We start from the raw sequence: 264,762 nt of genomic DNA, 5'->3' as shown, positions 1-264,762 counted from the left end.
ATGGAAGGATAGATTAGTAAATAATGACATCAGTACACTATGGTGAAGTATTTACAACAGTAAACATTCATGACAGATTTAAAGTTTCTGCTAGGCCAGTACCTTTCAGTGACATTACTCTTACCAGAGCATGCTTCACCGTCCAACCTAAAGCTTTAACCAATTGCTACTTCCTGCTGCCTCTTTCAGTCTTAATGAAGGTTATCCTTCAAATATTTTTATTGTAAAGGTGAATAAATAATCCTTATGTGACATAGTTGAAAAGGGTATTTCCTGTGATAGACCAGGGTCCCAGTTTGGCTCACATTTTAAGTACAAGTAGCAAAAGAAACACTGTTACAGAATATCAGTATGGACTTTTAAAAAAGCAGACTGACAAATGACCTCTTACTTACTTTGAGACAACTCTTGGAGGAATCCGGTCATTTATTACTGATGCAGTGCAGGTACCTGGGGGAATGCAACTGGTCCAATTGCTGGAGGTGACGGTAAATGCGTATTAACACATGAAATATGCACACTGGTTATTATTGTTCTGGTAACTTTGATTCCCCACAGATGGAGTAGCAGCATTGTACCTTCTCTTCATTGGTGTACCTTGTGCTCACACAAAGCTTCAATGGAAGACAGTTGTAATGGAAGACAGTTGCCTGAATGACTGGTGTGCAATCTTCTTGTGTTTCCACTTGTTTATTGCCAATTTCAGCAAGTGAGTAAGTTGTGTTACAGTGTGGTATAGTCTGTTCATCAGAAGAATAAACGCCATGTAAACATTACACCACATATTCTTCCGCATTTGCTGTAATGTCATTGGATTTTGTTTCATATGAAGCAGAAGCCAAGCTTGTCTCAAGTACATCAAATACAATAATGAGGATACATTTCATTCTGCGCATTAAGCGTACATTGACTCAGCGATGATACGGCACCAACCGCTTTGGACAGCATTGGCCAGGCAAATAATCCAGTTAACCTGCAGTGATATTAACAGTTGCCGTAAAGATATAAAAAGAGATGAGCAGAGAACAATGTAGTTTAAAATGTCATTTAATTTTGAAACAGAAGGAAATAATATATGGCAAAACTCCCACATAAACTACTTAGATTATCAGGTGGAAAACATAACATGCTCTCAATCTTAGCTAATGTAGTAGTATAATAAAAAATGAGACTGACAGAAAATACCTGACTTTAACAAGGGTAATTTTGTGGATGAGCAATGTGTGGTGTGAAAGTGCACTGTGGAGATTTCCCATATAGTTAAATAAAAATGAAGCCACTGAACATATTACAGTCAGTTGTCTGCTGATATCTGAATACTTTCCATATCTGTCTCCGAGGAATACCTTTCAGTACTGCTACATTGAGAATGAGATGCATGGCAGCAGAATCCAAAACCACCAAAAAAATCCAAATTTTCCTCTTCTTTTACGACTGCTGTTCTGCATTTCACCATCGTTTGGCAGTAACATGTCACAGAGCTTCACGCATTAGTTCCAGTACATCTGGCATCTTCTGTATCTTGTTATTTATTGCGAAAAATCCCTTCACTTGGCTCCAGATCAATTTTGTTGGGTTCAGATTGCAGTGGTGCAGCGACAACAGTAAAAATGCAGCATTTGTAATGTGTGGCCGACATCGTGAAAATGATTGTTTTCCATATTTCTACGATGCTTTATCACTCTGGTTCGTACCTACAAAACATGAACATATCCAAATAAAGAGTAGTTGATTTTTCTTTTTTTCCCCCAAAAATTTGAGTTATGTTGTCTTAACGTAAACCACTTTTTATAAAATATTAAACAATGGAAAATCCAGGATGGACTGCAACAATGTTATGAAAAGGAATGTTGCTACTCACCATATAGCAGAGATGCTTAGTTGCAGATACGCACAACAAAAAGACAGTCACAATATATAATATTGCCGACCGGAGTGTCCGAGCGGTTCTAGGCGCTTCAGTCTGGAACCGCACGACCGCTACGGTCACAGGTTCAAATCCTGCCTCGGGCATGGATGTGTGTGATGTCCTTATTAGGTTAGTTAGGTTTAAGTAGTTCTAAGTTCTAGGGGACTGATGACCTCAGATGTTTAGTCCCATAGTGCTCAGAGTCATTTGAATATATAATATTGATAGTTAAGAATTTATATTTTGCCATGAAAACCAGAATTTTGAGTGCAACATGTAATTTAAAACAAGATGTCGTGCACTGATAATGAAAAATGGTGGTTAAGTATGACTTAACATATATTTGATGAAATTCATATTAAATGGTTTAGGTACTGAAACCAAATAGGAAATTAAAAAAAAAAACAAAAAAAAAACAAAAAAAAAAAAACACCTTATGGTCCTCAATGAGATTTGAACCAATGCCCCACAGAATATTCAATTTACTATCTTTGACGCTATCTATTACACTAATGCATACAATTTGTGTATTAAATTACATTCAGTAAGCTGTGTTTCTTTCAAACTTCAAAGCTGATTTTCTGTGTAATCGTGTGGAAAACATTAAGAACAACTTGTTTCTCCCCATTATGTTTTTGAACAACTCTTGAGGAGAGAAAATTGATTCCATGCATGTGTTTCATTACAAAGTAGGAAGCAGTGTCATCCAATTTACCAGTATGTATTGACAGTGAGAAAATCGGAGCACAAGTAGTGTGTACATGATGTTGCTAAATAATTAACGTAGCTAAAGTATGATTAAGAAGAATGTTGGTGGCTGTTAATACATCAAAATGTCTTAAGTTTTGTACAGTGACATAGAAATAAGATACCTATTACAGAAGTTGGACCTACTTTCAAGAACAGAACAACAACAGTCTGCATGATCTATGGCTGCTGACCAGCAGTTGCTTTTGTGTTTGTTTACGTCAGACTTAGATTTTCACTCTGCAGTGGAGTGTGTGCTGATATGAAACTTCCTGGCAGATTAAAACTGTGTGCTGGACCGAGACTCAAACTCGGGACCTTTGCCTTTCGCGGGCAAGTGCTCTACCAACTGAGCTACCCAAGCACGACTCACGCCCCGTCCTCACAGCTTTACTTCTGCCAGTACCTCGTCTCCTACCTTCCAAACTTTACAGAAGCTCTCCTGCAGGAGAGGTACTGGCAGAAGTAAAGCTGTGAGGATGGGGCGAGTCGTGCTTGGGTAGCTCAGTTGGTAGAGCACTTGCCCGCGAAAGGCAAAGGTCCCGAGTTCGAGTCTCGGTCCGGCACACAGTTTTAATCTGCCAGGAAGTTTTACATCAGACTTACTCTAATAATGAACACAGTACAGTACAGGAGAGTTGTCAGTACTATCTTTTTAATAACAACATATTTACATGAATGGCACACAATGACTTGTTTTTGAACAAGTCATGAGGAGAGGAAGTGGATTACCGAATAACAGAAATAGGATGCTGTTTAAAAAAGATATACCATTGTCCATACCTTTGTAAAAAAGCAAACATAAAAATAATTAATGTTTGGCAACAAAATGTAATTGGATAGATAAAAAATCTTCTTACCAAGTGGCACCAGGAGAACATAAATATAAAAGTTATTTCTTATGCGTGTTTTCAGAGCCAGTGGCTCCTCCTCCTGGCAGAAGTGTTGAAGGGGAAGGAAGAGGGATGAAGGAAAAGGACTGGTGAGGTTTAAGAATAGGGGTAGAGTTCAGAAAAGTCACCCAGAACCCCAGGTCAGGGAGACTTACTGGACATTATGAGAAGTAAAAACGTCCCTTCTCACCCCATCCAATAAGTCTTCCCTGATCTGGTGTTCCAGTATCAAATACTTGGAAATCAGTTAATACATTTTACTTAAGTTATTGAATTTAATAATGCTGTAATTAAGGTTCTTGAAGATATCAGTATCTGCAGAAAAGAATTGGTGGTTGAAGTTGTTGAACATACACCTAACTCCGAGTTATCTGCATCATCGAGTTGATCGCTGCTGTTGCTGTGGAAAACAGAAAGAAGTTCAAATCCTGGTCTAACATGTCAGTCCTAACTGGACAAAATGCTCACATTAATTTGTTTAGTTTTAATGTAATGTTTTGAAGTCATTCAAGCAGTGAAACAATCCGTAATACAGTTGAACTAAATTGGCACAGAGGTCACCTGGAAAGATTGAGCAACACTGGGATGCAACAGAGGACCTGCAGTGGCCTTATATACGTTTTGGTGCGATGTCGGTGATTATTAAAACAGACAATTATGAAATACAATGAATTTTGACACATATTAGAATAGAAAATTAAATCACAATAAGTGGTACATGAATCTTGCTACGCAACAGTCTCATTCACAATTAAAATGATCGGATATGTAAATATAACAGTACATACAGTACTCCATTTTACTGGATTTCGTGAAAGGTATCAAATATAATTTCTTCTTAGCATGTTTCCTAGCTTCAGTAAAAATGACTATTTTAGTAATAACAATCTTTATAAAAACAGTCTGGAAGTTTGTTAAAGTAGTTAGTTTACATTATGTGCTGTTATTCCCATTAATTACAGTAATTACATTTCAGAGACAGGATAATGCTTTGCAGTTAAATAATAAGACTCATATTTTAATTCATCATCATCATCTTGGACAGTTTCCAGCCACTGGCTGGGTCTGTCGGGAACACAAGCCTCTCCATCGTGTTCTGTCTTTCCACCATTCCCCCTCTTCCACCTTCATCCAGTTCTCCCCTCTTCTCGTCACACATTCCTTCACTCCCTTCACCCATCTATCTCTTGGTCTTCCTCTGGGCCTCTTCCCCTCCAGTTGCAGATCAAACATCCTCTTTGGAATTCTTCCCTCATCCATTCTCTTCATGTGTCCATACCACTGCAGTCTTGATTTTTCTATCCTGTCCTGTACTGGTTCCTCCTTTAGTCTTTCCCTCACATACACATTTCGCAATCTGTCTCGTCTTGTTACACTCAACCTGCTCCTCTGGAACTTCATTTCACTAGCCTGTATTCTGCTTTTGTCGCTTTTGTGCATTACCCATGTCTCACTTCCGTATGTCAATATGGGGACAAAGTAGGTTCGGTATATAATTCCCTTGGATTTCTGTGGCACCTCCTTGCTCCAAATAAGCCCCCTAATGCATTTGTAGAACTGCCCGGCTTTTCTGCACCTTTCATTTATTTCCATTGCGTTTCCCCCCTTACTTTCAATCATGCTTCCCAGGTACTTGAAGTTCTCTACCACTTGTAGTTTTTCCCCTCCACAAGTTATATCCACATTTGGCCTATTCTTCTTCCTTGTTGTGACAATTATTTCACTTTTCTTTGCAGAGAAATGCATTCCATATTGTGCTGCCGTTGCCTCCCATACATCTAACTGCTCTTGCACCTCCTTCTCGCAATTTCCCCATAACATCAGGTCATCGGCAAAAAGCACTGCTTTCATTTTATGATCTCCAATTGCATCTGATACTTGCTGTAGGATTTCATCCATAACAATAATAAACAATAAGGGCGAAAGTGCACTTCCCTGTCGCAGCCCATTTTCCAGCTTGAACCATGCAGTACGTTCCCTCCCCACTTTCACACAACTCTCACTTCCCTCATACATTTTTCTGACTTTTCGTGTTATCTCTTCATCTATCCATTTTGCGTTCAGCACATCCCAGAGCTTGTCCCTACAGATACTGTCATACGCCTTCTCAGTATCTAAAAAGGCCACGATTAAGTCCTTCCCGTACTCATAGTGCCTTTCCTGCAGTTGCCTTACCGCAAATATGAGGTCCGTTGTTGATCTTCCCGGTCTGAAACCGTACTGCTCCTCTTGCAGTCTACTTTCAATACTGCTTCTTATTCTCTTCTCCAGGATTTTTTCATAGATTTTTCCACAGTGGCATAGCAGGGTGATTCCTCTGTAGTTCTCACATCTCCTTTTATCCCCTTTCTTGAAGATCGGGACTATAATTCCTTTCTTCCAATCCTCAGGAATTCTGTTCTCCTTCCACACCACCCTCAGCACTCTGTATAGCCACTGGGTTCCTACTACTCCTGCTGCTCGTATCATATCCACTGTCACTTCGTCCCAACCTGGTGCCTTGCCCCCTTTCATCCTCTTTATGGCTTCTTCCACTTCATTCCAAGTTAGATCATCAATTTCCCCACTATTATAATCGTCTGCTGCCTTAGGCTCTCCATCGCTGTTAGTTACCCGCTTGGCGGCATTCAACAGATCTTCAAAGTACTCCTTCCAAATCTTTTTGAGCTCATGCATTTCCTCCACAACTCTTCCATTATTATCCATGATCCTCAGGCACCCGCTTCTGTCGTTCCTCTTATTTCTTACCATGGTGTAAAGTACTTTTTTGTTCCCTTCACTGTCCTCTTCTAACATTCTTGTCCATTTTTCCATCCACTTCTTCTTCTCCGCCCTTACTATGGTCTGTGCCGCTTTCTTGCTTTCCTTATATTTTACCCTAGCTTCCTCTGTTCGGGTCTGGAACCATTCTCATATTTTAATTAAATTCTGTTTTTGTTTAATAACAGCAGATTTAAAATATGGAACATAGACTTATTGTATTCCGATTTTAGGTAAATAGTGACGTTTGAAACATTGCTACCAATTACAGTGTCTACTTGTTGAGGCGTAAGGAATACTTTGTACAGCTTTATTTCATCAAAACAGTTCCCGAAGTGTAGTATTACTTACATTTCTCATATTTGGCTATGCTTAGGGTTGCAGTTACCATGTTATTAGCTTTTCGGTTAATTAATGTGAATGAGAGTCCGGTGTGACAAAACTTAAAAGAAAAGGAAAGGTCCTAGCTGTTACATTTCAATGTACATTGATCAAGATAAACAGGACACAGGATGATTACTGCTGCAGATAAACTTCGATGCATCCATATATCACCTACTCACACAATATAACAACATTCCAGTTGTCTAAGGAGGCATACTTAGCTCCCTCTTTCTTAGCTATAAACCTAGTGCTGCTGCTGCTGCTAGGATCACAGTGGGCTCTTTGATTAATGCATTGTACAGTAAGAAATGATAGGTTTCACTTTTATCACATGGTTGGAGTGAGACTGCAGGATTGCGGTGTGGTGAATTATGTGTCGCTTGTGTTGTCCTGAAGACAACAGTTAGCTTGTAATACATGTAGTGAACAGCAGCTCATTAGCTGCATGATTGTTAACGTAGCATCTGACAGTGGGAAGTCTAGGTTGGAATATCAACAATATTGTGAAAGGACACACACACACACACAAAAAAACTGCTACCTCCCACAACTCCGGTCAGAGGCAGAGGCCATATGCTGCTTTTGTAGATGTGTGTGTGCATTTCTCTTTTCTGAAGAAGGCTTTGGTCAGAAGCTTATATGTAAGAGTTATTTTTTGTACCTGTCTCCAACTCAATGTATCATCTTTATAGCAGTCTGTACGTTTCATAATATTATTAAAGTAGGATCTGGAATTCTTATTAAGGTCACATTTATTCTGTATATTCCTCCACTGCTGTAACACAGTAGCATTTTCATTGCTTATTTACTATTAGGGAAGAACATCGTGTGTACCAACATTACTGATGAGCCATCATTTGTGGCAGTTACCTGACACAAATGTGCTGGTAATGGTGTAGCTTAGTCTCATACCTTGACAGAATACCGACATGTTTAGAAACATTTTCTACCTTGTGAGGAAAATCTGCTATGGTAAGCACACTGGAGAAAAAAATTACTCACACCCAGGGTCATGATGCTATGTGTAACAGCACCTGTAACACTGATAGTGGAAGTGTGTCCATAAGTGTCCTCAGGTTCACCATACCCAGCTGGGGCCACCCATGGGTGATCCTGCTGACATGTTGACTGATACATTTCACTCGCCGATCCCAGGCATCTTCTATGGAATTAGGATCTCATGATTTAGTGGGCCAGTTGAGGTACAACAGGAAACCAGATCGTTGCAAATCAGGTACACGTACTGAGGTGACAAGTCGTGGGATACCTCCTAATGTTGTGTCAGACTTCCTTTTGAGTAGCATAGTTCAGCAACTGAGGGTACCAGGGGCTCAACCATTAGAAGTCATCTGTAGAAATACTGAGCCATGCTGCCTCTATAGGCATCCATAATTGCGGAAGTGTTACCAGTGCAGGATGTGCACAAACTAACCTCTCAGTTACATCCCATAAATATTCAATGGGATTCATAGCAGGTGGTCTGGGCAGCTAAATCACTTGCTCAAATTGTCCAGAATGCTCTTAAAACCAGTCACAAACAGTTGTGGTCCGATGACATGGCGCAGTGTCATTCATAAAAATTGCATCATTGTTTGGCAACATGTCATCCATGAACGGCTGCAAATGGTCTCCAAGCAGCAAACATCCAGAGGACCCAGTCCATTCCATGTAATCACAGCCCACACCATTGTGGAGCCACCACCAGCTTGCTCAGTGCCTTGCTGGCAACCGGGGTCCATGGCTTCATGGGGTCTGCACCACACTCAAACCCTACTATTAGATCTTACCAACTGAAATCTGTTAATTCCCATTGTGAAGCCATTATCATCTCGGAAACCTTTTCACATGAATCATCTGAGTACAAATGACAGCTCCACCAATGCACTGCCCTTATATACTTTTTGTACACGATACATCTTGGAAGACAGGGAGTACCCACAGCATTTGCAGAACAAGGGCATAGAAGGCAGGTCTACACTTGTTCTCAAAGAATGTTGAAATGAACATCCTTATTCCTTACACAGTAATCTAAATGAGTGTGTCCAAGTCAAAGTATGCAAATACTACTTAAACATAAAATAACCACCTGCTAGCTGAACTATAACCTCCACACACTATACGTTAAAGGCCTCATTGTGTCACTAGTGCACTCGATGTCTTTCATCTTTTGCAAAGAGGTGAACTGGTGTCTTGTCGGACCACACTACCCGCCCCCACTCAGGTGCTGCTCAGTTTCTTTTGGTTTTGCCCTACTGAAGGTGTGCAGCTTAATGTGAGACTGTGAGCTATGATTTTTAGTGAGGTACCATTGTATGCTATGCCCTTCAGTGTTCGCTTCGAAGTTAGTTAAGATGGAAGATGCGTTCACTGACAGCAGCAATTCCAGTCAGTGTTGACCTTTTCAAGGCTGTTTGTACTGTTGTATGGCTGCAAGCAGCACATTATTCCTTGTAGACACATTGAACAGTCTGTGTTGATTTCTTTTACTCTTAAGGTAGCTTCATTCATCATGCTAAATCATTTGTCACACCAACCCATTTTATAGCACTGATGCCATACAACCATCAGGCCGATACGCACCGCTCCACTGACATGATTTGTGTCAGTATCAGAGAGTGACATGACTTCCTGGTACAAGTTTACCTATTCTACATTGGTTTAAAGTTGCCATTGTGCTGTTTTAAGGGGCTGTTTAACATTTTTGAGCTTACCTTCTATAACTGCAGGCCTCTGCAAATAACTATTGTACCTACATGTCCCAAAAAAAACTGAGAATTTCATTGTAATAATTAGAAAACTATACATATGTCCTAATATCCTCTGTCACCAACAAAGTAGTCACCTCAGGCATGTATTCCATGATCCCATTGTGGTTTCCATTTTTGGAAGGACTCGTGGAAGTCTGCAGGATGAAGGGTGTTCAGGACCCACTGCAATTCCACTTGGATGTCTTCCATCAAGTCAAAACATTTGCTGTTTCAATGCGATTTTCATGTTTGGGAACACGTAGAAGTCTCACAGGGCAACATCTGGCAAGTAGGGAGGGTGAGGGATTCTTTCTGTATTGCTTTTGGCCAGGAATTCCTTCAGAACGAGCAAGGTCTGTGTGGGTGTGTTGTTAGGGTGCATGAGCCAGTCTTCCTTTTTCCACAACTGTGGTCATTTATGCTGAACTTTTTCCCTGTTACCTCAAAACCTCCCAGTAAAACTGCCCACAGATTGTCTTACCAGTTGGAACAATTAGGCACAACTCCCTGAATGTCGAAAAAAATGATAAGCATTGATTTGATGTTCCTGTGAACTTGTCCAAGATGGAATTTTCCAATGTAATGAATGCTGCTTCATTTCAGGGTCATAGCCATAGACCCAAGATTTATCACCTGTTATGACTCTGCATAAGAAATTGGAACACTCTCAAACTCTTTGTTGCAGTTCATTGCATGTCACTCCTGTGATTTCATTGGTTGATGCTGACAAGGTAAGGGACAAACATGCAATTCATCTCATGTTCAGTTTGGCTAGAATTTGTTGACATGTAACGTGTGACAGCCCAAGTCTGTTACAAACATCATGAATTGTCTGCCTTCAATCTTTGTAAATCATGTCATGCACTTTCATGATCATTTCCAGTGTTGTGCATGTTGACGTTCGACCAGATTAGCGTATCTGAGACTCTCACAAATAAAGCTTTCAGCCATTAAGGCCTTTGTCAGCAATAGATGACACACACACACACACACACACACACACACACACACACACACGAATGCAGTCTTAGGCAACTGAAACCACACTGCCTCTCTCTCTCTCTCTCTCTCTCTCTCTCTCTCTCTCTCTCTCTCTCTGTGTGTGTGTGTGTGTGTGTGTGTGTGTGTGTGTGTGTGTGTGTGTGGTGTGGTGTCTAATGTTGACGAAAGCCTTAATAGCCAAAAGCTTTATTTATGATAATCTTTTTGTTGTGTCTATCTGCAACTCAGCATCTCCACTATATGGTGAGTAGCACCTTTCCTTTTCATAATATTGATGTTCCCGTGAACCATGGACCTTGCCATTGGTGGGGAGGCTTGCGTGCCTCAGCGATACAGATAGCCGTACTGTAGGTGCAACTACAATGGAGGGTTATCTGCTGAGAGGCCAGACAAACGTGTGGTTCCTGAAGAGGGGCAGCAGCCTTTTCAGTAGTTGCAGGGGCAACAGTCTGGATGATTGACTGATCTGGCCTTGTAACACTAACCAAAACGGCCTTGCTGTGCTGGTACTGCGAACGGCTGAAAGCAAGGGGAAACTAAAGCCGTAATTTTTCCTGAGGGCATGCAGCTTTACCATATGGTTAAATGATGATTGCGTCCTCTTGGGTAAAATATTCCGGAGGTAAAGTAATCCCCCATTCGGATCTCCGGGTGGGGACTACTCAAGAGGATGTCGTTATCAGGAGAAAGAAAACTGGCGAACTACGGATCGGAGCATGGAATGTCAGATCCCTTAATCGGGCAGGTAGGTTAGAAAATTTAAAAACGGAAATGGATAGGTTAAGGTTAGATATAGTGGGAGTTAGTGAAGTTCGGTGGCAGGAGGAACAAGACATCTGGTCAGCTGACTACAGGGTTATAAACAAAATCAAATAGGGGTAATGCAGGAGTAGGTTTAATAATGAATAGGGAAATAGGAATGCGGCTAAGCTACTACAAACAGCATATTGAACGCATTATTGTGGCCAAGATAGATACGAAGCCCACACCTAATACAGTAGTACAAGTTTATATGCCAACTAGCTCTGCAGATGACGAAGAATTGAGGAAATGTATGATGAAATAAAAGAAATTATTCAGATAGTGGAGGGAGACGAAAATTTAATAGTCAGGGGTGACTGATATTCAGCAGTAGGAAAAGGGAGAGAAGGAAACATAGTAGATGAATATGGATTGGGGGTAAGAAAGGAAAGAGGAAGCCGCCTGGTAGAATTCTGCAAAGAGCATAACTTAATCATAGCTAACACTTGGTTCAAGAATCATAAAAGAAGGTTGTATACGTGGAAGAAGCCTGGAGATACTGACAGATTTCAGATAGATTATATAATGGTAAGACAGAGATTTAGGAACCAGGTTTTAAATTGTAAGACATTTCCAGGGCCAGATGTGGACTCTGACCACAATCTATTGGTTATGAACTGTAGATTAAAACTGCAAAAAGGTGGGAATTTAAGGAGAAGGGACCTGGATAAACTGAAAGAACCAGAGGTTGTACAGAGTTTCAGGGAGAGTGTAAGGTAACAAATGGCAGGAATGGAGAAAGAAATACAGTAGAAGAAGAATGGTTAGCTTTGAGGGATGAAGTAGTGAAGGCAGCAGAGGATCAAGTAGGTAAAAAGACGAGGGCTGGTAGAAATCCTTGGGTAACAGAAGAAATATTGAATTTAATTGATGAAAGTAGAAAATATAAAAATGCAGTAAATGAAGCAGGTAAAAAGGAGTACAAATGTCTCAAAAATGAGATCGACAGGAAGTGCAAAATGGCTAAGCAGGGATGGCTAGAGGACAAATGTAAGGATGTAGACGCATATCTCACTAGGGGTAAGATAGATACTGCCTACAGGAAAATTAAAGAGACCTTTGGAGAAAAGAGAACCACTTGTATGAATAGCAAGAGCTCAGATGGAAACCCAGTTCTAATAAAGAAGGGAAAGTAAAAAGGTGGAAGGAGTGTATAGAGGGTCTATACAAGGGCAATGTACTTGAGGACAATATTATGGAAATGGAAGAGGATGCAGATGAAATGGGAGATATGATACTGTGTGAAGAGTTTGAAACAGCACTGAAAGACCTGAGTCGAAAAAAGGCCCCGGGAGTAGACGACATTCCATTAGAACTACTGACAGCCTTGGGAGAGCCATTTCTGACAAAACTCTACCATCTGATGAGCAAAATGTATGAGACAGGCGAAATACCCTCAGACTTCAAGAAGAATATAATAATTCCAATTCCAAAGAAAGCAGGTGTTGACAGGCGTGAAAATTACCGAACTATCAGTTTAATAAGTCACGGCTGCAAAATACTGACATGAATTCTTTACAGACAAATGAAATAACCAGTAGAAGCCGACCTCGGGGAAGATCAGTTTGGATTCTGTTCTGCACTGTTTTCCGATAGAACAACCGGTAATGATGTAATGCTGGGAGTTGGCTTTAAGACTCCGCCAACACTGTTTTGAATAGGACATTCCCAATTATGTGCTTCACATATGTTTGTGTTGTCGGGGGAAATTTTTCTCATTTCATTGGCGACGAATTCTCCATACATTTTCCACTCATCTATGTTGTTAACAGTTTTTAAAATCTGGTAAGCTTCCTCAGCTTGAGCATCACTCTCCATTTCCTCCCTGTTCTTTTCTTGGGTTTAGTAATAATTAGTAACATCAACAAAAGCAAAATGAGGATAATGGAATGTAGTCGAATTAAGTCAGGTGATGCTGAGGGAATTAGATTAGGAAATGAGACACTTAAAGTAGTAAAGGAGTTTTGCTATTTGGGGAGCAAAATAACTGATGATGGTTGCAGTAGAGAGGATATAAAATGTAGACTGGCAATGGCAAGTAAAGCATTTCTGAAGAAGAGAAATTTGTTAACATCGAGTATAGATTTAAGTGTCAGGAAGTCGTTTCTGAAAGTATTTGTATGGAGTGTAGCCACGTATGGAAGTGAAACATGGACGATGAAAAGAAGAGAATAGAAGCTTTTGAAATGTGGTGCTAGAGAAGAATGCTGAAGATAAGGTGGGTAGATCACGTAACTAATGAGGAGGTATTGAATAGGATTGGGGAGAAGAGAAGTTTGTGGCACAACTTGACTAGAAGAAGGGATTGGTTGGTAGGACATGTTCTGAGGCATCAAGGGATCACCAATTTAGTATTGGAGGGAAGTGTGGAGGGTAAAAATCGTAGAGGGAGACCAAGAGATGAATACACTAAACAGATTCAGAAGGATGTAGGTTGCAGTAGGTACTGGGAGATGAAGAAGCTTGCACATGATAGAGTAGCATGGAGAACTGCATCAAACCAGTCTCAGGACTGAAGACCACAACAACAACAGCATTCCATCCTGGATTTTCCTTTGTATCTTCCCTGTGTTGTACATGGACCAAACCATTTTCAGTGGCATGGTTTTCATGCATTCAGCATTCTTGATTAGTTCTATCATCAATGCTGTAGGTCTTCTAGAGCTTTCTCAGATTCTTCTTGCAGAATGTCATCTCTTTTGTCAGCTTCATTTGTTTCCTCTTCTTTACTTATTATATCCTCTGGTAAAGGTGTTCCATTATCATTCCTTAATGCATTCTCTCCATCTGTTTACCACATCTTCACCAAACATCTTCTCCCCCTCTTTGTCTTCAACTGTACTAAAGATCACTTTTTTTGCATTTGTTAAATATTTGTTTGCTGTTATATTGGCTGTATCAGTTCTTAAATGAGACATATGTCTTTCCACTTCTCTGCACACTTACTCGAGAAAACTTTCTTTTGCTTTCATAGCTTCTTTATTGACTAAGTTCCTGATGCACATTGTATGACTTGAAGTAGTGAGTTTTCTGGGTAGAGATGTACTTAACTAGTACAGGGGCCACCTTGATCACTAGAGCATGAATTTGCATGTAATATCAACATGCAAATATATACTTTTTACAAAATTAAAATGGCTAAAATATGTAAAAAAATCACAAAAATATTTTATTAAATGTGAAATATGAAATTAAGAAGCCATATTTTTCTACACCCAATTTGATGCAGGGAGAAGATCAGTGGTATGATGCTGGCATCAGCCCCAGCATAATCGTAAAGCCTGCCGGTGGACAAAGCCAGTGCATCAGACAACTGAGTAAAGGAGTGGCTCCCTGTAGTGTCACTGTAAGTCATAGCACCTAAACGGACTCACGACCAAAGTTTGGGTACTCACACAGAGGACAAAGAAACCACACAGATTCACGTGAAGTTGCACGATACTGACACAATGAGTATGCAGGAAGTGATATCTGCTGTGCATTACCCTAGCGGTGGGGTGCACTGCATTCTTGCTCGGCCATGGGAGGAGAGTGACGAGAATGCGTCAGTGGTGTATGTAGTGCCCGAGGTCGACCACCGGGTAGCTGCTGAAAATGTACACCACGTGCTCGAGCTCTACGTGCTTAGTGAGGAGGCACCTGGACCGGGACAGGAGTGTTACCGACCTTTGAATCAATGTGCAAGCTGCCAGAGGGAAGGAGCTGGTGATGCTGAATAATACTGTGGGCCTGGTCAGCAAGACGGGGTTTCTGTTCTAAAACAGCAAGCTTGTGAGACAGGAGGCATAGTTGAAGATTGGATGGAAATTTAAGCAGCCAAAGTGTCCGTAGGGCGTCATCATGTAGCTCCTCAGGTGCAACTTGGGCACAGAGATGACACCACAGTTGAGATGGAGTCCGATCCTTGTGTAAAATGTAGTGAATTGCTTCACCAGTAGGGCATAACAAGCACTCAATAATGTGGGACTGAGCTGTCACGTATCTACGTTGTGAAGGCGGATTCAGCAGCAGGTCATTAATGAGGTCTGACTCATCACGTAGGTGGCTAATGAGGCAGACTAAGTGTGTATCGACACTCAGAATTCCGTGGACGTCCGACAAGTTATCGATCGAGGTGAACCACATTTTGGAGTTCCCTTTCTGCAGGCGAGGTAGCTTAGGAAAACGTGACAGGTACCTGTTGCGGCATTAGAGGAAGAGGTTTGTGGCAGTGTGGCAAGAGTGGTGGTACTGCAGTCCCAGACAGTGGTGCGTAATCCAGTGTCTGCATGGAGGGGCTAGGAGTACACTGACGACACGAGCCATACGGCACGGTTGTCTCACACGAGCATGTGGCTGTCACGGATGATGCGATCGTGGTTGCAAATGGGCAAACCGTAATTTTGTATCCCGCCTGGGAGGTGGCGCGTGGGTCTGCTCATGAACATACATAAATGAATATGTAACTTTGGTACAGGTGAGCATGTAGGTGTGAAGCCAAAATCCAGATAAGAAAGTCTCATTAGCAAGTTAAGCTAAAGCGATGGTTCTCGGCCATCTGCTCTTCGTGAACTGGGCAAAAGTGGAGTGGTGCTCGTAGAGCTGCACAGTGTCGGCTAAAGGGCGCTGTCGTCAGCGAAGATCTTCCGCTCTCGTAGTGCCAACCTACGCTGTGCATCGGAACTATCGATACCACATGTAACATTGTCGGCACGAGGACTGACGAAAGTACGAATCCATGCATAGTGGAAGAGGGGAGCAAATCCACATTATATACATGTGTCTGTTGCAGCAGTACAGAAAAAGACAGAGACGCATCTTGTTTTATTTAGGGTGGAATGAAATCAGAGTGTCATGGCATGTTGTGAAAGTGCACACACTGTCCTGTGTGCGGTGTCCGCCAAGGTAGATTGAGAGGTTAGAGTTCACATTTGTGGTTGGATGCAAGCCACTATGCACACATGTATACAGAAGTTGCATAGTTTGAATGATAGGATTGTCACTATCAAAAAACACTGTCTGTGTGCCCAAGTAGGAGTCCGAGACACACAACTGTTGCCAATCCATTGCACGGGTTTTGGTGAAATGGAAGATGTCATGGGTCACCAGTGTGGCCGTTCCTATTCCCGCTGCTAATTGATGAAAAAAGGAAATCACCAAAGCAAAAGCGAATGTACAGAAAAAGCACTGTTAGCTAAGTTAGCGCAATACAGTAAGATGTGTAACGCACCCAGTGGCAGTTGAAACCAGACTGAGGCAAAGATAATCATGCAGTCAATGACAGTAGTTCTTATTACAGTTGATATTTACATATTTGACGTTGGTGGTCACCACAAGTTTACTGGGCAGTAGTAAGATGGGTATGGTGTGTAGTCCCAGGATAAGAGTGCTGCATAATTAACTCTATTTGACCAGTCAAGATTAGGTCAGTTGGTCCTTATTCATGATTAAAAAAGTAAGTAAAATCTTTACAATGTGTTGATTAGAGTAATTAAGGGGACAATGATTCTCCAAAGTGGAATGAAACACTTTGTTGCTTTAATAGAGGCATAATGTGGAGACAACTGTACTGTGTGGCCACCAACTGTGTTAGAAGCTGATGACTGGCAGTGGGGGATAGACTGATAAATTAACAGTAATTAATGACATCTGTAGGCTGTTGTGATATACTCACTATGTTGAACACACGATACATTTAAATTGTATGCTAGAGCAGGACACTGACGTAAAAACACAAGTCATAATACACTGAAATGCCATGCATATTTAAATAGGCAGAATATGGCACTGTGATTGGCAATGCCTGTAGAAGACAACAAGTGTCTGTCGCAGTTGTTAGATTGGTTAGTGCCGCTACAATGGCAGGTTATCAAGATGTAAGTGAATTTGAACATGGTGTTATAGTCGGCGCACGAGCAATGGGGCACAGCATCTCCTTTCACGAGTATATTGTGAATATCAGGAATCTGGTAAACATCAAATCTCTGACATCATGTGGCTGGAAAAAGATCCTGCAAGGATGGGACCAACGATGACTGAAGAGAATTGTTCAACTTTAGCTGAATTAAATCTGAGAAGGTATCTAGTGGGGATCTTCTGTGACCTTGCTAAAGCTTTCGACTGTGTAGATCATAACACATTGGTAAAAAAGCTTCCACATTATGGCATCAAAGACAAACCTTTAATGTGGCTAGAATCTTATCTACACAACAGGAAGCAAAGAGTTATCTCAACGGAGGTAGGTGTAACAGTAAACTCTGACTGGGAAAATGTAAAATACAGAGTCCCCCAGGGCTCGATCATCTGATCTACCAGTTACAATTAATGAAAGAGCAAAAATAGTCAAGTTTGCAGATGATGCGAGCACTATGATCAAGGGTCCCAATTTCACAATGCAGGATACAGCCCTGACAGTTACTAACCAAGTACAAAAATGGTTCACAGCAATTAGCCTACCCCTAAATTTCTCAAAACCTAACATTATACAGTTTCAGACTGTAAATAAAAGAACTCCAAGTTCCTGAAATGGAGGTCAACTACCAAAAAGTTATGAAATCACACATACAAAATTCCTAGGCATCCAGATAGCCAGCTAAGATGGAAAGAGGAAATTGATCAACTGGTCAAGAAAGTTAGCACAGCATGTTTTGCCATGGGCACTATTTCTCACCTTGTTGACAGAGAAATATTGCTGTTGTCATGTTTTACATATTTCCATTCTGTACTCTCCTATGTTATTATCTTCTGTGGAAATACTACAGGAGTTGAAAAAGTCTTAAGATTTCAAAAACAAGCAGTGAGTCTAATATGTGAAGTCTCTGAAGAACACCCTGAAGAGGTCTCTTTAAGACTATCAGGATATTTACTGTTACAAATCAGTATATGTACTCACTGATGATGCTGACAGCTAGCAACAAGGAATTATTCCAGAAAAACTGTGACATTCACAAACACAACACAAGACAGGAAAATTTTCCACCAAGGCTCTGCAACTCTCACAGAAGTCCATAGGGGAGTAACTGAGTCAGGAATAAAAATATGTAACAAGCTTCCTGTCAATATAAAAAAGAAAAATAATAACATACATGTATTCAAAAGGAAACTAAAAACCATTCCTCAGGGAATAAACTTTCCATAAAATTAATGAATTCCTTGGCTAGTACGGCATCCAATTGAGTAAAAATAGAGGAAACCATTTAGACTGGAAAAAAACCGTCCTTAAAAGAAAATCTTTACTTATGTCATGAGGATGAAATTGTGTATTTGTAACATCAATTATAATGAGAAAATGTAAATTTATTCATATCATTGGTTAAAATGTGTATTAGTGACACTGGAATTAAAATGTGTACTTCCATTCATTCTACTATTAAGCACTCACTTCCCCTTGTGCCAGTAAAACGTAGGTTGTCCGCATCCAACCGTTCATAGAAAAGAAGTATTTGTATGATATACAGAATGCTCACATAATTTTGTATTATTTCTCTTGACTTTTCCTATATTAGTAGTGCACCCTTTGTACAGTACATAATCAACAACACCAAATAAAAAATCAAATCAAACCTCTATCCTATTCTCTAGAAATCCCTATAATCCCTTCTAATCCACCTTAGTCAGTTTATCTCATGGGGTAACAAATGGCTCTTTAAGATTAACTCCTTCACAACCCAGGTGATAATTAAAGGATGTCCCACCCACACTTTCCATCTCTATGACTTGTATCTCACCATTTACAACCATCTCATCTGGCTAAATAACACACTAAAATACCTTGGACTACCTTCAACCTGCAACTAACATGGAAACCTCACCTACTAACCATCCAACAAAAAGTTCACTTAGACTATAACTACTAAGTGACTGAGCATGGGGACTGCACCTCTCCACTGTCCTTTATACATACAAATACCTGATCTGCCTCATTCTTTGTTATGCAGTTATCGCATGGATATCTGTCCCTCCAAAGTTTTATAAGGCCCTTCAGATCCTCAAACCTTGTGCTTTCCACCTTCCTTTCTGCATCGAGTTACCTTCCCCCACGAGGATCCTTTACCATCTCACTAAATTTGCACCTCCCTCGATGACACTGAACACCTCCAAATAACCTACACCATCCATAAACTCGAATCCTACACTCCCACTGTCCCCCCCTCTCCTTTCCAATCTTAAAGAAATTCCAATCATCTCCCTCTCTTGGACCATGAACTCTGCCCCAACGTACACTCATCCTACCATACATCTCCCCCCCCCCCCCAAGGGCTCCTACCTCATCATCTTCTCCCCTTCCTCATTTTTCCCTTTCCTGTTGCCCCCCTCCCACTCACCCCCTTTTCCTGTCAAATCCATAGATCCCAATATCACCTACCTCTTTCCTTGTCCCCCACAGCCACCCCTATCTCGTCACCGCATCACACCAGTCCTCATTGCCCATCACCACCACTTTCCAATCTTTCCCTGTGTCCATGTTTCTTTTCATATACAATCTGATGTCGCAGGGCAGGTCCTTTTTTCCATTTTAGTGAAAGTGTATGGTGTTCCGTTTTTAATGGTCAGTATATCTCCTGTCGTGTCCAGTGTTTTTCAAGTGTTCTTAGTCCACATCTTTATCACTGTTTTTCAATTCGTGACGACAGCATTATAAAGCCCGGTCCACACGCAACGATCTGTCTGCGCAGACATCGGTGCAGATGTCTGTACATGCAAAAGATCGCTGCAAATGTGGTGTGTTCACACGACACAAACCCCAATCTACTACTCGCCCGCCATCTGTCGGTGTAGAAAAGAAATATCAGTGGCAAGCGACTACGCTCCCCGTAAACGTCAAACATTTAATTCAGTTATTTTGAAATATAGAAATGGAGGAAGTTCTGTTGTGGTCTGTGTTCGCAACTTGTGTTGCAAAAAACATTCAGACCAACCGCAGGAAACAGAGAAAGTGGGCAAAATGGTGTAGACAGTGGCTGCTAAAGCGAAAGCAGTTTTCTCACGTAAATTTACTGAGAGAGTTGCAGGACGAACCTAACGACTGGCGAAATTATTTGCGGATAGATGTCGAAACTTATAATTATCTCTTAAAGCTTGTAACCCTTCATATTATGAGGAAAAATACTTGTATGAGAAGGGCAATTTCTCCTCATGAACGGCTGGCGGTAACATTGACACTCCAATTTCATCTTCAATTGTACTCCTGCTTGGTCTTGGTGTTTCTTGATCACTAAGAAAGCCAAGCAGATCAAAATACCATAACGTTGGCTGGTATACTTGATCTACTCCTACACCATATCTAGATTTCTGAACTTTGGATAACTCAATTAGAGCATTGTATGCTGCAATCTTTTTGTCTCGGTCACTATATTCTTTACTTTTAATCTTCCGCAAACATGGGTGGTTTCTACACATTCAATAAATTCACTTACAAGCTCTCGAGAACACTGACGAGTATCAGCCAATTTAATGCCCTGTGCGCACAAATACAAACACTAGACTGAGCAAACAGCTGTTTCGCGACAGATTTGCGGCGATCTCCTGTCCACACGCTCCAACTTGTCTGCGCAGATGTGGTTTGAACCCACAGATTTGAGAGGTTTCGCTCAAACCTCCAACTCCAACTTCCAGGTTTGCACACACCTCAGGTTGGTGCAAATCTTCTGTCCACACGCAACGATCTGTCTGCGCAGATGTGATGTGTGCAGACATTTGCGCAGACAGATCGTAACGTGTGGACGGGCCTTAAGACATGTATTCATCCGTTAACTTCATCTTTTAGAATAAATTCAGAGGTACCGTATGTTTTACTAAGTGAAGGGCACCCCCACCCTTTTTCCCCCTTACATCGGGCTACCGTGTGAACAGCTGGCCCTTCCCTCCATCCTTGCCCCACTCACAATAATGAAAGAAAAAGGTTCCTAAGTAAACAGAAACTGTCATTTTTCTAAGCTCGGAATGATCCTATGAGGCAGAAGTTGTCTACCATTGGTGTTAAAACATTTAATTTCGTGATGTTGGCGGAGAGACATAAAGAAACATGTACTTTGAAAGTTTACTCTATCTGAGAACACTGACATTTACAAATCATGTTTGCGATATTAACACATTAAAAATAGAAAAAGACACAAATGATTGCGTATTTTATTGATGGCTTCTTCAGTTCTATATGTTCTCAAAAACGCAATGCTGTTGCGCTAGTTCATTTCGCAATGTTGGACAACCTGACAGGCGACAGAACTTTGGAGTCTGCGCATTGTTGAGTGGGACAAGGTGGTGTAGTTAATGGTGTCGGTCATTAGAAAGAATATTTTTTGAAGTAACTGTGGTGTAAAAAGCGAGGCGGAACATCGTACTGCTTTTGCGAAGTGATTTGTGTGGCTGAGGTACGTTCTAAAAGTACCAAAACCTTTTCCGTGCTTATGGTTATGGATTTAGTAACTGCAATCGATACCGTAGCCCGTTATTTGGATGCGTTCGTTGCCCTGTAGTAAGCACGAAGCGCGTAGGTCTGCTATATGTTTAAAATTGCGATGGCGGGTGCGAATCGGTATATATAAATCCGCGGTATCATGTAATGAATGGACTTGCAACAGCAGGGATAAGTTAGGTTTTTTGCAACTTTCTGTGGTTCAGGTAGAATGAATGTTCACACGATTGGTAAAAATTATTGGTTGAAGCTTGTGAAAATTCAGTTTTCTGAAACAACTGATCAGTCTAGTCAGTCAGGAGAGCAGCTTAATAACTTAGAATTTTATAGACTGCCTGTTGTGTATTTAGATACGTATCGTCTTGAAATTTGTGAGAACTTGACTGAATTAACGGTGCAGTTCAGAATGTTTTGTGGTAGATTTATTCAGAAAGCTCAGTAATTACTTAAGTTGAGATTACAAGTTAGAATCGTTTTGGCGAATGAGTCACTTAAATCGTTTTATTTGTCTGAAGATACATTGCCATTGCATTAGACATCGTCTGGAAAAAGTTATTTCTTTACAGAGTATTTTAATACGGAATATAGTTTTACACGTCTATATTACACAGCTTATAATGTACATCATTTAATTCACACTATAATTAAATCGTTTACGCTATTGCCTATGAATTCCTCGACATTGTAGGACTTTCATTTTAGCCATGATTCCATAACCCTTTTAAATTTGCGTGGCAGTTCTCTAACACTTTGTGGTATCTGGTCCAGAAACACCAAGCCGTTGTGTGTAAAATTATTTTTAGTCTTGGATAGGTTAGTCCATGGAACATTTATCACGCTTCAGATCCTGGCTTCATATGCATGCGCATTCTCTTTGGCATAAACAAGAACTTGGGAGTACGTACAAATTGGGAACTATAAATATTTCCCCATTGAACTAGTCCATAGATAAATTGTGTTTTGACTTTCTTAAAGTTTCATATCAGGTAGAGTTAGTGATGTGAGCCGGATAAATACTCAGTTGGCAGTACTTTTCTAAACGCGAATTTGCCCAAAGCAGTTTTAAATGCCTAATAATTTGGACATTTATAAAAGTGCTTTTGTAAAGTTATTACTGGTAGAATGTTTTAATTTACCAATTAAAATAGAGGAATGGGACAATACTTCACATATTAAGTCAGTAAATGTTTACACGTGCCTTGATTACTAAGAACAAAATGAAAGAAGCGAGAGTCCTTTTCTACGAGCATTCCAACATGCTGTTAGCAGGGCTGACAGCTGCTTATCGTTTATAATGTCTTGTTTATTTTTACCAGTTCTACTATTCATTCTCACGCACACACACACACACAAACACACGTTGAACAGCTGTGTAGTGATAAGCCAGTATGAAAAACATTATCAGAGGTAGGAGTTATAAATATAAAAAAACTTGTATACTTTGTGTCTTTCATTCTATTCTGTCATATGGGATCATATTCTGAGGCAACTTGTCAAACCGAACAAAAGCTTTAGGGTGCAAAAGCGTGTGATAAGAATCATTTGTGGTGTAAATTGAACATCTTGTAGAAATCTGTTCAAGGAACTTAGTATTCTAACCACTGCTTCTCAGTATATTTATTCCTTACCGGTAATGAAATTTGTTGCAAGTAAGGGTCAAGCCAAATGAGGTGGTGCAATAAAAATTATTTTGGTTGCTTGACCATTTCTAACTTTTTAATTTTTTTTATGTGATTACCCTATAATTGAGAAGTTCAAAACAGTTTTTAAAAATATTTATCTTGCACCTTTACTGAATGGCGGCCATTTTCGTTTGTAAGCACATGATGTTTCAGTTGGAGAGAAGTTAGCAAAAATACAATTATCTCTGCAGGGTCATTCCATATCAAATCACCCAATAAAAAATAAATTTTACACCCACCTCCTTAGATTTTCATGAAATTTGGCTCAAATGGTTCTAATACCATCCTGACAACACCTGCAATTTTTTTTTTGCTGTATCTCTTACAGTTTTTTTTTTTTTTTTTTTTTTATAAATTTTTAAAGTTTTTATGTTTTGCGTTTTCTGAACCTTCGGAAATGGTCAATTTAATTTGTATTCATAACTTTAAATTTGCTTATCTTAAAAACTCTTTTAGATAACATCATGAATTTTTGCAGCAAGTTTATTTATTATACGTATTTGAAGATAAAAATGATGCTATTAAAATATATTAATATTTTCTATGAATATATATATATATATATATATATATATATATATATATATATATATATATATATATATATATATATATATATATATTCTTTTTTTTTTTTTTTAACGGATGTTTTGTTTTATAAGAATTGCAATATCTAGAGTCTCAGACCTGATAGAATGCTCAAATTTGTTTTAATTTACTCTTAAACATATAGGCTACTTGATAAAACAAAAATAATGATGGCTTTTTAACATGTTTATTAATTATAGTAGATTACATTAGAATTATGTACGAAGATAGTTTACTTACGACACTTATGTATAACCCAACTGATTGCTCAAAACATTGAATTTTTTGAGTAATTTTGTATTTTTAATAAACATTAATGCTGATTCAAACTGTTTTTCCACTTCATCCAAGAGCTTTCAGTTCTTTTGATACAGTCTTTTTTGAAGTAATACATTCTCCCAGTGCCGCTTGATTGAGGTGCGTCCACTACACAGACTATGTGCTCCAAAGGCACTATGCAGGAATCTTCTCTTTCAGGCCAATAAAATGATGCAGCTGGTCCTGAAGGATGTAGAAATAGAATTTCTGCATCTTCTTCATCATTGAATATTGTTTTTACCAGTCCAAAGTACCAGTTACCATCATAATTTGCAGCCACATAGCTATTTACGGATGGTTCAACACGAACCCAATCAGAAGAAGAATGGAAAGAAAAGACTAAGGAGGGTTTTACACTATCTGTAGTCCTTCTAATTTCAAGGTTGTTTGTTGGAAGTGGTTTGAAGTTATGAAAACTTCTAGTTCCAGGAATGGTTCGGGTTGCTGAAAAACGTTTTTCTAGTTTTAACCGTAGCAAATCAGCTTCTTTTTTGTCAATAAAGTGAAAATGAATGTTTTCAATATTTTTTTCACAAAACTTGTACACATCGATTGCTGTCATTATTTGTTCTTTGTCTGAAAGCTGTAGACTGGCTTTCCTTAAAATTCTTTTAATAGTTCCTCCTAGGCCATCACAAATTGACTTCCCATGACTTGTTGCAAAAAAAGAGTGTTGGGCCTTCAAATTAAAGTCTCTCAAGTGTTCAGTCAAATTTTTAAAACTGTTTCTATTTTTGTACTGCCCAGCACAACCATCTGTAAAGTAGTGAACTGAGTCAATGTCAGTATGATGTAATGACAGCCACTTTGTAATTTCTTTTTGTACAAAGTTAACAAAACCAGTGTCATGTTCTTGGTCGTCACTAATAAAACAGTGGTTGGAAACAAAAACATTGTTTTCCTCATTTCTTAGAAAAACTCCAACTGGGTGTAGAGTACAACCACCTCTATTCCAGTGGTAACTTTGGATCTCATTTTGTATAACAAAGGAATAATTTTCACTGAAATCCATGACAATAATTGCTGTTTTGGGTGGTGGGTCTTCTTTCAATCTTTTAAAGGCTGCTGATTGGGATTTTGCTATAAACGAGTGCGGGGTGAGCTTTTCCAATGACCTAACCAATAAAGAAATGTAGTCTTCAACACTGATAGACTGTTTGATCATTTCTGCCCTGTCTGTGTTAACCCACTGACTGATTACAATTTCTTCTTCTAAATCATAATCTTCACTTAGTTTTTCAGTTAAGTACTCAGTTAGTGCAGTATTTGCAGGACAGCTGTCGCAATGATGTAGCATGCAGTTTTGGTTTTCCGTGTTGCACACAAGCATCTTAATTAGGTCTTTATAAGATTCTTCAATTTTCACAGCATCCAGTAATAGTTCAACATTCTGGTGGATACTGCATACACATACAGTGTGTGTGCCTGCAGCACCAGCAAGGATACACCATTTAGGTCTCAAGAAACAAAATTTTGAAAATCCTACTTCTACCTCGGGATTCTCCCATTTGAAAGAATAATAGAGTTCTCTCAAGTTACACAAAATGAGTCTTTTTTGCATGTACACATTTTTTTGAACACTTACTTTGTCTTTTGTTCCAGGTAGCACTCTGGAACTTTCATCCTTTTCATAAAAATCTGTTACAAGTCTTACTGTATTTTCAGAAAGAGTTTTACCTTTTTTTGGACCAGGAGTTTCCAAAATACCCTTTTCAGATTTTAGCTTTCTAGCTTGTCGCACCATGTACTCACTTACATTAAATTCTTTCATCACTTTATTTCGAGTCCAAGAATCTGGAGCCAAGGTCAGAATCTGGATTTTTCTAGACCTCCCAACAGATGAAATCTTCTCTTTCATAAGAGAAATCATTACATCAAAATCCTTTGCTTTCTCAACCACACTTTTATCTTCGTCATCATCAGAACTTGGTGCATCATATTTTAATGCTTTTGAAACCGCATTTTTGGCAGTCTTTTCAATACTGCTAACCTTCCTTTTAAAATAAGACCCTTTACTTTGTTCTGACAAGCCATGAAGCTTTATCGGTGTTAAACCTAAATAATCAAGAGCAATGTTTGTTTGTACAAGGGATTCATTTCTGGATTCCAATGATTCTAATTCAACCATGACTTCATCATCTGTTTCACTTTCATTGACTTCAACTCTTAATTTTTCCTCACAAAAGTTACGGCATGTTGAGCAAAGCTTTTGTCCAGGTTTTATGCTAATATTTTTTGTCAGTAATTGTTTAGAAAGATCCAAGCTTACACTTCTCAACGATTTTTTGATGGGCTTTTTGTGTTTTTTTGGTGGGTCTACACATGTTGTTTGATACTTTTCAAAAACATTTAAAAAGTAGTAGCTGTGGTGTGAACATATATTCTTAAATTCACACAGATTAATTCCAGATCGTAAGTGGATCAAATCTTTTTCTTCCTCACTCAATTCTGATACCGGTTGTAACTTTTTTGAAGGTGTGTAGGTTGTTTGGAAACAGTCAGATTTTTTAAATAACCCTACACTACAGGTTTGAATATCTGACATACTGATTTCACTTTTGGTCTGATTACTGTTGTGGTTACTTTTATAGGATATTGGAAAAGAATCTCTGTAAACTAAGTAACAGTACTTAATGAGAGTTCGAATAAACTTAATAAAATACTATCCAAGCACTATTTAACACTGTAATAATTTTTTACTTCAAAACACAGGAGTAACAATACAAAATCCAAGTGTACATTGTTACTCCAAGAAGACAAAAACTTATTTTCGGTGTCTAAGTCACTTGGTATTTTTTATTTTTAAAATATAATTAATATTATTTTAAAAATTAGATAACTATTAAACAGGTTAAAAAGCCAACATAATTTTTCTTTTATATAATAGCCTATACAATTAAGAGTATTTTAAAACAAATTTGAGCTTTCTATCAGGTCTGAGACTAGATATTGCAGTTTTTGTAAAACTAAACATCCGTTAGCTAAAAATAAAAAATAAAAAACTTGAAAATTTTTTTCATTTGGAAGAATTTAATATATCTTTATGGTAATTTTTTTTAACATTTAGATATAATACACAAACTTATTCCAAAATTTCGTACTGATATCTTGAGTATTCTTTAATATACAAATTTTTTTAGTTGTGAGGACACGTTTAAGTTACAGTTTCCGACTGCTGAAACAACGCCAAATCTAAAAACTTTAAAAATTTATAAAAAAAAAAAAAACTATAAGAGATAGAGCAAAAAAATTTTACAAATGCTTTCAGGATGATAAAAGAAGTAATTGTACCAAGTTTCATCAAAATCTGACATGGTTGGTGTCAAGGCCTGGGTGACTTGACATGGAATGACCCTGCACTGGGTTAAGTTACAACATTGCAATTGACATGACTGTTTTTAGAAAAGTGTCCTCTACAACATTGTCTATTAAACAAAATACCCCAAATTCAAAAATAACCAGTCAAAATGAAATCCAAAGTTTGGTATACAAATTTTCAAAAATCTGCTTTTTAGGCCCAAAAATAACAAACAAGGAGTGATTTATGAAGTCTATTTTTCCCTATAGTTAGATATCATACACTACTAGCCTCATATTGAGCAAGAACACTTACAAATGTTTCCTTAATTTTTTATGAATTTTTGAAATTTGAAAATTTTCACTTTTTGTTAAGTTTGGGGTTAGTTATCTCAGGTGGGACCGAACATAAAAATATGATTTTTGCACAGTTTGTACAACTATATGATGACAATGTACTGCAAAAATTTCAACATTGGTATCTGAATGTGAACAAAGATATGAATTTTTGAAAATGAGGAAATAATTTACATTACTCTACAACTGATCTTATGGCTGTTGCCTATTCATGTGTGATATTGGCGGGATACAATCAGTTATTATTGAAGTAAGGTAGCCTACTGAATTATCTACAAATATTTGGAAACATCACTGAAATTAACATTTATATTATTCTGACATACTTAATATAAGTATTTGCAATTACCATCCTTCGAGATGCGACTTCCTAAACCTGGTGGTGAATGTTAATAACACTCTATTTCTCCAGACAGCTTCTGTGATGTAGAATAATACCTCCCAGTTGCTGTAGTAAGTTCAAGAACCTGAAAGTTTCCTTAAAACATTTCTCATTGGTATCCAAACTTTGTCACTAGTAGATTTCTTGAATGGTTTTCTTGGGCCAGCAGGGTGGTAAAAATGCACAAAAACATCATTGTTTTCCAAACTTATTCTTTCAACCTCTGCAAGCCACAACCGTCCATACACACATGCCACTATGTCATTCGACATTAAAGACAGAGATGTAATTTTACTGACTCAATGATCCTCATAAATTTCGGTTTCTGATGTTACGTAGCATCAAACTAAGTTTTCTGCAAGGAAATATGGAAGCGTTCGATCCAGCCCGTCTGCTTTGACCCACGACGTCACAAATATGGCGGAAACGACCATAAACCCCGATTTTATGGCGCATATAAAGTCGTTACGTACACATTATGAGGACGAAAATACATCGAAAAACAAAACACACACACGTTCCACAAAAAGCCTAATGACGCTAATTGGACAAGCGCGGGAAATAGGGGGTTTTTGGGTGGGGACAAACTAAATACAAACCAATTTAGACACCCGCCTCCATACAAAACCACGCAAAACGACATCACAAAACACCCCAAGTACCACTAAACACAATATCATCTGGAATCAGACACTTCCCTTGACCTATATAGCTCAACAGGAGCTCCCGCTCTCATAAATTGGGATCGAACACTTCCCTTGACCTATATAGCTCAACAGCAGCTCCCGATCCCGTAAATTAGGACCTAACACTTCCCTTGACCTATATAGCTCAAAAACATCTCCCGATACCAATACCAACATTCACAGCCACACATTGGGATCGAACACTTCCCTTGACCTGTTATCTTTATGACATCTCCACATACAGCCATCCCTGGTCCGAGACGCCGGAACTTTAAGTAAGCCTCATTTCTTCACGACATACTGAACACTTCACGACTTCATCCAAAAATCCGAATAGTTGAAGAAATTTTATCAGAGACAATGCACTGTCACCCATCATAGCTGACAACCGAAAACTGTTGACCCTGTCAGTCATATCCATACCTACCAAAGATATAAAAAAAGCAATTTACCAAAATTCACACACGACGTCGCACTCACAAACTAAACCAAAAACATCACCTAACACACCACCAGAGAGCACCACCGATCGCATCAAAGCAACACCTACAAACACGCCACTCTCACAAACTAAATTCCGCACCGTCGTGACGTCACACACCACAACAGCCTTAAGTCACGGGTCAAAGCCGACGGGTGGGATCGGATGCTTCGGTCGACCCTTCTGCAATGCCAAGGAATTTGTGGAAATGTCTTGTTCCTTTTATTGCTACACAGTTTTCAAATCTAGTTTGAAGTGTTTTCAAATGCAGAACCACTTCTTCTTTCTCGATCAGAAATATTATGCTTGCAAAAGACATACAAATAAATAAATAAAATATTAAATTATATTGTCATTCAACTGATTACAGCTATAGACAATGTCAGAATTACAAAAATACAAATAAAGCATCTTACATTAACAGCATTAGAGAAATTATGGTACTCTCTCCAACAGTTACTTCTATGTCATCAAATTATCACATTCATAAAATTCATTAATTGAGTAAAAAGGATTAATCAATAACCAAATGTACAATCTGTGCTTAAATAAGTCGAGTGTAGCTTCTACCCATTCTACAGGCAGATTTCATACCAATAACTTCATAGCTCTTCAATGTTTTCGATAATTTACAGTAAGGTGTGTCAATATGCCTATTATTTCTAGTGCACTGGGAGTGTAGATCCTGTCTAAGCTGGTATTCTGGTAAGTTATTTTTTGTGTATAAGAGAACAGTGTAAATGTATAAGTTTATTACAGTTAATATTTGTAAGTCAGTAAACAGTGGCCTGCAGTGGACATGATTTTCTGAGTTTGTAGTAATCCTAATAACTTTCTTTTGTAGTACCAAAATATCCTGAATGTGCGTACTATTACCCCAAAATAAAAGACCATAGGATATGTTACTGTGAAGAAAAGCAAAAAGAAGAAAAGCAAAAAGGCTGTTCTTACATAACCCAAAGGTACATAATTTTTTTAAATTTCTTAACAAGTACACCACTCTAGACAACCTTGCACTAACATACGAATGTGTGGCTCTCAAGACAATTAACTTTCAGTGACAATACCTAAAAACTTAACACTACCTAGACAATCTTCTACTGGCAAATCTCTTAAACTAAATACTGTTTGCTGAGTTTTACTCTCATTGAGCAAAAATTCATTAGCTCAGAATCAGATTGCTGCTTGCGATAGTGTGTCTGGTCATAGTTTGAAGGGTATCAAAGTCTGAATCAATATTGAAAAAAGTAGTATCATCAGCATAGAGGATGGAGTGAGTATTTATATAAAAAGGCAAATCATTTATCATTAGAATGAATAACAAAGGTCTCGAAACTGAACCTTGTGGCACACCGCACTTAACGTCAGCTACCTGCAATCTCTTGTTCCCATTACACACAATTTGTTTATGGTTATTAAGAAATGATTCAGATATGTTATCTACATTATTGTTAATGATGCCATAATGAACTAATTTGTTGAGAAGTTAACTATGCTCTACACAGTCGATGGCTTTGCTAAGGTCATAAAAAGTTGCCTGAGCAAAGTTCTTCCCCCTCATAAGCCCTAAGCACGTTTTTTATCAAAGAGTCAGTAGCATGAACAGTAGATTTGGCCCTTCCTAAATCCAAATTGTGCAGCAGAAAGAATGTTATGTTCCAAATAATCACATAACTGGTAGTAAATAATGGATTCTAAAACCTTAGAAAAAACTGGTGTCAGAGATACTGGGCGATAACTAGAATGGCAATTTTTCTCTCCCTTCTTATAAATGGGCACAACTCTTGATAATTTTGACACCTCTGGAAATACACCTTCATTTAAACATTCATTTATACAATAAGTGAGATGAAGTACTATACAACTGGCTGTTTTTTAACATATTACTAGAAAGATCATTTATATCTACACTTTCAGAAGGCCTAAAATTATTTACAATACTTAAAACAATAGGCCAACTGGTGTCACCTCTGAGAAAAAAAATTTGTCTTTCAATGAACAACTTACGTTATTACATTTTTTTTTTTTTTTTTTTTAATGTTGTTGTTGTTGTGGTCCTCAGTCCTGAGACTGGTTTGATGCAGCTCTCCATGCTACTCTATCCTGTGCAAGCCTCTTCATCTCCCAGTACCTACTGCAAACTACATCCTTCTGAATCTGCTTAGTGTATTCATCTCTTGGTCTCCCTCTACGATTTTTACCCTCCACGGTGCCCTCCAATGCTAAATTTGTGATCCCTTGATGCCTCAAAACATGTCCTACCAACCGATCCCTTCTTCTAGTCAAGTTGTGCCACAAACTTCTCTTCTCCCCAATCCTATTCTATACCTCCTCATTAGTTACGTGATCTACCCACCTTACCTTCAGCATTCTTCTGTAGCACCACATTTCGAAAGCTTCTATTCTCTTCTTGTCCAAACTAGTTATCGCCCATGTTTCACTTCCATACCTACACTCCATACAAATGCTTTCAGAAATGACTTCCTGACACTTAAGTCTATACTCGATGTTAACAAATTTCTCTTCTTCAGAAACGCTTTCCTTGCCATTGCCAGTCTACATTTTATATCCACTCTACTTCGACCATCATCAGTTATTTTACTACCTAAATAGTAAAACTCCTTTACTACTTTAAGTGTCTCATTTCCTAATCTAATTCCCTCAGCATCACCCGACTTAATTTGACTACATTCCATTATCCTCGTTTTGCTTTTGTTGATGTTCATCTTATATCCTCCTTTCAAGACACTGTCCATTCCGTTCAACTGCTCTTCCAAGTCCTTTGCTGTCTCTCACAGAATTACAATGTCATCGGCGAACCTCAAAGTTTTTACTTCTTCTCCATGAATTTTAATACCTACTCCGAATTTTTCTTTTGTTTCCTTTACTGCTTGCTCAATATACAGATTGAATAACATCGGGGAGAGGCTACAACCCTGTCTCACTCCTTTCCCAACCACTGCTTCCCTTTCATGCCCCTCGACTCTTATAACTGCCATCTGGTTTCTGTACAAATTGTAAATAGCCTTTCGCTCCCTGTATTTTACCCCTGCCACCTTCAGAATTTGAAAGAGAGTATTCCAGTTAACATTGTCAAAAGCTTTCTCTAAGTCTACAAATGCTAGAAACGTAGGTTTGCCATTTCTTAATCTTTCTTCTAAGATAAGTCGTAAGGTCAGTATTGCCTCACGTGTTCCAACATTTCTACGTAATCCAAACTGATCTTCCCCAAGGTCCACTTCTACCAGTTTTTCCATTCGTCTGTAAAGAATTCACGTCAGTATTTTGCAGCTGTGACTTATTAAACTGATAGTTCGGTAATTTTCACATCTGTAAACACCTGCTTTCTTTGGGATTGGAATTATTATATTCTTCTTGAAGTCTGAGGGTATTTCGCCTGTCTCATACATCTTGCTCACCAGATGGTAGAGTTTTGTCGTGACTGACTCTCCCAAGGCCATCAGTAGTTCTTATGGAATGTTGTCTACTCCCGGGGCCTTGTTTCGACTCAGGTCTTTCAGTGCTCTGTCAAGCTCTTCACGCAGTATAATATCTCCCATTTTGTCTTCATCTACATCCTCTTCCATTTCCATAATATTGTCCTCAAGTACATCGCCCTTGTATAAACCCTCTATATACTCCTTCCACCTTTCTGCCTTCCCTTCTTTGCTTAGAACTGGGTTTCCATCTGAGCTCTTGATATTCATACAAGTGGTTCTCTTCTCTCCAAAGGTCTCTTTAATTTTCCTGTAGGCAGTATCTATCTTACCCCTAGTGAGACAAGCCTCTACATCCTTACATTTGTCCTCTAGCCATCCCTGCTTAGCCATTTTGCACTTCCTGTCGATCTCATTTTTGAGACGTTTGTATTCCTTTTTGCCTGCTTCATTTACTGCATTTTTATATTTTCTCCTTTCATCAATTAAATTCAATATTTCTTCTGTTACCCAAGGATTTCTATTAGCCCTCGTCTTTTTACCTATTTGATCGTCTGCTGCCTTCACTACTTCATGCCTCAGAGCTACCCATTCTTCTTCTACTGTATTTCTTTCCCCCATTCCTGTCAATTGTTACCTTATGCTCTCCCTGAAACTCTCTACAACCTCTGGTTCTTTCAGTTTATCCAGGTCCCATCTCCTTAAATTCCCACCTTTTTGCAGTTTCTTCAGTTTCAATCTGCAGTTCATAACCAATAGATAGTGGTCAGAATCCACATCTGCCCCTGGAAATGTCTTACAATTTAAAACCTGGTTCCTAAATCTCTGTCTTACCATTATATAATCTATCTGATACCTTTTAGTATCTCCAGGATTCTTCCAGGTATACAACCTTCTTTTATGATTCTTGAACCAAGTGTTAGCTATGATTAAGTTATGCTCTGTGCAAAATTCTACAAGGCGGCTTCCTCTTTCATTTCTTCCACCCAATCCATATTCACCTACTATGTTTCCTTCTCTCCCTTTTCCTACTGACGAATTCCAGTCACCCATGACTATTAAATTTTCGTCTCCCTTCACTACCTGAATAATTGTATCTTGTCATACATTTCATCAATTTCTTCATCATCTGCAGAGCTAGTTGGCATATAAACTTGTACTACTGTAGTAGGCATGGGCTTTGTGTCTATCTTGGCCACAATAATGCGTTCACTATGCTGTTTGTAGTAGCTAACCCGCACTCCTATTTTTTTATTCATTATTAAACCTACTCCTGCATCACCCCTATTTGATTTTGTATTTATAACCCTGTAATCACCTGACCAAAAGTCTTGTTCCTCCTGCCACCGAACTTCACTAATTCCCACTATATCTAACTTTAACCTATCCATTTTCCTTTTTAAATTTTCTAACCTACCTACCCGATTAAGGGATCTGACATTCCACGCTCCGATCCGTAGAACGCCAGTTTTCTTTCTCCTGATAACGACGTCCTCTTGAGTAGTCCCCGCCCGGAGATCCGAATGGGGGACTATTTTACCTCCGGAATATTTTACCCAAGAGGACGCCATCATCATTTAATCATACAGTAAAGCTGCATGTCCTCGGGAAAAATGACGGCTGTAGTTTCCCCTTGCTTGCTTTCAGCCGTTCGCAGTACCAGCACAGCAAGGCCGTTTTGGTTAATGTTACAAGGCCAGATCAGTCAATCATCCAGACTTTTGCCCCTGCAACTACTGAAAAGGCTGCTGCCCCTCTTCAGGAACCACATGTTTGTCTGGCCTCTCAACAGATACCCCTCCATTGTGGTTGCACCTACGGTACGGCCATCTGTATCCTTGAGGCACGCAAGCCTCCCCACCAACGGCAAGGTCCATGGTTCATGGTTTTTTTTTTTTAAATATCAGATGCAATTTCCTGAGGCCTAACAATAGTTCCACAAATTTCATTAACGGATTGCACACAAAAGTTATTAAACTCAGTTTGTGATATGGCTACAACCACTTTTTGTTTGCTTTTGGCCACTGAGTTTATTACACTACATGCTCTCTTACATTTATTTTTGGATGACTCAATACTAAACAAGTTATGTTGTTTCTTAGCCTCATTGATTGCATGTTTATAATCCTTCCTAGCTCATAAGTATCTCAACTTAGCCTCATCTGTTTTGTGTAGTCTATAAAAATCTGAATACATTTAAAAAAAAATTCATATCAGCTAGTTCAAAAGTGTACCATGCATTCTTATGCCTATGCTTATTTGTGTAACTACATGTGTTGGGATTGACTTTACATTTGTACCAAGGGAAGCTTGTCTCAAAAATAGTTAAGAAAGCCTGAAAAAATCTATGAAAGATTATATTAGCAGAACAATGACTATTATTGCTAAACAAATCTTCCCAATCATAATTCTTGAGTGAAACCTTAAAATTTAAAATTTTGTCCTGTGTTATTGGTCTTGTTATGGCCACTTTAGGCTCTTCGACCTCTGTAGACTTCATATTAAGTCATATTATTTCTACCCAAACTGAATCATGATGTGAGAAGGTAAAAACAGCTACATCGGAACATATTAAATCTCTACTAACGTTTGGAAGTATATTGTCAAGACAAGCAGTCTCTCTTTTAGGTTTGTAGTTAGTAAAACTAAAATTAAATTGTCTTAAGAGATTTTTAAATTCATTTACACTGTGTGTATCTTTTGTTATATCAAATGCAGCATGTCACGACCAATCATTATACTATACTTTCTCCACTGGGGTCCATGAAAAAAATTTAATAAATTCTCAAGTATTTCTAAAAAGATTAGTGGATCACCATTGGGTGACTTGTAAAGTGATACAATAACAATTTTTAAATTTTCAAGATATATACCTGTAGCTTCAAAGTGCAACTCAGTACAGACGAAGCCCAAATCTAATCTACTACTACTGTTTGTTAAAGTTTTCTTAACATAAATTGACACACCCCCATGAATATAGTGTTCTCTGCTAAAACTATTAACTAACTGGAAATCATTTAATACATGAATATAAATTTCATTGTCTTTACACCAGTGGTCACTCAAACACAATGAATCGAACATATTATTTGTAAAATCATTTAAAACTACATGTTTTCCACTTATACCTTCAACATTGAGATAGCCTAGCTTAAATGAGAAAGTTGATAAATAAGTTTTATTACAAGGACTATCCTTATTACTGCTGTTTTTCTCAAAACAATGACTAGCTTCATACTGAACCGTGTGGCAAGGTGAAGAACTAGGACATACAAAATTCTTAATGCTATTTTAGTTCTGACCTTTCATATGCTCCCTGACCACATTCATGGGCCTAGTATATATATTTATGAAATCTTGCTTATCTTTAAGCTGGTTATCCATTGTGAATCTGGGCAAATCAACTAGGCCCTGATCTTCCTTGTTACCTCTAAAAAAGAATTTTCCTTAAAACTTAGTGGTATTGTCTCCAACCTATTAATTTGTGCTATGCCCAACTTATCAGCTAGATTGATGATTTCATCACTCACATTTTTTCCATGTTTGTTCAGATGTATGGAATCTTTTACCTTTACAAAAGACACATTTCTAAAGTATGTACTAAGTTTCTTCATTAATTCGTGCCACTTCTACATTCACACACGACCAGAATGGGAGATCATGCCGAAACAGTACTGAGACGAGGATAATTTTTCTGTTTTGTAATTGGTGCAATTTTTTTCTTAATGACAGAAAGAAGCCTTTTCCCTCATTTTTCGCTACATCGTTTGTTCCAGCAAGAAAAACTGTCATTTCAATAGAATCAGTTGCCGAAGAACTTGCCACTTCATCTTCAAATTTGCACCAGGTTTTACTGTGGCTGACACATGATGGCTCGAACTGTTTTCAATAATATCTCGTATTTTCCGTCTTTGGCTATCTGCATAGACATATATTTCACAGGCCTAGGTCTGCCTCTGTAGCTTGGGGACTTGGGCATTTCATTTCATTACTTCCATTGATATTTAATCTAAGAGTTTTACTGTGCTATTTAATCACTTCACTTCCATTAAGCTTACTTGGGTTAGCCAACTTCAACCTTTTTTTCTGTAACATTAAGATGTTCAAGAACACTAAATCTATTTTTCAGGGCTGGAAAATTTACATAATCTTTCCTCAGCGCAGGATTGCAATTTTTTGTGATGGGAACAATGTCCCAGTGTCTTTGTAAACTGCCCTTTGGCCTACATTGGTTATTTAATTTTGAGGAACTAACCTTATCTTCAGAAAGTTTTTTGGTGATTTCCAAGTCAATCACTGCATATTCCTTTTTTAGTTTCTCGTTTTCTTTAGCCAAAGCTAAGTTCTCCTCCACAACAGCAGATAAAATAACTTGTAGGATATCATAGTCTGTGTTTACCTGACGTTTATTTTCCTCCAGCAGCATCATATTGTCTTTACCCTCCACAATAACTTTGTACTGCCATTCACTATTTGTGTCTGGAAGATCGTCGTCTTTTAACTTTGATCATCAAAAATGTATCCAATGATCACACTCGTCGCATAAAATTACCTGTACATTTTTCACATTTTTATTACACTTTTTTCACTTTATACAGATCATAATTTTACTTTTGTTGGAAGCTGACTCAGTTGTAAAAACTCTACTTTCCACTTCTTGGTGTCCTGTACTGTGCGAATTTGGTCTGTGGTTGGTCTTTGTAGGCTGGCTTTACTTACTTCACGTTTTGCTGTTTCCTTCTCTTTCACATGTATATATGTCATTGTGTGCAAGACATGTGTTTTGGACAAGGGTACATTGTTTAACAAATCCATCAAATGCATTTTTACCATTGCAAGATGCAAGAAAGTGCCATTCAGCCTCCAACCCAAAGTCTACTTTGTGGTTGCACAGATTTGAAAATTTAATTTTGTTCTTATACTGACTACCACTTCCATCTTAAAAGTATATCAGCTTCTCACCCTTGGGAAAATTTTCTTTTATGTAATTTATTATCTACTTTTGGAACACACGTACAGCCAAAGTGTTGTGCTCCAAGTAGTCACTTAGAATGCAAATTGAAGTACTGCAGCAAACTTCATCTTTCTCATTTCAAGTGACCACTCATTTGACTAAAGGTCTGTTCCTAAAGACTGGAAAGTAGCACAGGTCACACAAATATTCAGGAAAGGAAATAGGAGTAATCCATTGAAGTACAGACCCATATCACTGACCTCAATTTGCAGCAGGATTTTGGAGCATAACTGTACTCAAACATTATGAATCACCTTGAAGAGAATGACTTATTGCATCCTGAATCACAATTGTAAAATTTTCTGCAAAATCAGCTAGCACTATGCATTAAGTTTCACCAAGTTATGCTTTTTTGTCCTTCAAAAACTTACTCTGAATTTTAGAAACATAGTGGTGACTTTTGAATTTTTGTAAGTTATCAATTAAAGATTCCAAATACTCTTCCTGAGATTTAAGCACTGTCATTTCTGCCCTGTGAGTTGTAACCCACTGCTTGAAGGTAATACCGTCCGGCATTTCCTTATCATATTTATTAAAACAATTCAGTAACTGTCTCCTTACCAGGGCATTTATTACACAAACTCATCATGCAGTCATAACTGTTAGTGTCACAGACCATTAAATCTAGTAACTCTTTGTAGTTTTAATGTCACTGAGTTTTTCACTCGAAGTAATCAGTTTGACATTTTGATGATAATAAAAAACATACGGAGTGTGTCCCTGAGGATCCAGCCAAAATACACCACTTAGGGTGGAGGTCGCAAAATTTTGACCTTCCTATTTTACATTCAGGATGAGAATTTTTGAAAGCTGCTTAAAGTTCATTTAAATTTGACAGCACTAGTCATTTTTGCTTTGTTATTTTAACTCCATTTATAACAACTCTTTTGCTATCTTTGCAACCTGGGCACATTCTACTGTCTTCATCATCTTCAAAAAACTGCTGGATCTTTTTAATTGTTTCTTCACTTATAGCTACTCCTTTCTTCTTTCCTAAAACTAGACAAATGCCTTCCTTTTCTCTAATTTTCGGGTTAGTTTAACCAAACAATGAGATATGTTGAATTCATGAACTATTTTTTCCTCTTGACCATGATTCAGGGAGCAAAGTTAAAATTTTAACTTTTTCCTCTTTAGATGTCACTGAACATTTGATTTTTAATTTCTCTATTAAGCTCAAATATTCAGTGTCAGATGATGCTGGTGGTAGGTTTTCTTCTTCTTTAGAAATAATGTTGGTATCTGTATTATTAAAGCATGATTCCAAGTCTTCTAATTTTGTCTGAAATTTGTTGTACCTTATTTTCAATAGCCACTTTTCTTTTTCTGCTACTTAATTTTATTATTTTCGAAGCAGGAGATACATCTAACTTAGAACAAGCAAAATCCAATATTCTAACAGCTTCCTCATTAGGAATATAAATGTCATTAACAAGGTTACATGATTCTGGTTCTGGATTTACAACAAATATTTTTGAGCAACAGTTTGGACACAGGGAATTTCCAGGAATCACTTTATGTTTCACATGGGAAGCTGTTTCACTCTCACATAACAAGGACAGTTTTCCGTAATTCCTTCAGGAAAGAAGACGAAGTAAATATTCTAGAATTCGAAATCAGAACAGCTGTTGGCATGAGTGGCATAAAAGTAGATATCTTAGGTGTTGCGAAACAACTCAAATCACTTAAGAAAGGCAAGTCTTCCAGTCCAGATGGTATACCAATCAGGTTCCTCTCAGAGTATGCAGACACAATAGCGCCTTTCTTAGCAATCATATACAACCACTCACTTGACTAAAGGTCTGTTCCTAAAGACTGGAAAGTAGCACAGGTCACACAAATATTCAGGAAAAGAAATAGGAGTAACCCATTGAAATACAGACCCATATCACTGACCTCAGTTTGCAGCAGGATTTTGGAGCATAACTGTACTCAAACATTATGAATCACCTTGAAGAAAATGACTTATTGATACATAAACAACACGGATTCAGAAAATATCGTTCTTGTGCAACACAGCTAGCTCTTTATTCTCATGAAGTAATGATTGCTGTCGAAAGGGGATCTCAGATCGATTCCATATTCCTAGATTTCAATAAGGCTTTTGATACCATTCCTCACAAGTGACTATTAATCAAATTGTGTGAATGTGGAGTATCATCTTAGTTGTGTGACTGGATTCGTGATTTCCTCTCAGAGAGGTCACAGTTCGTAGTGATAGATGGTAAATCATCGAGTAGAACAGAAATGATATCTGACATTCCACAAGGTAGTGTCATAGGACCTCTGCTGATGCTGATTTATATAAATGATCTAGGTGATAATCAGAGTAGTCCCCTTAGAGTGTTTGCAGATGACGCTGTTATTTACCATCTAGTAAAATCATCAGACGATCAATTCTAATTACAAAATGGTCTGGAGAGAATTTCTGTATGGTGCAAAAAGTGACAGTTAGCACCAAACAAAGAAAAGTGTGAGGTCACCCACATGGGTACTAAAAGAGATCCGATAAATTTTGGGTATACGATAAATCACACAAATCTAAGAGCTGTCAATTTGACTAAATACCTAGGAATTACAAATACGAGCAACTTAAATTGGAAAGACCACATAGATGATATTGTGGGGAAGGCGAAACAAAGACTGCGCTTTGTTGGCAGAACACTTATATGGTGCGACAAACTCACTAAAGAGACAGCCTACATTACGCTTGTCTGTCCTCTGCTGGAATATTGCTGCATGGTATGGGATCCTTACCAGGTAGGATTGGCGGAGAACATTGAAAAAGTGCAAGGAAGGGCAGCTCGTTTCGTGTTATCGCGCAATAGGGGTGAGAGTGTCACTGATATGATATGCGAGTTGGGGTGGCAGTCACTGAAACAGAGGCGGTTTTCTTTGTGGCGAGATCTATTTATGAAATTTCAGTCACCAACTTTCTCTTTTGAATGCGTAAATATTTTGTTGACACCTACCTACATAGGGAGAAATGATCATAATAATAAAATAAGAGAAACCAGAGCTTGAACAGAAAGATTTAGGTGTTCCTTTTTCCCAAGCGCCATTCGAGAGTGGATTGGTAGAGAGGTAGTATTAAAAAGGTTCGATAAACCCTCTGCCAGGCACTTAAGTGTGAATTGCAGAGTAACCATGTAGATGTAGGCGTAGACAAATGTTAAAGTTTTATTTCCCTCCAACCTTCAGTAATGGGCTTCTTATGAACTTTTAGTGGATCACAGCAGTTTCTTCCAAAAATGTGGTTGTACTTCAGAATATATTTCTTCTCATGATACTCACACAGTGATGTTACAGAAGAACTTACTCAAAATTTAAACAAAGTTTGTCTAACTTCATCAAAGTCATTGACATTTTTCAAGTTTTTTGAAACTGAACCGTAAAGTGTTTTGTGACACACTTAACTTCCTACCTGTTCATCCATGTTATTGCATCCCAGTTAATCTCTCAAAAGTAATTACGGATTACACACTGAACAAAGCACATAACACATTCTACACTCTCGATGTACATCCAGTGTAACAGAGGTTTCAGAATAGACTGACTACAACAATGCCACACCCAGGAATAATGTACTTCTTTATTGACAATAAACCTACCATAAGAACAAAAGCAAAAGCTCCTATTGTTTAATATTGCATTATTAAAAATAAATAAGCTAAATGTATGTTGGGTTATAGTGTTAACTAAATATGTCACAATTAAATTTTATTACAATGAAACAATAAACCATTTAAATAGGCCATAAGATCAGTTGTAGAGTAATGTGAATTATTTCTTCATTTTCAAAAATTCATATCTTTGTTCACAGTCAGATATAAATGTTGAGACTTTTGCAGTACGTTGCTATCATATAGGTGTACAAACTGTGCAAAAATCATATTTTTATGTTTGGTCCCACCTGAGATAGCTAACCCCAAACTTCACAAAAAATGAAAATTTTCAAATTTCAAAAATTCATAAAAAATTAAGGAAACATTTGTAAGTGTTTTTGCTCTATATGAGGCTAGTAGTGTAAGATATCTAACTATAGGAAAAAATAGACTCTCATAAATCACTCCTTGTTTGTTATTTTTGGGTCTAAAAAGTGGATTTTTGAAAATTTGTGTACTAAACTTTGGATTTCATTTTGACTTGTTATTTTTGAATTTGGGGTATTTTGTTTAATAGATAGTGCTGTAGAGGATACTTTTCTAAAAACAATCATGTCAATTGCAATGCCGTAACTTAACCCAGTGCAGAGATATCAAATTTTCGCTAATGTCTCCAGACTGAAAAATCATCGCACACCTACAACTAAAAATGGCCGCCATTGAGTAAAGGTGCAAGATAAATTATTCTAAAAAACTTTTTTGAATGTCTCAAATATAGGGCAATCACATATAAAAGAATTGAAATATTTAAGAATGGTCAAGCAACCATCACTGGACCACTTCATATGGTTTGACCCGTAATACATCTCTGTTTCCAACCAATAGCTCAATCCATAGTATCAATACTAGGAATAAGGACAGTCTACATAAAGACCTAAAATTACTTACCTTGGTCCAAAAAGGGGTCCAATATTCTGGAACACACATTTTCAATAAATTGGCAGCAACCATTAAAACCTTGGTTTCAGATAAGGCACAGTTTAAACAGAGTTTGAAAGACTTTTTGATAGGTAACTCCTCCTACTCCATAGATGAATATCTTAACAGAGACTGTTAAGACAGCTTAAGTAAAAATATCTGTTAAGATTTCAGTTTTGACAACACTTGGTCACAACAGTCAAGATTAGGTAGGCCTATTTAGTGTATGATAAATTTATTAATAGTGCGTAACAGTGTTTCCTTCTGACAGTGTGTTAATTGTGTAAATATTAGCTGTTTCAGTTTACTGCATTGTATTAACCTATTTCGACTATCTCTTGACAAATGATCAGGGTAGTAAGTATTATATTCAAATGTTTTGTGACATGTTCCACACCCACGAGAATCATCTCATTTTTTAGGTGTATGGAAGGAAAACTGAATCTAATCTTTGGGTCATTGCTTTATAATCCGTGTCATATCTCTGAATATTATTGAAGAATGATTACTGATAAAATTATTACTGAATGTATCAAACAGCTGGCATATCTTCTTGATGATAAATGTATTCTTAAATGTTAAACTGTTTTAGTGAAAAAAACAAAAAAACAAAAATAAAATGGATTATTGCCAGATGCAGTGACTTTTGAAACAGACTATTGTTTGAAACAGACTATTGTTTTCTATTCTGTTCCTTTCTTTATCTACTTTCTTATGACTGCACTGCTGTGAAGGTATAATGAGAACACTAATATAAAAAAACTAATTGCAGTAATTCTGAGTAAATATTGGTGCTATTACTATTATTGCAAATAGGTAACAGATGAAATTTTGAGTGAGCAGCTAGTAATTTCAGGTAATTTATGCAATTTTGTTGGTTGTTAAGTCAACTGTAATAGGCAACACTAGTCTGACTGACGTTCATTGAAGTTGGTGTGGTTGAGTGAGAAGCAACATAACCTCGTCTCTGTTATTTTCAGTGTTACAGACAGTAAATAGGCTATGGAACAGTTGCAAGATAATAAAAAAAAAGTACCTGTTTGGAACTTTTCGAATTTGAAAGTGAAAGGAGTGTCTTATAAATGTTGTTTGAAGGAATATGAACAGTCACACTCCAAAAAAATGGAAAAGCATATTAGAAAGTGTTTCAAAACCTAGAAGTTGAAAACAGTGCTTGAGTTAGATACAGTGATTGCGAACAACTTTTGAAGTTCTTGCAGTATTATAAGTAAATATACTAACTACAGGATAGCTACTTAATATAAACTATACTTTATTTCAAAAACTGCTTTTATACTACCCCAAGAATTGACTACTGGAGAAGCAGTGTTGCAAAACACCTTTTCCAATACAAAATATCAGCTTAAATTTTTTTATAAGTGCTGCTTATCAATTACTCTTTAAAATTCATAAACTCCTGGGCATTTATTTATTTTCGGTATTTGTCCAGTCATTTATCCTGGACAGTTGCCACAACTTACAAATGCCTGGGCATTTTACACCATTAGGTGCACTACTGTAGATAACTTTTTGCAGACTATCTGTCAGAGTGTTCCAACATAATGTATTGTTGACATGGATATGTAACAATATTCCTGACATTTCCTTGAGATTGTTTAGCTTTAATTATTTCCTTGAACCACCAAGTTGCCTCTTTCATCAAAAGTCATTCATTTGTACTATGACCTTTTCATTGGTATGAGATGTGGGGTTATCTGTATACATCAATGCTTTACATGGGACAAGATGTAATCAGAAAATCAGATGTTTTTTTTGCTTAGGTTTATGATCACCATTTGTTTTCTCTCAGCTGAATATGATCTCAAAAGTTCTAGTCAATGCCTTTCAGTCCATAATGTTCTGTTTTGTTTTTTAAGATGTTGTTTGAAAGTGTTGGAGGTGTTGCTCAAATCTACTAGAGTGGCATGGGTGTGTTGTCTATTTTAGTCATGTAAGGCACGTAACACATCTTGAACTGCCTTAATTGTAAACACTGCATTTCAAAAGCCACATTGCCATATTGGGATTTGTTTAAGTGGTTTTTAATTGTAAAAAATAATAATTCAATAGGTATTTTTACAATGGCTTCAATAATTTTTGATGTTATTGTCCTTATTGTGATAGGCCTATAATCTTTTAGGTGAGTTTGTCTCCTTTTTTATACAGAGGCAAGATGGTGGTTAATGTCAAGCTATCTGGAAGCACACTTTTTTAATATCAGATTTATAATGACATTAAGGGCAGACTGTATTCACTATTTTTAAGGATAAATTTAGATAAACCATTGATATCCTCTATTCTAGAGTTGCTCAGCTTGGAGACAGTGTGTTTTGTTTCCTTAGGGTAGACAGTTTTCAATCAAACGTTTCTAAACTGATGTGAGCTCCAGCTTTCCAAGAAACAAGCAGTCTGCCGGCATTTCTGTGATTACTGCGTGTCCTGACTTCATCTGTCGTAGAAAATTTTCCATCACTTATAATTATTAAGCTCATCTGCACTTAGGGAATGGATAATTTTTCTGTGGCTGCTCTAGTTTTTCAATTATATTCCAATCTGCTTTGCTTTGTATTTGAGTGCAACCATGATCGACCTTTTTCTTAGTGCTTATCTATTACACTGATCTGAAGTTTTATACCCCCTCCCACCGGAGATTCGAGTCCTCCCTCGGGCATGGGTGCGAGTGTTGTCCTTAGTGTTACGTTAGTTTAAGTAGTGTGTAAGTCTAGGGACCGATGACCTCAGCAGTTTCGTTCCTTAGGAATTCACACACATTTGAACATTAAGTTTTATACAAGCTTTGACAAATGAACCTACACCTCCTTTCTTCATACTGGATATAACAAAAGGAGAAGCTATTCTGTAGCCACCAGGAATATACAGCTGGCTTTCGTTTTTTGTGAGCCAGTGTTCATTGAGACACAGAACATCACAATGTCTCTCTTCTAAAAACAGCTGTAATTCAGGCAATTTATTTCGTGTATACTGTATATTTAGATAGAAGAAAAAAATTTGTTCAGTATTCATCTCTGGTAAACTTAATTCAGGTTTTGCATTACATATTAACTGCCCAAAATGTTCACTTTCACAGTCATTGTGACCAAGTTTTGGATATTTTATTTCACATCTCAAAGTAGTCAGTATTTTGTAAATATGCTGGAGGCCCATATACAAATTGTGTGTGAGCTCTTTTTGGGCACTTTGTGTGTTTCCCTGATCTGACCATGGAAGTGCTATTGTGCCTACAGTGTGTGCTTTTGATATAGAACTTTGCAAGTTTGTAAGATAAACTTTTCCAATCTCCAAAACACCTTAGTTCACTATTTGTACACCTAGCAGTAAAAACTATTCTGACAGGTATATTTTGTGTTCACTTGGGAAAGAATCAGTGTTTGCTAATAAGAAATTACACTGTACATTCTAGATGCTGTGATACCGTTGGTCTATGTGAGTCTGGAAGAAAATAAAATATTAAAACTGTGTAAAATAAAAACTCTAGCACTATGCCATGTTTATTGCGTAAAAGGTGTATGTCAACAGTTAGAAACGCTCGAATACCCAAGAGCTGATCTTTGGTATTTCCTGTGTTGTTAGCATAGTGTTAACACATTTGATACACTTTATTTACATCAGTGCATATGTGAAGATGACATGTGGCCCAGTGCCCGATAGGAGCACTCTCATCAGCCACTACGTTGGCTGTCATTTTCGATCGTGCGCTCAGAAGAATTTGCAGTTCAGATAAATAAATGCCGTAGAAAGTGTTTGAGAGTTAACTGTCATACAGTTGTTTTAAGAGTTACAATAGTAACAAGCTTCAATAACTTTGATAGCTCAATAATTTATACGGTAAAGTGGAAGTCGGCAGCCACAGTTATGTCAGTAGTTTGCTTGGGTGTCATACTGTGGACTCAGATCTGCAGATTACAGTGATCCGTGTATTCTCTCATTTTTCTGTGGTTTGCTTGTGCCACCTGTACACTCGTGAAGAGTCAGATTTGTCATCTGTTGTATGTGTTCAGCCTGTGAACGGACACATTTTTTAGCTAGAATGGTTTTTGCAGAGACTAAGGCTGCAAACTGAGGCAGGCCCACAGGAGTGGAACAGACAAATAATGTGTGTTAAATGAAGCTTATGCTTTTTTACTGTGTTCTCAGAAAGTTAGCTGAAAATTTTGAAAATTAATGTACCTGTTATGTAAACACACACACATTTAGTAAAATGTGGATCGATAAGAGTATTTTGAATTTTCAGTATAGTGATATTTTGTCGCCTCTGCAAGAATGTCTGTGCAAAACGGCATCTACCTACATACTCATAACTTAGGTTTACATGAAGTTCTTGATTTGGAATTTATCTCGGAAGTTAAGAGAGGCATATAGTTAGCAAGTATGAATTTATTTAAGCCGTGTAGTGAAAAAGAAAATTACAAAAAGTATTGCTGTAGGCCACTTTCCAATTTGTGGAAAAATTACAAGGATGTTGAAAAACAGGTATCACATTCTTCCAACTCACCAGGAACCTAGTTTTAGTCTCAAAAAAATTCCTAAGGTTGTAAGCTTTCTAATAAAATCAAAATATTAATTGGTTTTCTGTGAATGGACACACAAATGAATTGGAAATCACAGACTTTTTTACTGTGAAGAAAAAAGTCATTCCAAGAAAATTCAATTAGGTCTGACACCCACTGCTTCAGATGCTAAGGTTTGACATTAGCATATTTAAATATCAATTATTTTAGGTGGACAAAATAATCTTAAGTATGAAAAATTTATTTCATTTTATTAAGTGAATTTTGAAAGAACATAATATATCACATTTATCTGTGTCGCTAACCACCGGCTCACAGTGTGTTTGCAGTAGCTTGCTTGAAACCTGTACATAAATGAAAACACTGCAACAATGACTGTCATACATTGTTGAACATCACTGATGTGCAAAAATTAGTCTATCTGGCCTCAGTTGTTCTGTCATTCTGTGGTGTTGCATTTTATCATTATGAAACATCCTGGCAGATTAAAACTGTTTGCCGGACCGAGACTCGAACTCGGGACCTTTGCCTTTCACGGGCAAGTGCTCTACCAACTGAGCTACCCAAGCACTACTCATGCCCCGTCCCCACAACTTTACTCCTGCCAGTACCTCGTCTCCTACCTTCCAAACTTAACAAACTTAATGTGCCATGCATTGAATCGCAGTGTTGAAATTTGTGACTGTAGGGAGGATAGAAGGGATGATGAAATTGCGAAAAAAAGCCAAAGATTTTGATGTCATGATATTGTTAATGAAAGAAATAGTGGTCGGTAGAAGGAGATATGAAAAAATTCAAGCTTTAACTTTAGCTCCTCCCTCTTAAATGAAAAAAATATCACAATTCAATGTTCGTGAGTGTGTTGCTCGACAGGCTAGGAAACTTGAAAACAAAGATGGGTATTTTATCAATTTCTAAACCAAAAAGAAGTAAAATGATCACTGTTGAAGTTGTAAAGTTTGTCATTGATTTATGCAAAAAAAGACTTACCTTGTGCATCTGAAGGGAACTATAATGTTGTAAAGGGGGAACTCAGACGTTAACATTGGTTTTTCTAAATTTTGTTTACTAAGATCAAAGAGATGTATTTTAGTTGGTGCTGCAGGCTCTCATTCAGTGTTTGTCTATGGTACCCACCAAAGTATAATTGCTTTGTGATGCATAACACATTCAAGAAACACATAAAAAACGTATAAAATTTATTTTATGGAACTCTGAAAACAATGACCCCATGCTTAATCTCTGTGATGCTTGGTCTAGTGTTTGCAGACCGTTGGAAGTTTTGAAAGAAAAATTATCTCGCAAAGACACTGATGGTGAAACAGTACAGATGGGGGATTAACACAGGCCATCAGACTGAACTGATTAAGCAATCTGCAACTGTTGATTAATACACTGATTTGGTGGTAACAACATTACAGGCACTTAAACTCATTTATATCTCAGTTTCGGGCAACAGGACTGAAAAATTTGAAAGAAAATCCAACCCTGGCAAAAGTAAATTCTGTTGGTGGACTTTGCTGAAAACTAGTTTTGTAATTCAGAATGAAATCCAGGGGTTACCACTGGACAAAAAGCAGCTGTACAGTCCATACTGTTCGTGTTTATGTGATAAATCAGAAAAATAAATTGATAAAGCAGACAGTTTCTTTATAAGTGATGATATGGACCACAATGTAGGATTTGTGAATGCGTTCAGAAAGAAATGGCTAAGTGTTTGGTTAAACACTACCCAAGAGTCAAGAAACTGCCTTATTTCACTGATAGATGCGCTGCTCAGTATGAAAATAGAAAAAGATTTTAAAACTTATGTGAACACACGATTTTTCTATTGACCCTGAACATTCCTTTTTTTTTTTCCCTACTAGCCACAGTAAATCTGACCCCCAAGAGGCACACTGTTTTTTGGCTGGTTCGTGCTTGGCTACCACGGGGCCCAACCTTTGCAGCATCTTTTCCCTTCCATGCTGCATGTATATCCTCTTGCTGTTCTTTTTCCTCTCCCTTGGGGAACATGTCTGGGCTGTTTTTGGAAATGTCTTCTGCATTTTTGTTACTCAGTATTAGAACAATCTCCACACATCTGTTTTTATTTCTTTGTTCACCTTCTCCTGTCCTTCCTCCACTTTGGTGTTTGCGGTTCCTTTTTCTTTTTCCTCCCTGTGTGCTCCTGAAGGCTGCCCCATGGGTCTGATGCATAACAGGTGACACTAGTAATGCGTAATTACCAGCCCCGGGTCAACAGGTAGGGTTCGCACGTACCCCCTGGTACAGGCCAGGCCCGGAGAGGAGCGATTGCCTGAGCTGCTACCTTCCCAAATTGCCTATTTGTCCCTCTGTCAGCTGTTACGGAGGTGTGCCCTGAGGTGTGAGTAATCGCCCAAGGTGAGTGCGCCCCCTTCAGAAGGGGGCCCTCAGAAGGAGTACACCATCAAAGATGCTGGCAATCATGGGGATTTTCTCACAATGAGCCAGTCATCTTCACAGTCAACAGATATAAAACGTATGTGGAATGAGGCTAACGATTCAAAGACCCTCCCAGTTGAACGAAGTTTCCTTGTGATTTCACGTATTGTTGGAGATCAGTCCTTTTTACAGTAAATCGGTGTATTATTCAGAAAGGTGTTGCTGCAATAGCTGGCCCTGTGAAATCATGCTCTCATTAATGCAATGGCACTTTGCTTTTGGAGACTGCTTCTGATTCTTAAGCACAACAACTTCTTGCAGCTTCACTCCTCCATAGCGATCGAACACTGAATTCTTCCCGTGGTGTTATTTACACTAGGCTGCTTGATCATCTTACAGAAGCAGTAGGCTGCTTGATCATCATACAGAGGCAGAAATCCAGACGTACATCTCTGATCAGGATATCATTGCCATCCTTCGGGCGATGAAAAAAGTAGATGCCTCCTAAGTGCCCACACGCAGTCTCTTTCTCACTTTTGATAGAGTGATCCTTCTGTCAAAGATCAAAGCATGTTATGAGGTTATCACAGTCAGACTGCATATTCTGAACCCAATACGCTGCTACCAGTGTCACTGTTACAACCACACTCGAAAGTCCTATTGACACCCAGCCATATGCGTAACCTGTGGTGGGGATGCTCACATGGGCAATTGTCCACTTGCTTCTGCCCGCTGCATCAACAGCAATGACAACGATGCTGACTCCTCCCACAATCATCCTGTGCATCTCAATGAGCAAGCTGTCCAGGAGATCTGGGTAAAGGGAAACGTGCCTTACCTGGTCGCTCGCAAGTTCGTAATTCCCCCCAAGGGGTCCACAACTCTTTCGTGGATACGTGCATAGTGAGCACGGGACCCCGAGCTAGTATGCCCCCCCCCCCCCCCCCCCCACCTCCGCCTCTTCCTTTCCCTTTCTCCCCCTCTGGGAGTATGTTTAGTGCCTACGTCCGGAGACGGACACTCAAAACTGTAAAACAGTCTCTCTTCTTCACTTTCTCCGCTGACAAGTCTTTGTCCTTCCCTTTTCCTTCTGTATTCCTTACCTCTTCTCTTTACCATTTTCTCTGCTGTGGCGTTTGAAACCTCTCTTCCTTTCCTTTCCTTTCCTTTCCTTGGTTCCTGCCTTTCTCTTTTTTCCTCCCTGTGCGTGTCTGAAGGCCGAACCACGCATTCCTACGGGTAGCCGGTGACGGAGTAACGCGTAATTCCCCGCCCCGTGTAGACAGGTAGGACACGTACATACCCCCTGGTAACGGCCAGGCCCAGGGAGGGGTGATTACCCGAGCTGATACCTTCCGAAAGTGCCGATGGGTCCCTCTGTCCGTTTCTCGGGAGGTGTGACCTGAAGTGTGAACAATCACCTAAGGCGGGAGTGCCCTCAGAGAGGGCCCCCCACAAGGAAGGAGCGCGTCATCGGAGACGCCGGTAATCATGGGGGATACTTCCGCAATGGTTTCCTCATCATCTACTATGTATGCTCACAAGCGAAAGTTAAATGAGTCTCAGCCACGGACAATTCTTCCATTGTTGCCACATTTCCTTGTTGTTTCTCGGTCGGACGAAGATCAAGACTTCTCCACAGTCAACACTTTCATTATTCAGAATGGTGTCGATGCAGTTTCAGGTCCTGTAAAGTCTTGTTCCCGATTACGAAATGGCACCTTGTTGTTAGAAACAGTCAGTGCCCTCCAGGCACAAAAATTGCTGCGTACTTCACTGCCACACACCTTCCCTGTCTGGGTGGAAGCGCACCGCACTTTAAATTCATCACGTGGGGTTGTTATTACATGCTCCCTCGACGGATTGTCCGACGAGGAAATTCAAAACTACCTGTCTCACCAAGGCATAACGGCTGTTCATCGAGTCATGAAAAGGGTTGACAAGAACATCGTTCCAACCCGTACTGTCTTCTTGACATTTGACAGAGTTCACCTTTCATCGAACGTAAAAGCGGGCTATGAGATAATTTCCATTCGCCCCTACATCCCAAACCCTATGCGTTGCTATCGGTGTCAGCGGTTCAATCATACCAGTCAGTCGTGTTTCAATCCAGCCAAAGCGTTACACGTGGCAAGGATGCCCATGAGGGTGCTTGTACACCTCCATCCCCTCGTTGCATCAACTGTATGGGTGACCACACTGCTTCCTCTAGAGTTAGCCCCATTTTTAAAGACAAACAGCTCATTCAGGAAATCAGAGTGAAGGAAAAGTTGTAGACCTTTGCTGCTCAAAAGTTATTCGCCAGTCGAAAGCCCACTGTGTGTCACACAGGTAAATGCAGCACTGTCCTTGCCTCTCCTCGGCCAACAAAGGAGGCAGCCACGCAGACTTGTGATCTCACCTTCAGTGCCACAGTCGTCAGATCGGCCAGCGCAAATTCACCCATTCAACCTCCCCACTCTCACCTTCTCACTCTGTGGCTCACCCTTCATCGGGTTCTGCTAAATCCTGAGCCCCAAAATCAGATACCTGGACTTCCAAAAAAGAGCCTACTCGTGGAGATTTTTTACATACCCCAACTTCACAACCATCGATTCCTTCTTCACCTCAACATCCTGTTTCCAAGAAGGCTAATAAGAAACCCAGTTCCTCTCCTTCTCCACCATGGCGTGTCTCATCTACAGCACCGCTTGGCGGTAACTGCCCTCGGCCGTCTTCTGTGTTGCCGAGGCGGACTGCTGGCAGCCAATTAACCGGCCGATCGCTGGTGGCAGAAGGTGCTCCCAAACAAACTATGGATCAGGATGCTCTGCCTTCGGCTGAATGCCGTTCCACGCTATCGGTCACTGGCTCTGAGCAGTCGTTGCGTTGAGGGCAACCTTGGTCACATTCCTCCCCTTTCTCCTATGTCCATTATCCATTGGAATATCTGTGGCATTCGAGCTAATCAGAATGAATTGTCGATCCTACTCTTCGGTCATCTTCTATCTTCAGGAAACAAAGCTGCGTCCCCACGATCGCGTTGTTTTCCCTTATTTTCAGTCAGTCCGATTTTATCTCTGTTGAAGGTGCTCAAGCACATGGAGGACTCGTGATTCTTCTCCATGATACTCTCCATTATCACCCAATCCCCTTAAACCCTTCCAAGCTGTCGCTGTCCGTCTTTCCCTTTCTGGATACACCTTCTCTCTTTGTACTGTATACATTCCATCGTCCATACCAACGGCAAGAGCTGATCTCCTTCATCTTCTCGGTCAGCTTCCGCCCCCCTATTTGCTGGTTGGGGACTTCAATGCCCACCACCCGCTTTGGGGATCTCCGTGTCCTTGTCCGCGCGGCTCACTATTGATAGACGTCTTCCACCAAGCGGATCGTATTTACCTCAACACTGGGGAACCTACATTTTTGTCTGCCCCCATGACAAATTTCTCTCATTTGGACCTTTTGGTCGGTACTGTTCCACTAGCTCGGCGCTTCGAATGGTTCGCTCTTGCTGATACACACTCGAGTGACCACTTTCCATGTATCCATTGCAGCCACAACTGCCACATATGCGCCCGAGATGCTGGAAGTTTGCCCAAGCCGATTGGACACTTTTTTCGTCTCTAGTGACATTCGATGACCGTCACTTTCCTAGCGTCGATGATGAGGTCACTCATATTACAGAAGTCATTCTTACAGCTGTGGAACGTTCAATACCTCACACCTCCGGATTGCCCCAGCGCCCCCCAGTTCCTTGGTGTAACGAGGCATGCCGTGACGCAATACGTGAACGGCGACGTGCTCTTCGCATTTTCCAGCACCATCATACTTTGGCCAACTGTATCCGCTATAAGCAGCTCCGTGCGCGATGCCGTCGCGTCATCCGCGATAGCAAGAAGGCAAGCTGGGACTTCTTTACTATCTCATTTAAAACCTTCACTCCCTCCTCAGAAGTTTGGAGTTGGATTCGACGGTTATCTGGCACGCCTAGTTTCTCCGTGGCCTCTGGGCTCACTGTCGCGCATGATACATTAGTGGACCCTGTCGCAATTTCTAACTCATTGTGTCAACACTTTGCTGCGATTTCGAGCACTTCAAATTAGCCGCCAGCTTTCCTCCCAAAGAAATGTGCAGCGGAAGTGCAACCTCTTGCTTTCTCCTCTCAAAATCGCGAAAGTTATAATACTGTTTTCTCCATGCGGGAATTCCAACATGCACTCTCTTCTTCTAGCTCTTGCGCTCCAGGACTGGATGGTATCCACATGCAAATGTTGTTGCATTTATCATACCATAGTCTGCATTACCTCCTTCGCCTTTATAATCGAATTTGGACCGACAGTACTTTTCCCAGAAGATAGTGGGAAGCTATCATCGTTCCTGTTCCGAAACCTGGAAAGGACAAACATCTCCCCTCTAGCTATCGTCCCATTTCTCTCACGATTAATGTATGTAAGGTTTTGGAGCGTATGGTGAATTGCCGTTTATCCTGGTGGCTGGAGTCCCGAAGTCTTTTAACACCTGCCCAATGTGGTTTCCGAAAGCATCGTTCTGCAGTTGACCATCTTGTTGCTCTCTCCACTTATATCATGAACAATTTTCTCAGGAAACGCCAAACAGTAGCAATATTTTAGACCTGGAGAGAGCATAGGATACCTGTTGGAGGACAGGCATCCTCCGCACACTGTTCTCTTGGGGCTTTCGAGGTCGGCTGCCCCTTTTTCTTTGTGAATTTATGGCAGAGCGCACATTTAGAGTGCGGGTGAACACTACTTTCTCCCAAGAAAACAGGGTACCCCAGCGCTCCGTGCTAAGTGTTGTACTGTTCGCCATTGCCATAAATCCAGTTATGGATTGTTTCCTTCCTGATGTCTCGGGCTCCCTCTTAGTGGACGATTTTGCGATCTACTACCAGCTCTCAACGGACCAGCCTTCTTGAACGACGTCTTCAAGGATGTCTCAATTGCCTCCACTCTTGGAGCATCGAAACCGGCTTCCGCTTTTCTCCCAGTAAGACCGTTTGTGTCAATTTTTGGCGTCGTACGGAGTTTCTTCCGCCTTCCTTACATCTAGGCCCTGTCAACCTTCCGTTCGCGGACGTCGCTAAATTCTTGGGTCTTATGTTTGACAGAAAGCTGTGCTGGTCCTCCCACGTTTCCTATCTTTCGGCTCGCTGTCTTGTGATCCCTCAACACCCTCTGTGTCCTGAATGGTACCTCCTGGGGAGCGGACCGAGTGGTCCTTCTCCGCCTTTATCGCCTCTTAGTGCGCTCGAAATTGGACTCTGGAAGCTCCTCTGCTCAGTTGTCTATTCTTCGGCGTCTCGACTCTGTCCACCACCGTGGATTACGTTTAGCGTCTGGAGCTTTTTACACCAGCCCTGTGGAAAGCCTTTATGCCGAGACTACTGAACCTCCGCTGTCCAATCGGCGAGCTGTCCTTCTGAGTCGTTATGCTAGCCATCTGTCTTCCATGCCTGCTAATCCGGCCCATGACATTTTTTTTCGACGCCTCCTTGGATTTAGGGTATGCAGCCCCCCCCCCTTCCTCCCTACTACCACCGGGAGTCCGCTTCCGTCAACTGCTCCGTTCTCTTTCCTTCTGCTTTCCTAAAACCTTCTTGACAACTTGGGGTACAGCACCACCTTGGCCCCGTCCCTGGACCTGCTTATAAAGGATGCCACATTTATTTACACTGATGGCTCAAAAACATCGTTTGGTGTTGGGAGTGCCTATATTGTTGGTGACATCCCAAATCGATTTCGGCTTCCTGACCAGTGTTCGGTTTTTACTGCGGAGTTTTACGCTGTTCTCCAGGCTGTCCAATACATCCGTCGCCGTCAGCGGATACAGTGTGTTATCTGCTCAGATACGATCAGCTCTCTCCTCAGTCACCAAGCTCTCTACCCTGTCCATCCTCTGGTTCACTGGATTCAGGACTGCCTCCACTTTCTCCACTTGGGGGGCGTCTCTGTGGCATTCCTCTGGATCCCAGGACACGTTGGTATCTGGGGAAGTGAGGCGGCCAATATAGCGGCCAAGGCTGCGGTCTCTCTTCTTCAGCCTGCTATTCACATGATTCCCTTCGCCGATCTACGGAGTGTTTTATGTCGTCGTGTTGCTCTTTTATGGCACGCACATTGGTCGACACTTTTCAATAATACATTGCAGGAAGTGAAAGCTCTTCCCTGTGCTTGGACCTCTTCCTCCCGAACTCGTCGTCAGGAGGAGGTAATTTTAACTAGACTCCAGATAGGGCACTGTCTTTTTAGCCATCGACTTCTTTTGAGTGGCGATCCTCCCCCATTCTGTCCCCACTGCTCGATATATCTTCCATTTTAGCAGATGACACGCGCTCAGCCGATCGCGTTCTCGAGTTTATTAGTGCTAGTGAGATGACGTCAGTCATTTGGAGCTCTTTTTGGGGACAAACAACCCCCCTTCTGTAGTGGTTTTTTAAGCTTTCCATCATATGGCAGCTACTCTGATAGGTCTGAGAAATTGAATTGTTGAAGCTGTCGATTCTGTAAACAGGGATCTGTTGATTCATGTGTGAAATGAAATGGACTACCACATCAGTGTTTCTTGAGCAACGCACAGTGCTCATGAGGGTGTCTTATAGTATCTGTGTGAACGTAAAACTTTGGAGCTTCCTCTGTCTAGTGACATGCACAATGTATGAGGGTAATCCCAAAAGTAAGATCTCCTATATTTTTATAAGTACAGAACTCTGTTTGTGTGGCAGTTGGTCACACTGTTAGGAAGAGTGCTTCATGCGCTGTGTGTAAGCATGCGCATGCTGCGCTGAGGCGCTCAGTCTAGGATGTTACCGCCAAGTGTGAATTGCGCGCAGTTATTCGGTTTTTGAACACAAAGGGCACTCCGCCGATTGAAATCCATCACCAATTGATGGAAGTGAATGGTGCGTTGTGCATGGATGTCAAAAATGTTCATAAGTGGTGTAGAGAGTTTGCAGCTGGTCGGACCGAAATTCACGACGAACAAAGGAGCGGGAGACCATCAATTTCTGAGGAGACATTGTTGAAGGTTGAGCAAAAGCACGCGTGAAGATCGACGGATCACCCTGGGTGATCTCCGCACGTTGGTTCCTGAGGTTTCCCGAAGCACCGCTCACAGAATTTCAACAGAAACTTCAAACTGCCAGAAGTTGTGCGCAAGATGGGTGCCATGTATGCTGACTGAGGACCACATATCCACATAGTCCTGACTCGGCACCCAGTGACTATCACCTGTTCCCTAGGTTAAAAGAACATTTGGCCGGAAAGCGATTCAACCCTGATGACGAGGTGAAAGAGGAGGTTCATAACTTTCCGAACAGCATGGCGGCGAGCTGGTAGACATGGGCATAGAAAAACTGCCACAGCGTCTACAAAAATGCATCGACAGAAATGGTGATTATATCAAAAAATAGCTAAATGTTCAAGCTGTAAACTGATGTAAACCATTGTAGAAATGAACAGGTCTATGTACTTATAAAGAAATAGGAGACCTTACTTACAGACAAACTATGGAAGACAGAAATACGAGGGTAATCCAATTACCCTCGTATTTCTGTCTTTCATAGTTTGTCTGTAATAAACAACTGAGATATTTTCTTTCTTTTTGAATCACCCTAAAATATTTTAGTGGCGACAACAGTAAGTAGCGGTCGTCAGGCAGTTAGCTTGGACTTCGGTCAACATAACCTCATTCAAACATTAGTTGATTTGTGTCTGCATCATAAAGTTGTTCTTGATTGAAAATGTCAGTTTACGAGCCTAATTCTCGTAATTTGTGGGAGATGTTACCGTTTTGTTTCAATATGAAGAAAACCACGGCAAGTCTCGTTGAATGCTCTCAAGTACGTATGGTAAGGCCGCTATTAGTGAAAGAACGTGTCGTTAATGGTTTCATCATTTCAAGAATGGTGATTTTAACATCGTAGACTGGCATAGTGGTGGAAGAGAGAATGTTTTTGAAGATGCAGAATTGGAGACATTGCTGAGTGAAGACTCACTCAAGAAGAATTGGCGCGATTAGTGGGACTGATACAGCAGGCCGTTTCAAAACATCTCAAGGCTATGGGAATGATTCAGAAAGAAGGAACTTGGGTCCCATGTGAGCTGAAACCCAGAGACGTTTATGTGTTAGTGAGCAGTTGCTTCAGAGGCAAAAATGGAAGGGATTTCTGCATTGCATTGTGACCGGGGACGAAAAATGGGTTCATGATGGTAACCCTAAATGCAAAAAATCATGGGATATCGTGGCCATGCCTTCACATCGACAGCCAGATTGAATATTCATGGCTCCAAGGTCATGCTCTGCATTTGGTGGGACCAGCTCGGCATCGTGTGCTATGAGATGTTAAAACCAAGTGAAACAATCACAGGTGCTCATATCGAATGCAATTAGTGCATTTGAGCAGAGCATTAGAAGACAAACGGCCGCAGCGAGAGGCACGCTAAAGTGATTTTGCAGCATGACAACACTAGACCCCACGTTGCAAAAGAGGTCAAAATGTACTTAGAAACATTAAAATGGGAAGTCCTACCCCACCGGCCGTATTCTCCAGACATTGCTCCCTGTGACTATCACCTGTTTAGATCAATGGTATGTGGCCTGGCAGACCAACACTTCTGATCTCGTGAAGAAGTCACAAATCGGATCGATTTGTGAATCGCTTCAAAAGATAAACAATTTTTTCGGCGGGAGATTCGTACACTGCCCGAAAGTTGGGAGAAAGTAGTGGCCAGCAATGAAAAATACTTTAAATGATACATGTGCAACCAATCTGTTTCATTAAAGCCTCAAATGTGGGGGGAAAGCAGCTGAAGCAAAGTTGTACACCTTTTAGAATAGTGATAGTAGATTAAAATTAGTTTTTGTATGTAGTAGTTAAGTGTCAGGAAGTTGTTTCTGAAAGTATTTGTATGGAGTGTAGCCATGTATCAACGTGAAACATGGACGATAAATAGTTTGGACAAGAAGAGAATAGAGGCTTTTGAAATGTGGTGCTACAGAAGAATGCTGAAGATTAGATGGGTAGATCACATAACTAATGAGGAGGTGGGACGTGTTCTGAGGCATCAAGGGATCACCAATTTAGTATTGGAGGGCAGCGTGGAGGGTAAAAATTGTAGAGGGAGACCAAGAGATGAATACACTAAACAGATTCAGAAGGATGTAGGTTGCAGTAGTTAATGGGAGATGAATAAGCTTGCACAGAATATAGTTGCATGGAGAGCTGCATCAAACCAGTCTCAGGACTGAAGACCACAACAACAACAATGTAGTAGTTTTAGATAGAACTAGTAAACCCCCAGTTTTTTAAAGAATCGAACTCCAATGTATAAAAAAGCTTCAAATGCCTGATTACTCAACAAATTATTTAGTGTCAAAAATGTTTGGCATTAAGCATGTAAGCAAGAAAATGTTTGAAATTATTTTTGAAGTTTGTTGACAGTCGCTAAGTGTTGTTATTCTCCATTGGGGGATGAAGATATATGCGGTAATTGGTTCATAGTGAGCAGACAGACATTTTGTTCAATAAGATGGTTATATACACTTTGCATCCTGTGTGCTGAATGAATGTTTGGAGGAGGGAAAAATAAGAAAAGACTATGGGATAGTGATTGCACAGAACAATGTGCATCAGCACACTTCCTAGTAATAACACTAATTGTGTTTGAACTGATTCCAACAGTTTATTGATACTAATTATAAGTCAGTAAAAGTTTCTGTATATGTGTATGTAAGTCATAAATCTGCTGCTTGTTGATTAGCAAATGCTGTTTGTTTTCAAAGTGATTAACTCATTTGTTTACACTTGTTGTGCCAAAGCTCCGCCTTACATGTTGACTAGTATAAACAGGAGGCTACAATCGTGGCTCAGCAGTGTGTCCGATGAATGTGAAGTTCATTTTAACCCTTGTTTTCTTGACCATACAGCCAACCACAATTAAACACACCAGTAACAACTGCCAGTTTCCATTATTATCTATGTACAGATTTCAATGCTGTACACTTTATAAAATTGGTATGTATACACAGTCAATGTATTATTTTAACTAAATGATTGTGTACCAGTACACTTCACTTAGTGTCTGATTTGTCTTCTGATGTAATGGGTACTTGGAGTCCATCCTCCAGGCAGTGCAGTTCATATCTTCTGCTCTGCCACCCCATGGAGTGGTCACTCTCGCCAAAGACACATTTGTCTGTGCCCATGGTCTTACATTGCCAGTCTTCTCCTCCTGGGCATCTCCTGAACTAGCCTAATGACCTGCAGGTAAAAATCCCGAGACCTCCCAGCAGTTTGTGGGGTCATGTCTCAGTTTAGGGCTGATCATTGTAGAGTGAACATGTTCTCCTCCAACTCGTTTGTAGTTTCAGTGAGTTGAATGGGATGGAAAATGTTACCTCTCGTAGATAGCCCTCTTCAGGTTTCAAAAATTGTTGGAAAGTGGGGTTGCACGATGGACGTGCAACATGTAGTAGAAACTTTGTTAAAATTGTTGCTGTTAAGGAGCTGGATGTCGTTGAGATTCGAGACAACGACGAAATAGCTTGAGACAAAATTAAGAGCAAAAAATAAATTGCAGCCCGAAGAGAAAAGCAAGCCTCAAAAGATATATATGAGAGACCATCGAAGCTAATTTATAATCAGTTAAAATAGGATAGGCAAGGAATAACAATCAGAGATGCCGAAGCTTTCATAAATCTGCGTACAAAGCTAGGCGGAAAATTCTGCCAAAATTGCTGACTAGTATTGAAGAGGTTCCTGATGTTGTCAACACACCAAATGTAGAATCCATAGATGGGACATACGTTGCTGAAAAATAATGCCGAGAAAAAATTAAAAAATTTTGTGAATAAAAAAAAAGACCTTGAAATATTTAATGTGACGTATATGTTGATAAAAACATTCAAGTGTTGCACAAAGATCTTTTTGTCAGCTGTTTACAATACTCAGCCTAGTTACATAATATTCCAGTGGTTTGCCTTTCAAACAGTTGCCGGTAAATGTAATGATTTAGAATGTAATGAAAGCTGGAAGTGAAGTCTGAACTTAAATAAGAATCCAGGAATGCAGATTTCGTATAATCCAGAGCTGGTGGTGAAAAGTGCAGACATTGGGTCTTGCAAATGACTATTACACAAGAAATGAAACTGGAATGTTTCTGTCATATATATTTGGTTTGTTGATGCTGGATCCATATGTAGTTAGTGACTATTTTGTTGAGGATTTCGTGTCTGTGATGTCTGCATCAGAGAAATTGGTTTTGTGTTTACTTAGTGGTAACTTGTATTTTGGATTGGTGCATAAATTCACATCGTTTTTCCATGTTTAATAAACAAAACAGATCCACATAACAGAGACTTTAGTCATCAATAATATATTCTGCTTCATTATTTACAACAGTATGCCAATGCTGAGGTAACTTTTAGATTCCGCAAATCACATGCTTTTGGAGCGAAGAGCTTCTAGCCATGTTCAAAGCACGTTTTCATCCGGGAAGGATGGAGGTTGTTAGATAGGGAACAGCAAAGGTGAAAATCTGAGGGCACAAGATCACACGACTCGCATTCGGGAGGACAACGGCTGAATCGCACGTCCGGCCATCCTGATTTAGGTTTTCCGTGATTTCCCTAAATCGCTTCAGGCAAATGCCGGGATGGTTCCTTTGAAAGGGCATGGCCGACTTCCTTCCCCATCCTTCCCTAATCCGATGAGACGGATGACCTCGCAGTTTGGTCTCCCCCCCCCCCCCCCCTCCCCCAAATCAACCAACCAACCACAAGATAAGGAATGACTTTCCAACCCAACTCCTGTTTTTTTCAGTCAAGCAAAATGTGAGCGGGCGTTATCGTGGAGTAGCATGACTTCCATCTAGTCTTCCTGGTCATTGTTTTTGGATTGCGTCTGCAAGATGCCTAGTTATAGACAGTAAATGCCAGCAGTGATGCTTACACCTAGGGGAAGCAATTCTTGGTACACCATACCAATGCTGTACCACCACATGAATAACATTATCTTTTGCAGATGTGCGCAGGTCTTCGTACGGTGAGTTGCTGCCATGTTTGGGCACAGCCATTCTGTTCTTTTCCATAAGTTCGGGTCACGGGTAATGATGCAGGATAGGAATGATTGGTGGTGTTCACGAGCAAGAAGAAATCACATATGGCCATGCAGTGATTTTTGTGATTTTGGCTTAGAATGGGCGTTACCCATACACCCGATTTTTTAACCTACCCCATTGCGTGCAAATTTCGCAGGGCGGTTGACTAATCACAATTCATCACATTTGACAGTTATCGAGTACACTGACGTGGGCCACTGTGCAGCAATGTGTTTAAACGATAATCATCAACCCCCAAAGGTCTTCCTAAACGTGGAGTCACTAATGTCAAAATGATCCTCCTTAAAAGGAGAAAACTATTTTCTTGTTGTGCTCTGATCAATTATGCGTAAATATTTTTTATATGTAATCAGTTCGCCCCCTCTCGGCATGTCCTGGGAAACGCTATAGGGAACTGGTATTCTCAACATGCATTTTCTTTAGTGATGGGTGTATTTAACATCGTGAGCTTAATCCCAAAATTTAGCAAGTTTCATTCAATTAATAAGAGACAGAAATTCTTTCTACATTTCGATCACTCCTCCCCCGGTCCCTTTTCAGTAAGCTACCGCGGGATGTCAGAGATCTTAGCAGCGCTTTCCAACCTAAATTGAATATCCTCATGACACTCTCCTTTTGTTAGGCCTGATAGTTTTAGGAGAAATTTCAGCAAGATCCAGTGTTTCATTGCTGTTGTGCTAGTTTATATCCAGCAGTTTTATGGACTTTTAATGGTCTAAACGGAATTTGATGAACAAAAAATTTAATTCCCACATCACATTTAACCGTACTCACGATAAACACACAATAGTTTTGCTTGCCAGGAGTACCCTCAAAGTTTAGACTTATGAATGGGCTGGGATGAACTCCGTTTTCTGGACAGAAAAAAACAGACGTGAGAACGCTAAAGATTCTGTGGGCTGCTCACACAGTCTGGCCTCTCATCACCTGATACTGTGAAGGACCATCACCAGCTGCAAAAGATACATAGTTTAAATGCGAGGAATGGGCCCCATGCTTTTCCAGACCATTGCAGGCTTGGGAGGAATGTGTCCCAATTTTGTGACCACAGGAAGAATGAGTCCTGCGCCCCTCCTCCTTGCTCTGTTTGTAGAATATAGATTTTGAAGTGGCCGATTATATGGAGTGTCCAAATTCCTCGAGAGCCCTGTATATGAGTTTACAAGCCCTAACGTATATTTTTGCCAAAAAAGTGGTAACGTTGTGTGGGGGGGGGGGGGGGCCTTTTGTACCTCACACTGCTCAGTTGGTTTAGTGTTCCGTCTATTCTATCTGTCTTTTCGGAACATCCTAATACGAGGGTTGCACAGAAAGTAATGTATTAATGTGACCGTGACTGAATTTCATTCTTGCAATGATTTTATAAAACCCTCTTGACACCGTGCGCGTCATCTACCAATCCGTAAATGGAGTGATAGGGTGTATTTTTCTATAGTTTTTCCATTTGTTGTTACTTCGTCTACTCCATTCCTCATCTCATGTCATTCGCATCATCCTTTTTAAGTTGTATGAAGTTCATGTATGGTAGTGTTGGATGACAAGGTGTCCCTGAAGCTGCATGTTTTAGCCACTTGGATGGTCTTTATGTTGCCATGGCTTTTGACTGAGATGAATGCTACTTCTTTTGCTGACTTCGTAGCACACTGACTTGCTGCATAATTTCATAAACGACTGGGTTGTTGTATCGCAGTGTAAAATAGCTTTCCAAGATCATGACTGCTGCCTGGTGGGAGTAGGTTTAAGATTATAATTTTGCCCTCAGTGCAGTTTTGTGCATACTAAAGTGCTTCAAAAATGGCTACTGCTGCTACCATCATAATAGACATTTCCAGAGGTAATTTGTAACATCCACAAGCTTGTGTTGCCTTGCCTTGTCAACGCTGACTAAACTTCATGGGGCTTACACAATAACGGACATTTTCCTCGAGAATCCCCCCTGTGGGTCCAGGGGTTTGAATAGGCCTGAGGTATTCCTGCCTGTTGTAAGAGGCGACTAAAAGGAGTCTCACATGTTTTGGCCTTTATGTGATGGTCCCCTGTGGGGTTTGACCCCCATTTTTCAAAATTTTCCTGAACAGCGAACCAACAGGTGAAGGGCGCCTTACATGGTGCATAGTGTCCATCATGCCCCGAGACCACTCGCATCCTTTGTTGATGTGGACCCGCACTTCTGCTCATTCTCCAGCTGTTGTGTGTGGTCACCCTCCTGAGTGCGTTTTCCTCCCTCCTCAGTGCAGTATTGTTTCTTGCACTGTCGACAATAATGGACTTCTTAGTTTGTTTGCACGTGATATCCAGATCGGTAGCCAGTTCGTTGTGGTGGGGCCACCATGTACCCTGTTGGTTGTAGCCCTCCGACCACACAGGGATCGCTCTGCTGATGCCTGCACTGTTAACTCCCCACGTATGTCGTGGAGTAGATACCCGTCACCCTGGGGCATTGGGACTCCCGGCAATGGCCATCCTGCCAGGTGGCATTTGCTGTGGCTGGGTGGCACCCATGAGGAGAGTACCTGGTTGGAGTGGGTGGCATCAGGGCGGATCACATGTCATGAAGTGTAGTATGTCATCTCTTGCTGGTGGTCAAACACCAGCAGTCTCTATGTGATCAAAGTCTAACGTCAGTACTAAGAAATATGACCCCAAATCATCCCCTCCCCCCAGGCTACACCATGGGAGGAATGCCAGGCTAAGGATGGCAGCGATGCTTATTCACCCTGGTACCTCGTATATACGAGAGTTGATGGGGACACTTTCTTTTCAATGAAACGTCAGTTTTTTGTGGAGCATTTAGAGAATAAGTTTGGGGAGCTGGAGGGCTTGTCCAAAATGTGGTCAGGGTCGGTCTTGGTCAAAACAGCATCCTCTGCCCAGTCACGGGCACTACTCATCTGTAACAAGCTGGGGATGTTTCTGTTTCCATCATGCCCCATAAGAGCTTAAATATGGTCTAGGGTATCATATTTCACAGGGACCTTCTTTTGCAGTCTGACAACGAGCGCCAAATTAGAGCAGAGAGGTGTCCATGTTGTCCAGCGCGTCCACTGGGGTCCGAGGGATAATCGGTTTGCCACCAGGTGATGGTCTGCCACTGTGACGTCAAGCCATATATCCCTCCCCTGAAGCGGTGCTTTAAGTGCTGGAAGTTTGGCTATATGTCTTCCCGCTGTACTTCCAGTGTCACCTGTCCAGATTGTGGACGTCCTTCACATCCCAATACTCCATGTGCCACACCTCCCATCTGTGTCAACTGTGGAGAGCAGCATTCGCCTTGCTCGCCAGACTGCAGGATTCTCCAGAAAGGAAGAAAAATAATAGAATACAAGACCCTGGACTGACTGACCTACACTGAGACAGAGAAAATATGAGAGGTTACATCCTGTGCATATGACATCAACCTATACCGCTGCTACGACAACGGTTCTACCATCTTCCATTCCGCCACGTACAGTTGGCTCTCAGAGCCATCAGACTCCACCTGCCCCCTTGATGGTCGGGACTCTTCCCTCCCTGTTGCTCCTGCACAACCTACTTCAGGAACATCTCCCAACCATTGGGGACGTCAGTCCCCACTTGTCAGCCAGAGAAGCGTAAGTCTCTTTCGGCACCTCTCTCTCACCAGGAAGGGATCCCTTGGGTCATTCCCTTCCCAGGTTCCTACCAGTGGCAAAACTGACACCCACTAGTGGCTGAAGCAACCATGGGTAGGTGGTCATAGGGCTTCACAGTCCCTGAGACTGAATCAATGAAGCCCTCCCAGCTGGACAAACCTAAGGAGTAGCGAGAGAAACTTAAAAAGAAAGACCCCCAAGAAACAAGGCACTGCCGTGGCACCCACACCACCACCACTACATACAAGCTCCGTGTCTTGAGGACGAGGTGGAGATTCTGGTGTCCGCTAAGGACCTAGATCTCGCTGGACCCTCAGACACAATGGATGTCAATTGCACAGGTACTCATCTGGTGGCAGCAGGCATAGACTGCCTCGTTGAGTGTTTCATGCCTTCCCAGTCTCACCATCACGTAATCCTCCAATGGAAGTGCGGCTGTTTTTTTCCACCACCTGGCTGAGCTATGGCAGCTGTTAAGCTTTACACCTGCTTTCTGCATTGCCCTCCAGGAATCCTGGTTCCCGGCACTGTGGACCCTTGCCCTCCACGTCTCTAAGGGATATTACAGGAACTGTAGCAATTACAACAGTCTCACGTCGAATTTTCGTCTATATCCTGAACTCAGTATGTAGTGGACCTGTGCCTCTTCAAACCCTTCTCGAAACTGTGGCTGTCAGGATAAGGACGTGCAGGAAATAACTGTGTGCAATGTATATCTTCCTCCAGATGGTGCAGTATCCCTGAACGCATTGGCTGCACTAATTGATCAATTCCCTAAACCTTTCCCACTTTTGGGAGATTTTAACATGCATAACCCCTTGTGGGATGGCGCCATGCTTACTGGCCGAGGTAGGTAGGTCGAAAATTTACTGTCACAACTCGACCCCTGCCTCTTAAATACAGGTGCCACCACACTTTTCAATGTGGCACATGGCACATATTCGGCCATTGATGTCTCAGTTTGCAGTCCTGGCCTTCTCCCATCTATCCACAGGAAAGCACTTGATGACCTATGTGGTAGTGACCACTTCCCCAACTTCCTGTCACTCCCCCTGCATCAGGCCCAAGGACGCCTACCCAGATGGGCTTTTAAACAAGACAGACTGGGAAGCCTTCACCTCTGCTGTCGCTGCTGAATCTCCCCCACATGGTGCCATCGATGTTGTCGTTGAGCAGGTCACTACAACGATCGTTTCTGTGGCGGAAAACGCGATCCCTCATTATTTAGGGTGCCCCGGCGAAAGACAGTCCCTTGGTCGTCTCCAGAAGTCGCTGAGGTAATTAAAGAGTGTCGGCGAGCTCTACAGTGACATATGTGGCAGCCTTCCCTAGAGCACCTAATAGCGTTTAAGCAGCTCCATGCCCGTGTTCGCCAGCTTATAAAACGACGGAAACAGGAGAGTTGGGAGAGGTACGTGTCGACCATTGGGTGCCATACGTCGCCTTCCCAAGTCTGGAAGAAGATCAGACGTCTTTTTGTGTACCAGACCCCAACGGGTATCTGTGGCGTATTATCTACCGATGCAAACGTGATTGCTGAGCATTATGCTCGAGCCTCTGCATCGGAGAGCTACCCCCCCAGCCCTTCGCACCCTCAAACAGTGGATGGAAAGGAAAGTCCTCTCGTTCACGCCCCAGTGAACCCTATGACGCCCCATTTACAGAGTGGGAGCTCCTCAGCGCCCTTGCACGTTGCCCTGACAGCTCCTGGCCCCGATCAGATTCACTATCAGATGCTTAAACATTTCTCGTCTGAGTGCAAGCGACAGTCGTCTTCAACCGAACCTGGTGCGATCGCGTCTTTCCATCGCAATGGCGGGAGAACACCATAATTCCGGTGCTCAAACCCGGTCAAAACCCACTTGATGTGGATAGCTACTGGCCCATCAGCCTCACCAACTTTCTTTGTAAGCTGCTGGAATGTATGGTGTGTCGGTGGTTGGTTTGGGTCATGGAGTCATGTGGCCTACTGGCTCCACGTCAGGGCGGCTTCCGCAAGGGCCGCACTGCCACTGATAATATTGTGTCTCTGAAGTCTGCCATCCAAACAGCCTTTTCCAGACGCCAACATCTGGTTCCCATCTTTTTCGACTTACGTAAAGCATATGACATGACCTGGCGACATATCCTTGCCACATTGAATGAGTGGGGTGTCTGGGGCCCGCTCCCGATTTTTATCCAAAACTTCCTGTCGCTCCGTAGTTTCCGTGTGCCTTTCATAGTTCCCCCAGTATTCAGGAGACTGGTGTTCCGCAGGGCTCCGTATTGAGTGTCTATTTTTAGTGGCTATTAACAGTCTAGCAACAGTAGGCCTTTCTGTGTATGTGGATGACTTCTGCATTTTGTACTGTTCCTCCAGTACTGCTGTTGCTGAGCAGCGCCTACCGGGAGCCATTCACAATGTGCAGTCATCGGCTCTAGCCCACGGCTCCCAGTTTTCAGCCGTGAAGTCTTGTGTCGTGCATTTCTGTCGGTGTCGCACCACTCATCCAGAACCGGTACTTTACCTTAATGACGATCCACTGACTGTAGTGGAGACGTATCGATTCTTAGGACTGGTTTTCGATGCCTGATTGACTTGGCTACCTCACCTTCGTCAGCTTAAGTAGAAGTGCTGGCAGCACCTCTATGCCCTCCGCTGCCTGAGCAACACCAACTGGGGTGCAGATCACTCTACGCTGCTGCAGCTCTACAGAGCCCTTGTTCAATCCCGCCTTGACCAAGGAGTCTGATTTATGGTTTCGTGGCACCCTCATTGTTGTGTTTACTCGACCCAGTGCACCACTGTGGTGTTCGCGTAGTGACGGGAGTTTTAGAACGAGTGCGATGTCCTGGTGGAGGCCACAGTCCCTCCATTGAAGGCTAGGCATACACAACTGCTCGCAAGTTACGTTGTACACATTCGTACCTCTCCTGCACATCCGAATTACCGTATCCTTTTTCCAACTACGGCTCCTTTTCCCAACCACAACGGTTCATCTCCCCATGAGCGGCGCAGGTCAGGGTTTATGATTACGGTTCGCATCCAGTCCCTTCTGTCTGAACTGGAGTCCTTCCCATTACCACCTCTCCTTGAGGTCCTTTCATGTACACCTCCATGATGTACATCTAGGCTGCAGATTCTTCTGGATCTTTCACATGGCCCTAAGGACTCCGTTAACCATGCAACTCTCTGCTATCACTTCCTCTCGATTCTTGACATGTGCTGGGGCCATGAAGTGGTTTACACCGACTTCTCGATGGCTGATCATCACGTAGGCTTCGCGTCTGTTCATGGAGGACATATTGAACAGCACTCCTTCCCACATGGCTGCAGTGTTTCCACTGTAGAGCTAGCGGCCATATCTCATGCTCTTGACCGCATCCGCTCATTCCCTGGTGAGTCATTTCTCCTGTGTACTGATTCCTTGAGCAGCCTACAAGCTATCGACCAGTCCTACTCTCGCCATCGCTTGGTAGCGTCCATTCAGGAGTCCATCTATGCCCTGGAACGGTCCTGTCGTTCAGGGGTGTTTGTGTGGACCCCAGGACACGTTGGAATCCCAGGCAACTTGCCGACAAGCTAGCCAAACAGGCTACACGGAAACCGCTTCTGGAGATGGGCATCTCCGAAACTGACCTGCGTTCTGTCTTATGCCGCAGGGTTTTCCGGCTTTGGGAGATGGATTGGCATAACAATACACTCAACAAACTGCGTGTCATTAAGGAGCCTATGAATGTGTGGAAGTGTTCCATGCGGTCCTTTCGCAGGGAATCAGTTGTCCTCTGCCGGCTCCGCATGGCCATACGTGGCTAACGCATGGTTACCTCCTCCGTCACAAGCACCTACCTTGGTGTTCCTGTGGTTCACAAATGACGTTCGTCCACCTCTTGCTGGACTGCCCACTTTTAGCCGCTCTGTGGCGGACTTTTAACTTTCCCAGCACCCTACCTTCGGCGTTTGGCGAAAATGCCTCAACAGTAGCTTTAGTTTTACGTTTTACTCGTGACGGTGGGTTTTATCATTTGATCTAAGTTTTAGCGCATGTCCTTTATCCCTCTGTGTCCTCCACCTTAGTACTTTTAGGGTGGAGGTTTTAATGTATTGCAGAGTGCCTGGCGTCTCGTTTTTATTCACATGGTCTGCCAGCCATGGCAATCTGCTCTCTTGTTTTGATCTTTTCTATATGTTTCTCAAGTATCTGTGATTTTCTTGTCTGATTTTGTCCATTTTAGTATTTGTTTCCCTTTTGTCATTCTTGTGGTTTTCTCCTTTCTTCCAGCTGTGTTCTGTATGTCTCAATTACTTTACACTCACCCCTGTGGAATTATTTTAATCGGAACGATGCACCGATGACGTAGCATTTTGCCCCCCTCTCCCCCTCGCCCCACCCCTCCGCCACCCCCCCCCCCCCCCTTTACAAGCAACCGCACAACCAACCGTCCTCAAGAATCATTTCTATTACTAAGGCCCAATTCGCACAGCAACGGTGTGGCACGGTTGTGGTCCTGTTTCATGCAACCTCCATGTTAACAAACACAGCAGTTTACACGGAGTGGCGTAGTGGGGATATTTCGCTTTATTGTCCGCACCACGTCCGTTTTTCGCCGCATGTGCCTCAAGAAACATTGTTTATTATAGGCATTGGTCTGTGTGGATAGTTTCTCAGCAAAACTTTTACTTCTCACGTAAAAAATTAAAAACTACAGTTTTCAAATTTGCGCATTATCTGTTATGCAATCTTTCTCATTCGATTTTGGAGAAAGAGTTTAGCAAAATATATATTTCGACATTTTTTTGTCTGGCGTCATAGCTTGATAGTGAACTGGTTTCAGTTTCTTTATTGCTCGCAGTTATTGTGATACTTTCCAAATAAGTAAACCATTGATCATTTTTTGAAAAGTTTGCAGTGGAGAATGTAGTCGCCGTCCAGTTTACGTTTGGTGGGCTTTAGGACATAGTACAATATGTAGGTAACATATCGAAATTGTTTTTAACGGTGGAAGGAGATTTCCATTCGCGAGTAAGTGATAACATTTTGACGTTTGACCATGACGAGCAACATTCGAAATTATCGCCGTGCTCTAAGTGGATTTGTGACTAGTTTCTCTTACGTGTGGTCTGTGAAGTCAGTTAAAACCACATTTAAGTTAATATTGCATTAAGAGATGTTTTCATTGTAAAACTAGACGTAGACAATTGCAAATCCAGTGGCAGTGTCTACACCACCAGTTTCATTCACAAAACACTTAAAAACTATTTCTGTTCACGTTTTCTCGAACATATGGCCTGTGTTCCAGTGAGCAACGAATGAGAAATGTTATTCAACTGTTGATATAACTAAAGTGTCCTGCGATCTACATTGTTTTGTGCTTATTTGTTTGCTTACCTACTTTATGCTTCCATATTTGGGCTTTCTTGGTGAGGTAAAAAGCCATTTTGCTTATTTTTGTAAGTTATTTAACAATAATATCTTCGAAAAAATAACACTTTTTTATGTTCCTGCACAAACAACATTGAATCTCTACAGTTACAGCTTTGTGCTGCTGGAACACTCAGGCTTTTTGTGTCACTTATTCCAGCAGTCCCCCCCATGAACCATGGACCTTGCCGTTGGTGGGGAGGCTTGCGTCTCTCAGTGATACAGATAGCTGTACCGTAGGTGCAACCACAACGGAGGAGTATCTGTTGAGAAGCCAGACAAACGTGTGATTCCTGAAGAGGGGCAGCAGCCTTTTCAGTAGTTGCAGGGGCAACAGCCTGTGTGATTGACTGATGTGGCCTTGTAACACTAGCCAAAACGGCCTTGCTGTGCTGGTACTGCGAACGCCTGAAAGCAAGGGGAAACTACAGCCGTAATTTTTCCCGAGGGCATGCAGCTTTACTGTATGGTTAAATGATGATGGCGTCCTCTTGGGTAAAATATTCCGGATGTAAAATAGTCCCCCATTCGGATCTCCGGGCGGGGACTACTCAAGAGGGTGTTGTTATCAGGAGAAATAAAACTGACTTTCTACGGATCGGAGCGTGGAATGTCAGATCCCTTAATCGGGCAGGTAGGTTAGAAAATTTAAAAAGGGAAATGGATAGGTTAAAGTTAGATATAGTGGGAATTAGTGAAGTTCGGTGGCAGGAGGAACAAGACTTCTGGTCAGGTGACTACAGGGTTATAAACACAAAATCAAATAGGGGTTAGGCAGGAGTAGGTTTAATAATGAATAGGAAAATAGGAATGCGGGTAAGCTACTACAAACAGTATAGTGAACACATTATTGTGGCCAAGATACATACGAAGCCCACGCCTACGACAGTAGTACAAGTTTATATCCCGACTAGCTCTGCAGATGACAAAGAAATTGAAGAAATGTATGATGAAATAAAAGAAATTATTCAGATAGTGAAGGGAGACGAAAATTTTAGTCATGGGTGACTGGATTTCGTCAGTAGGAAAAGGGAGAGAAGGAAATGTAGTAGGTGAATATGGATTGGAGCTAAGAAATGAAAGAGGAAGCCGCCTGGTAGAATTTTGCACAGAGCATAACTTAATCATAGCTAACACTTGGTTCAAGAATCATGAAAGAAGGCTGTATACATGGAAGAAGCCTGGAGATACTGACAGGTTTCAGATAGATTATATAATGGTAAGGCAGAGATTTAGGAACCAGGTTTTAAATTGTAAGACATTTCCAGGGGCAGATGTGGACTCTGACCACAATCTGTTGGTTATGAACTGTAGATTAAAACTGAAGAATCTACAAAAAAGGTGGTAATTTAAGGAGATGGGACCTGGATAAACTGCCTAACCAGAGGTTGTACAGAGTTTCAGGGAGAGCATAAGGGAACAATTGACAAGAATGGGGGAAGGAAATACAGTAGAAGAAGAATGGGTAGCTCTGATGGATGAAGTAGTGAAGGCAGCAGAGGATCAAGTAGGTAAAAAGACGAGGGCTAGTAGAAATCCTTGGGTAACAGAAGAAATATTGAATTTAATTGATGAAAGGAGAAAATATAAAAATGCAGTAAATGAAGCAGGCAAAAAGGAATACAAATGTCTCAAAAATGAGATCGACAGGAAGTGCAAAATGGCTAAGCGGGGATGGCTGGAGGACAAATGTAAGGATGTTGAGGCTAATCTCACTAGGGGTAAGATAGATACTGCCTACAGGAAAATTAAAGAGACCTTTGGAGAAAAGAGAACCACTTGTATGAACATCAAGAGCTCAGATGGAAACCCAATTCTAAGCAAAGAAGGGAAAGCAGAAAGGTGGAAGGAGAATATGGAGGGTCTATACAAGGGCGATGTACTTGAGGACAATATTATGGAAATGGAAGAGGATGTAGACGAAGATGAAATGGGAGATATGACACTGCGTGAAGAGTTTGACAGAGCACTGAAAGACCTGAGTCGAAACAAGGCCCCGGGAGTATACAACATTCCATTAGAACTACTGACAGCCTTGGGAGAGCCAGTCCTGACGAAACTCTACCATCTGGTGAACAAGATGTATGAGACAGGCGAAATACCCTCAGACTTCAAGAAGAATATAATAATTCCTATCCCAAAGAAAGCAAGTGCTGACAGACGTGAAAATTACCGAACTATCAGTTTAATAAGTCACGGCTGCAGAATACTAACGCGAACTCTTTACAGACGAATGGAAAAACTAGTAGAAGCCGACCTCGGGGAAGATCAGTTTGGATTCCGTAGAAATATTGGAACACGTGAGGCAATACTGACCCTACGACTTATCTTAGAAGCTATATTAACGAAAGGCAAACCTACATTTCTAGCATTTGTAGGCTTAGAGAAAGCTTTTGACAATGTTGATTGGAATACTCTCTTTCAAATTCTGAAGGTGACAGGGGTAATATACAGGGAGCGAGGAGCTATTTACAATTTGTACAGAAACCAGATGGCAGTTACAAGAGTCGAGGGACATCAAAGGGAAGCAGTGGTTGGGAAGGGAGTGAGACAGGGTTGTAGCCTCTCCCCGATGTTATTCAATCTGTATATTGAGCAAGCAGTGAAGGAATCAAAAGAAAAATTCGGAGTAGGTATTAAAATCCATGGAGAAGAAAGAAAAACTTGGAGGTTCGCCGATGACATTGTAATTCTGTCAGAGACAGCAAAGGACTTGGAAGAGCAGCTGAACGGAATGGACAGTGTCTTGAAAGGAGGGAATAAGTTGAACATCATCAAAAGCAAAACGAGGATAATGGAATGTAGTCGAATTAAGTCAAGTGATGCTGAGGGAATTAGATTAGGAAATGAGACACTTAAAGTAGTAAAGGAGTTTTGCTATTTTGGGAGCAAAATAACTGATGATGGTCGAAGTAGAGAGGATATAAAATGTAGACTGGCAATGGCAAGGAAAGCATTTCTGAAGAAGAGAAATTTGTTAACATCGAGTATAGATTTTAAGTGTCAGGAAGTCGTTTCTGAAAGTATTTGTATGGAGTGTAGCCATGTATCGAAGTGAAACATGGACGATAAATAGTTTGGACAAGAAGAGAATAGAAGCTTTTGAAATGTGGTGCTACAGAAGAATGCTGAAGATTAGATGGGTAGATCACATAACTAATGAGGAAGTACTGAATAGGATTAGGGAGAAGAGAAGTTTGTGGCACAACTTGACTAGAAGAAGGGATCGGTTGGTAGGACATGTTCTGAGGCATCAAGAGATCACCAATTGGTATTGGAGGGCAGTGTGGAGGGTAAAAATCGTAGGGCAAGACCAAGAGATGAATACACCAAACAGATACAGAAGGATGTAGGTTGCAGCAGGTACTGGGAGATGAAGAAGCTTGCACAGGATAGAGTAGCATGGAGAGCTGCATCAAACCAGTCTCAGGACTGAAGACAACAACAACATCAACAACATTCCAGAAGTAGAAACCTTAACACTTGGTTTAAGTATCATGAGAGAAGGTTGTATACGAGAAAGAGACCAAGAGATACCTAATGGTTTCAAATTGATTATATAATGGTTGGACAGAGATTTAGTAACCAGATTTTAAATTCTAAGACATTTCCAGGTGCAGATGTGGTTATGAAGTGCAAATTAAAACTGTAGAAAGTGCAAAAAGGCAGGAATTTAAGGAGATGGGACCTGGATGAACTAAAAGAACAATAGGTTGTAGAGGGCATCAGGGGGATCATTAGGGAACGATTGACAAGAACATCAGAAAGGAATATAGAGGAAGAATCGGTAGCTTCGAGAGATGAAATAGTGAAGGCAGCAGAGGATCAAGTAAGTAAAAAGACGAGGGCAAGTAGAAATCCTTGAGTAGCACAAGAGATATTGAATTTAATCAATGAAAGGAGAAAATATAAAAAAGCAATAAATGAAGCAGGCAAAAGGAAATCGTCTAAAAAATGAGATTGATGGGAAGTGCAAAATGGCTAAGCAGAAATGGCTAGAGGACAAATGTAAGGATGTAGAATCATATATGACTAAGGGTAGTATAGATACTGCCTACAGCAAAAGTCAAGAGACCTTTGGAGAAAAGAGAACCACCTGTATGAATATCAAGCGCTCAGATGGAAAACCAGCACTAAGCAAAGAAGGGAAAGCTGAAAGGTTGAAGGAGTATATAGACAAGGGAGATGCACTTGAGGGCAATATTATGGAAATGGAAGAGGACCTGGAGGAAGATGAAATGGGAGATATGATACTGCATGAAGAATTTGACGAAGTACTGAAAGATCGAAGTCGAAACAAGACAATTTTCCGAGAGGGCTGTACAAGCAATGATCACACGCACGGCACAGCGGACACACCAGGACCCGCGGTGTTGGCCGTCGAATGGCGCTAGCTGCGCAGCATTTGTGCACCGCTGCCGTCAGTGTCAGCCAGTTTGCCGTGGCATACGGAGCTCCATCGCAGTCTTTAACACTGGTAGCATGCCGCGACAGCGTGGACGTGAACCGTATGTGCAGTTGACGGACTTTGAGCGAGGGCATATAGTGGGCATGCGGGAGGCCAGGTGGACGTACCGCCGAATTGCTCAACACGTGGGGCGTGAGGTCTCCACAGTACATCGATGTTGTCGCCAGTGGTCGGCGGAAGGTGCACGTGCCCGTCGACCTGGGACCGGACCGCAGCGACGCACGGATGCACGCCAAGACCGTAGGATCCTACGCAGTGCCGTAGGGGACCGCACCCCCACTTCCCAGCAAATTAGAGACACTGTTGCTCCTGGGGTATCGGCGAGGACCATTCGCAACCGTCTCCATGAAGCTGGGCTACGGTCCCGCACACCGTTAGGCCGTCTTCCGCTCACGCCCCAACATCGTGCAGCCCGCCTCCAGTGGTGTTGCGACAGGCGTGAATGGAGGGACGAATGGAGACGTGTCGTCTTCAGCGATGCGAGTCGCTTCTGCCTTGGTGCCAATGATGGTCGTATGCGTGTTTGGCGCCGTGCAAGTGAGCGCCACAATCAGGACTGCATACGACCGAGGCACACAGGGCCAACACCCGGCATCATGGTGTGGGGAGCGATCTCCTACACTGGCCGTACACCACTGGTGATCGTCGAGGGGACACTGAATAGTGCACGGTACATCCAAACCGTCATCGAACCCATCGTTCTACCATTCCTAGACTGGCAAGGGAACCTGCTGTTCCAACAGGACAATGCACGTCTGCATGTATCCCGTGCCACCCAACGTGCTCTAGAAGGTGTAAGTCAACTACCCTGGCCAGCAAGATCTCCGGATCTGTCCCCCATTGAGCATGTTTGGGACTGGATGAAGCGTCATCTCACGCGGTCTGCACGTCCAGCACGAACGCTGGTCCAACTGAGGCGCCAGGTGGAAATGGCATGGCAAGCCGTTCCACAGGACTACATCCAGCATCTCTACGATCGTCTCCATGGGAGAATAGCAGCCTGCATTGCTGCGAAAGGTGGATATACACTGTACTAGTGCCGACATTGTGCATGCTCTGTTGCCTGTGTCTATGTGCCTGTGGTTCTGTCAGTGTGATCATGTGATGTATCTGACCCCAGGAATGTGTCAATAAAGTTTCCCCTTCCTGGGACAATGAATTCACGGTGTTCTTATTTCAATTTCCAGGAGTGTATTTCAAGGGGTAAATTTCATCGAGCGCTTCAACTTTTCCCGGCGTGGTCAGGAATTTTCTCTGCCTCGTGATGGCTGGGTGTTGTGTGCTGTCCTTAGGTTAGTTAGGTTTAAGTAGTTCTAAGTTCTAGGGGACTTATGACCACAGCAGTTGAGTCCCATAGTGCTCAGAGCCATTTGAACCATTTGAACCAATTTGTAATCTATGAAAGAACTAAAATCAATATGAAAAACTTAACAACCACGAAGCTTTGTCTATTTTTAGCGTGTTTTATCCTTCAAGATATATCAAACACAAATGTGCCAGTAAAATTTTAAATAGTGGCATAAATGGCTGGTCTTTTCGGCCCGAAATTTTTCTAAGTGGCGGACCCTCAAATTAGATTCAAACGCTCCGTCCTTTAAAAAATTCAACCCACATTCTCACATGCAACACAATTAATCTTGTGTAAGAGGAAATTTATTTTAAAATTAACGCTTCTCAAACCACCATTCCCAATATTTTCACGCGAACTATTAGGAATTTAAACAATCGTGGTGTCACGCTCATCGAAAGTAGTTTGTTGTTACGACCTATTGCACTGCCGTCATCCTGAAGTCTTTGAAACATTTTGCTGTCGGCAGACGCTTGTGTGCAAGAGGTGGGCCAAACGGTTATTTTGAAGTTAATTTTAACGGTTATAAATAACTACCACTTATTTTTCACTGCCGAATACTCCAGGTGGGGTTACAGTAAAATAACGAAGTAGGTGGAATCCATCAGTTCAGTTATCAGTATAATTATAATTACGAGTACTGCTAAGTGGCAGGAATGTCATTATAAATCGTGCCATATCCTTAGCAAATTAACTGTTCGGTAAATTGCATTTGATCTTCGGACGGTTATTGGTGTTTCATATTATATCTACGTAGGTTATCGGTCGCTGTTAGAAATGCTATCCTCGCAGCTACAACAGAAAGTACGCGAAGCTTCGCCACAGCACTGTTTAAATGAAAAAAATAATAATAATAATAATAATAATAATAATGCGTTTTTAAGTATGAACTAATACGTAAGCTGAATACTGTAGGTAATTTCTTATGCTGTTCACTTAATAGAATAAGTGTACGGCCTTGTAATGCAACACAAAAATATACATAATGTGATATATACGCGCAAAGTCGACACTCGGCGCGGTGGCTGATTGGAGCGACTGTAAAGGCATTTCCCATTGACAGCCGCTGCCATTAGCCAGCATGCCGAGCGCCAGCTTTGTTAGCTCTCTTAATAGCCCATTTGAGGAAAGTGAGAGTACGCTAATCCAAGTTTTATGTAAGATTTGAAAAAAACTGCTCGGTTTCTTCAGCTACTATGAGAGTCTTGATTTTTTTGGTGTGAGAACGACTAAATTACATTTCTCCAAGCTTTCAATATATCTTACGTTTGACATTATTGTTCGCGGAATTCCAGTGGATGATGGGTACTGTTGACCTCGTAAGGGTAACAGATTTAAATGCCTCAGATGTCATTATGATACCCTTTTTACTCTGTTGATCTAATTCTTCTTTGGGTATCCAGATTGTAAGAGTCTGAATTAATAGTATTGTGATGAGAATACGATTTCGTTCAGAAATTTCTCAATAACAGAATTTCCTGCCTTGAGGAATACTTTACCTGTCGATTCCATGTTTTGCTTTTTTTCCCTCTTGTTACCCATAGGAGGCAATAATGAACACTTCATGTGTCAATACCAACTGCCAGCTTTGACTTTTTTTCTTATTTTTACAATTTAATATCATGAGAGTTAACTGTCGAATATGTAACAGACTAAATCATGAACGAGATAGGTGAGCACTGAAAATGAAGGGCTAAGTTTGGCATATAACAGAGCCTCAACATAGCGGTGAGTGCACCTGCCAAAGTTTTTTAGTGTTGCTTAACATAATGGACCTGCCCCGCCCCCTACACGCCCCCCCCCCCCCCCCCCCCCCCCCCCCCCCCCCCCCCCTCCCCCCCCCCCCGCTTCGTGAACCATAGACCTTGCCGTTGGTGGGGAGCCTTGCGTGCCTCAGCGATACAGATAGCCGTACCGTAGGTGCAACCACAACGGAGGGGTATCTGTTGAGATGGCAGACAAACGTATGGTTCCTGAAGAGGGGCAGCAGCCTTTTCAGTAGTTGCAGGGGCAACAGTCTCGATGATTGACTGATCGGGCCTTGTAACACTAACCAAAACAGCCTTGCTGTGCTGCTACTGCAAACAGCCTAAAGCAAGGGGAAACTACAGCCGTAATTTTTCCCGAGGGCATGCAGCTTTACTGTATGGTTAAACGATGGTGGCGTCCTCTTGGGTAAAATATTCCGGAGGTAAAATAGTCCCCCATTCGGATCTCCGAGCGGGGACTACTCAAGAGGACGTCGTTATCAGGAGAAAGAAAACTGGCATTCTACGGATCAGAGCGTGGAATGTCAGATCCCTTAATCGGGCAGGTAGGTTAGAAAATTTAAAAAGGGAAATGAATAGGTTAAAGTTAGATATAGTGGGAAATAGTGAAGTTCAGTGGCAGGAGGAACAATACTTTTGGTCAGGTGAATACAGGGTTATAAATACAAAATCAAATAGGGGTAATGCAGGAGTAGGTTTAATAATGAATAAAAAATAGGAGTGCGGGTAAGCTACTACAAACAGCATAGTAAATGCCTTATTGTGGCCAAGATAGACATGAAGCCCACGCCTACTTCAGTAGTACAAGTTTATATGCCATCTAGCTCTGCAGATTACGAAGAAATTGAAGAAATAAAAGAAATTATTCAGATAGTGTAGGGAGACGAAAATTTAATAGTCATGGGTGACCGGAATTCGATAGTAGGAAAAGGAAGAGAAGGAAACGTAGTAGGTGAATATGGATTGGGGGTAAGGAATGAAAGAGGAAGCCACCTGGTAGAATCTTGCACAGAGCATAACTTAATCATAGCTAACACTTGGTTCAAGAATCATAAAAGAAGGTTGTATACATAGAATAAAACCTAGGGATACTGACAGGTTTCAGATAGATTATATAATGGTAAGGCAGAGATTTAGGAACCAGGTTTTAAATTGTAAGACATTTCCAGGGGCAGATGTGGACGCTGACCACTATCTATTGGTTATGAACTGTAGATTAACATTGAAGGAACTGCAAAAAGGTGGGAATTTAAGGAGATGTGACCTGGATAAACTGACTAAACCAGAGGTTGTTCAGAGTTTCAGGGAGAGCATAAGGGAACAATTGACAAGAATGGGGGAAAGAAATACAGTAGAAGAAGAATGAGTAGCTTTGAGGGATGAAGAAGCGAAGGCAGCAGAGGATCAAGTAGGTAAAAAGATTAAGGCTAGTAGAAATCCTTGGGTAACAGAAGGAATACTGAATTTAATTGATGAAAAGAGAAATTATAAAAGTGCAGTAAATGAAGCAGGCAAAAAGGAATACAAACATCTCAAAAATGAGATCGACAGGAAGTGCAAAATGGCTAAGCAGGGATGGCTAGAGGACAGATGTAAGGATGTAGAGGCTTATCTCACTAGAGGTAAGCTAGATACTGCCTACAGGAAAATTAAAGAGACCTTTGGAGAAAAGAGAACCACTTGTATGAATATCAAGAGCTCAGATGGAAACCCAGTTCTAAGCAAAGAAGGGAAGGCAGAAAGGTGGAAGGAGTATATAGAGGGTCTATACAAGGGTGATGTACTTGAGGAAAATATTATGGAAATGGAAGAGGATGCAGATGAAATGGGAGATATGATACTGCGTGAAGAGTTTGACAGAGCACTGAAAGACCTGAGTCGAAACAAGGCCCTGGGAGTAGACAACATTCCATTAGAACTACTAACAGCCTTGGGAGAGTCAGTCCTGACAAAACTCTACCATCTGGTGAGCAAGATGTATGAGACAGGCGAAATACCCTCAGACTTCAAGAAGAATATAATAATTCCTATCCCAAAGAAAGCAAGTGCTGACAGACGTGAAAATTACCGAACTATCAGTTTAATAAGTCACGGCTGCAAAATACTAACGCGAATTCTTTACAGACGAATGGAAAAACTAGTAGAAGCCGACCTCGGGGAAGATAAGTTTGGATTCCGTAGAAATATTGGAACACGTGAGGCAATACTGACCCTACGACTTATCTTAGAAGCTAGATTAAGAAAACGCAAACCTACGTTTCTAGCATTTGTAGACTTAGAGAAAGCTTTTGACAATGTTGACTGGAATACTCTTTCAAATTCTGTAGGTGGCAGGATATTTACAATTTGTACAGAAACCAGATGGCAGTTATAAGAGTCGAGGGGTACAGAAGGGAAGCAGTGGTTGGGAAGGGAGTGAGACAGGGGTGTAGCCTCTCGCCGATGTTATTCAATCTGTATATTGAACAAGCAGTAAAGGAAACAAAAGAAAAATTCGGAGTAGGTATTAAAAACCATGGAGAATAAATAAAAACTTTGAGGTTCGCCGATGACATTGTAATTCTGTCAGACAGCAAAGGACTTGGAAGAGCAGTTGAACGGAATGAACAGTGTCTTGAAAGGAGGATATAAGATGAACATCAACAAAAGCAAAACGAGGATAATGGAATGTAGCCGAATTAAGTCGGGTGATGCTGAGGCAATTACATTAGGAAAAGACACTTAAAATAGTAAAGGAGTTTTGCTATTTGGGGAGCAAAATAACATGATGGTCGAAGTAGAGAGGATATAAAATGTAGACTGGCAATGGCAAGGAAAGCGTTTCTGAAGAAGAGAAATTTGTTAACATCGAGTATAGATTTAAGTGTCAGGATGTCGTTTCTGAGAGTATTTGTATGGAGTGTAGCCATGTATGGAAGTGAAACATGGATGATAAATAGTTTGGACTAGAAGAGAATAGAAGCTTTTGAAATGTGGTGCTACAGAAGAATGCTGAAGATTAGATGGGTAGATCACATAACTAAAGAGGAGGTATTGAATAGAAGTTTGTGGCACAACTTGACTAGAAGAAGGGACCGGTTGTTAGGACATGTTCTAAGGCATCAAGGGATCATCAATTTAGTATTGGAGGGCAGCGTGGATTCAAAAACTTTCATGTTGTGTGCACAAGTAATAGTAGGCCTAAAATAAGTATATCTACAGTTTTATTAAAATGTAAATATTCCATTGTACAATTTCCCTTTATAAAATTAATGTGATCCATATTGTGTAGAGAATGTTTCAAAGTCAGTGGACAAAAACTAATCAAATAAAATAAAGCCCTTTTGTAATGGCTGTATCATAATCATAAGTTTTGTGCTACATTAGCAGGTCTGGTCTTTTGCCTCTCCATTTTCTTCGATCTATTGCTTCCTTCTTAAGGCTGCTGTATGTTACACCCTCCATCTCAACATCTAGTATCTGAAATCTCTTTCTTCCTCGCTTCCTTTTCCCTTCTACATAACCTTCTAAAACTGTTTTTATCAGTCTGTCATTTTTTTTAATATATGCCCAATACAATTTCTTTTTCTTCTTTTTATTACATCTAGTATCTGTCTTTATCTTCCACTCTTCTCAGTACCTCTGTATGATGTATGCAAATTGAGAAAACTCATTTTTCTTTTAGTAAAGCTAAAAACTATGTTTTGCCAAATTGCACAAGTCTTTTTGTACACAAGTCGATAAATCACACTTTAATGTGATTGATCTGATGCAGCACCAGTATTCTTTCGTCACATTGATGCCACTGAGCTTTAGGGTTATGGTATACTGTGAGAAAATGCTGAACTATTTTCCACTTTTTGATCGCCTACATTACTCAAATATTTCAGTACCGGCAAGTGTAAAACCCTGAAAAATAGTAACATGTTGCATACTCTTTACAATATTGCGTAGTTTTCTATGTATAAGACTATTGCTGGTATTACTGGCCTTGAGGCATTAACACAAAGACAGACAAGAACATGAAGTGAAAAGTTACCCTGTAATGCAACCAAAGGCCTGAAAGAGTGTGACACCTGTTACAGAACTATAAGAAATGAAGAAAATAGAATACCGTTATTTGTCAACTCTCTGGAATCTCCAATGGCCAGCGGTTATTTCCGTAGCAGTACGAAAATATTTTGTTCACTCCAGTAACTATCCTCTATGGAAATATCACCGGTTCTATGACCTATAACAGGAGTCAGGAACACAGTTGCCAACTTTCAGGTTACCTGTAGTGGTTGCCCGTTAACTGCCAGAGAACGAGAATGGTGAGCGAATACGATAACTGCCACAGAAAAATACCAACCTGTGACAGTTATTTCCATAGTAGCTCGAATTCCTTATAGTAACTATTTGTACTACCCCCCCCCCCCCTCCCCCCCAATGTGCAATGTCGTTACGGTCGCTCTTACCTGCCCCACCGCTCTGATGATATCTTTATTTGTTTGTGCTGAAAGTAGTGAGAGCGCACAATATAATGCACAGTTATGTCAACAAATGGCGCACAGTCTCTCAGTTATTTCCATGGCGTATAGAACACCTTCCATATGTCCATCCCTCTCCATCGTAGCCAGATCTCAGATAGATCAATTGATGTGAAAGCATAGTACGAACTTCGGTAAACAGATGGCGCGAGGCACTGTTCGCAGTAATTGAAATAACTGCTGATATCAGATCGAACGGTTATCACAGTAACTGCTACTTTTCAATAACCGGTTATTTCTATCAGTTATGTTATTTTTGCCACCTCTAACTGTGCGCTGTGTTTTGTTGTAAATGTCACATTTTGTTTGCATCTACAGTTTTATTTTGGTGTTATTGTCTTGTTTGTTTTATTGCTGCAGCATTATTACTTCTGCAGTAGTAGGCTAAAGTAAAATACTTTCTAAGAGGATCCGTTCTTGCCAGTCAAAAGTACGAAAATTTAACTGGAAACTAAAATAATGAAAAATTCCCAGTTTTCCCGGGGAATATACTCCCTGTACTATGGATGAATTGTTGTTATATTTTTTATTTATTACTGTGACCATAATATCCTTCCTCTTTTATTAATTAATAGAAAAGGTAGACAAATCTTTAATCTTTTAAAGCAAATGAAGCATGTACTTCATTGCTATATCACTTCATTAAAAATATTTCCAGCCTAGGGTTGGTGCCATTTTGCAGCACAACAGGAGTCTGGGGACGACAGCGAGAGACTACTCTATAGAACAGATGGGGACAAGTCTTGAAACTGACACACCACCTAAAGAGCCTTGTGGAAGAACTGTCATGGGAGCATACACCACAATTTTCAGAATTATGTTTTTGTAATTTCAAGTGAAATGAATAACTCATATAGTGTAAAAATGTATTTCTTAAGCCTTTTACATTTAACGGGTGGAACGTGAACAGTTAATTTTGAAATAAAAATATGTCATGACCTTGATAGTTTTAGCCAGTGATGGATCATAAATTGTGTGTAATCTGCATACTCAAGGTCAGCTTCGTCGTCTTTGTAAAAATCATTGAATGCTTGAGAAGTAGGATTGGTCAAGAACTGTTTCAAATGTAGTAGATCCTTCAGTTTTGCGACTTGAAGAGGCAGCTTTCCGTTGTAAAGCTCTCTCCATTTGTGTGGGCACTTTGCTTACTATGCTTCCTTGGTTTCTTCTTTTCTGTGCCTTGATTCCCAGTAAAAACAACTTTCAAAAAGATTCTAGTTTGCCTTGTGAAGCACGAATCTTGGCTTCTACTGTTCAACCTTTATAATTCTAATGGATCAGTTAGCATAGGGTACATTTTAACATAAAGTCAAAGTTTGTCCTAGTTTAAGATTTCACATCTGTGGCACAATTGATGACAGTGTAGAGCTAAGCCTTATTGCAGGAACTATATGGACAAAGGAGGAGTAGCTGTATATGTAAAAAACAATGTCTTGTTCACGGCAATAGATGTACAAAGATTCTGCTTTGAGCTACATTTTGAAGTATGTGCTATAGAGGTGCCAGACACTGTCTCCAGATTAACAGTTGTGGCAGTTTACAGGGCACCATCTGGTAATTTTAAAGTGTTTGTTAAACAATTAAATACTCTTTTGTTGTACTTAAGTAGAAAAAATAGGGCCATGGTAGTTGTTGGGAATTTTAACATAGATTTCTGGTTAATTCTCCCTGCAAGGTGGAGTTTGAAAATCTCATGTGCACGTACAACCTTGTTCCCGTGGTTAGCTCGCCCACCAGAACCACAACCTCTTCCAGTACTCTCATTGATAACGTTTTTGTTGATCAGAGTAAAGTCAACCATATTAATATTGAAATGGTTATAAACGGTCTGTCTGACCATGACGGACAACAAGTTACTTTCAACAGCTTGGGAATTCCTCTGAGTGACACCTCACTTAGATGGAAAACAGTAAGGAAAATAAGTGAGGAAGCTATTCAAACGTTCAGATCATGTCTTCAGCATACTGACTGGACACCTGTTTATCTAGCAGAAACTGCTAATTCAAAATACAATTTATTCACAAATGAGATAGCAGGTACCTTTGAAAGTGTATTTCCAAAAAAAGTCATACAGAGTCCAACCTGCTAGGTCTGCAAAAAAACCATGGCTCACTAAGGGCATCATAGCTTCCTGTCAGAGAAAAAGACAACTCTGCATAGCATCAAAAACTTCTAACAACCCTGCTCAGCTAAAACATTATAAACTCTACTGTAAAATTCTTGCCAAAGTAATTAAAAACTCTAAAAGTATGTGTATCGCATCTGAAATTACTAATTCTGAAAATAGAATTAAAACAATCGGGAATGTGATAAAGAGAGAAACAGGGACTGTAAACTACACCAAAGACAAAAATATTGTTTTAACTATTGACAACTCAGAGATAACTAATAGTGAGGAAATTGCTGAAATCTTTAACCAACATTTTTTTAACTGTCCCAACACAGATAGGTTGCCATGGTTCTGTAGATAAAGCTGCCTGTATAATGAAAAATAGTTTTCCAGAACCTTTCAGTCAAATAAGTGTGCTTCCCATTACTGCCAATGAAATCAAAAAAATCATACAGTCTTTGAAAAATAAACATTCTGCTGGTATCAACGATATTTCAAGCAAGCTGTTGAAGGCTTGCTGTAGTGAAGTGACCGAAGTTTTGTCTCACATCTGCAACACATCCATGCAACAAGGAGTGTTTCCAGACAGAATGAAATACTCTGTTGTCAGGCCCCTGTACAAAGCAGGGGATGCTACAAATGTGTCAAACTATCGCCCTATCTCTCTATTAACAACATTTTCAAAAGTCCTAGAAAAAGCTCTGTACAACAGGATTTTGGCACACCTTGGTGACCTGAACATCATTATCAGTCAGCAGTTTGGTTTTCAAAAGGGAGTTTCAATAGATAACGCAATTTTATCATTCACAAATGATGTTCTAGAGTCTATAAATAGCAAGAGGCTGCCAATTGGTGTCTTATGCGACCTATCAAAGGCGTTCGACTGTGTAGATCACCAGATACTCTTCAAGAAGGCCTGTCATTATGGAATTACAGGACATGTAGGGAACTGGTTAAAATCGTACCTCGAAAATAGGAAGCAGAAGATTATTCTAGATGTTTCAGATAGTGTATCACAATATATAGTGGACTCTGAGTGGGGAATTGTGCAGCATGGAGTGCCACAGGGATCAGTGCTTGGGCCCTTGCTGTTCCTCATATATGTTAATGACCTGCCTTTATCCATCAATAAGCAGTGTAAATTTACAATGTTCGCTGATGATACGAGCATTGTGGTGGATAATGTGTCAACTACTGACTTAGAATCCGAGGTCAATGATATCCTTAAAGAAGTTCTGGGTTGGTTTAGTATTAACTCCCTTTCAATAAACCTGAAAAAAAACCAATTTTATCCAGTTCCAGACAACCCACAAAAACCCAAAAGAAATAGTTATCACACAGAATGATCAGATGATAAAGCAAATGTACTTATCAAAATTCCTAGGCGTATACGTGGGCAGTAGGCTGAACTGGGAACATCACGTTCTACAAACACTAAAACGGCTGACGTCGGCAACATTTGCTTTACGAATTTTGTCACGCTTCAATGATATTACCATCTCAAAGTCAGCTTACTTTGGCTATTTTCATTCAGTCATGTGTTATGGCATCATCTTCTGGGGCAATACACCTGCCGCAAAGAAAATCCTCACAGCACAAAAAAGAGCAATAAGAATCATTTGTGGTGTACCCCCACGAACCTAATGTCGAAATCTTTTTAAACGACTTGAAATACTGACAGCAACATCTCAGTACATATATTCACTGATGTGCTTCATAATAAATAACCCCACTCTGTATGAAACGAATTGCCTACATCATGAACTTAACACCAGAAGAAAAGAGGATTTCCACTGTGAGTTAAAGAACTTGACACTTATTCAGAAAGGGGTAAAGTACGCTGGAATGAAAATTTTCAATTCCCTACCCAACAGCATCAAAAGTATAAGGAGTAGTATATCAGTATTTAAACGTAGCTTGAAAAATTATTTACTTGAGACCTCACTTTATTCACTAGAGGAATTTTTTCAGAGAAATAAGTAAACCCCAGATTGGAAAGATGTTTTTACATTTTTTGACACTGTTTACTGTTAAACTGATGTAATAATGCCCTAATGTAAAAATTCCTGTTTTTCTCATTTCCATTTTTGGGTCACTTTTAAACCCAAAGTGGGAAGTTTTGATTACTGTTCAAGGTTAAAATAGATGCAGTAATGCCCTAAATATGAAACTGCTATCTTCACATTTATGTTGACTAGTTTTTAAGCTAATAAGTATGACTTTTGTGCACTGTTATTAATACTATAACAATGTCTTTATTCTATGTATTTTATTATGTACATTGACACATTCCACATCTGAGTGACTTGTTCACATGTACAGATCTATGGAACAAGTATACGGTATAAATAAATAAATAAGCTTTCATATAAATAAATAAATAAGCTTTCATTCTGCTATTACTAATGACGTCGCTCCAGTCATCGGATGTCTCGATGCAAGATTTTACATTTACAAGACTCGGTATCCTTATCTCCTTCCGTATAAGAGTGGCCTGTTACAGGGAAAACTATATTTAAGGTTGCAATTCATTTTAGTGTATGAACCATGTTGTGCAGAAAACACACTTAAGTATGGAATTCTGTGGTTTACTAAAATGTTTAAGCTTCAAGCAAATGTAATATGCCTCCTTCCGGGCAACACTTTCACCATACGTGTAAAATAATGAAATTGTGTCTGACAATAAAAGATATGAAATTAAGTTGATGATGATAGTATACGTCAGATGTGGTTACGTTAGAAGTAGGCAGATATTTTTGAAAATCAACAGTTATTACCTCTAGGTCTTCATATTTTCTGGATTCTTTACGATTGTTTCTTTTCATTGAAAAAAACTTCACACTTTTCACCAGATGTTCTTTTCTTTCATTCTCCTTTGTAAGTAGGTCCTGTGCTAATGATGCTTTAGTTTATTTTTCAGTTGACTTAGTATTTTCTTTCTTTTTTTCTTTGTCATTAGTCTTAGTAATTTCTCTTCTAACACTGATATCTGATTTCAGGAAATCACAACAGCTGCTCGTGTCTTTTTGAGGGCATCCAAAAGAAATATTGAAATTTCAGCTGAAAACTTCACGGAAAGTTTTCAAACTAACAGTCGTCTCTTTATTAGACTCATTGTATATTCTGTATAGTTTGGCTTCAAGTAGCCCTTCGGGTAAGTAAACCCTTGGTGTATCCTTTATAGAATAGTGAGATTTTCTTTCTCTCCAAGATTTAATGAAGGAAAAGATTTTGGATTTTATTTGCTGAGGTAGTTAATTTGGGCTGTTTTTATGTTTACCTCTGAATTCAGTCAGCTGTTTCTATGAAGTTTGTACACAGCGATTTATAATACTGTATAAGGATAAGATGGCTTTCTGACAAACAGTTACATCCTGCAATGAATTGCTACCATCAACGTGTACACGATAACAATAAGAACACCCAAGATTTGTATATAATACGTTGTTGTTCCTTAAACGATACAACTTGAAAACACTTGCAGTGAAAGCAAATGTAATTCTCACCTGTCCCTCTAGTTGAAGCTCACAGTTTTCTCATCGTATCCCTCGTTCTACCTGTAGTCCTTTTTTTCACTTCACTCTGTACACTCGTCCCTTCTTTACTTTCTGTTTCGCTATAATCACTTGACATACCTCATTCCGCCTGTGTTTTCCCTCCCCCCCCCCTCCCCCTCCCTTTTTTTTCCCCCACGTGTCTCTGTACGTTCCTTCCTTCTTCAGTGTCTTTTGCTAAAATCACTCAACATAATGTATAATGTTTAAACTGGACAGGACATTACATTATTGCAGACAGAATGATAGCATGTCAGAAAACAAAGCAATGTAATCGAATATGTATGGATGGGAACAAATGGAACCTTGACCTCCTTTGCCCCCCAACGTGTGTACTCTGTGGTCATTTTTCCCCGCTAGCCTCAATAGTTCCCCTATTATAACTTAGGAACTACGATCTATCATGCGTGGGTGATATCATAGTTACAGTAATCACAATTTGGTGGAGAAATAGACTTTTCTTGTTCTTTCCTGTGGCCCTTCACCTATTTTGAAGTGCTGGACTTAATGAGTTGCTGCTTGCATCCAGAGTAAGATCTAGGACTGTGGTTTTGTAGCGGATATGAAAAAGCAGTGACTAACAGTGGCAGGCAGGTACGAATGTTTCAGTACATCAAAAATGTGTTGGAATGGCATGAGAAATGCACAATATCAGAAGATGGACGTTAAAGTACTTGAAACCGGTAACTGATAGTTTGATAAAGTTTTTGAAAACACAAAAGTTAGTGGCATAGCAAGAGAGCGGGGGGGATGCACACTGGCTACCAAGTCCCTGGGGGCAAAAAAACCTGCCAGTATATGTAAATGGAAGTTGGAGAGGTGGAGAAAGGGAAGAGAAGGGAAGAGACTGCTATGTCGGCTGCATCGGGACTTTATGCGGAATCTGCGGAGGTGAGTGCAAATGTGTACTGGACCAGGATTTGAACCTGTGATCTCCAGCTTACTAGGCAGTTGCGTTAACCACTGCACCACCCGGAACGCAGTGTCCGTCGCAATTGCGCATACTGTCTCGGCATACCTCTCCGCTGACCCACACTCCCATCCGCAGTCCATGTCCTTCATGCCCACTACTTTGAGACTTCAAGAAGAGGTCAGACATAATTATGCAACCGCACTGAAGAAGATATTCTTGCCTGTAGAGGCGAATTAATTATACGAATGAGAGGTGTCAGTTCTTTTGGACATGGCTCAAAGAACAGCCTTCACAGTTGCAGTAGATACTGTGTTCCTGCAGTTGTCGGCACTGATTCTGCCGAAAGTCCAGATTTAGCTGACACCAATAGTCCCTTTCATTTCCTTTCTCTGCCTCCACCTTCAATTTACATATAATGTATTACAGCTGTGGATACTGCCTGGTGTCTGTTCTTTTGAACATGTGGTTATGCTGTCAAGGTTTTCCTACTGTTATTATTTTGTGCTAAGTACAGATCCCAGACTTAAAAATAAAGAAAAACAATCATTTATGAGGCAACATACTGTGATCGTAAAGAAATTTAAGTTATGGATAGAGAAGGTAACATATTTAGTGCCTCCAGGATTTTAAAAAAATTGTTGCACAAAACGTGTAGCTGAATGTATGTAACAATATAATGTAATTGGATAGGTAAAAAATCTACTCACAAAGCGGCAGCTGGAGAACACGCATATAAAAAAGGTATGAAGAATTCATGCTTTTGGAACCAGTGTCTCGTTTTTCTAGCAGAAGGGTTGAAGAGGAAGGAATTGGAGGTGAAAGAAAAGGACTGGTGAGGTTTTAGGAAAAGCAGTGGAGTTCAGAAAACTCGCCCAGAACCCCAGGTAACGGGATATTTACCGGATGGGATGAGAAGCAAAGACTGATTGTTGGGGACTACACCAAATGAGAGTTGAAAACCAGAGAGCTAAAGGTGGCAGATAAGTTAATATCCTCCACCTTTAACTCTCAGGTTTCCAAATCTCGTCCGATGCAGTCACCAACAATATCGTAATGGAAATACTATTACCCTCCTCTGTGGTTTACTCTTTTGGATTGTCAAATGAGAATAACATGTTAGAAATTCATAGCAGATACTTTCTTGAAGGTTAGTAAGCCTGGACACTACAGGCGAGTAGTGGATCGAGATCTGCTGGAAGTATTAGATGTCCTATGTACAACATAAAACACTTAAAGGTTGAAGTTTAACATTTCATCAGCATCGATATCAAATTTCCACCACATCAAGGCATGTCCACAGTGAAAATTGGTGTTAGTTAAAAAAGTTATACTGCCACTCATCAAGAGAGTGTGTGGGTTGCTATACTACAGCTGGCTGAAAATCTGCAGTTAGTTAGGAACATATTGCGGTATGAAATCATCACAGAGCCAGTTTTAATTTTTGAATCTACTACTACAAATGCTAGTATGGTACTGTTGCATACCAACCCTTGTGTAGGGCAGTAAAACTATGTGTATTGTGTGTGTGGGGGGGAGGGGGGCGGGTGTTAAAGGCTTTGACGCTCTCTTACTCCACTATATTCTTTGAGGGTAGTAAGCCTGCGTGCTACACCTTGTGGAGAATATCTTATATCAGTGCTAGTCGGCCCCTTTTTTTTCTTCCCACTAGCTTGGAAATTATTAAAATGTTGAATTTCCCACCAGTTGGTCTTTGTCAGGCGGGTATGGAGATGCGGAAATCCCATGATGCCGTCGGTGTGTCCAATAATTGGCCCAACATATGTACTTGTGGTTTCCCAGTTCACTCCTGATGAATGCCAGGATGGTTCCTTTAAAAGGTCCCGGCTGCTTCCTTCCCCTCTGATAGTGAAAAATCAGAGTAAAGCTCCGTCACTGATGATCTTAGCTGTCAAGGAGACATAAAACACTGAACTTCCTCCCTTAATTCTACCACAGCACATAATCAACAGGACTATGAAGTGAAACCTGTACATGTGTTGTCAGTGTTGAGCAAATTAGAAATTATTTTGTGTGTAGTTCTCCTCTCTTTGTGACATCATTGTGCTGTTTTCCCCTCTCACTAATTCATTATTGTTTGAAATGACACCATTTCTTGGAAAGACATGGATTGCCAACAGTTATGTGCAAATACTCTCTTCCACCTCTAACAACATTTACTGCCATACATAAGCACATCTCTCACACACACACACACACACACACACACACACACACACAGGTGTGTGTGTGTACATGTTTTTATATTTTGTTGTTTTGTGTTCTATTACAATTCCACTTTATCATGATGACCATTTGTTGGATCGCTCTACCCTGCGGAAGTCAAATCCTGGCTTCGCTTGTGGAGAAATGTATACAATCATTATATCATATCCTGTGACAATTTACTTTAGATGAGAAACTAAAATTTACTAATTGTGTTTGCTATACTTACACTTTACAAATGGAGAGACAAACAACTCATCATGTAATTTATGATTTGCTTATTTTTCTCTATATATTCTCAAGGACGTCATGTTTTTGCACTTCTTTATTTAGGAATGTTGGAGAATGATGAGTGACAGAACCTTGTAATTTTGACCTCTGCATAGAGGAAAGAGGTTAAGAACTGTCTGTGCTCTCTTGTTATGTGGATTAGAGTTAGAATATTAAGTATGTAGTTGCAGCAGTTATTATCCCAGTATTTGGAAATATCATTGTCAACTGATACTTGTATTCAATTATTGCGTCAACTGATACCTGTATTCGATTATTGCATCACAGTTTAGGTATGGAGATGCCTTTAATGGCTTAGCAAACAAATCCTGGCATGAAAGTTTCGTTCACATAGATTACACATAATAAAGGGTGGAGGCCGTGGCTGGGGCTGGTGGAGTTGACATATCTGATGTTTTCCATTTTATTTCCTCTGACATTCTTGCTCGAAGTAGCTGCGGGTTACACACTACTCTCTTTGCTGCAGCACATCAGTTATTCAGGTCAGTCTTTAGACTCTATAGATTGTTCTTGAACTGGTCCTTACAGCACTTCAGAGGAGCATTACAGGGCCTTCTATATGTGCTCACTTCACTATTAAAAAAACTGTTGAGGAAATCTTCCATTTTTCATTGGCTGGACATGCCCAGTCTATCTGAGTTGGTGGCTCTGTACAACACATCTTTGCCTTCCCAATAACAGTAGTATTTGATGCAAAGTCATCCCATTTGATGTTCACAATGTATATTTCTGTTGGCTGAGCATTCTATTCTTAAGTCACGGCAATATATCATCCCAAGTTACGCAACCATAAACCAGGGTAGAAGCAGCTGCTGTTAAATACACCATCAGTTTGGTGCATACCGTCAGATCTTTATTTAGGTAGATACAATGTAGAAGGCATGCAAAAGCAAGATGTGCCGCATGAAGTAATTAACTGATGATATACTTCCTAGATAGAGGAAGAAATCTAATTATTCCACAGATGTTTTGGAAATGGTGATAACCAAATCCTGAAAGGCAGTTCCAGGAACTGACTATTTGAGTAACTTTGTTTTTTGGATATTGATGGTCAGGACAAACTGTTTATTTGCAGTACTTAAACAATTTCCAGACAGTTGCAGCTCTGCGGGCATCTGACCTTGAGAAGCATTGTCGTTTGCATACTGCAGAGTGAGACTTGTGAACTTTTAGAATGCTGTCTGTACTTATCAAATTTCCCTTTGTCAAATCTTTATGCAAGTTCCACTCCTGCAGTGTTAACAGAAAATGTCTCATAAAACATGGGTGATAGGTATAGAGCAGTAAATATTGCCTGAGGATGCATCCTTGTTTGAGCTCATGAGTAATAGGGAATTTGTCAGATGTTTCATTCTAGTATAGCAGTTGCCCAAACATATTATGAAAAGCTTGTATCAGTCAAAGAAAGTATTCAGGACAGAAAAAACATTTTAAGTTCTTCCACATAGCTTCTCTGCATGCTTTGTCAAAGGCCTTTTCTAGGTTATTGAACATAAATAATAAAGGTTATAAAAACAATGGTGAATGATTATATGTAAAGCTACTGTGCAGAGAAAGTATAGCATGGATATGTTGCATTTCTTGTTAACTCTGTGTGGTACAGCTAAAACACTCATGCAAATGCAGTTCATTTTGAATGAATTACAGCTTCAAAATCATGAAATTTTGAGTTTCTGATATATTTTACAAGTCCAGCCAGAGTTTATGTTGCAAGTCATGAATACTTAGTGTACTACTGCAGAAAGTTTGAAGAACATGACTCCAGTGTTCAAATACATAAGGAGCTGAAATATTCCATTTCTTTGCTTTCTTTAAAATATTAGTGATGAACCAATTGGATCCATTCCGTAGGTTACTCTAGGAAACCAAGTCACCTCGTGAAAACCGTGAAAATTTTATTGAATTAAACCTGCATTTATGCTGGATTTGAAATGTGTTTTACAATAATGATATAAACACAAAAATGCTGATACAAAGCTTTGTCAATACATATAAAAGAAAAATATATCTAAAAACAAAGATGCGTGACTTACCGAACGAAAGTGCTGGCAGGTCGATAGACACACAAACAAACACAAACACACACACAAAATTCAAGCTTTCGCAACAAACTGTTGCCTCATCAGGAAAGAGGGGAAGGAGAGGGAAAGACGAAAGGATGTGGGTTTTAAGGGAGAGGGTAAGGAGTCATTCCAATCCCGGGAGCAGAAAGGCTTACCTTAGGGGGAAAAAAGGACAGGTATACACTCGCGCGCACACACACACATATCCATCCACACACACAATGTGTGTGGATGGACAGGTATACACTCGCGCGCGCACACACACACATATCCATCCACACACACAATGTGTGGATGGATATGTGTGTGTGTGCGAGTGTATACCTGTCCTTTTTTCCCCCTAAGGTAAGTCTTTCCGCTCCCGGGATTGGAATGACTCCTTACCCTCTCCCTTAAAACCCACATCCTTTCGTCTTTCCCTCTCCTTCCCCTCTTTCCTGATGAGGCAACAGTTTGTTGCGAAAGCTTGAATTTTGTGTGTGTGTTTGTGTTTGTTTGTGTGTCTATCGACCTGCCAGCACTTTCGTTCGGTAAGTCACGCATCTTTGTTTTTAGATATATTTTTCCCACGTGGAATGTTTCCCTCTATTATATACATATAAAAGAAAATGTTGTCTCTGGGCTGCTACCACTAAATGCTACTGTATGGGGCTAGTGTTAATGTTCTTATGACTTACCGGTACTTCGTGACTTCTTGTAGTAGAGTACATATAATAATTGTGTTGTGCCATAGAGTGTGGTAGATTTATATATCTGTTTTTTGTGTCATTACAACACACATTTTATCTTAACACACAGAGCAGTGCCTGTGGAATGTGTGAAGTGCAGACTATAAAAATTCAAAGTTAAGAAAAGGCTCCATACAGAAAACTGGCTTCTGCACTTAACAGTAGAAGCAGTGACGTGGAAAATGAATTGAGGTCTCGGCAAACACACTACTGACAAATTGTATCAGGTACACTTTCTGACACAACTGAATTTATTTAAGAGAACGGTGGAATTCATGAGCATGGATGAAGATGAAGAATCGACAACAGCTGCAAATTCCCTTTATTTCATTATTACTGTTTTTGACTTCATTGTAGAAGATGTGTGATGTGTTGATATTGAAGAGGATTTGATATATATATTAGTGTATTACAAGTATTCCAGTACAAGAAAGTACAGGATTATTCTAAATGATGGACCCATTTTCAAAACGTCGCATTTATATTTATTCAAGTACAAATCCAAAATGATCAAGCTTTATACCAATGAAAAGAGAAACTTACAAAGTTTTTTTCATAAAGCTTGATTTCAATTTAATAATTTGTAATTAATTAGTTTTTAATAATTATAAATGTGATAAATGTTATAAATGTTCAGTGTGGCCACCATTGGCTGCACAGAAAAATATCGACACTGTAGCCAAACTTGTCCCACACATGCCAAAGCATATCTGCTGTTACTGAGTGCAAGGCAACAGTGATCCAGTTCCGCAAATCGTTCAGAGTGGTCGATAGAAGCAGGATATAAACATCTTCCCTCACATAACCTGATAAGAAATAATCACATGATGAGAGATCAGGAGATCTTGGCGGCCAGAAGTGCAGAGCCAGGTCCTCAAGTCCCCTGTGACTGATCCAGTGCTGAGGAAGGGAGTCATTCAAAAAAACCTCGTACATCACAGCTGGAGGAAAATGAAGTCCAGGTAATCTTCCATGAGTCGAGGGAACAGCAATGGTTCCAACATGTCCAAGTATGTGATACCTGTTACAGTTCAACATTGTGTCTGTTGACCTTAGTGGAATGTTGCTCATCGCTAAAAATTACACGCTGTAGAAATGCGTGATCCTCCATCTTTGCTAGCACATAACCACAAAATGCGAGACGCTTCTCTTTGTCATTGGGGAGCTTGCTCAAGTTGTAATCGGTAGGGCTTGTACACCAAACGCCTTCTCAGAACTTTCCATACAGTTGGATGGGGTATTCAAAGTTTTCAATTGGCTGTATTGGTAGACTTACTGGGAGTGCGAACATAACTTTCCTGAATTCATCGGACATCACCATCTGACACACGCGTTCGGCCTGTGCTCTTTCCTTTGCACACACTCCCAGTCTGTTTAAATTGCTTAAACCAATGGCTAATGCTTTTGCGAGTTGGTGGTTGAATACCGAATATTTGGTACAAAATGCTCGTTGCATTGCAATTTGCAATTCACTTTTTGCGAACTCAAGAATGCAGAAAACCTTGTGCTCGATAGTCACCATCTCACTCACAACTGACAGTGAAACAGAATGACTCCCCTATTGCCGCACTAACTCTACCAGCCGCTTCGGAGAAACCATCACTGCCTGCCCACCGCTGCCCGCCAAAAACTTTGAAACTTCCTCTTTTCATTGGTATAAAGCTGGTTTGTTTTGGATTTGTACTTGAATATGTACAAATTTTTGAAAATGGGTCCATCATATAGAATAACCCTGTTTACTTCAGTATCATTTCCATAACTGGATTGCCTTTGAATAATTCTTTGACCAAAACTTCACAAAATGCAAAGACTATTTGAGATATAGGTGGCTTCGAAATGTGGAATAAGTATATAAGGCTTTGAAAAGAATCTCTGTCTGCCAAAACTCAAAGGATAACAGCAAATACTATATGTGCAAATTAAGTTGACACCTGGTGCTGTAACTGTAAATAGGGAATGCCTTTGTGTACACTCCCATCAGCAGGTGCACTAAATATCTACTTAGTTTTTGTATATAGTATCTAATTCACAGGAATTGCTTTCTTGGGGAGTGAAATTACCAGCCAGTATGAAAAGCATTGCTTTCTTCCATGTTCTGCCTGCACAATGAACACCATTCTTGTCACAACTGGGGTTGCCAAGTCCAAAAATAGGAAAGGTGGACTCAGCATTATATGTAGGTGTACAATTTTCCCTAAAAGCCAGATTACCTGTTTTCAATACAAATAGGACCAGTAGGATATTTAGCTGCCATAAAAAAAAAATTGCCATTCAGTGCAAGAATGAAAGGAATGTTATAACATGAAGTTATTCGTATGTCTATCGGATTGATTGACTGTAACAATGTTTGAATCAGAAACAGTTTTGGTCAGTAAACTGTCAAAAACAATGAGTTACTTTAGATGTCCTTAGCGTGATATCACCTCAAAACAGCACGTTTACGTAGATCGTTAATTACCACTGTATGTTTGCAATGTAAATGCTGTATTAGCTGTATAACATTTAGTGCTAAAATTTAATTTGTAGTACTGGTAACCAATTTGCAACCAATAACATACTAATATCGTTTTTCACATGAAAAGTATGATGATTTCTTCTAAATCGAAAATCTTTCGTTAGGTGAAATGCACAAATTTTTAGTAGATGTTGGTGACTTCAATTTTTATTCCAAATGTTTGTTTATACATTCACCAAGCACACTATTGTAATTGCAGAAAGGCGATAACAGGTTGAAATTAGTTTTTGAATGTTTTAGTTTTAGGCAGAGTTTCAAAGCTACTGTTGTCGTGTGGAACATGCTTACATCTTGTTATGCTCTTTACATCTCGTGAATAGTTGGTGCCATTCACAATCATTACATGGAAGTAGATACGCCAATGGTGCTCTTCAGTTTGTATTATTGTGTGTTTTCACTTTCAAGGCCAGTTCGACAATACTTTTCCACACAAGGGACATTACGTTTGCACCACCCACATCTCCCTTTTTCCAGACATTAGTTTTCTTTACTTAGGCTTTTGGTAATACCTTCAAAAATAATCTAAATCTAGTGATAGTGGAAATAAGTTGGGTTGTTTTTTCTTTTAAAACAAATAGGGGAGGGGGAGACTACTTTCTTCCTTAATAATGAATTACTCCAAAATATGATGCCATATGAAAGCAGTTAATAAAAATAGGCATAGTAAGTTAGTTAATTTTTATGTTAATAACCAAAGTCTGCAATAACCCTTATAGCATATTGTCTTTCATAGTCTATCTGTTACATTAGTATTATACTGGACACAAATAATCAGTAAGTGAAATAAAATCAAGCAGGAAGTTTTATAAAAAAAACCGGTTACAAGTTAAAAACATTTTGAAATGCAACTTATTGGAAACTAACACAAATTTCCATTTCACATTCCGTGGTAAAAGCCCATCTGTTTCAAAGTACAAGATGGTGGTTGACTGACAAAATAAGTCTGAACTTCCAACATGTTATAAATAGTTTTAAAACAATGGAAAATCGAGGATGGAATAATGACAGTATAATGAAAAGGATAGATTGTTGCTCACCATATAGTGGAGATGAGTCACAGACAGGGAAAAGAAAAATACTGCTAAAAAAGTGAGCTGTCAACCAAAGGCCTTTCTTCTGAATTATGCGACATACACTCACCAACCAGAATATGATGACCACCTACCTAACAGCCAGTATGTCCACCTTCGGCACAGATAACAGTGGCGACACATCGTGGCACGGAAGCAGTGAGGCCTCGGTATGTCGCTGGAGGGAGTTGGCACAACGTCTGCACACGCAACTCACGTAATTCCCGTACTTTTGGGGAGGAGGGGCCAATGAGCTCTGACGCCATGTTCAATCACATTCCAGATGTGTTAGATTGGATTCAGATAAGGTGACTTGTGGGGCCAGCACATCATTTGGAACTCACTACTGTGTTCGTTGAACTGCTCCATGACACTCTCAGCCTTGTGACATCTTGCTTTATGTTGTTGAAAAATGCCACTGTCGTCAGGAAAGAGGATAGTCATGAAGGGGTATATGTGGTCTGGAACCAGTGTACAATACTGCTTGGTCATCACGGTACCTTGCACGAGCTCCACTGGACCCATGGATGCCGACGTGAATGTTCCCTAGAGCATAATGGAGCCACCGCCAGCTTGTCTCTGTCCTGCAGTATAGGTGTCAAGGAGCAGTTCTCCTGGAAGATAACAGATTTGCTCCTTCCCATCAGCATGATGAAGAAGGTATCTGGATTCATCAAACCATACAGCACTCTATTGCTGTGTTAATGCCCAGTGCCAATGGTCACTTGCCTATTTCAGTCATATTTGCCAATGTCATTTGTTAACATTGGCTCATGCAAGAGTCATTGGCTGCAGAGGTCTATTGTTAGGAGTATTTGGTGCACTGTGTGCTCAGACACCCCTGTACACTGCCCAGCATTAAAGTCTGATGTTGGTCCCACCATAATTTTCCACCTGCCCTGTTTTACCCGTCTGTCCAGCATATGTCATCAGAGAACCGTAATTAGGGGTGGCCTCCCAACGTCACGGTTTCTGGACACGGTTTCACCGTGCCACTCCTAGAGCAATCCATAAGTCATGCAGTTTCCAGAATGCTCATGCCGAGCCTCTGGGGCATTACAGTGTGCCATCGGTCAAACTTGGGTAGATTGTGCTCTCCATTCTACATATGGGCAGCACACTCACTTATACTACGTGCGCCATGAGTGTGTCTTGACTAGCAGTCATTATGAAATGCCCCGCTAAACCCTCAGGACAGGACAGATAGAATAAGTTGTGGAAAGGCGCCAAAATAAGGGCTGTCAGTCACATTCGAACATACAACTTTATTATTTGATCAAACATTACAAGAGCCCAAAAAAATTTTTTTTAAATACACAGCTTTAATCTTTGGGACTTAATTACTGGCTGAAAGCCACTTTAATTTAAAAACAGCTGAAATCAGGCAATCAGACATAATCAGGCAAACCTTATCTTAAAACAGTTCTTTAGTTAGGCTGAAGTAAACAAGTTAAATTCAAATCGGCTGTAGGCCGAAGACTTAAAAATTAAATAAAAAAAATTTTTTTTTAATGCCAAAGGGCTTACGTGAAACAGCACTTTAAACTAGGCCGAAGGCCTTGAGAGTAAAACAACTCTAATTTAAAACACAAAACCAGCTAGAAGCCATACAAGTACCAACAACAAGAACAAATTAAAAGAAATAAGGCAGTACACACAAGGGTGCCCAGATGTTCGAGGGTCGGCCTACAATTGAAAACAGTAATGTTCATTTAGGTGAGACAAGCAGTCGGACCAACCATTCACGATCTGACGACAACCCAACAGACCGACAGTCAGCGGTCTCACCAACAAGATAACTTCCACTTCACCTGACCAGGCACAACAGGGAGTTGAACAGAACAACGCAGAAGATATTGGTGCCCACTACCAATCATACACGGAGCTGTCAAATGACACACCATGCTGGACAGCAACAACACTGTGAGGAAACCACACTGCCTGAAATTTACGTCAATGGCCAGGGCGGGTAACAGGAACGTTAACGGCCACAAGGCAGAAGATTCCGCTTGCGCACTTCAATTCAAATAACCAAATACAGTGAAACTCCACCAGAAGGTGGTTAGGATTTTGCAACTGGAAAACCATGTTGTTGCTCGCGGGAATATCCCAACAGCCAAGAACAAACTCAGAACAACACAATGTGAACAGTCTTGACTTGCTGGTAAGTTAAATCAAAACTAAACTTTCGTGTCCAGGGTCGGTGACTCACGGACCTTGTAGCAATGGGAACAGCGCCACACTCTCCGGACACCGCGTAGAGACCGCATGCGGGCCCCGGCCAAACTACGCCCCGCCGAGAATTCCTCCCAATTCATTCCAACCGACCAACTTGACAGAGCCAGTACGTCGACAACATTTAAAATAACTTGTCAGTCAAAATCACACAAACTACACACAGTTTCATGAACACTTGCACAAAGAACTAGACAATGCAACGGCAGTGCCTGTACAATAACAGGGACGAATCACGAGTCGGCACACACAGCCAACCCATAAGTGAACGCCGGCCAAATACACGTCGTCTGGCAAGACAACCGGCCGACGACCAACCAAAGTCGTCCTCACTCCAATCATGTGTGTTGGCAACCGTCAGGCGAGTCTTGGCAGTCCAGACCTCAACTGCTGCCGCTCTCGACTGAACTTGTGCCACGTGCCAACTGAAACACTATCAGGTCCGAACTAACTCGCAACACATGACGACCAGGAAGTAATAGCAGTCCAGCAAAGATAATACGGAAGGGCCTATATCGATAAGCGCTGCTGCTACCGCTCACAGGCAGGCAAGGCAGCAGCTCAGTGACACCAATAATTGAAAATTAACATAACGTGGTGGCAGTATGGTAAAAACAAGATGTAAAATAAGAAATGACACTTCTATAACTTGGAGGGCTTTATATTTATAGTAGGTCGGTGGTCATGGTGTGTGTGTGTGTGTGTGTGTGTGTGTGTGTGTGTTTTTGTTTGAGAGAGAGAGAGCTGTTCTGTGAATTTGTGTGTATGAGGGGCATTTGAAAAGTCAGTGCAAAAATAAAAACTACTTTTGTATTTGGGGTAAACCTTTATTATTTTTCGACATAGTCTCCTTTTAGACTTATACACTTCATCCAATGCTGTTCTGATTTGTTTTTCCCTTCTGAATAATAGGAATTGTGTCTGCAAAATAGCTATTAGTTGCTGCAATCACCTCGTTTGAATAAAATCTTTGTCCCATCAGCCATTTCTTCAAATTGGGGAACAAATAGTAGTCCGAGGGAGCCAAGTCTGGAGAACAGGGGGATGTGAAAAGAGTTGGAATCCTATTTCCATTAATTTTGCGACCACAATTGCTGAGGTGTGTGCTAGTGCAATGTCGTGATGGAAAAGGACTGTTTTGCAGTCCAATCGCCGCCATTTTTCTTGCTTCTTGGTTTTCAAATGGTCCAATAAGAATGAATAATATGCACCTGCAATAGTTTTACCCTTTTCCAGGTAGTTGAGGATTATCCCTTGCGAATTCCAAAAGACAGTCACCATAACCTTTCCGGCCGAGGGAATGGTCTTCACCTTTTTGGTGCAGATTCTCCCTTGGTTACCCATTATTTAGATTGTTGTTTGGTCTCAGGAGTATATTAATGTATCCATGTTTCATCCACAGTGACGAAACGACACTTAAAGTCCTGCAGATTCTTCCTCAGCAGCAGCAAACCATCCTTGCAACACTTCACACGATTCCGTTTTTGGTCAAGCATGAGCAATCGCGGAAGCCCTCTTGTGACTAGCTTTCTCACATCCAAATGTTTATGCAAAATATTATGTGCCCATTCATTTGAGATGCCCACAGTACTAACAATCTCACGCACCTTAACTCTTATGTCATCCATTACCATATCGTGGATTTTATCAATGATGTCCGGAGTTGTAACTTCCGCAGGGCGTCCAGAACGTTCAGCACAACTTGTGCCCATGTGGCCATTCCAAAAATTTTGAAACCACTTATAAACTCTTCTAAGCAAAGGTGCAGAGTCACCGTAATGTTTATCAAGCTTATCTTTAGTCTCCTGAGGCATTTTGGCTTTTGTAAAGTAACATTTAATCACCACACGAAATTCTTTTTTTGTCCATTTTTTGACAATCACTCGACTTCCTTGATTCACACAAATGCCAAACACAAAGAAATAGACCAATATGGCTGAAACTTGGTGTGCATTCTTTCTAAGGATGCTACTAACTAAATATGACCTCGATATGTGGTGCCATCTCTTGGGCTTTGCAAAGAATTTTCAAACACCCCTTGTACATTGTCTAATTCAGAAGAAGGCATTTTGGTTGAAAGCTTACTTGTTTAGCAGTCTTTTTGTTGTGCGTGTCTGTGTCTCAGCATCTCCACTACATAGTGAGTAGCAATCTATCCTTTTCATTATAAACAGTTGTAAAATACACACCATTTTACTGACCATATAATTCTTTACCTGGAGCTATATATTCCAAATGGAGGTAATATATCATACAGCACTTGTAAGTGTGCAGGATGCAAAATATTGACAAATGCTGTGGAAAACACACCCACATAACTAACAACAAAAAGCTGTAGAATATGTTCATTGTTGCCTGTAGTTTGCATTCTTTCATTTGATTTTGAAATCGGCCAGTAGACTGAGTACTGACCATGAAATATTCTCGCTTCCTAGGTACTCTATCCTCTAGGTACAACACTACTTCATACACAATCCTCTGAAAAAATAAATAAATATCTTTATATCATTTCAATGTTAAATATTAAAATAAGGAACAATTTCCATCTAAATCGAGATCTTTAAAAACATACAGAGAAAGCAGGAAGAACTCACCTTCTGTATTATTCTACCTATATATGTTATCTACTGAATTGAGTGGAAATAATGAGTATAAAGAGTGTTATTTAATATGTGGGGAACCTCTGGGGAATGGGTAGGACTTTTGTTGTTACATTTTTGCTTTCTTTGTGACTTTTTGTTTTTAAATTTCCAGTGTGGTTCTGCACGTACTTTTTCTGTACAAATGTTGTCTTGTGATGGCTAAATCAATAGCTCAAAATGTCTTCTCTTAGCTTTAATACAAGCTTCTAAACTTCGATTCATGGACTGTCTTAATCGCTCCGATGTTCCAGGTATCTGCTGTCTCTGCTAAAATACTTCATCTACAAGCTTAATATTCACAATAGGTCCTGAATACTCTAAATCTTTTAATTGAACCCAACTAGACAGAAAAAAAGAAAACATGTAACAACAAAAAAAGTTTCTTTAACTAAGAAAATAAAAAAAAGAAGCTCTTCCAGGTCATCACATCCAATCCTGGTACTGCTGATCCTTCCAAAACATAAGGTAGGAGTACATCACTTGTCACTCAGTATTATCCTGGTCTTGAAAGTATTAATCAGCTACTTTGACAACGCCATGACTTTCTAAAGTCGTGCCCTGAAATAGGGTCCATTGTGTCTGAGATTTTGCCCACGACACCTGGAATAGCTTTCATCGCCCTTCCAAATCTCCAAAATATCCTCGTCAGACCCTATGCCCCTTCAGCACTCATCTCCCTACTCTATGGCTCGTGTTCATGTGACCAGCCCTTCTGCAAGACTTGCCCTATGTGCCCCCCTGCCACCACCGACACCTGGCAAAACATATAGTGTCAAAGGGAGAGCCACATCTGGAGTGACACGTAATATACCAGATGTTATGTAAAAACTGTTTGGCCTTTTACATTGGCATGACTACCAACAAATTATGAGTTAGGATGAATGGGCATTGGCAGAGAGTGTATACCAGCAACACACAATATCCTGTTGCTGAGCATGCTATACATCATGACAGTAATGACCTCAGTGCCTATTTCATCACATGTACCATATGGATTCTTCCCCCAGACACCAGTTCCTCAGAACTGTGTTGGTGGGAACTGGCACTGCAACACGCCCTTGGTTGTTGCCACCCACCTGGCCTTAATTTACATTAATTTCTTCAGTCTCGGCATTTCTTCATAGTATCTATTCCTTTCTTCACACTGTTTCAGTTTTCTACATTTTTCATTTTCTGATCTGTCTATATTGCGCCATTTCCCTCCCACCTCTATCACATACAATGCACTTAGCTTTTCATGCTTATTAACTTCTGCATAATGTTTTAGCAGTAATCTCTCTCTTGCATGTAACCCTGTCTTACACCTTTTAAACTTTCATGTTTTCAAATCTCGTCCGATGCAGTCCCCAACAATCAGTCTTTCCTTCTTATCCCTTCCAGTAAGTCTCCACTGACCCAGGGTTGTGGGTGACTTTTCTGAACTCTACCCATTTTCCTAAACCTCACCAATCCTTTTCCTTCACCCCTCTTCCTTCCCCTTCAATCCATCTGCCATAAGGAACAGCTACTGGCTACAAAAGGTCGCATTCGTAATACCTTTTATATTTGTGTTCTCCTGCTGCAGCTTAGTGAGTAACTTTTTTATCTGTCCAATACATTATATTAAGAAAATAAAAAAAATGACCATATGTATAACTGAACTTTTTTGCTTCTTTTTAAGTCCTGTGTCCATTCCCCAGGAGTTTCCCCCATATTAGTCAACACCCTGAGTTAACACTCTGTATAAAATTTCTGATATCTTTCTGTTTAGTATTGGAACTTTGTAATTCTAGAAATTACAAATTATAGTTGGGATAGAAATATGAAAAACATCATCCAATTTTATATTGACAAGTTAAAAATGAGGTACTGTTGTGTGTTACAAGAGACGAAATAACACACCAGTTAGTAGATAAATTCTTGAAAATTTACAATGGAGGTAGTTGTGAATTGATTAACATGGTCAATTTTTTTTATTCAGTTAAAAAGGAAAACACAAATTAGTGTCTCATATGGAAGAGGAATATTCTACTAATAAAGTCACCTGTGGATGACACGTGGAACACCAACTGCAGCTTGTAATGTGGTGAAGTAAAAATAACTGCATTTATTTATTTGTTGTTAGTGAAATTTGAGCTCAGTTAAATGGGGACTACATCAAAAAGTTTACATTGTGAATACATGTAAATTAACGAGGACAATATTTGATACTGAAGTCAGGTGTGGCTCATAACCTCACATTTGCAGTTATCTCATAAACAGCTCGTTTGTTGACATGTGTGTACTGGAATCTTTTCTGTATTTTAAAGTATTTTCACCCATGTCAGATTTGGTACTGCAATGACATAATTATTAATGGAGACATGCCTGGAGAAATCCCCATTAATGATAGAATTGTAGAGAAGAAAACTGTCACATTATTGTTCTATGAGAAAGAGGAACAGAAAGGTCTCACTATTCCATAACATAAAGCTGATGAGATGAAGAACACAAATTATTGTCAGTAGTTCAGAAATCAATGTTAGTGGTTGCAGAATCAACTCATTTCAAATCTTCCAGATTGATGACTTATTGTGCTTTACAGTGCTCCCAATAGCACATATCTAGAAAGCAAATTAAAACATATCATTATGACTGAGAAAGAGGATCTGTTTCAAATACATCAGAGTAATGGAAATTTGACGGCCACAGCCATCACTAGTATTACTTTCCAAGGTTTCATTCTTCTTCTGGCTCTCTATCAAGGCCACCTCACACCCCCTCCAAACACACCTCCATGGCAACAAGCGATATCAATGAGTGATTGTAAAATAAGTCTCTCTTTGTATCTGCATAAATCAAGGCCAGTATCTTCCTTGTTCTCTGCCAATATGAGCTTGTTCATCATCTCCAAAGCTCTTGTCATTAACACTATGTTAAACTGTAATCTTTGTCTCCTTGTTTCCATGCATAGGATGGTGTATGTTGTGGAGAGTATCACTGAGAGTGATTGATTACAATTCATGGCAAAAGAATGAATGTCCCTCACCTGTTTCTCCTGCCCACACTAACCCTGCAGCTTACAACTTCAGTACAGTATCTGCTGTATGTAAGTGTGCTGCTTCTCCATCGTGTGTAATAGTCAAACAATGGAAAATCCAGGATGAAATAATGATAATTTTATGAAAAGAATAGATTGCTACCCAATGTAACCATATAGCAGAGATGTTGAGTTGCAGACAGGACAACAAAAAGACAGCCAAACAAGTAAGCTTTAGGCTAGATAAACCACACACACACACACACACATCTCTGGCTGCCGAGGTCAGACTCTGAGCAGCAGGTACAACGGTAGGTGCAGTACGGGGGTAAGGAGGGCGCTGGTGTCAGTGGGGCAGGGACGGTAAAGTGCTTCTTGTGGGAGCATAGGGACGAGATAGAGAGAGAGGGTAGGCTGGTTGGAGGGGGGGGGGGTGCAGTAGAAAAGCGGAGAAGTAAAAGGAGTGTGGGTGCATTGGTGGAATAGAGGGCTATGTAGTGCTGGAGTGGGATCAGGGCATGGGATATGTGGGAGTAGGACAATGACTAACAAAGGTTGAGGCCAGGAAAGTTGCTGGTATGTAGGATATATTGCAGGGAGAGTTCGACCATCTTTTCGTTGTGCCTATATGCAACTCAGTGTGTCCGCTGTATGCTGAGTAGCAATCTATCCCTTCATAAAATTGTCATAGTCACTTAAATCCTTTGGTGTTGCCTTGCAGTGTGTTCTAAAAGTGATTTAGTTAAACATATATTTAATGCTTTAATTGTGTTACTGAATGTGATATTGCTTTTGTTCCAGGTAAAAGTTGTATAGCTGCTGTTGATCACCAGTAAGTATCTTTTGTTAATTAATTATTTTTTTCCGGAAATCTGTTTAAAGTGTTGGCATTTCTGTCTGCACCACATTGAGTATATTTACCAATCCATTACAGACATTACAAAAATATTACTAACTATAGTCTACCAGCCTCATCTGTGATCATGTGAGCAAAGCTACGCATAGTTTACTGTTACCGAGGTGGAAATAAACTCAAAGCAGAATTTTGCAGTAGGGGATCAAACCATACTATAAACTGCACAAAGGCAGTAGAGAGATATGAAAACATACAAGCAAAAAAGCATACTTCTTAAATAACGAGACACTGACCTGCCAAGACATTATACCCACCTTTTTACTTTTGATATAAACCAGTCCAGGCAATAGCAGTATGCTGGCATGGAATGAACGCTAGTCACACACACATGGTGCATGTAGAATTAGTGAATCTGCTGTCTGTGCATAGAATGGAGAAAAAACCCGGGAATTTTTCATTGTTTTAGTTTTCAGTTAAATTTTTGTGATTTTGACTGGTAAGAACCAATACTCTAACAAAAAAATTTACTGTATCCCATTTCTGCAGAATAATACTGCAGCAACAAAACATGAACGAGAGAAGAAAACGAAAATAAAACTTAAGTCGTAAAGAAAATGCGCCATATACAACAACAGAACACAGTGCTCATAGAAGCGTCTGCCAACAGCAAAGTGTGTCAAAGGCTTTAGGAAAACTGTGCAGTGCTTCTTAACAACAAATTGCCTCCAATGAGCATGACGTGACAGTTTTTTACATTAGATTCGTTTTAATGCAAGATCTTTTAATGTTTCACACGTACGAACATGCGGGCTTCCTGTGTCATCGTAGCTGCTCAAGTGCAGTGACGCCTGTTATCTGGCGCTCTCTGGCAACTGCTGAAACGTACCTTTCTAATAGGTCACGGAAAAATATTGCGAATATTGCTTTGAAAAGTGTTACTGTCAAAGTAAATTTCCTTTTATGTAAGATAAGCTATGTGAGAGAGTGTACGACTAATTTCTTAAATCACAGAGCGTTTGACTCTCATTTAAAAATCAAGTCTTTGGGGACAAGCCCAGAAGATCAGACATTTACGTCGTTATTAAAAAATTTTACTGGCACATTTATGTGATGTATGACGCGCAAAAAAGATCAACAATATATGTGGAAGCTTAGCTTCTCTTGCAGCTTATTAATCTTAGAGGCTTTGCTTTTCTTGTAGCAACAATTGTACATTAATTTAAGCCATTAATTTTTCTTATTTGTGTGTTCGCACTACTTAAAAGTGATCTTGCTATTGGCTGACTACATCATGTGTCAAATTCTGTCATCAGCTGGTGACATCAGGTGACACGAGCTGTGACTGGCTTACAAAAGCGCGTCGCAATCTCGATTTTAATGCTTCGGAAAGTAACATGCAGTGTTTGGTGGAATTCGAATTTATACCTTCGTAACACGGAAATTTGCAGTGTATATGTTGCTGCACATCAAAGATCTTTCCAAAACGTGTTTTTTCCTCTGAGTTTCATTTTATGAAGTGCTGGGAAATTCTCCGCCGGTGTATAAAACTGTAAACCTTAAAAGGATTGGTAAGTGCCGAGAAAAAGTATACTGTCACTTACCAGGGAAAAAGTGTATTTTCATCCGGGAGAAAGTGTATTTTCAACCGGGAAATCCGGGAATTATTTTTCCTTGTCCATGTAGGCACCCTGTTCCATTATGCTCGGAGGAACATTCACGTTAACATGCGTGGGTCTAGTGAAGCTCGTGTAAGGCACCTTGGCGGCCAGGGAGTATCGTACACTGACTGAAGACTACGTACACCGCTTCATGATGGTGGTTTTTCCTGACAGCGGTGTCATTTTTCAACAAGATAGTGCACCATGTCACAAGGCTAGGAGTGTGATGGAGCAGTTCAAGAAACACAGTGGCAACTGACCGATGTGCTGGTCCCACAGCTCACCAGATCTGAACACGATCAAACACATCTGAGATATGATTGAATATGGCATCGGAGCTCATCACCTCCCTCCCCAGAATTTAAGGTAATAGCGTGACTTGTGTGTGCAGGTGTTGTGCCAGCTCCCTTCAGTGGCCTACAAGGCCTCGTTGTCTCCACGTTGCCACTGTTATCTGTGCCAAAAGTGGACATATCCACTATTAGGTAGGTGGTCATAATGTTCTGGCTGATCTGTTTAATAACGATGTGGTGAAGCTGCCATCAGCCTGCAGGTAGTTTTGAATGCTGCAGTGCTTTACTGGGCAGGGGCCTAGTGGAGGTGATGTACCCTTGCCCAGTTCTGATCTCTGAGCTGACTTATCGTGCCAATTACAGGGGAACCTTGAGTTTAGTAAGAACTCTGAGCCATAGTGCATCATTAGAGAATGACCTAGTTGTGAATTAACAGTTAGCTAATCAAATCAAAAAATGACTGAGTCATGCAGTATTAATGTTCAACAATAATACTTTTTTAGGCCACACGTATCAGCGAGAGCTTCTAGGTGTACAAAGTCTGCTACTTTCTGTATATAAATGGCAAATTTTTGTATAGAAATATTCTTCAAATTGTCACATTTTGTACAGCACGAAGCTCTCGCTCTCACTACAGGCTGAAGTCGGGCTGCTTTGTGTGTGTGTGTGTGTGTGTGTGTGTGTGTGTGTGTGTGTGTGGTGGAACTTTCTTTTCTTGTGTCTTTGTGGAACCTTTATGTACCTTGGTGTAATCAGTTCATTGAGGGTATTGGCCTGTTTCTAGCTTCAGGTCATCGGAAAAGAAGACCTTTACATTCCTCCATTCCTGTTATTTGGTTTTCTCTCTTCCAGTGTCACACTCAAAGCCAGAGCAAAGTTGCCCTGACACAGACGAGCTGATGCTGGCCGGGTATACGAGAGTGGAGAGTATGTGGTCCCACTTAGACACACGAATGCAAACGATAGACACCTCGCTTGCCACAACGTCTACAAAGCTGCAAGACATAAAGGCATGGCTCATCAGGGAGAATAAGGAGCAGCGGAAGAAGGCAGCCCAGATTAACAGGGAGCTGCAAAACTTGCAGGAAAATTTCATGTGGGCTGACGAGTCACTGTCAACAGATGACTCCAGACTGCAGAACGAGATTACCCTGCTGACCAGAGAGAAGAGGGAGTTGCTGAAGAGGATGGGCGTGTTCATGGTTGTGAAAAAAGAGCTGCTGAAGATGCTGGCCCTCCACAAGGTACGCACCCAGATGCCAGGCAGTGCTATGTCCATAGTCTCACGACGTTAGGTCACCTGTACTTTTTGAAAAGTCTTGAACATTTCTGACTAATTTTATGATGAATTTTGTATTATACTGTTTGCAATGGAAGAAGTGAAAGTAATCACCCACTGCATAGCTGAGACAGTGAGAGGTCAACTGGCACGTATATCTGCAGCTGCACATTTACTCAGCAATTCACACATAGGTGTTTGCAGTGGGTTCATAAAACCATTTTCAGATTACTTCTTTGCTCTTCCACACTCAAATATGAACACGCAAACTCTTCCATGTGAGCAATGGTTTCTCTTATTTTATGACGTTAATGATTTTGTGTATGTATATGAGATTGGACAAAATATTTTGGCATTTGAGATATGAAGTTGTAGATTAAAATGTTACGAAAATATCTCACTACAATTAAAGAAGACGCCCCCCCCCTTTTTTTTGACACCCCAACTTGCTTATCATATCCATCACTCTCTGTCACTTATTTCGTGATAATATAAAATGAGCTGCCGTTCTTTAACTTTTTCGGTGTCCTTTGTCAGTCCTATCAGGTAATGATCCGACACTGTGAAGAAGTACTGCATAAGATGTTGGACAGGGGAAGTGTCTGTAAATAGTGTCTTCAGTAGATTTGTTGCATTTTCTGGGTGTTTGCCAAAACGTAATTTTCTCTGTGGTGGTTACAATTCAAGCTTTTTATTGAAATCCCTAGAAATTTTGATGAATTGACAGCTTTTAAATTTGTAATTTGTCTAGCAACCAAAGTTCAATGGCATGGTTTTAGTACTAACCATTTTGTAAATTTTTTTGTTTTTAAAATTCACTTTTAATCACACCACGTATGTTACAAGAACATAGGTGACCTGGTTGACATCACAGCAGCTGAGAAGAGTGCTCCACCTACCATCTTCGAAGGATGCCATGGGTCTGATGATGGTCATGTGATATGACCGAAACTGGTCACCTATGTTCTTGTAACATACGAGGTGTGATTAAGACTGAATTTTAAAAACAAAAAAATTTAAAAAATTTAATCACTGTTCCAAAAATGTTTATTAAAATTGTTTAATCATTTTGTAATTGGTTTTGATCTTCTGATCACTTTACTAGACTGAAATGACAGCATCATCTGCAAGCAGTCTTAAGATAGCTGCTCAGATTGTCATAATTTTTGTGTCCTTAAGAACAGCAGGTGGCCTATAACACTTCCTGAGATCACCTCTGTTTCATTCAGTGACTCCCCATCAACTACTATAAACTATGACCTTTGACAAGAAGAGAAAGCTCAATAGACATGCAATCTGATTAGACGCCACTAGTGAAGAATGGTGTCAAAAGTCTTTCGGAAATCTCGATAATGAAATCAATTTGAAATATCCTCCTTTAAGCACTCATTGCTTTGCAGAGATAAAGTGTTTCACAAGAATGATATTTTCTGAATCACTGCTGTCTGTGCGTCAGTAGCTTGTTTTCTTTGAAGTATTTGCTAGTGTTGGAACACAGTGCATGTTTTGGAATTTTATTACAATTTAATGGCAGTGATACGGGCCTAAAATTCAGTGGATTGAATCTGTTTCCTTTCTTGTGTGTTGATGCGACATGTGCAGCATCTGCTCCTTAGGTACAAATCTTTTGTCAGGCAAATGGGTGTATATAATCGCTAAAAATGGAGCTATTTCATAAGTATACTCTGATAGGAACTTAGCTGGTGTACAATCTAGGCCAGAAGACTTGCCTTTATTGATTTAAGCTGCTTCTCTACCCTGAGGAGTGTGCGCGCACACACGCACGCACGCACACACACACACACACACACACACACACACACACACACACAAAGTGTAAGTGTACAGAGGCAGAAAAATGCATGGCTCTGTACACTGATCCATTGGTCCGTTAGCTGAGGAAAATTAGCAGACTTATCTGGTTTGTGTACGTGTTGCCCTCTCATTGTATCCTTCCAGTTTTATTTTATATACGAAACTGAGCTGATTCATTGTTGTTGTGGTCTTCAGTCCTGAGACTGGTTTGATGCAGTTCTCCATGCTACTCTATCATGTGCAAGCTTCTTCATCTCCCAGTACCTACTGCAACCTACATCCTTTGGAATCTGCTTAGTGTATTCATCTCTTGGTCTCCCTCTATGATTTTTACCCTCCACGCTGCCCTCAAATACTAAATTTGGTGATCCCTTGATTCCTCAGAACATGTCCTACCAACCGATCCCTTCTTCTAGTCAAGTTGTGCCACAAACTTCCCTTCTCCCCAATCCTATTCAATACCTCCTCATTAGTTATGTGATCTACCCATCTAATCTTTAGCATTCTTCTGTAGCACCACATTTCGAAAGCTTCTATTCTCTTCTCGTCCAAACTATTTATCATCCATGTTTCTCTTCCATACATGGCCACACTCCATACAGATACTTTCAGAAATGACTTCCTGACACTTAAATCTATATTCGATGTTAACAAATTTCTCTTCTTCAGAAACGCTTTCCTTGCCATTGCCAGTCTACATTGTATATCCTCTCTACTTCGACCATCATCAGTTATTTTGCTCCCCAAATAGCAAAACTCCTTTACTACTTTAAGTGTCTAATTTCCTAATCTATTTCCCTCAGCATCACCAGACTTCATTCGACTACATTCCATTATCCTCATTTTGCTTCCGTTGATGTTCATCCTGTATCCTCCTTTCAAGACACTATCCATTCCGTTCAACTGCTTTTCCAAGTGCTTTGCTGTCTCTGACAGAATTACAATGTCATCGGCAAACCTCAAAGTTTTTATTACTTCTCCATGGATTTTAATACCTACTCCGAAATTTTCTTTTGTTTCCTTCACTGCTTGCTCAATATAAAGATTGAATAACATCGGGGATAGGCTACAACCCTGTCTCACTCCCTTCCCAACCACTGCTTCTCTTATAACTGCCCTCTGGTTTCTGTACAAATTGTGAATAGCCTTTCGCTCCCTGTATTTTACCCCTGCCACCTTCAGAATTTGAAAGAGAGTATTCCAGTCAACATTTTCAAACGCTTTCTCTAAGTCTACAAATGCTAGAAATGTAGGTTTGCCTTTCCTTAATCTAGCTTCCAAGATAAGTCGTAGGGTCAGTATTGCCTCACGTGTTCCAATATTTCTACGGCATCCAAACTGATCTTTCCCGAGGTCGGCTTCTACTAGTTTTTCCATTCGTCTGTAAAGAATTCGTGTTAGTATTTTGCAACTGTGGTTTATTACACTGATAGTTCGGTAATTTTCACATCTGTCAACACCTGCTTTCTTTGGGATTGGAATTATTATATTCTTCTTGAAGTCTGAGGGTATTTCGCCTGTCTCATACATCTTGCTCACCAGATGGTAGAGTTTCGTCAGGACTGGCTCTCCCAAGGCTGTCAGTAGTTCTAATGGAATGTTGTCTACTCCCGGGGCCTTGTTTCGACTCAGACCTTTCATCACTTTGTCAAACTCTTCACGCAATATCATATCTCCCATTACATCTTCATCTACATCCTCTTCCATTTCCATAATATTGTCCTCAAGTACATCGCCCTTGTATAGACCCTCTATATACTCCTTCCACCCTTCTGCCTTCCCTTCTTTGCTTAGAACTGGATTTCCATCTGAGCTCTTGATATTCATACAAGTGGTTCTCTTTTCTCCAAAGGTATCTTTAATTTTCCTGTGGGCAGTATCTACCTTACCCCTTATTAGTGAGATAAGCCTCTACATCCTTACATTTGTCCTCTAGCCATCCCAGCTTAGCCATTTTGCACTTCCTGTCAATCTCATTTTTGAGACTTTTGTATTCCTTTTTGCCTGCTTCATTTACTGCATTTTTATATTTTCTCCTTTCATCAATTAAATTCAATATTTCTTCTGTTACCCAAGGAGTTCTGCTAGCCCTTGTCTTTTTACCTTCTTGGTCCTCTGCTACCTTCACTATTTCATCTCTCAATGCTACCCATCCTTCTTCTACCGTATTTCTTTCCCCCATTCTTGTCAATTGTCCCCTAATGCTCTCCCTGAATCTCTCTACAACCTCTGGTTCTTTCAGTTTATCTAGGTCCCATCTCCTTAAATTCCCACCTTTTTGCAGTTTCTTCAGTTTTAATCTACAGTTCATAACCAGTAGATTGTGGTCAGAGTCCACATCTGCCCCTGGAAATGTCTTACAATTTAAAACCTGGTTACATAATTTATCTGAAACCTGTCAGTATCTCCAGGCTTCTTCCATGTATACAGCCTTCTTTTATGATTCTTGAGCTAATTCGTTTGATTCACATTTTAAAATTTTTATGTAAGTGCTAAAAGTCAATCATTGGCCAGAATTAAGGTTGGTTAGTAGCTTCATTCTTGTTGTACTCAGTGTGGGGTATGTAGAGGATGCGCAGAAAGGGAAAGATGACTTAGTTGTATGTTTTTTTGTTCATCTCGAGTCATACAAGTCATGTCAACTCATGCTCATGAATTTCTGTGGAAAAAAAATATGTGTTAGACCTCTATATCATAAGTGTTAAGAAATAAAGTGTTTTCATTTTATCTTAATTTTTGTAAATGGCACAGCCCTTTGAAAAATGTATATTTTGTAAATAACTCTTAAAACAGCAGAGAAGAAAAAAGACCTAGTAGATGTTTTGCATTATAGCTCCTTCTTAGTATGTTGAAATTAATTTGACACCCACCAACTTACGGGCTTCCTTTAACTTACAAATTGAAGACAAAAAAATAGTAGTGATTTACCACCAGGAGGAGGTCCTTACTCATTGGTCTGAAGATGACCACAGTTGTGGTCGAAACCGTGCCACCAGAATAAATAATTTGTTATCAAGACTGTTTTTGATACTAGTAAAAAAAAATTAAGTTAATTTTTCTACTTTTTTTTCTAATTTGGAAAGTCACAGAACGCTTTCTTTTCTGTCTTATTACCAGATAGTGCTGTTGTAATTATAAACAGTCTCTTCTCTGCTCCAGCTATCTGTATTATGTCAATATTTATCTCTAAAAATGTAAAAAAATTGCATTTTTATGTGTTTTTATGAATTATTTACTCAAAAATTACCATCCAAAAATTTCTGAGAATCACACAAAATATTGTTTGGTTAATATGTTACTGATCAGTGCAAACATAGTATGTAATATTTTTCTGTGTAAAGTGCTAAAAACTTTTCAATAATCTGCATATTTCGCATCACCGAGTTTCTAGTATAAAATATGCATGTTGCCAACACTGTTTCCTGTGCCCTTCTGTTTATAACAAATGAGTGAGAACTTGCACATATACCATTCAGCAACGAGTTTTGTGTTTGGTTTGACTTTTTGTTAGGTACCATGTTAGTGAGAAAATACATAAGTGAAAGAGTGAGGTATGTGGACCATGAAAATATACACAAAAAGGTGGTGTTTAAGAAAGGTGAAAAACCCTTCACAGAGGTATTGCAGAAATACCTTGGTCCTCAAGTAACTATATTAGCATCACATCCATTTTGCAGGAATTGCTATACTCACTACAAGAAGAAATTTATTGAGAACTCACCTGAACAATCACCATCTCCTGAAGGTGAAACTGAAGAAAGCATTGCAGATGTTTGTATTCCTGGATGTGAAGTTGTTGCTCATTGAATGTTAGCATTTCTGCTGTAGCCCCTACTGTATCCCCCCTTAAATGTCCAGGAAAGGTAAGAAGCACAAGAAGGAAACAGTTCGTAAAAAGATGAGTGGAAGAAATTGAAACACGTTTTGGTAATTTCCAAGAATGATTGCCTATTGAAGCCGCGGGGTCCAAACAGTATATATCGAAAGTGCAATTGTAAATCAATCATGCGACTCTGGTGGCGGGTGTTACGAGTATGTTTACGGTGGTCACTACAGCAACGACCAAAGAAGAGCATTACAAAAATACTTGTAATTACAAAGGAGATGACTTACCTTACTCGTCGTCGGTGTTGTCATGTGAAAGTTCATGTGATGTATGTGCTATGGGGACAATTCCGTTTTCTCTATAGCCTGGGTAAACTCTGCCAATATCACGCAAGAATATGGGTAGTGTGTGTCACATGCTTTAACTTTTCCTTGCAAATACAAGTTGTGGAAATAGAGATACTGAAACAAGTATAGTTCATCTGTGTGTCCTGGATGCCTTTCTCTTTTAGTGGAAGACTTCAAAGATTTCTGTAGCTGCTCGATGTTCTGCATGTGCACACTGGGGTCATCCAAAGAGAGTTGCCTATTGAGAGTTGTTGACAAACTCGCGATCAAATCCTTCTGCTTTGAGTGTCTTGCAGGACTGAAACCCATCTGTAATGACTTTACTACCAGGCAGTATAAAATGCTTTATCAGATGCACTAAAGTGACCTTGCCTCTGGACAACATTCTGCCGACAAAACACTTCCGGGACTCTCTTTCTATACCACCAAATACCCAAATATGATCGATTTCACTCTTTGAAGGTTGTCCTCTCTTGTTCTTCCTTCTAGCTATGTGAGATTCGTCCACTTCAACAACTTAACTTGCTCCACCAATTGGTACACTGTCGTTGGTCACTATCACATAACACACTTCTCTGCAAAAACCCGAAATAGTCTCACACGGTATTAGCAGATAAGTCAGTTTCCGGTGCTGTTGCTTGCAAGGTGTAGTCTCGAATCCAGCAAGATAGAAGGATTACATTGGTCTGGATGGATAATTTGGAAGAGTGAAACCATGTATTCTTCCTGATACTCGTTTGTTTTCCACACTGTCCACAATGAAATTGTAACGGTATTTCAGCTTCGAAACTCTTCTTATGAAGTTTTACACCACCACCACCACCACAGTCTACACAGTCCCTCTTTTCCTCATCCGGTAGTACTCCATATTTGCGACAAAAAGTCAAACGCTGGATAAGCATGGAATTAGATTTTTCCATGTGAGAGAATCCGCTGAAGAAATGTCAAGAACACCAGACCTCCCACTCACTACTGACATAAATCGTCTGTGTTTCCCTAGCAACTCACAAATAATTCACGGAGGTATGTAATTTAGAGCAACTAAGGGAATGATGGAAACATATAAAAATGACGATCACTAATAATTGATCATAACGCCCGCCTTTAGAGTCACATGACTGATTTACAATTGCACATTCGATATTTATCGTTGGGACCCCACGAGTTCAATAGGCAATCATTCTTGGAAATTACCCAAATTTTACACAAGCAAAATTTTCAAAACTTTGTGAAATGTGTAATGTAGATGCACTTGATGCAGAACCTGAAGATAGTGATGTGTTCACGAAATGGGATGTATGGTTTCAAAACCAAATAGTGCTCTCTCAGCAGCCACCTCTACTGAGAAGGTACAGTTACTGACACTGATACCAGCTAGCTACCCTAAGCAACAGATACAGAAATACATACCCACTTCCTCACATTATTTGATTTCATAAAATAAAGAATGAGAAATATGAATGCCCAGATTATTACTGTGGGCACCCATTGCAAGATGAAATGCAGAGACCACAGTATACATCAAAGGACTTCATAGTTGGTCACTTCATTTCTTGTGTGTATGGCAATCAGTGGTGGGTGGGACAGATAATAAGTGTCTCACATTAGCTGCAAGATCTAACAGTGTCCTTTATGACATATCATGGTCCTGCTAATGCTTTCAAATGGCCATCATCAAAAGATGGGTTTGCCATTCCCGTTTCCCAAGTACTGCTCTTGTTGGATCATCCTTGTCCATGTGCAAATTCAGCTCTGCTATACAAGTGCAATGAGAACCAGATTAAAAAAAAAAAAAAAATTCTGTTTAGCGGTGCAGTGTTGATTGTTACATTGTAGGTAATTTTAATTTGTAGAAAGTCATGAAGAAGTAAAATAATGAGGGAAGATGGTAATAAGTTGTGAATAATACCACAAAAAGAAAAACAGTTGTAAATAATCTACATCTCATTTTTGTTATAAAATACTTTTGAACAAAATTATGAATTGTTTTCCCTCTCACTTATAATGTTGTAAAGTAATTATTTTGATTCATAAATACCAGTTTTTCATGACATTTACTTAAAATCAGCAATTAATTTAAACATTTAAATAAAGTGTCCATGATTTTTTTGACCTTGAGAGTGGAGCTAGGTCTACCTAAAAAAAATTCTCACATTTTGTACAGACAAGCATTGCCCACTCTGATTGTACATTCCCTAAGTACAGTGACAAACCAACATACCATGAAATTTTCAGAACATTTGGGATGGAGGTTTTGGAGAAAATAATTTCTAAGTAATCAAAAAATTTCAGATTCTTTCATCTTTATGTACAAATATTTTGACAGGTTAAGAATTCCATGCATTAATGTCATAGCGACAGTTAGTAGTCCTTCCACGTTATCATTTCTCAAGACTGTTAACATCCTGTGATTATTTGTATTTTCAAAGTATAGTTCTGAGATTTGCAAAAAGCTACAAATTTTCATAGTTTATTTTTCAAAAATGAAAAAAAGCTCAGAAGTGTGTATGTATCAATCATGTCTCATAGTATTGGAAACAATATTGTGGGGAGGAAAGTTGCCACTCACCATATAGCAGAGATGCTCAGTCGCAGATAGGCACAACAAAAATACTCTCACAATTAAAGCTTTCTGCCATTGGCCAAAATATAGGACAAACAAGAGGGGGGCAAATACACTAGCAGATTGTATACAGCTTAAGGCAATAAAATAGACTTTACTGAAAAGTATTACTGACATTCTTGTGCATTTGCACTTTAAATATGAAGAAGCATACCTGTTTTGTAAAACATGTATTAATATACTGGAGCCGTAGTGGCATCATCAAATGGTAAACACAAAATCAGTGCCAGCATCATATCATCAAATATACATAAATAATAGTATATGCAAGAATCATCTTGTCCACAGCACTCCTGTTCCACACAAACTGCCGTACAGAGGCCACGGAGTGTTTGTGTTGCAACTACGCCAGATATCGCTACTGTAGGCGTACACACGTTGTTCAATGATTAACTTTATGATGTAAAATAGAGGCAGCTACAATCAGTAAAGTCTGTAATGGGCTTACAAAATGTGAGAGGCATTACAGTAATAAAAAGCAATTGAATAAAACACAACAAAAGTTAGATTATTAAAAAGGAAAAGGGTAAGAGACAGTAATTGACATACACTCAAGTTGCGTTATTATTTTTATAGAAAATGAGATAAATAATAAAAACTTTCTGTGTACACAGAATAATTTAAAAACATTCTGTAAATGATGTCACGTGCTCTTACAGCAGGCTAAAGAAATGTATTGAAAACAGCAGGCACACTAGCACTACACACAGAAAATAGAACCAGTAAAGAACGAATGAAAGCCATTCCTATGAAATTTAACAGCAAAAAGTCCCTGCAAATAGAAAAATGTTTTAGGAAATCGGATGTTAGATGTTACTTTCAGGTTAACAACGCCACAAACATGCGAGTAAAACATAAACTGAAAAAGGCTTATGACGGATTTTATGGCCCTGGAGTACACAGGATTTTTTGCAATAACTGTGACAAATATATCGGTCAAACAGGTCACTCTTTTAACACAAGGTTTAAAGAACATTCACAGCCACGGAACAAAACTGCTTTGGTGGCACAGCATTTATCTGAAACTGGTCATTGTATAGGCTACATCGAGACTAGTATATGTATTCTCCACAGGGTGAAAAAAGGCCATGCTCTTAATTTGTTAGAAGAGCTTGAATTTATAAAGAGGAAAAAACAAGAGCCAACAAAAGTGCTTAATTGGCAGAACGATTTCATGCCCAATGCCTACGTTGCTTTGTTTTCAATGTCCTACTTTAATTACTGAACATCTCTGTTTTATATATCTTGCTGATAGTTTTACCTAGTATATAGTACCTTACACATTTACTTCGTTTTCTTACATTGTGCACGTAACTCTAGTGTTTTCTTGTTCCTTCTCTGTTTATATAATATACTTCATTAACTAAATAATCTTGCTCACGCACTGGTACAGGCATTTATCATTGTTTTCTTGGAATGGCGTGCCGCAGGGTATGAGGGGCTCTCTGGCAGTCACGTTCCTCTAACTTCTCACTTATGCAGCATTCTAGCATTAGTGCTAACAGAGGGTCCTGATTAAGAACTCAGTCTGTTTTCATTCATTGGGTTTCTTTAGCTGTTTGATTTGTAATTTTTATATTATTCTGTGTACTTCAAAAGCTGTTTATTATTTATCTCGTTTTCCTTAATAATAATAACGCCACTTGAGTGTATGTCAGTTACTGTCTCTTAACTTTTTCCTGTTTAATAAACTAACTTTTGTTGTGTTTTATTTAATTGCTTTTTATTACTGTAATGCCTCTTATATTTTGTAATCCCATTGCAGACTTAATTGATTGTATCCCCATTTATTTTACATTGTACAATTAATTGTTGAAGAATATGTGTACGCCTACAGTAGCGACATCTGGCGAAGTTACAACCCAAACGCTTTGTAGTTTCTGTACGGCAGTTTGTGTTGAACACTATTACTGTTGTCAAGGTGACTCGTGTATATACTAATATTTATGTATATTTGATGATGCTGGTGCTGATTTTGTGTTTAGCATTTGATGATGCCACTATGGCTCCAGTATATTACGACATGTTTTTATAAAACAGGTATGCCTCTTCATATTTAAAGTGCACAAATGCACGTGTATGTCAGTAATACTTTTCTGCTAGTGTTTCCCCCCCCCCCCCCCCCCCCTGCACATTTGAAGATGGTCATTATAGGCTGAAACTGATAGTCTGATGACAAAAAATTTGTGACCATAGACCTGAAGTGAGGGAAATGTATCACTTTTGGTTTCTTTATTACGATTTTTCAATTTTCTCTTTCGTTATGACGTTTTCACAAATACTCTCATTTAGAGAGGTCTGTAGCGTTTTAACGAATTGTCAGAAAATCAAAATATTGTAGTTTTGGGCAGATATAATGTGGAACTTTTTTCAGCAAACTTTGAAATAGTGATGTGACACATTCATTGTTGGCTTGTATGATTTGACATGAAATTGCCCTAGAGACAAATAAGTGTTTGAGTGAAAAGTAGATAGGATTTAGGTAGCATGTCGATTATGTTGCGGGAAGTTGAGAGGGTGGAGGCAGATTTTGAGAACTTTTGACAGTCAGTGATGTAGTTCATTTTATCTGACAAATAATACCTTACGAACTGGCCTGTCCCAATTTTCATCATACATTTAATACTTTTCCAGTCATGTTTCCTAAGCCTCTGTGACAAAGGTTGGAAAAAAAAATACCTTTGAACATTAGATTTTAACAGAGTCTCTAGTAGCTTTGAATGCATTTTGTGTCTTGAATGTGGTTCGAGTGTCACTAGCAACAACTTTCTTATTTAAATTCTGTTTCAGTGTCAAATTGAAGTGTTCATCAACAAATATATAATCATAATTTTTAATAAAAATCTCATTTTTTTGTTCAGTTACTAATCACATGAAAATAAATTACAATATAATTGACATGTGAAACGTCTGACTATTAAATGAAAAAAAATGTGCATTAGTAATATGATTCAGTGAATAGAAATAAAAAAGTGGTATACAATCAAACCTCGATAGAACAATATTCATGTGATTCTGAAAATGGTATTGTTATAGCAGGATTATTGTAATGATGAGCTTTTGTTAATAGTGACTACTACAGAACTGTACCTTAAAGGTAGGTGTATACGGTACTGTAGTACTTTTCTGATGATAAATAACATTAAAACAATGAAACCCAATTTGTTCACTCCATTTATTAGTAGAGTATCTCACTCTGGTGTACAGAAGAAGTCACTTATTTTTCTTTTTTCAATTCCCTTGTGAATGTTATCTTTATCTCCTCTAATGAAATCTGTTCCCCTGAAATACTGGGAATTGAAGATACTACTTACTGAATATTTTTCAACTGGCCTATTAGCTCCACCAGAGGAGAAGGATTTGCAGTTATCACATCACTGATCACTGTCATCATCAGAATCTTCGACAGGTGAATTACCCATTACCTCTTCAGTGATAGTCATTGGCGTATGCTTCAAACACCAATGCCTCATTATCTGCTGACATGTATTCAACCACTGATCCATCTATGGTTTTACCAGTTACTGCTGAATATATCTCGAGCACTTTGAATATCATCTGGCAGTTTTTCATCCACCATAACATTCTCACTGTCATCTCCACTATGGGAATTCCTTGCTTTTTTCCGCAGTTCACAATCACATTTGGCTCTACACTGTTGCAGGAACTAGCAGTCGTGTCACGAGCCTGTTTCACATTGAAACTGCATTGATTGTCCAATTTTCTTTCAGTGTTTGTGATCATGTATTGAACAAGATGTGAAGGTATTTTGTTTTGAAGTTCTTAATTATCCTCATCTCAAGTGGCTTAAGGATTGAAGTACAGTTCAGGGGGAAGTAGCATAGCTCTACAGTCTTCAATACTGATATGCTGTTACACTCACAATTATCCACCAACAATGCTGTTTTCTTAGTTTTACTTGCAGTCTCTTTATCAAGCGAAAGTATCCACTCACTAAAGTGAGCAGATGTCAACCATGCTTTTCAATTTGCCTTGAAATTGACTGCAGTAAATGAAATCGTATTTAGAGTAACGAAAAATACAAAATTAATCTTGTAGAGTACTGTACTGTATGTCCTCTTTATGCATATTCATAACATTACAGCTGAAGGTACTGAATCAACTTATAAATTAAAGGAGGATGAAATAAAATGTATGTACTCTTGCCTGGTAAGCTTCTTAATTTTTTTAAGCATCAGGGATTTGTTGATCATCCTATCACCAATTGTGTCAACTTAGGTGTCCTTGACACATTGCTGCAGAGAAGAAATGTTAGATGCACTTTAGACTGCTTTCCTCCTTTATATTTTTCTTCTCCCAAGGCCGTTGTCTTCTCTAACATCAGCTGTCAAACAATCCCGTCTCATCTGCATTGTACATGTTTTTGGGACTGTATGTGTCCACCAGTTTACACTTCGTGTTTTTCCACCAACCTTGTGCGTGACCTAAAGCGCCGATTTTTCTTCGCCTGAAATCACTTTAAAAATGATGGCATGTGTCTTAAAATCCCTGCAGCTCTCTGTTACATACCTTAAAATTAGAACCACCAAGAAACTTGGCGAATCTAAGGCTTTTGACATATCATCATTAATTGGTATGTTCTGCACATCCACCTCATTAAACCACCACAGTGTAGCACCATCCACATCATTATCAGCAGCTGTCTCCATTCTTTTTCTTGAATGGTTAAACTTGCGACCTACAAAACTTTTAGTTCCTTTTTGTATCTTAAGGAGTGTAGCTAACATTGATTGTGCAAGTCCACACTTCCTTGCTACACCTACCAGTTTCGTTCCATTATCAATGTCTTTTAAAACCTCCATTTTTTGTCTGTAACCTTAACTGTTTTCGAGTTCCAGCCATTGTCCAAATCGTATTAGTCAAGTTCAAACCATATTTACATCAACTTCGAAACATTCACAGATTGCAAAAATCATAGAAATAATATATGAGCCCAATACAATACTTCTGACTGCAACTCAAGCTTAGTAACATATAGACTAAAACAGTTGATACTGGTTCAAACACAGGAGCTCTATGAGTTTTTCTATTTGCTGCTCAGCACAGCTAGCCTGCGGCTATACGCAGTTCGCTACCTGCTCACCGTGAGCACAGTATATAGCGAATCTTCTGAAAACACACTGCTCAAGATAAAGAGGTTTAACAAACAATATATACCATTGTAGTGAGATTCTTAGAAGCAGAAAATAGTAAGATCCTCGAAACATGTCTTCGTTATAACAGGGTGTTGCTAAAATTACTCCATTATTGTAATGAAGGATAATTAACTTAGAAAATATAAGTAATCAGACTGGACCATATAAAATTATCACTGCACCCAGGTTTATTGTTGCATTGATAATTGTTGTACTTAGGTTTGACTGTTTTATTATTATTATTATTATTATTATTATCTTTTTTTATGTTACACATTGTTGTACATAGTTTTAATTTATTGAGAATACTCGCATTTTACAAAAGTGAATTGAAACTGGAACTTCACAAATATGAGATTATATAATGTGCACTCAGCCTCCAGAGACTTTTTAATGACCAAAATGTTTTATACTGAACAGCACTCGGATATCTTTGAACTTCGGAAGGAGGTTTTCTTAAGACTTGTCATACAGTTCTAGGAAACTGATGTGCTGGCACTGACGTTAGTGTTATTTTATGAAGAAAATAAGATGGGCAGTTCCCAAGGTCACATTCTGAGACTGTTTTTTAAACATAAAAATCCATAAACAAAAATGATGGCAGATTTAAGGAAAACAAACGTTCGTAAAAAAAAATCTACATTTCCTCCTTATGTAATTTGTCTTTTGCCAACAGAAGACTATGAAGAAGAGGACTTTGGTGATGGAGCTCATGGAGTCAGCAGACAACCATTGGTCGCGTGTACGTAAGTCCCTATTACACCATAGGCGTGAGAACTGCAAACAGAATGATGAAAACCTTGTCCCTGACACAGATACAGATTGAGAGTAAGTATCCCAAATATTCTTTATATGAAGACCACCTTTCAAGTGTGACCTCTAGATGGCACTATTGATATGTGACTTTCTGTTGTTTTAAAATTTGTCATTTATTATTGTCAGACCAATGGCAGTTTGGAAATTTAAGAAATTAAGAGGCAGAGTTGTCAGCCAGTGCTTAACATCAGGACATGAAATGTGTAGCACTGCCGGTAGATATTAATACAAGTGAGGGAGATGCAATTTACTAGTGCAAGTCAGTTTCCCACTTGTACCACAGGTAGCAAAGCATATGTTGCTGGAAGCAACAGCATGTGTGTGAAAGAGTAATGATACAGCATGCGCTAACAGAACTTCCTAATGTCACGCCTTCATAGTTTCAGTTGAAAATGAGGCTCACACTGTGTGTGAAGTGTGGCCAGTGATAAAGCTTTGAATGCATAGGTCCTAGCACTAACTGAGATTCATTGTCAGCTGCGGCAGGCCTGTGGGGTGTCATGTGCAAGCAGATGATGTGTCACTGATGCAGATGTGGCGTTCCTTGTTACACAGAATTTGTGCCACGTTTCTTGTTGCACAAAATTGTCACGGAGCACATGTTGCTCTGAAAATAGTCTGCCACTGAAGCAACTGACTCTAGAATGCAAAACAAAATGAACAGGGGCAGCTTTGACTTTCCTGCAGTGGTACCATGACAGTAATAAGTTTCTGGACCAGATTGTCACAGATGGTGAGACTTGGGTTGCACACAGTACCCCAGAAAGTGAGTAGCAGTCAGTGCAATGGCATCACAGTGGCTGTCTCTGCAAGGTGTTTAATCATGCCCCTTACAGCCCAAACCTCACTCCCAGTGGTATCCATTTGTTTTGGAAACTCAAAAAATTCTTGTCTGGTAGGTTCAGTGTTTTCAAATTTACAGGGAGGCAGAAATGGTTACCACATAGTGGTTCCAATCACAAATGACAAACTCTTGTGACACAGGAATACAAAAGTTGGTCCCACAGTATGACAGATGTCTCGATACGGCAGTGAATATGTTGAAAAATAGCACAACACTTTCTCTGTTTCTTCCAATGAACCTTCCAATTAAATTCTGTATTGTTTCTGTTCATAAACACAGTGAAACTTATTTGATGGATGTATCTTGTATGTGTGTCTATGGGCAGTGCTACACATTGCACGTCTTGGGGTAAGACTGGCTGTAAGCTTACTGACCTGCGTTTGCTAGGCCTCAGTAACTGTGTAGGCTAGCTTTGTAGTTTCTCACAGTTATTGACACCTTGGAAAGACTTCGATAACCAACTTTTTCGAATGAATTGATGCAGATCACATGCCACTGGCCAGTAACCTCACTTTTAACAAGTCTTAGCAGTGGCATCATACACATGAACGATTTCATCACCATATTTGGTAACAAAGTCACGTAGTAGATGTTAACACGAATAAGTTGTATTATGTTCACACAAACAGTTTCTCTGATGTTCGCTAATTAATAATTAATTAATCACAGGATGGATCATGAAATAATAATACATTGGGTTGGAATCATTTAAGCATCCAGTTATAAGAAATAGTGTCACTAAGATGTTGAAGAAATGATTCAAACCATGAATCGATACCTTAAGACGGCATATACGAGTTCACAATTTAGCCATTAGGTGCTGACTGATTGAGAAAAGTTCACAAAGTTTTTAACTCATAATTTAAGAGACTACATGATGATAAGGAAATGAGTGACTCCCACAGAACTGAAGGAAGCATTGTCCTGTACATCTACTCCCAGAAGTACATATGAATAAAGTTAAAAATTTGTTGTTAAATTTTACTTTATAACAGAAGAATTAGCAAAATCAGTGGGCTTAAAAATACGGGTAGCAAGTCTCTGAGTTGGTTGGGTGTTGGGGAAAATGACACAATTGTAGGTACTGTTTTGTGAAACTGCTTTTGTGTTTCCACGGGGGATTGACGAAGACCAACAAAAATTACTGAATTTTGTAAATCGAATAATTGGTAAACTAACAAGCTTTGTGTGTGAACACGTAAATTTTTTGTAATCAACTACAAAACTATGAGACTAAACTTTGGAAATAATCATGTGTTAAGAATGGAGTATTCTGGAAGATGAAAACTTTTATTATGAATAACTTTTCATATATGATAAAATTATTTAATTGGATAGACACACACACACACAAAAGATTGTTGTGTCTGGCAAGCTTTCAGGGCCAGTGGCTACTCCTTCAGGCAGAAGAGTTGAAGGGGAAGGAAGAAGAGTGAAGTGGTCCAGGAAAAGGGGTAAATTTCAGAAAAGTCACCCAGAACCATGGGTAATGGGAGACTTAGGTATGGGATGAAAAGGAAACACTGCTTGTTGTCGCCAACAATCAGTGTTTCCTTGTCATCCTATTGTCGCCAACAATCAGTCTTTCCTTGTCATCCCCTATGGTAAGTCTCCACTGACCCATTGTTCTGGGTGACTTTTTCAAAATCTACCCCTTTTCTAGACCTCTCCAGTCCTTTTCCTTCACCCTTCTTCCTTCTCCTTCAACTCTTCTGCCTGAAGAAGGAGCCAATGACTCAGAAAGCTTGCCATTCACAACAAGCTTTTATGTGTGTGTTCTGGCACTGCTTGGTGAGTAGATTTTTATCTATCCAATTAGACAATTTTATCAGTAATTGATTGCTTTCATTTTCATGTATGATGTTTTTGGAAGTAAAATGTTTGCTAAGAAGAGAAGGCTGTGGGCTTTGACTTCAGGTGTGTCATTTTTTTCAGCACCACCGATTAATTTGTGGAAAATTTTATCTTTACATGTCTGTGAGAATTCTCAAATCATTGATATTTATTCACAAAGAAATATATCTAGGTGTAAGCTTAACTGGTTTACCTAGATATATTTTTTTTGAATAAAAATCAATGATTTGAGAATTCTCACTAACATGTAGGGATAAAATTTGGTGCTGACAAAAATGACACATCTGAAGTCAAAGCCCTCATTCCTCTCTTCTAGGCAAACATTTTACTATTTCCAAAAACATCATATATGAAAATAAAAGCAATCAATTACTGATAAAATTGTTTAATTGGATGGATAAAAAAATCTACTCATCAATAATTGTGGAATTACCTCGTGAACAATAAAACTTTAAAAGCCTTAGCTGGATTAAGAAAATAACTAATATGTATAATACTTGTATTGTGATATTAACAACTAGATCAAATCAATGAAAAAATGTAGTGCTGTTAAGAATTTTATAAGAAATAGTGGACTAATCCACCTTGCCCTGTTACATGGCTAGTAATTCTGTCTCATAATTTATCAGTTTTCTCAGTTAAATTTTCATATCATACTATTTGCAGCTGAGAAATAGATCATCGGTAGCTTTAAAAAAAAAAAAAAAAAAAAACTGTGTACGATTTTTCACAAAGATCTATCTTGACAAAAATGCTTCTTAATCACCAGGGTCAGCTTCTGGTTGTCAATCAGCCTCAGGAAAAACTGTCTCCAATTGTTTTACAGGAATTTATCATGACATTCTTCTGTCAGAGGCGAATTTAGTGGGAATTGGTTATTGTTCCAAAAAGATACTGAGCACATGACTGAAGAATGTCGGCATGTGACTTAACATGAAACAGAGCCACCATCGGCCCTGTTGAAGGCTATAGTACAGTCGATTGTGGGTGAATGTTTAGCTGTGAAACAGTTCACTTTCCAGTGCCTCCTGCACAATTTGAAAGAAGTTCAAAATTGAGCCCATGCCAATTAGTGTTAGATAATACTGAAGAATTGCATAGCCCTCACATAACATTATGAGGGGCGACAAAACTTGGACGCATTTGTGCGAGCAGAAGACAAAGCAATAGTTAACAGTTTGTGTTTTCACAATTTAACAGACATTAAGAAATGTTTTTCATGAGGGAAGCACTGCCAACAATATGATCCTTTTTGCTTTTGTTTTCCAGTGCAGGTGTCGCGATCATTGCATTAGAGAAGCTAAGAACAGTTAATGCTGAATTGTATCAAGCAAATCAGGAAAAACAGCTGAAAAGTCATGTCAGTCTTCATCATAACATGCAAAAAAATTGATCACTCGGAGAAAAATAATAAGTTACTGTATTGTTGCCCATATTCACCTAACTCACTGCCTAAATGCGTAACGACTTCTTTTATTTATTTTTTTTATGTGAAACAAAAAGTGTGTGTCAGCTATTTTTGTCCCCTGAGAAAGTTGTTGAATCCTTCTAAATGCATACTACCTGAGTGTAAGCAGTGTTTCAAGAATTGTTTTGAATATGTTCAAAATTATATAAATTTTATAGTCAGATATTTTGAGAAGCAATTTCTTCTCTCTCTCTCTCTCTCTCTCTCTCTCTCTCTCTCTCTCTTCCTCTTCCTCTTCCTCTTCCTCTTCCTCCTCCTCACCCCTGTATGTTAGTATACCATAAATGAAACGTTTCTCTTTCATCTTAAAACCAACTGCAGTGAAGAAAACAAAACAGCACACTGTTGTGTATTCAGTTTTTGTTTAAAATTTTATGTAATGAGAAAGAATGTGTGGAATAGATAATTTGTCTAATGGTTTAAGTTCCCTGGTATCTAAGTTGAAACTGACAGTGAGAAAGAAAATGAAACCACACATTTTCACAGCTCTGCATTTTCATTCTTGCAGTCTGTTTTTGCATAAAATCTGTACATTGTTGTTTAAAAAATCTATAGCTTATTTCTGTCTGAATGTTAGGGTATCTTATAATAATGTGAAGTAAAACGCTCAAGAACTTTTAGAGATTTTTATTAACATCATTTCTTCTTTATGTATTGTATAGATATTAATGTACGACATATATTAATGTAAACACACACACACAAATTTCAAGCTTTCACAACCCAAGGTTGCTTCATCAGGAAAGAGGGAAGGAGAGGGAAAGACGAAAGGATGTGGGTTTTAAGGGAGACAGTAACAAGTCATTCCAATCCTGGGAGCAGAAAGACTTACCTTAGGGTGGGGGGGGGGGGGGGGGGAAGGACAGGCATATGAAGCAACCTTGGGTTGCGAAAGCTTGAAATTTGTGTGTGTTTTTGTGTGTTTATTGTCTCTATCAACATACCAACGCTTTCGTTTGGTAAGTTACAGCATCTTTGTTTTTAGATATATTTTTCCTCCCTCTATTATATTCATATATTAATGTAATGTTAATATAATATGCCCATCAGAAAGTGTATCAGACTATCAAGCAAAAATTTGAACTAAAGACATTTCAGAGATTTTTGATAACAATGATTACCCTTTGTGTATGATCTGCAATGGTGAATTGTGGCATTTTCTGTGAGGTAGACTGAGAATTATGAATTTCAAAAAAAGAAAGAAATCTTACAAACTTGTAAAATAGAAACACTGCAAAAGCAACTTGGTTACATAGCTCTACTAAAATTGTTGTAAATAAAAGCATAAAAATGTTAAACAGAAACACATTAATAGAAATAGCACACAGTAATTCACAGTTACATCTTTTTATAAATTAGTTCTATCACTCTGGGCATAAACATCGGTAACACGACAAATTAACTCCTGCTGTCTGTTTGATGATTTCAGATTCCCCTTTCTTATAACCAAAATCACCAAGTTTGGCAGTCTGTCATTTGCCATTGTGTTGTGAAAGTAGGTTTTAATGCATTTTATTGTATTTATGCTTCTTTTGCAAGACGCAGTGGTTGCTGGAGTTGCAAGTCCCAACAACAGTAATTTTACACATTCAGAGAATCCATTGTTTATAATGAATTTAAGGAGGCCCTGAGGCTGTAGACATATATCTTCACTGCTGTAAATAACTGGAAGGTCTTGTTTCAGTTTTTCACTGTCAAAGAGAGGATATATCTTAAGTCGTTTTTCAACTACATGTATTGGGAAGTTGTTTGGCCTAAATCTATTTCATGAAAGTCTGGAATATGTTTTCCATGTTTACTACTATATTGTCAATTATTTCGAATGCTAACATTCTCATTTTCTGAATACAACTCATTTCAGATAGTCCTGCTGAATTTATAAGATGCTTAGCTTCGACTATGCATTTCGGAATAATTTCCTCACATCTTACACTTTCAACAGTCTGAATGCAGTTTTCAATTTCAGACTTACAGCATCTTACATCCACAGTTTTACTTTGCAAGATGTCAAACAAGATACTTGTGTGCTGGAAAATCGAATTGTACAGCTGCAGCAGAAAATGAAAAGTTTGATCATTCAGTGTACTATTCAGCCAAATTGTTTGATGTAAGGAATTATCATCCCACTCTTCATTGTTTATCACATCATTGAATGCTGCTCTTAGGTCTGTGTAGTGAAGATTAATGATTTGTAAAGCACTTGAATGAAAATACCACTTTGTTCCACAAGCACTTTGAAGGCTAAAGCCACTTTCCTTCAGAATTTCACTTATTTTACTGGAACAACAAAAAATGTGTGAAATCCTGATAGATTTGCCACAAAAATTTGTACTTCAGTAATGCTTTTACAAGCACAGAGGAGGACTAGGTTCAACTGATATGCATAGCAGAGGATAAACAGAGCATGAGGATATGCTTGTTTCACAATTGAATGGACACCATAATTGTTCCCTGCCACTGTACTGCAGCCGTTATATGTTTGCGATACTAATTTGTTTTTATCAGTATTCCTACTACATAGCATTTGCAACAAAACAGTGATTATGCCTTGTGCACTCCGGCCTTTGTATATGTCATAAGACCTTATGAATCACTCTTATATTTCTCCTGATTCATTATCTGAAAAAGGAAAAATTACACACATTTGACTTCTAGTTAACACCTATGTTATTTTGTAAGCATATATGTATGTTAAAGGACTATTTTTAACTTCACTTGAAATTTGTTCCTTAACAACATCCATAATACAAGCTATTAATTCATTCTGTATGTCAGAGGAAGTGCCTTTAAATATTCCATCGGATGCCAAATGATCTTTTACTTACAGTTCTTCTTCTGCCAAGAAATCCAAAAGTTCTAAATAATTTCCTTTACTTACTGACACCTCAGATTCCTCATCACCTCGAAAGACTAACTCGTACTGTGCTAAAATGCCTGATAGTCAAAATAAGTCTCTTCATTATACTTTTGTTATGAGCAACCTTTTTGTTATGTTTCAAAGCTTCCAGGCGTGTCGCTCCTGAAAGAGCATGGTCAATTTTTACTGTACCTAACTGATTGTATTTAACAGTTGCTGTGATATGTGAAAGTAACATTCAAGCTTTTTAACTTTTGAAAGGAAATTTTGAAGTCATTCTCCACCCCACTTACACCATTCAAAACCATCATTACCCATTCCAAATAGTACACAGTAAAAAAAAAAAAATTTGTTCCGTATGTCATTGACAGCTTAACTACAGTTATCAATTTTTTATTGCAGAATCAGATTCTACATAAAAAACTATATACCGGGTGATCAAAAGTCAGTATAAATTTGAAAACTGAATAAATCACGGAATAATATAGACAGAGAGGTACAAATTGACACACATGCTTGGAATGACATGGGGTTTTATTAGAGGAAAAAAAAAAAAAAGAAAAAAAAATTCAAAAGTTCAAAAAATGTCCGACAGATGGCGCTTCATCTGATCAGAATAGCAATAATTAGCATAACAAAGTAAGACAAAGCAAAGATGATGTCTTTACAGGAAATGCTCAATATGTCCACCATCATTCCTCAACAATAGCTGTAGTTGAGGAATTACGTCATGAACAGCACTGTAAAGCATGTCCGGAGTTATGGTGAGGCATTGGCGTCGGATGTTGTCTTTCAGCTTCCCTAGAGATGTCGATCGATCACGATACACTTGCGACTTCAGGTAACCCCAAAGCCAATAATCGCTCTGACTGAGGTCTGGGGACCTGGGAGTCCAAGCATGACGAAAGTGGTGGCTGAGCACACGACGATCACCAAATGACGCGCGCAAGAGATGTTTCACGCGTCTAGCAATACACTTTTTTTGTTCTAATAAAACCCCATGTCATTCCAAGCATGTGTGTCAATTTGTACCTCTCTACCTACATTATTCCTTGGTTTATTAAGTTTTCAAATTTATACTCACTTTTTGATCACCCAGTACATTTTGTCTTAAACATTTGTTTTGATTCTTGGTAGTTGGCACTGTAATTCAAGAAAATCCATGTTCTCATTTTTGCATGGAAAATGGTTACGGATAAATAAAAAATACTTATTTACTTCATAAATTTTGATTCGCTAAAACTGAAACTCTCCCTCTCCCCCCATAGGCTGGGGTTTGAGAGAGAGGGATTACAGTTTTACAAATGTTGACCCAAATATTAATTTTTTCGGCAGATCCGGATAAGTTTTGTTTGTTTCGTGGTCATGAGGCCACACAACTTTTAATTATCAAACAAATCATATGACTAGCTAACTAAACAACCAAACATCCTACTTACTATTGAGTGAACTCATTAACTAACAAGTAAACAAAATAAAAGACTAACTGAGGAAAAGACTAACCCACTTGCTAACTAAAGGTGAACGTATTCCCGTTTAAGATTTGGTGGTCCTGAAAAGGAACAATTGGTTTCGATTTATTGTTGATTATTTGCAAATACTTGCAAGTAAATGGATTTTGGGGTGCTTGTTTCCAGTGAGGACCCTCGCCCCCCACTTTTGGCCTGCTTGTTGTTCAAAGTGATGACCTCCAACATCGATGCATTTATTGACTTGTGCTGTAAATCCCCGCACACATCTTGATAACATGTCTGGTGTAATTGCAGTGCAAGCATATCTTATTCTTTGCATCATGTTTTCTTGAGTGGTAGGTGTTTCCTGGTAAACAATATCTTTTAGATAACCCCATAAGAAAAAATCTGGCGAGGTAAGGTCAGGCGATCTGGCTGGCCAAGTCACAAGACCTGCCCTGCCGATTCAGCGACCATGGTAAAGTCGATCTAGTGCATCACGTGCTACTCTTGAATAATGTGTTGGACAGCCATCATGTTGAAACCACATGTTTTGTCAAAGTTCGATGCTCAGGTCTTCAAGTAGAACTGGCAGTAGGTTTTGATATTTCTTGCCATTCAAATTACCGTCGATAAAATACGGACTGATCAGTTTATCGGCAATTATACCAAACCAAACATTAACTCACCAAGGTTGCTGATGGTTGATTTCTCGAATCCAGTGTGGGTCCTGTTCACTCCAGTAATGCACGTTATAGCAGTTAACTTTGCCGCGGTTTGTTCATGTTGCCTCATCGGAGAAAAGTACTCTGGCAAAAAAGTTTTGGTTTGTTTGCTTCCGCTGAACTGCCCAGTGACAAAACGTTAGACGGTTTTGGAAGTCATCGCCATGTAGTTCCTGATGCATGGATACATGGTGTGGATGAAATTTGTGGAGCTTCAGGATTTTCCAAACACTCATGTGTGAAATTCCTGATTGCCTTGATATTTTTCTTGTGCTCGCATGTGGATTATGAGCCACAGCATCTAGGACTGCCACGTGATTGTTTTCTCCACAAGCAGTAGCTGCATGGGTGCTTTTTTTCTGGTTCACACTACCTTCTGCAGTAAATTGTCTAATAACTCAAACAAAAGAGGACTGTGATCGTACTTGTCCAGAAAGACACTGAGCATAAAGCGCAACTGCATCGTCAAAATTTCTCCCACTTTCTCCATAAATGTACACCATCTCAATTTTTTCTTCTGCAGAAAGATAATTCATAATGACACATGCCACCTATTAATCTCAAGAGAGGAAAGATAAGTGGTGTCGAGAAAGGCAGGGTTAGAATTTCCATGAGTGAGAAGCGGCCCGCTCGGCGTAATTCCACCTAGCAATACTAACTCCACGTCAAATGCAACTGGTAGTGAGCAAAAGCTGAGAATGAAGTCACACAAGGTAATCAAACATAAGTCACCCAAAAGACAATTGTTATAAACGATGTACTGCTGTCTGAAAACTCAGATGGGTAAAAGATGCAGTGCATTTTATTGTGTTAAGACTTACAATTTCTAAAGCCCAGTCTTTTTACGAGAAAGGGCGAATTTCTCATCCCCGCGCTACCTATCGGCGGCACTCCGAAACATTACGCCGCTCATCAGCAAGGGCTGGATAAGAGCATTGATTATCAATCAGGGCTGAGTGGGCTATCGATTATCGTACATAATTCTAAAAATGTAAACAACCTAACAGCCACACTATTCCGAAATAAAATAAAAGTGTGAACAATGTGATTTAAGTCAATAAATTTATGAGTGTCGTTTTCTACGTTTTTCCACCCAAAACTAAAAGACTCAAATTAAGCAAGCACCCCAGTTGTGAGACTTCTCGACAAACAAGAGTGATTACTCCGAATCTAATAAAAAATTAGTTTCGTGAGTAAGTTTTTTTAGTTAATGAGTTTACTTGTTAGTAGGTAGGATGTTTAGTTGGTTAGTTAGCTAGTCATATGATTTGTTTGATAATTAAAAGTTGTGGGGCCTCATGACCACGAAACAAACAAAACTTATCCGAATCTGCCAAAAAAATTAATATTTGGGTCAACATTTGTAAAACTCTAATTCCTCTCTCTCAAACCCTACCCTATGGGGAGAGAGGGAGAGTTTCAGTTGCAGCAAATAAAAATTTACAAAGTTAATAAGTATTTTCTATTTATCCGTAATCATTTTCCACGCAAAAATGAGAACATGGATTTTCTTGAATTACTGTGCTAACTACTAAGTATCAAAACAAATGTTTAAGACAAAATGTACGTAGTTTTTTTTCTGTAGGATCTGATTCTGCCATAAAAAATGGGAGTTCCCATTTGAAATTTTAAATTTGCCTCTCACCCCACCCCCAGGGGGCTTTGGGGTGGTGGGCTATTTTAGCACCAGCAGATGTCCCCCTCGAAAATAATCAACTTTGGATTCTACACATTTTTTCATATGAAGCTTATGTTTTGGGTTATTCTGAATTGTCAACTTCAAATTTACGCCCTGTATAAAGATGGGAAATGGTGGTGGTGATCAGAGTCAACTGGTTTTGTAATTCTTCACTTTCAGGTGATGGCAGCAACGCCATTAGCAAAGCTGATGACAGCAATGACATTAACAAATCTTAAGGCTGGTTAGAACGGAAAAGAAATTTTCTTCACATTTTCAGATTTTTATCTCATTATAAAATTTGAAGTTTTCCGAATAAAATGATATATATCACTTATAAACTCACATGCGAAGTGTTTTATTTTATTTTTAAATATAATCTACACCGATTGAAAATGTTATAATTTTTAAGTGCGGTAATTCAAGATCTAATAAAATCAGTAATTTTTTATATAGAAGGCTGTGGATTGTTGTGTTACAAAGTTCATGTCCAAAAGAGGACAGGCACCAGGTTGAGGAAGTTGAAACAAAGTTTGAGAGACAAGAAACTTTCTGGTGGTAAAACCATAAGAGGCAGGCTGTCGGAGAAAGTGATTGATGAACTACAGCAGTACCATCCCAGCAGCAGTCATGGATATCATAAAACCTATTTACAGATACCTGGCAAATCCTGAATTACTGAAGAAGTATCTGCATGGTCAGACTCAAAATCTCAATGAGTCGTTCAATAATCTTATATGGACTCGCTTACCAACAAATGTTTTTGTTGGAACGAAGACACTAAAGTGGGGGTTAGTGATGCTGTTACTGCTTTTAATGATAGCAACATTGATAGGGTGAAAGTGCTACAGCATATGGGAATTAATCCTGGAGCAAACTGCATCAAAGAACTTGAATGGATGGATAAGGTCCGCAATGATAAAGCAGAGTATGCAGCACAGTTGGCACTAAGGAGTCCAGAAAGAAGAAAAAACTTGGAAAAAGATCAAGAGGATGATGTACAGTAAGGTGCAGGGTGCTTCTGAGTGACTAAAAAAAAAAAAAAAATTAAGCATATAATAAGTGAGTTACAGTCTTTTGAAACTTTAGAAGCCATTCCTGAAAATTTACATTTTCTGTTGCATTTTGTCCTAAATCTCAGAAACCACTTCGAGTAGAGTATTCAAATTTTCAGGGAGTAATAACATATATATCCTGAGTCTACTGAACTAAAAGAAGAACATAATCTTATGTATAATTAAAAGTATTTTGGATAACATACAAAAAGTACACAAAATTTTAACTGTATAATTAAAATATTGTATTTCCGAAAGCAGTGGCTGAATTGCAATTATTGTAGTTCAGTACACTCAAAACATACAATTTAATGTCCTGTAAAAGTTTCTAGTCAATGGCTACAGTGGTTCCTGAAATACAGGGAAGCCAAGTCACTAAATTTAACATTGTCGGGATAGGTCGTTCCAACTACCCTTAACACTCAAATCTTTTCAGGCTGGATTTTAATCCCACTCTTGAACCTTTTTTCTTTATTATTTCCATCATTGATTATTTGTCTGTAGATTGAAATGTAAAGAGTAGGGCTACATCCCTGTCTTACACCATTTACAATCTCAGCACTTCTTTTTTTCATTTTCATTTTTGTTGTTCCTCTTGATTCTTGTAAATCTATACTACTTTGTGAGTATGACGACAAGTTGTAGTCTAAAGTTATTATGAAAAATCTTGACAGGTTCTTGGCCAATTTACTTCCAGTTTTTACACCATGCTCTAACAAATGCTCCAAGATACATAGGCTACATATTTTTCAATATATAAAGTGTATAAACATACAAGCATACAACATTCATGGCAAAGCGTCCATTAAGGCTCCAAGACTGAGCCTACCCAAAGAATTCCACTATAATTCATCCAAACTGAATTTAATCTTATCTCATAACATACCTTCGTTTTCTAATATTTTACATTTGAATTCTGTACACGCACCCACCAGTATAATGCATCATTGCTCTAGCTTGGAAACCAATATCAACTCTGAATTCCATGCTTGTTACGAGCATGTGCAATAAGCCTGTTTCTTTTGCATGGTGGTCTGGGTTTTTTTACAGTGGGGATACAGCTTTTAAAAGCCAGCTTCTGATTTTTTTCCATTTGTCGCCAGCAGGTGGGTACACTCCTAAGTGTACTGACAAGTCATTCAGCAGTTCCCTAACAGACAGTGCTATTTTGCATCATCTGCCACGCTAGCAGCAAGCTGGGCTTAATTTAAGTGTTTTAAGAAAATGAAAAGAATAAAAAGATTCATAATTCACAGAAAATAAATGCTAATGTGTCACTGGAAGTTGTCGCAAGTTGACAGGAAACAGCCAATGTATTTTCATTGTTCCTCAGATTAAAATTTAGTAGTCTCATTTATTTCAAATGTTGATAGTTCCATAGTTTGTCTTATGTTTTCATATCAGTAGTACTAGACATCCTTATGGTGAAGCCTGGAACATGAATTTTGTAGTAAAAATATAGTAAGTAGTGGTAGTAAGTAACTGATTACTGAAGTATATTTTAGAGCGTCATATCACATGTGAGATGAGTATTTAAATCATTATCTTGTAACGCATGGTATTGCTGACTACCTCAAACTGTCATGGACGCAATTATATCGTCAGAAGATCCACTGAAATTTTAAACTGAAAAACCTGCATTCTTCTCATCTTCCTCTGGAACACAAACTCCTGGTTTGTCAACTTAAAATTTACACTCCGTATATCACTTTCTAGGTATGCCATATATATGCGAATAAGCTGCATCATTAAGTAATCTGCACATCCTAATTTTATAGGAGGAGAGAATTGCCTTTAATTTGTGTTTCATTTACAAGAAAATTATTCTAGAATAATGGTTCTATTCATCATCACTTTCATTGTCATCACAAGGGGAAAAATCATTATTGTCATCTCCCTCTTCCCAGCATCATTGTCATTTCTCTTCAGTGAATTCGTGATGCCCCATTTTTTTGGAAGATTTTCCCACAAGTGGTAGAAGAATGGAATCTCATGTACATTTCACCCACTAACAGATCTGGGGCAACTGCATTTACTTGATTTCCCCACTCTGCATGAACTTGGGGTTTTGTCCATCGGCCATCCTGTTTGAGAGCAGCTTTCAGTGGCCAATTTATACTCACATCTAGTAATTGCCTTTGATCCACATTACCAAGTTGCAATAATGTATAGGAATGTCCACGGTGCAAATTTATTACGTAGCAATGTAAATTCACTACTTTTCGTAGTAATTACCTGGAAGCCGATGAGAGACTGTAGTTCTTCTCTGGAAGTCTAATCCATTCCAGCTGAAAATTGTTGATAGCCAACTCCGGCTAGCCTTGAAACTGGTGATGCCTAGTTCTTTGACTGAAGCCAGTGCTTTCAGTTGGCACATTTTACTAGTCACCATACCATCCATATCGTTGCTTCTCATCTACAGAATCACAGAGCCCTTTTTTGACATCTGGCTGCCCCTCCACACTGCCCTCCAATACTAAATTGGTGATCCCTTGATGCCTCATAACATGTCCTACCAACCGATCCCTTCTTCTAGTCAAGTTGTGCCACAAACTTCTCTTCTCCCCAATCCTATTCAACACCTCCTCATTAGTTATGTGATCTACCCGTCTAATCTTCAGCATTCTTCTTTAGCACCGCATTTCGAAAGCTTCTATTCTCTTCTTGTGTAAACTATTTATCATCCACATTTCACTTCCATAAATGGCTACACTCCATACAAATACTTTCAGAAACGACTTCCTGACACTTAAATCTATACTCGATGTTAACAAATTCCTCTTCTTCAGAAACACTTTCCTTCCCATTGCCAGTCTACATTTTATATCCCCTCTACTTCGACCATCATCAGTTTTTTTCAGAATGAGATTTTCACTCTGCAGCGGAGTGTGCGCTGATATGAAACTTTCTGGCAGATTAAAACTGTGTGCCGGACCGAGACTCGAACTCGGGACCTTTGCCTTTCGCTGGCAAGTGCTCTACCAACTGAGCTACCCAAGCACGACTCATGCCCCGTCCTCACAGCTTTACTTCTGCCAGTACCTCGCCTCCTACCCTCCAAACTTTACAAAAGCTCTCCTGCGAACCTTGCAGAACAGCACTCTTGAAAGAAAGGATATTGCGGAGACATGGCTTAGCCACAGCCTGGGGGATGTTTCCAGAATGAGATTTTCACTCTGCAGTGGAGTGTGCTCTGATATGAAACTTTCTGGCAGATTAAAACTGTGTGTGCCGGACCGAGACTCGAACTCGGGACCTTTGCCTTTCGCGGACAAGTGCAAGGTTCGCAAGAGAGCTTCTGTAAAGTTTGGAAGGTAGGAGGCGAGGTACTGGCAGAAGTAAAGCTGTGAGGACGGGGCGTGAGTTGTGCTTGGGTAGCTCAGTTGGTAGAGCACCTGCCCGCGAAAGGCAAAGGTCCTGAGTTGGAGTCTCGGTTCGGCACACAGTTTTAATCTGCCAGAAAGTTTCATCAGTTATTTTGCTCCCCAAATAGCAAAACTCCTTTACTGCTTTAAGTGACTCATTTCCTAATCTAATACCCTCAGCATCACCCGACTTAATTCAACTACATTCCTTTAACCTAGTTTTGCTTTTGTTGATGTTCATCTTATATCCTCCTTTCAAGACACTATCCATTCCATTCAACTGGTCTTCCAAGTCCTTTGCTGTCTCTGAGAGAATAACAATGTCATCGGCGAACCTCCAAGTTTTTATTTCTTCTCCATGAATTTTAATACCTACTCCGAATTTTTTCTTTTGTTTCCTTCACAGCTTGCTCAATATACAGATTGAATAACATCAGGGAGAGGCTACAACCCTGTCTCACTCCCATTTCAACCACTGCTTCCCTTTCATGCCCCTTAACTCTTACAACTGCCATTTGGTTTCTATACAAATTGTAAATAGCCTTTCGCTCCCTGTATTTTACCCCTGCCACCTTCAGAATTTGAAAGAGAGTATTCCACTCAACATTGTCAAAAGCTTCCTCTAAGTCTACAAATGCTAAGAATGTAGGTTTGCCTTTCCTTAATCTAGCGTGTAAGATAAGTCGTAGGGTCAGTATTGCCACACGTGTTCCAATATTTCTACGGAACCCAAACTGATCTTCCCCGAGGTCGGCTTCTACCAGTTTTTCCATTCACCTGTAAAGAATTCGTGTTAGTATTTTGCAGCCATGACTTATTAAATTGATAGTTCGGTAATGTTCACATCTGTCAACACCTGCTTTCTTTGGGATTGGAATTATTATATTCTTCTTGATGTCTGAGGGTATTTCGACTGTCTCATACATCTTGCTCACCAGATGGGAGAGTTTCGTCAGGACTGGATCTCCCAAGGCCGTCAGTAGTTCTAATGGAATGTTGTCTACTCCCGGGGCCTTGTTTCGACTCGGATCTTTCAGTGCTCTGTCAAACTCTTCGCAGTATCATATCTCCCATTTCATCTTCGTCTACATCCTCTTCCATTTCCATAATATTGTCCTCGAGTGCATCGCCCTTGTATAGACACTCTATATACTCGTTCCATCTTTCTGCTTTCCTTTCTTTGCTTAGAACTGGGTTTCCATCTGAGCTCTTGATATTCATACAAGTGGTTCTCTTTTCTCCAAAGGTCTCTTTAATTTTCCTGTAGGCAGTATCCATCTTACCCCTAGTGAGATAAGCCTCTATATCCTTACATTTATCCTTTAGCCATCCCTGCTTAGTCATTTTGCACTTCCTGTCGATCTCATTTTTGAGACGTTTGTATTCCTTTTCGTCTGCTTCATTTACTGCATGTTTATATTTTCTCCTTTCATCAATTAAATTCAATATTTCTTCTGTTACCCAAGGATTTCTACTAGCCCTCATCTTTTTACCTACTTGATCCTCTGCTGCCTTCACTACTTCATCCCTCAAAGCTACCCATTCTTCTTCTACTGTATTTCTTTCCCCCATTCCTGTCAATTTTTCCCTAATGCTCTCTCTGAAACTCTGTACAACCTCTGGTTTAGTCAGTTTATCCAGGTCCCATCTCCTTAAATTCTCACCTTTTTGCAGTTTCTTCAGTTTTAATCTACAGGTCATAACCAATAGATTGTGGTCAGAGTCCACATCTGCCCCTGGAAATGTCTTACAATTTAAAACCTGTTTCCTAAATCTCTATCTGAAATCTGTCAGTATCTCCAGGCTTCTTCCATGTATACAACCTTCTTTTATGATTCTTGAACCAAATGTTAGCTATGATTAAGTTGTGCTCTGTGCAAAATTCTACCAGGCGGCTTCCTCTTTCCTTTCTTACCCCCAATCCATATTCACCTACTACGTTTCCTTCTCTCCCTTTTCCTACTACCGAATTCCAGTCACCCATGACTATTAAATTTTCGTCTGCCTTCACTATCTGAATAATTTCTTTTATTTCATCATACATTTCTTCAATTTCTTCGTCATCTGCAGAGCTAGTTGGCATATAAACTTGTACTACTGTAGTAGGCGTGGGCTTCATGTATATCTTGGCCACAATAATGCGTTCACTATGCTGTTTGTATTAGCTTACCCGCATTCCAATTTCTTTTATTCATTATGAAACCTACTCCTGCATTACCCCTATTTGACTTTGTATTTATAACCCTGTATTCGCCTGACCAAAAGTCTTGTTCCTCCTGAAACCGAACTTCACTAATTCCCACTATATCTAACTTTAACCTATCCATTTCCCTTTTTAAATTTTCTAATCTACCTTCCCGATTAAGGGATCTGACATTGCACGCTCCGATCCGTAGAACGACAGTTTTCTTTCTCCTGATAACAACGTCCTCTTGAGTAGTCCCCGCCCGGAGATCCGAATGGGGGACTATTTTACCTCCGGAATATTTTACCCAAGAGGACGCCATCATCATTAACCATCCAGTAAAGCTGCATGCCCTCGGGAAAAAGTACGGCTGTAGTTTCCCCTTGCTTTCAACCGTTAGCAGTACCAGAACAGCAAGGCCATTTTGGTTAGTGTTACAATGCCAGATCAGTCAATCATCCAGACTGTTGCGCCTGCAACTACTGAAAAGGCTGCTGCCACTCTTCAGGAACCACGCGTTTGTCTGGCCTCTCAACAGATACCCCTCCGTTGTGGTTGCACCTACGGTGCGGCTATCTGTATCGCTGAGGCACGCAAGCCTCCCCGCCAATGGCAAGGTACATGGTTCATGGGGGCACTGCTTTATTAAAACCAATAAATACAATTTTTTATCTTATGTGTAGTCAGCCAGAGGCAAATTCTTACCCTGTGCTCTTTTCAGCTCATAATCTAGGGGTAAAAGATAAACTGGCTCATACTATGTAGCATTGTCGGACAGTTTGATTACTGATTTGAAATAGACACAAATTTATTGTAAACTTACATAGTTGTCTCCCCATGCGAAAAATGCCTTATCTCTGCTTGAGGACAGACGTAGGGCAAAATGCATTCTTGTACCTAAACATACATATCTCCAGAAACATTACAGCTAAAATAGTAAAACTTGAGTGTTATGTAAAACATAATGATTGATATTCTGTGCATCAGCACACATTTTATAAGGATTTGAATTTTTAATTACCATTGTTTTTACAATGTAGCTTTTCTGATAAACCAATCAAACAAGATAACTGTAATTACGCGGTTTACTTCTGCATAAGAGGCTACTAAAACACGTGAACAGATTTTTGTTTAAGATCAAAGTTGCGTTGAAATTAATGTTTCAGTTTTGTGGTACCTCTTTATTTTTTTCAAATTTTTAGAGAACTTTTCGAACTTTTCTCGGGGAAAAGATGATTGAAAAGTGCTGCACCTTCACTAATATTCTTCTTAGATGATCTATGTGACTTTGTTGAAGATTGTTGTTCACACTTAGCAGTAGCATCTGTAACACTGTTATTTAAATTTCCTGTACCTTTTATATATGAAATTCAATGGACAGAGCAATCTGAGTTATAGCGGGAGCGAGGGATGGGGGTTAGTTTCCATGTGACCAACATTTATGTTTTGTGATTTTGCTGTTTCCTCTTTGTTTACACTTCTCATGTCAAACAAAAACAAAATGGATTTCTGTGGCTGGAAGCTATCAAGTGAATTAAAATACATTCACATAATTACAGAACACTAAAATATCTCATTAGTTTCAGTTTTCTGATGTTATTTTATTTTCATGTTACTGGCAATTAAATATTAATCGTCTTGCAGGACATTGAAGTTACTTTTGTTGGTTTGTTAAAAAAAATTTGGCTTCTATCAATCTTTTCCACAGAGGCAGCCGATGTATTTGAAACGGAAGTGTTTCAATCCACACTATTGGCTAATTTCAACTGTTCACTGAATTTCAAGTGCACATTTTCGTCTTCTGGCATGTATGGTATAATGGTGTAATAAAGAATCAAACATGAGATAATACAGTACAGGTCCTCCAAAAAAATTCGCACACCAAAAACCACACGGAAAATCTTAATACCATGTAGGGGCCTACTTCAGTGTGAATCTGGACATACAAATATGCACTTTAAGGCAAATTAAGCATTTTAGTGTGATTATGAAATTCTGATGTGTTTGGAGTATTTTGATGTCCAGTTTTTTAAAGACATAATGTAAGATCTTTTAAACCTATGTGCGTATGATGTTGTTGTTGTTGTTGTGGTCTTCAGTCCTGAGACTGGTTTGATGCAGCTCTCCATGCTACTCTATCCTGTGCAAGCTTCTTCATCTCCCAGTACCTACTGCAACCTACATCCTTCTGATTCTGCTTAGTGTATTCATCTCTTGGTCTCCCTCTACGATTTTTACCCTCCACGCTGCCCTCCAATACTAAATTGGTGATCCCTTGATGCCTCAGAACATGTCCTACCAACCGATCCCTTCTTCTGGTCAAGTTGTGCCACAAACTTGTCTTCTCCCCAATCCTATTCAATACTTCCTCATTAGTTATGTGATCTACCCATCTAATCTTCAGCATTCTTCTGTAGCACCACATTTCGAAAGCTTCTATTCTCTTCTTGTCCAAACTATTTATCGTCCATGTTTCACTACCATACATGGCTACACTCCATACAAATACTTTCAGAAACGACTTCCTGACACTTAAATCTATACTCGATGTTAACAAATTTCTCTTCTACAGAAACGCTTTCCTTGCCATTGCCAGTCTACATTTTATATCCCCTCTACTTCGACCATCATCAGTTATTTTGCTCCCCAAGTAGCAAAACTCCTTTACTACTGTAAGTGTCTCGAACATGCGTAAATCTTCACTTGAAGATGACGAAGCATGCAAATTTGTTTAGTAGTATTGAATAAAATGCTTAGTTTCAAATCTGTTCAGGAGAATTTTTATAGGTACGCCTTCCATGAAGCTCAATGTACACTCCTGGAAATGGAAAAAAGAACACATTGACACCGGTGTGTCAGACCCACCATACTTGCTCCGGACACTGCGAGAGGGCTGTACAAGCAATGATCACACGCACGGCACAGCGGACACACCAGGAACCGCGGTGTTGGCCGTCGAATGGCGCTAGCTGCGCAGCATTTGTACACCGCCGCCGTCAGTGTCAGCCAGTTTGCCGTGGCATACGGAGCTCCATCGCAGTCTTTAACACTGGTAGCATGCCGCGAGAGCGTGGACGTGAACCGTATGTGCAGTTGACGGACTTTGAGCGAGGGCGTATAGTGGGCATGCAGGAGGCCGGGTGGACGTACCGCCGAATTGCTCAACACGTGGGGCGTGAGGTCTCCACAGTACATCGATGTTGTCGCCAGTGGTCGGCGGAAGGTGCACGTGCCCGTCGACCTGGGACCGGACCGCAGCGACGCACGGATGCACGCCAAGACCGTAGGATCCTACGCAGTGCCGTAGGGGACTGCACCGCCACTTCCCAGCAAATTAGGGACACTGTTGCTCCTGGGGTATCGGCGAGGACCATTCGCAAGCGTCTCCATGAAGCTGGGCTACGGTCCCGCACACCGTTAGGCCGTCTTCCGCTCACGCCCCAACATCGTGCAGCCCGCCTCCAGTGGTGTCGCGACAGGCGTGAATGGAGGGACGAATGGAGACGTGTCGTCTTCAGCGATGAGAGTCGCTTCTGCCTTGGTGCCAATGATGGTCGTATGCGTGTTTGGCGCCGTGCAGGTGAGCGCCACAATCAGGACTGCATACGACCGAGGCACACAGGGCCAACACCCGGCATCATGGTGTGGGGAGCGATCTCCTACACTGGCCGTACACCACTGGTGATCGTCGAGGGGACACTGAATAGTGCACGGTACATCCAAACCGTCATCGAACCCATCGTTCTACCATTCCTAGACCGGCAAGGGAACTTGCGGTTCCAAGAGGACAATGCACGTCCGCATGTATCCCGTGCCACCCAACGTGCTCTAGAAGGTGTAAGTCAACTACCCTGGCCAGCAAGATCTCCGGATCTGTCCCCCATTGAGCATGTTTGGGACTGGATGAAGCGTCGTCTCACGCGGTCTGCACGTCCAGCACGAATGCTGGTCCAACTGAGGCGCCAGGTGGAAATGGCATGGCACGCCGTTCCACAGGACTACATCCAGCATCTCTACGATCGTCTCCATGGGAGAATAGCAGCCTGCATTGCTGTGAAAGGTGGATATACACTGTACTAGTGCCGACATTGTGCATGCTCTGTTGCGTGTGTCTATGTGCCTGTGGTTCTGTCAGTGTGATCATGTGATGTATCTGAACCCAGGAATGTGTCAATAAAGTTTCCCCTTCCTGGGACAATGAATTCACGGTGTTCTTATTTCAATTTCCAGGAGTGTATTTCGATCACAAGACTTGTTTCAACACTTGTCTGGTATCTCCTCCAGTCTTGATGTTGTTTCTGAATTTAAATTGTTTACATCTTAAAGCCACACAACACATTCTTCAGTAAATTATAGACTGGTAGCACACTGTGTTTTATCGCTGTAACTTCCTACAGTGCTTTATATTGACTCCTGGAGTAGAATATAAACTGCCAGTTATACAGTTTCTTGGCTGCATAGAATTATTTTTGTTATTTTTTTATACCATTAGAAGAAGTTATGAAAAACCTATTGTTTGTAGTTTTGGCATATTCAAACATTTGATTTTAATTGATATTTTTGCAGCAAAATTTGTATTCCTTCTTGCCAGCTTTTTGCAGTGCTATGTGGATGTAAACCTGATTGGAAATGCTAGACAATAGTGTTGCAGAATAAGGAAAAAAATGTTAAAAGTTGCCACCACTTAGCAAAATGTTAGGGTACTTTGAGTTATAGAATATAGTTTGGAAATGTATGTTATGGCAAGGACCGCTTTCTTATTTTGCATTCATTATCAGGATGGGATATTGCCCTCAGTACAATAACTATGTATGTCCACCCCGAACAACATGCTGCAGTGCTGCACATGAAATTCCAAAAAGAAATGTGACGAAAGACCTATAAGCAGAGCAAACAAAAAGCACGAGCTTCCCACCTCATCGTAATTGCACATGCGCAGTAAGGCCTGTGTTATGACACTTTCTGGCAACTGTTCAAATGAACATTTTTCTAATAAGTAGTGGGAAAATACTATGAATGGTGGTTTGAGACGGTTACTTTCAATCTAAATTTCCTTTTACCCACAATGAATTATTTTATGTGAGAGAATGCGTGATGAATTTCTTAAATTGCAGAGCATATTAACACTTTGAGGCCCAGCCACTTAGAAAAATTTCAGGCCCAAAAACACCAGCCATTCGTGTCATTTTTAAAAATTTTACTGGCACATTTGTGTGATGTATCTTAAACTGTAAAACATGCAAAAAAAGACCTACATTATATGTGAAGGATACCATTAACTTCTCCTGTTTGTGTGTTCACGCTGCTTAACAGTGATGTTGCTATTGGATGACTACGTTACATGTCCTATGCTCTGAATGTGTGCTGTCACAGACTGGTGAGATCATGAGCTATTAGTGGCTGAAAAAAGCGTATTGCAATCTTGATTTCAGTGCTTTGGAAGATAATCTGCTGTATTTGGTGGAAAAACATATTTATACTTTCAGAATAAGAAAATACGCAGTGTACATGTTACTGCCCACCAAAGATCTGTTGATAATTTCCAACAATCAGTGCACATCAAAGTTGCAGGCCCACTGTGAGTGATACATATCCAACGTTCGACTGTGTCAAGTCTGGAAGTGGGAAATACAGATATTCTTTGATAACCTGACAGTGGAATGTCTGCTGAGAGCAGCAAAATGTTATGTGATAAAGTGATATGTCTCTGGTGAGGCTAGTGTAATGAATGTATAGGATTCTCTTATGTGGAAGGAGACGATTCCGCCATTCAGCGATAAAACGTAATGTCCGGAATTGTCTTGTTAGTGTGGATTGGAGGAATTTTTGCAGAGGCAGAGGTATATTTACTGCAACTAGCATGTGTGTGAAGAAAATTTTAAAGGAAATTTTAAATTTGAATGGATATCCAGTAACTGTACATAACTAAGGTCGTGGACTTAGTGATTCCAGTCACTTGTGCTGCAAGATTATTGAAACGTAACTTTTTGCTATAAATAGGCAGTGTAATTACTCACGAACTCAGGCTTGATACAAAGTGAAATGAGTCCATTTTTTGCATGCAGTTATGGGTCATTGGCAGCCCTCCGTACAACTGGCAGAGATATGTGCAGTCCAACTCTCGATAATTTCTGCTGAGATCCAGGATTTGCAAGCTGCCTAAATACAACCTCTGTTTTATTTATCATAGACAGAGATTTAGGAAGCAGGTTTTAAATTGTAAGACATTTCCAGATGCAGATGTGGACTCTGACCACAATCTATTGGTTACAAACTGTAGATTAAAACTGAAGAAACTGCAAAAAGGTGGGAATTTAAGGAGATGGGATCTGGATAAACTGACAGAACCAGAGGTTGTAGAGTGTTTCAGGGAGAACATTAGGGAACGATTGACAGGAATGGGGGAAAGAAATGCAGTAGAAGAAGAATGGGTAGCTCTGAGGTATGAAATAGTGAAGGCAGCAGAGGATCAAGTAGGTAAAAAGACGAAGGCTAGTAGAAATCCTTGTGTAACAGAAGATATACTGAATTTAATCGATGAAATGAGAAAGTATAAAACTGCAGTAAAAGAAGCAGGCAAAAAGGAATACAAACACCTCAAACATGAGATCGACAAGCAGTGCAAAATGGCTAAACAGGGATGGCTAGAGGACAAATGTAATTGTGTAGAGGCGTATCTCACTAGGGGTAAGGAAGATAACTGCCTACAGGAAAATTAGAGAGACCTTTGGAGAAAAGAGAACCACTTGTATGAATATCAAGAGCTCAGATGGAAACCCAGTTCTAAACAAAGAAGGCAAAGCAGAAAGTGGAAGGAGTATATAGAGGGTCTATACAAGGGCGATGTACTTGAGGACAATATTTTGGAAATGGAAGAGGATGTATATGAAGATGAAATGGGAGATACGATACTGTGTGAAGAGTTTGACAGAGCACTGAAAGACCTAAGTTGAAACAAGGCCCCGGGAGTAGACAACATTCCATTAGAACTACTGACAGCCTTGGGAGAGCCAGTCCTGGCAAAACTCTACCATCTGGTGAGCAAGATGTATGAAACAGGCGAAATACCCTCAGACTTCAAGATGAATATAATATTCCAATCCCAAAGAAAGCAGGTGTTGACAGGTGTGAAAATCACCGAACTATCAGTTTAATAAGTCACGGCTGCGAAATACTAATGCAAATTCTTTACAGACGAATGGAAAAAGTAGTAGAAGCCGACCTCAGAGATGATTAGTTCGGATTCCGTAGAAGTGTTGGACATGCGATGCAATACTGACCCTAAGGCATATCTTAGAAGATAGGGTAAGGAAAGGCAAACCTACGTTTCTACCATTTGTAGATTTAGAGAAAGCTTTTGACAATGTTGGCTGGAATACTCTCTTTCAAATTCTGAAGGTGGCAGGGGCAAAATACAGGGACCGAAAGGCTATTTACAATTTGTACAGAAACCAGAGGGCAGTTATAAGAGTTGAGGGACATGAAAGGGAAGCAGTGGTTGGGAAGGGAGTGAGACAGGGTTGTAGCCTCTCCCCGATGTTATTCAATCTGTATATTGAGCAAGAAGTAAAGGAAACAAAAGAAAAATTTGGAGTAGGTATTAAAATCCGTAGAGAAGAAATAAAAACTTTGAGGTTCGCCGATGACATTGTAATTCTGTCAGAGACAGTAAAGGACCTGGAAGAGCTGCTGAAAGGAATGTACAGGACTTGCAAGAGCAGTTGAACAGAAAGGACAGTCTCTTGGAAGGAGGATATAAGATGAACATCAACAAAAGCAAAACGAGTATAATGGAATGTAGTTGAATTAAGTCGAGTGACGCTGAGGGAATTAGATTAGGAAATGAGACACTTAATGTAGTAAATGAGTTTTGCTATTTGGGGAGCAAAATAACTGATGATGGCCGAAGTAGAGAGGATATAAAATGTAGACTGGCAATGGCAAGGAAAGTGTTTCTGAAAGTATTTGTATGGAGTGTCACCATGTATGGAAGTGGAACATCGATAAATAGTTTGGACAAGAAGAGAATAGAAGGTTTCGAAATTTGGTGCTACAGAAGAATGCTGAAGATTAGATGGGTAGATCACATAACTAATGAGGAGGTATTGAACAGAATTGGGGAGAAGAGAAATTTGTGGCACAACTTGACTAGGAGAAGGGATTGGTTGGTAGGACATGTTCCGAGGCATCAAGGGATCACCAATTTAGTATTGGAGGGCAGTGTGGAAGGTAAAGATCATAGAAGGAGGCCAAGAGATGAATACACTAAGCAGATTCAGAAGTATGTGGGTTCCAGTAGGTACTGGGAGATGAAGAAGCTTGTACAGGATAGAACAACAAGGAGAGCTGCATCAAACCAGTCTCGGGACTGAAGACCACAACAACAACAATAACAACAACAGACAAAGATGCAACATGCCGAGAGGCCTGTTACTGAACATCATGATGTACTTCGAGAACCAGTGACTGCATGGGTGTAACACCTCCCTTTCATTAAAGGAAATTGGACAAGGAAGTTATTGGTAGACGAAGATGGCAACATGTGAGAAGTTTATCGGCCATCACGACAAATGTTTTTGACAAACAACATTTAATATACAGGGTGGTCCATTGATGGTGACCGGGCCAAATATCTCACAAAATAAGCATCAAACAAAAAAACTACAAAGAACGAAACTCATCTAGCTTGAATGGGCAAACCAGATGGTGCTATGGTTGGCCCGCTAGATGGTGCTGCGATAGGTCAAACAGATATCAACTCTGTTTTTTTAAATAGGAACGCCCATTTTTTATAACATATACGTGTAGTACATAAAGAAATATGAATGTTTTAGTTGGACCACTTTTTTCGCTTTGTTACCGGTAGATAGCGCTGTAATATTCATAAACGTTTAAGTATGTGATATCACGTAACATTTCGCCAGTGCGGACGGTATTTGCTTCATGTTACATTACCCGTGTTAAAATGGACCTTTTACCAATTGTGGAAAAGGTCTATATCATGTTGATGTATGGCTACTGTGATCAAAATGCCCAAAGGGCGTGTGCTATGTATGTTGCTCGGTATCCTGGACGACATCATCCGAATGTCCGGACAGAGAAAACAACACCACATAACAAACCTGACATCATACTCACCAATAAAAAGAAGAAATTAACACAACTAATCGAAATATCCTTACTCAATGCAACAAATATACGGAAGAAAACAGGAGAAAAAATTGAAAAATACATCCAACTGGCTGAGGAAGTCAAGGACATGTGGCATCAGGATAAAGTTGACATATACCAATTATACTATCAACTACAGGAGTCATACCACACAATATCCACCAGTACATCAGTGCAATACAGCTACATCCAAACTTATATATACAACTACAGAAATCCGTAATTATTGATACATGTTCAATTACCCGAAAGTTCCTAAATGCAATATAACATATACTGTACACTTAAAAGGAAGTCATGCTTGATCAAGGTCCGCGTCACTTTCCATTTTTGACCAGACATAACATCTGAGAAAAGAAAGAAATAATAGTAATGATGATGATGATGATGATGATGATGATGATGGAAACGAAATCAAAATTTGCTTTGAAATGTAGTCCCCACCCTCCAAGTAAAGGTTTATTTTAATCTGTATTATTCCAAAATAGTATTTTAAAGCATTACAGACATTGGCGATCAGTGACAGCATTTCTTTCAACTTATCATTTTCAAAAGGGAAATTCTTGTAAGAAAGTCCTCAGTAGATTTATCTGAGCTCACAGGTGTGTGTAGCTTGTTTCCTTTGGATTTCATGCTAGTTAATGCTGACTGGACTCATCACTAGATTTTGGAGAGTTCCTTGCGGCTTACAACTGCTCCAAAACTAAGTAGTCAACCAGCTTGCGAGCCGCAGTATCCATGATGCTGTGAAGACAAAGAAACATAGAGGTCTCTTCAAGATACACTTTAATAGAACTTTGATACTTATTTCAGCCACAACAAGAGTTTGGTAAAAAGCACATGAATTTCCAAGTTATTAATTCTTTCTGGCAGCTGTTATTACGGCTTAGTAGTAATTGGTGCCAATAAGTAACATGCGAACTATTGTATGTGCGATTGTACTGGTAGGTAGGAGATTGTGTGTTGATGTATAAATTAGAAAACTGTTTATAGACCATGATTTATGTGTCTTTGAGTCGTAATTAATCTATATGAATTATTAATGTAATAGAGGTGTAGGAAAACAGTGCATTATGTTTCATGACTTTCATTACCGGAAAAAATGCATTTTCACTGCAGAAAAAGTATATTTTCACCCAGGAAAAAAAATTTTTAACTAGAAAAAATCTGTTTTCTTTTCCCGCCTTGTCTGCATATACACCCAATTTTTGGCTACCTTTTCCTTTAGATTTCCTCACCCCCACCATCATGAGTTTTTGGCCCCTGGTCTGAACGAATATTGCATTGGGCAAGAAAATTTTTGTCAGATGAAGGTGTTATTGATATTGAAAATGGCCTTTACTTTTTTTAGGACAGAAAACAAAAATTAAATACAAGTGCACCAAACATCACAACATATTTTCGTTAGCCTTTGGCAAATGTTAATGTAGTTTGTAAGATTAATTGTAGTTGAGTGATACGATTACAGTTTTGGGCGTTACTCAAGGTAAGGGTAAGTATTGTATTTCTTTTGCAGCAAACATTCAGTTGCAAAAGGCACATAATATTTATTCTTATTTACAAAATAAATACACAAATATTGCTAAGATTTGGATGTAATAACTCCACATTTTTCCTGTGTTTCTGTTTCAGGCTGGAATGCATGCAACATAAGAGAATCATTACATCATACCAAAAAATTATTTCAAAAATGCTAGAAAAATGAGGATGACTCTTAGTGCCAGCTTTACATATACACTTGGTTCTAATTTTGTATTGCTTGCTTATTGTGTATGATTGGCATTTGAACTGTAATTTCTTTTTTATGTTTTAATGGTGAATATGCTTTTTTGCTGCTATGGAAAATGAGATAATTTCCTGTAGAGAATAAAAGTGCTGTAGTTGGTCAAAAAAAGTATATTAAAAATATGATAGGAACACAATATTTTTAGAGCAGTGTTACTTATTTTAGTGTTACTTATTTTAGTGTTCATATGTTACAAATTACTCGTTCACTACCCAGAAATGAAGACAGCTATCCTGTGTATCACAAAATGTTTTATAAGCTTGTGACTGGTGGTAGGGGATAGACTGATAAATCAAGTGCAAATGATGACATCAGTACGTTATTGTGATGTATTTTGGGACTGTTTATATTTTTAAAAATATTGAAAATTCCATATATCAATATTTAAAAAAAAAATATATCAGTATCTGCTCTCGATATATTGAAAAAAATATTGATATATCAATGGAAAAAAATGTTGACATACTGGCCTATAAAAAGTTGGCTGCACATGGTAAATGTACCTATGGTTTTAGAACTATATATTTAAGTATTGATTTATTACTAGATATTCTACACATCAACAAGCTAGCGGCTTGCCTATCTGCCTCAGAGTTAGAATTGGACCTAGCAGTTGTAGTTTCAAAATTGCGTGGTGAAGCTAAATGTTGCATTTTCTGTTGGTAGTGCTGAGCGCCAATTACGTCAGCACTTCTCCTCGCCCATCCCTGTCAACTGCAAAACCAATCTTGTCATTCAGATTTTCAACAACTGTCTTTGAAGAATGCCAATGTGAAGAAATAGCCCACTAGTTGCATTAAAAATTGTTTTTTAACACAACTGGTGTACTATTTCTTCAAATCAGAAATTTTGTTACTCCATTCACATCGCCACCTCTAGTGGAATCTCCTTTTGTGCCATCTATACTTGCTTCACACATTCAAAGAGAGAGATTGGACATGATGAGCCCAAAAAGTAGTAAGACTCCTTCACACAGTGAAAGTAAAATTATGTTCTACAATAATTTCAAAAGAACAATTTCAAATATTTACTGAAAATTGTGATAAAAAATATTACATAAAAATATCGGCACTCGATATTGCCATTTTAATATTGATATATCAGGTGACAAATATCGCTGATATTGGTACCAGTATATATCTTTGGGTGGTGGGAATTGATGTATTGGTATTTTATCAACAGCGTTAATGTATTTAATATTTTTAACATTGATGACATATTTAAATTTTATGCTAAACCAAGACTCGGACTTGAATCTGTACCTTTCAGTGAAATTTCTCTTTCCAGTCTATTCTTTACAGCCCAATATAAAACTTAAACTAACTACTGCTTACTTCTAATGTAACTGGATGTAATGTAATCTACTCATCAATCGGCGGCAGGAGAATACATGTGTAAAAAAAAGGTATTACATATACAAGCATTTGGAGCCAAGCGGCTCTTTGTTCTTTCAGAGGGGTTGAAGGAGAAGGAAGAGGGGTGAAGGAAAAGGACTGGTGAGTTTTAGGAAAAGTAGTAGTGTTTGGAAAAGTCACTCAGAACCCTGGGTCGGGGGAGACTTACCGGAAGGGATGAGGGGGAAAGACTGATTGGCAAAAAAGAAGACAGGTCAGGAAGTGAAAGATGTAGAAAACTGAAAGGAGTGAAGAAAGTGAAGAAATGCTGAGATGGAAGAAATTGATGTAAATTATGGCCATGTGGGTGGCAACAACCATCGCCATATTGTAGTGCAAGTTCTCACCTGTGGAGTTCTTAGAAACTGGTGCCTGAGGGAAAAATCCAGATGATGTGTGTGATAAAATAAGCACTGAGATCACAGCTGTTGTATTTTAGAATATTCTGTACAACAAGACATTGTGTGTTGCCAGTATAAACCCTCTTCCTATGCCCGTTCATCCTGACTGATAATTTGGAAGTAGTCATGTCGATGTAAAACGCCGAACAGTGTTTACATAACAGCTGGTATATGACATGTCGTTTCACAGGTGTGATCTCCCTTTGTTGGTATGTGTTTTGCCAGTTACAGGGCTGTAGAAGTGGTGGTAGGAGGGTGCATAGGGCAGGTCTTGTGGAAAAGCCGGTTACAGGGGCAGGAGCCATAATAGGGTAGGGAGATTAGTGCAGAAGGAGCATGGGGTCTGACAAGTATTTGCGGAGATTTGGAAGGGTGATGACAAGCTATTCTAGGTGTGGTGGGCAAAATCTCAGACAGAACGACCTCATTTCAGGGCATTATTTTAGGAAGTGATGGCGTTACCACTTGTCCAGTGCAGTCCCCAACATTCAGTCTTTCCTTCTCATCCAGTCTGGTAAGTTGCCCCTGACTCAGGGTTCTGGGACCTTTTTGAACTCTACCACTTTTTCTAAACTTCATCTATCCTTCTCCTTCAACCCTCAATGTAGCTGATGTCTTCACCATACATACAAACTTGGGATAACAAATCAGTGAAATTCAAATAAATTTGTTTTCTTGAGTCATATTTGCCAACACAACACGAAAATGGAGTATGAGAAATCGATAATTTTAGTCAAAGGAGTAGTTTGTTGGCATCCTGAGGGTAAAAAATATAATTGGGATATCATTTGGAATCCTATGGATGAAAATCGCAGGTTTTTTGCAAACCACAAGTAGGTAAAATCTGTATTGAAAACTTTAGGTATAAATTAGAACCTCAGAAAAGTTGTTAAAGTGAGAAGGATGAGGTCTCATGCTTCAAGCTACTGTGGTGGATCTTTTCTCTTTTTTGTGTAAAGTGGACATTAACTGCGTACAAATTATTATTAGTGCTTACTGGTGTTTATATGCCAGTAAGATATCAATCCTATCACATGAAATGGTTTGCAGATGTCATGTACATTTGTACTCTTTTCAGTGCTTTGGGGGTTCAGAGGTTTTTGTTCTAAACTCCGTTTGTGTTTCATATGTATGCTGAATGACAGTCTATGAAGGTTAATTTATATATGTATCTGCACAACTTCAAATAAATGCAGCAAAATATAGTTTGTAATCTTTTTTCAAGGTCACTACAAAATATCTTATGTAACAGAAAATTTCTACTTTCATCTCTTATATTCGTGAAACTTGTCTGGTAGTTCCAGTAGCTGAGACAGTGTGTACAGTACTTTTCATGTTCTTTTCAAGACAGACATAGCTCATTCACATGCATTTGGCACCTTTCTGATAGCAAAAGCATCATTGTAGCACTCATCTCCAAGCACAGAGTAGTTGTTGTACTCACCCTACCCGTGAAGGTTAAAACCAAACCTACTTCATACATAGAATAGATTCTATCCTAACCTAAACATGGACCCCCGAAAAACTGACGATGGAGATCGGAAGCACTGTGACTAAGCTGTAGGCTGATGTTATCAGTTGACCTCTGGCGATAGCGTCTGACGACCGTTGTCGGTACCACTGTGAAGGCAGCCTAAGATTGCCACCAAGAAAGAATAAGAGTGGGATGAGTTATACTATCCCATCTCACCTATGCAGGTACATTGTCCTCATAAGTGGAAAAGACTGGTAAGAGAATGAATGTACAAAATTACAGACCAATATCCTTAACACGGTTTGTTGCAGAATTGTTGATCATATTCTATGTTTGAATGTATTAAATTTCCTGTAGAGGGAAAAAAATCTTCCATCCACAAGTCAACATCGATTTAGAAAGGTCACTAGTGCAAAACTGAACTTGTCTTTTTCTTGCATGATATCCTGCAAACCATGGATGAAGTGAACAGGCAGATTCCATTTTCTTATATTTCCAGAAAGTCTTTGACACAGAGCTATGCTGCAGACTGTTGATGAAGGTGTGAGCAAACGGAATATGTTCTTGGAGATGTGAGTGGCTCAAAGGGTTTTTGAGTAATAGAACCCAGTAAGCAGTCCTGGATGATGAGTGTTCATGAGAGACAGATGTATTCACACAAGAGCCCCAGGGGAGTGCAATAGGACCATTCTTGTTCTTTATAAACAATCTGACAGGTAAGGTGAGCAACAGTCTGCCAGTTTTCACTGACAAACTTGTCTTTGGGGCAACTGCAGGAGTATATAGGATGACTGGGGTAGAATTTCTTTTTGGTGTGATGAATGACATCTTGCTCTAAATGTGGAAAAATTTAAGGTAATGAAGGTAAGTAAGAATAACAATATGGTAATATTTGAATATGGTGTTAATTCTGTGTTGCTCAATACTGTTCAATCGATTACATCTCCAGGAGTAGCAGTGCAAAGTGATGTGAAATGGTACAAGCTTGTGAGGTAAGTTATAGGGAAGGTGGTGGTATACTTTAATTTAGTGGTTGGATTCTAGGAGAGTGTAGATCACTTGTGTGACCCATTCTGTTTTGCTTGAGTGTTTGGGATCCCCACCAGCTCAGGTTGAAACAGCCACCAAAGCAGTTCGGAAACATGCTGCTAGATTTGTTATTGATAGATTCGATCAGCAACTTTATATTACGGAATTGTTCCATAAGCTCAAATGGGATTCCTTGGAGGGAAGATGATTCTCTCTCTCTCTCTCTCTCTCTCTCTCTCTCTCTCCTCTTCCCCCTCTCTCTCCCCCCACCCACCCCCACTCCCAAATGCTAATTAGGTATTTGAAAAGAGTGTTAAATGATTCTAATGCCACCAACATATGTATTCCATAACGACTACGAAAAAGATATAAAAGAAATGAGTATTTTTGTATCCCTTCATTTGCGAGTGGAACAGGACAGAGTGGCTAACTGGGGTATAGCATACCCTGTACCCTGCACCATATGGTGGCCTGTGGAGTATGTATGTAGTTGTAGAAAAGGGGATACAATCTCATCAATTTAAAAAGAAAAATTGTTATTGGAGCTAAAAATCCAGGTGGGGATACAAGGTGTCTACAGGTCACGAAAGTCATGGAAAAGTGATGAAAATGAATAGGTGGTCCTGAAAGTAATGAAAAGGCAATGAAATTGAGTGGGTGGTCATGAACTTTGTTTTGTGTGTCAGTTAGGTGCAGTTCTACAAGAGAGTAGCAAGATAGAACTACCTCCAAAAATGTATCCAGCAGTCCATTTAATAAAAAATTTGCCAGGACTCTTAAAGGCCTTCTTATGTGTAGGGGACTAGCATGTCCATCTGTGCAAGCCACATTAGTGAAGCCTCTGTTGCTGCGGTTTACAACTCTGACAGACAGGTGCAGATGTGGCTTCTTTGAGTTACTTAAGTTACATGTAGTGTCTACACCTAGTGGAAATGACATATAAATTGTAGTTCCGTGGATGATAAATCCTGCCAACTCGTGTGTTGCTGGAGGATTATCACTTACAACTGTTTCCTTAATCCTGTCCCCTCCCACTTTCGTTTAAATCTCTTTAATCCGTATCTTTTTTGGAAAGACATTTCCTTAAAGATTTTTAATAATTACTATAAAACTATTGTAATTTTAATCTCATTTAAAGGGTGTAGAGGTTGATCAGAGTAAAATCGATCTCTCACTAGTCAAAATGTTTCCCCCACCGTGTTAGTGCTACTCACAGACTATATCTTCGTATCTGTCAAATATTTTGTGCAAATGTGACTTTGACATTAGTTTCAGTGGCATTTTGTATCTAAAAACAGACAAATGAGGAAACAGGCATTCAGAATTGGTTAATTCACTACTTTCAAGGCAACAAAACAGGATGTCCTTTGCTGTAGTAAAGATAGTGCCAGCACAGTCACAAGTTTCTTCTGAACAGAATTTGAATGGCAGTAACGAATTACCATCATTTGCTGCTGCTACAACCTCTAGAACTTCAGTTGAAGAGTGTTCCAAAACAAACTCATTTGAACATTTTTAGTTACAGGTAGAATTGTAAAATCTGAAATTGTATGGGCTATAAATAAATCCATGTCTCATTCTTCAGTATGAAGTTCTAGGAAAACACCAGACACATTCCAAATTATGTTCTGACAGCATGAGTAAAAAAAAAAAAGTTACACAAGTAAAGTTGTCAGTATAAATTACTCATGGACTTGACCCTCCCTCATTTCAAGATTCTCATCTTGATTCTTTTGTGTGTTATATAATGAGAGTTTAAACAAACTTGTCTAAAAGTGACAGATGGCTTTGTTGGTTCATTTCTGAAATGAACAAAATTAGTTGTATCTAGAAGATATTTAGCATCTAAATATTTGAATTGTGCTGCATCTTCTGATTTACAGTAAAATTTCCTGGAGGGTCAGAATGCTTTGAATTTGTCACCTAAGAATATAATGCAAATTTCAATGGCTGGGCAAATGTGAACTTGAAGATGTTGCATGATTTGCAAGCATTTCTAATCAGTGAAGAATATAATCAACCACAAACATTTTACTGTGGAATTTACTCATTTCATATAGTAAATGGAGGTTTGAAAACTGCTCATAATAAAAGTGGTTGGAATGTTCATGAATTTCTTAGGGTGATTTGGTACTTCATGAAGGATTTTCCCTCAAAGGGGACAACTCTCTTATATTTCAGTGGGTTTCCCAAGTTTTCCTCTCATGTTTTGTTCTATAGGATAGGTTGGAAAAATTGAAGTTATGGAGAGAGCACTTGAACTTGTTCTGCATTTGAAGAAGTGTGTTAATGACGTATGTAAAAGACCAACTGAAAGTAGAAAATTTGAAAAAATTAAACATCACTTAGAAGACAAATTCTTTGCAGAAAACATGAGTTTCTTATGTCATTATCAATTGAACTTCAGGAGTTTTTTACTGAGTATCAGTCAAATGACACTCTATTCCCCTTTGTGTACAAAGATTTGTTCAGTTTAATATAGCATTGCTTGGTTTGTTTATAAATAAATAAATCTTCTGCTACCCGTCATGATTTTCTTTATTTTACTATTCGCACAACGCGTTTTGAGAAATAATTCCCATTTTCAAGTGCGTTTTTATGGTGTGTGTTAAGCCATTTCTTTTGATGTTGTCAGTGTGTGTGAGTCTGCTTCGTTTTGTTGACTTTTACTGTAATACATAAGAAACACGATGTTTAGTTGGGTATCAATTCTTTCTGTGAGGTTAGTGGCTAAAGTTTGAGAACAATTTGTACTTACAATTTTCTAATGGTCCATTTGTGTAGAGAGTCACACACACTTAACATCACACACAACTTGTACATTTTACACATCGAAAGAAAGAATTGATACCCAACTAAAAATCGTGTTTCTTATGTATTACAGTAAAAGTCAACAAAATTAAGCAGACTCACACACACTGACAACATCAAAAGAAATGGCTTAACACACATTATAAAAACGCACTTGAAAATGGGAATTATTTCTCGAAACGCGTCGTGCGAATAGTAAAATAAAGAAAATCGTGACTGGTAGCAGAAGATTTATTTATTTATAAACAAACCTATTGTATCTACAGTCGCAGGCTTTCAAAAACCATTTATAATGGATCAAATCAGATAGCATTGCTTGGTTCATAAAGAAAACTGTTACAGAAATAGCAACAAATTCTAGCAAATGTTACCAAAGCATGTAATCATAAAACAAGTCATGATAGTGTTTTGAATGAAGACCAGAAAAACAATAAGTCTCCAAGGTAAGAAGTGATCAATATTTCTCAGTTTTCCACCAGAATATCCAGCTCATAAGAAATAAAGTGAAACAACAAGAAGTGGAACTACAAACTATTGACAGCTCACTGTTTACATAACGGAACATTGGTGTAGGGGATCTGAAATCACACATGTAGCTCTAAGCTCTTATGTATTACAGTAAAAGTCAACAAAATGAAGCAGACTCACACACACTGACAACATCAAAAGAAATGGCTTAACACACATCATAAAAATCTAGCATGCCATTATAGTATAACCACTATGAGAGATGGTGAATCACATATATACATGGTGAGCACAGAGTCTTGCCCGGATTATAACAATTTATTACAGAATAGCAATTTTGACATAATAATTTACATTTGATGCTTTTACATAGGTTTGTGTTACTAGTTTTTTTAAGACCACTTACGTTAGTAAACCTCAACAGTAGCTCAGAGAATGTCGAGGCGGAGTGATAAAATTATAAAAAATCCAGAAAACAGAACAAAAGTAGCCTGGAAAGTCATCAAACAAGACACACATAGAAAAAAAGACCAAACAGGTAAAAATAGAATTATAGCACAATGGTACCACAATAAAATTGTGAACCAATATTTCAACAACATAGCCACCAAGCTACAGTGCAAATTTGACAAAATAGAGCAGGTACAATCACTGAACTATGTTCCAAACACAATGACGCTGTGACCCACCACTTCAGAAAAAATAAGCAATGTTGTTCGGAACCTAAAAAATAAAACATCAGCAGCTATAGGTGAAGTACCCGTGTGCTTGCTGAAGGACTGTATTGACAGTATCAAAGACCTTTAGCACAAATCATAAATGAATCATTCACCATATGTTGTTTCACGGAGGCACTAAAGCATGCAAAGGTCCTGTCCCTACATAAGGAAGGGGACCCCAAAAATATAGAAAATTATAGGCCCATCTCTTTACTGTCATCATTTTCAAAAGTAATGGAAGCCATAATGAAAATTAGATTCATGATGTCCTAACAAAATACAATTTCCGTGTAAAGAACAGTTTGGGTTCAGGCTTGGTAAAAGCACACAATCAGCTATATCTCATTTTACAGATATTGTTCCGGAAGTGCTAGGTAAAGGAGATCATGTAACTGGCATCTTCCTTGACTTCAGCAAAGCCTTTGATACAGTAGACTGCACAGTTCTGTTAACCTCGAGGCTCTATGTATAAGAGGTGTAGCAAATAGTGGTTTTGTACATACCTAAAAAAACAAGAGTGCAACAGGTAGAGATCTCTCAAACTAACTCCAGTCATGCCATAAAACATATTTCTGACCCAGAATACTTAGTATTGGAGTCTCCTAAGGAAGTGTGCTTTGCCCAACACTCTCCTTGATATGTATCCAAAAATAATTCGTTAAAAGTGAAAGATGAACTCAGAATGTGTATCACAAACAAAATTTCTATGCTTGCTTGTCACAACTAAAATGGAATGCGCGTGTTACTGCCCTTGGGAAACGAATAGCTTCATCATGCTTTGCACTTAAGAGTAATAAGTTCTGAACGTAGTAACTCATGCACCAGAACAACATATTTTGCATATGTTTATTCTGTAATGATTTGTGGAATAATGGTCTGGGGTAAAAATGAGCAGAATGGTCTGGGGTAGAAATGAGCAGAACAGACAATCAGTCTTTAAGCTACAAAAATGGGCTGTATGGATTACAACAAAAAGTAGCAAGAGACTCATTGCACTGAGTTGTTTGAATATATGGAAAACTTGACTGCTGCATGTGAATACATGTTGAAAACAGTGATCCATATTTAAAAAATCCATTGATCAGCACTCAACAAACAGATCTCTACACCAACATGGACCCAGATCCAACCACCACTTACATCTCAATAGAAAAAACAAAAAGCCCCAAAACAATGTGCTATATAATGGAATTAAATTGTGCAGTAAACTAGCACAAGAGATCAAAGACAAAAGTGAAACATATGCCTTCAGGAATACCCTAAAAATTTATCTGTTAGAAAAGTGTTTATATACTGTAAAGGATTACCTAAAATGAAGTGTAAATTTGTTGACAATTATGCTAATGGAACTTCCTGGCATATTAAAACTGTGTGCTGGGCTGAGACTTGACCTTGGCACCTTTGCCTTTCATGGCCAAGTCCTCTGCCATCTGAGCTACCCAAGCATTAGGATTCTGTGCGGTTTCAATTACAGACATTCCTGCAGGAAACTCTTCCAAGAGCTGAGAATACGCACAACAGTATCTCAGTACATTTTCTCTCTCATGTGTTTCTTGTGTAAAAACTATTCCCATTTTGAAATGAACAGCATGTATCATAACTATGACACTAGAGTAAAAATGATCTACATCTTGAACAAAAGAATCTAAGTGTGGTGCAAAAAGGAGTACACTACTCTTGCATAAAAATATTTAATGCTCTCGCTCAGGCAATAAAAATGTCAGTTACTGATCGACCTACTTTCAACTTAAACAGTATCTTCTAAGTAAAACCATTTACTCACTGGGCGAATTTATGTATGAGAATATGTGAATTGATTTTGATCTATTGTAAGTCTGTTCAATGTAATTTGTAACTTTTTACAAAAAATAATTCTTGTAAACATTTTTCTATGTAATATATTATTCATTGCACAACCTATTATTATAAACAAATTTCTAAAATCTATGTAAATGACACGTTCTACACCCAAGCGATTTATCGCTAATGGGTCTACAGAACACGAATGAAATAAATTAAATTTACAGATGATTAAAGACCAAGTAAAAAAGGCGTGTGTAATGTCGCTTCTGAAGATAATTTGAATAAAAATTGGAGGTGTGTTGCCCAGAGCGTCAGGTATTAGATAAAAAGTGTCCGATCATATTTCTGTAAACAATAGGATACCTTAGGGAATAATAATCCAAAAATTTATGAAGTGTGAGTATGAAAACTGTGGACGAATGTGCTATGGCGATTTAAAAGCATAACTGAGGAGCCTGACATCTGAACAAAAGAAGTTGTGCTCAACGAACTAAAAGTAGAAATAAAGAACACTGATGATGCAAAAAATATGAAATTGAAAAAACTCTGTTCTAGTGGATTCTGATTTCTATGAAATTCCCAAATTCGTCTAGTCCGAGGCTTGATCCAGTGTGCAAGAGGAATGAGTGGATATGAAACGAGTCGTAATTATACATGAGAACAGTACTTTATATGTGTTAATCGATACAAATTTTAGTATTGTACACGAACAAAACATGCTCATAATTACAAGCTTTGGCATTTCCTACAGTGAAAAAGAGGTACAAAACAATCAAACAATAAATTACAATTATTCCACATTACAAGTTACAAATTTGATCGAATTGAAATACTTCGTTTGAAATTAGGAATAGATAATTCAAAGGAGTATATAAGTCGCTAGTTACTAGCTAACAAAATTTTATTGCCAGCCTCAACGCTGCGCAAAAACTAAAATCTCGTCGTGACCTCCTGAAATCTGAGACAAAACGTTGTCATCACTTTGTCTTTCTCGTACCTCTGTTGTTCATATAATTTTTTTATTACAGTCGCTCTTGCATTTTCCTTTTCCGTCGCCTTTTTATCACAATAAACGCAACACAGACTCACAAGCAACAGATAGAGTTTCGTCGTAGACTGCTTACGCAATGACGCAACGTGTGGATAGAAGAACGCCCAAGCGTACTTGCATTCTTTCCAACAACTTCATTCTCGTGCGTCTGCGATTGCGCATGACTAAAGAGGCATCGCGCGAACATAGCTTAATGGCATCAAAGCTAAAACAATTCAATTACGGTAGTCGTGTAGCAAGACAATACTGAAAGAAAAGACATGAAATTGATAAGTAGCATTGTGAGCCATTTGAGCGTAAACGCTCGGAAATTATTGTTCGGACTGAGAACATCAAAATGCAAGAATTGTGTCAGAATGCAACTGGTACGATACTACTACATGTTTATAGCCTGACAATAATCACTGTTTCTAATTAAAGAACAGAAACTGACAATTTTTGAAGTCTCGGAATGGCCCTATGAGTAAGAATTAATACCCCTGCGCTTGTTTATTTCTCTCAATGTTGGATGCCCTGACAGAGCGCACAACCTTGAAGAACAAAAAAGCAACTCGACGTATTGTTGAGTTGGGCAAGGTGGTGGAGACTAAAATGGAACCGATGAGAACAGTGTTGCGTTTGGTTTAACAGTGATGTGAAGATCGAGGAGTAACATCGTACTGCTTTTGCTTAGTGATCTGTGCGGCTAAGGTACAGTCTGAAAATACTATAAAAATTTTCTTATCTGTAGTCATTTAGGTTGTAGTTAGAGCAATCAGTAGCTCGTTATTTAAATGCATTCATCGTCCTTAAGAAAGCACGAAGCGTGGTAGGTTCGCTATATGTTTATAATTGTTTTGGTCAGTGATTATATGTAAATCTACGGTACCTTGTTGTGAAAGAAATTATGATAGCATGTAGAAGTTGCGTTTGTTAACTTAGCCGGCTGGGGTGGCCGAGCGGTTCTAGGCGCTACAGTATGTAACCGCGCGATTGCTACGGTCGCAGGTTCGAATCCTGCCTCGGGCATGGATGTGTGTGATGTCCTTAGGTTAGTTAGGTTTAAGTAGTTTTAAGTTCTAGGGGATTGATTACCTCAAAAGTTAAGTCCCATAGTGGTCAGAGCCATTTGAACCATTTGTTGTAACTTAGTGTGGTACAGGTAAAGTGAATGGTCATATGATTGCAGTTGATTTGAATAAATTGTGGGTTGAGTTTGAACCTTGTAAACATTTGGGTTTCTGAAATAATTTACTAGTTGAGCCAGTCAAGATTTTGTGTTGCAACTCGTAAATGATGCAATGAGAGCAGCTTAATTAATTGGCCTTACGTAATGTAAACCATGCATACTGAATAGCATTTCAGTAACAGTAACTACTGGAAGTTGGGGTAGCCGAATTCCACTTACGCTGTGTGTCCAAATAAGTACGGATATATGCTCTCTTTAAAATATTACTGACTGGCAGTTGAGCTATTTTTGTAGGATGTCAAAAAGAAACACGTAAGTCTCAGCTTGAAATCAGTGAAAATTTGACTGATCAACAGTGCAGCGCAGAAAGTTGTGTGCTATTTTTCTCTGTAATTACGTAAGTTGAGATTGGAAGCTTTTTTTTTTTTTTTTTTTGTGATGACGACCCTATATACAACTATGAACATACACTGAAGATAATAAAATAAATGAAACATTATATATCATAAGAACTGTAGCAGTCATCCATGTTTGTTGCGTAACAAGTACACAGATAACTAGAAATGCTTGGACACCTACTAACCAATTTTTTTAGTTCGTGTAATAACAATATATTATTATTATTATTTATATTATTATTGTTGTTTTAAAGCATGTTATATAATTTGTTTAACTCAGTGAAACCTTGAAAACGCTGTACTGATCTGTTTGCTGATGGAAACGCTCATATAAGCCACCCTGCTTAGCTTCCCATGAATAGCATTTCAGGTAAACACATCGTCAAAACTTATTTGCCCAAAATACTGCCATGCAGTTGTTTTAAACAGCTATAACAGTAACAAACTTTACAACTTCATGAGTTATACATTATAAAATCGAAGTGTGCGCTCACAGTTACCTTCCATTAGCTCTACGACGTTGAACGTGGATCTGCAGGCTAGTGCTAATGCGCAATAGCATTAAATGGAGGGAATGCTGTATTTCTTGCTCTCTCTACATCATTCTGCTTTTTTTTAAAGTGGAATTCTTGTCGTGCTTTTCCTCAGCTTACTGTGATTTGCGTCATTTCCCACAATACTGTATTCTCCGAAAGCTAGCTGAAAATTTTTAAGATGTACTTGTATATAAAAGACTAGTAGCTTTTAGTAAATTATGGATTGAGAGGGATGCAATTCTGGGGTTGTCTTTTACCCCTTTCTATCTTTTGGTGGACGAGTGAGACGTAATAGGAGAGGATACGAAACCAGCTCAATAACACTCGTTACGAAGTTGAATTATCTGTGGTGACTAATTCCTTTGTAGATACCAAGAATATCTTGCTATTCCTCCACATTATCAATTTACGTAGTACAAGTGCCGTAGTTAATAAGCATCATACGTTTTCTTAACCTCTCGTTCATTAAAAAGCAAAGAAAAATGAACTTAGCAATAAGAAACTTGTGCCAGACATTTGTTCAGTTCATATTTCGAGTTTTCTTCGTACTAGAAGCTACAATATTTAGTAGACACTTTGGATAAAATTTATTTATTCATTTCTAAGACCCCCAGCAAGTGCTGATCCAACATTTGATAACTTCTATAACAGTGAAGTGTGCGGTGTTTGCTACAGTGCAGAGTGATACAGGTACGAAGCTTTCATTGCGAACGTGTAAGAAATGTTCGTACCAGCTGAACAGAATACAACACAGCATGGAGTTTACGAGAGAGAGAGCGAACCACGTATTGCCGGGGAGGGGGAGTGCGACAACGAGCGAATGCGCTGTATGTGCGATATGGGCGACATCTGCCGTGGGCACGAAGAGTTTGTTGACCCAGTTCGTTTGAACTCGGCACTACCAGATTACTGTTTTTGTTAGATGGAGCCGACTGTCCGTTCGGAACACGATAGAGTAATACCGTAGGAAGACCAGTGCAGTTCTCTCTCGTTACATGTTGTGTGTGTCGTGGAGTAGATCACTTGTAATGTAAATATTGATACGCACTCGATTCGTATAATGCGTAGTATAAGAGATAAAGTACCGGATTTCTGCCAGTGTAGGCATACTTACCTGGCACAGGGGATACCGTGATCATGAAGGCGGTTCCTCCAGGACGAGGCTCTTCCATTGCACTTCGGTTGGGCTGACCCCTGCGATTACCCCTAATGTGGGTAACTCGGGTGCATAATTTTTGGTAGTCGGGACTGCGTTCGCGCAGACCCGGTCTAATCATAATCGAAACTTAATTTGCGGTAGTTGTTATTTATTCACGTTTTTTTAAATTTCAAACTTATGTTATGATACCTCATTTTCCTTCATATTTTTAATTCAATTTGGACTTCGTTTGTGATAACGATGCATTCATTTCACGTATTTACAAATTCCTTTAGGCGTTTGTTAACGTTATGTCTTTCCTCAAGCACGGTCGATGCCATTTTGAGTGATCCGTGTTTTAAGGGGGTAGATACAGTTACTGCATTGCAAATATGGAGTGTTTTGTTGTCTCCCTCCCTCCCCCAGGATACAAGAGAATACTATGGATTTATTTATTTATTTTATTGTATTTTTTAGAGGTATAGATGCTCTGGCAACAATGTAAACAGATATTTCAGTTAAAATATAGGTTGATAAATTCTCAATTATCGATGAAAATTTAACAATGCAAATGTGCATGTTATCACGGTTTTCGTTATAGAACAATAAGTATTCAATATCTTGCATTTATTTTAATTTAGAATTTAGGTATAGTACACAGTTATAACATTATCTAGAATCATCAAAGTTGTCATTGTGTAAATGTTTTTATTAAAAAGTAATATATAAATAGCTATTCGTTCAAAATATACAACCATAAAAAAAGGAGGCTGTATACATGGAAGAAGCCTGGAGATACCGACAGGTTTCAGATAGATTATATAATGGTAAGACAGAGATTTAGGAACCAGGTTTTAAATTGTAAGACATTTCCTGGGGCAGATGTGGATTCTGACCACAATCTATTGGTTATGAACTGCAGATTGAAACTGAAGAAACTGCAAAAAGATGGGAATTTAAGGAGATGGGACCTGGATAAACTGAAAGAACCAGAGGTTGTAGAGAGTTTCAGGGAGAGCATAAGGGAACAATTGACAGGAATGGGGGAAAGAAATACAGTAGAAGAAGAATGGGTAGCTCTGAGGGATGAAGTAGTGAAGGCAGCAGAGGATCAAGTAGGTAAAAAGACGAGGGCTAGTAGAAATCCTTGGGTAACAGAAGAAATATTGAATTTAATTGATGAAAGGAGAAAATATAAAAATGCAGTAAATGAAGCAGGCAAAAATGAATACAAACGTCTCAAAAATGAAATCGACAGGAAGTGCAAAATTGCTAAGCAGGGATGGCTAGAGGACAAATGTAAGGATGTAGAGGCTTATCTCACTAGGGGTAAGATAGATACTGCCTACAGGAAAATTAGAGAGACCTTTGGAGAGAAGAGAACCACTTGTATGAATATCAAGAGCTCAGATGGCAACCCAGTTCTAAGCAAAGAAGGGAAGGCAGAAAGGTGGAAGGAGTATATAGAGGGTTTATACAAGGGAGATGTACTTGAGGACAATATTATGGAAATGGAAGAGGATGTAGATGAAGACGAAATGGGAGATAAGATACTGCGTGAAGAGTTTGACAGAGCACTGAAAGACCTGAGTCGAAACAAGGCCCCGGGAGTAGACAACATTCCACTAGAACTACTGATGGCCTCGGGAGAGCCAGTCCTGACAAAACTCTACCATCTGGTGAGCACGATGTATGAGACAGGCGAAATACCCTCAGACTTCAAGAAGAATATAATAATTCCAATCCCAAAGAAAGCAGGTGTTGACAGATGTGAAAATTACCGAACTATCAGTTTAATAAGTCACAGCTGCAAAATATTAACGCGAATTCTTTACAGACGAATGGAAAAACTGGTAGAAGCCGACCTCGGGGAAGATCAGTTTGGATTCCGTAGAAATGTTGGAACACGTGAGGCAATACTGACCTTACGACTTATCTTGGAAGAAAGATTAAGAAAAGGCAAACCTACGTTTCTAGCATTTGTAGACTTAGAGAAAGCTTTTGACAATGTTGACTGGAATACTCTCTTTCAAATTCTGAAGGTGGCAGGGGTAAAATACAGGGAGCGAAAGGCTATTTACAATTTGTACAGAAACCAGATGGCAGTTATAAGAATCGAGGGGCATGAAAGGGAAGCAGTGGTTGGGAAAGGAGTGAGACAGGGTTGTAGCCTCTCCCCGATGTTATTCAATCTGTATATTGAGCAAGCAGTAAAGGAAACAAAAGAAAAATTCGGAGTAGGTATTAAAATTCATGGAGAAGAAGTAAAAACTTTGAGGTTCGCCGATGACATTGTAATTCTGTCAGAGACAGCAAAGGACTTGGAAGAGCAGTTGAACGAAATGGACAGTGTCTTGAAAGGAGGATATAAGATGAACATCAACAAAAGCAAAACGAGGATAATGGAATGTAGTCAAATTAAGTCGGGTGATGCTGAGGGAATTAGATTAGGAAATGAGACACTTAAAGTAGTAAAGGAGTTTTGCTATTTAGGGAGTAAAATAACTGATGATGGTCGAAGTAGAGAGGATATAAAATGTAGACTGGCAATGGCAAGGAAAGCGTTTCTCAAGAAGAGAAATTTGTTAACATCGAGTATAGATTTAGGTGTCAGGAAGTCGTTTCTGAAAGTATTTGTATGGAGTGTAGCCATGTATGGAAGTGAAACATGGACGATAACCAGTTTGGACAAGAAGAGAATAGAAGCTTTCGAAATGTGGTGCTACAGAAGAATGCTGAAGATAAGGTGGGTAGATCACGTAACTAATGATGAGGTATTGAATAGGATTGGGGAGAAGAGAAGTTTGTGGCACAACTTGACTAGAAGAAGGGATCGGTTGGTAGGACATGTTTTGAGGCATCAAGGGATCACAAATTTAGCATTGGAGGGCAGCGTGGAGGGTAAAAATCGTAGAGGGAGACCAAGAGATCAATACACTAAGCAGATTCAGAAGGATGTAGGTTGCAGTAGGTACTGGGAGATGAAGAAGCTTGCACAGGATAGAGTAGCATGGAGAGCTGCATCAAACCAGTCTCAGGACTGAAGACCACAACAACAACAAAAAATCATAAATCATTCATTTTTCTTCACATCATGGTATAGTGAGTGTTCACTGAAAATTAGAAGATAATATGAATATTACATGAACCGAGAAAATCTACTTTGAATTTGAAAATCTTTTTACTGTACCTTAATATAAGAGTTTTTTTAACTAAAACTGCCCAGATGAATAAAACACTTCTTGCTCCTCTTCTTTCCTAGCTTCATTTTGTAACTGAGCCTCTTCCTTGCTTTTCTTAATTCCTTCGTGGACCGTTTTGCCTTTTTTTGGGAACTGCTTATTCTCTGCATGTCTTCATTCCTAAAATATATTATCATGTTGTGGTCCACAGGTACTTCCAATCTCTCAAAAACCTTTAATCTGCCATCCATACCATCATTGAAAGTAACCACAGCATCATAAGTCCCAAATTGTTCTATTCTCCTTCCATAAAAGCCAGTCTTTGGGCAAACTTTCCAAATTTTTGAGTGGAATGGCTCATTGGGATTTTGAGTGAATCCACCCACATACCTTTTTAACAATTTTGGATTACAAAGATCCTGAAAGATGGGCTTAATTGCTTCCATTACTGCAACTGGAAGGTTGTTTTAATGCTTATACATTTTCAAATATTTTCATTTAAAGAATCTGGCATGAACACCAGCTGTCAGCTCCTTTTGGGCAAAGTGAGTGCATTGGATTGTCATCTGTAGAATATTTGTGAAACCAAACAGCCCATACAGCCTGTTTCATATTTTCAACAGATGAGCTATTAGCTCTGATTCATTGCCATAATAGCTGGTTAATGTTGCTATGGCACTATCAGTCAAGCGGCCTTTGCTTGCAATTTTCAATCTGACAGTTTTGTTGCTTTACAGTCTGCCTTCAACTGTCTTAATCTTGTACCCATTCTCTTCTGTATGTGACCAACACATTCATACTTTACCACAGGAGTATCTGGACCATATGGTTGCATTTCAGAAATTGATTTAAAAGTTTTCACATCACCATCTCCAATGAATTTACAATATTTTACACTATGCTTTTTTTTAGGTCGCATGAAAATTGATTTCATCCCTTCGGCTTCCATACTGCCAGATGTTCCTGAATGATTAATGCTGCATTTACCTTCATGCTTCTCCATCCATTCAGCATATTCTACAGTGTTCTTTTTATTTTTCAAAAACTGATAAGATTTACAACTCAGAGACAGTACCTCTGTGTCAAGAACTTTACCACATTTTACCCCGATAACTGTCGACACTCCATGTTGTGATGTGTGTCCCCTTGTTAGCCATGAACCGTCACAACTAACAGCAGTTTCATTACTCTTCTCCAAAGCTTTTTCTTCATCAGCAGTTTGTGACATTGACCCTTCTGCTACAGACACAAGACAGCCCACAAGTCTGTCAACAATCAGGTTGTATGTTGTTTGTTTTATTGGAGGAGGAAAGTCCATCATTCCACAAAACAAGCTGATTCCTGACAAACCTTGTCCTAAGCACCTCATAGTGTAAACAATTTGTTTTCTTCTGTCCAATGATGGCACCGTTTCGGAATGCACCAATGTTTCTCCATTTATCGCACATTATTGAGACTTTGCAGCCTAAACCTAAAAAAGCGGCATTTAGTTTCACTTGTTCACCACACACACAATGTAGGCATCTCTCTGTTTCTTTAAACATTAGATTAATATTAAAAATTGCATTTCCAATCTTCTCTGGAGGTTACGGAGACATACAGTTGCTTTTCACTTTCTTCTTAGAAGCACTTCCTGTGTTACTGTGATTACCAGGGTTACTGTATGTATTTCCATGAAAATACACACATTTTGTTTCCTATTTGGCAGTGAAAAAGAATTATGTCAGAAATCACTCTGTAGAAAATACTTGATATCGATCCACACATACAATAATGCAACAGTCGACTATCATTCCTTTGGCCCAAACCAAAGTTAAATATCACTTAACAAGTATGAGAAATTTAGAGTGCCATTCTGTGTCACATAAGTATGAGAAAGTTGTGTCGAAGATAAAATTAGAAGTCGCAAAAGTCAGTTACCAACAAACAGCTGAGGTGGGCATGGAATTACCAAATGTCACCCACACATCTCTATACATATTAATCAATAACTCTGCAGCCAATCAAGATATTTTGATGAAATTTTCACATATGTAAAGGTAAAGAAATGACGAATATTGTGGGTCTATTTTTGAAAATTGTGATTTTTTTGGCCATGATTAATGTGTCTACCCCCTTAAATGTTCTTGACCCAGCATTTCTTGTGCCCCAAGATTTCTGGTCCTAGTAGGATACGTGTGAAGGAGCTATAACACATTGTCAGTTAGAAAACGACATTATAGACGCATGACACATGCCATTTCATCCAGCTCCAGTGTTCGCTTTGATTTCTCTTGAATGGCAATCTTTCTCATTCTTCACATGCCTCTAAATGGAGAAGCTGGTTAGTATCAGTGAAGGTACGTTTTCATTAAAAAAAGTATTTCTCAGTGTAAAAACGTTTCTTGCTGTTGACTCATTCAGCAATTGTACACTTGGTAAAATATGAGTAAATTATTTGAGCCTAGAGCAGGCGAAAGAGACAGACGACGAAAGTTCAAATACGAATGGAAGCAGTTTCGCTATTGTGATTTCTTTGTTGATTGGTGTTGTCACATAGGACCCACCTAGCATGCCAGACCTGGTCGTTCTTTGCTCAACTTCTGTTTGAATTTGTTTTATAATGGAACACAATAGGGCCTAGTTCAGTGTCCATTTGTCCGAGGAATCTTACGACAACTACACTGTAGGAATCCCCAAAATACAGCATGCAACATGTTTCCACCTAATGCAACTGTCTTAGATTTCTTCTGGTGTACTCTGATTTGGACGTTTTTTTTTTTTCCCTAAAAGTAAGAAATGTAACAATAGGTAAATGTTTGTGTCACAAATTTGCGTATAAAGCCACGAGTTGTGTGCATAAACATTGCTTCAAAATGTTCTGCCACATTCCTTTTCGGCAAAAGCCAGTCAATATTCATGACCTACAGGAATTTCCCCCCTTCAGTTTTTTTCCGAGAAGAATGCAGTGCATTCGCCCAGCTGAACTGCCTATGATGTCAGCATCCTCGCTCACTCTGATCTTCCATAATCATGCAGTGAACTTCCCACAGTCTGGGGCATGCCTAACTTCTCATTGTGTGTGCATGTTTTAATTCATCAATTCGAAGATAAATATAGTCTTCAGTGCAATACCAGAAACAACATGAATGTATTCCAGTTTGTTTTCATCTGTTCAGCTGTCGAACCCTTCAAATTCACATAAATAAAAAATAATAATTCTTGTGTGTTTTGGTATCACTTACGGCGTGATACCAAAATAATTGTACTTCGCATGTATATATTCGAAACGTTAGACGCAGTCGTTACAAGACTCATGCCTTCCCCAGCACTGGTGTGATCATTAGTTTCCCACCCTTTCACACACAGACCTCTAACCCTGGGCCAAAATAACGGCAAGGAAAATTACCTAAGCGTAAAATTCATCTTCATTATCAGTTATTATTTCCAGTGCTTCTGGAGCAGGTGGGTACAATACCTTTAATACAGCCTTAGCTCTCTGTCAGTGAAATGTTATAAGTCTTGAACACTGTTTATCTTCTTTTCATTTACCATCACAGGAAGAAAATCATCAGGGTGAAATTATTGGAGTGTTTGTATGTCAGATACACACAAAAGTCTGAAAGGAATTTAGCTTTGTCTGTATGCTCCTGAAGCAAGTGATGTTCTGTCTGGTTTGTACTGTAGTTGTTCATATCCCTGAATTTAGAATGGATCATTTAGACAAAGGAGCCTGGCAAAAGAACTTGCTCATTAATCCACTCCAGTCTGTGATTATCTCAGCATCAAAGCATACACTGAGTGGTGATTGGCATAAAATGATTGCCTGGGGGTATGGCTTAGCTGTAGGGATAATGGTTTGCTTCTTTCAAGCCGATTTCACTGTGCCAAAATTTCTATCACAATTGGAAAAAGTGTTCCACATACTGGGAAGAGAAGAGGTATAGTGATATTGTTTATATGTGAGAGGTATAAGCAAAAAGCAACAATGGCCTTATTCTTGTTTTGCACATGTACAGCATCAGAAAGAAATAAATCGACTGGTAACATTCAGCTTTGGTACTGGAAAATTTTTGGCATAATTGAATTCTGTGACAATAGGCCTCTCACTATCTTGAGCTTTCTCTAAAATTTCTGTTTTTTCGTTTCAGAGTATTGGTGAAACTTTTTCTTGTGAAGTCAATATTCAACACTGCAGCTATCAGTAGGAATACTTGCAAGTTTTGTTTCACATTGTGTAAAGTAGTCACCTACATCACTTTTATGGTTTCAGATTGAGACTGGACATTTCTACTTAAACAATTTGAAGTACGTGCTATATTTCACAGTATGGTAAGAGGTTTCGCAGACTGACCCTTAAAATTCTTCAGTGTCTGATAAAGTGTTTTAACATCTAAATCTGGATAGCAAAAATACTAATAGTTAGATTTAATTTGCCAGTAACCATTTTTTTGTGAAGTATACACAGCAAGTGATTAATCACCAGTTCCCAAACATTTTGACTTAACTTAGATGGCCTGTTAGAATGAGTATCTCTTCTCTCCACAAAAGATTTATTTAGAACAATTTTCTCCTGACTACTGTGCACTCTCATAACACTGGACTTAAGTAATGTTAATAAAAATTTCTGACAATCTTTGACTTCTGTCCCTTGCAGATATAACCCACAAGCCCAGGTATGTCAGAATCCTTGCAGCATTTAGAGCAATAGTTTTTGATTCATTAGCTGTCATAAATTAACTAGCATTGTATCTTGAATTTTTTTAGGCTCATTTAACCAAAAATTATCGAATAACTCTTCTTGGTAATTTTCATTTAAATGCTCCTGCATGTATCGTAACAATCCTTCTGCCAACAGCCCTCCATGCATTCTGACATTTTAGCTCATATTGCATCATTTGAAGCAGTAACATATTGTTTGCCTGTATATAGCAAAGTATTAAATTTAAAATTAAAAGGTACTGTAGATTACACAACGTCGTTACGCAGCAGTAATCAACTCAAAGAGCTAATTGATTGAAACAGAAATTGCTGGCATTACAGATGAAAGTATGGCAGATGAATTAAACCAATGAGTGTAAAAAATACACGTTTGCCCATGTGCCGTTTTTGCAGCCACAACCTCAACTGCAGATTGTCTACCATAACTCTGAGAAGTTGTATTTCACAGGTTCTGCTTCACAGCTGTTTTTTGGCAAGGAAATCTATCATGAACAGGTTGCTTGAAATATGGGGCCAAATATCACAAAGACACCAGCAGAAAACAAATTTAGTACAGCAACAGAAAACAACTTTGGTAAACAAACAAAACATCAACAACCTTTTACACTTCCTGAATGTTTGTATAGAAATAAATCTGCAATACGTTATGCAACTTTTGCCATTGGCGTTTAATTGTGAACAGTAAAAAGCTGACACAGTAGAAGCTAGAGTTTACGAAGCACACATACTGACAGAGGAACCGAAAACAAACGTTTCAAATTTTTTTGTTAAGTCACGTCACACATCACACCACCATTACATCACGAGTAAAAGAAGACGGATGGAATGGGATGTTTCCATTGACGCAAAACGAGTTGTTTCAGTTTCATTTCTTCTCCTATTTTCATTCTGGGTACCCATGAGGTTTTTCAGTATGAATGTGTAAACTTGTGACAATTACTGCTAGCAGGTTCACTCGAAGTAATTCAACTTTTAAAACTGTTAATCTCTTCCTGAAACAAAATTAAATCAATCCGTCAGTAATATTTACCAGCAGACAGACTGCATAGAGCTTGTATGTAACAGTAAATGGAACCAGTTGCTAGTTAAGTAGCTAATGAGTCTTAGCTCGTGTTGTGATCTTCCCAAACAATTTCTTTAATTTTCTGTTGTAACAAAATACATCGAGAACAGTGTCGTCTGCAAGAGGTGTACAAAAGGTCATAAAATGTTGTAGCTCACCAAAAATGAAGCTTCATTTGGGGTGATCTTGTCTTCAGAATCAGTGTGTGCAGCTGAGAAAAATTTACGATTTCACACTTCATTGGATCACTGTTTATGTTTTTCCTCTTTCTCACATTGTGTAGTGTAGGCATACTACTCAATATTCTCTTGTAGAAATAAACCCATTAATGAAAGGCAGTGGCTCAGTGGCTAAAAGATGTGACAATCAAACCTTTGTGATTCCTGCCCCACAGACAATGTATGTTCTAATTAATAACTTAAAGTAGGGAGGACTTCTGCCTTTTCATTTTGTAGTTTTGTATTTCAGCACGTTACGTGCTATCTTTGGTGGGATTTTATGTCTTTTTCTTTCTGAAAAACTATGACATGTTAACCTCTTGTGTTGGTTACAAGAATTTTTGACTCAAAATTATTTCCATTTGCAAAAGAGCGATTGTTGTGTGTCTTCTTTTATTTTTATTTTTTTAGCATTAATTTACATAAGGTACACAGTTAAGACAAATGTCACCGACTGAGGCTTGAACTTATATGTTATTCACTTACACAATGCTTAAAGGATGCTAAATATCGAACTGTTAGTTGGATCTCATTCTGTTAGTTGTATATGCTGGTAGCTTTACATGTCCCATGTATTGTACAGATTGACATTTGCAAAATATTGTGGTCTTGCTTCACGTGTTTGTGACATCTTAAAACACCTACTCCATTTGCTGTTGTTAATTCCTGCTCTTACACATGGATTTGTTATAATTAATCAGCCAAGCGACGGGTTATGCGGCCACAACACGTATTGTGATTCAACCTCGTGTTTACTGCTTGGTGGGGTCAGGGAAGGGGACAGACAGCACATGCGGAAGATCCACTATTTGAGTGACATTTACTGCCAGCACTCAGAGTTCATTGGTCCAATTAGACTGAAGTTGGCACTCCCAGAATACTGTATCTGTCAAATGTAGGCAGACTGCATGTTCGAGTATGCAATAGCTCAATACCATGGGATGGCCAATTTTGTTCTCTTCCGCTACAGGTAGTGTGTATGGTGGAACAGATCGCAGGCAATGTGAACAACGATAAGCTCTCGCTTCGTATGATGCGCACAGTACGAGATAAAGTAGCGAGTTTTTCCAGCCAAAGGCATACTTACCTGGCACAGGGGATACCGTGATCATGAAGGCGGTTCCTCCAGGACGAGGCTCTTCCATTGCACTTCGGTTGGGCTGACACCTGCTATTACCCTTAATGTGGGTAACTCGGGTGTATAATTTTTGGTAGTCAGCACTGCGTTCTAGCAGATACGATGTAACTATAATGCAGATACAGTACACATTACATATATGTTTCAAATTCACGAAAGCGGTCAGTAATGTTACAGTATGTTTTCCGCTAAATGTCATTAGAATTTTTCTTAATGTTAGAGGGGAAGCAGGCACAATTTTTTTTTATCAAAACACAGCAATTGTTGCTTTTGAACCTATTTTATTGGAAAAACAGTTGAATTTGCGGCCGTTTGTAGTATTATATGCATTCGTTTTTGTACTTTCATCACGGGTTTTGGATCCTGACAGTGAGCTGTGTAATTCTCACACAGTTTAATTTCATAGGATCATACGTAGTTGATATCGGTCCTTGTGAGCATACATTTTCGATAGCTTTAATTCATTAAAAATTTTACGATCCCAGCCAGGGTCACGTTTTTGTCGGGGGTTGAGAGGAGAGCAAGTATGAGTGATCCTGCAAAACTATGGGGCGTTAACCTTCACACGGTATCACCTCTGGAAGAAACATGTATGCGGTCTTCTTTTTGTCCCAAAGTGATTCTAGCAACTATATGGTGATAAAATGGACAATATTTCCACAAAAATAATGACTTATTGTGAGACCCATGCACGTTGTAATTACAAACCAATTGCTGCATGCTGTAATTAAGTTGCAAACTTGTAAAAAAATTATCAGTGGAAATGTTCCTAGCACTGATCAACTAAATTAAATATCACAAGTTTCCCTTCATTTATTTACCTTCAGGCAGCAGATTTCTCTGTATACAGTTGTGGTTATATGAGATAGTGGGTCTCACAATCTACAGCAGTGCACCACACTTTTATTATGTACTGTCCAGGATTTGGAGGAATGTACACATTGAATGGGCACCGTCACCTGGAAGTACGCAGGCACCCATCAACTGTAATATAAGGCCCAGGGATATAAGAGAAAGTGCATGCCTCAATATTTCAAACACAATCTGTAGATATTCAGCTTTTGATCCAGAAACTGCTTTTCTTTCTTCCCGTGTAAGTTTTCATCAAACCAGAGGCGCATCAGGATATCACAAAACCTTGAAAAATCGTAGTGGGTCGAAAAATGGGTAAGCTATACTCACATGATCGAAATTCGCCCAAGGGTTTTCCACGTGCCTTATTTAAACCAACTATTATTAATAGACCAAGGAATGTCTGTAGTTCTGTTGAGTCAAGTTCAGTCCAGCATTCAAGATACGGATGTAGAACTTTGCTGTCACTGCGTGAGTATTTGGTATGCATTACTATTACACCCTCCGTGTGACTGGTGATAAGAAATCTCTGTCTTCACTTGTCTGTATTTTTGGTCTAAGGTGACTTGGAAAATGTGCAGTTTCACCTATTATACTCATGGAAGCAGGCTTGCACACATCAGGTGGGACTATGTCATATGTTATCTGTATGTTTCTAGACAGAAGAGTAGGTACATTATCTTCCTGAATTCATATTCATTTATATCCACCATATCTAAGACGTGTATATCTTCCTGTCACATCAGCAGCAGTCGCATACCCACTTCAAAAAATTGCTTCATTATCACTATCACCAGCTCAAGCCTGTAGTGCCTTTCTAATTGTATATCATGATCCCTTGTGAATATAGTATAATACCACACCATTGTTTGTTTGTTTTTTATTTGGTCCTGTTGATTACATATTGTACAACCAGTGTATAAGTAATATAGGACAAGTCAATTGATACATAAAGTAGTACATGAACGTTTATGCATCACATTGCACAGACATTTGTTTATTTACCAAGAACAGTTTAGGTGACTGTTTAAAATAGCAGAATAAGTGATAGTGCTACAGGTAAATTTGCTACATGGTCATGGTTTGGATTAAATGCATATTTTGACTGCATTCCTTAAGAAGAGATTTTAGTGAATGCTCAAGAGTGTGGGATACATGGGAGTTCACATTTTCTCGTAATGACATAGATAAATTTACATTTTATCACCACAATTTCAGTTGAACTAAAAGTAACAGCATCACGCTTTATCTTTGAGGGGGTGCTTTTCTTAGGTACTTTCCCCCACTCTTATACTTTATAACTCTTAAGTATTCATTCATTTTATAGCAAGTTTGTTCGGTGAGGAACAATTTTAGTTTCCTTTTGAAAACCTGTACATTGTTTATTTCCTTTTTTATATTGATAGGGAACTTATTGAAGACCTTTGTACCTGACTCGGTAACTCTCCTGTGTACTTTAGTGAGAGTTGCAGAGCCTTGGTGGAAGTTTTTCACCTGTCTTGTGTCATGGATCTGGATGTCACAATTTTTCTGAAACAATTCCATGTTGTTGGCTACAAATAGCATCAGTGCGTATGTATACTGACCTGTGATGGTAATTATCCTGAGAGATTTGAAGAGACCTCTACAAGATGCCCCATTTGGCACCCCACATATTAGTCGCACTTGGCGCGTCTCAGTTTTTTGCTCGCCGTGCAATCCAAGTGCCTTCTGAACTTCCTCTCTCACTATCTGACGCAGAACACTTGTGAAATCAGTTGCTGTCTCCATCACAGACATCGATACGACATTTGGACGCCGTTCAAACTTCTTGCGTGTAATTCTGTTTTGATGCATTGTCTCGGTATACTGGGACCATTTTATGAAGTCGTCTGCTGTCGAAACGTCCTTCAGGAGTAGGGCTTGATACATGTCTTCAGCAACACCCTTCATGAGATGTGCAACCTTATCCTCTTCCTTCATTCAGCTCCAAGACGAATGTAGGATACTGTAGTTTCTCCTGGACGCTGTGCCCTGCAATTTAATTTATCTTCAGTCTTGCATTTCTGTCGTTGTGTGTCATCGAAATACTCGCGCAGTTCCGCCTGGAATATTTCCCAGTTTGTGAAATTCTCTTTGTTGTTCTCATATCATTGCTTAGCAGCACCCTCCAAGTAGAAAAATACGTTAGCCAAACACACGGTATCATCCCATTTGATAAATTTGGCTATACGCTCGTATACTTTCAGCCACTTGTTTGCATCTTGGCCATCGTCACCAGAGAACCCGGCAGGATGTCTCATGTTGTGGCACACAGTTGCTGTCATCGTAACGTCCTCTTCTTCTGTCTCCGGTAGATTGCGATATGTTGAATATGGCTCGAACTCGGGTTTCTCGCCACGTAAACGGCGGCACTGTCGTTGCCTGATGGGAGCCGCTGTGTCGTCGATAATGTGCGCTACGCTGTCACCAGTTCCAATACCCAGCGTCTCCACCAGAATAATGTGACGTAGAAGAAGGTGTCATTAGATGAATGACTTCACTTAACGAAGGTTTATTCAGCACTTGCTCATACAAGAACGCGGAGCGAACTGCCTCCGGCCAGAACACATACAGTATATATACAGCTACAGAACATTCCAGTACAATGAGCCTTGACATTTGTGGACCTTCTAGAATGTACTCGAACCGAATGTAGATATTAAAATGGTACGGTCCTTGTGAGTTCTGAACTCACGACCCTGCACTCCACAGTTTAGTATGATAACCACAACACCACACTACTACTCAGCTTCCTCTGCGACAATATTAATGGTTAATATTACACGGCTCCAACACGCCTGCAGATCATACTGAATGTAGAAAGTGCTACATATCATAAGCAATTCTCCATAACACACACACACACACACACACACACACACACACACCGCGGACCTTCACAGAGAATACCACCTTCAGACTCTCACGAAGGTATTCAAAGAAACGTGCCACACGACTGTACAAGAATCGAGACACTCGAACAACCGCTTCGTCCGTAACTTGGTAAACTACGAGCACAACTGTAGGTGGAAACACAACCCGCCCAAAAACACTCCTAGCTAGGGACAGTAACCAACCTATGGACAGCACAAGCTTACAGACAAAGCAAATACTGGTGAACACCTCAATTACAGCAGAACTAACTGGCATTGTCAACTGCAAATAACTAGCCCACTAACCGGCAACGGAATCGTATTGCACAGTAAACGCAAACAACTCCAACCAAACCTGTTACACCGTGCTATCGATTTTTGGCCAATCGATCACTCGTGTACAGGTATGCCGGCCACGGTGGCCGAGCGGTTCTAGGCGCTACAGTCTGGAACCTCGGGACCGCAACGGTCGCAGGTTCGAATCCTGCCTCGGGCGTGGATGTGTGTGATGTCCTTAGGTTAGTTAGGTTTAAGTAGTTCTAAGTTCTAGGGGACTGATAACCTCAGGAGTTAAGTCCCATAGTGCTCAGAGCCATTTGAACCATTTTTTGTACAGTTACGGACGTTGCAGCTGGCACAGGAGACTCCCAGGTGCTCAGCCCAGCAGTACCCCTTCTCAATAGCACTGTCACTCTTCGTGATGACCTAAACTATGACAACGGTACACGAAATTCACAACCACCTCAACCTTGCACGAACTGTAGCCGGTAGCAAAAAACCGCTACTGCTCTTACTCCCGCCCAGTCTCTCGCAGAGGTTTTTTTTTTTCGCTCTCTTGGCGCTTGCCTTGGTACTTTTTCACTTTTTCCCACCTCTGCCCTTAAAACAGCGACCCTTCGTTCGCTCTCTGCCCACTTCTATCTCCTCGATGTGCAGTATTAGTGGGTAATCCTGTCCAGACGTACAGACATCACAGCCCCACATCCCGCGAACTCCTCGGTTGTAACTAACCAAACGGAGCTGACGGTAGAACTTGGGTGATGGGACACCACGTCGATATGGGTGTGGAGGGGATCCACAAGTAAGCCACCGCTGTGACAGGCAGGAATGCGGCTTGCCCAGTCCCTAACACGGGTTGACGGCTGTGGTTTCGCAGCAGTAGACGCCCAGAGTTGGCGGCAGCTTGTAGACACTTATTGAATTCACCAAAGCATCCTCAGTTTAATTGAACTGGTCTTCCATCAGTATCCTTAATGTAGGTGGAAAGGCCTAATTCTGACAATGAGCTTGAGGGTGGATGTTTTATAGCAAGCGATGACGTGCTCGTTCCCTCCCCCCCCCCCCCAACCAGCCATCCCCCCTGACCCTGACCTCTCTCTCCACACACACACACACACACACACACACACACACACACACACACACAGGCGCGCGCGCAATGTGCTCTCTTTTCTGAACATGTGACCGCTCTCGGCTTTAGTGCTTAACGTCAAGGTTTCAGAGCGTTCCTAAGTTTATGCGAAGTTTGCATCCTGAAAGGCATTCGTATGAAATCTCTAAGTGGAGATAAGACATTTAGCTATGGTGACCATACGTCCCGATTAATCGGGATTGTCCCGTTTTTTGAGGCTCAAAAATTTGTCCCGACTTTTTTTTTTTTTAAAAAAAAAAAAAAAAAACAAGCAATTTGTCCCGATTTTCAAGGATTATTTTCAGACATTTACAAAGTGGTTAAAATATTTTCAGAGTGTCGATTTTATAAACTATCAATTGAAACTGACATTCCGTACGTTCGTACCCCCTGATAATGTACAGCTTAAACACTAATTGTTACGAACTCTTTTATTTTCTTTGCTTTTGCATGCCATTGTTGTCAGCTCTCAGTATCAGTTTCGTGAAGTGCTAGCACGTCGTGGCGATGCCGAAACGAAAATCAAAGTTTTCGGAAGAGCTTCAGAGGAAATTTCCTTGCTTCACTGCTACAATGACTGTTCAGCAAAATGTAACGTATGTAACTGTGCTGTATCCGTGTCTCATGGTGGTGCTGCAGATCTCAAGCATCGTATGGAATCAGAGAAACACAGGAAGAATCTTCGATCGGCAGGTTTCTCGCAAAAAAAGACGAGATATTTTGTAACTTCAAATACACAGGAACAGAAAAACGTAGCTGCAGCAGAGGGAACCCTGTCATTCCATGTTGTTAAACACCACCAAAGCTATCGTTCTAATGACTGCAGTGTTCAACTAAACAAAAAAAAATTTCCTGATTCTAAGATTGCAGAAAATGTTTCGTGTGGAAGAACAAAGTGTGAAGCAATTATCAACAATGTTATTGCTCCGCATTCCCAGAAACAGGTAATAGCTGCTGTAAACAGTGAAAAATACTTTTCAATATCTACTGATGCTAGCAACCATGGGCATCAGAAAATTTTTCATGTGATAGTCCAGTATTTTTCTGTGAGTGAGGGTGGACTGCAGACGAAACGGCTTGTTCTCGATGAACTGCAGAACGAAAAGTCTGAAACAATTTCCAATTATCTTTCTCATGTTATACAGTCATTCAGTACCATCTCAAAGTGTGTTAAAGTGTGTTGCATTTGGTGCAGACAATACTAACTGTAATTTTGGGGGGTTAATGAAGAAAGAGGGTAATAATGTTTTCACACATCTGAAAGAAAAGTTAAAAAGCTCTTAACATTGTTGGCATAGGTTGTCCAGCACATGTTGTTTATAATACACTTCAAAGTGCTTGTGATGTTTTACCTGTTGACATTGACTGCATTGTCATGAAGTTGTACAACCATTTTCATATTTTTTCTATTCGTGTTGCAGAACTTACTGAATTTTGTGAATTTGTTGGTGTCACTTACAAAAATTTACTTTCCTTTTCCAAAACAAGGTGGCTTTCATTGCTGCCAGCCATAGAAAGGATCTTGAAAATGTGTGAACCTTTGGAATCTTACTTTTTGTCACAGTCTAACTCAAAGTGCCCTGCAATCTTAAAAAGATTTTTTTCAGTGATCCTATAAATGAATGTTATCTACTTTTTGTACATTCACAAATGAGTGTTTTCCAACAATCCATTCTGAGCACTGAGAAACAGAATAATTCCATATGTGAAGTATTAACAGTCTTAAATAAAGCTTTGACAAGTCTAAATTCAAGGAAACATGAACATTTTGTACCACTAAGTGTAACAAAACTGCTGAGTGATGACTAGTCTGTTAAGAAATTTGACATAGCAGTATCAATGCTTTATGATGCTTCAGTAGACTATTTATCCTCATGGTTACAGGGAATAGCAGAGTTTTCTGTATTCTCATGGATGATGCTCACAGAACCACCAGAATGGTCAGTAGTTGAAAATACTTTAATGTGGCTAAATGAAAAGTGCATTCTAGTAAATGACAGCCTCTTATTTGATGAAATAGTTCATATACAGTCATTTGTGAAACAACAGGTGGAAATAGACAGTGAACAATGGAATCAGTTGATGGCACATGAAAAATGGTTTAGGTTTTTCAGATCTTGCCAGTGTAATGAACATTTCAGAGAATCGCTTAACATAGCGCAGTACTTCTTTTCACTCCCTGCCCACAATGCAAATGTTGAAAGAGTTTTCAGCTTACTATCATCACAGTGGACAGATGAGAGGAATAGATTTACAGTGAGGAGCGTTAAGTGTATTTTACTGACCTGTTTAAACTTCAGTAAATACAGTTGCACTGACTTCTATTCATACCTATTAGGCAAGCCAGAGTTGCTGAATGAAATTTCATCTTCGAAAAAATATGATTGCAGTGTATAATCCACAAAACCATAAATTCCCTGTGTTCACTAAGAACTTTTTTTGTAGTGATTGTTACTGTATGACTTTCTACATTCTGTGTTATAAATGTTACATTTCTTAATAAGTAAATTTCTGAAAACTTGAAATGTACGTCTTTCCATTCTTTGTTAGGTTTTGTACACACACACACACACACACACACACACACACACACACACACAAATATCAGTGAAGGCTATATTTGCAGAGGAAGAAGAAATGTTAGCATTAAAAGTGATATTTAACGAGAAATAATTGTCCCACTTTTGTGCGAAGAAAATATGGTCATCCTACATTTAGCCTCGTTACAATAGTACAGTACGTTCTCTGTGTTTCACACTGATATCAAAGGGCTGAATCAGTGACAACGTTGCAAATTCGGCACCGCGCCCCAGTTAGCTGTCCCCGTTGGGTCCTAAACAAAACTTTATTCTTTTGAAGTTCTCCCGAAGAATGCCAGTGCCTTTGAGTAATCAACGGCCGTTTTAATATTAGTGCACCCGCCTAATCCACAATTGGGTGTGCGTTCTGCTTGGCATCCACTCCTAGTCGCATCCGGAAAAATGATGTCGAATTTAAAACACACTAGTCGCACGAAAGCCATGAAACCGTCTTAATGTCACGCGTTCCGCATATTATACAAACCATACATTTATAGTGAGTTTAAAATTAGTTGCGACTTTTGACGTTTGGCTGACAGGGGAGGGACGGGACGCCGTTGTCCAGGTAATACCAATGACGAGCCGGTTTTTCCCGCATTAAAAGCACCCACGTTCGTCAGCACTCGCCGTAACGCCGTATTTTCTGGCATTGGCGTGTTCTATGGCCGTCAAATATTGTGAAAAAGTGTTTTGTGTTGGTGTTGCATTAATAACAACAGAGCAGTACCTCTGAATACGAGATTTTCAGTAAAAGTGTCTTTCTTGAGCTAGGAAGATATAAAGAAATGTTCCATGAGATAAAGGTGAACCTAGCATGGCTAAGGCGATTGTAATGGAACTTGTAGCACCGTACAGGCCAAACCCTCACGCTACCGGGACGGCGAACTGGCTAAGGGTAAAGGGAATAGTTTAATCATGCTTCCTCCGTATCATGCTCATTTAAATTCGACAGAGTGTATGGCCTAGGTGAAAAGAAATTTACGGTCAGTGAGGTCGAAATGCTGACCAAAGAAGACACGGAAAATGTTGCACGACAGAACTGGTCTCGATTTGTCAGTCACACCAGAAGACCGTTCAGGAGACATTAATTCATGAAAGACTGTGACGAGTTTTGACGAACACGTAAATTATGTTGTTCCCTCGTTAAAACCTACTTCTTTTGCCAAAACACAGAAGAGTTCAGACATACTCATGTTACTAAATTCGAATGCAGTTGAAACTCTGACAGAATCATGGAATAGCGTATTGTTAAACTAACAACTGAGTGCTAGTCAGGTGAATAGTTATGAAACGGTCCATTCTTAGTACAAAAATAAACTTGTACTTTCTTCACTTATTTTGTCACAAAACCCACAGCAATTCTTGTTTCGACGGCACTCGGTAATTACATTATTTCATCGAAGAAATCGTAGTCGTTTGATTATAGCGGTAGATATGGAAGCTTCGCATATTTATCGTATGGCAAAACACTCTCGTCTTTGCGTGTTATCATTTTACAAAATCTTGTTTCGATATCACAAACCATTTATGAGATACAAGGAAATTGTGAATATTTTATTCTAGATTTTTCACTGACGCACTAGGTCGTCACAGAGCGCTTTAAATACATTAAATTTTCTCGAAATTGGAAAACGGCGATATCATTACAAGTTTAAAGAATAATTCAATATATATCATCTACACTTGATACGCAGTAGCATGTAACCTATCACGCACCAAACACAAATTCATTGTGATACCTATTTTTCACTACAAACTAAGAATTTCTTGCAGTAGTTTACATACTACCGAAATTTCACAATAACTATGACCATTAACGACATGGTAACCGGTTCAGAGTTTCTTATCGAATAGTTTGTTTAAAAGCGCAACTACGCTTCCCTCCACTCGCTTCGTACTGAACTGTCAAAAGTCGCAACTTATTTTAAACGCACTATAGTTTAAAATTTTTAGCGACTCTAGCAGTTTATCATTCCATCTCAGTAGAATGCAGCTTTATTTCTGTGACAGCGTGAGGGTTTTAGCGGTCTACGGAAAACCAAATACTCGCCATCAAGTGCAAAAACGAAAGAGAAGAGGTAACATGCACTGCTCAAACGTTCATTAAATTAATTTTGCCCACTTGAATCACTAGCCATCTTGACCGGTAACAGAATTGCCTACTAGAGAAACGTCTCTCCCGCTTTAAAACATACGTGATTTTAATATAACAAAAACGATCCCGGCCGGGGTAGCCGTGCGGTTCTAAGCGCTGTAGTCCGGAACCGCGGGACTGCTACGGTCGCAGGTTCGAATCCTGCCTCGGGCATGGATGTGTGTGATGTCCTTAGGTTAGTTAGGTTTAAGTAGTTCTAAGTTCTAGGGGACTGATGACCTAAGATGTTAAGTCCCATATTGCTCAGAGTCATTTTTGAACAAAAACGATGAAATTTTCACAGATCTCAGCGCAACGTGGCGCGTTTATTTACCAGAAGCTGTTCGTACCGCAAACATCAGCATAATGTTAAAAGAATCAACCATAAAATTTTTATTCATAGTATTTAATTCGTAACAAGTAATACGCTGCTATCATTTCTCTCGTGAAAATATACTATGTGATCAAAAGTATCCGGACACACCCAAAAACATACGTTCTTCATTTTAGGTGCATTGTGCTGCCACCTGCTGCCAGGTACTCCATGTCAGCGACCTCAGTAGTCAGTAGACATCGTGAGAGAGCAGAATGGGGCGCTCCGTGGAATTCACGAACTTCGAACATGGTCAGGCGATTGGGTGTCACTTGTGTCATATGTCTGTACACGAGCTCACTCCGAAACATCCCTAGGTCCATTGTTTCCGATGTGATAGTGAAGTGGAAACTTGAATGGACTCGTACAGCACAAAAGCGTACAGGCAGACTTCGTCTGCTGACAGTTGAAGAGGGTCAGAATGTGTAATAGACATATATCCAGACCATCACACAGGAATTCCAGATTGCATTCAGGTTCCCCTGCAAGTACTATCACATTTAGGCGGGAGGTGAAAAAAACTTGGATTTCATGGTCGGGCGTCTGCTCATAAGCCACACATCACGCCAGTAAATGCCAAACGACGCCTCGTTTGGTGTAAGGAGCGTAAACATTGGACGATTGAACAGTGGAAAAACTTTGTTGGAGTGACGAATCACGGTACACAATGTGGCAATCCGATGGCAGGGTGTGGGTGTGGCGAATGCCCGGTGAACGTCATCTGCCAACTGTGTAGTGCCAACAGTAAAATTCAGAGGCGGTGGCGTTATGGTATGGTTATGACTTTTATGGAGGGGGCTTGCACCCCTTGGTGTTGTGCATGGCACTATCACAGCACAGGCCTACACTGATGTTTTAAGCACCTTCTTGCTTCCCACTGTTTAAGAGCAATTCGGGGATGGGGATTGCATGTTTAAACATGATCGAGCACCTGTTCATAATGCACGAAGTGGCGAAGTGGTTACACGACAATAAGATCCCTGTAATAGACTGGGCTGCACAGAGTCCTGACCTGCACCCTATAGAACACCTTTGGGATGTTTTGGAACGCCGACTTCGTGCCAGGCCTCGCCGACCGACATTGGTACTTCTCCTCAGTGCAGCACTCCGTGAAGAATGGGCTGCCATTCCCCCCAAGAAAACTTCCAGCACCTGATTGAACGTATGCGTGCGAGAGTTGAAGCTGTCATCAAGGCTAAGGGTGGGCCAACACATATTGAATTCTAGCATTACCGGTGGCGGGCGCCACGAACTTGTAAGTAATCCTCAGACAGGTGTATGGATACTTTCGATCACATATTGTGTATGGTGCCTTTTCCGAACAGAAAATATCTCGAAACTTTTCGACGTTTCCTCTAAAATTTTTATTAATGCGTATGCTCAAAATACCATTCTAATCCTAGAAGAGTAATGGTGTAAAGTGTTTTCGTGTGTTGCAGTTTTAGACAGAACTAGTGAACCATCGATTTGTTAAAGAAGCGAGCTGTCGGGCTCTCACGTATAAAACAATTTCAAACATCTGATTACCTTACAGATGAAATAGTGTTAACGATATGACTTTAAGCGTGTAGGCGAAAAAACTTTGGAAAATGTTTGAAATTACGTTTAAAGTTTGTTGGAAGTCGCTAAATGCACCGTCTGTGGTACGCATTTCAGTATTTGTGATGCCGTATCTCGTGAAATGTAATATAATTGTGTAGGTAAATTTAGTGGTGTATGCGGATACTGTCTGTAAAATGTGTTGCGAATAGAGTTAGTAGTAAAGACGTAATAAATTAAAATTTCATGCCCAATTCTTAAGTTTCACTGCAAGAACAGCCAAAATGTAGTAAACGACAAACTGCTTTCCTTCCATCATTTTGTGGGGTGTGTCATGGAGAAAAGTTACATAAGTGTGAAATTATGTTTAAAGTTCTGTGGAAGTCACGAAGTATTCTCATTCTCCAATAGCGGATGATATAGTTGGGGTAATTGGTGCTTCGCTGCCCTAAGACATACTTTCGTGTGTTGCAGTTTTAGACAGAACCAGTGAACCATCGATTTGTTAAAGAAGCGAGTTGTCGGGCTCTCACTTATAAAACAATTTCAAACATCTGATTACTTTGCAGAGGAATCCGTGTTAACCATGAATTCAAGCGTGTAGTATGTATAGTGTGCCATCAATTTTAAATTCGGACAATAATTAAATCAAATATTGAAAATGAAATTTTTGTTGCCCCTGAAAGTTATTCCATAGGCAATCTGCAACTGGACATTGTGATCAGTAAACTACTAAACTGGTTAGTCAGTGATTAGTGGTATAGATGTTTTGTTTATTGAAATAGTTATGTATTTTGCATTAAGTAAGTTGAATGTTTCAAGAAAAATCTGTGCTGTGAAATTGTAGTAGCCCAGAACAATCTGTCAGTACACTTTCTAATCATAAGATACGGGTTCTTCGAACTTGGTTACTATAGTTTATTTATATAAAATCGGTAAAAGTATTTGTATATGCGTTTATGCCATTGGTCTACTGCTTTTGGCATGAAAATAATTTTCGTGTTCAATTAAATCATTTGCCTTCATTTATTCTGCCAAAGCTTCTCCTCCCATACTGTTGTCAGAGCTCAGCAGTGTGTTAATCGCACTGAAGTTAAGCCTCTTTTACCCAAGAACTATTTCTGCATGTAGCCCGTCAGCAAAGCCTTAAGTTTACATTTGCGAGTTTTGGATATAATATGTATCAGTGAAATCTATAGTTAACAAAGTAACATCCCCGAGAATTAATGGAATAGTACATCAGAAGATTTCAACGAAGATGTACTGAATATAAAGAAAAGAATAAATTATTTTTGCCCATGTTCACAGCTGAAGTTTCGTGCGGCACAAACGTTACGTACATACATACCAGACGTTACCAAAAATTTAGGAGTGGGGGAGGGGTATTTTCAAGATTTGTGTTCTGTGTTATCGTACCTTCGAAATTCAACGTGGTGGTGTGGCAGAATTTACAGTTGTCTGAACGTAACGTAGTAGTTTTGCAAATGAAATGATGTTCAGACTAATTTATCTTACATTTTATACCTGCTGCATTTGCCCTTTTCTCACGGTACAAGAGCAAAGTGTGCTGCATTTGCTGTTGTGCAGAGTTCTACGGGTTTAACAGATGCGACACTTCCATTACAAGTTCACGTTAGAATGTTTCTGAAATTTTAGTAACAACTGAACAGTATACGCCAGGACGTAAAGCTTACGAGAGAGAGAGAGAGAGAGAGAGAGAGAGATCGATCGAAATACGTGTTTCGTGCGTCGAGGAAAAACGGAGCGCTAGGCCGTAGAGAGAGAGAGAGAGAGAGAGAGAGAGATCGAAGTACGTATGTTGTGCGTCGCGGAAACGTAGGGTGGAGGGGGGGACTAACAACGCATGCGCTGGCTGTGCGTTACGGGTGACATCTACCGTCGGCACACCGAGTTTAGTGGTCCAATTCGACTCAACTTTGCGGTCCCACATTTCTATTTTTGTCAGATGGAGCCGACTGTCTGGAACACCACAGAGTAGTTTCTTGTTAATGCGAATGCAGTTCTCTCTCGTTTCATGTTGTGTGTGTCGTGGGGTAGTTCACTTGTAATGTAAATATTGATACGCACTCGATTCGTATAATGCGTAGTATAATAGATAAAGTACCGGATTTCTGCCAGTGGAGGCATACTTACCTGGCACAGGGGATACCGTGATCATGAAGGCGGTTCCTCCAGGACGAGGCTCTTCCATTGCACTTCGGTTGGGCTGACCCCTGCGATTACCCCTAATGTGGGTAACTCGGGTGCATAATTTTTGGTAGTCGGGACTGCGTTCGCGCAGACCCGGTCTAATTTAAATTAAGCATGGTTTAATAGGCGGTTTGCACTAATTCTTGAAAATTGTGTGTGTTTGTGTGTGTGGTACTCCAATGAAAGTAATGGGGTCTACTTCGCGCTTGCAATGTTTTAAATTCATACCATTTTGAACGTAGAGACAAACCTTAGTACGTACGCCGTAGGTGCCATCTCCGTGCTTGAAGCAGAATGCTTACGAAAAAGGCATGACAGACTTATTTTTATTTTCCTGTTGCAGTACTCGCTTTGCTCTCATGACTGGGTAACACACACACACACACACACACTGACTTGAGTATTAAAAATGTAAAACAAAATTTTGCTGTCTCTACGTACTCCCGTACAGAGACTGTACACTAGATCAAGATTTCAATTATTTTATTCCATTGGACAGTCGTTTGTGTTGTATTCTGAAAATTACTTATGTATAGGGTGATAACATACTTAGATACATTTTTCAAAGCATTGTTCATCATAAGGGACACAACACCTAGAAGAAAATACTGGGTGTACATGAAGTCCGGGAACACTGTCAATTATTTATTGCACAAGAACCAAACATTACAGATATCATACATATGTCATTTTGTAAAGGAACCATGAAAGTTTTTTTTTTTTTTTTCATGTGTACCAGCGTAGTTTGGTAATTTGCCGATAGTCAGCGCTAGTCGCAAACATGGCGAGTTCAGGTGCTGAGCGAGCTTTCTGTGTCTTTAAGTTCGACAAAAACAAGTGTGCTACAGCTGTTCAACGGATGTTAGAACCAAGTGCGGTAAGAAGCCACCAACAAGGAAGGCCATTTACCACCAGCACAACAAATTCGTTACGACGGGTTGCTTGTGCCCGGCAAAGAGAAACAGACGTCCCAGTGTGAGTGAGTCCCATAGTGCTCAGAGCCATTTTGAACCAGTGTGAGAGAAGTGAATGTGGAGCCATTCATGAGGAGTCCAAAGAAATCGGTGCGTCGTGCATCCCGTGAACTTGAAATGGCTCTAGTGACAGTGTAGAAAGTCCTGCCCTGCGACAGAGGCTGTCTATGAAACTATTCAAATTGGAACTCAAGAATCAAGAATTTTATTCACCGTAGATCATTTTACAATGATATTGGCTTCGTCGTACAAGATATACTAGTGCATACAGGATAATAAAAGAAACTTCTGTCAATACATTGTAGAATACATTTGAAGCACCAAATTACAAAGGATAGATTTTAAAAGTTAACGCAACAAGCTATCTTATAGTCTAATATAATATGGTATTTTATTGTTTATAGTATAAACTTTGTAATTACACATGATTAACCACAGCACAAAATACTATGTTTAACTACAGACAACTTTTAAATGCTTATATTCTCCTCAGGCATCTCAAAGAATTCTTTAATGTCATAGAATGGATGATCTGACAGCCAGCTGTACCACTTAATTTTAAAAGAATTTGTATCCATAGACTGAACATGAACTGGCAGTTTATTGAACATTTTGAGTGGGTTAACTTTGTGGGAATTTCCTGTTCTCGCTAATCTGTGGCGCGGTATGTCTAAATTACCGTTAGCCCTGGTGTTGTGTTCGTGTATTTCCCTTCTGGCAATAAATTCTGAAATATTATTTTTAATATAGAGTACAGACACATAGATGTATAAATTTATAATTGTAAGTATTCTGAGTCTGGAAAAAGAGGACGACAGTGCTCCCTATGACCTCTTTTACATATTATACATAAGACTTTTTTTTGTAATTTCAATACGTTTTTGATGTGAGGGGAGTGCTCCCATATAATCAGACCATATGAAATATGTGACTGGAATAGCCCAAAGTATGTCACCCTGGGGTACTCCTAGCTCACTACCTCCCTTAGTTTCAAGAGAAGGTATGCCACCCGAGATATTTTTTCACATACATGATTGACATGTTCCTCCCAATATAGTTTTGAGTCAATGTGAATACCTAAGAGTTTTACCGACTTATTGCCTACTTCATTTGATGTTCCCATTAAAAGTTGTTGTGTTTTGTCAGGGTTGCATAGGAGCTTATTGGCTGCAAACCAGTCCAGGGCCTTATGTAGTGTTTCTTTTGTTAGGTTATTCAGATCTGAAATGTTCTGATGTGTGGTAAGTAGTGTTGTATCGTCAGCATAACACACAACAGGTTGAGCTATATTTTTAGGTAAATCATTAATAGCGACAATGAAGAAGAAGGGTCCAAGGATAGACCCTTGTGTTGCACCTGTGCTGATTTCCATTACACAAGAACTTGCATTTCTGACTGAAATGAATTGTTTTCGGTTACTTAAATAAGAATTTATCACAGATAAAGTGCTCCCTCTCACCCCATAAAACTCTAGTTTCCCCAGTAGTATGTCAACAGGAATGCAATCGAAAGCTTTGCTTAGGTCACATAATACCAGTGATACCATGTTATTATTTTCAAAAGCTGTTAAGGTTTGGTCAATGATTTCCAAGATGGCCCCTGTTGTGTTCTTCCCCTTTCGAAAGCCAAACTGATTGTTACATAGGATATTGGGTTTTTCAAAGAAGTTGCTTATTTGTGTGTGTATCAGCACCTCAAATACCTTTGAGAATATTGGAACAATGGAGACTGGTCTGTAGCTTTGGGGGAGATGTTTGTCTCCTTTTTTAAAAACTGGGACAACTTTTGATACCTTGAGTGCATCCGGAAAAACTCCAAATTGTACACATTTATTAAAAATATAAGCTAATGGTTTGGCGATTGAGTGTATTGTCTTTTTAATTATGTTATTTGATAACCAATAACAGTCCATACTTTTAGAACCTGAAAATTTGGATACAGCTTTCATAACATCAGCAGGTGTGACAGCCCTCCATTGAAATGCCAGGTTAACAGGCAGTGGTGTTCCAACAAGGTTCATTGCAGATGAATTTGTTGCTTTGATACTGTTACTTATTTCTTTAATTGAGTTTAAAAAGTACTCATTTAATTCTTCAGGATCAAGCAGAGCTGTTTCTGTGTGTTTCGGTGTATTCTCTTGTTTTATTATTTGCCAGGCTGCCTTGCATTTATTGGAAGCTCTTTCTATATAGTTCTCCACTGCTTGCTTTTTTGCCAGAAGTAGTTTAGCTTTATAGTATTTTTTGCATTTCAAATATGACCTATGAATGTTCACACTCTGTTCTGCCCCTTGGTCAGAGACTTGTTTATGCATCTGCTACAGCATATGCAAGTTATCTCTAATTTCTACTAGCTCTTGTGTGAACCAGTTCAGACTTTTCTTTTTCTTTTCATTTGGATATCTAATTTTTTTTACTGGTGAGCAAGAATACCATAAATCTGTGTACTTTTTAAAGAAGTTACCAAAGCTAATTTCAGCTTCCCTTTTTCCAGATTGACAATTATATATCAAGTCCCAATCTGCACTTCCTAATCTATTAACAAACATATTTATGTACTCTTCCTTCTGTCTTCGTACCACCACTACTTTAGATTCTTCAGTTTTAACTGGCTGCCTCTTACAGAGTGTAAGGAGTAGTGGCTCATGATCTGCAAGTCCACTTCCTGCAAGTCTAACTGTAAAATCCTCCCTATGGAAATTCACAATAATATTGTCTATACAGGCATTCTTAAGTGTGGCACAGTTATTTGTACAATAGAGTTCTAATGATCTTAGCATATTCAAAAATGTCCTAGAAACTGGTCTCTGTGTGTTTACCATTTCTGTGTTGAAATCACCACATATAGCAATTCTCGTTTTATTCTTCAATATTTTTTTAATTATTAATTCACATTTTTCAATAAACAAATTTACATCACCATCTGGCGATCTATATAGACTAACTACCACTATATTTTCATTCATTAGTTTTACACAACTAAACTCCCCATCTAGTTCTGAGGAGTATGTAGATACATCAATTCTGGAAAACATTATTCCTTCTTTGACAAAAATTCCTGCCCCACCATTCTTGCTCTGTTTTCTACATATCATGTCTCCCACAACATACCCTTGGGGAATGAACATATTTACTTGTTCTTGTGTTAACCAGTGCTCAGTTACACATATAACATCTACATGCTCAGTGTTACATAAATGTTCTAATTCTAAAATTTTATTTCTAATACAACGTATGTTAACTTGTAGAAAAGTAAGTAGTTTGTCTGTGTCTGTATTCCTCTGAGAGCAATTTGACTTTATACTTGAAGTTGTAGGTTCAGTTAATGTCTTCAATCTTGATGCACTGTGATCATATGTGTTATGATAGTCACATACCTGTTCATCCACTTGATGACTCACTTTGTTAACTGCTTTCGTCTGTGAAACCACTGCTGATCCCACCAAAAATCCTGGTCCCTAGGTTGTGGTTTCTTTTTTCGGGTTGACTGCCATACTCCAAGTGTTGGTATTCTCATCCCTTGAGCTTGATTTGCTGTTCTTCTTTTTGCAAGTAGGTCTCTCTTTTTATATGGTGCCTTCTTTCCTGCCACCTCATTTGCTGCTTCTTCAGACTTTTGCACTGTCCTCTTGGGTAAGTTTATTGCTTGAGTAATTGTCCTCTCCACACAAACAGAGTTCACTTTTAAGGATTCTGTTGTTATTTGTGCTGGAGTTGACACAAGACCATTCAGGCAGGTCATGTCTATGTGGTACACCAACTACAATCACCTTTGTATTTGTGTTTTGTAATGCTGACAAGGCTTTATGTAGTGAACGAATTGCCAACTTGGTTTCATTCTTTGCTACATCTTTAGCCCCTGCCCAGATAACTGCAAAATCTTCACTTGTCAACATATGGAGGTCATTGCATTTTTTTAATATTACAGTAGTGGGGGCACCTGGTATCACCTTCCCTTCAACATCATATTTATTTGAAGCTAAGTGTAAAATGTTTCTTGCACAGTCTCTGCCATGGCTATCTGAGGCAACGAATATTTTGGGTCTCCTATTCACTGACTGACTCTCAGGAACAAAGGTTTGCATTTTCATTGCTGTACCCATAGATTGATTTCCTTTTTGAACTGCGTTCTGTGTTGTGGTATGCACACTGTGTTGTGAATCGTGATTTATGTTGGGTGCATCAAATCTGTAGTTTTTGCACATTTCTATCTTGCCTGATTCTCGCTTCTGTAGTTCGTTTGTTAGCAAACAAACTAGTGCAGAAGCTCAGTGTCGACGACAAAGACAAGAAAAGTGGCAAGAATTTGATTACCATGTTGACGTTTGCCGGGTCACTCATGGTTGTAAAAAAAACTTTGAGTTTCTCTTCAAAATGCAATATGTATGACATCTGTACTATGCTTAGTTCTTGTGCAATAAATAATTGGAAGTGTTCCCAACTTAATCTATACACTGTATAAAACAAATTGTGGAAACATTTGTTGCTGTAGTAGGAAAAAAAAGTTTGTATCAGTTCGTGAAAAGTAGAACATACAAGACAAGTTACAGACCATTATATTTAAACTGAGGGCAGTGGCTGTAGTGCACACGAAGAAGGAAAGTTAAATATAACGGAACATAAATTATGAAGACAGGGAAAGAAAGTGGCATGGGTGACAGAAACAGAAAAAGGGAGAATGAAAGTAGGAGACAATGGGAGCGTGAACCTCGATCTTTGACAGAGAGGATATGGCCATATATATTAAGGTTTTAGAGAAAAGCTTGGAGGTTGACAAAAGGATTTGTTTCATATTTCTCTTAAATACAACAGGGCAATGAGTTTTGCACAAAGTGCAGGCTAGCTTGTTCCAGAGGCAGACAACAGTGGTAGATACGGAGTTTGTTAAAGCTTTTGTACTATGGCTGGGTGCAGCTGGCATACTGAATATGTGAGACTTTGTGTTAGTGATTACAATTAGATGGCAGGTACTTTATCCTCAATGAAAGGTGCTGGGTCGCGTGTGGGCTGATGACCTGATGAAGAGGGCATGGTGGGTGGTATTTGCGTAACATGTATGGCTGCAACCAACCTAAATCACACCGGCAAATGGGCCAACATTGCAGATGTAACACACACAAGCATCAGTGGTTGGTAATAACAGTCTAGTTTTCCCACTATTTGATCCACGTACGGATATGTCACAACGGGGAAGGTTCAGTAGAACGAGTGATTACACAAGTTTACATTTCACATCCTGTGGAAACATGTCCTGATTCACTCATGCGCATACATAAAGCTTGAGAGTGTCAGCATTGAAATGATATTTCTAGGACATTAGAATTGACAAGATGTCATTGACTTTCAAGGGGAACAATAGGGGTCCCTGGACTTGATCTGTTTGGTATTCCCAGAAGATGCGTCCAAGAAGACTTCTGTCTGTAGGCATACTCTTAATCAGTTACATAAATGAACTGAAGTCTTCATCGGAACATCACAGAACGTGGAAATAAGATTAAAAAGGAGACACTGTCCTTATGTTCTGCAAGTGTTTGCAGAATGGCAGGAAAGTGTTTCCTTTTTAATGATAATGGTATAAATGTTACCCAGTCACAAATGGCTCCTCTGACCATGATGCACAAACTTGCCTGCTCACAGTAAAGTGGTACTGTGGGAAACAGAGTACTAAATGAAAAGACAACTGTAAATGTAATGAATTTTGTCAGCCCTTAACAAATGCTCCCCCCCCCTCCCACCGTAAAAAGAAGTATGATAAAAATAAAATATCAAAAAAGAAATTGATTACAAAAGGAATCAAAACTCCATGTGTAAAGGAAAGGAAATTGTATGAGATGCTCAGGAGAAGCAAAGAGGGTGATCTGATTTCATATTATCAAACGAGGTAGTGCAGTATTTAGCACACTGGACTTGCATTCGGGAGGACTGTGATTCAGATTCTCTTCTTAGGTTTGCCACAATTTCCCTAAATCACGTTAGGCAAATGTTGGGGTGGTTCCTTTGAAAGGGAATGGCTGATTTCCCTCGCAATCCTTCTCGTTAACTGTGCTTGTACTCTGTCTCTTTGACTCAATTGTCAGGAGGATGTGAAACACTAATTTTAATATATATATTTTTTTCATATTATGAGAAATACCTAGCTACCTTAAGGGAAGTAATTGAAAAGTCAAAACGCCTCTGCTTAAGAGGTCACGCCCCGAACAGGCTGCGTTTTTAGCATTATCTTCACGCTCATAGTGCAGCTGCTCTATAAATGAGAGAGAGCTCAAAATTCTTACACACAGTTAGGTTCATTAGTTACAGCATTTCCCAAAAAAATCATTGAGATATTAATTATACTTTGGTATTGACAACAATATAATAGTATAAGAAACAGAACACTATTTCACTGTGGTACATTTTCTTTGGAACAACTGACTGCACAGCTTGGAGAAAGAGTCAGAGTTCAGACAACATTCACATAAATGTTTTATGCCTCCAATTTCATTCCCTGGTGCTGATCTGTGAAAAATATGAGTAATTTATTTTACTACAACAAAAATATTTAAAAATATAGCTCAGATATATTCATCATCATGTCATAATTTTTTCAGGAAATAGTAGGCAAGGGAGGTAGAGTAGGTCATTCTAAATATCTGTACCAATTTTTGTGAGTTTAACTTTACTCATTTAGGAGAAAAGTGTACCTGAATGATGAAAATTCAGGTTTTCGGTAAATCGCATCCATTACACCAATCTTCAGCACTGTTGGCCCAACAAATACAGTATTGGGTATTCTCCCCGATATCCAGCTGTTGTAGCTTTCATTTGAATTCTGAGAGAGACCATGCATACATTTCATAAGTAGACTTTTATTTACAAGATCCCTATATATAGTCCTTATTGCCTCCATTGTAGCAAGTGGTAAGGAATGCTTGTGGGTATATTGTATGCCTGTAGCATTGTTCAACCAGTACTTGCACCACGAATCTTCCCTTTTTGGACACAAATCATGCTGTGGGGTTTCATCTGTTGACACTCTGTGAAACCATGTTGCCCAAACAGCTCGTCTCATGTTCTCCAAATCTCCTTATTGCTTGTCCATAATATTGAGTCAAAGAATCAATTTCACTTTTTGTAAGATGACCTGGACCATCCATGTGTTTCCCATCTGACAGTTTTTTTTTTTTACGAAGTCCTTACATAATTTTGTCAGCAGAGTCCCATTCTTTTTTGTATATGCCCAACACATTCAAGCTTTTCTATGAGAGTGTCCCCATATGGTGTGTCAACAAGAGTAGTGTGTCCTTTTACAGTCTCCATCCTGAAGGTAGCATACATACCTCACACCACGTCTGATCTTTGATCGTCTAAAAATGTTTAGAACTCCTTTCGTATCCATTTTCCAGTTGGGCCATCAAAGTTCTTTGCACAAACATGGGTGCCAATAAATTTACTTGAACAACCCTGGCAGTGCTTTGTTAGACATTCATAATCTAGTATCTCACCAGTTTCAGTAAATGTGGCAATTACAAACCCATTCAGAGGAGTATGGCCCCCTCTTCTGCCAAGATCCATCAACTGTTGCTACAATGTCTGTATTCACAGACAAGGCTACTGCTTCTTCTGCTGCTCTTTTCAGTGCATGTTCACTTACTTGTTAAACCACATAAAGTGTTACATACTAATTTATTGTATCTGTCAAACCTCATCGAAAGTGGAGGCAAATCCATCACTGGACAAAAAGGTCTGGGTAGCTCTCCTTCCCCTTTAATACATCGCATTGCATAACCAAGCTCAATATTTACACTGTAATGTCGACTATCAGTTACTGGTGATGTCATAGTATCACTGTGCATCTTACGCGAGTTACAGGCAATCACTGACTTGAAAGACCCTTCCTTGCTGAAATGTCTTCAGAAACGTCAATACTATCTTCACAATTGCGGTATTTACATTTGACAGCACTCTTCAAAAGTCTTGACAGCAAATTTATGCTCACAATACTTCTAGACTTGTTCTTATTACATTCAGAAAGTGCGAGTTTGCGTCTAGAAGCACTGCCTGTAGACACAGTTTCCACGGGTGGCTTTTGAAGCAATTGATGTGTATTATTTGGTTGTGTTTGGAACTGGTTGCCGCAAAAGTTTCGTTTGGGGCTAAGTTTCTTTATTCTCAGCATTTGTAGCACAGGAAGCACACATGCAGAAACAAAACAACACAATAACTACAAAAACACGTGCGTATGAAATTCTAAAATCATATATTTTCAGATCTTTCTTTACATTTGAACCATTGCCTTCTAGACATGCCCGTATGTTGGTTCCAGGAGAAATTGCCTTCTAGAAAACACATGTGTTAACGATCTGTAACTAACGACAGAAAAAAAACAGACGTACAAAATAATGCAGCACATATTCTGACGCACTTCAAACTGACAAATGGACGTGGCACCTGTGCAACATTACGTTCAACTTCAAATTTTTGAATGAACGGAAAATGATAATACCCATAGACTATACATTTTTGAAATCAGTATGAAGTGCTCTTTTCTATAGACCAAGAATTTTTTTTTTTTTTTCAAATTTTTGGTCATTTCATGAGCATATCCCCTTAATGTCTGAAAATAATCATTCAGGTTATCAGATTTAATTCGGAAGAAGAATAGCAAACAAGAGAAACCAGAAATTTAGTTAAGGAAAGCAAAGATTTGGTTATTCAAGAAAATAATAAGTGATAGCAGTCTGGTAGACAACATACTTCATGATCACATCCTAAAAGTAGCTGAGAAAATTTATGCAATCATTTCAAAGGATAAAGCAGTAGAATATAGATAAGAAGTAATGCCATATACACAAAACCAAACCTTGATGACTTCATGCCCTGCTGTGGAAACTAAGAATGAAATTAACTCAAAAGCAAAAGCACATAGGCCTATAGAATTCCAGTAAAGTACTAAAATCCTGTTCTTCAGTATATGACCTGTGTTTGAGTGATGTATGTAATACATCACCATCAAGGGCTATGTCTCCAGTCATGCTCAGTTACCGACCAGCCCCTCCATTTGAAGCTGTTCGAAAAGAATATATATGCAACAAAAATAACACGCCCGTCCCAAGATAAGATAACTTTATGACTAAATTTGGATTTTGAAAGTGTATTTGGACAAAACATTCAATTGTTTCTTTCATGGTTCAGGTTACACTGAATTTAAATGCAAAGTATAGCAAGCTTATGTTCACTGAGACACTTGTCAAAAGCATTTGACTGTACAGTTAGATTCTGTCCTCGATGAACTCGAAGATTGTGGTATCAGAGGTTTGGTTGATAAATGGTTTTCATTCTGTCTGACTAAAAGAATGCTGAATGTCATGTTTAAAAAATACAGATAGTATAAACACACAACATCATCTTCAGTGTGGTGTACCACCTTTATTTGTATTGGGAACCCTTGTTTTTGTAACAAGTAAATGGTTTCTAATGTTGCATATGAGGGCTGCCTTTCAAAATTTTTGCAAAAAACAATGAAATAAGAACATTTTTAGTGCAGATCCTTTTATGTTCCTCAAAATATTAGTCTTTAAAATATAAACACTTGTGCATGTGTTTTGTATTGTATTCTGTGGAACTGGGGACCTAGAAACAACGGAGAGGCTTCGTCTCCGCAGTGGTATACAACCCCACAACAGGTTACAGCAGTCCACTCTACCCACCGCCAACCCACACCGAACCCAGGGTTAATGTGCGGTTCGAGCCCCCCTGCTTGGTCATTACTGCAAAGTTCTGTAGACATTTAGAATCAATTAATCACTGAGCATTATCATTTGTTTGATAGCTTGTTCCAGTTACGACATATGCTGTACTTGGTGAAGGTTTTTGTCTACATCTGGTGGAACCATGGATGTCTACAGAAATTTTTCAGGGGTTTTTGGGCACGACTTCAAAATTGCCGTTATTGATAGAGGCAAATGTAAGTTACATAACAATTACAAAAGCTGTATTTTTGTCTCCCACTCCCATAATGCTACAATTCTCTAAATAAGAGGTATGTCGGAATCAAGGGAAGAAGAGTATGGGAATTCTGTAAAGAATGAAAGCTCTGTACTCTACATTCTGCGAGGGGAGGGAGCAAGTGTACAGAAGTGTTGTTAGTATATCAGGTACTTAATTTTACTAGTCGGTATTTCTGTTGCGCTGTTGCATAGTGAACTCCTGTGATGGGTGAATCAAGAAGTGTCTAGTGAGTTTAATTCAAACCTAGGAATTACACAAGTACAATTTGAAGACATTTCTGTTCACAAAATTCGTATGCATTGTGTAAAATAAAGGTGGAAAGTGTTAAGATGTACAGCACATTACCAACATTACTGTTATAAAATTACATGGTGTCACAGCTCAAAAAGTGTAAGCAACTGTCCGTTCACACAGAAAAGATGGTTTGATTGTGCATGTGGACATGTGAATTTCTAGCAATTTTTAATTTATTTCTTGTGTGCGTGACATACTGAGAACCAATTGGCAGCACATGTTTTTCCCAAGAAAAAGTCCTCTTCTAGGCAGGTGTAGTTTGACAAAGCATATAAGTATTTATATTTAACTGTTCTAGTTTAAATATTTGATATTGAAGGTGAGCCTCCACTTGATAATAAGCTCAGATATGTCAGCATTAGTATGCAGTCGTGAGTTTCCCAGTGTGAAATGGTTTAAATGCACTGACAAAACTAATAGGCTACCTGCACTTCGCGCGAAAAATACTTAGGGATTACAATTACAAATAACCTAAATTGGAACGATCGCATAGATAATATTGTGGGTAGAGCAAACCAAAGACTGCGATTCATTGGCTGAAAACTTAGAAGGTGCAACAGATCTACTAAAGAGACTGCTTACACTACACTTGTTGTGCGGTGTGGGACCCGCATCATTTGGGAGTGATGGATGACATCGAAAAAGTTCAAAGAAGGGCAGTGTCACAGACATAATACATGAATTGGAGTGGCAGTCATTAAAACAAAGGCGTTTTTCGTTGCGACGGGATCTTCTCATGAAATTTCGATCACTAGTTTTCTCCTCTAATTGCGAAAACATTCCGTTGGCACCCACCTACATAGGGAGAAATGATCATCACGATAAAATTAGAGAAATTAGGGCTTGCACAGAAAAATTTAAGTGCTCGTTTTTCCCGTTTGCTGTTCGAGAGTGGAACGGTAGAGAGACAGATTGAAAGTGGTTCATTGAACCCTCTGCCAGGCACTTTATTGTGAATAGCAGAGTAATCACGTAGATGTAGGTGTGGGCAAAGTCCCATTATTGCGTTGCAGCACATATGCAAGTTCCCAACATTTGTTGATCTTATGGTGTACAGCTTTACCTCTCCTGGAGGCCCACATTGTATGTATAAACATTAACAAAAAATATTCTCACCAATTTCTCTGGTATTCACTTCTATATGAGCCTGACGATGGTGTGCTGTAGGCCCTTATTGTTCTCAAACCTCGTAGGAACACCATTTACTGCATTGTGTACTGTGTACAGTAGAGGAATAGGCCAAAGATGAGGATTTATTGTATCAGCATGCTATTGCTCCATGTCATAAAGCAGTGTCTGGAGGCAATTGTTTGTGAACAATAACATTACTGAAATGGCCTGGCCTGCCCAGAGTCCCAACCTGAACCCAGTGGAACACCTCAGGATGCATTACAACTTCAGCTAGGCTCCAGACCCCAGCATCTGAAGTCACTACCTTCTCCGGATTAAGCCGTGCAGGGAGAGTTGGCTGCTGTTCCTCCACAGATATTCAGACACCTCACTGAAAGTGTCCTCAACACAGTTGAAGCCATCGTAAAAAGTGAAGGGCAGACACACCCCATGTAAGTGTCCACTGGGTAATCTGATACTTTTGATCAGATAGTATACATTGGGATGTAAATGTATGAATTCCTGTGTCCTGCAAAATGCTTTGGTATCAACTTTTCTCAGTATTCTAAACGGAAACTTTCATGGAATACATACTTTCTTTGTCTTAGCTGCAATGCCCCCAGAAGATTAAATCACAAAGATGTGGGATGAGTCAGATTTACAAGCATAGAGATGTAATAAACATATTTACAGTGACAAAAATATAGCCCATTGTCAAGATGATATAGTTAAGTAACATGACATAATTACTGAAAATAGTTTTACAGAAGAAAAAAGAATATTCATACACTGTCCATCTTACACAAGTAAGACAAACTTTGGCTAACAGATTAAAAATAGGAAGCTTCAGAATCATTAAAAAAATGACAATACAAATTTACAAATCACGGATTTATTTGCTGCTATTCATCAAGAGTTAGGAGCCTCATCCATTGTGTGGGCATTGAACTCTGCTTGTGGCATCTGTATGTAATTTTTATTGATTTGGAACTGTATAATTTGAGTTTTTACAATACAGAGGATTAAGATGTTGGCTGTGAACCAGTTGTAAGTTGACCCATTATTGTCCTTGCTATGTACCTGATATGGATGTGCTTGGACCTTTTGCCAATATATATACTAGTGTTCCCAGAAAGGATTATAGTTTCTGAAGAGTCTTCGAACCACATGTGGTTTTATTCTAAATTTTGTAGAAGTGACAAGGGTATAAATTTTGTAAAAGTGACAAGGGTAACTGCTTCGTCTGCATCCTGCATACATAACATAGTTATTAGCTTAAATTATGGAGTAACAGAAAAATGTGTAGTAAACTTAGGGATCTTAGACCACAGTGCTCTGTTAGTGCCATTACCTTGTGTTAGCCCAAAGTACGCAAATAGGAAAGTCAGAAATTTTAGACAAGAAAATATAGAAATATTAGTCAATAAAATCAGTCTCGTCTCATGAGCATTTACTGCTCAGGTCTCAGTAAATGAAAATTTCTATAACTTTCTGGAGGCCTTCTTGATGGTGTTCAATTCCTTTTATAATGTAAGATCTGACACATCTAAGAAGACATCACGGATAACAAAGGATATTCAAATTTCAAGCAGAGGAAAAGAGAACTTCATATGGAGGCAAAAGTCAGTAGACTCAGAATTCTTCAATTATGTAAGGCAATATTTAAAAAAACAGTCAGACAGACCAAAAAATTGTCAAATAATAATTATCTTTCAAATGCTAAAAATCAGCCTAAGCCAATATGATTCATTGTGAAGAGTGAAATAGGTATCAGAAAAGGCAGACAACCAAAACTTGAACTAATAGTTGCAGGTGAGACTGTTTTGGACCCTGCACAGATTTGTGGTGCTTTTAACAGCCACTTCACAAATCCATATAAAACTGATGAGATTTCATCTCCAAACGTGTATTCTGTTTCCACTTTATGTAACTCCATTGAATTCAAATTCACCCTATATCCTATTCTGAAGTCGCTGAGATCATAAAGTCCTTGGAAGAATATAAATTCTATAGGGTGGGATGAAATATCTACAAAAATAATAAAGGCAGTCACCCACAGTATTGCATACCTTCTGTCCCTTTTAATCAGTCAATCTTTTGAGGAAAGATGTTTTCACAATAGACTGAAGTATGCTGAAGTATGACCCATTTATAAAAAAGGCAGACATGATGAAGTGGGTAATTATTGATGAAAGTGAATAATTATCGACCAATCTCATTGTTATCAATATTTTCTAAAATATTTGAAAGAGTAACTTGTAACCAGATAGTTAATTATAATAATCTGCATAATATTATTCAGAACAATCAGCATGGTTTCCAAAGAGGACACAGCACTGTGCAAGCCATCATTGAACTTATTTATTAAATTAGTAGTAGTTTAGATAATAAAATGAATGTATCGGGCATCTTTCGTGACTTAACAAAAGCCTTTGACACAATAGACCACAAACTACTACTTCGTAAGCTACAAGCATATGGTTCTAGAGGAAAATTTGCTGAGTTGGATGTCATCTTACGTGTTAAATGGGAAACAAAGAGTAGTAATGGAAGAAATTGGTTAAGAGACTCTTCTCAATTTGGAAAAAGACAGAACAAGGTGTGCCACAAGGACCTGTCCTTGGGCCACTACTGTTCTTGTATTATATAAATGTCATGCCGACTAACATAAATTCAAATATGATACTTTATGCAGATGTCTAGACAGTGATAATCTGGTGCAAGAAAAGTGAAAATTTAATTAACTGTCTTCAGCAGACTCTTGCTGAAATTGAGACCTAGGTGAGAAATAATGGTCTGGAACGAAATCTAACAAAGACACAAATCATTCACTTTACCACGAATAAGCTGTACTGGATATTCTTGATATGTAATATGAGGACAATCACCTTGCCACCACAAACTGTACCAAATTTCTTGGTGTAAAACTGAACAAGAATTTATTGTGGTAAAACCATGTAGATGCCATGTGTCTCTGTCTAAATAGTGTAATATTTGCAGTGAATGTTATTAGTAATATAATAGCAACAAGAGTCAGAATAGTTGTATATCACATATATTTTGTGTCTGTGATTAGATAGGGTGTAAGTTTTTGGGGATCAGAGAAAACACACATACAGAGAGTCTTTAGGCTACAAAAAAGGACGATCATGCAGACCTCTGTTCAAGGCATTCGATTTACGACTGTTCCTGGCCTCTTATATCTATGAGAGAATTAAGTTTTCTAAAAAAAAACCACAACTTTTTGAGAGTAACCTGTTTAAGCACGATTATGAAACAAGAAACACATCTCAGTATAGGTTATTAACACACACACTGAAACTGCTGGAGAAGATGCCTTATTATATGGGTATGAGGATGGGAAATAAAATCTGTGAAGAATTTAAAAATTATGAACCAGAAGAATTTGGACTTCATTTAAAAAAGTACCTAGCAAGTAAATACTACTACAGTGTAGAAGAATTTATGACTGATTATCCCAAATAACTTTGCCCGAAGTTTAATTATATTCTGTTTCATGCTAAAAAAAAGTACTTATTTAAATATTTATTCTTAATTTTACTTTATTTTCAACACGAGTTAAAACATTTTATGGTATTTAAAATTACAAAACAGCTGAAATTTTTTGTAAATTACAAAACAGATGTAAATTTTTCTGTATACTCACCATTAGAAAATAGTTTTTACTGACAAGTTAACTATGTTCCAATCATTTGATTTTATGTGTCTGTGACAATAAAGTTTCTATTCTATTCTGCTGTGTGAATTGGAGAGTTTAGTGTATACTTGGTCACATCCTATAGTGACAGTTTCTGTGCAATAGGAAATCTGTTATTGCTATAGTTTGAGAATCAGGTGGTGTTGATAATCTGTGTTTATTATTGGCACTTGCTTTTTTCACTGTTTGGTATTGACTCTGCCTTTTCTTATTTTCTGAGGATTTTGCCTTAGTTAAATGAAAAGTGTTAATCATGTTCATAAAAAGTGTTAACAAAGTTCATTGCTAACAGTGGCATACAGAATAATTACAGTTCTTTTCCATGCACTGATTATAAGCAGGAAACATTCTTTTGTAACACACCACTTTCAATAACTCTAGCCGATAGTGGAAATGTAAATGGGGTGAAATAAATGTTTATTAATTTTATCAATAACACTGGTAACGAAAATTAAAATTAAAAACTCGAATTAGCACGCTCATTTCAAAGTTAAAGCATGTGCATTTAATTATAATTAGTTTTTTTTAGCATTCATTGTCAGTCTCTTCCCACATAGGCTTCGAAAACATGCTGATGGTAGACAGTGATGAAGTTTCAGGCAACAATAGCTGTGTGTATTTTGTCGCTATTTTGGGCCCTGGCTTGTAGCAACCAGGGAAAGGGGAAGAGGAAAGAGGAAGCAGAGCTGTTTCATTTAAGCGTAGTTTCAGTCTGTTACAAGCTTTGTGGAAGAACATGTTGCTGAAGTGTAGTTAGTGCGTGTGATCGTTGTAATTCCTGTGATTCAATATGCCTCGCAAATGCGTAAACAGTGTTGACAGTTTTTGCTACATTAGCAGGCAGGCCACATTGAAATTGCAGTGGAGACCAGTAATGGCATATATTAGAAAGGTGTACAGACTGTTCTTTTTCTATGAAATTGGAGACCAGGAGAAACCCTGGGCTTCTCATGTATAATGTGTATCTTGCATGTCAAGTCTGAATCGTGAAAGATCTTACACAGTCGTGGCTATGCCCATGATCTGGTGAGAATCACCAAACTATGTGAATGATGGTTAGTTTTGTGTGACAACTCCATTAATACATGGTATTACCAAGAAGAAAAAGTCTTTGCAGACATATCCCAATGTTCTGTCGGTCATGCGACCAGTGCCTTGAGGAGAGAGACTGCCCATACCTATCCCATCTGATTGTGATAGTGATGAGCGTGGTAGTGAAACTAGTGCTGCACCATCACCTTCAAAACCCTTTCCTTCAAAAGATCCTGATTTTGTGTGTAACGATGACTGTACAGAAATTAACAGAATAACACAGTGTGAAGTTACTGACTTAATGAGAGACTCAGAATTGCCAACAGGTAAAGCTGAATTGCTTAATAAGATGGTAAGTGTGACAGCACCCTGTAATCCCCATATGCCATTCCTTCCATTTTTTGAATGTGAAAAGAACTTGGTATTTTGTGGTGATGTAGAGGGACTATGGCAGCTAAGGGCATTGACTAAAGAAGTGTTTGGTGGAGGTTGTTCATGGACTCCTCCAAAGAAAGTGTGTGCTACTGTATAATGGTTGTGTCTTGCTATAGTTTCCAATTGGGTATGTTTTACATGAAAGTAACATATGATACATAAAACAATTGATATAGCGATTAATGTGTGACAGGTTTAAGTAGCATATCTCTGGGGATACGAAAGTCATAGGCATATTACCCCGGCTAAAAATTCTGTTACTTTCTGTGCCTGTGGGATAGCCACACCAAAGCACTTCAGTATAAAAAGAAAGATTGACCAGAGCATCAATCACTTGAACCAGTGTGTCACAATGTCATGCACAAAGCACTTGTCAAATCCAAAAACATTATTCTTTCATGTAAACTTAGGCGTAGTGAAGAGCTTTGTTAAGGTTATGAACGAAACTGAGGAAGCATTTCCCTATTTGTGCGAGAGTATTCCACATCTTAGTGAGGTGAAAATAAAAGAGGGGATTGTTTTGGTCCCCGCTTACATGTACAAAGATTGGCATTTCAACACCATCCTTGACAGGTGATGAAAACTTAGCTTGGGATTCCTTTGTTCAAATGTGAGCAAACTCTAGGAAATTAGAGAGCAGAAAACTATAAGGATCTTGTGGCAAAACTTCTGCACTGCTACAATAGACTTGGGTGAATACGGAATTAAAAGTTACATTTCCTAGATTCACACTTAGACTTCTTTCCTGGCAACTGTGGTGCTGTAATCGATGAGCATGGAGAATGCTTACACCAGCAAATTTTGGACCTGGAAGTGAGATACCAGGAAAAGCGGAGTGTGTCACTGTTAGCTGATTACTGCTGGACACTAATCAGGGAAGCACCAGCAGAAAACAACGAACACCAGGCAAAGCCGTTGCACCTTCAGTAACAGTCCTCCAAGGAGTAACACCAAAGTAAGCAATAACAAAGTTATCATAACTTCGAAACAAGAGCTAATCTTGTGTATTCATTAACATTTTTGTTATCACGACACCCGAAAACATAAAAATTATCTATTTTTCTGCCAGTTACAGAAAGAAACCAAAATTTTGTTGGCTACTGTAGTAGATCTGTCAGTCATTGAGAAATCAAATTACAGGCATCAATATGAGGAATTTTGAAAGTGGACATGTTCACATTAAATAGTTTTGATTATGGTGTGTAGCTGGTTTTGCATGTTGGCTTCATTGTCTTCCTCTTTGGGCATGGTTGCATGGGTTTTTTCCTGCATCGAAACATCTGAAATTTTCCAGGTTTGTAAAAATTTGGTATATTACTGACTGTGAAATAAAAAAAATTCATTGTTTTAAGCTCTTGTATTTTAAATGCAAATTAAAACATCTGGTTGACAAAAATCATCTGCCTGTTCCCAAACTTCAACATGGCTATTCCTTACAATCATCTACACTCAGCATTCTCTTATATTGCTAAAATATGTTCCTCACAACAACGACAACATAACTGCCATACCTCTTCTCATGTTGCATGAGCAAGAACAGAGAGAATAATACATATGTAGGTGTTTAAACGGTCTTAACATAAAGTGACTCAACTTCATAAAATTTATGTCTTTGTTAATGTAACTCCTTGAATGTTGAAATATATAAATAAAGTGGTAAATCAGAAGCAGAGTAATTCCAATACAGCACCTGTAAATTACTTTGAAAGTAACTTTAGATGAAATGGACAAAACAGCAATCCCTGTGTTCCTAAGCATGTTAAAGCATCTGCTTTGAGGACACGTGGAGGCATGCTGGTTCTATATCAATTCTGACCAGTGGGTTGGGGTTGTTTGGAGAAGGAGACCAGACAGTGAGGTCATCGGTTCTGACCAGTGGATTAACAATGTGGGGCAAGTGTGCCAGTCAGTCTGGACATGATTTTTAGGTAGTTTCCCTTATCCACATGGTAAGTACCAGGGTGGCCATAGCTATAGGATATGCAAATGTTTAGAAAACAAGTGTCACATTTGAACATGAGATTTACTCTAGCTGCGGACTGTTGGAGTACTCAGATTCCATCCCAGAGGGATTGGCAATGTCAGAAAAGCATCTGGCCCCCAGCCACCACTAACATTGCCACAAACCATACAACATTTTGTTTGAAGAAATGAGAATACTTGCTCACTCATTGACCTGTTGGGACTTTGTGGTCAGTTGCAATTGGACTTCCGGAAATGCACACTTCAAGAAAAAACATAGAGGAAGACTTCTTGCAGTTTACCGTCTGACGTGAGGGATAGTGCTGCAAGCAATGCTGGATACAGTGTGCAAACAAAATTGATGGGAGTGGATTGCACCACCTCAATATGCACTATTTCTGTGTTGTCATCATGACATAATCCAGCCAATCAGATGCCTTCCTGATGGTATAGAAGTGGGTGCCTCACCACTTGATGACAGTCAGTTTTCCCCCTGATGATGATGATGATGATGGTGATGGAGGCAGTCATCAAAAGTATGGAATTTTATCTGAATTTGATGCCGCAAGTAAACTGAACGTCTTACGCAAAGCCTTTGTCAAGAAAAATTTAATAGCCATGTAACATGTTGATCCCATGGAGAAATGGAACAAGGCAAAGCAGGTACACAAATCATACTCTGTGCATAATACCTCAGAAAAGACAGTTTATGATAAGCATTTTAATGAAACTGTTAATATGAACAACACGTGCTCACACTCATTTTACACTGTGCAGTTGATTGATTTGATTTGCACAGGGAGGTAAAACCAAAAGTGGTCCTAGCCCACTACTGCCTGTACAGAAACAGGTTTTTTGTTGGGTTTTGCTCCATAGGCAATTTGCTACTTCGTTATTAGACACAGTTACTGCAGGACTGAAAGACCTGAATATTCTGTCTTTTTTATCTTTTTGATGCATTTGAAGATATGATGTTTAGTTTCGTCACCATCACCACACAACCTACACTTTGGGGCTTCTTTGCGTGTACCCACTGTGTGTAGGCATGTCTTAAAAGATCCTTTGGCCTGTCATTAGTCCTACCATGTGTCTTGTCTGTCTCCTGTTTAAGCACAGGATTTCATAACTTCTCTTAAAACATGGCTTTGGTGTTATTTGCTTTCCATGTTTTTGTTTTTGGATCATAGCGTAATATTCTACGTACTGCCTCCTGATCTAGCTGCATAGATTTGATTTATCCATCACCTTAGTGATAGTTAGGACAGGTTCCAGTCCCATAAATGGAGTTGTCGTACCTGTCCTTGTCAGCCTATCAGCGTGTTTGTTGCTACAGAGTATAGAGTGACCAGGGACCCACAGCAGGTTTACCCTGTTGTTTTCCCTTAGTCTCACAAGGACTTTGTAGCATTCTGCTATGGTCTTTGAACTCTTTGTGGGGGCTGATACAGATTTAAGAGCTGCTTGACTTTCTGAATAAATGCAGATTTTCCAGTGTTTGTAGCACCTACGCAAATTCTCCTCTGTGCGCACCCTGGAATACTGTGGCCAGTTTCCCTAGAGACACTACCACTATAGACTAGGCTGTACCCTGGCCCTAGTGACTTCGTTGGTTTTTGTTCCATTAGTAAACCAGCACGGGGTGTTGTGGTTTGCACTTCCACTGCTCCCTACTTCCAACTGTTACATGGGAAGGTTTATAGAAGCAACTGGAAATTGTCATATAGTCAGCTGGCATTTCTCCAACCATTCTTGTATTTTCCTATGTTTTCCAAAGTCCCTGTATTGTTGTGGGAATCAGGAAATCCTAATAGCATCCGGTACTTAGAGTTTATAGCCTGCATGCATGAGCCACTGCCTCCATTTTAACCCACTAGTTCAATGGTGGCATATCCAGCATGGTTATCACAGGCTGTATTACATTGATACATACACTTGGCATTTGGATCCCAGTTTTTTCAAAGGTTCTTCTAGTGCTCATAAGAGTACCTTTCACCTTGCAACACATTATTTATGTGAGGGGTCCGTGACAGTTTCGCACCCAGGGTTACCGGTAGATACTTCACTACCACCTCTGCAGGCAGAGTTTCATCAAAAAGCTTAAGCTTCCAGTACATGCTCCGGATATGCTCCCTGGTAAATAGTATTACAACTGTTTTCTTGGGGCTGACCCTTAGATCCTGTTTCCTGCACCAGTTTTGCACGATGTTCAATGTGAATTGTGCCATAGTTCCAACAGTACTAGAAAATTTACCAAGAATTACTGTGACTTAAATCATCTGCGTATCCTGGGTAAAGGTAGCCTCTAGTGTTTAGCCCTTCAATTAGTTCATTCATTCACCACTATGTTCTGCAGTAGTGGGCCAAAATCCCTCCTTCTGGTGGCGTTGATCACTTCTTTTTATTTATTTATTTATTTTTTTATTCATCATGGTGGCTTCTACCATTCTTCTGTTTGACATGGTCTTAATCCATTTACAGATGATGGGCTCCATGCCATGCTCTTTTGCAGTTCTAACCATGGATTGGGAGGTTTTATTCTAAAATCCCACTCGTGATTCAGGAAGATGCAGAGAGCAATTTCCCGAAAGTGTGGTGCTTTTTCCACCTTCCCAACAAGTTGATGAAGTGCTGTTTCACAGGATTTGCCTGGTTGATTTGCATGTTCGTTTACGTGTAGAAGTACCATAGTTAGCCGCTTTACCCTAACATGCACAGTTTTTTTTAATGTTTTTAAAAGAAAGGGGGGCATGCTGATAGGTCTCATATCCCCTATCCTTGGTATGATCAGTTTTCCCTGGCTTTGGAATGAAAATAACCCTCACTATTGTCCCAGCATTAGGGATGATTCTTGAAGCGAGGCTAACCCTGAACAGCCTACAAGGGAGTCCAATTAACCTCTCCACTCCTTGTTGCAGAAGAGCTGGGAAGATTTCATCGGCACCTGGTTAATTGAATGGCTGAAACATCCACAGCATCCACTGGATTTGTTTTTAGAAATCAGCCCATCACTGGCAGATTCACAGTTCTCCCCTTTGATTACCTATAAATCGTTTTATGTTTTAGGGGCTAAATTTTTGTCTGTGTTATCTGCCAGAGTGCATTGAGGGAGTCTTGAGGAGCACATCCAGCACCTCATTCACTATCCTTGTGTACTCACCACCTTCTTCCTTAGATAACTTCCTGGATTAATTGGTATTCTGGTTGTGGTTGTGTGAAGTCTGCCACAAGTAATGATGCCTTCCACTTCCTCACAGAAAACCTTCCAATATGATAGTTTTGCTTGTTTAATTGCAAGGTTTTATTTATTTTGTCCATTGTCCTTTCCTTCTTGCAAGGTTGAACGTTTTCTTACCTGCCTCCTTTACAGTTCCAGGTTATTGCTCCACCAAGATACATTCTACATTCCTGTGTGTGCGCTTCTTGATGACATTGTAGTTTTCTAAATACAAGATCATAATGGCAGATGTCACTGCATTTGACATTTCCTCAAAATCTACTACTAGATTTCGCACCCCCCCCCCCCCCCCCCCGCCCGCCCCCCTCCTCTCCGGCACTTTTTTATTTTACATGCTTAGATAAAACTGAAACTATCATAAGAAATCTTGCATTTTCTCATCAAATTATGTATTTTAAAACATAAATTGGAAAATATGTAACCATGAAGAAATTGTTTACAAAAATGCTTTATATCATGGCTCAAGGACTGCTATGATGGGGATGCTTAATCCAAGTAGTGGGGATACTTGAGCTGGAAAGTAACTCATTTAAACCACCATTTGATTATCAAAACACTTTTGTTTGGGACTTAAACTCTCATGTTAATAACATTATGATGTCAAAAACAAACTCTTGAGAAACAGTCCTTCATAACCCATTATGAAAGTGAAGCTAATCACACAATCGTTTTCAGTTATTGATAGTAGGAGATTGGAGAATCATTTCTATTTTATCTTTGTTGACAAAAGTGGTGTCATCAATTGGAGGCCATTTAAACTTAGTCTGCAGTTCTTCTTGCAAACTTAACTTTCATTCCTTCCTCTCCTATATTAATAACGTTTCCAACAAATTATGTAACACATTTCCCCCCTCTAATTTTACCAACAACCAATGATTGGTGCTTGGCTTCCTGTCCACTACTGCAACTTCATAGTCACTCTGATCACTCTTTGCTTTTTGTGGAATAATAGTCAGATAGCAGATTAGATGTTTCTGATGAAGGGCTTTGGTTTGGATTTCTGTGGGAGATGTTTTGCTTTGACTTTTTTCTGTTTTGTGTAGGCCGGATATTTTTCATTAACTTTTTCTGTTTGTTTTTATTTTTCTGCTGTTTCCACAGAGACTTCTCTATTTGTAACTTTTCTGGAGTACATGTAAAATTTAGCAGTTTAGTTCCTTTTCTGCTTCCATTCATCAAATGAGGCAAGATTTTCGGGTAAGGTCTTAAACACTTTCTGACAAAATAATAGTTTCCACTTGTTGAGGGCTCTGGACAGATCATCAGCAAACGTAGGACTTGGGTGACAGTAGGCATAAGCCCACCCACACCAGTTTCAATTTACTCAGTATTGTTTGAGTATTTGAAGAAGCCCAGTACTTTCCACAGGGACATGTGACTCCATAGTGCCCTATCAGTTACATATAAACTCAAATTCATCATCAATAAAAATATTTTCATTCAGAGTGAAAGTACCACAAATTTTTAAGCCTTTACAAATTTTCAGACTCGTGAAAGCTAGTGTATAAGCCGGATCTGCTAACAGATTATACTATTTTATAACATGTAATTGCATAATGGCATTTATAAACATGTTTTTGTAATAACAGTTTATGTGTGGAAATTTCTTGTCCACAAAACGTGCCTGCGACTGTAATTTTAGCTTAGGTATAGTTGAGCCATGACTCAACTGTCACCAACCTGAGTGTCACGAGCATCTCTGTAGTCGATATTTATATTCAAGTGGCTCCTTCTAGGTTATGTAAACAACTATTCAAGAATGAGTGGCTTAAGTATCCCACATGCTCAAGTATCCCCCCTCTTCCTACTATAGGTCTGTTTCTCTCTTTCCTTCCTTGTCTTTTCCTGGATGTAATTATCATTAGGAGTTGGAGTAATAAAACCCCTTCATTATTCTCTTAGAGGTGGAAGAGTCTGTTTACCTCCTTCACTCTGAGAGAGCCATTTTTGGAGGTATTAGGTTGTTAGAAGCCATTCTTTACCTTCCGTTTGTTTCTGTTCTTCAAGAAATTTTCACTCTGACCACCAGACAAGGATTTTATTGTGATCTGGTCCAACTTCCGTGTCACAGTTTCCGCATCTTGGAGTGGTGCATCACCCGATCCAGTTGCAGAAACAACCTCCATTGGTTCCAGGCTCAATGCTAGAGTGTTTGAAGCCTTGTCGAGTCTCTCAGTTTCTGTTTTATTTTCTGTGTTCTCCATTTTGGTCCCTCGAGAATTGGGAATCTTATTTGGTCGGCACCACGGAACCTCATGCGGTGCAAGGCTAATTACTGAGGGAGGTTGCGCAATTCGCCTGTGGCTCCGTTAATAACACAACTTCCCATGTTCCATGCACCACTCGACACGTGTCACATCACACCTTAGGTTGGGTATCTGGGAAAATGAGGTACAGCTGTGGAAGTGGATAGGGGAGAGATGGGGTGTTGTGGGACACTTCTCGTCTGCTGAGGCATGTCTGGCATGGGAGACCCTGCCATTAGTTGTGCTACCAACTGCATAGCCCTTAGCTTCTTGCAAACATGCAGACATCTCTGACTGCACAGACAGTGTGTCGTCAAGGTGGCATCTTCAGGAGAGGGCAAAATCGATACTGCAGAATTTCCCCTACACTCCCACTATGCATTTTCATGTGGCCTGGTAACCAAGGAAACCTAAAAACCTTTGTTGGAAGAAGGAGATTTTAACTGTTTTAATTTATTTTTGCAACAGTAATATCCATTGTCCATGTCAGGAATAAAAATAATACTCATTTGTAAGTACATGCAAAACAGAACAAATAAACTTCTGACATGTTCGAAATGGCTGCAGATGCGGCAAACAGCATTGGAGATTGTCATTGCCTGATAGCATAGAAAGTCTGTCTTACTTTCCCACAGATAAATTTCTGATGGCAGTAGAACGTGTCAGAGCTCAGTAAAAGTCCTGTTTCTCTGATTGGCTGAGATATAGGATGTAATAATTTAGAACAGTCGTATCAGTGGGGTATTGAAAGATTTGAATATCACATTTTTCAGCCAGTCAGGAAGTAAGACTTCACAGTCCATCACATCAAGAAGTAACTGAATCACATTCAGTGTTTTGTGGCAATGTGGTATCTAATACTGTATGTGTCATTTGCATTTTCCATTAGAACCATTTTCCAGGAGGTCTAAAGTGAAAATGTATTTGTGAGTTGATGCCACTTAAAGCACTGCTTTATGTATCATCAAACTGGGTTTGTCATGGTAGTGTATATTGGTTACAGTCTGCCAATGTACTATGCCATAGGAAAAAAAGTGGGCTTGTACTTAACATATACCATTTTTGTAAAGAATATATCTGCGTATTAAGTAAATGAGTTGGTGCATACATTGTGGCTAGATTGTGATAGTATAACCTATCCCCAAATTGAAATCTGGGCTGTGATGACAGACTAATATGAGTAAGTCACACCAGTGGAACAATGATCCTGTTGGAGCACCTCTTCAAAAGACAGAAAAACGAGGAACCAGCTGCCCCGATCCTCATTCTGCCTTCCTCACCAAAAATTTTGGCATACTAAAAGATTCATGTTCCTTTAACTCGAACAATCTAAATCCTTTTCATGGTCTCTCTTTGTAGTTACGCCTTCATACTCAGCATCTCTCTCTAACTGCCACTGTCTCACTGTCTATATATGTCTCTCTGACACTGTCTCCCTTTTTCTCCCATTGATTTACAGTATGTACCACTGCCGCTGTCTCCACTTTTACAGTGTCTCTTTTTGTCTTGCTTACCTCCCAACCACTGTCTCCACCGTACCTCACCAGCTCAAATATTCTGGGGGACCCAACAAAACAAATAAATCTCCCCGCTATACCCATATGTTTAAAATCTTGGCCTCAAATGCGCCTTCCCCTTCACTAATGTGTTAAAGTTGACTGGTCCGGGAGTGTCCAGGCCCCCTAAGTGAGTGTATTTTTCACTTCCACTGTTTCATGTATTTTGCTCCCACTGCTTTTCTCTCTCTCTCTCTCTCTCTCTCTCTCTCTCTCTCTCTCATTGCCACTGTCTCTCACTGAAAAGCAATATTTTCTTTACATCTTCATATATACTCTGCAAACCACCATGAGGTGCAAGGCAGAGGATTCGTCCCATTGTACTAGATATTAGGGTTTTTTCCTGTTCCATTCTGAATGGAATGATTCACGTATGGAGCGTGGGAAGAATGATTGTTTGCATGCCTTTGTGCGTGCAGTAATTATTCTTATCTTCACAGCCCTTGCATGAGTGATATGTAGGGGGTTGTAGTACATTGGTTGAGTAATCATTCAAAGCCTGTTTTTGAAAATTTGTTAATAGACACTCTCAGGATAGTTCACATTTGTCTTCAAGAGTCTGCCATTCAGTATCTTCGTGACACTCTCCCGTGGATTAAACAAACCCGTGACTGTTCGTGCTGCCTTCTTTGTACATGTTGAATATCCCCTGTTAGTCCTATCTGGTACGGGTCCCAGACACTTCAGCAACATTCTAGAGTGGGTCACATGATTGATTTGTAAGCAATCTCTTTAGTAGACTGGTTACATTTCCCCGGTATTCTGCCAATAAACCGAAGTCTACACTTGCTTCACCCATGGCTGAATCTATTATTGAGCATTCCATTTCGTATCTCTACAAGTATTACACCCAGTTATTTGTATGAGTTTTTTCGTTTTGTGAAGTACTCAGTTATACATTTGTGAACAAGTTGGCAATCTCTGCATTATGTTAAAATCTTACCAAGATCTGACTGAATATCTATGCAGCTTCTCTGAGATAGTACTTCATTATAGATAACTGCATTGATTTTACTATTAATATGTCTGTAAGGTCATATACAACATGAGCACCAAGGGTCCCAACATACTACCTTGGGGCACACCCGAAGTTACTTCTACATCCGACAATGACTCTCCAATCTAAGATAACATTCTGTGTCCTCCCTACCAAAAGGTCCTCAATCTAGTCACGAATTTCAATTGATACCTCATACAATCGTACTTTTTTCTCTCCCACCGTTACTGTTTCCTTTCCCTTTCTCTCCCACTGGCACTGTCTACCCCCTCTTTCACCGTCACTGTATCCCAGATACTGTCTTTCTGCACAAGAAAGTACAAATATGTTCACATGTGCCAACATTTTTGGTGAAGAAGGCAGAATTAGGATTGAGGCAATTGGTTTATTACTTTTCTGTAATTCTTGTAAAGTGGAATATTAGCATTTTCTGAGCTCCAACAGAAGTGAGTTCCCTTTTTTCTACATCTGCATCTACATTCACACTCCGCAATCCACCATATGGTATGTGGCAGAGGGTATTCAATACCACTACTAGTCATTTCCTTTCCTGTTCACTCGCAGATAGAGCAAGAAGAAAAAAACTGTCTGTAAGCCTCAATATGAGGCATAATTTCTTGCATCGATGTGGTCCTTACATAAAATGTATGTTTGCGGTAGTCAGCTTCAAATGCTGGTTCTCTAAATTTTCTCAATAATGTTCTTCCCAAAGAATGTTGCATTGATTCCCATTTGTATGGCTGAAGTTTCTTCATAACACTTAACGTGTTGTTCGAACATACTGATAACAAATCTAGCAGCCTCCTCTGAATTTCTTCGATGTCTTCCTTTAATCCAACGTGGTGCAGATCTCAAACGCTTGAGCAGTACTCAAGAATGGATCGCACTGCTGTTCTATATGCTGTTTCTGTCACAGATTAACCACACTTCTCAAAATTCTCCCAATAAACCGAAATCGTCCATTTGCCTTTCTTACTGCAATCCTCATATGCTCATTCCATTTCATATGAGTTTGCAACATTATGCTGAGATATTTAAACAATGTGACTGTGTCAAACACTTCACTGCTAATGTTGTATCCAAACATTACAGTTTTGTTTTTCCTCCTCATCCGCATTAACGTACATTTTTCTACGTTTAGAGATAGCTGCCATTCATCCCATCAATTTGTCTAAGTCATCCTGTATTGTCCTAAAGTCACTAAATTTTGTCAGCTTCCGACACACCACAGCATCATCAGCAAACAGCTGCAGATTGCTTTCCACCCTGGCAACCAAGTCATTTATGTATATGAAAAATAATAGTGGTCCCATCACACTTCCCTGGAGCACTCGCGACTTATGCCTTTGTCTCTGAGAAGCACTCACTGTCGAGGAAAACGTACTAAGTTATATTACTTAGGAAGCCTTTGAGCCACACAAATATCTGGGAACTTATTTCGTATGCCTGTAGCTCCATTAACAGTCTGCAGTGGGGCAACTTTTCAAATGCTTCTTGGTTTTAGAAAATTTATTATATTCGAACTCAAGAATATGTTCTAGAATTCTACAGCAAACCAATTTTAAGGATTTGTTTTGTAATTTGCGGTTCTGTTCTTTTACCTTTCTTATACACAGTAGTCACCTGTGCATTTTTCCCTTGCTTGTAGAGTACTATGTGTAAAACAGAATTGGGATACCATCTTGGAGCTGGTGACTTAATTGTTTTCAACACTTTCAGTTGTTTTTCTGTGCCAGGGATGCTTATTACTGTGTCGCCCATTTTGTGTGCACCTTATGTAAATAATTTGTTCTGGCAGAAGTTAGCAATAAGAATATTGTGTGCAATAGATAACGACATATCTCACAGATACCTCTTTAAAAGTCAGATTCTGCTGAACTATAATTAGTGCTTTGCCTTCTTGTACACCATTCAGAGCAGAGATACAGTTTGGTGCAAATGTAATTTAATTTTTAAGGTTTACAAACTATCGCTGAAAATTTAAAAATGGATAAACGATGTTCACAGCATTTTGTTTCTCCATATGTAAAAAAAAGTTTGTCATTTTAATGACCTTTACACAGTAAATAAAACAGGCCAGAGAAAATTAAATTAACTTTTCTTTATTTGTCTTTCAACTTTACACAATATTATCTTAATATCAAAATACACTGCTGCAAAAAAATGCAACACCCTCAATGACTGTGTTTCAGTGGCACCAGGATTTAATATGTGCATATTAAGGGATTTTTGTGTTGGCAATTCATATGGCACTCAGGAGACCCATCTGTACACCCTCTACTTTGACTCTGCAGGCAGCAACTGTGTTGACTTTAGAGGTGAGCAGCATTTTCAACATCCATTCTAGGATACAAACATGGCCTACCCATAAGTACATACTCCTGCTTGAACAGCTTCAGCCATTTAAAAGGGGTCACATGTTGCACTTGTTTGGTCATCAGGGATTTCTGGGAAATGTCTGCTTGCAGGAGGAGTAAGAACATTTGTGTATCTGGCTAGGCTATCACTGATATTGTGGCACTGCCAATCATAGCTTGTCATGCAAGAGTTAATTGAAGAGTGGATCTCTGTTGTCTTCAGTGATGAGAGTAGGTTCTGTGAGTGATGAACATACCCACTCTAACACACTCTTTTTACCAGGTTCTAGCTAAAAATATTTGAGTAACATAATCATAGATTATAAGTCTTCGCTTAGGACGGTGAAAAACTTGGAGTGTGTACTTATCTCTTGTTGGTTTTGATGAGTTTTCTCCACCGGATAACTTTGATCACAAGTGTTTGCAACTACTTTTCCACAGTTTTTACATGATATAAGGAAGTTAAGCTTGTACACAGAGAAAATTTCATCTCAATGAAATAGTAAGTAGTATATTTTACATTTATGTTTTCTTTGGCTTTAATTTTGTATTAATGGAACAAGTGTGAAAACACTAATGGTGTGAAATTGAGAATCATAGTACTAATTGCTTCAGAGAATTCGTGTTTAGAAAACAGATGTAACTGCTGTGTTATATTCACCGGCATTTGAAACATGTTTTCAGTCACTTGATATAGTGATCATTCAAAATACCAGTGACAACAGAACTGGACAAGTTACAATAGTGTCTTTACACTGTCTTCACCAACAGGCAGTTTAGTTTCTGTGCTTGTGAATGAAATGAAGTGAGAGATAGTTTGTTGCCTATATACTACAAATAAATAGCATGTACACATGGCAAAACGCACTTCAAAATGAGAATCCTTTCCGATGTGCAAAATAAAAATAAAAAAGGTTTTGACTGGTAGCATTTATTTATAAATAGAGACCTGATTATATGCATTATAAAAACTTATGCATTAAAATGCTTAAAATGCATGAAAAGTGTAGAAAATGTGCAAGATCAAATAATAAAAAATCATAGGAGTTACTGCGTGTATAATATCTCTAAGTCGAACCTGTGCATATCAGTTACCGGTACTTGGAGGAGCGCCGGCCACGCGAAAGGTAGGTACATTTAGAACGCTGATAACATTTTCTGAATTCTTTCTGGTAGAAAAAAAATGGTTCAAATGGCTCTGAGCACTAAAGGACATAACTTCTGAGGTCATTAGCCCGCTAGAACTTTGAATTACATAAACCTAACTAACATAAGAACATCACACACATCCATGCCCGAGGCAGGATTAGAACCTGCGACTGTAGCGGTCGTGCGGTTCCAGACTGTAGCGCCTACAACCGCTCGGCCACATCCCGGGTCGGCCTTTCGGGTAGAGAATAGGGAGGAGGCTTTTCTGGGATTATTTCCTAAAAGTTTGCAAAATGGGGACGCATAGCGTGTTTCAAGAATTGTTCCTTCTTTGCTATTGTTTTCGGTAACAAGCAGATGCCATGCAAATGAGTCGCAGAGAAACAATCGATATGTACAGGACCAACTTCGAGATATATCGCTCGCTGAGGGGCACACTTAAAAACTCCATAATATATATATATTTTTTAAATCATGATTTTTTTGGTACAGCATTTACTTTTAATTAATACTATTGGATCAAAGCATCATTTACAACGCTTATTACATTTTTCTACTGTTGCAAACATAAACGTCCAAGTGCTGTTCCAAATGTTCAATAGAAAGATTGTGTCTTTGGTCACTCAAAACATTTTTATAAGCAGAAAACGACCGTTCTACGTCAACTGAGGTAACTGGGCAGTATTTGGATTTGGGTGCTGTGGGCACTTACTGTTTGTGGTAAAAGTTCGCTCGATCCGTTAATAAAACTATCAATTAGGCACAAGGGTTCAAAGCCTGCGTTATTGTTTAAAATGTTTTCAAACTATTTTGTAAGTTTTCTTGAGAATACCTGAGCCAATGAGGACGTCACTAGAATAATTTTATTAATTAACTGAATAGATGCATTCAGCGCCAAACCTTGAGTTGCAAGCCTTTCAATACTTGCCGGTGTATGGGAAAGATGAAAGCTTATCACAGCAATATCTTTTTTAATCATTTAAAGCTCTTTTGCACTGGCAAACTGCCCAAGCCTCTGCACTATCGAAGTCGTTTACTACCCCTCTAAAGGGCTCGATATATTCATTGTAAAACAACACAGCTTCTACCCACGTACCCGAACGAGTTACCACTGGGGTTTGGGGGGCAAACGCACATTTGGTAGTTTTCCCTTGTAGGTATTGATGCGAGAAGGAGCGTTTAGAATATTTTCTTTGTGGATGAAATCAGTTTATTTACATTCACAAACATGCAACATACTTCCTCAGCAAGGCGATGTACTCCATGAGCAAAGCACATCACATATATCAAATTGGGATAAAATACTCGGAAGGCTTTTCCTGCTTCGATCATATACGAAGCAGCATCTGAAGTAAACACAAACTCCCTTTCATCTGCAGAATATTCTGGTAATATTTTTTAATTTCTTCATTCACAAATCTGGCTATCGTAGAATCATTTACTTTTTCAAGTTCTTTGTAGACCGCTAAATAGGAAGAAGGTACTTCTTTTAAAGCACCAACAATAACATTTGCAGTGTAACGGCCAAAAGTGTCTGTAGTTTCGTCAGCTGAAATCCAGATAACCCTGTCCTAGAGCTCATTGCGTATTTCTTGCAGAACATTTTCATCTGGCATATTTTTAATTAAGAAATATTTGTGCAGGAAGTATTCGAGGATAGGGTTTGTAATTTTGTGAAGAGGAATATTGCTTGCAAAGAATGCTTCACATAGATCCACGTTAAACCGACTTCTTCTTCATTCCTGCGATATGAAGACTTCTTTTGACATGCTAGCTCTATTTGAAAGTTGTTTTTTTCACAAAACGTTTTCCTCGCAAACTTGAAAATGTAAAACAGTTCCGTCATGTGTAAATGTTCCAGGGTGGTCAGCTATCCACGAAACGCCGTTTCTGTTTTCGGGCGGCATGGCGTACAACACGTTACACACTACACGTCGTAAAAACGTTCGACTGTGTACAAGTAAATAGAAAGCTAAACTGAAACAAGGGACGTGTGACTAAAAGCTTGCGTAGTTTAATATTTGCCGACGCGTACGGTACGACAGTGGAGGGGATTAACCGGGTGCACGGGCGCAGGAACATAGATTTTGTCTGCCTGTTCCTCTTCTGTAATGATTTCGCTAGGCAGTGGCCTCGGGGTTAGCGATTGCACGCAGTTCTAGGTCGCGGTCAATCTGTGAGACATCAAAACCAGATCGAGCTATAGACCTCCCGTCTAAATTTTTAAAATATTGTAAACATACAACGAAAATATGCATCGTCACTAGTTTTTAGTTAAAATCTTCAATAATCGGTGAAAAGGAGCCAAATATTTAAATGCATATGCAACATGCAAATGCATATAATTGCAGTCTCTAAATTATAACCAAACGGAAGAAATAAAATGAACAGATCATACAGTGAGCACATATACGTATAATGTAGATAAAAATGGATGAAAGGTAGATGGAGAGAAACAGTTCATCATATTCCAGCCTTGCTTAGATTCAGTATTGTGGGACAGACCACTCATGCGTGGCGTCGTCCTCTGAAAAAATTGACATGTCCATCCTCACTGTCCAACCTTGCCTATAAGGAGAGGTTCCAACCAGTGGGACAGACTTTTTGAAACAATCTATGCGGTGATGGAGGTAAAGGTCCAAGGAAATGACAGCCTGCAACCATTCACCCTGGTGGGCCCCTCATTTGTGAGTAATGGACGAAATAAAGATTCAGAATTTCGCGTCATGATCTATACGTTTAAAAATGAAAGCACTTCACATAGCGGTTGCATAGTGTAATGGTGAAGGTATCGACCTCACGTACAGTGTGTTGTTTCGAATCTCGGCAGATGTACTTAATTTTTTTTCTATTTTAAACCTTCATCGAAATGACTTTGATCATTATTTTTATTCAGTTAATTGGTATAAATGTAATTTTTCTATTCATTTGTCACATTATTTTAATCAACGTTTTAATTTCATTTGCTCTTATTTCTTCTTCCTTTCGTTTTTTGAACTTGGAATCTTCGTGCATGTGAATCTAGTTAATTTTATGTATATATCATTATGTTTAAACATTTGAAGATGCCGATCTGTGGGTTAAAAACAGAAAGCAAATGATGAAATAATCTGTAAACGTAGGCTTCCCCGGCCGTTGTCACAGTCAATAAAACTCTTCTGAGTTCGAGGCCACATTGTCATCTGCAAATTTAGCAATACACCCTGAGGAAGGCGCCTTGCAACAGTCGCCGAAACGTCGGAATTTTACAGATGACAATGGGGCCTCAAACCCAGAAGAATTTTATTGACTATGAAATAATCTATTTATATGACTGCGCAATGGATTCAAGAATGTATATTTCGGTAAAAGATTTACATCTGTTTGGATGGCTATCGTCATAGAAACATTCAAAATATACGTTCTTATTGCGCTATTTACAAATTAAATAATATTTACAAAATAAATAAGTAAAACGAAATTCAGGCAAAACGAATTTCAGGCAAAATGAGAAACAGAAATGATGAATGCAATAACATTGATGAAAAGTCAGATGACAAAATGAAAGCAATTAAATCGAAATTAATACATACCAATAATCAGAATCACATGAATTATGATTCCAAATGAAAAAGGCGGATAGGCAGAAATATGAGTGCAAATGATGAACCTTATACGATGACAAATATGACTGGCAAATGAATAAAAAATGCATTTAAACCAATTAATTGAATAAAAATAATGATAAAAGTCATTTCGATAGAGATCTAATAATAAATAAGTGTATATCACGAGATTCGAACTGCATGGGATGTCAGTACCTTCGCCATTACGCTATGTAACCGGACTGTAGGCCCTTATCAGTTTTAAATCTATACACCAATATGCGAAATATTTACTTTCAAATCAGTGCACACCAGGATGAAAGACAGTACGTTCACCTGCATACCTTACGGATAGTTTTGAAGAGTCGATTCTCCACTTTCTGCGACATTATGTTAAATTCAATGTTGCGGGACGGACCACGCATCTGTGGTCACGTTCTCCAAAAATTGATGTCTAATCTGAGCCTTATCCTACTAGCTTACAACAAATTTGTTGGCCAAAAATATTATATGTTACTACGAATGTTGTTGGGTGCGTATTACGCATGTCACAAAGAGTTAAGTTCCACGGGAGCTTATAGCTATTTTGGTAGCAAAATTGGAAAGGTCGTAGCTGTAGAGGTTTGTTACTGTCATTTCTTCCTTGCAAAACTTCTATTTGGTATATGAAATCAAATCGTTATGAACGCTGCCTCAGACGGCAGGCGATAGTTGTTTAGCGTCGTCGGTAGATGGCAGCTCGCACGTCACCTCTTAGCGATATAAGAGTGCGTCCCACATGTAAACTGAATGCGCGGGAAATACAACTACGCTATGGGTAGGGATGGGCTAAACTGTGACTTTTCAGTATCAGTGATTTCTGCGAATGCTTCTTTCGGTAACTGCAATTGTTAGACGCAGTTTACAATTACAGTTCATGCACTCTACCAATTCTATTTTCGCGATTTATAACGGTAGATGTGACAGTCGCAAGTAAGAACGAAGAAGCAGTTTCATGAACACGAATGCTTATTTCCCCATCCTGTAATACATTCCATTCTAAAGACATTTGCTGTAATTCGCAGTTAACTAAATGACGACAGAGCTTACAATCAGCCAATAAAAATTCTGATACGAGTGGCCTATTTTGAAGATTATCTTGGTTGACATGGTTCAGATACGGATCAGACGTGTAGATTTGTGTCCACAGTCATAACTTACTATGCATGTGTGTTTGCCAAAGCGACAGCAAGGAAGGGAAAAAAAATCAGATTCGTGACGGCTCAAAACACATGAAAACACGCAGGTCTACAAAAGGACATGTAAGGAACGTTTTCAATACAATATAATGGGTTGTTGTAGTGTGTTAAGAACATGCTTAAAATGTATCTCGTTACTTTGTTAATAATGTATTAGTTACTTTGCTGTATGAAAATGCTTACAAAATATCCTATTTCTTTTTTTAAGTGTCGTGCATACAGAGTGTTAAGTTCGTACATGCTCGAAATGGTAGAAGTTGGGATCCCATTTGGAAAATTTACCTGGACAAGGAGTGGTGATAAAACTGGAGTTTGCCTTGGCAGGTAAGGAAACGTATTTACAGGTTTTGTTAAGAGTGTACATGACAGGATTTGAGCTGCATGAGAGTTCAGTACCTTCGCCATTACGCTATGTAACCAGACTCTTGTAAGTCATTATCATTTTTAAATCTGTACATCAATATGCGAAATTTCTCAATTTTTGGTCTTAAATGAGTGCCCACCAGGTAGAAAGACTGGAGGGAGGCGCAATATTGCAAGGGCCTCATGGTAGGAGCACTTAATGCATCCCAACAACAGTGCATAAAATGATAGTTTTGGTGATCCCCAGTTGTTAAACTGGAGGGGGGCACAATGTTGCAAGGGCAGATTGCCACATGTCAACCCAGCTTAGATCACAAAGTCCCTTACAGATAAGTCTGTCAGCTCAGCCAGTATTCCATGGCATTGTGGTGGGCACTATCACTCTCTAGCCATATTTTACAGATTAAAAGAAAGGCTAGAACAGTGTTTGTAAGAACCAGTAGTTAACTGTTTGTTACTTTCATGTAGTTAATTTCACTACATACAGTCTTTGGCGTTGTAAAGCTTTCCCCCTTTTGCGAATTAGTATGATATTGACAGCGCATTCCGCCCCTACAGGAGGAATTCAGCAAATGGAGTGGCGTGCCCTTTCCCCTGGCTTAAATCTGATCAAGCATGTTGGGAGGGACGCATTACAAATGGTTCAAAACGCTCTAAGCACTATGGGACTTAACATCTGAGGCCATCAGTCCCCTAGACCTAGAACTACTTAAACCTAACTAACCTAAGGACATCACACACATCCATGCTCGAGGCAGGATTCGAACCTGCGACCGTAGCAGCAGCGCGGTTCCGGACTTAAGTGCCCAGAACCACTCGGCGATAGCGGCCGGCGGACGCATTGCAGTATGGTCACATGCACCAATGACCAACCAGCTATTCTCAACTGCACAAGTGGAGGAATGGGACATCCTATCACAAGAACTCCCTACCAGGCTCGAGAATAATGTGGGAGCACATTGCAGAGCATGCATTACCATCCTTGGTGATCACACACCCAATTAAGAACTGTGTCCTGTCTTTTGTATTGTCCAGGGGACCATAATAAATGATGGCGACTTCAGGGTAATTATTATCTTCGAATGAAAGCATCATTTATGTTTATGTCATACTGTATTTCTTTCAGTTTCCTTCGGTGCTGTAGTCAAGTAGTAATTTCTGTATATAGTTTCATCGAGCTACCTTACTTGGCATTGACACATAAAGCGAAAGTTAATTCTTTTAATTTTTTTTTATTTTGAGCTTCTCGTCATTACAGAGGCTTATCTCCAACATAATAATTTACTCAGAAATTACTATACAAAGAATAAACGTTATTAAACTATATTTTCAAAATATTCCTCCAGCTGTTTCGATCTTGTGCGTCCTCCTCCTCTGCGCCCATTCTCCTCATTGTGTGCTGCACATTTTGGAGCCAGGTGGTCATGGGTCGTCGTCTTCTTCTTCTTCTCCCCACCAGTTCCCACTCCAGTATCAATTCTGGTATTCTGGCTTCCTCCATTGGTCGTACATGCCCGTACCACTGCAATTTCTTCCTAGCCATTACGTCATATATTCTTTCTTTTATTTCCGTTCTCCTCATTATTTCGGTGTTCCTTATTTTCTCTTTCCTGGAGATTCTTGTCGGTCTTCTCCAGAAGTCCATATCTAGAGCTTGTAATTCTTCAACGTGCTTCAGTTGAATTGTCCAGGTCTCCATTCCATACAGAACGACACTCTCTAATATGGATTTGTACATTAATTTTTTAGTTCTGCTCATTACATTCCTTCTCCGTAAGACTGAGTTAAGCATCCCAATGACCTTCCGTCCAGTACTAATTGTTTTATTGATTTCTGACTCTGATTTTCCCTCGATTCCTAAAATGGATCCCAAATAACAGAAAGTGTTTATCTTTTTGATTTTCTTTCCTTCAATGTATAGCTCATCTGAGTCATTAGTCAAATATTCTGTTTTTTTTGCTAATTAATCTTCAAACCCCTGTTTTCCTTATATTTTACAAGCCAGTGTAGTATGAATGTATGGGTCTGTGAATGCTTTTGGGACCCTTTTGTTGTTTACTGTGGCATGAAACTGATATGTGTTGTACAATCTGTTGCATGTACAACATGATCACCATAACAAGATCCTGAAGAGTATGGAGAGCCATGTTCCTATTGCCATCCCCATGCTGTCAACAACTTGTTGCTCTTACTGACCTGCTGCAATTGGCAACCTACTGTATTCGTCAACCTGAAGATGTCCTCAAGAGATTGTAATAAATTATAAATCAGGTGCAAGAGAGATTGCCAGATGTCATCCCGTGGTCGGTTTTTTTAAAGGCGACATTTTCCCAATAACCTCTGGGCGAAGCCGTGCAAAGGTTTGTCCCTTTCACTTTAACAGAAGCCAACTCAGATGAAATTCCTGACATTCTACCAGAAAAACAGCTTCTATCAAAATGTGTATTAATTCAAAGTGTGCAGTACACATACTAAGTATTGTAGAACCCAATGCTGAGATGCTTTTTGATAACACACTTACTAAATCACTCCAGTATGAACACTTGAGTTAATTAATACTATAAAATATCAATGTGTCTTTTTTAAAAAAGATAGTTGGAGATTATTTTGTGTTGGAATTACTCCCTGCATCAAACAGCAGGTGACTAGACTTATTAAAAACATCATTAATGCTCAAACTATCATATTTTATGTTTTAATAATGCAAATGGTAAAAGCAAGGTTGTGTCTCATGTAGTATTAAAGTAATAATTGCATTTATGAAAAATTCAAATGAAAAAAAATGTTAATACTTTTGGACAGAGTCTACGATTCATCAGTCTTCTTGTTAATATTATGGATTGTAATGTGATTGTTGTATGTAAACTTATTGGTACAATAAATTGATGAGTCTTGTAAGGAGTATGAAAATAAATTTCTGTTGTTTGATAAAGAAGTATTCAAGCTGTTGGTCAACTGTTCTGTTTCTACTAAATAAACATGCACCTCTCTACTGCGTTCAAATACAGAGGAATAATCACCCTATAGGTAAAAATCAGAGGTGGTGCCTGATAATAGTTGATTTGAATGTAGTAGTAAACATGGGGAATCATGTTCCACTGATGAGGTGTATCCAACGAAAACATTTTGCAACATTAATCGTCAATATCTAATAGTGAATGGTGCTCATCGGTCATCATATGCCTTCAGTATATTGAGATATAAACCTAACAGTGCCATCAGGTACTAATAAGGCATTGGTGATGCATTATGATTGTTGCTAAAAGTATTATGTTTCACTATAGAACAAGTTTATGAAAGCTGCACACATCCACTCAAAAAGCCCAACAACTGATTTTACTGGTTTTGAGTCCACAATATGCGTTACATATTCCTGTAGTAAAAAGTTAGAGATGTGGTCAGGGAAACGTATGTGAGGAAGTTGGTGTCTGCTTCTATTTACTCACCAACTGAAAGCAGTAGAATACTCGAATTGGGGAATGTGACTGTACAACCATCTTGCATGAAGAATCTAATAAAGAATGTTTTGGAACTGCTGACTTACTTAAACAGCAGTAAGTGTTTGCTACACAAAGCATGTCAGTATTTGACAAACTGTGTACTGAAAACATTACGTCTAAAAAGGACTGTCGGCGACTGTATTTGCCACTGTTTTACTGTGCAATGGAGAGTGAGACTGTGTTCTTGCATAGAAACATTTTGATGTGAAATCAAATATGCTCATCATAGTATTTTCTGGTGGTAATAAATATGAAACTAATTTTCTGAAACTGGACACTGTTCTGACACATCTTTTCATTCAGACTATTGAAAATGCTAGAGTAGGTGATATAAGACAAAAAATAGTAAGAAAAAAGTAAGGCTGTAGATCGGAGCACAAGGCTAAAGAACAAATACGCAACAACATAAACATACTGATGCTATTCTATCTTTTACACGGTACTTAAGAAAAACAAAAAATCAGTACACTTATGTGGCAAATGGCACTGGATTATGGAAAGGAAATTGGGCTGGGATACTTTTGTGGCTAGCAGATAAAAAGTGAAAATGTACTTGTAATTTTCAGTCAAGATAATACATTGATCACTGTAGATTAGGTTAAGTAATAGAGAAATCCATAGTCTATGGGGCATGGATTGCACGAAGTATTTTACTACTGGTTGATCAAGATGGACAAGGGAGTGAAGGAAAAATTTACCTCCTTAAAGGAATGGAATAGAGGAATGTATAAAATTAGTTTTTTTCTTTCTGTATTCATAAATATGACTTCCAATGTTAATATTACTCTTAAAGTCAATAAGGAATAAATGTTTGGAAAATATAGAAAAGTACGAACACTTTTGAGCACAGTAGTGTAATTTTACCTTTATTTTTATGAGAATTATATGAATGCTCAGGTCTAAACTTTGGAACTGGAAAGAAAAGCCACTTTCAACCTACAGAAGAATAGAAGTACAAACCACTTGAGAAAAACCAGCAAAGAAAGTTGTAGTGAGGGTCAAGACCCAAACATTTATACATTTTTAGCATGGGCTGGTACGCTGACAGAAATATAGAAGTGAAGAAGGTATGATCTATGCAGCAAGCCACGGAAGGTGAGTTATAAAGATAAGTAAAAGACACAATGAAAGGAACATGAGCTGTAAACGTAACTGACACAACCATATAAGTAGATATTGTGAACTTAATAGCAGAATAACAAACAGTACATACTTACATCTATAGTTACGTATGTGAAGATGTCACAAAGAAAGGAGGAATAGGGAAAGAAAAGTTAAATAATTTTCTCTGTTGTATATTTTTTATTAATATTAGTGTTTGTATTAAGATTTGAAACAATTAATTGGTAATTACTGTGAAGGTTGTGCATGTGACAGGAACAGACAGGTGCATAGAAGTTCTGTACAAGAAGAAGACGACAGCTCGTCATTCAGGTAGTATGTACAGAGCAGTGTGTAGAGCTGAAAACATCCAATGAGTTTACAAGGAGAATTTAGAAAGCAGTGTGAATAAACAATGTGACTGGCAAATTGTGGTGTATAACATGAAATAGGTAAGTCTGATGAACATTAGCATCTCCAACAAATATATCTCATAGTCGACTGACACTGTGCTTTGGAAAAGAAAATTGACAAAATGAACTTGAGAAAAAAATGAAAGTTCAGACAATGCAGGAACATATGGGGTTCAAAACTACGTGAGTGATCTTACGATAATAAAACAAGACACGAAATCCTTAAAGAGGGCAGTACCAATTTTTTAGCTATTCCATGTAGGATTTTTGTCTAGTTTGCTATTATTTTATTTAATGGTCTCCCTTATGGTGAATTTAGGCATTGCCATTACCAGATCTGTATGAAAGAGGAACAAATGTGAGAAGTAAATGGTAAAATACGTAAGCTTAGATAGAAAATGACTTACCAGTAATAAAGAGAGATTAAAAATCGTTACAACATAGCTTGCCAATGAGTACCAGTATACAAGTAAGTGCCAACTGAATATCATATCAAGTAATTGCTGTAACAACTGGCCTCCAGATGGCGCTAGTAAAGTTAAATAATTGAGCTCTTCCTCCAAGTACTGTGACTCATAAATATTTTTAGTCTCCTCCACAAATGTGTTAATGACTCGAATTTTATGTTTGGGATGGTGAATGGAATTTTTATGAAGTTATCTACTGTCTGAGTTAGTTTTCTTTAGAATTTGTGCTCTCAATTCCCATCAGTTTCTAATTACCCTGTAAGGTGCTCCAGCTCTTTCATATGTAGGTGCTTACCAAAAACCAATATTGGTGTTACAGTTAGTATACATGTTAAAGGTTCTTTTTCATAAATGAAATGTTGTAATATCAGTGCTTAACTATGGATATATGATTTTACAATTTCGTCTGTTACATGTAATTTGACTAGAGAGTAAAATTTTATACTGGCTCGTGAACATTATAAGAAAAGGTAAATCGTTTTGTAGTATGAAATTTCTCAAGTTATGTGTTCTTTAACATTCAATGATGCTTCCATGTTCTGGTAAGTCTGAAGGTTAATTATGAACTGTGGTTTGTAACAGACTAGACTAACATTCGTTGTGCATTAAACTACTCTGCTGTTTATTGATGCTTTTTGTTACGTAGTTTCAGTCATGATAGAAATTTTGGTTTGTCATCAAACATTGCTAATTGGAAGATGTTAATTAGAATGTCATGTTAATAATAAGCACATGCTAGCATCCCAGATAGAATAGAGAAAGTTATTATTCTGATTACAACTGTTGATTTTTAATTTATAGCAAAAAAAGTCAAATGCACGTATTGACACCAATTATGATAAGTATTGTTGCTTGGCCACAGATCTAATTACAAAATACAAAAATAAAATTTGTCTTCTTTTTCATTTTCCATTGTGAACTTTATATTAGAATTAATATGCGAGTGTCATTCAAATAAACCTGAACTTTGTTCATCTGACACATATAGTGACATGAACAGCTTGGTGCACTACAGAACTGCTTACAAGAGAAAGGAGGGGGGGGGGATAGCCATGCATATATCTTGACACTCACCATGAGTGATCAGAAGGTCCCACTGTCTATTGAGAAACACATTACTATTTGTTTTCTCTCCAACAAAGGTGTAAAATCAAGTGACATTTTGGAGGGACTCTTAAGCATAGTTCATGAACACAAGAAAGCTGTTACCAAAATTTTATCACAAGTGGTGATACGTTTTGGAAGTTCCCATACCATTTTATTGGATACATTTGAATACGGCTTCCCACTGAGGCACAAAATGCTGTACGGACAAATATTTGCCAATGACTTCTGAATCACTATGAAGAAGAAGAAAGAGAAGCTGTTCTGGGCCATATCATGACGTGCAATGATATATGGGTCACTGCTGTACCTCAGATAGCAAGAGAATGAGTATGGAGTGGAAAAAGTTGGAGGAATGCATTGAAAGTATCGACTTCCTGCTAGGATAGTTTTGGTAGTTTTGTTTTGGGACTCAAAAGGTGTATATATGTTTGATTACCTGCATGGTCGAAGGACAGTGAGTGTGGACTAACACTGCAAGCTGCTGGTTGATGATAAGGCTGCCTACAGCAACAAATGATGCCAGCAGCCAATTCTCAATGTCCTCCTCCTGCATGACAACACGTGGCGTGTACAGCAGCTCTAACTCATGATAAACTCACAAAGCTACATAGGAAACTCTTGAACACTCCCTTACACTGTAGAATTGTCCCCGACAACTCTTCTGCAGTACAGGCAACATAACATGCAGGCATGACTCCACAATCTTAGTCAGCAGTTGAATGATGTCACAACTCAACGATTGTTTCATGTAGGAGCGAGGTATTCTAAAACCTGCAGTCACTTGGGATTTTGTGCTGGGCAAAGGATTCATGATAAATGCAAGCTAGGTCAGGGGCCAGTGCTATAGAGAACTCTTTGTAAAACCTATTTAGGCTTCCATCTGGACCATGTGGTTTATTTGTTTTCAAATCTTTCAGTTGTTTCTCTAGGTCAGTGATGGTTATTACTATGTCGTCCGTAAGTTAGTCTGTCCGATTGTCAAATGACGGTATGTTTCACGATTCTCCTGTGTGAACAGTTTCTTGAATGTGAAATTTAAAACTTCGGCTTTCGTTCTGCTATCTTCAACTGCCACATCACACTAGTGAACTAGGCACAGAATGAGAGACTTAGACCAGCTTAGCGATTATTTATTTTACATAGGACCGCATGCCACAGTAACTTTACGTTCAAGCAGCATAACATTTCCGACCGTTGTTTACAGATGTATAGCGTCCAAAAAAATGATGATATCTCCACAGTCGCTCCAGCTGGATGTCGTTTCTCACTGACCAGCAGCAAACCCCATCTCCAATACATCGTCATCATCTATTTGTCGAGGAGTAAAGGGTGTAATTACAATTGAAGAAGCCCTCGCTTCTTTTATTTTCTCGATTTCACCACTTCCTCGAAACCATTTCGTATATATGATACTTGTAAATTCAGCCAATACAGCGGCGTCTTACCTCTATATATTCGAACAGCCAAGTTGCGAGTTTATGTTAGTGCATTTGAGCCTTATGCCACGTTTACACCCAGATCATACAAAGTTCTCGACTAAGACATCATTGTGAGTGCAAAATACATGAGTACGTCCATTCGGGGTTAATTTTCAAGGGCCGAGCAATCGAGTAGAGAAACGTTTGGACACCATAATGTTATCCCAAAACTGTTCTGTATCGAGTCTAAGCACATTTTAAGTTCTTCTCGCTACCTGTTTAACACTTTGGAGGAGGAACACCCCACGACGGATCTGTTGCAGCTGGCGAAATGAGTTTGTTATGAAAAAAAAGTACCTGTTGGAGTGTCATACAAAGATTTTGGTAACTCAGTGATTCATAGTAAACATGTGTCTGTTTAGATTCTACAATATACGAGTGGAAGCTGAATTTTCAAAAGGAATATTACATTATGTAAAAACCTCCTTTAGGCTTGAATGTAAAACATGCTTTATTCCAAGCGAACAATGTATTTCTGTTTGTCCCTTCAATGTACCAACTGTATGTATCTGAAAAACCACTATGACTCCATCATCATTCACTTATTCAACATCAAGTGCGCAGGATGTCTGTGAACAAGGTGATGGTTCTGCAGGCTAGGAGGAACACTAGTAGTGTCGTAAATCTAGCAGTGAAATTTGAGAAGTGGTAGTGAGTGTATTGTGCAAAATGTGGTCGTGGACATTGAGCTTCGTGCTTTAGTAATCGTTATTTCAAAGCTATCAAAGGAAAATAGTGACTGCACGATTCTGCTTTATTCAAGAACACAGCAGTGCCCACACATCAGAAAAAATATTCTGGAACTCTTACTTCCTCAGTATGTTACGAAAATTAGCTTTTGAGGACTACGCATTCACTAAGAAAGGGAATGGTTTACAACATTTTTAAGTGGGTGAAACAAAGAAATGTGCGTAGTGTGCTCTGGGATGTTTACATAAAACTGTTTACGAGTAGTCACATCTTGAACGATCTTGATTAATACATGTTACCTACACAACTTATACCATTACTGTGTGATTTATCGTGCAGATTCAATTTGCTATCTGACATGTTTAAGAGGGAACCACTCATTTCAAAGTAGGAGCCCTACTTTAACCACTATGACTCGAATGCCCGCCGGCCGTTGTGGTCGAGCGGTTCTAGGCGCTTCAGTTCGGAACCGTGCATCTGCTCCGGTCGCAGGTTCGAATCCTGCCTCGGGCATGGATGTGTGTGATGTAGTTAGGTTTAAGTAGTTCTAAGTCTAGGGGACTGATGACCTCAGATGTTAGGTCCCACAGTGCTTAGAGCCATTTGAACCATTTTTTTAAATGCTCCATGGGAGACTGATGGACCACCATCAATTAAGATGTATTGTGATGAATGTACAGATGAAATGATCAAAAATGAATCATAATGTCTGTTCCGTAGTCACAACAGCCAAGTAAGCTGCCACTAATTTTTTATTAACCTATTGCTTTACTTGCAAAATGGTTAATACATTTTTTCCATGGAATTCACTGGGGTGATCCTGACGTACCCTATAAAGATATGGTGATGTGGCTTCGATTATTCGACCATCTTCTGCGTCAAGACAAAGGAGGAGATCGCACGGATGTGTCGAATCTTCAAGTATACTGCTATTCGAGACTTGGCATTCTACAGCTGCCTGCTCTCCATCGACTCAAGAAGATGTGTCAAAGTAGTGTTGCTACATCTGCTTATGAAAACTACGACAAGCTGAAAGAGAGAGAGAGAGAGAGATCTATGTTTGTATAATAATACCCTTCCCCAGAAAATTTCTCTCCTTCATACCTGCTCTTTGTTGCCACAGATGACGTGTCCCTATTCTCATTTGTACTAACACTGCAGTACACAAGAGGTGCCTATTTGCTTCCACCACCCTGAGTTAAATGTATAAGGTCTAATTAATGTTCACCAACCTGCGGTCTTTTATAACTGTTGTTCCCTGCGCAGAAAACAACTCGTAGGTTGTGAATCCGTTATCTTGAGGAACTGTTATTGTATAAATAATTAAATTTTCAATTAGTTTGTTTATATGGAATGCCACTCGCTATTTATTAGCAGAATATGAGACTTTATGAATCACAAATAATTTGCACTCTTCACACGTTCATAAGAAAATAAACGAAACAGTGAACTGGGTATTTGCGTAATTACTATTAAGTATGTGTCCAAATAACCATAGACTGCTAATTAAGTCCTTAACCAATACCAACAAAGTCAGAAACATGTCTGTCTTCAGACACTGACGAACCAGCTCTGATCTTTCAACCGAACTATTTCGCCCGCCATTCAAGTTCGGCGCGATCCGAATATCTCAGAAGTGGTTCGACTTCCTTTTCGTTTAGCAGCTGTTTACTTTCTACTGGTAACTAATACTTTTGAAATGATGGAATGAGAGCCTGCTACTGAGAGATGTTTTAACATGAAATGCAAGTAAATACTCAGTTCAATTCTTCTAATATTAATAACAGAAGATTATCATTTTGGCACGGAACTTCCTAATGCAGCAGCCAATCGCGGAGAAGAATCCCAGTGTAGGCGATTTTTCTCACAATACCCGCACCCAACAAACCATCTGTCATCTGTACTTCACACCACATTACGTCATTTTGCCACTGCTGCTTTCTCAGCTGCTCTAAGAAGAGCTTTTTGTAGCCGAATATGATGGCCGTAAAGCCAAGAAATATTGCACGTCATCCTCCTTCCGAGATTTCCAAAAATTGGAAAGTTCTCGCAGACAACAATCAATTTGGGAAATAAGCAAATTTGTCCTCAAAATTTAAGAATAAAAATTCAGCTATCATCTCTGCAGAGCCATACCATTCCACTATAATTGTGATTCATTATTGTTTTTCAAAACTTTGAATCTGTTTTATATTTTTCATTCTCAAATTATAAATTAATTTATACAATCATAGACTTAATTACTTAGTGATACTCCCTACGACGGGAGTGATATTTATGTCAACAGATCTCACTCGAAAATACATAACTGCGGACCAGTGTGCAGTGATTAGCCCCATGATGTCAGACAGACGTATGAAATCCGCATTAAAATGACAAATTCTGTTTAGTCGTGGATGAGCCCTCAACCCAACACCAGCTGTTAAATCACGGAACCTAATCAAGTATAGAAGCAACAAACCAAAAAACAGTTTATTTTCTTCGTAGTTAGCGTGTGCTGCTTGATAATCTCACCATAGCTTATGAGTTACAGTGTCTGGTCCTGAGTCTCGCGCCAGCAACTATTCACTCACCAGTGCAGTATTTGATATACTCAAAAGCACGAGAGATGGCTATCAACTCCGCTGTAAAACACTACAGTTATCTGGTAGGGAGCACAGTTCAATATGTGCAGTGTGAGAATAAGCAAAGCCTAAATGACCAGCAACCATCGAGGCATAAGTATAGACTACTTCTGAACCCTGGGATGGGCCAAGGACGGACAAAAATTGGTGGCGGAGGGCCTCAAGATGAACCAAGTCTTTTGGACCTTGTAATAGGTAAAGACGAGGCTGTTGCTGAAGGATGCACCATGCAGAGGAGAGGTGGTAGACAAAACAATTTGTGTTCAGAAAGCAGGGACCAGACGTGGATTACAATCGTAATCGCCTGCCGCTGTGGCCGAGCCGTTCTAGGCGCTTCAGACCGGAACCGCGCTGCTGCTACAATCGCAGGTTCGAATCGTGCCTCGGGCATGGATGTGTGTGATGTCCTTACTTTAGTTACGTTTAAGTAGTTCAAAGCCTAAGGGACTGATGACCTCAGATGTTAAGTCCCATAGGGCTTAGAGCATTGAAGACCAGTCCTAAAAAGTGATAAGAGGATAAGTGTCCACCACATTGAGTAGTTGGTCGTCAAGGTAAAGTTCTGATTGTGGGTGAAAAGTATGGCGTTGACATAAGCACATGACACGAGTCTTGGCAGCTGAAAACCGAAAGCCATGGGTGAGGGCCCATGCTTGTGCCTTTCGTATGACGCCTTGGAGTTAATGTTCAGTGACGCCATACTAAAAGAGCAGTAGTAGAGGCAAAAGTCGTCAGCATACAAGAAGGGTTATACTGAGGACTCCACAACTGCTGCTAGACCATTGGTGGCTGCTAGAAAGAGGGACACTCAGTACAGAGCTCTGCAAGATACCAGTCTCTTGGATATGGGGAGAACTGTGGGAGGCACTAATTTCAACTGGAAAATACGAGGAGACAAGAATTCCTGGATAAAAATCGGGAGCGGACTCTGGAGACCCCATTTGTGCGTGGATGTGGTGTCGCAAGCTTTTTTAGGTGAAAGAAGACGGCTACAAGTTGCTGACGATGGGCAAAAGCTGATCACATGGCAGACTCCAGGTAAAACATATTATCAGTAGTGGAACGGCCTTTACGAAAACCATTCTGGGGCAGAGCCTGAAGACTTTGAGACTCAAGGAGCCAACACAGCTACTGGCTCACCATGCATTCAAGCAACTTCCAGAGAACAATGGTGAGCCTAATTAAGCGATAACTGTCCATGTCTGGAGTTTGCTTACCTAGTTTCAGTACTGGGACAATGACGTTTTCCCGCCATTTCCACTGGAACACGCCCTCGGTCCAGATGCAGTTAAAGATGGAAAGGATACGGCGCAGACAGTCCACAGACAGTTAATTGGGCATTTGGTTTAGGATGTGGTCTGCTCCTGGGGCTTTATCAGGGCTGTGGGCTAGGACACTGACAAATTCCAACTCCGTAATCTGGATAACATGTGGTGTACAATCTAGCAACTAACCTGATCCCACCTGAAACTAGTGTATGAAGATGGTATGTGTTCTTTCGGACATGACCAAAAGAACAGATACAATCTTTGTATAGATAAGGCTTACCGGCCAGTGATCTTCTCCACTGCGGATGCACTCACATTGCCCGAACTCTTACGAGAATCGGTAGATTGACTGCCGTGAGTGTAGTGGGCAGGGGCACTACAAATGTGGTGTGTGGACATTAAGTTGGGAATGTGGGTCTCACGAGGAGCGTGGCAGAGATCAGTCCCTGCAGTTGCGCTATCTTCTGTGTCCTCGGTGGCTCAGACGGATACAGCATCAGCCAAGTAAGCAGGATATCCTGGGTTCGAGTCCCGGTCGGGGCACACTTTTTCAGCTGTTGGCATTGATATTTATTAACGTCTGTAAGCAGCTAAAGGTCTAGATTTCATTGTAATTTCATGAAACTAGTGTGTCTCAAATCATGTAAGCCTATGTTGTCTGAAGTACCTTTAGAATTATTGTCATATGTTCTTGAGGTAGCAGATTTTCCATTACTTGTATAGTTGGTTAAGTTATTATGTACCTCCGGTGAGAATGGAGTTACTTGTGTGGTTCTGTGTTTCCCTGCTATGGAGTTTACTACCTTCTAGGTTGCTCTGCATTAGTTGTGAGACTTTTCAGTAGATATATCATTAGCTCTGCTCTTTGATACTTGCATTTTTGTCCTGTATATTTTTTTATTGCTGTATATTTCTGCATCATTACAGGATCACCAGCTTTTGTCATTGTGTATCTGAGTATTTTCAGGCAAGGTGTGTAGTGTATTCGCTTTGCTTAATGTATAATCAGTTTTGACCCTTTCAGCTACCTGTGGGTATTAGGTAAGTTAGTGAGAGGATCAATAAACATATCAAAGGCACTGTCAATGTTGTCATAGTCACTAAAATTTTCCCACTTAACTTTTGATAACTTGGCTCTTAAATGTATGTAATATGTGTAACATTCAGAACTACTTGTTGTTGTACATTACAATAAACACTTTCAATAGTCATCCATTAGGCTAGATGTTTTGATAACATACTTGTAAACACTTCAAAAAACACACAACAGTTTGAGTTTTACAACTAACTGTTAGGCTCTTCACATTTAGTATTGGCAGGCAGCCTCACTCAACAGTTTTAGACCGAATGAGGTGGTGCAGTGGTTAACACACTGGACTCGCACTAAGGAGGATGATGATTCAAATCGGCATCTGGGCATCTTGATTCAGATTTTCTGCAATTTCCCTAAATAACTCCAGACAAATGCCAGGATGTTTCCTCAGAAAGGGCATGGCTGATATCCCCTTCCTTGAATTAGTCAGGGCGTGTGCCCTATCTCTAATGACCTCACTGTCAACTGGACGTTAAACCCTCATCTCACTTCATTCAATAGTTTTAGACGTCAGCTTTAACCCAGTCTTCTGGTTTTCCTAAAATCTAGTCACAGTTGGCCTACCACTGACCATTTTATTATTTGCGTTTCACTCTTGTGTGCATTGGTGTCTCTGCCATACTCATTGGAAGTGCCTAGCTGGAACTGTGGGTGTGTGTAACTGTTATAAAAAGACATTGTTGTACCTGAGAGGGGAGATGTCACAGACACAGTTGTGGCACTTGCAGATCTTCACATTTACATGCAATTGAGTAATTTTCAAAATACAGACATTCTTTTCCACATTGTGCACTTTGCCCTAACCATGATTTTTGCAAAAGTGTAGAACTGAGCAAGAGATGATAAGTTGAGCATTTTTCAGAGCATTTCTTATGACATCTTGCAAGAACAAAATGTCCACGAAAGAGCAGCTACTGTGTTAAATCCAGCTGCAAATATAACCACACGTTGCTCAATGTGCTAAGGAAAACTGTGGCATAATCCCAAAAGTTGTCGAATTATTTGCAATAGCAGTATGTCACTTGACATAGAGGCAAACACACTACTGAAACTTCCGATTTGTTAGCTTTGCCCAGTCTGATGAAAGCATCACTACAGCCTTCATTCCAAAGACAATGTAGGGGGAACTACAGATGATGTGGTACTGGAAATTGTACCAACTTTTCACGAACCAATGGAACTACAAATAATCTGTGAAGAATCTGGAGAATGGTTTCAATTATGGCACTCAGTCACCTCACTATGTTTGCCAGCCTATGTGGCATATAGGAAAAGAGTCCTGGCTAGCCCTGCTCCTGTCCTAGATTTTAGCCAATGAACCTACAAAACTGAGGCCACTTTTTTGTTTCGCTCTTCAGTGGCATATAAATTCCTGTCAGCACTTTTAGTAACATTATTTTAGTCACAATATTGGAATTGCTGACTTAATCAAACCTCTGTCAGATGCTAAATAACTATTGTTCTGAATGATTTGTAGAAACTTAATACATCAGTAAGCATTTCCAAGAGTGACTGCACAAGACAATTTCAAATGATCTGTGTCCCTCAATGACATTATAAAATATTTACTCAGATGTTGCTTTAAGGCACTTCTGCACTGATTCAGTAAATGTTACTGTTCATCCCTTTGGCTGTGAACTCTTCAGCATGATAATGAAGTGATTTACATTTATCACATCCTGAATATTGGAAAAAAAGAGACGTGTTACGCTGTACACATATTAGTAAGCTTTCGTGATTCTGAGATGTATCTACTTTATTTGCATGTCTAAGGTTGTTCTCTAAATGTCTAACAGACTCTTGTTCATCAGGAGTATAAAGACCTCAATGTCAGGTCACGTTGACAAAGAACACAGTAGTGACAAAGAACACAGTAGTACAGTATACACAAAAACACTACAGTGTGATAAACTGAAACAACATCAAGTTACAATGAGTTAGTTTCCATTTAAAAAAACTGTGTTACTGTAGCTGTTATTTAACTATAAACAGCATAAATATTCTATTACTGGTTTTGCACTGTTTCAAGGTATATATAAATGGATGCTGTGTGGCTGCAGCCTTTCAATTTGATGCCACTTTGGTACCTTGTGTGTCAATTCTGCTACTTATTTTAAATGTAACTGTGTCAGTGCACGAGGAACATTGTAACCGAAGAGTTCGTCCACATGTTGAGTGTGCTCTCCTTCAGCATGAAAATACCAGACCACACACAAGCACTACAATGTCCGCAACAATCTGATGTCTAGCATTCAGTATCATCGATCATTCTCGACACATTCCCAAACTGGCCCAATCTGATTTTCATCTCTTTCCAAAATTTAAAGAACACCTTCGTCAACTTCGTTTTGATAGTGATGAAGCAGTGCAAGCAGAAGTGAGACTGTGGCTCCATCAACAAAAGTCAAACATTCTGCAGTGCTGGTATCAACAAAGTGGTCACTCATTTGGAGAAACGTGTTTGTTACCAGGGTGACTATGTTGAGATGTAAATATGTACACATGAAAAACAAAGATGGAGAATGTTAATGTTGTTTTTTATTTTTATTTTAAAAGGTTTAAGAGTTTTCACATGAAAAATTCAGAGGCATTACTGTATAGCATGGCCTCAAATATTTCAATGATGAAGTAAACTCCATTCCCGTTATTACGAATCAGCTTTTTTATTTATCACTTCTCCTAAATATTTTTTTAACATTAGTTTCAAAGAATTCTTTAATTGAATAGAAATCATTGTGCCGAAGCCATTTTTCTAGGACACTCTGATATTTATTTGATAACATTAACAAGCGGAATGTGGGAATATGTCCTAAAATGATATGCTTGGATAATTTTACTTGCAGTTGTTATAGAGCAGGGAGAATGTCAGTGCATGCAAATCCAGACAGCAGCTGTGTCTACTACTGTATTCATGCACATCACATCTCGTGTTAAATATTCACATATTTTCTCGAGGCATACATTAAACAATATAGTTGCAAACTAGATGATGTTATTACATTAAGAGATCTGAGTGGTTTCTAAAGGGCTCCATGGGTGCTAATCCTAATGTGCAATTGATATCTTTCATCATCTAAAAATACACTTAGCGCCTGAGTAATTTTCCCCTACAGTGTTGCCTACTGCAAATAAGAGTGAAAGGAAGAGCTTTAATAAGTTTCCTCACAGTTTCATGATTTATATAACAAAAGAGAGCATAGGAAAGTTTGCTGTACAGATTGTGTGTGTGTGTGTGTGTGTGTGTGTGTGTGTGTGTGTGTGTGTGTGATTGATTACTGGTCAAAAAAAAACCGCAAGAGCGGTTTTTTTTTGACCAGTAATCAATCCCATTAATTTCAATGTTTCATTTTCATTCTTGGTTTACTTTATTTTAACGATGTTTTCTTCTGTTTTGCATGGTGGTTAAAACACACTTTGTAGGCCTGAAATCAATGTCTAGTGTCTTGCATTTTTTATATTATATTCTAAGACATCTTTTTGTCCTGTTGCTGTGTCATATCATCAGCAGTACTAGGAGTAGCACAACTGACCAATTATTCATTGGGATTATTAGTCAACTGGGACTGTATTTTCTTGATTGAAGTTAATCTCTCTTAATCCCAGGCTGCATTGCAAATTACTTTCAGAATTTGAAATAAATTCATTTAAGTAGCATGGATCTGTAAGTTATGACTTTTTCAATTTCTCATTACCAGCTAAAATGTGCCTTTATTGGACACGATAAATTGAAGCTAGGTGAGTAAAAGCAATATTTCTTCAGTTTGGGGAAACCAAGTACTGTGGCAAGACTGTCTCTGGTAGGCTGCTTGAATTTGCACGCTGAATGACCTGATTGGCTAACTTCAACACTACATAATGTGGAAATGGCACAACAAGTAGAATATTTTTCTTAATAACTGTTTCCCTTCATAGCCTCCCGTGAAACACCCTTGCAAGCTTGTCAGAATGTTTCTGACCACCATATATATAAATCTTTTCCCACTTTCATTGGCTTTACCATGTAACAACAAAACTGTGAATATGCACACTAAAAGGTGACATCACAGCAGCCATTAAACATTATGTCACTGGTATGATTAACATGAATTTGTGAGTGCCACCTAGACATTGCTCTTATCATAACATTTACTCAATCAGTGCAGAAGTGCCTTAAAGCAACATCTGGGTTTGTTGTTGTTGTTGTTGTTGTGGTCTTCAGTCCTGAGACTGGTTTGATGCAGCTCTCCATGCTACTCTATCCTGTGCAAGCCTCTTCATCTCCCAGTACCTACTGCAACCTACATCCTTCTGAATCTGCTTAGTGTATTGATCTCTTGGTCTCCCTCTACGATTTTTACCCTCCACGCTGCCCTCCAATGCTAAATTTGTGATCCCTTGATGCCTCAAAACATGTCCTACCAACCGATCCCTTCTTCTAGTCAAGTTGTGCCACAAACTTCTCTTCTCCCCAATCCTATTCAATACCTCCTCATTAGTTACGTGATCTACCCACCTTATCTTCAGCATTCTTCTGTAGCACCACATTTCGAAAGCTTCTATTCTCTTCTTGTCCAAACTAGTTATCGTCCATGTCTCACTTCCATACATGGCTACACTCCATACAAATACTTTCAAAAACGACTTCCTGACACCTAAACCTATACTCGGTGTTAACAAATTGCTCTTCTTCAGAAACGCTTTCCTTGCCATTGCCAGTCTACATTTTATATCCTCTCTACTTCGACCATCATCGGTTATTTTACTCCCTAAATAGCAAAACTCCTTTACTACTTTAAGTGTCTCATTTCCTAATCTAATTCCCTCAGCATCACCCGACTTAATTCGACTACATTCCATTATCCTCGTTTTGCTTTTGTTGATGTTCATCTTATATCCTCCTTTCAAGACACTGTCCATTCCGTTCAACTGCTCTTCCAAGTCCTTTGCTGTCTCTGACAGAATTACAATGTCATCGGCGAACCTCAAAGTTTTTACTTCTTCTCCATGAATTTTAATACCTACTCCGAATTTTTCTTTTGTTTCCTTTACTGCTTGCTCAATATACAGATTGAATAACATCGGGGAGAGGCTACAACCCTGTCTCACTCCTTTCCCAACCACTGCTTCCCTTTCATGCCCCTCGACTCTTATAACTGCCATCTGGTTTCTGTACAAATTGTAAATAGCCTTTCGCTCCCTGTATTTTACCCCTGCCACCTTCAGAATTTGAAAGAGAGTATTCCAGTCAACATTGTCAAAAGCTTTCTCTAAGTCTACAAATGCTAGAAACGTAGGTTTGCCTTTTCTTAATCTTTCTTCCAAGATAAGTCGTAAGGTCAGTATTGCCTCATGTGTTCCAACATTTCTACGGAATCCAAACTGATCTTCCCCGAGGTCGGCTTCTACCAGTTTTTCCATTCGTCTGTAAAGAATTCGCGTTAGTATTTTGCAGCTGTGACTTATTAAACTGATAGTTCGGTAATTTTCACATCTGTCAACACCTGCTTTCTTTGGGATTGGAATTATTATATTCTTCTTGAAGTCTGAGGGTATTTCGCCTGTCTCATACATCGTGCTCACCAGATGGTAGAGTTTTGTCATGACTGGCTCTCCCGAGGCCATCAGTAGTTCTAGTGGAATGTTGTCTACTCCCGGGGCCTTGTTTCGACTCAGGTCTTTCAGTGCTCTGTCGAACTCTTCACGCAGTATCTTATCTCCCATTTCATCTTCATCTACATCCTCTTCCATTTCCATAATATTGTCCTCAAGTACATCGCCCTTGTATAAACCCTCTATATACTCCTTCCACCTTTCTGCCTTCCCTTCTTTGCTTAGAACTGGATTGCCATCTGAGCTCTTGATATTCATACAAGTGGTTCTCTTCTCTCCAAAGGTCTCTTTAATTTTCCTGTAGGCAGTATCTATCTTACCCCTAGTGAGACAAGCCTCTACATCCTTACATTTGTCCTCTAGCCATCCCTGCTTAGCCATTTTGCACTTCCTGTCGATTTCATTTTTGAGACGTTTGTATTCCTTTTTGCCTGCTTCATTTACTGCATTTTTATATTTTCTCCTTTCATCAATTAAATTCAATATTTCTTCTGTTACCCAAGGATTTCTATTAGCCCTCGTCTTTTTACCTACTTGATCGTCTGCTGCCTTCACCACTTCATCCCTCAGAGCTACCCATTCTTCTTCTACTGTATTTCTTTCCCCCATTCCTGTCAATTGTTCCCTTATGCTCTCCCTGAAACTCTCTACAACCTCTGGTTCTTTCAGTTTATCCAGGTCCCATCTCCTTAAATTCCCACCTTTTTGCAGTTTCTTCAGTTTCAATCTGCAGTTTATAACCAATAGATTGTGGTCAGAATCCACATCTGCCCCAGGAAATGTCTTACAATTTAAAACCTGGTTCCTAAATCTCTGTCTTACCATTATATAATCAATCTGAAACCTGTCAGTATCTCCTGGCTTCTTCCATGTATACAGCCTCCTTTCATGATTCTTGAACCAAGTGTTAGCTATGATTAAGTTATGCTCTGTGCAAAATTCTACAAGGCGGCTTCCTCTTTCATTCCTTCCCCCCAATCCATATTCACCTACTATGTTTCCTTCTCTCCCTTTTCCTACTGACGAATTCCAGTCACCCATGACTATTAAATTTTCGTCTCCCTTCACTACCTGAATAATTTCTTTTATCTCGTCATACATTTCATCTATTTCTTCATCATCTGCAGAGCTAGTTGGCATATAAACTTGTACTACTGTAGTAGGCATGGGCTTTGTGTCTATCTTGGCCACAATAATGCGTTCACTATGCTGTTTGTAGTAGCTAACCCGCACTCCTATTTTTTTATTCATTATTAAACCTACTCCTGCATTACCCCTATTTGATTTTGTATTTATAACCCTGTAATCACCTGACCAAAAGTCTTGTTCCTCCTGCCACCGAACTTCACTAATTCCCACTATATCTAACTTTAACCTATCCATTTCCCTTTTCAAATTTTCTAACCTACCTGCCCGATTAAGTGATCTGACATTCCACGCTCCGATCCGTAGAACGCCAGTTTTCTTTCTCCTGATAACGACGTCCTCTTGAGTAGTCCCCGCCCGGAGATCCGAATGGGGGACTATTTTACCTCCGGAATATTTTACCCAAGAGGACGCCATCATCATTTAATCATACAGTAGAGCTGCATGTCCTCGGGAAAAATTACGGCTGTAGTTTCCCCTTGCTTTCAGCCGTTCGCAGTACCAGCACAGCAAGGCCGTTTTGGTTAATGTTACAAGGCCAGATCAGTCAATCATCCAGACTGTTGCCCCTGCAACTACTGAAAAGGCTGCTGCCCCTCTTCAGGAACCACATGTTTGTCTGGCCTCTCAACAGATACCCCTCCGTTGTGGTTGCACCTACGGTACGGCCATCTGTATCGCTGAGGCACGCAAGCCTCCCCACCAACGGCAAGGTCCATGGTTCATGGGGACATCTGGGTAAATATTTTATAATGTCATTGAAGGACACAGATCATTTGAAATTGTCTTGTGCAGTCACTCTGGGAAATGCTTACTGATGTATAAAGTTTCTACAAATCATTCAGAACAATAGTTATTTAGCATCTGATACAGGTTTTATTAAGTCAGCATTCCAATATTGTTACTAAAATTAATGTTACTAAACGTGCTGACAGGAACATACATGCTTCTGAAGAGAGAAACAAAAAAGTGGCCTCAGTTTTGTAGGTTTATTGGCTAAAATCTAGGACTGGAGCAATTTCCATTGTCACAGCATCTGTAGTTTCCCCTACATTGTCTTTGGAATGAAGGCTGTAGTAATGCTTTCATCAGACTGGGCGCAGCCAACAAATCGGAAGTCATGAGAAAAAACTGCATCAGTTAGTAAAAAGTTTCAGTAGTGTGTTTGCCTCTATGTCAAGTGACATACTGCTATTGCAAATAATTTGACAACTTTTGGGATTATGCCACAGTTTTCCTTAACACATTGAGCAACCTGTGGTTATATTTGCAGCAGGATTTAACACAGTAGCTGCTCTCTCATGGACATTTTGTTCTTGCAGGATGTCATAAGAAATGCTGTGCAAAACGCTCAACTATCACCTCTTGCTCAGTTCTACACTCTTACAGGATTAATTAACCTTAAGAATCTTTCAGTAACACTATGTGGTAATATAGACAAGTTTTTGGGCCTCTTGTTGCATTAGCAATAGAAAATTGTATGTTGATGTTGCAAAAATCATGGTTAGCGTAAAGTGCACAAGGTGGAAAAGAATGTCTGTATTTTGAAAATTACTCAACTGCATGTAAATGTGAAGATTTGCAAGTGCCACAACTAATCAGGTCTGTGACATCACCCCTCTCAGGTACAACAATGTATTTTTATAACAGTTAAATTCACCTACAGTTTCCAGCTAGGCACTTCCAATGTTTATAGCAGAGACACCAATGCACACAAGAGTGAAACGCAAATAATAAGATGGTCAGTGGTAGGCCAACTGTGACTAGATTTTAGGAAAACCAGAAGACTGGGTTAAAGCTGACGTCTAAAACTATTGAATGAAGTGAGATGAGGGTTTAACGTCCAGTTGACAGTGAGGTCATTAGAGATAGGGCACACGCCCTGACTAATTCAAGGAAGGGGATATCAGCCATGCCCTTTCTGAGGAAACATCCTGGCATTTGTCTGGAGTTATTTAGGGAAATTGCAGAAAATCTGAATCAAGATGCCCAGATGTCGATTTGAATCATCATCCTTCTTAGTGTGAGTCCAGTGTGTTAACAACTGCACCATCTCATTCGGTCTAAAACTGTTGATTGAGGCTGACTGCCAATACTAAATGTGAAGACCCTAACAGTTAGTCGTAAAACTCAAACTGTTGTGTGTTTTTTGAAGTGTTTACAAGTATGTTATCAAAACATCTAGCCCAATGGATGACTATTGAAAGTGTTTATTGTTATGTAAAACAACAAGTAGTTCAGAATGGTACACATATTACATATATTTAAGGGCCAAGTTATCAAAAGTTAAGTGGGAAAATTTTAGTGACTATGACAACATTGACAGTGCCTTTGATATGTTTATTGATCCTCTCACTAACTTACCTAATACCCACAGGCAACTGAAAGCGTCAAAACTGATTATACATTAAGCATCGTATCTGAAAATACTCAGATACACAATGACAAAAGCTGGTGATCCTGTAATGATGCAAAAATATAGAGCAATTTTCATTTCAAAGTATTGGTGAAACTTTTTCTTGTGAAGTAAATATTCAACTCTGCAGCTATAAGCAGGAATACTTGCAAGTTTTGTTTCACATCATGTAAAATAGTCACCTACATCACTTTTAGGGTTTCGGTTTGAGACTCGACATTTCTATGTAAACAGTTTGAAGAAGTATGTGCAATATTTCACAGTATGGTTAGAGGTTTCCCAGACTGACCCTTAAAAATCCTCACTGTGTTAAAGTGTTTTAACATTTAAATCTGGGTAATGAAAATGCTAATAGCTAGATTTAATTTGTCAGTAACAACTCTTTTGTGAGGTATCCACAGCACGTGATTTATCACCAGTTCCCAAACATTATGACTGAACTTAGATGGCCTGTTAGTATGAGTACCTCTTCTCTCCACAAAAGATTTATTTAGAACAATTTTCTCCTGACTACTGTGCACTCTCATAACACTGGACTTAAGTAATGTTAATAAAAATTTCTGACAAACTTTGATTTCTGTGCTTTGCAGACATAACCCACAAGCCCAGGTATTTCAGAATCCTTGCAGCATTTAGAGCAATAGTTTTTGATTCATTAAATATCATAAATTAGTTTGCATTGTATCTTGAATTTTTTAGGCTCATTTAACCAAAAATTACTGAATAACTCTTCTTGGTAATTTTCATTTAAATGCTCCCGCATGTACCATAAAAATCCTTCTGCCAACAGCCCTGCATGCATTCCAATATTTTAGCTTGTATTGCATTATTTAAAGCAGTAACATATTGTTTGCCTGTATATAGCAAAGCATTATATTTAAAATTAAAAGTTACTGTAGATTACATAACATCATCATGCAGCAGTAATCAACTATGCATTGATTTCATCAGACTGCTGTCCTAATGTCAAAGAGTTAATTGATTGAAACAGAAATTGCTGGGATTAGAGATGAAAGTATGGCGGGTGACATAAACCAATGGAGTATACAGGTATGCCCATGTGCCCTTTTTGCTTCCACCGCCTCTACTGCAGATTGTCTAACTCTGAGAAGTTGTATTTCAAAAGTTCTGCCTCACAGATGTTTTTTAGCAAGGAAAGTGTTGTATGTTAGCTCTAATGTGTAACACAAATCTATCATGAGCAGGTTGCTAGAAATATGGGACCAAATATCACAAAGACACAGCAGAAAACGAGTTTAGAACAGCAGCAAAAACAGCTTTGGTAAACAAACAAAGCAACAATAACCTTTTACACCTCTTGGATGATTGTATAGATATAAATCGGCAATAAATTATTTTAACTTTTCAGTATATGGAAATTTCTGATGCGGTTATCTTTGTAAATTGACATTACCAATTTAGAATACACTCCTTCAGTTTTGCCATTTAATTCTGAACAGTAAAAGGCTGACACAGTAGAAGCTCAAGTTTATGAAGCACACAAGCTGACAGAGGAACTGAAAACTAATATTTCAAATTGTTTTGCTATTACATCATGGGTCAAAGAAGACGGGTGGAACCGGACACTTCTGTTGACCCAAAACGAGTTGCTTAAGTTTCATTTGTTCTCTTATTTCCGTCCTGAGGGCCATAATTCAATGCTATATTTCATTATGAATATGTAAACCACTTGTGACGATTACTACCAGCAGGTTTACACGAAGTAATTGCACTTTTAACGCTATTAATCTATACCTGAAACAAATAAAATCAATCCGTCGGTATGCAGGCAAACTGCATAGAGCTTATACGTTAACAGTAAATTAAACCAGTTGCTAGTTAAGTTATGAGTCTTAGCTTGTGTTGTGATCTCCCCAAACAATTTCCTTAATTTTCTGTTGTAACTAAATATATCGAGAACAGTGTCGTCTGCAAGAGTTGTACAAAAGGTCGTAAAATGTTGTAGCTCATCAAAAATGAAGCTTCATTTAGAGTGATCTTGTCTTCAGAATCAGTGTGTGCGGCTGAGAAAAATTTACGATTTCACACGTCCTTGGATCACTGTTCATATTTTCCCCCTTTCTCGCATTGTGTAGTGTAGGCCTACTACTCAAAATTCTCTTGTAGAAATAAACCCGTTAACGAAAGGCAGTTGCTAAAAGATGTGACAATCAAACCTTTGTGATACCTGCCCCACAGACAATGTATGTTCTAATTAACAACTTCAAGTAGGGAGGAATTCCGCCTTTACCGTTTTTAAAGTTACGTTTTTGCAGAAACACATTTCAGCACGTTACGTACTTTCTTCGATGGGATTTTATGGCTTTTTCTTTCTGAAAAACTATGACATGTTAACCTCTTATGTTGGTTACAGGAATTTTTGACTCGAAATTATTTACACTTGCAAAGGAGCGATTGTTTTAACATTAGTTTACATAAGATACACGGTTAAGAGAAATGTCACCGAGCTGAGGCATGATGCTAAATATCGAAATAATACGGATCCACATTTGTTCACATACCTCACATGACACTATTAGTTGTATATGCTGGTAGTTTTATATGTCCCATGTATTCTGCAGATTTGTATTTGCAAAATATTGTGGTCTTGCTTCTCGAGTTTGCAACGTCTTAAAACACCTACTTCATTTGCTGTTGTGAATTCTTGCTCTTACACGTGGATTTGTTACAATTAATCAGCCAAGCGACGGGTTATGCGGCCACAACATATATTGTGTTGAATCACAATACATGTTGTGGCTTGTTTACTGCTTGGTGGGGTCAGGGAAGGGGACAGACAGCGCATGCGGAAGATCCACTATTTGAGTGACATCTACCGCCGGCACTCTGAGTTCGTTGGTCCAATTAGACTGAAGTTGGCACTCCCAGAATACTGTACCTGTCAAATGTAGGCAGACTGCATGTTCGAGTATGCAATAGATCAATATCATGGGATGGCCAATTTTGTTCTCTTCCGCTACAGGTAGTGTGTATGGTGGGACAGATCACAGGAAATGTGAACAATGATAAGCGCTCGCTTCGTATGATGCGCACAGTACGAGATAAAGCAGCGAGTTTTTCCGGCCAAAGGCATACTTACCTGGCACAGGGGATACCGTGATCATGAAGGCGGTTCCTCCAGGACGAGGCTCTTCCATTGCACTTCGGTTGGGCTGACCCCTGCGATTACCCCTAATGTGGGTAACTCGGGTGCATAATTTTTGGTAGTCGGGACTGCGTTCGCGCAGACCCGGTTTAATCATAATCGAAACTTAATTTGTGGGGGGCAATATTTGTGATACCACATAAAAAATTAACTTCGTTCCTGATATATGATATGATATATTCAACTTCTTCTGGCATTCAAATAATTTTTGTGTTCAAATTAACTCATTTGCTTGCATTTATTCTGCCAAAGATGACATTCCGTTGTCAGAGCTCAGCAGTGTGTTCATCGCACCTGAAGCTACGCCGATGAAATAGCGTGGGACGTTTTACCCAAGAACTATTTCTGCAAGTAGCCTGTCAGCAAAGCCTTAAGCAACACTACATGATAATGTTTTCATTTGTAAGTTTTGGATAAAATGTGCTGCCTCTCACTTCCTTAGCTTGTGTCGCTCGCGCCGCCTGTCTCGACCTGTTTCAAAGCTTTTACCCTGTTGTCTTCGTCACTGCCAAATACTGATGTACACTAGGTGGAGAGCTTAGTTTGGTGTACCGGTACAAAAGAGATTTATATAATAGCTGTAATGGTAACAATTTTAAATTTGGTTTCTACACAAATGTATCTTCCTATGTGCACTTTATTTTATTTGCAATTATGCTACTAAGATCTGGAACAAGAGATTGGCTGACTGCAATTCTGAGAGAATTTTTTAAATTACAATTAGAAATACTCGCACGCAATCTAGTTTTTGTACAAGACAAAACAGAAAAAATACTTTTCACATACACAAGTGGAACCAAACATAGAAATAATCTTCGCTGCTTCTCTGTGTAACTTGGGAAATTCTTCCTTCGGCAAATTCTGGTAGAATTGGAGCAAACCTTTTGTATTGTAACACACATCCTTTCGGTGAACATCGCTTTGCAAATCAATTAGTTCGAAATGTAAATCTGAAGGCGCACTTTCAATATCCATCGAAAAAGGTTTCACAAAAACATCGAGAATTGGCTGCAGGTAGGTAATTTCCTGAAACAATAACAAAGCCAGTGTTAATAAATGAAAGTAATGTAAGCCGTTGTTTCGAAGTACTAAAATGCGATAGATTTTAATAAACATGTAATGTGCACTATTGGTTTTAATGTAATGTTACACTTGCATGTGTAACGCAATCTCCTTTATTTAGCTGTATGTCATATACCGGCACATTACCTGGAATCGGTCGTTAAACGCATTTTCAAGGGATTGTAGCACCTCGACGTATTTTTCAAAGCGCTCTCCTTCCTGCACAGATGCTGTCAAACAAAAACATAGGACCGTTTTGATTAGAGCGGTTATAAAAATCGGGCTGTTTTAACAAAGGTACAATTTATATCTCGCTTACCTAGTTCAGGAAAGTGTTGTGTATTTTTGTCTGAAAGGTTGTTTTTGAGGAGCTGCAGTTTATACTGGAAAGCGTTTATTTTGCTGATAATATCGTTGCTGAGATTGTTTTCTTTTTGGAGTTTCAGACTTAAATCATTTAGGAGACCCATAATGTCTGCTAAAAATCCTAAATCAGCTACCCATTCAGGGTCATGAAAAAGTGGCTCCGGACGTCCTTTGCTCTCCAAAAACTGAGCCACAGTGTGGCGTAGTCGAAAAATTCGGGAAATCACTTTCCCTTTGCTCAGCTAGCGCACCTCACCGTGGTAGGGAATATCCGGATACTCCTCTTCAAAGGAAATCAAAAATTCTTTGAATTGACGATGAGTGAGTCCATGAGAACGAATGTAGTTCACGATACGCACCACTACCATCATCACATCTTTCGCACAAAGAGCCTTTTGGTGTGCAAAACACTGAACGGAAGGTAAATTCGGCATGTTAAGTTTTTTCCGCAGTAGGCCAATAAACCCTTTTGCTTTACCGCACATTGCTGGTGCCCCGTCTGTGGTTACGGAAAACAGCTTTTCCCAAGCGAGTCCTATTCCTTCAGCTGCCATTTCTACAGCTGCTAAAATATCCGCCCCTGTAACAGTGTCCTTCAACGAAATCATATCCAGGAGCTCTTCCGTTACATGTAGGTCGTCGTCCACGCCACGCAAAAATATTGCTAACTGAGCCGTGTCGTTAATATCCGTGGACTCATCAAGTGCGATGGAGTACGCTAGGAAGTTTTCAGTTTTGGCTGCCAGTTGTTCATGCAAATTCTTAGCAACGTCGTTGATTCTCCGATGTATTGTCATTCTGAAAAGTGGTATTCTGCTGTACGCGGGAGCTAATGTGGGATTCATTGTCTCTACTATGTCCAACATAATGTTTTTTATTAATGGCCCGTCCATAAATGGCCTCCCAGCTCTTGCTAAACGTAGAGCAACTTTGTAACTAGCTCTGAGAGTCCTTTCGCAACACCCCTCATCTTCTTCACCCTAAAGTAGAGAAAAAAAGATATGTTAGAAATAATTTATGCGAAAACGAAAACTGAGGAATCTAAACAAACGTTATTTCGTTTCGCATGATCTTTAACCAAAATTACATGCTAAAGTACTTGCAGCAAACCTCGTTTGTAGATACAGAATTCTCTTCTGCAAGAGTTTGCAACTTCCGTAATTCTTCCTCTCTGGCATTCCCTGTTATATCACTATGCTTTTCTCAATGCAATTTGCTCTAGTGCCTTTCAATAGACGATATTCTGACACACGTAATTAGTGTACCGCAGATTAGACATTTGGCTTTATCGTCACAACGCACAAAAAAGTAGGAGAGTTCCCATTCCGGTTTAAATTGACTTTCGGCAATTTTCCTTTTTTTTATGGTTCCACTATTCCGGTAATTGTCTTGCGCTTACGTATTCCAGTGTTGACTAAGCCGCCTGGCAGCGCATTCGGCAGCGCACAGCGTCGGCCGCACCTAGCAAGCCGAGTTGAGACGAAGTATGCCGAGTTGAACCGATGCACTGTGCAGGCACTCGCTGCACCTCGCTTTGCACGCGTGCAGTTTTCCGTGTTTGTGCGGCCCTGGTCTAGGGAAACGAGCGCTAGGCCTTAGAGCTTACGAGAGAGAGAGATCAAAAACGTGTTTCGTTCGTTGATGGAAAGAAAGGGGCGGGGGGGGGGGGATTTCACAGCGCATACGCAGGCTGTGCGTTAAGGGTGACATCTACCGTCGGCACACAAAGTTTGGTGGTCCAATTCGACTCAACTTGGCGGTCCCACATTTCTATTTTTGTGTTATGGAGCCGACTGTCCGTTTGGAACACCATAGAGTAGTTTCTTAATAATGTGAATGCAGTTCTCTCTTGTTTCATGTTATGTGTGTCGTGGGGTAGATCACATGTAATGTAAACTTAGATACGCACTTGATTCGTATAATGTCTACTGTCTGAGACAAAGTACGGGGTTTCTACCGTTGTAGGCATACTTACCTGGCACAGGGGATACCGTGATCACGAAGGCGGTTCCACCAGGACGAGGCTCTTCTATTGCACTTCGGTTGGACTGACCCCTGCGATTACCCCTAATGTGGGTAACTCGGGTGCATAATTTTTGATAGTCGGGATCGCGTTCGCGCAGACCCGGTCTAATTACAATCGATAATAATTTTGCGGTAGTGCATATTCATATGAAGATATTAACTGTTCTCGAAGGAACGGATACAATTGACGACCGTGCAGCTTCTCTAGAATAAAAGATAATTGATTGAAATCCTCAGCTGCTGACAGGTGTTGTCGACATACCTCGATGGCGACAGCTGAAAATGTGTGGCCCGACCAGGACTCGAATCCGGGATCTATTGCTTACATGGCAGACGCTCTATCCATCTGAGTCACCGAGGACGAATAACTCGACCCACATTCATGGGGTCTCACGGGAAGCGTGCGACCCACATTCATGGGGGTCTCACGGGAAGCATGCAAGTCCCTGCAGTCGCGATATTCATCTGTGTTTTCGGTGGCTCAGATGGATAGGGCGTCTGCCATGTAAGCAGGAAATCCCGGGTTCGAGTCCCGGTTGGGTCACACATTTTCAGCTCTCCCCATCGAAGTATATATTTCTTCGCGTTTCTTTAAATTTAGAAACTTGGGTTGTGATAGCACATATTCCTCCATATTTCTAAAAATTTAATTAAATGTTCTTGAGCAAGCATTCCTTACGTCCCGAGATTTCTGGTCCTAATAGGATACTGCTGGAGATATAACACATTGTCAGTTCGAAAGCGACATTAGAGCCATGACACTTGCCATTTCATTCAGCTCACGTGCGTGTTGGTCAGATGGCACTTTCCTAGCATGCCAGCCCTGGTCGTTCTTTGCTCAACTTCTGTTTGAATTTGTCTTATAATGGAACACAATAGGGCCTAGTCAAGTGTACATTTGTTCGAGGAATCTTACGATAAATACACTCTAGGAATCCCCAAAAAACAGCATGTAACACGTTTTCACCTAATGCAACTGCCTTAGTTTTCTTCTGGTGTACTCTGTTTTGGACTCTTTGTGTCACAAAATTGCGTATAAAGTCACGAGTTGTGTGTATAAACATTGCTTCGAAATGTTCTGCCGCATTCCTTTTCGGCAAAAGCCAATCAGTATTCGTGACCTATAGGAATTTCCCCCGTTCAGTTTTTTTCCGAGAAGAATGCAGTGCATTCGCCCAGCTGAAATGCCTGTGATGTCAGCTTCCTCGCTCACTCTGATCTTTCATAATCATTCATTGAACTTCCCGCAGTCTGGGGCGTGCCTAACTTCTCATTGTGTGTGCGCATGTTTTAATACATCAGTTCGAAAATAAATAGTCTTCAGTGCAATACCAGAAACTACATGAATGTATTCCAGTTTGTTTTCATCTGTTCAGCTGTCGAACTCTTCAAATTCACATAAATAAAAAATAATAATTCTTGCGTGTTTGCCATGCAACAACTCATTGTTACTACTTACGGCGTGATACCAAAATAATTGTACTTCGCATGTATACACTCCTGGAAATTGAAATAAGAACACCGTGAATTCATTGTCCCAGGAAGGGGAAACTTTATTGACACATTCCTGGGGTCAGATACATCACATGATCACACTGACAGAACCACAGGCACATAGACCCAGGCAACAGAGCATGCACAATGTCGGCACTAGTACAGTGTATATCCACCTTTCGCAGCAATGCAGGCTGCTATTCTCCCATGGAGACGATCGTAGAGATGCTGGATGTAGTCCTGTGGAACGGCTTGCCATGCCATTTCCACCTGGCGCCTCAGTTGGACCAGCGTTCGTGCTGGACGTGCAGACCGCGTGAGACGACGCTTCATCCAGTCCCAAACATGCTCAATGGGGGACAGATCCGGAGATCTTGCTGGCCATGGTAGTTGACTTACACCTTCTAGAGCACGTTGGGTGGCACGGGATACATGCGGACGTGCATTGTCCTGTTGGAACAGCAAGTTCCCTTGCCGGTCTAGGAATGGTAGAACGATGGGTTCGATGACGGTTTGGATGTACCGTGCACTATTCAGTGTCCCCTCGACGATCACCAGTGGTGTACGGCCAGTGTAGGAGATCGCTCCCCACACCATGATGCCGGGTGTTGGCCCTGTGTGCCTCGGTCGTATGCAGTCCTGATTGTGGCGCTCACCTGTACGGCGGCAAACACGCATACGACCATCACTGGCACCAAGGCAGAAGCGACTCTCATCGCTGAAGACGACACGTCTCCATTCGTCCCTCCATTCACGCCTGTCGCGACACCACTGGAGGCGGGCTGCACGATGTTGGGGCGTGAGCGGAAGACGGCCTAACGGTGTGCGGGACCGTAGCCCAGCTTCATGGAGACGGTTGCGAATGGTCCTCGCCGATACCCCAGGAGCAACAGTGTCCCTAATTTGCTGGGAAGTGGCGGTGCGGTCCCCTACGGCACTGCGTAGGATCCTACGGTCTTGGCGTGCATCCGTGCGTCGCTACGGTCCGGTCCCAGGTCGACGGGCACGTGCACCTTCCGCCGACCACTGGCGACAACATCGATGTACTGTGGAGACCTCACGCCCCACGTGTTGATCAATTCGGCAAGTATGGTGGGTCTGACACACCGGTGTCAATGTGTTCTTTTTTCCATTTCCAGGAGTGTATATTCGAAACGTTAGACGCAGTCGTTGCAAGAATCATGTCTTCCCCAGCACTGGCGTGATCGTTAGCTTCTCACCCTTTCACACACAGACTTCTCAACCTACACTCGCACATTCCTAGCCACTCTTGTACTATTTTGTTAATTCCTCTTATCACCCGCATATAACCCAAGGAGAGCAACAAATAAAGTTACATATTAACAGACGAATGGAGTACAGTGCACTGATAACCAGTTACGACCATTGCGCTAATTGGTGATAAACCCACAATGTTGACTAAGAGTAATACTGAGAGATTACGCTGTGCGTATAAATTAGTAGCAAAGCAGATACAAGGGAACGCACTATAGGTCGCTTTCTGACAAAGTCTACAATTCGTAGAATGAATGAAGGGTGAAAATATGGGGCAACTGTTTTGGCTCAAGTGCCAACACCCAATAATTATCGAGAAAATGTCTGTTAAAGTTTCTGCATTTCATAAGCCAGCATTGCGCAGTGTCGGTTGAGCAGTCTGAAAGAGTGTCGCTTCGAATGTTTGCTCCATGTTTCTAAGTACAGTCTGACGTTTCTCTCTTTTTTGCTGTCGCCGAAGTACGCGACAAAACTACTTTTTGTCACGTTGCGAAAGACAATGAAACTGTTGGCAAAAGAAATAAACATTACAGATCTTATTAAAAATACATAAATCGGGAGGGAGACAGTCCAGATCTGCGCCCGACCATCCAGATATACTTTTTTAGTTACTTGCAAACGGCTCCAGATACGTGTCGGAATGGCTCATTTGAAAAGAAACTTGTTCGACAAGATCGCCGTTTAACAATCAGAGCAGTGTCTGAGTTAACAGGAGTTGACAAGGAAAGTGTCGAACAAGTTTACCGATTTTTTCAATGTTTGCATCAGTTTTTGCTGACAATGGTCTGCCAGTGCGAGTGTCATCACTGGTGTCTTCGCGGCCATCTTTAAATCGTTTAAACCACTCAAACACTTGTGTTCGCGATAAACAATCATCGCCGTACACTTGTTGTAACATTACAAACGTTTCACTTGCAGATTTTCCTAGTTTGAAACAAAATTTGATGTTAACACGCTGTTCTTTCTGTACACTCAACATTTTCCGACGCACAGACAAAACGTCAACTACTTAAAACAGACGCCACGGGCAGACTGAGTGCAGGAGGCAGATGAAACTCGAGCAGTAGGCGGAGCGAGATTCACGTGACAGGCCACGCGACTTTCAGCCTTATTGCATTCTTTTATTGTTTCACCAGTACTAGTGCGGTTTTTTTCTAGCCACACCTCGTATGACACATATTTTGAGACTCTCAAACTTACTCATCAAAACCAATGGGATACTTCTTGTTTGCCTAGAATCACGAAATTTGGCAAGAAACAAAGTTTCGCAGTACAGCTAAAGGGAATAAATCGAAAACTGTAATTTTATAAATACATAAAAAAAAGTTTTTGGTCATTTGTTATCTTACGTTCCATGGTGGGTAAAAGATTAAAGCTTCTCAGTCAATGCAATAAAAAGATATGGTCATTTACGTCACATATTTTGATACAAACTCGCTCGTCAAAACCTATAGAGTACTCCACGTTGACCTACAATAATGAAGATTGGCAAGAAGCAAGGTTTCATAGTGCAAGTAAAGGAAAAAAATCCGATTATAGTGAATCTGTAATTATATCACGCAATAAAACCATAACATTCTTGAAAATCTTGGAATCCCTGGGACCGATATCTTGCCAGTATCAGTTCCGAAAACCGGCAAAAATGGTGGAGATTCTCGATTCCCGGCATAGAAAAACTGTCTTTATATGTAATGAAGTTTGTATGGAACCCATAGTACGTTTTTAGTCATAAGAAGTTTTGGTTATTTTTCTTATTTAGATAGGGTGCTTTGAAAAGGGGCTTTTTGTATCATAAAATATCGCTGTTTATTCGGATAGAATACAAATCGCTGGGAATGGCATCCAAGAAAAATCCCAATGAAAAAGGAGTGATCGTAGGACAATGAAACTTTTGTAAGGACATGCGAAAAAGGAACAACGAATAAACCTTGGAAAGAAACTTTCAATTTCCACATGAGACGGTAAGATATGTTAATTGCGTACAAGGTTACAAAAGTTGCTCAGTGTGACGCCCATCTGCACTCGTGACAGCCTGGGACCCCATTGGAAATTGCTCTACGGCTGTTAGAATCAATCAGAAGACAGGGAAAATTACTTTGTAATATATGTATCGACCTATAACTCGCAACACGAGGTAATTGTCTGCAACTGCCACTAAGCTGGGTATATGTTATTGGTTATGAAAGTAGGAAGGTCTGTTATGATATTCATAATATTTTATGTTTGAATTTAATTATGACTCCCGGAGGAGTTCGCAAAAATTGCCGTAGCGGACGGTATTTCACGTCCACTAGGCGGGGTATTGGTAAAAGTTTTCAACTAGCAATAATCGCACCTCGGATAAACCTCATTGGTTACGATATTGCCACTGCGCAAAGGTACCCCAGTACCCGTTCTGGGAGAACTTATGCCGTAACGCAGTCGCGACTGTGTATGAGAACTTAAACAATAAAGCTTCAAAAATCGCTATCTTTTCTCCGTGATGACTCTCGTAGTACAGAGACTAAATAAATAAATACGGTCGTTATGTTAATGTGCAAACAAATAGGTTTTGCTGCAAACAGAGTCTTAGTTACGTATGTCATCAGATGGACAAAATTTGTATCGTAGTGCCATCTAGACGTGACAACATGAGACATCTTCACTACTCACTGCCACTACGACGCAGCGCGTATCCCCGTAAACACGTAACAGTAACATCGCGGCATCTGCGCTGGTGGTTAGAACTCTAGTGTACATCTTTAATTTCTGTAGTGTACATCTTAATTTCTGATTGGATGGCATATAATTTATCATGTTCAGTTTTTTGGGTCATTGTTGTTTCTTCTTTGCGAGACTTGCTGGGTGTGGAAGGAGTTCATACACAAGTTTTGCAAGTGCTGTTACGTGATCTCAAAAGGATATTCATTATTCATATTTTTTTGGTAATTAAAACTAATTCATCTGTTGTGCATAGCGATATTTTTAATTCTCTTCGTTGATTAAGTGATTAAGTTTTTATATGTGAAATGCTATGCCGAAAAATAAAAAAATTATGATAATGCAAATCGTTTTCTTGTATTGCCCGTAGTAATTTATCTCCGTGGAACAAGTAGATAAAAAAATCCAAGAAAAGTCACGGTTATTTTGAAGTAATATGTTCGTATATTGTTTTTCTGAGATGTTGAGTGAAGCGTCATTTACTGAGAACTTCATATTTCGATGCGTAGAAGTGGTTTCACGTCGTAGTGTACAATTCATTACGATTTTGTCATTGGGTAATAGTTAAATTACGTACAGTTGCCAAAAATGTGAAACACAGAGTACCAAGCACTGCTATTGCTTCCATGTTTTAATTTGAATATTTATAACGGAGTGATGGTAATTTGTGTATAACGATGTAATGTTGCCACACATTATCAAACATCGTAAGCTGTAGAAAAATGTATAGTTCACAGAAATCTATGTAGTAACAGCTTCAGTTTAGTTGGTTGAAAATTGTAGTTTTTATTATTTTTAAATAACTGTCTACATCATGTGTACAATTGTCAAGGGCTGATTTTTCTTTTCATCTTTGATGCAACATGTATATCAAAAAGTGTAATTAGCGCTCTATGAACATTACTAGTGCTGTATTTGAAGTGTATGTAACTCCAGGTATATAAAATTGGGTGGAGACTGCAGGTTAGCTAGAGTATTGTGCATGCTCAATCCAGTGACTCCCACATCTTAGTTACTGAACACAGTAGTGTAATCAAAAAGGGGGAGGGGGACTATTTTCATTTAACAGAACATGTAAATGTTGCTAGAATGACAATTACGCTGTATTGACTATTAGGCTATGTAATGCATTGAGAAGATTGACATCTCATGTAAGTGGCATTGGGATCTGTGTCCTCCTTGGCTCTGGTGCAACAGTGGAACAGTGTAACACATTAAAACACTATCAGGTGTCACAATAGTCGTCATTTATTATGGCATGGGTTTAAGTGCACATGGCCCACTTCCTCTGCCTCCCTTTGACGAATGTGCACTAACATGTTAGACAGCAGTGGTGTATGGAATGGATGAATCCAGTTTCTGTTTGTTTCAAAATGATGGCCGCATTTTGGTTCGCCACAGACTGGAAGAGCACTGTCAACAGTGACCACATTCACACAAGACATACAATGCCAACTCAATGCCTTGTGGTGTGGAGTGCTATTGGGTACAATAACAAATCACAGTTGGTGTTTGTCCGGGGCACTGCGACCTATGTGAATGACATCCTGAGACCTGTAACCATATCCTTTCTGCACAACACACCACCTCAGACACCATTTTTAACAAGACAATGCATGACCACTAGTTGCTGCACCAACACATGCCTTCTTGGTGTCACAGGATGTCAGCATTTTGCCCTGGCCTATCGGATCACATGAATTGTTGCCAGTTGAAAATGTGTGGGATATGATCAAACGAAGGGTGTATCAATGTGACCCGATGCCAACCACCACACATGAACTTTG

At 39.4% G+C, this 264,762-nt stretch overlaps 1 protein-coding gene, 1 long non-coding RNA gene and 7 other non-coding genes across 14 annotated transcripts in view; 7 read left to right on the top strand and 2 right to left on the bottom strand.

The window, feature by feature from the left end:
* The first annotated feature begins 21,447 nt into the window (after positions 1–21,447).
* On the top strand, positions 21,448–153,197 carry LOC126210216 (uncharacterized). Of its 6 annotated transcripts, XR_007540624.1 has the most exons (7): positions 21,448–21,592; positions 30,272–30,389; positions 87,731–87,885; positions 106,765–106,795; positions 109,623–110,014; positions 124,493–124,644; positions 152,918–153,197. XR_007540624.1 is itself a non-coding variant. In XM_049939400.1 (5 exons), coding segments are annotated over exons 2-4 (543 nt in total). In that variant the 5' UTR covers positions 103,412–103,430; positions 106,765–106,794; the 3' UTR covers positions 124,643–124,644; positions 152,918–153,194. The 6 variants fall into 6 exon arrangements, 1 of the variants encoding a protein (XP_049795357.1); XR_007540623.1 differs by lacking the exon at positions 30,272–30,389 and having other exon boundaries at positions 152,918–153,194; XR_007540625.1 differs by lacking the exons at positions 30,272–30,389; positions 106,765–106,795 and having other exon boundaries at positions 152,918–153,195.
* On the bottom strand, positions 47,486–47,560 carry Trnas-uga (transfer RNA serine (anticodon UGA)). The gene has a single exon. It is a non-coding gene; the product is annotated as a tRNA-Ser (tRNA).
* Positions 153,198–167,429: 14,232 nt separating the features above from the next.
* Positions 167,430–167,592, top strand: LOC126210759 (U1 spliceosomal RNA). Its single transcript, XR_007540740.1, has one exon. It is a non-coding gene; the product is annotated as a U1 spliceosomal RNA (small nuclear RNA).
* A 10,112-nt stretch (positions 167,593–177,704) lies between these two features.
* Positions 177,705–177,867, top strand: LOC126210766 (U1 spliceosomal RNA). Its single transcript, XR_007540747.1, has one exon. It is a non-coding gene; the product is annotated as a U1 spliceosomal RNA (small nuclear RNA).
* Positions 177,868–191,691: 13,824 nt separating this feature from the next.
* LOC126210758 (U1 spliceosomal RNA) lies at positions 191,692–191,854 on the top strand. Its single transcript, XR_007540739.1, has one exon. It is a non-coding gene; the product is annotated as a U1 spliceosomal RNA (small nuclear RNA).
* A 62,125-nt stretch (positions 191,855–253,979) lies between these two features.
* On the top strand, positions 253,980–254,142 carry LOC126210756 (U1 spliceosomal RNA). Its single transcript, XR_007540738.1, has one exon. It is a non-coding gene; the product is annotated as a U1 spliceosomal RNA (small nuclear RNA).
* Positions 254,143–257,448: 3,306 nt separating this feature from the next.
* Positions 257,449–257,611, top strand: LOC126210765 (U1 spliceosomal RNA). Its single transcript, XR_007540746.1, has one exon. It is a non-coding gene; the product is annotated as a U1 spliceosomal RNA (small nuclear RNA).
* Positions 257,612–262,514: 4,903 nt separating this feature from the next.
* On the bottom strand, positions 262,515–262,655 carry LOC126210773 (U4 spliceosomal RNA). Its single transcript, XR_007540752.1, has one exon. It is a non-coding gene; the product is annotated as a U4 spliceosomal RNA (small nuclear RNA).
* A 285-nt stretch (positions 262,656–262,940) lies between these two features.
* The window catches only part of LOC126210219 (uncharacterized), a 12,125-nt gene continuing 10,303 nt past the window's right edge, over positions 262,941–264,762 (top strand). Inside the window, exon 1 of the long non-coding RNA XR_007540628.1 lies at positions 262,941–263,199. This is a non-coding gene — a long non-coding RNA (uncharacterized LOC126210219). The remainder of the gene's footprint in view (positions 263,200–264,762) is intronic.

The sequence above is a fragment of the Schistocerca nitens genome, chromosome 10 (assembly GCF_023898315.1).
Source record: "Schistocerca nitens isolate TAMUIC-IGC-003100 chromosome 10, iqSchNite1.1, whole genome shotgun sequence".
Classification (NCBI taxonomy): Eukaryota; Metazoa; Arthropoda; class Insecta; order Orthoptera; family Acrididae; genus Schistocerca; species Schistocerca nitens.
Note: the sequence above shows the minus strand (reverse complement) of the source record. Positions and strands in the feature narration are given on the sequence as shown.

Excerpts from the sequence above, each read along its gene's own strand:
- LOC126210216 (XM_049939400.1), top strand. Across the intron at positions 110,015-124,492 it reads AGATGCTGGCCCTCCACAAG|AAGACTATGAAGAAGAGGAC; the intron begins GTACGCACCCAG and ends TTTTGCCAACAG.